The sequence below is a fragment of the Excalfactoria chinensis genome, chromosome Z (assembly GCF_039878825.1).
Source record: "Excalfactoria chinensis isolate bCotChi1 chromosome Z, bCotChi1.hap2, whole genome shotgun sequence".
Classification (NCBI taxonomy): Eukaryota; Metazoa; Chordata; class Aves; order Galliformes; family Phasianidae; genus Excalfactoria; species Excalfactoria chinensis.
In genome coordinates this window covers 35,578,804-35,867,161 of record NC_092857.1, presented here as the reverse complement: position 1 = coordinate 35,867,161, position 288,358 = coordinate 35,578,804, and the positions used below count along the sequence as shown (strand labels likewise).

General features: G+C 37.6%; 3 protein-coding genes across 6 annotated transcripts; 2 read left to right on the top strand and 1 right to left on the bottom strand.

The window, feature by feature from the left end:
• Window positions 1–10,466: 10,466 nt before the first annotated feature.
• LOC140263802 (guanine nucleotide-binding protein G(q) subunit alpha) lies at window positions 10,467–121,513 on the top strand. The gene is made up of 7 exons (XM_072359003.1): window positions 10,467–10,825; window positions 56,414–56,598; window positions 96,599–96,753; window positions 104,855–104,983; window positions 105,940–106,069; window positions 116,748–116,901; window positions 118,175–121,513. The coding sequence occupies exons 1-7, from the start codon at window positions 10,690–10,692 to the stop codon at window positions 118,363–118,365; spliced, it is 1,080 nt and encodes a 359-aa protein (XP_072215104.1). The 5' UTR covers window positions 10,467–10,689; the 3' UTR covers window positions 118,366–121,513.
• Window positions 121,514–136,967: 15,454 nt separating this feature from the next.
• LOC140263895 (guanine nucleotide-binding protein subunit alpha-14-like) lies at window positions 136,968–185,482 on the top strand. Its single transcript, XM_072359208.1, is given in 8 exon segments — window positions 136,968–137,123; window positions 156,009–156,193; window positions 179,455–179,609; window positions 181,243–181,371; window positions 182,135–182,264; window positions 184,397–184,550; window positions 185,260–185,362; window positions 185,364–185,482. Coding segments are annotated over 8 exon segments (1,062 nt in total). The 5' UTR covers window positions 136,968–137,002; the 3' UTR covers window positions 185,449–185,482.
• A 1,876-nt stretch (window positions 185,483–187,358) lies between these two features.
• VPS13A (vacuolar protein sorting 13 homolog A) lies at window positions 187,359–280,694 on the bottom strand. 4 transcript variants are annotated; one of them, XM_072358938.1, is made up of 73 exons: window positions 280,545–280,694; window positions 274,024–274,067; window positions 273,378–273,420; window positions 272,330–272,425; window positions 271,966–272,067; window positions 271,346–271,455; window positions 271,013–271,072; window positions 269,614–269,673; window positions 269,306–269,386; window positions 268,807–268,864; window positions 267,269–267,396; window positions 266,936–267,042; window positions 266,075–266,246; window positions 265,647–265,709; window positions 264,203–264,338; window positions 263,390–263,484; window positions 262,332–262,474; window positions 258,331–258,532; window positions 258,130–258,244; window positions 254,886–255,022; window positions 254,170–254,302; window positions 253,273–253,390; window positions 250,961–251,099; window positions 248,118–248,196; window positions 246,844–247,016; window positions 245,505–245,661; window positions 245,179–245,258; window positions 244,900–244,959; window positions 244,656–244,812; window positions 242,657–242,773; window positions 242,450–242,553; window positions 241,880–242,047; window positions 240,904–241,211; window positions 240,063–240,210; window positions 239,082–239,232; window positions 237,564–237,688; window positions 236,512–236,681; window positions 235,640–235,860; window positions 234,429–234,661; window positions 232,923–233,015; window positions 232,046–232,402; window positions 231,545–231,646; window positions 230,983–231,147; window positions 230,613–230,874; window positions 229,667–229,827; window positions 229,146–229,249; window positions 227,744–228,041; window positions 226,267–226,662; window positions 225,496–225,600; window positions 225,265–225,411; window positions 222,421–222,450; window positions 221,246–221,374; window positions 220,473–220,606; window positions 218,749–218,878; window positions 217,902–218,137; window positions 215,871–216,024; window positions 214,897–215,043; window positions 214,315–214,396; window positions 212,898–212,967; window positions 212,320–212,425; window positions 211,728–211,841; window positions 210,695–210,840; window positions 210,495–210,576; window positions 209,724–209,837; window positions 209,270–209,345; window positions 209,005–209,168; window positions 208,624–208,669; window positions 208,297–208,420; window positions 204,538–204,652; window positions 195,023–195,108; window positions 194,243–194,366; window positions 192,790–192,864; window positions 187,359–191,219 (listed from the first exon to the last, which is right to left on the bottom strand). In XM_072358938.1, the coding sequence occupies exons 1-73, from the start codon at window positions 280,642–280,644 to the stop codon at window positions 191,169–191,171; spliced, it is 9,618 nt and encodes a 3,205-aa protein (XP_072215039.1). In that variant the 5' UTR covers window positions 280,645–280,694; the 3' UTR covers window positions 187,359–191,168. The 4 variants fall into 4 exon arrangements, with proteins under 4 accessions (XP_072215039.1, XP_072215038.1, XP_072215040.1 ...); XM_072358937.1 differs by having other exon boundaries at window positions 222,421–222,460; window positions 225,266–225,411; XM_072358939.1 differs by lacking the exon at window positions 222,421–222,450.
• Window positions 280,695–288,358: the final 7,664 nt, after the last annotated feature.

The window sequence follows — 288,358 nt, the reverse complement described above, 5'->3', positions numbered from 1 at the left end:
ATTTACTACTTGTGTGAATGCACCGATATTTACTGATTTGCGTGATGTACAAACAAATTGCAGACAAACGTCATTTTCTTTCAGAGATCTGATTCCTGGGACTGATGAACATTCATTCTGAGGTAAACTGAAATGGCTGAACCAAGTACTAGGAAAAAAAAACCCACTCACAATTAACAAATGGCATTCGTTGCCTCAAAAAAAAGGGGGAAAACCTTGCAACGTTGTGAAAAATCTCTGATCACATAAAAGGTTTTGTGGCTCTGACTGTACGATTTAACTGCTACTTCACTGCTGGGTGGGATGTAAGGAAGGGGTTATTCTGTAAGTCTCTCCTAGCACATCACAAAAGCAGACTCAAACATTTTGAAGGGAAGCCTGTAAGTCATTTCTAGCCTTCCGGTCTTTATCTTTGCACCTTCCTGTACTACAGAACGATAATTACGTTGTGTATCTCAGTGGACGATTTAATAATTTCTTCACCTCCAGAGCTGCCAGTAGCATTCAGATTGTCTCAGAAAGTATTTTCACTTCATCTGACGCTGTCTTGTGACAACAGAGCTCAGCTTCTGAAAGGATCTTCTAGGGAGACAAATATTTCTAGTGTAATCTTTAGCCAAATCTGATCCTAAGATGACAGTGTATTCCTAAACAGTGTTAATGACATCATGTTTCATCAGGAAACACAAAGCTGCCAGCTTGGGTCATGGCAATCGATGATTTAAAATACTTTGCTAGAATACTTCACATTAAAATATTATACACTGCTTTTCTTTTCCAATTACTACTGAATTTTACTCCAGCAAAGCTGACACAAAAGACATTGTCTGTGCTCATGTATGTATCGGAACAGGTACTCATTTGTCCATATAGCTGTTTTCAGTATCAGCCACTCTATATGTAGAGCATCATTCCTCTAAGTCTTTGTTTTAATTTAACTACATTTAGGGTCGGACCCTTACATTCATTTACTTAAAGCTGGGAAATGATGTGTGATGTTTTCCAAAAAGATTTAGCGAGTCTGACAAAGAGCCTGGTAACAAACAGAACATACAAAATAATGGGGGACAGCTTCTGGCTTCAGCAGGTGTTCTGTGAAACATGCACCAAACCCTTTTCTGACTGTTCTTTGTATACTAAGTGTTGTAAACTGCTTGCTTAACACGATGAGCAGCACTTCTTATTTACCACATAAAGAAGAAACTAAGTGCCTAAATATCTAATTTATTTTCATTTGATCTTTTTTTTTTTTTTTTTTTTTTTTTTTTTAAATTTTTAATTGTATTTCAGAAATAATTTCTAATGGCACCAGATGGTGCTTCAGATTTGAAAAGCTGCTGCTAACCTTGGTATTCCACTGCATTTTCTTACTATTTGGTGTTCCTGGAAGAAAGGGCAAAAATTACATGATGCACACGTCCTATTTTCATTTAACCTCTCACGTTTCCCTCACCCATTGCTTGGTTTACTTCTTAAAACAAACAAACAAACAAAAAACTCCACCCCAGAATTTAGTCATGATGCACAAAATCTCAAATTAAAATAGTTGCTATGCATGCCAGAACACACAGGGTAATTTTCCCCCATGCTTAGGCCTTTTTTCCAAGTGCCAGCTCATTTGAGGTCATTAAAAATAGAACGTTTGACTCGAGAACATCAGGAAGCAAGGGGGGAGGACAACCACTTATAATTACCTGAAATAGGTTAATAGCGATATAGTCACTTCTGAACAAATAATGAAAGGTGGCATTTCTTACAGACACTGAATTCATTCTTATAGTAGGGCCTCTGCTTTTCCAAAGCAAACTGCAAAGCACAACACAAATGCTTTGCAATGAACTTTTGAACTAAGTTTTAATGGGGAATGTTAAAGGCTGCTGCTCTGATGCCTTTAGGTTTCTGTGGGATATTTCTTCCAAGGAAAAACACTGCTTCTTCACACGTTGTGTAAAAAACAACACCAGGACCCAAACGTTGTTTTTCAGTGTATCTACAGGGCTTCTGGTGACAGTTTCAGCTTTTTATCTGTATGCTGGGTTAAAAGTGAGTCCTAAGTAAGTACTTGCAAGATTTAACCCTCACCAAACATCCAGGGAAAGAAAGTAAGGCTCTCTAGGCAGGAAAACATGCAAATGTATTCACATAATATTTTGTACCTCTGGAAAATAAAAAGGTGATCAAACAGGATATCCTGCCCAGTTCCCACCTAGAGCTTCTGGAGGAGTAAAAAGTCTTATCAAGCCCTGAATGCAAAATCTTCTTCTAAGGGGTTTTCTTTTTGCTGACAACACATGTAGGAAACAATAGTGTTGCTGGTGTGAGGCTGCCAGCTTCTTTCTGACATCTGTGCACATGTATTTGCTGTGACTTATACCTGTAAGTCCTGAATTTTGTAGGGCTTTCTATATAAACAGCAGCATGCCACTACACATTCTAGCATATCCTTTTCAATGAGCGGTTTCTTTACAACCAGAATACAGGCATGTGGCTCACCATCACATAAAATCACTGGCTGGGGTTTCATTTCAACGCTATTCCTGAATATAAGACTGAGTATGCAACTATTCCAATATGAGATAGACTTCTACCTCTGCACATGAAAACTCTCCCCTGAGTGTTGAGAACTGGGTATTCAACTCTCTGTTTCATAATAAATCGACCAACCTGACATCCAACCTGAATCTCCCCTGGTGCAACTTCAGGTGGTGAGAGAGTCCGCAGTTAGATACACTCAGTGTAACACGTACTCTCTCACGTACCCGATTCAGTAGCAGCTTTTCATTTTTTATCTTTTGCGTCTTTTTGGCTCCTATCAGTGATAATTCCACAGAGCAAAATAAGGAGATGTAACTTTAACTTCTAGGAGTCTCATCCTGAACATGTAGGAATGAGTCCAGAGGAGGGCCACTAAGATGATCAGAGGTCTGGAGCACCTCTCCTATGAAGAAAGGCTGAGGGAGCTGGGCTTGTTTATTTTGGAGAAGGCCTTCTAGTACATAAAGGGAGCTTATAAACAAGAAGGGGACTGACTTTTTACATGGGCAGACAGTGACAAGGGACAATAGGAGGATGGCTTTAAGGAAAAAAAAGGGGGAGATTTAGTTCCATCCCTGGAGGTGTCCAAGGCCAGGCTGGATGGGGTCCTGGGCTGCCTGAGGTATAGAACTGGATGATCTTTAAGGTCCTTTCCAAATCAATCCATTCTGTGGTGCTGTGTAAATGGAACAAGCTTAATTGTATGCATGTACAAACGTGACATGTTGTCTTTGCACGGGGAACTTGGAAAACTCTCACATGTTACAGTATACTTGCTCACATACGTTATGCTATAAATGCTAAAAAAGAAAAATAATGCCAGAATGTGCTTGGAAAAAGAAGTTAAAGATCCTAACTATCTGTCTCCTCTGTGAGTGGCACGTTAACAGAAACTGAAAAATTGCATTTCTTTATTGCTAACTTTTTTTTTTTTCCAAATATATATATATGTTATATTATATATATATATTATATAAACTTAATAATAATAATAAAATAACTAGAACTTGTATTTATCTTTGTGGACCCATCAGGACAATCCAGCTTTTCTGGCTAGTTGTAAATGGTACATGTAAATGGGGGGCATGATGCTTTTCCTGTGTACATCTCTTATATTAATGACTCATTTCTTAGCATAAACAGGTATGAATGGCAAAACATTCCCAGCTTAAATATAAGGGGTTTGAACATACAATGCAATCCAAAACATAGTTAGAATTTTCTGTGTCTCCAACCTAAAGTTTAATCACAAATTCGGAAAATGCCTCCTATTTTCGTTGAGAAATAGGTGCATTAAACATTTTGGAATAAAATAAAAAGTCACCTTTTGCAACATCTTTAAACATAGCAGCACCAAAATAAAGGCAAGGTGTCATATTGTTTTTGTTAGCTGCCGTCTTGAAAATATAACTGGCTTAGGAAGCAGACTAATGGAAGTACAGAACCACAGGAGTATGCTCTATTATTGTACCCATTCTGTGGTAATAAATTTGCACTTAAAATAATGTGTATATAAAGTATCTTGCCATTCAATGCCCTATGTATGTCTAGGGCAGCATTTTTCAGAGTGTTCAAAAGCCTCCTTTCTCTCTCTCTTCACATAGATGAAATGAGTCACGTTGTCCTTTTCCCCACCAATGACTTTGTTTACTATTATACGTTCACTTGTCTTCTTCCTTGAGAGAACATTACCTAAATTCAGTGTTAGGTGCCAAGGGAATTTTAGCAATATACAGCAGGCACTGCATTGCCATCATTGGCAGCACATCTCAGGTACGAGAATCTTCACACCAGATTGGCCAACGCAAGAGTTGACTGGCTGTCTCTGTAATAAACCAAGTTTCACAACACAACTGCATTTTTACTTCAGTACCCGATGGAGTGTCTCAGTTCCTGCAGGAGTTCTAAATGGATGTCAATTATCTGCTTTCTGCTAACTCAACCTTTCCCACCATTTAAAAAATACTTGCAGAAAACATGCCTTTTTCAAGTGATTGTGATGGTTTTATGCAAGACTTCAAAAATATCTGCTTTTCTTAGTAATACAAGATCTTCTGGTAGATTCGTACGAGAAGGTAGTAAAACATCTTCGCTGTTACTGCACTTCCATTTAGAAAAAGACCTCAATTAGTCATTGCCTCAAGATCCTTCTCTACAGTCACTTTAAAACAATACGAACTGGAAATAGTCTCCTGATGGACGCCTACTATCTTCTTATAAAATTACGTATAACAATAACAATCTCCCATCCAAAAGTACAACTGACCAGCTCATAATGTTTATCCTCCTGTTGCTGTGAATGGTCAGTTACATTCACATATCATTTAATTTTTAACGCTAAATTTTCTCCATTTTTGTTATTTTTGTTATTTTGTTTTTATCTGCTATGTTTGTTTGCCTTTAAGTCAACCAACTGAAAACATGTGTGTAAATAGGAGAGATCTAAAAAGCCTTGTTCCCCGATGTCTTTCACTGATGGCACGCTCACTTTTATTTGTGGTGTTGATACCTGAATCTGTAATGACCATGTGTTGTGTATGCTGGAACTGAACCAAGAATACCCAGTTATTATTTATTCTGCTACTGAGTTGTTAAGGCAGAACAATATAGTAATATTTTCGCTTCCGTTGTTGTTGTGATGGGGATCACTTTGTACTTACGGTTACATAAAATGTATTACGTGCTATGCATACTCATGTTCTAATGAAGTATGGGATCAGGATTAACCCTCGGTGGATACATCATATCACAGAATCACTAAATGGTTGAGGTTGGAAGGGACTTCTGGAAATCACCAGCAGCAAATGGATGATGGAAGGAAAAATGAGTTAATACTTTCCACTGAAATACACAAAGAGCTGTGTCTGTTTAGATGCTTTGTAACTCATTTCTCCCTGTCTTGTGACACTGAAAGAAATAAGGTGGAATGATGGCCTACCAGCTTGGTCTATTGGCTAGAATGGTTTTGAAGATGTAGGACCAAACATCCAATCAACAAAGGAGAGGATGCACACAATTACACCGTGGACATTAAATGTCTTAAATGGAACTGATTTGGATGGAACCAGGGCCTGATGCTATGTCTGGTGATGGAAAACAGTGCAATTCCATTTTAGATGATGGAGGTAAAGTACTGAAAATGTTGAATGAAATCAGAATCAGATAGCATGTATCTAATAGCAGGCCGACAGGGAAAGAGTAAATTTTAAGGGTAGGAAAAAATGCTTGAGGTCTGAGATAAATAATCCAAATATCTAACGTCATTAACACTTGCAGATCGGTGCGGCAAAGCATTAGGTGTCTCAGTGACTCAAAAAACAAAACAAAACAAAAAATGAGATATCAACGCTGTATGTTAGCGGTATGACCGCCTGTCACCGATGGTCACTGATGGTAACACTGAATACTTCATCATCTTTCTTCACGGAATTGCTCTGGTAGCGTGACATGTGATAGTACTCTACCCATCCTACAACGCTGTGTCATTTTAAGTGTTATTCTTCCAGCACTGCTCCACCAGGCCTGTGCAGTCTGTGTGGAACACGTCGGCTGATGTATCTAGGAGGTGGCTGCCTCAGAAAGGGTGGTCCTTACCACCCTTGGCTTTTTCCCTTTCCCGGTGCCAAAAGCCTCAAACAGCAAAATAATTTGGGGAGATATGCAGTGTCACGCTGGGTTGAGGAGTTAAATCAGCTGGTGAGGACCAGAGTCCATAGAAGAGAGGGCAAGGGTGCAGAGCAGAGCAGGGCAGGGAATCGCACGGTGATGGAGAGCATTAGTGTCCCTCTCCTTCTGTCCCACGCCCACAGTGCGAGCAGCAGACTCGTGACAGCCATCTCGCCCCCGGAGCCCCCCGCGCTGCAGAGCCCTCAGCCCCGGCCGCTGCCCACGGCCTCAGCGCCGAACAGGGCGCTCCGCGCGCCCGCGGTTGCCATGGCACCTTCCCGCTCGTCTGCCTCGGCTCACTCTCCCCCGCCGTGGAAGAATAAGAGACCGTAACCTGCCCGGAGCCGAGGCTCGCACAGACATCAAAGAGAAACACCATGCCGCATGGTGATCTTTTATGGAGGATTTTCTCTCGACCCAAAGAGCGGTTTCTGCATAGCGCCGGCACGGCACACCGCGTCCAGGCGCGCTCCGTTTCGTGGTCGGGACGGGCACGGCGCCGTGAGGGCGGCCGGCAGCACACGGGGAGCCGTTCCCGACGCGGCTCCGCGGAGAAACGACGCTCGCCACGCTCGGGGCTGGAAGCGAAGGGCAGCGGCACCGCCAACGCCACGGCCCTCGCCCGAGGGACGGCAGGCAAAGCCCGCCGCTTCCGCTCCCGAGCAGGAAGATGCGGAAAGCGGGCTCAGCGCCCGGCTCCGCGCAGCCCTCGTTCCTCAGAGCCCCGTTCACGGCGCTGCGCGGTCGGGGCGGCGCGCCTCGTCGCCGGCAGGGGGCGCCGCGGGTGCGTCGCAGGGAACTCCCGCTGCGGGAGGGCGGCCGGGGTCCCGATGCCGGAGTGGGACGGGGAGAAGGAAGGCGCACGAAAGACGCTGAGCGCCGTGACCACGTGCTGTGCCATGCTGCGGGGTGTGCTCAGCAGCGTCCCGCGGGTGGTGGGGAACAAAGGCAGGAGTAAGACAGCCTCTGGGAAACGATAAGAGGGTGCACAGCTTTTGCACTTCTGCAGAACCAAGTCACCAGTGAGAACTTATATGCACATAAGTACAAGGAGATAAACTGCACAAATGTACTTCACGTAAATTAAATGAACAAATGCTTTCTCATGCCCTACTCTGGTCACCAGGCTGACCATCAGGACTTTGGCAGACACCTGTTACCTGAAAATGGGTAAGCACTGGGACAGGCGGGGAAGGTGAGCTGAGAAAACAGGGGGCACGGGAACAGACTGATTGTTTCAGCTGAACATAATGGCAGATGCTGGATGTCACCTACAGAGAACCAGCAGGTACTGTTTGTTTGTGTTTTTTTTTCTAGCAGACAAAGAAACAAGAAAGAAAGCTACAAGGGCAACAGATCAGAAAGGTATCCCGGAAGGGCAGTTTGCCCTGTGCAGACGCTGATGGCCTCTAAATTAACGGCAAGTGCTCAGAGACAAGGCTGGGATGTATTTGTGCATGGTGCTGTGAAAACATCCAGATGCTCTATGGCAACAACAAGCACCCACAAGGTGCTCCATCACTTAGGACGGGATGCTGTCATTGCACGTGATCTGTTGCGGGAGCCGCGCACTTAGGCACTGCTGGGTCCTGTCAGAAGATCACAGAGAGGACGCCTCATGCAGAGAGGACAGAAAGTGACAAGAGATATCCTTGCACCTGTGAAAGGAAGAGATTGGAGTCTTCAGTATAGAGGTGTAAGGAGAGATGCAGAGCTGATACAATGGTTGGTGGTTCCCCAACTTCTGTTGGCTTCTGAGCAAGAGAGTTGAGCTCTCAGTGTGCTTAATGCTGCGCTCTACTCCCCTTGTCTGCCTCTCTTTTAATTTCCTGTGGCAGCACGCAGCACTAAAACGTCTCACAGGCAATGGGTTGCTATGAGCCGTGAGCTGGAGATGGCTTGCATAGAGCACTATGAAATTATTAATGTTACGGGGAAGGCTTATCAGGAAGTATCTCCGCAGGATTAGGTGGCAGTATGGATGGTATCTATGGATCATAATTACCTGTATGGGCAATAACGGCATCTGTCATTTACTCATAATTCCTATTAAGATAAAATATTTATAAAGGGTGTTTCATGTTTCAAAACAAACGCCGACCATTATGGAGATGAGGGCTGGAGAGAAACCTCCTCTTGGGTTTATTATCATGTAATTGTGCATAATGGGGGTTCTTCTGCTTTCCACTAAGACAGCACCGGGCAGAGCAGCGCTCAATGGCTTCTCTGCTGGTGCCGGTGCCAGGCAAGAAAGCACCCCCATTAGCAACCTGAATACACTTATCCAGCAGAGATTAAAATCCAATGATGTCAGTGGGAGCGGTACATACAGATTACATTTGTGCCCCCCTGGGTGTCTTTTCTCATTAAAAATGCAGAATTAAATGACAGTTTTGCATGTGAGGTACACAGAGCACTGTGCATAGGAGAGAGTTGGTTAAGAAAGTTGAGTCAGACTTTGTCTCCCAGGGATGCCACAGCATTGCCAGATGACTGCAGTGCCCCGGGGCCGATGGATGAAGGGTTCACCCGCAGGTCACAAACTCGCTGACCCATTCACTCAGATCCTTGGTGCAGCCCTGGTGCAGACGTTGCTCACTGCTGAGCTGAACGTGGTGTGCCGTGTTCTAGGCACAGCACTGCTGCTCATACAGAACATCTCCTGCCGCCCGCTCTCGGGCTGTAGGTCTGGCCTTTAGAAACGGGCTCAGATATGTCTAGAATTAATTTTACAGAGAATCCCTTCCCCTTTGGTTTCCTGTTAACATTATTATTATTATTTTCAATGCGAGTCCTATCTAAAATTCAATCTCTAAAAACCTTCGCTGAATTTAATATCGAGGCATTAACCTGGAGACACCGGATAGACAGACAAATACATCGCTATACTTACGTACGCATAGGTTTTATAATAGAAACGATGTCTCTCTACTGAAGTATCGTTTCTGATTAATAACCGAGACATATTGATTTGCAGGGATAAAGAAATGCAATTATAAAACCTTTCTGACTTGCACTGACCGTTCTTATATGCCGGACACAAAACCCTACCTGGAGCTAGGTAGAGAACGTTCAGTCTCTAAAGCAATGACAAAAACGTTTTGTGCCCTCGAAATTAATTGACTGCGTGATGGGGCTGATTGCGCTCTCCGCTTCAGTCCCCACCGCGTGCCGCTCTAAGCCCGCACTGCCAGTCATTGCGCGAAGCGTTCGGGACGCACCCACGGACCCAGGGCCGCGGTCGCCGGGGTTGGGGGTGCAAAGGGCACGGCGCGGGGAGGGCGGCGGAAGGCCGCACAGCCGCCCCGCAGCCGGCTCGGAGCGGGCACGGCGCCGCGGCGGGCCGAGGGCCGATAGCGGGGTTTTGGTGCGGACGTCCCCGGGCGGGACGGGCGGTGCGCGGTGCCGTCGGTGTGCGGCTCTCCGTGCCGCAGCACGGCATCCGTCCCCACCTTCGCGTTTCCCTGTGAAGGTGGAGAGGCGGCTTCCCCCTCCTTTTTCCTTCCCGGGAATTCACGCGGTTCCCCTCTCCCGCGAGCCGCAGCCGCGGAGGATGGAGAAGCGCGGGGTAAATGTTCGTCGGCGCCCAGCACGAGGGCGGCTCGGCCCCGCGCGGCAGCGCCGCGAGAAACCGCGCGTCCCCGCAGAAAGGGCCGGAGGGGCCGCCCATCCCTGCGGCCGCTGGGCGACGGCAGTCGCCTTCCTCTAGCCCCTTTCTCTTTCCCCTCTCCTCCTCCTCCTCCTCCTCCGCCGCCGCCGCCAACGCCGCGGGGGCGCTCGGGGGGCAACAGGCAGCGAGCGGGCCGGCGGGCGCTCCCGGCCACTCGCCCCCGGCGTGCGGCGGCGCGGGGGGGAGCGCGGGAGCGGCGCTCCGCCATATTCCTGCCTCACCACGCCCGCGTAGCCGAGCCATTGAAAAGCCGGGCGAGCCCGGCCCCCCGCTGCCTCCTCTTCCTCTCCGCCGGTTGCTGTCCGCCCGCCCCCTCTCCCGTCTTCCCTGTCAGGGCCGAGCAGCGCCGCGGTAGCTCAACGGCAGCGGCTGTCCCCGCCAGAGGGGCGGGCGAGGAAGCTTCCCCCGCCGGGCGCAGCCGAGATCGCTGGGCTCCGGCTCCAGGGCGAGGGCAGCGGCCGGGCGATGCCCGCGCGGAAGCTCGGCGGGCTCTAGCGCTCGACAGCGGGCGGGGTGGGCGCTGCGGGCGGCGGGGGCGGCGGCCGCCGCCGGGGAGTTCGGGGTTCGGCCGGGGAGCGCCGCTGCCGCCGCGGTGGAGGCGTCCGCGCTGTGCGGTGCATGATTGAGAGGAGAGGAGGGGTTGGGAGCGGCGGGGATCCGAGCCGCCCTGCCTCTTTCCTCGCCCGCGTGCGGCATCGAGGCGGTCCCCGCGCCTGCCCTGCGGTGCGCGGTGCGGGCTCCGGCCGGTGCGGGTGTGCGAGCGAGCGAGTGCGTGCGATTTTAGGGGGTGGGGGCTGTGTTTGAACCAGTTAGGAAGAATGACTCTGGAGTCCATCATGGCGTGCTGCCTGAGCGAGGAAGCCAAGGAAGCCCGGCGGATCAACGACGAGATCGAGCGGCAGCTGCGCCGCGACAAGCGGGACGCGCGCCGGGAGCTGAAGCTGCTGCTGCTGGGTGAGTGCGGCTCGGCGCCGGCAGGCCTGGCCCGGCCCCGCTCGGCTCGGCGCGGTACGGTGCGGGCCGTTCCCGGCTGCCTCCGGGGAGCGCGCCGGGGTCCCCGCGGTCGGGCCCGAGGCGGCGGCGGGGCCGGCCCGGCTCGCCCGGGCTCTCGGCTCGTCGGCCGCGGCCCTGTCAGAGAGCCGCCGGCCCTGCCCCCGCCGCCGCGGGGCGTGGGTGCCCGCCGCGGTAGGCTCGGTGCGGGAGGGAAGCGGCCTCCAACATGGAGCTGAGAGCGAGGGACGGGAGGGGCGAGCGTCGGGGTGATGGGGGCTCGGGGGGAGCTGCCCTGCGCGGCGCCGGGAACGGGCGTTCGTGTCCGCCCTGTTCCGCGGCTGTTGGCTCGCTTGGCGCATTTTTATTTGTTTTGATTTTTATTTAATGAGGTAAACTGGGATAAGGGGCTGTGCTGGGCTTGTAGAGCGACGTTACGAACGGAAGAGAAACCACGAAGGCCAGCGTGCGGGCAGGGAGCTGATAGCAACCTGAGGCGTGCCGAGGATGACAGGATCCTGTAGTACTTTCGGAGCCCACCCACCCATCAGGAAAGAAAATCCTCGGCATTGTATGTCTCTCATTAGGACGGAGGCGGTTGTTTTGGAGCTCCAAGTATGCAGCGGCGATACTTATCTAGTAGGAATTTGGCTCCTGTTAAAATGAGCCTTTTAAATTAAAATGTGTTTATCCACGTCCTGCACTGTGGCTGTGCAGTTGCTGCCCGTGGCTTGCAGGGGCTGCGATTTGCCTCTAAGGGAGGGCTGCTCTCATGGCCTGTACTTAGGGCAGGGAACAGGACAGAGAGGTTAGGCAGTGCTTCCCCGTGCAAGTGCTGTTTGTTGCTCTGTGAGATGCACTGTGTCCTCTGACATGGAGGAAGGCTTGGGGCTCCTCAACTGATAGGGACAGCGGTGGATCTGGATATAGCTGGCGCTTGCAGTAATGGCGTTCTGTCTTGTTTCTGGCCTGGTTCTGCCTGGTGACTGTTGTGGCTGTTTGGGAGTTCACAATAAAGATGAACTAGAGTAGATGCCATCCATATGGTTGGACAAATGAGGGCTTAAGTACAGTTACAGAATGATGTACGCTCACTTCAGCAGAGACAGCTGGCATACCAGGCTTGTTAAACTCAGGTCCAAACTTTTTAAGTGTTTCCGTGTTTTTGTTGCAATGAAGCCAGAGTTTTCTCCCATGCTTTCAAAACTGCAAAATGTGCATTGACACCGATAAACTGCCCAGAGGTCCCACCTACCCAATGCCACTGGCTATATGCTGACCAAGGGCAGGCAAGGAGCTCTCTGGGCAGCTGCTGGTGTGTCTTGCTGGGCTGCTTGCAGGAAAGCTTTCTGCTGATGTTGGTGTACTGTAGAGGCACAGAATGGCTGAGCTTGGAAGGGACATTAAAGCCCATCCAGTTCCAACTCTGCTGTGGGCAGGGCTGCCACCCACCAATTCAGGCTGTCCAGGGCCCCATCCAGCTGGTCCCTGAATGCCTCCAAGGATGGGCATCCGCAGCTTCTCTGAGCAGCCTCTGCCAGTGCCTTGCCGTGTCTAATCTAAATCTCCCCTTTTTTAGTTAAGAGCCATTCCTTTCTGTCCTGTCGTTATCTGCCTGCGTAAAGAATTGGCCTCCCTCCTGTTTATAAGCTCCCTTCAGGTGTTGGAAGGCTGCAGTGATGTCTCCCTGAAGCTTTCTCCAGGCTGAACAAGCCCAGCTCCCTCAGCCTTTCTTTGTAGAGGAGGTAGTGTAAGCCAGGTGTTCTGAGGTGCCAGGTGAGATGTAAGCAAGAGGTGCTAGAGACCAGGAGGTATGGGTTCGACGCCCCTTGGGGCAGCGTGTCTGGCTGTCTTTGGGGAACAAAACTGTAACAGACATTGTTAGTGTGTGCACACTTAATGGTTTTTCTGTGTCACGTTGTTGTGTTGGGCTGAAAGTGTGTGTGCCTGTGCAGCTGTGTGGATTAACACTTAACGATCTCATCTTGTGAAATGCAGATAGTGGTGAACCACTGTTGAAGTCGTGGCATTGGGTAGAGGTTCAGGCTTCAATTTATAAACAAATTTTGAGGAGAAGTTTTCTGAATAGTGGTTTATTTTAGATGCATGACAGGACGCTTTCTAGTCACACTCTCACCGCTTCCCCAGCATCAGCAGTGCTTGGTTGGTGAGGATGTGGTGTCTGTGTGGGTCGTTCTTAGGAGAGTGAGAGAGACAGATGTTTTAAAAGTAAAAAGGATTTATTAAAAATGGAGAGACTGGGAGTGTGGCAAATGTCTGAAATTAAAGTTGTGTTATGAGACACTAGAGTTCTTGCTAATTTGAAAATAAAAGATGTCTTTTGTCCTCAAAACTGAAAGGACTAGCGTGCTAATATTGCTTAGTTTTGTTATATTTAAACGTATGCAAACGTATGTTTAAATAGTTCCAACGTCTGGGTCCCTCTGTGTGGTGTGGGAGTGAGAAGCCTAAGTGGGTTAAAGGCTTTTGAAAATGAGACCGAGGTGTATCCCCTGGCTCGAAGGAGAGAGCTAGCACAGCTTACACTGAGCCGCGCTAATTGGCCATGCATGTTCTTCTTCACTTGCAACAAGCCCGTGCTAAAGCTATTAACCTGAAAGGCTTAAAGGCACGGATAAGCAGATCTGTGCTGGATTTTTACTTCCACGTTTGAAAATTAGATTTCTGTACAACGTATGGGGGGGAAAATGGCATTTTCGGATCAGAAGGAAAGTTTTGGGTCTTCTGGTGTTTGCCACACATTCTGCCCACCCCCACCTCACACCATTGCCATTGCAGTGCTTCCCTGCAAAGTGAAGTAGTTTTATGCTTTCTCTCCTGGTTGTGCAAGTTACCATTACCGAGTGACATGCACGCACTGTGCCAGGTGTACCTTGTGTGTGTATTAGTACTGATATCTTTTTTTTCTTCTCGTAGGGTCAGAGTTCAGTACGTTAAGTCATTTCTGGAAAACTTTCAGCGCATGCTAAGATTATTCCTAAGTGTTAGTTTAAAAATAAACGTTCTCTGCAATTAAACATTAAAATACCGTGTTTAGGTGCTCTGCTGTACATCTTTGCTTCATTTTTGGGACACAGAAACAGGAGAAAAGTGGTGAGTTTTTTTTTGTTTTTTACTGTTGTGACTCTAAAGAGCCAGAACTTAAAACATAGACTGAAGAGTGCTACAAAGACATCATAGTAGTTCTGCTAGCAGAACTTGGCTGTAACGTTTAAGGCTCTTTGGAACACATTCAGTCTTCCACTGAATTTGGTTTTAATCCCATGTATTTTTTCAAATTCTTCTGGATTTCATTACTGCTGAATGCTTTGTAAAACTGTATGATTGTTCTCCAGAGCTTAAAGTTGTTAATATCCATCCATTGTTTGCTGCTAGCTGTAAAAACACTTACATTACTTTTATAACTGGGAAGAAACGAGGTGTTTTAATGTGTTATATTGGTATGTGCCAGACAAAATGTAGGGCGTTCTTCATGCTCATGTTTTAAGTGTCCATTTACATACTTAAACATACTTAAGTTCCTTGTGCTCAAGTTTTTCTGTGCGTCATTTTGACTGTCATTTGTGGATATTTTGCTGGGTCTCAGAAAGCAGCACCTGGGGCTAAGTGGTAGATTGCAGCCAAGTTTCTTCAGTTCTGGACATCCCTGAGTGTATGCTGCATGTATTTATGCTACATGCTGTTTTCTCAGAATAATTCAGTGGTATCGTACTAGCTGGCTATGTCTGTATCCAGAAACCTTGGCCAGGTTAAGTGTTGAAGGGGCTGACAGCATATTTACTGTTTCCTGTCGTATTTGCTGGCACTGTCAGGTACAGAACACGTTTTTAAGGGGTGATTGTTCCTTCTGTCTGAGATAACAGAGGTGCATTGCAGAGAGCTGCTTGACATAAGCGTCCATCCATTGGCTGTGTGTTGCAAAGGAAGCAGGTAGAAGATAAGCCATGTGAATTAGCATGGACGGCAGCTGGTCTGATGTGGAAAGGAGCTTCTGGGCACCTGGTGAATATCCAGTAGGCATGCAGGATATGTATGTATTTGCTTTCTTAGACCTCTGTCAGCCAAATTAAAGAATCATGTGCAACTCAGTGAATTAGCAAGGACTTCAACTTTCTTTAGATAACTCTAGAAGGAAGTGAGCCCATTAAGTCAACAATGAAGCACGCTGGTCTTATATAATCTTTTCCTCAGCTGGAGAAACAAGCAAGCTTCCTTATTTTTACTCTAGCTGAGCTGCTCTGTGTGGTTTAGTTGAGCAGGACAGGATGGCAGTTTCTTAACAGATGTTGCAGTAAATCTCTGCTGGTGCATTTGTACTCAGATCCGTGTTTTGAAGCATGTGAAAATGAGAATTCTGTGAAGCCACACATAAATGAATTTCCTGTTTACATTATGTGCATTGACTGAATCTCAGAGGTCTGGCCATGCATTGTTTGATGTGTTCTTTTTTTTTTTTTTTTTTTTCCTGAACATTTGTTGTAGACACTAAGCTGTTCAGAAACAGATTTCTGCTGTGTACAAATACGACTAGCCAACCAGAGCAAGTCACATAATAGAAATGTGAATATTTAATAGACATACACTTGTGGCTGTTGATGTAAGCTTTCTGACCGTTATTAAGCTTGAGGACAATAAATCTCAGACAGCAGTTTTCCAACCACATTCATTCAAAATTCTTTGGAGAAAAAAGGTCAGTGAATGCACACAAGTGTAATTTGAGGTATTATTTTTTTAAACCCCTGAAGTAATCAGAGGCTTTTTGTTGTATCTGTTTCGGTGCTTTGCTCTTTAGAAGAGCAGTGTACAGTAGAGAGGCTCCAGTGCACCTTGAGTATGTCAAAATATGCCTTCCTGTGGTGAAGGTATCAACTGTGTTTGAGAAAATGACACAAATGTATTCATCCTCTGTATTTTTGGTAGACTGTTTTGCAACTGCTTATCTCAGTATCTTCAACAGCAAAACTGGGAAGACAGTAAACTGTGAGGTAGGTTCACACATTTGCTATTGATTAGCAATGTGTTCTACATGTGGAGCTGTTAAACTAGAAGGCTGAATGTTATTAAGAATCAGTCAGGCAATGAGTTGAGATCAGTTTCAGGTGTGTGTCTGTGACCAAGCGTTCTGGAAAACTTTGGAGTCTCCTTTACGATCCCACCTTGTGTTTGGCTTTTTCTTCTTTCCCTTCTACACTCTGAAATCCTTGTGCAGGTAGGCAGTATCACCCGCCTAGAGATGGAAGTCAAGGGATAAGGCACGTTTCGCTCCTGAGCACAAAGGAAGCAAACACTGATATTGGGTAGTATATTCTGATTGAATACTTTCCATGCTGTTAAATAACTAAAACCAACAACAACAGAACAACAAAAAAACCCCTAGAACTGTAACCTTATTTTGCTGCTGTGTATGTATTGGTCCATCCTCCCACTCGCATTGAGCGCTTTGAAATTAGTTTAAGTTAGGTGCCGCAGTACACATTTACAGTAGTGAAGTGTGGAAATACTTTATGTACACATCCTGATGTGCTGTAACTGGATTGATAAGTATCTCTGTTCATTATATCTTCTAATGTTATCCTGGATGCAAAACAACTTCTTGTATTTTATGGTATATAGTTCTGTATACCTGTATATAAATATCACTTTTACATACAGGCATGCATATATATATATGTATATATACACACACACAAACATAATCCATTTTTTTAAATGTTTATTTATTATAGAGGGATATTTTGTTTGCAGTGCGTAAAAAGGGTTTTTTTGTTGCGGTTTTGGTTTTGAAGTGATGTACACCCACTGAAGCACATAAGAGCTAGCTTAGGGTTTTGATAGTCAATGAATTTTATTCATAAGTCAGAGAGCCGAGGGACTCCGAATTTTTTTTCTCACATTGAAGAACAGTATGGAATTAGTGCAGGAGGGAAAACATGTGCTGAGCAGAGAACCTCTGAAGAAAGTACACTTGGGTGTATGCTGCAATTTTAGGAAGTTATAATTCTGCTTTTTAGCTTCTCCACATTATTTTGTTGGTGCATAATGCCAATGCTGATTTCATAAGAGAAAGTATTTCTTTTAAAATATTATGACAATCTGCAAAATTAATCCCAGGAAGGTGTAAAATAATTTGGCACAGTGGATGTGATTAATGATTATTAGCTTTGTTGCAGTAACAGAGAACTGTAAACACCGAACATTTTATTATCATTGTGGGTTTTTTCTTTTTTTTTCTCCTTTTTTTTTTTTTTTTTTTTTTTTTTTTTTTTTTTTTTCCTTGTGCTGAGTGGTGTAATGCTCAGGGAAAAAATCTGTTTTTGCTATGTATGAACAGTTCTTACGGGTACAATTATGGAAGTATTTTAGCATTCACTTCTTATTTGGTCTAATTACAAAATGTCTGACTGGCACGAACCACAAGCAGGAAAGCAGTATGAAACAGAGGGGGATCCTGAACATAGGAAACACTAGAAGGCCCTATTTGCAGTTTTTCTGGCATCAGAGTTGAAAGCATGAAGCAGGCTGTAAGTATAGCTAGCCCCTTGTCAAGAAACTAGATGAATTAATGCCAGAGAACACAAATCTAAGAAATAGTATGGTTTTAGTAGTTTGAAAGTTACTGGGGGTGTTCCAGGAAGAGCTGAAATGTGTTTTGATCAAAATTGAAGATTAAATCTTGAGTGCTCTGGTTGCACGTTGTTCCCCCAATAAGTAATGTTGATACAGAGACTGAACTGAAGAGTAATTGTCTGAAGATGTTGTCTTTTGTGGGCTTGTGGAGGACAAATTGCATGGAATATTCAAACTATTTAACTTGTGCACTATGCTTAGTGTTCAGAGCTGGGTCTGGACTGTAGAGTTTTATCACAGAGCCCTTGTGTAGATGCAGTTGCCAGCAGAGAAGTGCTATTGTTACTTTCTGTGTTGGAGAGGGTGGTGTGTGGCTGTGTCAGAGGCAGAAATGAAACACATCAAGCAAAGGTTCTGCCTTTCAGTCAACCCACAGTGGTGGTTTGCCTCATCCCTACCTGAAGGGATGTACGTAGCTTGAGCAAAGCAGTGGGACACCAGAAAGCTTCTGAAGAATTGAACCTGCTTGTGAGGAAGGTGGAAAAAGGTAGCAGAGGAAATAGCACTGCTGCCTTTGTGCAGCTGAGCTGTGGCCATGGTGTTTTTAAGATAGGCTGACCTGCTCTGCAAGTGGGAGAAGTGGTTAGGAGTGGGTCTGAACAGTTTTGTCTAGTGCCTGGGGCTGGACGAATGGATTAAATGTTCACCCAAGGAACTATCCTCACTGATTATGTATGTCTTTCGTTTTATATTTTATGAAATGGGGTGGTGGTTCTTGTCAAAATACTTCAGGATTCAATTCCAGCTATCAAAAATACATTGATGGGGGATTTGTTTACTTTTGAAGAAAATGGTGAAAGGAGCATATAGCATTTGAAATACCTTTTATTGACCTCTTTAATTCTGCAATCTTCTACAAGAGATCAGTGCAGTTAGATCCTTAACTCTTCCAAAGCTAACTGAGAGTAGAGCTCTGATGTTGGTAATTGTCATCAAGTATGCATCAGAAGGTCTTTTTCTCCTGGATGTGCTGTCTTCAGGTTAACTATTCTATAGGCATTTGTCATGGTTGGATGTGATAGATATCCGACCAGTTTCAGATTATTTCAGCAAACAAGAGCTGGGAGCTTAGAATTTACTACTTTAGTTATGCTACAGCCATGAAATCAATAAAATCTTAGAATCACAAGGTTAGAAAGGACCTACGAGATCATCTGCTCCAACCATCCTCCCGTCACCATTGCTACCACAAACTACTAAACCATATCTTGTAGCTCCTCATCCAGCCTTTTGAACATCACCTCCCTGGGCAGGCCATTCCAGTGCCTGACCACTCTCTGAGGAAAGAAGTTTTTCTTGACATCTAATCTAAACCTCTTCTGGTACAACTTGTGGCCATTTCCTCGGGTCCTGGTTGTTGCCTGGGAGAAGAGGCCAAGCCCCTCCTCATCACAGCCTCTCTTCGGGAAGTTGTAGAGTGCAGTGAGGTCTCCCCTGAGCCTCCTCTTCTCCAGGCTAAACAATCCCAGCTCCCTGAGCTGCTCCTCATAAGGCCTGTACTCCAGGCCACTCACCAGTTTTGTTTCCCTTCTCTGGACACGTTCTGGGGCCTCAATGTCTTTTCTTGTAGTGAGGGGCAAAAAGTCACTTTCTTGCTTGCAGATTAACAAACTGATCTACTATGTAATTAGGATGTCTTAGGTATGTTTCGCCATTCTCCATTAGAATAAATGTTTTGATCTTGATAATACTTAAATTTACAGCATAGAAAACTCATTACTGCCTTGTCTTGTACACATGTCTGTTGCACTGCCTGATCTGGTTGTTCAGTGGCTGCTGTTGTACTGCCTCATGATTCTTCTCTACTTCTTTGCTCTACTGGCTACAGATTCAAAAGTAACAAGATAATTTTGTCGAAAATCCTTGTACCAAATGGGCACATTTATGTAAGTTAAGGTAATGTGCTTTTCTTCCTTGTTCTATAAACCCATCACGGGTAACTTTTTACCTCTTAGGTTTTCCATTAATGATAGTGTTAATTATCTTGCATATGTCAAAGAATCTTCTAAAAGAAGCCATAGGACTATTCTAGCCCATGTCTCTGGTTAAATGAGGGTCATCTGGAAAATGAAACAGTTGCTGCTACAGAAACACTGTTAACTTACATGGCCAGAAAAGAACTAAAATGTATATAAATAGGAAATTGTGCTGTAATTTCTTGTGATTTTTGGGAATTTATGAGGCTTGAGAAACTTAAGATCAAATACAAGCTCTTACATTACTGTGATTCTGGATTTACTGAGATGAAATGTACTACTTGTGTCTTAACAAGACTAAAGCAACAATACTAATGGAAACTAAATAGTGAAAGTGAATTGTTCGTGTACCTTTAGCACATTCTTGTATTGCCATCCATGTATGTGGCCAACTTGATGTTTCCCGTTTCGGTACATGTCATTTAGATGGCATTGAAATCAGCATGTGGTTGATAGCAAAGACCTTTTGAAGGTGCTTTAAAAAAATAAAAATAGTTTCAGAAAAAAAACAAACACAAAAACGCCACTTTTGATGCAGGTGCAATTGGAGTCAGTCTTTTAGAAGAGGCAAATAATGTAGATTTATACAGTACTATTTACTTCTGTCTTTCTTGGTTTGTATGTAAAAGTGAAAATAACAGTATCCTGGAAACTGAGGTACTCTGTAGTTGTGCTGTTGAAAAAGACCCATAAGCAAAACAAAAATAGCTTTGCTTAAATTTTCTTTTTCTCCTTTTTCTTTCATGGTTGTATGTTAACAGATCGAGACACTTGAGAGAGTTTTCAGACAGGCTGACAGCACTCTTGCTGTTTTGATCTCTGCTGTCCTGAGGCTGCTGTTTTTTGTTGGCACCTGGAGGTCATTAAGGAAGAAGAGATCTCCCATTGCAGGTCACCAGGTAGCTGATGGGCTGACTTCTTGAGCTCTGCAGACCTGGCCCATTGTTGAGAGTGATCAAAGTTCCTTTATCTCACTGCTATTCTGTGTGTCCTCTAAGTGGGACACTTAAGCAAACTTCCATGGAGTTTCCATAAGAGAAATTGCAAGCATTGGACCTAATGCCAAAAGAGTTTCATATAAATCCCCTATGAAAAATGCTTTTGATATATAAAATATTTTTACATATATTTATAATCCTTTGAGATGGGGAGACATCTTTGGCAGCCCCGAAAAGTTCAGGTTGTAGTTGAGAATACTTTAGTGTCCTGGAATTAAACATTTTTTACATTGGCACCTGATTTCTGGATGGAATCATATTCTTTTTCCCTCTGAAACTGCATCTAAACATACTATTTTTCTTAGTGAGACTAGAATGTAGAAAAGAAACTGAGATTTTTGATTTGTGTTCTTTTTCCTTTTGCTTTATTTATCTAGCATTGAAGTGATAAACCAAGAGAGATAATAAACATTTGCTCTGAACTTTGAAAAGTTGCATTTCACTGTTTCTCTTCCCTTAGCTGATTACATTAAGAGGTAGAGTGAGCAACGGATGTAAATTTGCTTTTATCAAAATATGCAATAGTGTATTTCCAGAAAATAAGACTAAGATTCATTGGAATTACTGAATTCATGTGTGTTGACCTATACTTAGGCATGTTTGATCTATTTCTGATGTTAGCATCAGTTATATTTTACTCTGGAAGACATCTTAGCTTGTGATTGTCTTCACCTTGGCTGGCAATACCATCTGTGCTCATTGGAATCTAGAAACGTTCTTTCTCCATAGTAATTTCTGTTCTCTTGGGGTTTATTTGCTTAATTCCATTTGTTCTTGCTTCTTATCTGTGAGACAAGATAATAATGAATTCTGAGTTTTGTTCTGTTTCGAGTTGTACTACAGAGTAATGCAGTATTATTAAATCTAGCTAAGGTTAAGAACTAAACTGAGGAGTATCTCTAAGGATTCTAGCCTTTGAACTGAAGCCAGATAAACACTGTGTGCAGAATTTGCTAATAGCTTAATTGTGGCTGTTCTCCCCATGACAAATGCAAACCTCTGACATTTAACAGGAGATTTAATATGTATGCCGTAAAGTTGTTTCTCTTAAAGAAACTTCTGACACAAGCATTCCCTGGGTGATGGTGTACTTGGACTTGTGGTTTAAAATTTACTACTATCTTAGTTTTGCTAGTGCATATTTCAGCTGGGTATTCTTGGGAAATTACCTGTGCTGAATCTTTTGATTTGTGGACTTCCTTTGTGTACTATTTCATGTAACAATGTCAGCAGTACAGTGTTAAACTTTTATGTGCAATATTTATTTTTGTCTGGGGGAGGGTTACCCATTAGTGTAAAACCAGGAAAAAAGGAGGACTTTGTTTAAAGACGGAAAATAAGGTGGGTGTTTGTTTGTTTGTTTTTCCCCACGCATACAGTGGTACAGTATATGTGAGTTATCAAGCTGATAGGATGTATTCTTATGTTTGAATAGCCTGAAGAGGAGGGTGGAACATCATGGCTGTATTCCGTAATGCGTTTGCTTTATACTTCAGTTGTTTCTGTCTCCAAGGAATGATGATATTTTCTGGAATAATCTGCAGCTGGAGAAACAGGTCATCACCTTTCATGCTTATGTGTTCTATTTGTCTTGTTTGCATGATACCAAGCTACATGGAATGCACTAATACCTTCCTGTTCCTTTACAGGGTTTTTTTACGTGCAAAGAGAGCCAGAACTCTGGGGAGTGGCTGGAAATACAGCTATAAGCAAGACATTTGTTTTCGTTGACTTAGTATAACTGGTTTTTGTTTTCTTAAACAGTGTTTCAACCTACCAATCTAGACTGTAGTTTACTTTTAGTGTTGTATTTTATGTGGGCTCATGACCTTCAGTTTTGTCTATGTACTTGTTTTTTCCTTTGAGTGATTAGTTGGTTTTGGGGAGATGGTGGTATTTTTTTGTTTTACTTTTTGAGCCAGAATATAAATCCATACCACAAAAAAGTTAGCAACAGTTAACCTGTTTATTTAGTGTGGAATATGTTATCTGACATTAGGTAAAACATTAAAAAACAAACAAACAAACAGAAAAACACTGAACAAGCCATGGTATAAATTATTCATTTCCTTAAACCTTAAGAACAAAAAAAGGTGTTTTGGAAAACAAACAAACAAACAAAACAAAAACCTGGAAAGATAACCTCAAAAAAAAGCTCTGCTCTTAGCTTGGTCTGTGTGACTGGAGATCTGAGATGCTAATGCTTAATCTGAGCTATAACTGTAGAATGGTTTTCTTAATTCTTCAGTCATTAAGAACTCTTTCGACTCCTCTTCAGGTATTTCGGCATTGATGCTGAAGAGCTACAGCAAGAATTGAACACTTGTGTATGGTTTCTTTTTTATCTTTTCTTTTCTTTTCTTTTCTTTTTTTTTTTGTTTTTTGTTTTTTTTTTTGTTTGTTTTTTGTTTCTTTGTACAAATACAGAACAAAAATTCCTTTTCTGCTAGTTGAGTTACTACTGCTGAGATGTGTCTGAAGAATTCAACACCCTTCTTAGCCATTGCATTAAACTAGTTGTTTTGGGTCATTGTCTACCATAATAGAAAAACTCTTCAAAATAATTACCTTTTCAGGGTTAATTTAATCATCAGTTAACAACCTTGCATATAACAGTATTCAAGATTCACAGTCTTTGCCTGTTCCTGGTTTACAGGTTAAGTTAATTACATGTCTGCATCGTAACCTTTCCTTAATTTACCAGTCTCCACCTGCTTTGCCACATAGTTTTTGTTGATTTTATTCTATTTCAGTTTAAAAATCTTTCTTAGACTGATCTAATATTGCTGGGATCCTGCTTATAAGAGAGCTATCAAAGAACTTTTGTGTGTATAATTTAATACTTACTGTTTAAACAACTCTAATTCGTTTAATGCATGCTGTGTTGGGTTGTTGTATGGCACCAAGTTACTTAGCGGATGCCTAGTTCCTCTACTTTATACTCCAAACTGTTGGAGCTGTTGTAACCACATAGCAGCTTCCTGGTAGGCAATCTCTAATTACCCCCCTTTTCATTTATTATTTTTCTTTAGTGATATTTCAAAAATTACAAGGTTGGATGTGTCTCCTAGATATATCTGAGGTATCTAGACTTGCTGAGTAACAATGTTTTAACATTACTAAATCCCCTGCCTTATTTGTCTTTAGTGGGTGCTGTAGTGGAGATGCTTTCATTGGCATCGTAAATGTGATATTTCCTGAAAACAGAAGCAGCTATTTGCTAATGATGCGTGGATTTTCTCTGTTTGTACTAAGGGTTGTGTTATAATTTAGTGAGGAATCAATGCTGTTTTAAGTGCCGTGTGATATAAAAAATGTGTGGGGTCTCGTGTGGAACATGAGAGTTCTTAATTTACTTTTTCTACTGCAAGTTTTTGATATTTCCTGAGTTCTTGGCTTACCTATTGCAGTTTTCTATTTATACCTTCCCCCCTGTCAAGACTGCTTTTATTATTATTATTATTATTTTTGTTCTGTGGAATTTGGGCTGTCTGGCTACTCAATAAAATGTTCCGAAATGACTTTCAGTTGCATTTTATGTCCAGATCTAGCTTTCACTTGTAATTCTGTTGGTTTTCACTGAAGCAGCTCTTGTGAAAAAACATGCCTGTCACATACTAACATTACTAGTTCTGGGTTTCTTTTGTTGACATAACATAATGGAATAGAGTCGTGATCATGGGGTGTAAGTGTTACTCTTAATTGTTGTTAATGCCACAAGATCTGTGGTGTTATTTCAGAAATATTTCCATCTGGCGCTTTTCTCTTCTAGGAAAGTGTAATTTCTAAACTTCTAAATACCAAGGTTATTTGCCTGAGAATTTTACCATCAATTAAGTGCTTACAGGAGATAATGCCACATCCACTTGTCATTAAAGTTAAGTTTTTAAGGACACGGTTTTTGTCTCACCTTCTAGCCATCGTCCATGGCAGTAGCATTTGTGTCAGTTCTTCTGTTCAGTGCTAAAGATCACTGGCAGATCTGAAATACGTACTTTCACTCATGCAAACCTTTGCATGGATTATATGCATTATATTATAATGTCCATACATTAGCAGTTCTTTGGGCTTATTGCTTAGATATCAGAACATTTGTACAAATATTCATGGCAAGTATGAAGTGTCATCAGCTTAGGAGCTGCATGATTATTGTTATCATTACAGCAATATATGAAGGTGCCAGGACTTAGCTGCAGTTGGAAAGCTGAGATGTTCATAGGGTATATTCTCTCACTTATCCATGTCTTACCTTCAGTCTTTCATGGAGAGAACTTAATCTCATTGAGAAGAGAGTTTAAGGCAGATGGGACTAGTATTTGTGAGAGTAAGTTCTCTGGTGCACCTCTGGAAACCAGCAGGTTCTGCAAAATTTTCAAACATAGGCTACCACAGCTGGAGCATGGTTGGTACTTGGCTCTTCTTCCCCAGTGCTGACTCATGTGTAGCCTGAGTTCCTCTATCCCTGGATAAAAATGTTTTCTTCATCTACTGAGACTCTGATGCCTCTGCTCATTCTGCCTGGTGAACAGTGAGTTTGAGCTTAGGCTTCCCATTACAAGAGAAGCATGGACATATGGGATAGAGTCCAGCAAAAGGATACATAGACAATGAAAGGATTGGATTGTCTGGGCTTTGTGGAGGACCTGAGAGACTCAGGGCTGCTCAGCCTGAAGAGGAGGCTTGGGATATCTCATCAAAGCCTATGTATACATGAAGGGAGGATGCAAATAAAGCAAAGCCATTCTCTTTTCCGTAGTACCCAGTGATGGGGAAAAAAGGCCATGAGCACAAACTGGAACGTAGGATTCTATCTGGACACCAGGTAGCATTTCTTTACTGCCTGTGTGTTGTGGAGCACTGGCACAAGTTACGTGGAGGCTATGTGGCCTCCTCCTTGGAGATTTTCAAAAGCCACCTGGATGTGGTGATGGACACCTTGCTCTGGGTGGCCTTGCAGGCAGAATGAGCTCTACAGGCACCTGCTATCCTCAGAAATTTTCTGGTTCTGTGAAGTATGGTGGGTGTGCTTCAGATATACATATCACCAGTTCATCTAGACCTTTAACTAGTGTGGGGGATATTCTATAGCATTCCTATCTCTTTGTGCAGCCTTTCACTTAACAGTTGCTCCTATGCTTATGACTGTACAGGAATTATTTTGTAGATGCTTCTGAGCTGCTGTAACTGGCTATGTAGAGGGAAAAGTATTGAAGACCTTAGTTGTGCAGCTTGGAGGTCTTCCAGTAACATGACAGTGTTTCTCGGGGAGTAGCAGGCCATTCTGCTTAACCTTGTCTTGTGGGGTGGGCAGAAGGGTAGTTTGTTACCCTGTGCTGTGGACTGCATTGGGTAGCATAGGGCTGTCTTTCAGCAGGTCACAGAAGATCAGCAGGATTGAGGCAGGTTGTAGCTTCGAGGAGTTGACTGTAGGGTAAGTCTGCAGGCCTGATCCAGTGTCGGCATCCCCAGTGGTGTCAGCATTGTTATGTAAGGTACAGTATGATGAATTATGTATCATTATAGTCACAAGAGGGTTGAAACCCTGCAATTCAGGCACATGCACTTAGGCAGTGCCCTAATGTGATATGTGAGATTCTCATGAGGTGATAGCTGGGCAAGTACAAAAACACCCTGATAAATAAACCTGAGTGTAGTCATAAGCTCAATTGTTCTGCCTTGTGCACAGGAATGCCCTGTCTGGTGGCAGGAAACTCCCATCTCTCCTTCTTTCTGCACTCATCACTAGCAGAACTATGCTGCAAGGTCAGGTCAGGAGATGATTTTCAAAGACCAGGGTCAATTGTCTATACAAAGTAGGTATGTGAGAGAAAAATGCAAAATGCATCTGTCTACAAAGGCACAGTGCTTCAAATAGAAATGAAATACATACAAATGTTTGTTAAATTGCTTGTCTGTCAGGTTGAGGTTATCCTGAAGTTATGTGAAAAAGATGGGAGGTGAGGAGAAATTGATATGTCAGACTGCATTGGAATAGGAATCTTGGCCCATCCGCATGTCTCTTTTCATGTAAAACTGCTACTCAGTGTTCTTGTGGGAAGTGGTCCGTGAAACTCCTGACAAGGTGAGAGGATTATACCTCAGCAGAGAGTATAGCTCCTTTATCTGTCAGGTAGTAATCTCAGTCAGCTGTATGCCACTGTTCACTAAATGTGGGAGGTGTGGCTGGTATTTTTGTTTGTGTGTTTTAATAAACTGACTGATGGATTTTTGTTTTATTTTTAAGTTCTTTTGAGCCACCAGCATCTTTGCATCTTGGCCTGAAAAAGCAAATGATGTTTCCCAGGCTTTCCTTAGCTGATTTAAATAATGATAGTTATTACTGCACTCACCAATTTAAGACTCCACTATTTTCTCGAGTTTCTTTGTAAAGATTAATAAGTGAAAGGAGGGACAAATCCATTTAAATGATGGGCTGTCTTTGTCCTTTCCTAGTAGCCTACTTCAAACACATAATATCTTAGAACTTCTGTTATGTGTTCTACCAGTGTGCAGGTATAATGAGTTTGTTAGTTTTCTGGTGTGTGGTGCTCTGTGATGAGGTACTCTGGAATAGCCAGATTTCCTCCACAGCGAAGACCGTAGTGAGAAATTCTAGAAAGAAGTGTTTTAAGTTCAGGTTTGAAGCTGTAAATAAAAGTTCTTTCTCCTCTTTTTTCCATTTTCCCTTGCCACTCATGACTTTAACAGTTTGTTTCTGGATGCCACAGATCAGGGCCCTTCTCTCTCTTTTCTAGTTTGGACAGTTAAATTTAAAAGACAAAGTCAATAGGAAGGCTACTCAAAACCAGACAGGAAATGCTTAATTGTTATCTCTACCATTTCCTCTCAGGAACAGAAGGGGAAAATGATCCTCCTCTAAAGTCTTGAAGCAGAAGATATCCTTGACCAATTGGTAATGCAAATTCAGAAGTTTAATTCATTCACTATAATCTTGTTTTGGACTTAAGGCAGCCTTTTAAGTTTGTCAGGAAGCAAGGCTGTTTGTTTTTCTAATACCAAAGTCTATTTCAGTTCTGTATGTGACATAAATATTGCTTAAGAGTATTTCCTCTTAAGCTAACAGTCTCTCTGTAGTGATAAGTGTTGTAGGGTTTATTCTTTTCCCAGTAATTTCATTGTAATTATAGTTCTAAGAGTTACGCTTCAGCAAAATGCTGGAAATGACACCAAGCTTTGTTCCTGTATCAGTTAATAATTCATACTCACCATCATTTCTCAAACAAAATGATGATTCAGGCAGATCTGGATTTTGTGTTCTGTTTTTTGTTTGTTTCACCTGCTATATAGTGCTTTAGATGCTGTAAATTAACAGGGAACGATTGCATCGTGCCGTCTCTGCTTTTGTAATCCACTTAATTATTACAGCTTGGATCTTGCAGGATGATTAGTTACAGAGGCTCTGGAACAGGTTGCCCAGCGAGGTGGTGGATTCCCCGTTCTCGGGGGCGCTGAATCTCAGGCTGGACAGGGCTTTGAGCACGCTGTTCTAGCTGTAGGTGTCCATGTTCACTGCAGGGAAGTTGGACTGGATGGCCTTTAAGAGTCCCTTCCAACTCAGTTCTGTTATTCAATTTCTACGTACAAAGGAGTTTGCCTTCAATTGAAGACCTCATGGATCATTGTCGTCATACACAGTCTTTTCTGTTTGAGTGTCATACTCATTTTACAGGTTGCATCAGAGAGAGGCATGATATGTTACTGTGATAGATTATGTTGTCTCCCTTTAACTCATCGTCCAGTTTGTGGGCTGGGAGAGCAAAGAGCATGAGGTACCAAAACTACCAAAGACGCAGACTTTAGTAGTTGCTGCACTGGAAATGCTTGCCTAGGCACAGTACAAATTCCAAATCTTTCTCAAGACTCTGTTAAATGTCTGAATTAAACTTCACATTTAAGTATCTCAGGAACATCTTCTTATAAGCCTATAAAAAAATCATTATTTATAGAGGTTCCTTTTCATTCTTTCCTACTGAGTACAGTGATGTACCAGTATTTCTTTGGTGGCACCAGTAGTTGATTTGTTCTGAAAAGCCTTAATGTGAGTTGTCTACAAAGGTAGCTATTATATTCTGTCTGGATTATGTCAGTGGTTCTGTTTATTCGGAAGTAATTTTGATTGATATTTTTGAATGTGTATATGGAAAGTCCAGTCACTCCTTTCTTTAAATGCCTGTTTAAAAGCACTGAAATCCAATAATTTATTTCTGGTACATTTAGCTTCTTTAACTATTGGCTCCTCATACCACAGTGATCAGCAAGCTTGCACACCTGACTGCGTCTGTTTACTCTCCTCATGCCACATAATGTAGATGAAGAATCTATTTCAAGAGATAGCAGGATTCCTGGAGAGAATTGTGTCCTTTGCCAGCAAAAACCTCAGTGCCTCACTTGTTTCCTCATTGACCTGATTTAGAAGCCCAGGCAGAATAAGATTAATAAGTATGTGTATGGATACTCAGATCTGTGAGTCTGTGGCAGAATTGGACTTGACCTTTTGACTGAGAGTGCTAACATGATTTTTTTTGTTCCTTTTTATCTGATGCTGCTGCCTGGTTCCCCACATGTGGATAGCAGGTACACCACAGTGTATACTGATAGTGACTTCGCTTTCTTGAAAGGCTGAAGAGGAGAGTTTGAGCTGAAGTGGTCAAAAAAGAGACTTTTTCATCTCATCATCCTACAAGACTTTGCTGAAAAATATGATGTTTTAAGGGGTTTCTCCTCTGTCTGTGTTTTTAAACACAGAAGATGCCTTCATGCTTCACACCTGACTCGCTCTAGCTGGCAAACTCCTGCCACATGTGCCCTTCTGTGAAGAGGTGTTCTCTTTACAGGTGTTGATGGCACTTCAGAATGAGAGACTAAACTCTTTGTTTTTGCCAGCTGCAGGGAGCTTTTGAGTAAGTGAGAAGCAAAATCCTAAGCAGCTGTGGAGCTTAAATGTCAGAAAGTGAGAAAGAGTAGATTTTTCTCATTAGCATCTAGAGAAAGCAGCAAAGCACAGATGTAAAATCCTCGCAGTTGTGGAGTTTGGCCTAGGTCCCAATTCATTCTTTATTTTCATGTTGATGTGAGTTGAAATCCAGACTGAGTATCTTACAGCCACTGAACTGAACAATTAAAATTCTCAAAAATGGCTGTCAAGTGCTTGTCTGTGGCCTGAGATAAAGCCTAAGTTAAAGCCTTAGTTAAGAGCCCTGATTTCCAAGTAGCGAACATGCTCAAGTCTCATACCTAGTAGGTGCAGTTTTCTAATAGCATCTGCCTCGGCTTCAGAGGCCTACAAATTTGGGTCTTCAAATTCACAGAGGGCCATTGCTGTTCTGCCAAATCTGATCAGTAGGAAAATCTGAAAACTGGAATAGATAGTCCTAAATAATATGTTAAAGATATATAATAATCAAAGTGGCTGTCTCAGAAGTGAATATGCATGAATTTGATGCACTGTCAGCACTGAAACTAATCAAAAGTAAGTGTGGGACAGAAACAAGCATACCAGCTGGTGCTTCTGCTTGTGTTGTGCATAGCAATTACATTGAGAATGATTCAGTTAATAATTTCATGGTCTTTCTGGATCCTGGCTGATGAATACTAAATGGCTTTTTCAGATCTAGAGGAGCTTTTACTATCTAAAAGAACAGCATCCTCAATAAAATCAGTAAGTATGCTCTGAGTGAGCATGTCAGATGACTATCAATTTCTATGAAGTAAACCTTCTGCAATCAGTTGCTTGATCAACTGGAGCGATGTTTAACTGCATAGAAATGGAGTCTTTTCCAAATTAATTCTTGTTTCTACACTACCTTACTAGATACAAGAGCATTTGTACTAAGAGGGAAGAGTTGCATAGCACTTCCTATTTTGAAAGTGCTGCACACCCACTATCTGATCAATCTCACTGTCACCTCTGTGAGGGAGGAAGCAGTTAATTATTATTATCCTTGTGATTGTAGGTGGGGGAATGGAGACAGAGGCACCATTCTAGCAAATGTTAGCAAATTGTGTGAACAGAAGAGTGTGTCTGTAGGGCAGATCACTAGGTGCTGAGAAACTGATGTCCATGTTGAAATTTTGTTTTGTTTCAAACCAGATAAGATCTTATCCCAAGGGCTAAATGCTTGGTTGTGGCTTGATGCAGTAGGTGTGGTCCTGTAGTACCTCTTCCATAACCTAGTTTGTTTTCATTGGTTTCATTCTAAAGAAAGGATAACTTCTCACTGGGAGGTGTTTTGATGATAATGCAGGAGAGCGCAAGGAACTTGAGAGAACTGCTCCTGAACCTAATTTGAAGGCTAATGTGCGGATACCCAAAGGGACAGTGTGGTCTTCAAGGGGCTTCAGGTGGGAGATCTGCCATTGCTGTAGTTTAAGGAAGCCAGGTCTTCATTTCCAGCCTTGCTATGGCTGGAAGAAAGGCATGAGTTTGCAGGCATCTCTAAATAGTGTTTAAAGTAGATGGAATAAAAACATGGCCCTAGTGGCTGACTGCTGTGCTGCATGAAGTTGTGAAATTGGCATTTCACCTTGGGGATTCTTTCCTCCCTGATAGTGATGGAGATAATAAAATATTAATACTTAACAATAAGTAGCTTCAGGCTTAGAAGCATGTTTCAAGTCTGATTCTCATGAAGATTATTAGCTATATATTCTATTCTTCTGTGTATTGGTGCCAGCATCAGCTTGTTGAGTGAAAAAACTTTGAGTATCTTCTCTTTTTTCAGTTTTTAAGTAGTCTGAACCATTAACAGTATGTCACTTATCTTTTGCGTTATTTTCAGTGTCTCTCAGACTCTTCAGGAAGCTTGAATTGATTAAGGAATGTTTGCTCTTTGATTAGGCAGTGTCAAAACTTTGTCTTCATTAGCATCTAAATTGCTTGTCTTTTTTGTTTTGTTTGATTTGACTTTTTCTTTCAGTTATTGTTTAAAGGTACAGTCTTTTCATTTCACTGAGTTCTTCAGTGGAAGCCTCATCAAAGCAGGAGTTTATCACAATAGAATTTTCTGATCTTAAGTCAAACTGGGAAAAATGAAGACAACCTTTTAGACTGTCTTTTTATCAGGAACAGAGAAAAACAACTCCATTCTGCATCTTTTTGCATGTGCAAGTATATTTATATGGCCTTTAAAGTAACTTGGACCAATGGAATGTACGTAGCTACGAAACATTATTGTAAGAGTGAGAGATCTGAAGTCAGCTTTTTCATGTGTCAGTTCTAAGTCTACCAAAATGACTTCGGAAACTTTCTGTGCATTGGCTGAGCCAGATGCTCAGAACTTGAGATACAAGATCTTCTACACATCTTTCTGAAGTGATTTGCTAAGATTACTGGCCACCAGTAAGAGTAGAAAAGAAAAGTTTTAATTTAATAAAGAGATGGGAAGCTTTTGGAGAGGTAGTTGCTAAAAGCATGCTTCATGTTTGAGAGGTATGTCTCAAAAATGCTCTGTGCTAATTAGGAGGAAAAAATAATCCATCAGCTGAGTTTGTAAGGGAGCAAGCTACTACACTGTAATGTTGGAGGAGTCAGATGCTGCTCAGATAGTGATCCTGTGTGTTGACAAAAAAGCTCCTGTCCTTACTTACGCTATAACTCACCATCGTAGATCTTGCACAAATAGTAGGGAGACATATATTGACTAGATAAGAGGAAGAAGACAAAGCAAAGCATCTAAGAACTCTGAAATGATTGAATTTGAAACTAGAGAATTTGTGAACTAAATTCATTTGGTATGGAAATACAAAACATTAACTTCATTGTCTAGCTTCATGGGCAAAGGGAATAATGATTTCATGTCACCTGGTCTTGAAGAAAATTAAAATATCCTACATTTGATTAGAAATGTGCCAGTTCAGGTAGGCAAATCCTGGTGTGATGTGTTGGCTTCTAACTAAGGTTGCTGGCACATAAATAAATGAAATAATAAAAGTTTAATCTGTAGATACAGCATTGTTAGCAAACTTTCCTAGCAAAAGCCAATACAACACTTTCGTTGATAGCAAGCTTTTTTTTTGGGGGGAAGGGGGGGTGACTGTACAGTCTAAAGTCAAATCACTTGTGTAGCTGGTTGATATTGCTTTTAGGATGCAAACAAGCCAAACAGCGGGCTTAAAGGAGTTCTCTCCTTGGTATAGGAGGTCATTTTGGTGGTTCAGTGTCTGTCAGTAATGCTCTTTCAGAATGAAAATACCTGATACTGTAGGTGCTTAAGACAGTGTTCTGTTGGGTTGGTCAAACTATTTGCTCTTCTGCAGAGTGTTTTATTTATTTATCTGTAGATTTCAGAGCACTTCACAAGATTATTTACTGTGCTGTTTCAAAGGTAGGGAAACAGAAAGAGGGATTGATTTGCCAGTAGCTACTTCCCAAGTCAAGAAAGGTGACAGACATAGAACAGATTACCTAGATCCCAGTCCAGTTCTTTTTCCAGTGAGCCTCTGTGGTTCAAAAACCAAAGAAAATAATTAGTAGCTAGTTAGCAGATTGCTGGCTTGGTGCTCCATCCTCCCTCCATGTTGCACAATCCTTGACTGCAACAAAGCTCCAGGGCATCTCCTTTCCTTCACACTGATCTAGATGGCATTTCTTACCATGAGAGGTATGTTACTTAGACCACAAGCAAAAGAGTTAGTATGCCACCGTCCCTTCTACTTGCTTTAAAAGTTTGTGGTTGGTGTTTGTTTTGTTACATCTACCTGAAATATGTATGAATTTCAGCAGTGGTGTTTCAGTCCGTGGTTGTCTGTAAAAGGCCTTTAGTGAAGGCCAGTGCTGCAAAGAAAGCTTGTAGCTCAAAATGAACGTGGTGTAGGACTATCCAGTGTCTGCTGGGTATAATTTTGTCCTTTCCAAAGTGTAGGTACTTCCATCCTTTGGGATGTCATTTGCATGGACTCTTGCATATGCAGCCCTGGAATAATTAGTCGGTTAATTGTTCTGAAAGTGATTTCAGCACATTGATGTTGTTTCAGGACCCACTCATTAGTTCAGTGTGCTCAAAGTAAAAGCACTACACATGTGTTGTATTGACTATACACATGCTAAGTAAATGCAATGCGTTCTCGAAGTGCCAGGTTTACTGCATGCATGCCAAGAGCATGTTTGCATTGTGGTTGTGGAAAAAGCCCAGTGACTTTATAAATGTATCAGTCATGTGGGCTGTATACAGCTCTGGTAAACAGCCTCTGGAAAGTTCTGCTTATGCTGCCTATTTGCTGCCGGTCCTTCCCTACCCTAGGGAATGGTCACGAGAGACAACCATATACCACCCGGTAGTAGATGGCTTTCTAACATCAAGTTTGTCTTCTGTTGCTTTGTGGGAATAGGGATGGTTGCATTTCAGTGCTGCCAATCTGAGCAACGTCAGAAGAATGTCTAAGGCACTTATCTCAGGCTTCAGACCACTGTATTTAGAGCAGTAAAAAGTTTGGTTTTTTTTTTTTTCAAATTCCATATACATTCCAGACTTAATCAAATATTAGATTGCCTGCAGTCATCTGTTGGAGACACAAAAGTGTGTGTGTAATTGGAAGCTGGTATACCGTACAGAATATAAATAGCTGCATCTGCACTTACTTTGTTGCAGGCTGTTGTCAGAGCGTTTAACTGAAGATAGCTAACACACCTTGTGATGGAAGGGATATGTCAAGAGGGAGTGTAAATATATTGTTATGGAACTCCAACAAACAAAGCTTTAAAGAAATCTAGATGATTGTTTTGGTTTAGTCTAGCAGGTAGCTTAGCACCACACAGTTGTTTGCTTATTTCTCTCCAATAGAGATGAGAATTGAGGGTAAAAAGAAGTTGAGACAGAGAGTATTTACTAAGGCTTAAAAGGAAGGGGGAAATATTGGTAATAGTCATTATATATATATGTGCACATTCACAATACAAGTGATGCACAGTGCTCATAACCTGCTAACTGATGCACAACCCCCCAGCCAGATCCCCACAGTTTTATTGTTTGCCATGGTGCCCATACGGTAACATCCCTTTGGCCAGTTTGGGCCAGCTTACCTTGTTTTGTGTCCTTCTAGCTCCTTGTGAAACCTGGTCCCCACACTGACAGGACAGTCTGACAAACTGAAACACGCTTGGCTCTGTGCAGCAACTGCTGAGCAACAACTGAAACATCGACGTGTTGTCAGCATTGTTTTTTCAATTAAATTCAAAACCAGACACTATGAAGAAAAGCAAGCCTGTCCCAGCTGAAACCAGAACAATGCATTGTGCAGGGAAGTTGCTTGAATATGGAATAGCTTGTCTGCCCAGTGACTGCTCTTGCTATCTGTCTTCTGTTTTTAAAATTTCATGAAGGAACTAAGAAACAGTATAGGCAACATTTTGTTAACTGTGATTTGAAACCAATAGCTCAGGAAACAGACGTGTGGAATTAAGGAGAAAAAAATAAATCAGTGAAATCTAGAATACAGACAGGACTGATAGAGGAGTTAAAAATAATAATAATAATAATAATAATAAAGACAACAAAAAGGCTGTATTTAAATTACTCCTAATTGGTGATCATTAATAAAGTACAAATAACCTTGAAATGTATCACAGGAAAATGTCACTGGTACTTGATGTTCTCTTTGCTTAGAAGTGAACACTTTCTGTAATGAAAAATAACAAAAATAGTATAAAAGCTTTTGTGGGCAATATAAGAAGTGTTAAATTGCTTGCTGTTACTGTTTAGTTACGTTTTACCTCTGCATTGAGAAGGAATGGGATCATGAGCTGTGCTCCCAGTTTCGTGATGTAACAAAGTACCTTGCAAAGAATTGTTTCTCAAATAAAATGAAAAAAGGCATGAAAACAGCTAATAGTAAACTCGTAACAGTAAAACTGCATTAGAGTAAATGTAGGGAATTGCTGGGAAATAATGTGCTCTGCTCCTCTCACTTGGTTGTTTAATCTAAAAAGATAGCAGTTATTAGAGAAGTGTAGAGGCAACTCTTAAAGTTCTCTTCATTCCTTAGCGTGCAATAGCACAGCTAAGGTCACTTTTCAGGACAGATTTTTTGGAATGTTTGATATTCTTGTTAACTACTCCAGATTCACTAGAATAAAAAGGGGACTAATAAATTAATTTGATAAGATTTGGCATTTACACATAGTTGAGGTTACCCATGCACAAAAACACTGGAGAAGCTGTTGTGATAACAACTCACACCACAGTAACTTTGTTCTTCAGTTTCCCTCTACCAGTATCTACGTAGCTAGATCACATATAGAAAATTTCTGAAAGCGCTTCACGCTTTTACTCCTTATTTTAAGAGTCATGTTGGAATGTACTGTATCTATGTCTACTCTCAATTTGCTACCCTCATGCATATTAATAAGGCCATGGTGTGCAGTATTCTATTGGGAGTTTGTAAAGAGTAAGGATGGCAGAATAAAATCCTTAATAGGGATCACAGAAAAAAAAGGTTTTTATGATTAACCTTTCTTGAGGTCATTTGGTTTCTTTTTCCAAGCTCTTGACAGTAATTTAATTTTTTTGAACTGTGATTGTTTTTTTTATTTTTGCTTTACTACTGAAATCAGTGGAACTCCTGTAAGAGCGTGTCACAGTCAAAAAAAGGGGGAAAAAAGTTTATTTTTATTTGCTTTTTTTTCTCCTGAAAATAGCCTGAACATACTGATTTGCTGCAGCAAGGTGTACAATTCATTGTAGCTCTGATAATAGAATTCTGTTTTTTTATAAGCTGCACAGTGTAATAATTCATATATAATTTATTTTTTTACAAATAGTGTTCTTTTTATGTAACTTGAATTACAGAAATAGCTGTGCTTGACTCAGAATCTTATCTTTTCTAGAGTTTCCATATTTTGAAACTATTTTTTTGTTTTGTTTTTTTGTTTATTTGTTTTCAGTGAAATGTAAGAAACATTTTCACTCATTTTTCTGACTTGACAGGTTGTTTTTTTGGAATATAAGTGCTTGGAATATAAGTGCTTGGCAGGTTGAAGTCAAGCTATATGATAAGCAGCATAAGTGCTAGTCTTTGCAACGCTGCCAAGATTTACAGAAGTCTTTAAAATGCTTTTTTGTTGTTGTTGTTAGGAAGCAGATGAAACCATGCAGTCCAGGAAGCTATGAAGATGAAACTCGATTGTCAGATACTAAAGGTGATCTCTGTCTGATGGCATTCCAAAAGGCTTGATGCTGGTCTGGGTAGAAACATTCCTTTTAGACTTCATATCATGGAATAACAGGGCATCTGGGATTCACTTGTCACTTTCAACACGTTTCCACAGTTATTTACAGTTTTTATTCTTTGCCACAGTGAGAAGTGAACTACTTAGAGCAACTGTAGGGTTTTTGTTGTTGTTGTTGTTTTTTAACTGGACTTGACTAGACTAGACATACCTCATGTTCTTTAACTACTTAATAGATTTCTCAACAGCTACAAATGGAAGGCCATTCCTAAAAACACTTCATCTTTCATGAAATCATTCCTACAAGCCAGGGGTCAGAAGACCAGCCTCTGCATTCTGACAGCGCGTGTGGATATGGTTAAAATTTTTGTAGATCATATTAAAAAAGGGAGCATTAACTGCAGCTTCTTGGCAAATGTTTTTGAGGGCATAAGTGCTAATTAGCAAGAGGTGTTGCTTACACAAAATGTGCATACATGAATCAGCAGCTGCTGTGTACTTATCTGGGAGGGTGCAGTGGTTAATTTTTTACTAATGGGCAAAGACTTCCAGCAGTGTTTCAGTCTGTAGTGCTGTAGCATGGGAGCAGCTGGGATTTTTCTTGTGTTCCTTCTGTGGCAGATGAAACAGCTGGGTTCAGTTAAAAGTGTCCCTAAAGTTGGCAGCCACACAGAAGAAGAATGAGCTCTTAGGGCTGCCTAGCTATCGCATCAACTTGTGCTTCCATCCTTCTTTAAAGCAGCAGTGTTAGGAAACATTGCACAATGCTGGCCACAGGTGCTTGTAAGTGTAATATCTGAATTCTTTTTCAAACACTTTCTGCTCACCAGCAATAGCTTCATGTTGATAGTGTTTGACTGATTGAGAAGGAGCTTGAAGTGCTCCAAGAATAAATTCAGCCATTAGCATCATAGGGAGCTTCCTGACTCTGCTGCTTCGTTGCCACGATGAACGAAGGAACTGCCTCCTTCCATGTTTTCCCCTTCCAGGTGCTAACCTGTGCATGCAGTGTGTTGAGTGTGCTGCTAAGACCTTGGAGTCTGTGCTGCTGTGTTCCATACAGCTTTCTTCTGCTCACCAATGTGGTCAAAGGATGTGCAGGGGCAGACTGGGCAGTTACTGGGGGGGGGAGGGAAGAGGGAGCAAGTGAGAGGATACTGTGTCTGAAGAATGTGTGTGGGCCATGGATGCAGCACCTCCTTTGGTGACAGGGATCTTGAAGTTACTGATTCTGCAAAATATCACTGGCCATATTGTGGGCCTGTTGACCAGAAATTGTACAGGTGTTGGAGGAAGTAGTGATTATAATAATACTCTACCTGGTCTTGAAAAATCCCAACATTCGGACTGTCTGTAAAATGAACTTTCATTATACGAAGACTGAAGACTTTTAGAGTATAGTTGGGGTTTTTTTGTGTGTGTGTGTGTCTGAAGGAGTAGGCTATTTTTTAAGCTACCATCTGTATATACATACTTTATTCCTTGTTTCCTTCCTTCTAGAGCAGGTTTGAGAATGATGAAAACATTCTAGCAATTTCTGTTGTACTTCCCGAAGTTTTTCACAAAGTATTGACAGGCATTTTTTATTCCTTATAAATTGCTGTCTCTGAACACTTTTCAGTGGTGTCTGATGCAGAGACTGCACTTAAATATATAAATAAAATTCTAAATTTTGCAGTCTGAAGGAATTTCAGGTCAGCTGTTCCTTCAGTGTATTCATGGATATTGGCTTCTTTGTTTCTCCTGTGGGAAGGACTTGCAGGCTTGATGTAACTCTAAATAAGCCATCTTTCTCTTTTGTTACTTTCTGTGCTTGCTGCAGAGGTATGAAAGAGCAGCGCAAAGTAGAATAAATCTGGAAGTGTCAGATATAATCGCTTTGCAGAAGCTTACTATCATGATTGTTGGAAGTCAGTCCTTGTTTAACTTCTGACGACTAACTGCGTGGTTTGCACTGACAGCTGGATGTGCACTTGGTTGTTTGACTGTGGTGGGTTTTGTTTGTTGTTGTTTTGTTTTTGTTTTAGCTGATCTGAAATTATAATACAGAATTATATGAAGAATGTTGACTCGTGTGAATAACACTTTAATAGCCTAAAATATAAACTAAAAATTTGGACTGGAACACTTTTCATTTGACTATTGTGCAAAGGAATGACGTGTAAAATAAATGTTTACTTCCTGGAAGTAAAAGTTTCCTCTGGAAAGAAAAAAGAAATGACAAACAGTAACAAGGAGTCCTTCCCCCACCCTCTCACCCCTGTGTTAGCTGTAGTTGCATGAGGGCTCTCTGCTCTGACAGTAACGTCAGTTTGTATTTTGGTGCAGAGCTTCAGAATAGGGACTGACCATCTACTTCAGCATGTCCTTAGTTCTTGCTGCGTAGCGCTGAAAAATGGCTAGAAGTATATTTGAATCATCTCAGTGAAACATGGAGCAAATGTAACTGGTTGCAGCTAGTAGAATTATGTGAGCGCCTGTAAAACAAAAACTGAGCTCTGTAGAACTTGATTTGCCCCAGGTTTCAGTGAATTTAGAACTTTTTTTCAGATGCAGAGGTAATGCAGGCTTGATAGTGCCAGTAGCTTTGCTGCTAATTAACAGCATGTAGGCTTTTGTTAAACAGGAAGCCACATCTCACTTTGAGAGGTCACAACTATGGAGACTCTGAGATAGAAAGTAGGTAGCATTTTATGAAGCGTGTAGTCTCATCTCTGCCGAATGTGTTAGTGGATAGAGTTAATGCTGCTGTACGTGTGGAACAGTAGTTGTAACCCAGTGCATGTGGTTTGTGGGTTTCCCAAAGAAGGCAGTTACTTACTAATCTGGCACCTCTTGGTCAATATTGTGTGTGTGTGTATGTCAGAATCTAAAAGCTTTCCAAGGAGTTCCCAGTCTGGTACATAGGTGTTTATGTATATGTGGGGTTTTGTTTGAGTTGCAGCCAGAAATGGGTCTCCTTCAGACAACTGAGATGAGCACTGTGGAGGAGCTGGGCTCCAGCCTGGCAGCCCAACCAGCACAAGTGCTCACTGCCTGCATGCTGCTCCATGGCCTTGCTCCTTCTCTGCTGTTGAGGCAGTGACGTGTGGAAACATTGCTATGCTTTGCTGTGGGAAGCAGTCGGCTCTACCAATACTCCGGGCTGTTAATGCAAATGTAGAGTGACTGGATGCTTTGACCTATAAAATCTGTCCCTTTGTCCCTGGCATCTTCTAGTACCGTATTCTTAGAGGATAGCTTTTGGCCTTTCTTTCCCCACAAACCTTTTATTTTTCTCCCACCCCCCGTCCCCCAATTTTTCAGTTATTTATGTGAGCAAATATTTAATCTGAGAAGAAATTTATGTTCCCATAATCATGTTGCAGGCATGAAAATGCCCAGTGGGCGTAGAGTATAAGGCTGGCAAGGATGTCCTCTCAGAACCTTGCTATTCAATTTACTTTCTATTTTCTTTCATAATAAAATGCTGGGATTTTTTTTTTTTTCTTTGTGGAGAATCTAATTATAATTTTCTTAATTATAAACTTGTTCTTTGGTTCTGTTACCCTTGACCTGATTTCTTAAACTCAGAGAGTGCCAATGATAAATTTGTGTCTGCAGAGCCTTCATTATTCTGTGTGTTCAAGCACACAGTGCACATCAGTGTATTATAATATGGAAAAAGCCTAGTTAAAACATGGATTTGTGCTGTGCAGGGGCTGCCTCCTGTCACCAGAGATGCCTTGGGGGTGCTCATCACCTTATTGCAGCTGAGACGATGTCAAAATGCAAGAAACAGTGACAAACAGTAATGTTCTCCAAGGGAAACCACTGTTTAAAAAAGTCCCCCAGCTTAAGGACAGTCTGCTATAAGCAGCAGGAAATGTGCTACAATATCTGGAACTGTGCTTCCCACTGGGTGGATTTATAATGCCGCTGGCCTTGGAGCTGACATAGACTGCTGGCTGGCTGTGTGTTTGGATGTACATATGTGCTGGTGCAGCTGGAAGCACACAGCTGTAAGTGACACAGGCTGCCTGGGGAGAAGGAGAATACAAACCTAGATCTGGCGTATCTTGGTTATTGTACATCAGAAAGTAGATAGAGATATTTTCATTGTCTTACTGCAGTGTCAGAGCTCTTCACTTAGCTGTCAGCTCTTCTGGACTCTGCACATTTGCTGAGGGAGGAGTGAAGGAGTACTGTCAGTTTTAAGGGACAGGTCTTTCAAGAACAGGGCCATTTCTTGATATCCAGTGAGGGGACGGTTCAGTTATGGGCACAGCCCAGGAAGTGATGACTGCCACCCAAGAAGCTGTTCAGGAGTAGCCTTGCTACTGCACTCAGAGGAGGGGACCTCTCAGTGCCTGTCTGAGGCTGCTAGTTGGAAATTAAACCTGTTGTGAATCCCACCTGCCTCAGGTCACCTCTTCTCTGTTCCTCCTGCAGATGTGTTGATGTTCTCTTGGTCAAGATCTCAATATCTGTATGGTTCCCAACTGGAATTTCCTGCCCTTACTTGTCATGTAGTGCAGTGTTTCCTGTTCTATCCCAATAAAATGCCTAATTCCCACACAGTTTAATCATGTACTAAAATGTAATGACATAGAGGTCAGTCTGAGATGCTTGTACAGGAAATTGAGAGATGAAGGCTCTTTGAGGAAGTGCGTATGAGTGGACTTGAAACCAGGCAGGGGCAAGTCTGTGTAGTTGCCACTTGTGCAGTCTCCTGAAAGAATAAGGAGTGTCAGGGAGTTACCTTTGTGCTGGTATGAGGAAAAATGGTTAAATATGAGGCAAGCATACTTTAGACTTCATGTTTAACATACACCTTGAAGACAGTATTGCATTTATGGTACTCTTTGAGTAAGTTTTCTATGGAAGCTAGGAAGGATGCAATGTGTACAATGCATTATTTTAAAAAATGTGTTATCCAAGGAGATTCTTCACTGAATTCACTGCTTAAGAGATCCTGGACTTTATTTAGATTCATTTGTGATTTGACTGAAGTAAAATTATTTTATCATTTTAGTACTAGTGGTATATTCGAAGCTTTAAAGTATTTCTTTCTATCATGGCTTACTGAGTGAATGAATACTATCTATCAGGAAGAAGGGTAAGACAGGTACATGTGTACTGACATTTGATGTTATTGCTTTGTGTTTCTAAAATCACACTGGACAATAATACCAATAAGTTGACTCTTGTCTAATTATGCAATCAGGAACAGCTGTCACTTCAGCATTCAGTAATGCAGACAACAAAAAAGCACTAACAGAATAGACAAGAGAGAATAGCTTCAGTATCTTTCCCGTGGGTACATAACATAATACTGTGAGATCTCAAATAGCTTCACAGGAAAAAATGCTGTTACCTCATCATCTGTTAGATGCAGATCATGATACTACTTCTATGTGCATTTATCTTTCTTACGTCTGAACTTTTGTCTGTTTTGTCTAAGTCCTTATGAAAGTTATTTCTGTCTTTGGCCCTCTCAAGAGAGATTGCTCCATGGTATTTAGGAAAAAAGATGAGAGTCCAAGTGTGTATCTTTTCTGGAAACAGTGATCAAACTATTTTTTTATTTTTGTTTTGTTTTGTTTTGTTTTTTAAGGAAAAAAGAGCCAACAAAGTGCTATGGAATAGTCTTTGTTCTTTGCCTTTATCTCTGACTTAGGACAGAGATACTCAGTGATACCAGAAGTGCTGCCTGCACTGCCTGTTGCATTGTATGTTGCACTGTAGTATAAGCATGACTGTTCTTGTGACTTATGTTTTCAATGAAGACACTCTTATACGTGTTTTGTCATAGTGACACAATTCATTTGAAAAGAGTTTTCACATTCTGAGAAACCATATGCTTTGCTGCCTCCTTTCAGCTTCTTTGTGGAGGTCTTTTTTGTGTGTGTGTGTGTGTGTGAGATTAAGTGTTTATGTCGAGGTCTGAAAACAGACTTCACAAAGATATAATAAGGTAAGTATTATTGTTAAACAACAGCAGCAGTGGAAGAACCAACACCCTTCTTTCAAAACTGATCTCATGTTTTTGCACCTTGATAGTTAACAGATTGTTATGAAATTTGTGAAATTTCAACTGCTTCTTTTTTTTTAATCAGCGTACAGATAAGCATCAGTGTAAGTATAATCACCAGGTATTGCAGAGCATCTTCAAAACACAGCCTAGACCACAAAAATGCTGCCTACACCTCATGAAAGTAGGGCATACAAAGTATAAGACTGTGCATGAGTGTCAAATAGGACTTTTGTAGATATATTTGTATACAAATAGTACACAGGTAGTTATGCTTGGTAATAGAATATATTAAAGAGATCCAGATTCTTCATTTCCAAACATAATGATTGAAATGTCATTTGGAGAAAAAAACATTAGCCTACAGAGGGAAAAATAACGTTGCTATATTTTGGGCAACCACATCTTTTTATGAGGGTTTTGTTGTTGTTGTTTGTTTGTTTTTAAGGAGTAAAATGATTTATTGGCTACTATGCTAAAAATAAAGGGATAATATCATGGATATTAATAGTATTTGCCCTTGTTTTTTATTAAGTAAGGTGCTTTATGCTATCTCAGCATATCTAAGAAGTTGCTAGGAATAGAAATTCTGTCCATAATCCCGTTGACTATCAGAAGATGTATGAGGCTTGAAAGGAACTTAAACAATGAACTTCCCTGTAAGAAGCACTCAGACTACTGGAACATAAACTTGAAAAGCAGATGCTATTATTTCATTTTACAAGTGTAATGTGTATTTGCATATTTGAATACATAGTTAGTGCCTAAATTATGTATTAACAAGTCATCTTGATGCTTTTGATAATGTTTTAGTGTGATGATCTTGGTGATTTTTTTTTTCTTCCCTGATTTAAAAAACAAAACAAACAAAAAACCTCAAAACAAAACAAAATAAGAAAACAGAATCAGTTGAAACCAAAAAATGCATATTTGCAATACTTTGTTTATATTGACCAACTTATAAACTTTTTTGAAAATGTGATTGGTTTGTTTTTTTTTTTTCTCCAATTTTATTTTAAGTCCTTGTACCAGACAGAGTTCTTTCCTCAGTGGCTTTCTTCCCTACACTTCACATAGCTGTCTTCCTTAATGATTTAATAAAGTTTTGAGCTGTCTCGAGCTGATGATACCTGGCAGTGCAGGAAACTGACACAAGTCTCCTTGAAATTCAGCTCCTAGAGGTCTGTAGGAAGTAATGTTTGTGTGGTCCTTTGCATCTCCCTTTGTTTTCAATGACAGATTCAGAGTGTTGCTGAGGCTTGCAGGGCTCTCTGGGTCCCCCTGCCCCAACTGCTGCTCTAGAAGGGCCACTCAAAGCAGGGCGCCCAGGCCCATGTCCAGATGGCTTCTGGCAGTCTTGAAAGAGAAGACTCAGCAGCCTCTGGGCAGCCTGTGCCAGTGCTCTGTCATCAGCACAGTGCTGGAGTGCTTCCTGATGTTTAGATGAAACCTCCTGTGTTTTAGTTATTGTCCATTGCCTCTTGTCCTGGCACTGGGAAGAGCCTGGCTCTTTCTTCTCTACACCCTCTCTTCAGGTATTTTGTAAATCATTCTTTTTAATATGTGCTGGTAAATGACCGAAAACAGATCCTAAAAGGTATCTAGGATGTTTAACCTCCTCCCAGTCATCATTCAAATGTAGGTAAATCAGTTTGCTCAGGAAATCAACACCAGAAATGTTTTGATATTTTTATAATGATAATAATTGGGTTACAGAAAACGTACTTGGATGCATGTGATCTCCTTCCAAGTACATGACAGTCTAAAAGACTAGTAAGGAAAAATAAAAGATTGGGTGAAGAAAGTGTCAGCTCATCCACCTGGATTTTTATTCCGGGTTTATTCCTCCAGTGAAAACACGGTGGTTTTCCCTTGATCAGCTCTGATACTTTAGTGTCTTGGAGCATACTTAAGGGACTCTGCTCGCCAAGGCTGTATTCTGCCCCCAGTTGTGGATGTCAGAACACACTAGAAAGTAATTATATGTAAATTCCTAGAGGCAGGTTTTGCTCTTCATTTGGCAAGGATAATAAGAGCATGTATCATACCTATACTTCCATTTGTGCTTGTCTCTGCTTCTGCATTTATTTGTACTTCTTCCAAGGAATAGCAGCATTAAACAGACTGGTTTTCAGCACTGCTGTCAGGTAGTGCAGTGAGAAGGATATGGAAAACGTTTGCGGGGGAAAGGGAGGAGGAAAAGAGGCGGTAAAACTTTGTTTTTGGCATCTTTTCTTTGTGAAGGAAAGGCTTGGGCAGATTTTGTTGAAGGTCCCTATGGTTATCTGTTTTCTTCAGAACTGATAAGCATAGTGTAGAGAGTTGTTTCAGTTCAGGTTTTTCAGAAGGATCCTTTCAGAAGCCAGGGAGAAGAAAGTCACGCAGGGTGGAGTTGTGTCCTTATTCGAACCTTTTTACGAAGCTGTGTAAAATCTTGCTTTTCCTCTGTGAAGGCAGCCAATTCTTTTCTCATTTTGTTGCTTATAAATTGTATGTAAGTCACAAGAAGATAGCTCTAGAATTTTTAGCTTGAAAAGACAAGGAGCTTCTGAGGAGGTTCTTCTGCTCATCTGGGTGATTTTTTTTCCTTCTTCTTTAAATGTGGGTTTTGTTTTTTGTTTTGCTTTGTGTTTTTTTTTCTCTTTTCAAAATCAAAAGTGGAGGGAGGAAGACACGGACTTACAGTAATGGGTTGTGCCTGGTTGCATGATGTGGTTTTGATTATCTGACACAAAGCTAAATTTGATCAACTAGATTTCTTGTTAAGGGAGCTTGAGAGGTTCTGTTTCAGGAAAAACTTTGAGTTAGTGTTCATTTAAGAAGCTAAAGAACATCAGCTGAATTTACATTTTAATTCTATCTTCATAATTGTTGGCAGTTCAGGGTCTTATTTAGCCTTTATTGTGCTAGTTACTTGGACTGTTGAATTGTGTCACTGGTACAATAAAGATGAGTATTAGTTTTATTTCTCTGGGTTTGGTGGCTATGTTAGAATGATAAGCAAAGTTTATTATCTGCTCAAGCATAGGCAGATTAAATTTTTAAGAGGATTTCTCTGCTTTAGAGGGCATTGTGGCTGTCTACAAAATGGGGAGGGTTTTTTTTAACCTTTCTTAAGGAAGAGAATTAAGCTTTTATGCTTTGCTCTGCAGAAATTTGTTAGTGCAGTATGTCTGTCATAGAATCGTAGAATGGCCTGGGATGAAAAGGACCACAATGATCATCCTGTTTCAACCCTTTGCTATGTGCAGGGTCACCAACTACCAGACCAGGATGCCCAGAGCCACATCCAGCCTGGCCTTGAATGCCTCCAGGGATGGGACATCCAAAACCTGTTTGGGCAACCTATTCCAGTGCGTCACCGCCCTCTTGAATGAAAAAGCTTCCTCCTAATATCTAACCCAAACCTCCCCTGTCTCAGTTTAAAACAGTCCCCCCTTGTCGTATCACTATCCACAGTTGTAAACAGCCGTTCCCCCTCCTGTTTATATGCTCCCTTCAAGTACTGGAAGGCCACAATGAGGTCTCCCTAGAGCCTTCTCTTATACAGGCAAAACAAGCACAGTTCACTTAGCCTTTCTTCACAGGAGAGGTTCTCCAGCCCTCTGACCATCTTAGTGGCCCTCCTGTGAACCTGTTCCAAGAGCTCCATGTCCTCCTTGTGCTGTGGCCACAGGCCTGGATGCAGTACTGCAGATAGGATCACACAAGAGCTGAGATGAGGGGGTCAGTCACCTCCCTCTCACTACTGGCCACCCCTTTTTTAGTGCAGTCCAGGACACAGTTAGCCTTCTAGGCTGCAGGCACACACTGCTGGCTTGTGTACAGCTTCTCATCCACCAGGACCCCCCAAGTTCTTCTCATGGCTGCTCCAAGAAGATCTTCCAGTTTGTACAAATACCTGGACTTGCACCAATCCAAGTGCAGCACCCTGAACTTGGCTTTGTTGAACCTCTTTAGGTTTTCATCTGTCATCTAACAGTGAGGAAAAAAGTCATTATATAAAAGATAACTGATACATATACAATTTTTATGATGTGTGGTAACTTTACTGATCATCTGTTGTTGGTAACATTTACTTAGTTTTCTGTAAGCATTCAGGATATTCCAGACTATTTTTGAACCAATTCACTATAGATTGATGTTGATGTTTGACATGGTTATTCAGTGTGATTCTTTGTGTTGTAAGCTCTGTTCATAAAATTCTGTCAGTTGTTTCTTTGGAAAGTGTCTTTACTTATCTTGCCAGCCTTTTTTGTTGCTGGTACATGAGTCATTCATGAAATAATATTTTGTTTTCTTTCAGAGAATACTGGTAGTCTTCTTAACTATGTGTTTCTGAATTACTGAGTTGATACAAAGTAGGTAATTTAGTGTACAGCGAAATGATGATGTGCTTTCTTTTTTGAAAGCAGATGGAATATGCAAATGGTGGACTATGATCAAACTAATAAAAGGATGAGTATGTACCAGGTTTTTGTCAGTGGCAGTAGAGAAGTTATGACAGCTCTCCCAGCTTTTTTCATTAATGGGCTTTGGTTTAAGCTTATACTGTATTAAATTGCAAAATTCATCACTCAGGTCATTTTCCTAGCTTATCTCTCTGTAGTCAGTTGTACTCAGTTTGTAGCATAAAAAACCCTTGTTCTACTTTTGCAGGAGCATATATTAGGAGAACTTAGCTCGTTTGTTCTTGTTTTCTAGCTTTGAAACTTCAGATACTTTCTTGCCTTAGCCTGTTTATTGTATCTGAATTGTAACTTTATTGTAACTGAAACATAACTGAATGTGCTTCCTAAGATCAGGCATCTCTGGTGATGTGTAATTCACTGATGTCAATCAAGGACTTTGGTAACCACAGAAGAAAGATAATATGGGTCTACTGTTCATTTTGTACAAAATAGGAATATTTTCTATGTTTGGGACTCTTAATATTTTTCTTGTAGCAGTTTCATTCTTGCCTTTGGACAGCTTTTCATTTTAATTATTTCAGGTTTTATATCTGTTTTCTAACCAGGGTGGAAAGGGTCAGTTCCCAGAATTAATTTATAAATATACTGAATGGTTGGAGGCATAGAGCAGTATATAAATACCTTCTAAGAGTTCAGGTACAGACAAGACGCAGTGTGTTGTAGAGGTGATTTTTTATTTTTTTTTTTCTAGCAGTGGGCAAAATGACCAAACTCAGCTGGGCAGGAGTGCTTAGTGACAGCTGCATCATCTTCAGTCAGTCTCCTTCAGATGGGAGACTGTGCAGCCACAGAGGTGTGCATCTGTTAGTAGAGCTTCAGCACAAGGAACCTGTGACACTTTCTTGTGTCAGCTGGGCATAGCCTTCTCTTTGCTCAGCACCCTCTTCTTTCAGCAGCTGAGAAGGGTGGCTGTGGCTTGGTTCCAGGGCGTGCAGGCTGGGTGGGTGCTTTGCAGAGCTCAGCTGCAGGGCCCGCTGCTAGGCGAGTGGCCTGTGGCAGCCAGCCCAACAGCGTGGGTCCTCGCAGTGGGATGGGCTGGCTGCCTGGAGGAACTTTAGGGATTACCTCATGCAGTCTGTCTTAAGTTTTGTGATATTTTGGCACCTACAGAGCCAGGCTCATTCAGAGCCTGAATTCTGCATGGTTTTTGTGTTTCCATGTAGGACAGTACTTGGTTTCAGCAGAAATGTGATCCTTTTACATTCCACCACTGCAACAGGAACAAAATAAATAATATATATATTTTTTCTTCTTCAGCTAAATCAGTAGTAGCTGAGAGAACATAAAGCTCCCTTCCAAGTGAAATATAAATTTACAATTGCAATAAAACCTTTTTTTTTCCTTGGATTTCATGCATCTGTGTTACTGTTTTAGCTCTTACTTCACAAAGGAGTTAATGAAATGAATTTACTTAAGCAGTAAGTATGCTAATTTACTAGTTAATATCTGATGAGATTGATCTATACGCCTTTCTTTGTATTTGGGAAACAGCTTGCTACAGTCTGTTTTCTTCTGAGTAAATACTTGATGAAACTGTGTAGTTATACCTCAAGTAGAAAAGTAGTCAGCAGAGAGAAGTGCCAAGGTGGATCCAGACTGCATGGGTTGCTGGTTCTGTTCCACCTGAGAATCTGCACTTCACAAGTTCATCTGGACTCATTTTTGTCATGGAGTCCTAAGCTAAAAGACAATCATCTGTGAACGTTTGTGTTGTGGATTCAGTAGCTCTTAGTAAATGTATGTCGATGGCAACTAACAAGGTAGCAGATTTCAATAATTGTTTTTTACTTTGTTACATATTAAGAATCTCTTTTCTCCCCTCTAGGCATATCTAGTTTTTGTATAACATTTCAACCAATAAAATGTGATTTATTTATTTATTTTCCTGTTACAGGTCAAATTTAGGAATAAACCAAGTCAGTTTTAGTTTAGTAGCATTTGTTCACTTGACAGATGCCAGGGTGGATTTTGCTTAGAGAATGGTATCTTTGTGGTTTTAGTTTAATAGCAGCATTGCATATGGTCCCACAAAACGTTGTACTTCAGATTTATGTAATTCAGAATGCAGAGAAATGGGAGGACAGGTACATGTATGTATTGTGTACCCACATGTAAGAGAAGTTTGCCTGCCTACCCTTGTAGTTTGAGTTACTTTTAAATTACTCTCCTGACTCCTCCTTGGCAGCCACTACATAAATTTTAAAGCCATTCTGCCAGGAGATGCATTGCCACTTATTAAAAATTGAGTGTGTTATATGTTTTTTTCAGGAAGTCTGGCAGGGTAAAGAACACTATTTTTCAACATGTTGTTGTTCAGCGTGCACTAGGAAAAACAGCATTTGTGCAGTAACTTGTGCATGGTGCGTGCATAAGGGGTTACTGCTGCATTTAAGCAACTTGACTTCCTTCCTGGTTTTGCTTTTGGATAAAATACTGCTGAGAGTCTGGTAGATCTCTGGTTTTAAGAATCCTTGATGATTCAGTAATACTTGTTGCTATTATTGTTCAAAGGAAAAAAGCTTCTGGGAGGTGTTCAGAGATTTACCAGGCTGTAACTAAACTTTTGCAGCTCCTAAGTTTTGATAATACTCTGCTGCATTTTGAGTGGTTATTCGTAACTGTTTAAGATATTTATTTACTCTTCTTCTTTAGTGTAGATTTCTCTGCAATGTGTCACATAAGAGTCATGTTTTGGGGGGAGTTATCCTTTTCAAAGGATGGGGAGTGATTTTTTTAACAATTTTGTACTTACATGTTTAAAGTTTCATGTAAGCTGTGCGGCTTTCAGCTGTTTTTAAGACTAGCTTCAGAGAATTGATCCAAGTCTTGATTAGTTTAAATGTGCAATAGCATCAGCAGAAAATTGACCTCAGTGGTAGTAGTTCTTCCACTTTGCTCTATTCTGCTGTTCTTCTTTGTTGCCATTTATCTTTTCTGTCTCTTATTTCATCTAGAGCTGTATCAGCTCAGGTGACGGTGGACAGCAGAAGCAGTAAGGCACGTTATCTAGGCATATGTGTCTTTTTTTGATACCACTTTTAAGTTTTCTGTTTTTCACCAAGCAAAACAGGCCAGCTAGAGATTTGTTTTATGGCATGGACATGCCGTGTGCCATGGAGATAATTAGCCTATTATCAGTGTTGTTGTTTACTATAGCAAAAAGTAAGATTTTAGGCATGTCTTCTCAACCTGCTGTGTAATAGATGGAGCTGTAGAAGGCACAGTTTGTGTGTTATCAGCCATTTCCTTGATCTCCTCCTACTGATCATGAGATTTTAAATGGCTGAAAATACATTAGAACAATAAAATCTAGATTTGACCATAGTGCTGTAACAGTAATATCCTCTCTTCACCAGGAATAATGCTGTAGTGATTGCAGTTTTCACTTAACTAACACTGGTAATTCATTAATCCCAAATTTTCCCTGTTTCCCAGGTGGTAAATAGTCTTGCTTGGTTTTTTGTTTTGTTTTTTTGTTTGTTTGTTTTGTGTGGGTTTTTTTTTTTCCCATTTATTTTGGTTTGAGCCAAGTGTCTGGGCATGTAGACATGCAGGTAAACGGTGTTTTATCACTATTAAACAGTTTTCGTATAAATGGGACTGTTTTACAGAAGGACTCAACTCCATTCTTTTGTAAAAGAAAGTTGTGCCTGACATTTCTTTGTGTGTTTTTCTTGTCAGCGACAATCTTAAAAGAAAGACAACTTTCTTTTCCTTGATTATAACCACATAAGAAAAGCTATCAAGTTTTTGTCAGTTCCTGTGTATGAATTTCTTCACTTCTTTTGAGACATTCCTGTAATTTTTATTATTTTCTATCATTTATGCTTTAATCATATTTTAGCATATTCTTGGCAATAAATTTTCCATGATTTCCTGTTTCAGCAGGGATGCTTTCCACACGTTGCCCCTGCATGTGCAACGTGCAGCGCAGCTGAGGGCTAAAAATGTTCTCATTGTTACAGGTAACTAAATCAAAGTATTAGTTTGCTGGAGGTCGCAGGACAATTTGAGCACTGACCAGAAGAAGAGCGAAGTTGAGGTTTTTTTTTTTTTTTTTTTTTTTTTTTTTTTTTTTTTTTTAATGATCCTCAAAAAAGAGATTTTTATATTCATTTGGATAGTGGTTTGCCTATTCGTTTATTGAAAAAAAGTTCACTCATGTGTGTATGTGTTTACATGTTGATATAGATAGAAGATATAAACCAGAGCAAGTCTGTTTTGTGGTTATGTGTGTTTAAACACTACACGTAATAAATATTTTTCACGTACATATATGTGTGTGAGATGTGTTAAATATTCACACGCCTATGTATCTTTAGGTCTCCAAGGGTAATGTGTTACTTTTCTTTGGCTGGCAAACTCTTAGTACAATACCACACAATGAAGCAACCACATAAAAGGATAAGTTGCATCTGACCTAGGTTTTTTGGTAGATGTTTCAAGTTGTGAATAATCTGAAATACTGTCTTCCACAATGTGTTGCTGATGGCCTTATCAGCGTGTTTTCTTACAGTTTGTGCATGATACTGATTACTACTGCATTCCTGATAAATAATTAAAACAACTAGATACTTCAGATCTTAAGGCAGTAATAGAAGCATTTTCTTCGTATCTCAAAGCTGAATTTGCATTCAAGGATTCGAAAGGATGCTCCTATAGGGAAATGTCAGGACCAAAATTGACAGCTTCTTTGTATTCTGTTGATTCAGAGATGCTTGATACAAGTGGTTTTCTTGTTCATTAGTTAGGGCAGAATTTGTGTAAGAGTTCATCATGTCAGAAAGGCATAACATGATTCTGTGCTTTATAGGTTAAAGTCAAACAGATTTTTGTATTAAAATTTTGTATTAAAATTATGACATTTCTCAGAAAAATTAGGCATTTTATTATGAAATAATTATGAAACAGTCATGTTCCCATGTGTCAGAAGAAGAGAGAAAGGAAGGTCTTCTGGGTGTAGCCTGTGGGTTCTGGTGGATGAGAAGCTTGATGCAAGCCAGCAGTGTCCACTTGCTGTCTGGATAGCCAAGTATATCCTGGGCTGCGCCAACACAGAAGTGGCTAGCAAAACAAGGGAGCTGATTGTCCTGCTATCCTGCTCTGCTCTGCTTCTGTGAGGTCTGATCTGAAATACTACTGTAGTGAGGCCTGGGACCCCCAGCACAAGGAAGATTTGGAGCTGTTGGATCAGGGTCACAGTGAAGCCACAAATATGAACAGAGGGCAGCAGCACCTATTCTATGAAGGAAGGTAGAGGGAGCTAGGCTTGTTGGATTAGATCTTGTAGGTCCTTTCCAACTTTGTGATTCTATGATTGATTCTGCCTAGAAAGAAGACTCCAGGGAGACAATGTTGCAGCTTCGCAGTTCTTAAATGGAGTTTGTATTCAGGAGAGAGACCAGCTCTTTTACGGAGATTGATAATGTCTCTTCTTCAGGGTTAACAGGCCCAGCTCTCTCAGCTTCTCCTCAAGAGAAGTGCTCTGGTCTCTTGGTCTTCATGGTTGCCCTAGGTTGGACCCTTTCCAGCATGTCCACATGTCTCTGATACCAGGAAGCCCAGAGCTGAATGCAATACTTGGTGTGGCCTCACCAGTGCTAAACAGAGAAGAAGGATCACATCCTTCAACCTGCTGTTGCTATTCTGAGTAATACAGTCAAGAATACTTAGGGCTTCTTTATAGGGCATAGTGTTTGCTTGTTTTCAAAGTGGTCCCCCGTAGTCTTTTCCGCAGAGCTGCTTTCCAGCTAAGGACCTTTGAGGTCCCTTAGGATGACCCTCTGACCTCTTTATCCTTCCTCTCAGTTTTCAGTCATCTGCAATTTACCAGCTTACATGGGGAGAGTTCTGCCAGGGCTATGCAGTCCCCTGAAGATGGCCAGAGCCTTTGTTACTGGACTCTTAGAATCACTAACATTGGAAAAGACCTCTGAGATCATGAAGTCTGTTGCTGCCACCATGCCTGCTAAACCATGTCCCTGTGTGCCACATGTACAAATTTTTTTGAACACCTCTAAGGATGGTGACTTAAGCACCTCCCTGTGCAGCCTGGTTCAACACCTCACTACTCTTTCTGAAAAGAAATTTTTCCTAGTACCCAATTTGAACCTCTCTTTGTGCAACTTGAGGCTATTCCCTCTCACCCCGTGTCTAGTTACCTGGAAGGAGAGACTGAACCCCTCCCTCCCACCTCACTGCAGCTTCCTTTCAAGTAGCTCTAGAGAGCAATAAGGTCTCTCCTTAGCCTCCTTCACCCAGTTCCCTCAGCTGCTTCTCTTGTAGATTTGTGCTCCAGGGCCCTCATCAGCTTTGTTGCCCTTCTTTAGACTCTGGGCCCTCAATGTCATCTTGCAGTGAGGGGGGCTAAAAACTGAACAAAGAACTTGAGGTGTGGCCTCACCAGTGCAAGTGATCATACAGAGGGATAGTCAGTCCTGCTAACTGCACTGTTTCTTAGACAAGCCAGGATGCCATTGGCCTTCCTGGTCACATGGGTATGCTGGTGACTCACGTTCAGATGCCAGTTAACTAATACTCCCAGATCGTTTTTTCCTTACCTCAGCTTTTCAGCCACTCTGCCCCAGGCCTATAGCACTGCTTGTGTTTGTGGCCAAAGTACAGTGCTCACTACTTGGTCTTGTTGAACTTCATCCCACTGGCCTCAACCCAGCTATCCAGCCTGTCAGATTCTTCTGTAAAGCCTTCCTACCCTCAGGCAGATTGACAGTTTCTGCTAATTTAGCGTAATCTGCAAACTTACTGAGGGTGTACTCTGCCCTCATCCAGGTCGTCAATGAAGATACTGAAGAGGACAGGCCCCATAGCCAGTCCCTGGGGTACACCACTTGTGACTGGTCACAAGCTGGCTTTAATTCCTTTCATCACCTCTTACTGTGCCTGGCTGTCCAGCCAGTTCTTTCCCCAGCAAAGAGTATAATTGCCCAAACAATGGACTGCCAGATCCTGCAGGAGACTTCTGTAGTAGGCAGTGTCAGAGGCCTAGCTGAAAACTACATCTGCAGCCTTTCTCTCATCTGTCAGGTCCATCATCTGGTCACAAAAGGAGATGAGGTTGGTCAAGCAGTAGCTGCCTAGCTTGAAACCAAGCTGGTTAGGCCTAATCCTGTTGTCCTGTACGTGGCATGTGATTTTCCTCAAGATGGTCTGCTCCGTAACTTTCCTCAATACTGAGTTCAGGCTGATGAGCCTCTAATTCTCCAGATCCTCTTCATGACCCTTCTTGTAGGTGGGAGTCAGATTGGCAAGCTTCCAGTCCTCTGGGACATCTCTGGTTGTCCAAGAATGCTGGTAGATAATGGAAAGCAGCTCAGCAGTCACCTCTGCCAGCTCCTTCAGCAGCCTCAGGTGGATCCCATCCAGCCCCATGGATTTGTGGCAGTCCAGGAAAAGCAGCAGGTTGCTGTTTTCTCATAGATTATGTAGGGTTTATTCTGATTCCCATGCTGGTATTCCAGCTCAGGGGGTGGAGTAACCTGAGGATAACATATATAATTATTAAAGATAGAAGTAAGATGAACATTCTCAGTGTCGTTTTTACCTTCATTGGTAATGTTCCCCATGTTATCCAGTGAAGGATGAAGATTATCCTTGGTCCATCTCTTACTCATGATGTGTTTGTAAAAATAGGTTTTGTTATCTTTTACAAGATAAAGTCTGGTGACCATATGAAGTTCTTGCTGGGCTATTGCCTTTCTAATTTTCTCTCCACTTATCCTAGCAACATACTTATACTCTTCCAATGTTCTAAACTCTTTTATTTTTTTTTCTCGGAGTCTGAGCAAAAGCTCCATACTCAGCCAGGCCATTCTTCCCTGACGGACTTTTTCTACTGCACATGGGAATGGCTTGCTTCCATGCCATTAAAATTTCCTCTTGAGCAACATCCAGTCTTCCTGGACACCTTTGCCTTCCCAAGGGACTCTCTCAACAGTTGTCCTCAGTTGTCTTGACCACAGTATAATCTGAGCATGCTAGGGAAGGTTCTGTGTATTAGCAGGCTTGATCTCACTCTCTAGTTTCAGAGTGTGTGCTTTTTCATTCCAGTAGCAATCACTTGTCTCCCCAGTGGGTGTAAAATAGGTCAAGATATAGCACCCTGCTTGCATTCTGGGAGTGTGTGTATAAGGAACATTTGGGGAAGAAGTTTTTTTTATGGTTAAGGGTAATGGTGCTGAAGGTTTCACGATAATGCTTATGTTTAGAGCTTTGAAGTTATGTGGTGTGTGCTACCTCAGAAATACTTACGGGTTGGCAGTGCAGCATCGTGCTTTAGTTGTGCATTACACTGCAGTGAAAAGACACTTAAAATATTGTGTGATGTATCAGGTTGCCTCTGTTGTGAGTTGCAAATGCGGTAGTATATAACTCAAGCTGGAAGGCTGAAAGGCAGTGCAGCCTGGTGAATGCGTTGTGTTTATGACTATCTGGGCTGGGTATCTCAGTGAATGTAAGGTTTATATGGCTGTACAACTGTTGGTTCGAAATTTCAACTCCTCCTTTTAAGCAAACATAATTTAGATAAGCTCTTCTAATCACAGAGGATGAGCTCATTGAAAGGGGAAAAAAAGAGTGCTATATCCTGCACGAAATTTTCAATGAAGAGATCTTAACTTCAAATAGACAAATACTAAGAAATGTTCAATTAAAAGAAAATCACTTGCGCTTTGTCTGAAACAGAAAGAAGTCTGAGGAAATTGACTGCCTCTTTATGAATACGAGCCGAATTTTAATTCAGGCTGATATTTTTGAGTTTGAAGTTTGCAGGACTGTACTTGTTATAGTACTTTATTACTATTATTTTACAATTAACTTATCCATTGGTTTTACACTACTGTCTATTGTAGTGTCCTGCAAATTGTCTAAACAAGATAGTTTTTTTTCTAACTTTCTGAATTTTTGTGATAACAAGTCTCATTATCTGAAGTTAGGTATTTTTAGACAATATTTTGAAGAACTGAAACGTATATGTTCTTAAATAGTAGATCGATGTATGTATATGGAGTTTTATCTTAGTTGCTAGTTTAGTTGGTAAACCATCCTATTTTATCATATCTTCCAAGTTCAGGTTTTAGTGTAGCGATGCCTTTTTTCTGATACTGCTGTTTGGTATTCAGCTGGTCTTGGTATAAGCAGCGCTTTACCCTGTGCTTCCCAGCGCAGAATAGGGTGTCAGCTTTGTGCTGAAAAGTTGTGTTTGAGTCCTGTATCTAAAATATATCCTTCTTACTTGTCTTTACAGGTACAGGAGAGAGTGGCAAAAGTACATTTATCAAGCAGATGAGAATCATTCATGGATCAGGTTATTCTGACGAAGACAAAAGGGGCTTTACAAAACTGGTGTACCAGAATATATTTACAGCAATGCAGGCCATGATCAGAGCCATGGATACTCTCAAAATTCCATACAAGTATGAACATAATAAGGTGAGATTTTTGTTTATTTCCATAGCTGAAGTTTTTCCTCTTTTTATTTCAGTAAATACAGTGGAAGCCTTAAAAAACTGCATGTCACATACAAATAATACTCAAAGTTATGAAGAAGGGGTCATTCAGTCCTGTCTTTAGTTCTCTACTCCTTCTGTTGTTCTGACGACACAGAGTTTCTGCTGTCTCCATGGGAGCCACTCTTAAAAAGATGTCTTGGGGGATGCATTACAGGAAGAGTTTCAGTGCCAGCCTGATGTTTCCTTAGAATTTATCACTTCTTTTCTTTTCCTTCCAGTGCGTACTGTGGCCAGAGCACAGTTAAACCATTCCTCTGGTCTGCACCAGCACTGCTTAAGGTTTACCACTGATATTACATGTGGAAGAAGAGTTGGAGATTACTGGCTCTGAGCATGTTTTAAATAAAAAAAAATTATACAAGATATTAAAACTGATTTTTTCAGATGCTGATGATACTGTTGAAATTTAAAAGGACAAACTGCATCTGAAATGTTGTAAGGTTTGTCTTTGACTAGCCTGACTTCATTTTAATCCTTCTTATTTTTTTTAATATTTGCACTTTAAAAGAAAGGTAAGTACAGTATCTCAAGCATTCAGTGAAGGAGAGGGAAGTATTTAATATTTAGTTGAATGCATAGATGACATTGTTTTGTATCCTACTTCAAGCCTTAGAAGTGGCGGGACTTTGAGAACAGTTCCAAAGAATTTGAAATGATTTTTATTTTTACAGTTGAGTCATTATCAGTGGTTTTGTCAGGAAGAGTCGATAAGAGATGGAGGATGCAGCTTTTTTTTTTTTTTTTTTTTTTTTTTTTTTTTTTTTTTTTTTGAATCTTGCTTTCTTTGTTATTATGAAAATTGAATGATAATTTAGTAATTCAGGACAAAAATACAGTTTTCTCTGGTGAACGAATTAAAGGTTATTTTATTCTAACATTTTCTAAAACAACAAATTATCAAAAAACAGGGAGATTTTTTGAAAGGAAGCAAACTGTTGTTGAGTAGGAATACATGATGAAATATTTGTGTTAATACAAAAATCTTTTGTTAATTATTATAATTTAACTGCTGTATGTGTATCAAGGCAGCCAGTTTAGAAATAGGACAGTTAAAAGTTCATTATCAGGTTAAAAAAAAAGCTTTGTTTCTCCATTTGAACCTGTCAGTTGTAGCTGGTTTTCCTTTTATTGGTGACATAATGTTGAATTGACCCCAAAATCCTGAAGGAATCTGGGTTTATGCAGTGGAAAAGTAGAAGAATCCAGTCTGCCAAAAACCATATTGTTAACCGTCTTTAATAGGATTTGGTGTTTGGAGCACCAGGTAGAAAATTGTCCAAAATAGTAAGGCAGACTGTTGAATTTCCTAGTTTGACTGTGTGCTGCAGCTGTCTGGTTTTCTCTCATCTCTCAGAAACCAAATTCAAATGTGTAACTAGTATTAAAAAGAAAACTGCATTTTAGTGTAGATTATAACTCATGTGCATGTTTTTGCTGTATGCCGAATACAGTATTTTCTAGTATTTCTTAGTATTCTGAATTGAAAAGTTTGTTAATTGTGAACACAGGTTTTTTTTGTTTTGTTTTGTTTTGTTTTTTTTTCCTTTTCTTTAGAATTGGTATCACTTTGCTGTAGTGTCTGGTGGTCCTAATGATAGATTAGTAGAAAATAAGGAAAAAAATGCTTCAAAATGTATGATCTATACTTAATATTCAAGTTCAGAGTGTTCGGTTTATATATATATATATATATATATATATATATATATGGAGTGAGTTTGTTTTGGCATAGCTGTATGTGTTGTACACGTGGCCAAATCTGTCTAATTAGAGCTCTTCATTTTCTCTGCATACAAGTGACTTCTCCGTAAGTGAATATCTGTCTTTGTGCTTAGCTTCTTTACGAGCATTTCCATCACTTTTAAATAGGGCTAGATGTAAAATGAAAGTTGCCAAATGACATGGTTTTGAGGCAGTTCCTTTAAAAAATTCCTTCTGAAAATTCAAGAGCAATACTTGCTACTGTATCATGCTGGACTAAAGAGGATGATTGTCTACTACACTTATACTTTGTACACTGTGTCCTTTGCTATAAAGTAGCAACCACCAATGTGTTAGTTAATCCGTTCCTTTTTTTTTTTTTTTTTTTTTTCTTTAAAAAAAAAAAAAAAAAAGTCCATTGAAAACAAACTCATTAGTCTAGCAGTCTAGAAAACACAGGAAGAGCACTTCCTATTAATTTGAATATCATATCAGGAAATCCTATCTCTAGAGAGAATATCTCAAAGCTTAAGTAACAGCGTATTTTTAGCACAGTGCTTGTTTTGGACGTTGGTTTAGGAAACTACAGCTTGTTGTTACTGATGCAGCTGATGCATCTAAAGAAATAAGGGTAAAGTGACTCTTATATGTCCAATTCCTTGCATTCTGGGAAGCTACTGTAGACTGGGGCTATAGTAGAAGTGCTTTCTTCTTACAGTACCAATTCTATTACCTATAACTGAGAATTGCTAAAGTTCGGGTATTTTGAAGTCTTTAAATTTATCTTCATATTTAAAAAAGGACAGCTAACTAAGCATTTGGGATTATTTTAATATAGTGTAGAAAGAAACAAGTTTTAAGTCCAGCAATTTAGTTCTTACAAAGTGCCACTGGCTTATTTTGACTACAAGTTGTGAAGTTTTCTTCTGCCTCTTGAATTCCATAGTAAGAAGTAGTTTATGAGGAACAGAAAAGCATTAGCTTTTTTTCTGAAAATATACGTAAGCAAATTTCAAAATTGCCTGTCTCTGCAGTACTGAGTGTACAGTGTTAAGTCAAGTGCAGTTACAGACATTCGCATGTGCATTTTTCAACGTTAAAATGTACACAGATTTTCTTAATAATCTTATACCATGTTACACCAAGTTATACCATGCTATTCCCATTCCGTGTGACTACCGAAAGGTAAGTTGCTTTTTTGTTCAGTAGACTTTGTCAGGAAAACGTCACTCAGTAGTGATTAACAGGCAGGAAGTCTTGCTTGAATCCCATGTCCATAAGTTCCTGTGAAACTTTTTAAGTAGTCATAACAACATAAGCAGTGTGAGGGAAAAATAACAAAGTTGACTACAAAAAAAGTTGTTCAAGAGGCTGAAAATAAAAAATAATTTTTATTATAGATCTGGGCAATTGCTTTTATGTTTCCTAAAAGTGGTCTGCTGCTGGAGTTGTTTCAGTATTTATGCCTGTTGCATTCGGGGAATGCTTTACAGTGAAAATATGCAGGAATAGGAAACGTATTTCAAGTCACAAATGTATACAGGTCATGACTGCAGATAACATGGTGGATTTAGGATTTTAGATAAGTAGGAAAATAATTTGCTGTGAGCAAGTCACTTTTGTGAGTAGCTTTTAATCCCTCAACACTTGTCCAGCGCTTATGTGGCTCTCGGCTTCCTTAGTCTTTATCATGCAGGAGAGCTGATGGGGTGTGTGCCCTGGCTGGAACAAGTGATACTCTGAAGAAAAACTGTTATGCTAATTAAGGTTGTTTCAGAATGTTTCGTTTTAATTTGTGTGACCTCTGGGCGGAGTTAAAATTTGGATCAGTGGTTAGTTAACCTTTCTAAACCATTTTCTAGATACAGTAATAGATTGCATGTGTATATTTTGTTAATTTGAAGCATTATTTTATTATTTTCAAAATGTAGGTCGTGTCCCGAGTAGTCTGTTAGAAGATACTCTCTTTTAATATTTTTAACTAGCTGTAACTGCTAGTTTGAGAGCGTATGCTCTATTGCTGGCCATACAAGCAGATAAATGAGAGTGCTTGATAAGTGAAGGCATTTGCATCTGGTCTCCAGACTTGGACTAGCTATTAACCGTAAACCAGATGTTGCCAGTTGTACAGACTGGATGAAAAGTCTGCCACTTTAGCATGAAAAACCCCTGGGCTTCCTTTCTGGAATCCCTACAGCCATACGCGGGGTGGAGGAGCAGTAGGGATGATGCGCCACAGAGTAAAAGCTGTTGACATAGTGCTTGTGTAAGCCTCATAAGTCCTATTGTGGCACTTGGGGTTAATTGTTCTACTTCATGGCTATTTATTTATTTATTTATTTATTGTGTACCCAATAAATAAATAAAAAATAAATAAAAGCCCTGGGTTGGCATGTAACATTTAGTCAAACTTTTCTCATCTAGTATGTATCTGTTATCTGCTGAGGTGATACTACATATGTTATAGAAGAAGAGTATCAGGTTGACCTTGGAAGATCTGAATGCAGACTTGTTTTTCAAACCATACCATTTGTAAGGCCACACTGTGTCAGTGTATTTGAGAATTGCTTTAGAATGAGGTAAAAATAAGATTTTTATGTTCACCCTTCTGCTACTGCCTGCTTTTTCAATTATGATTATTTCTGAAGTAGCCCAGTAGTTTATTTTTCACTACTTGTTCTAGGTACTTGAAATGGGAGAAACATGGTACCACCAGTTATTCAGGGCTCTTTCAAGGATCATTTAAAGCAGAAAGCTGCTGAGTACTGAAGAGGTAATCAGTGGCATTTATACCTGCAGTATTAACTAAGTAGTCTCTCAGATGATTCTGGCAATTTGTGCAGAAGCAGTACTTGTGCATTATGTAAGAATTTTAAGGAGTGTTCTGATACTGCTATATTGCTTCTAAACTGAGTATCAATGCAAAGGTAGTGCCAGCTAGTAGTTCGCATTTTCAGGAACAGGAAAAAAAAGATAGTTTGTATTGGAAAGTTACTTCTTGTTTTTAACTTCAGTTGATTTTTGTTAAGAATTCACTGAATGTATGAATTAAAATGAAAAATCGCATTCCTGTGACTTAAACCATAACAGCATATGCTGAAATACCACTTGAGAATAAAACTCATGCCAAAATAATTCATTATACCAATGTCTGAAAGCTATATTTATTCCTTAGAGCACGTGTTCCAATCAAGTAGGAAGTATATTGTGCGATTTTAAGTTCTTGGAGAGAAGCCTTTTTTTCCTTTTCTTAAATATGTTAAAGCTGCTTTCATTCAAAATTTATTTCCGCTCTCTAAAGCTGAAGTAGTTTGCTCTAAAGCTTTAATTACTTAATTCCCATAAAGTCAAGCTTTCTGGATATCCTTTAGTTACTTTTTTCTCCTTTCCTTCTTTTTACTTTCTCAGTCATTCTGGAGTTTTCAATACTGCATTGCCCTTTAATGGTTAGAGACATAAAAATAAAGGATTGAAAATAAAGCCACTTGAAACAGTGCATAAACATACTGGATAGTATGCATTTTCTTTCCATCTGCAAGTAAAAAGAGGAGCATAGAACAGTAGGAAACATGGTGACTTTTAAAAAAAGCGTGTATACCATGGCATGCAGAATATAAAATGGGTGCTATAAAGAAAACTATAGCTACTTACCTGACTCAAACCTGGTAAAAGGGACCAGAATATTTAGGAGGAGGATGAGGAAATTGTGAATGAATGGGTCTTCTCAGAGGTTGCGAAGGAGACTACACAGTGACAGCAGTGGAGGGATTTCCCTGAAGGAGGAACGCTGATTACACAGGTAGTTTCTTGGGGCTGTCTGTGATTCAGAGGGAGCATGTCTATTTCTGTAGGCCCATTAGTTCACGGAACGCTTTTCTTTCAGAATTTGTATAGTGGTACCATGTTTGCTGATAGTTCTTTTACTGCTTGTGACCCAAGTCAGCTCTTGGAGAGGAACCTAAGCTTCTGTTGGCGTTTTTCCAAACTGAGACTTGGAATTTTTTGGATTTCATCAGTAGTTCTAGTGCCACTGACCAGGAAAACAAATTATGCAACTGCATTTTTAGGTTCATTTTGAACAGCCTCGTTTCAAGCAAGAAGTTTTTCAGCAGGACAATATTTATAAATAAAATAGTCCTAATCAGAACGGGGCATGGCAGCACAGCCTTGTAGCTCATGTCATTCTTATGTGATAAACAATGACTTGCACTGGCAGCCCATGCTGTGGCAGGGTAGTCATTCACTGCATTGCAAAATATTTTAAATAGCAACTCTCCGCTGTGGAAAAACTTAATTTTTTCACTGTTTTGGAAAATAAATTTATGTTGTAATTTTTGAGGGTCTAATTTTAATCAGAGAAGCTGGATTAAAATCAGCTTTAATGGAGCTCAAAAGCTCTCTTTCTCTGTTGTTTTCCAATTCCAGTGCATACTTACTGGTACGCTTCTGACTGTCCCTTTTCAATGCCTGTCATCTTTTGTGGTCTTCCTGTAGAGCTTCCTGTGTATTGCTGTCTGATGAGACCATATGAATCAGCAGCGTGGGTGGTGTTTTTACCCTTCTGACAAATGAGAAAAATGCAGCAGTATTCTTAATTTTTCTTCATTTAAGTCATTCATATTCAGATAATTACTTTTTAATGCACATGAGGATGCATTTGTGTGATCTAGTAGGTGTTTGGTTGTATTTTTAATTTGTCATCTACTAACCATAGTATGTAGTAGAAGCTTTTATGAATGCATCCCAGCTTGATGATATAACCCTCTGCGTGTGCATCGAAACAGACACTGCCTACAGAATCCTTGTCAACATAAAATGCAATCAAATTGTGTCTATTCAACATTTTAATGCACTTTGTTTTTCTGTACTGCTTTAGTGGTCAAAACTATATGAGTAGGAGATTGTATAATTTCTCTTGGGAAAGAAATGAAAATTAGATTTGTCATATGGAACTTTCACAATGAGAAGAAATTCAAATAAATAATGTGTTGGAGAGGGCTTGTTAGACCCGCGTACATTATTATGAAGGGAAGAATACAGTCAAATTGACAAGAACTTACCTATAAGGTAAGGAGTAATTCCTGGAGATAGATTTTTTTTCAGTAACTTCTTTAGCGTTCAGTGGTCTCATTGAATAATTATTCTTTGAATATGATATAGTTATTCCTCAGCAGGGTTTTTGTAAGCTTTTTTTTTTTTTTTTTTTTTTTTCTTTAAGTATGTATTTTTCACGAGTTGATAGGCCTCTTTCATTAAGTTAAACCTTTTATTTATTTATTTATTTATTTTCCCTCATCTTGGGTATTCTACATATCAGATATTGAGCAACTGTATTTTGCTGATGGGTATAAGAGAAGGACAATATGCAAGAACTGCAGTGTTCCTTTTACCAGGTTCCTATATTTGTTTTGAACTCTCAGTCTTTCTGAAACTTAAGATGTTTCTCAGGATTTTCTTCAGCATCAGGAATTGCAGAAGCAATCAAATGGAGTCATTATTTGACATAAGTTCATTTTATCCAGCTTTATGAAGCTGAGATGGCAGCTGAATACAGACTTCCTGATTTGGTAGTATTTTCAAGCATCCACTTTGTACAGCCAGGGTTATCCCAGCTGCAGAGTTCTGGAGATGTTAATAGAGGGCTTGCTGAAAATAAATATTCCAAATGGCTGTGGAAGCAAACAGAAAACAATGCCGTAATTCTAGATCTGCAGTTGATGGTATTGACCAAAATACAAAACATCTCTTTTTTAAAATAGTTGTAAGGAAGGGGCAGTAACTATCCCTTTATGAAGAGCAAAAATGTAGTGCATGCTTTTACTGTGGAGTAATTTTGTCTTAGAGACCAGAGTTCATAGACACTCTGACAGGCTGATTACAAATGTGCTTAAGCAGAACCCTACCGCACCCAAAATACAGACTTCTCTGTTCATCTTCCATCTCCTAGTCATGCCTCACTGCATCAGCAGATGAATGTAATGACAGAAACAAGGGTAAATCTTGACTGTTAGGATACCTTATGGGTTCCAGCACAGTTACAGTTTATAAATAAAATCAGTAACTCAGCAAAGCATTTTCCTCTGCACTTCATAAATTTATTTTTTTTTTCTCTTCACAACCACTAACAGCACAAGAGAGAGTCTCAGACCCTTTAAAAAGACTTTTTCTGTTTTGATGCAAGCTTGCCTGCCATTTTGTATGTGTCCGTCATTTCATGTTCTTTATGCAACGTCTTTCTAAGCAGATGCCTATGCTGAAGACCAGTAAGTATTAAGATACTAGTAATTAGACCTCGGAATGACCAGAGGAGCTTGAGAACTGTTCAGAGCTTCTGCATAGAAAGGATAGAGTTATTTCTCTCTTCTTTCCAGCATTCTGTGTAGTGGCTCTATGTAGAGCCCCGTCCTCTGCATTCTTCACTCCACTTGCAGCAGAACTCTCACAATAAGCTGTTTCAGGATAACCCCGTATGTGTAGAGTCACGAATGGAAAGTGTTGGTATTATATGCACTCTGCCCTGGAGCATCATGAGCTGTAAAATCTTTCCCTGTCTTGTGTACATCAGATGTCTGCTGGGATCCTCTCTTTGGTTCTTATCTCTTTTACTGGCTCATGTGGCCACAAGGATATCAGTCCTATCAGAAATGTTTAATATGCTTATTAAATTTGGGTAATTAAATATAAATTCTATAGCAATACATTAATTCATTTTATTTGCTTAATGAATTTAGTTTCAACAACATAGCTGCCAATAAGTAAATTGGAGCTGCATATCTACATAGGCATCTTGGACTGGATCCCACTGCAGTTAGATTAATATTAATGTTATTTATTGCCAATATAGAAAACACCACCTAAACATTCAGTGATTGCATTTGAATTAGGCTGTTGTCTTTTTCCTCTTTTTGGCCTCTGTATAAAAGAAAAGCATTTCTACTTATAAAATCATTTTATCAAAGTATTAATCATACTGGCATTAGCTTTCTTCAGAACTTGCATGGCTACAGAAGTGAATACTGAGGTCATATATTTGTGACACAGTGACACCACACCAGCAAGCAGAGGTATCTGCTCTGCAAAAACAAGAGCTGGTTTAGATAATGAGCTGCCGTTTTTGGCTATATGTGACTTACTGCCAACCTGTGGATCTCGCAGTTGCCTCCAGTCTCATGCATTATTCATGTTAACATGCTTGGAGGTATGATAGGATCATCATGAGCTTTGATGAAGAAGAAAAAGTGAAGTAGTATCTACCAGACCCTTTAGCTGTTAGTAAGTTAGGCCAGCCATGAGGATGTTCTTTCTTAACTTGGAGAAGTGCCTGAAGCTAAAAGCTTTAGCTTTAACAGTCCAGAGGGTATAAAGATGATATATTGCTACCTTATGCTTAACTTTCTTTTCTTCTTGTCTTGCTTTTGGTATGTTGTTGAACATAGATCACTTCACTGGATTTGTCAGTTGGCCTCATACCTCATCTGCAAAATTAATATGTTCTCTAGAATGTCAGTTAGTCAATATCTTCTCATTATCTGGGGTTGTTTTTAATGTGTGTTATTCAGTAGTTTCTCAGATATTGCCAGTAGTTAAATATACTTTCCTCTTGTTAAAGAAAGGAACAAAGTAGTTCTCTGGGCTAAACCAGAAAGCTAAAGTAACAACTCAAAGTTTTGCTGCCAGGTCTCATTTCTTTCATAACTGATTTAAGACCTCCTTTTTTTCTTCTGTTTTATAGAGGTCAACACTATTAATTTGTCTCCAAAGCCAGAATAGAAAAATAGTTGTTGTTCATTTTTTTTCCTGGTAAAAGATGACATGCACTTATATCCCCATTTTGAGAGGATTGAAAGTATGAATTCTTGCCTGTTCAGTAATTTATAATGTTCTCTATACTGTGAAATGGAATTTCACACACTGTCAAGGGTTTTAATTTTTTATTTTATTTATTATTTTTAATTGTGGCGAAGAGATTTTGCTTTAATCACATTAATGAAATTTCGTATTTTGGATATGAAACGGCAGTGATTGAACTACAGTCCAACTTGTAAGGAGGGCAATTTGTAAAGAACTTTGCTTATAAAGTACTTCTAATATTGACTATGTAAAAGCCAGTTTTTAAGAGATATGTCTTCTCTGAAGAATCAAGACAACTGCAGGTAATTTTCATTTAACCTGGTGCAATTAATGTTGCCTCTTCTGGTATCAGTTCTTTTAAATACTTAGAAAATCTCAGTTTTCTGATAAAGTGAGTCTGATGCTTTCTAAAGCTTTTTTTAGTGGATTGCTAGTTGTGCTGACTGTTTCTGGACCCAGTCTTTTGTTATCTTTAATTCCTAAGTCTGTATTCAACAAGAGGACACCTAACTGAGCTGCTAATTCCACTTTCAGTGACTTCTTTAGAGTCCTAATTTTGGAAATTGTAAGGTTGTGAATAGCTATAAGTAAGTATTAATTCTTTCGTTCATCATATTCCTATTTTTTTAATGCACTTGGTTTCTAACTTTCTGCTGTCACTAATAGAATTCTTTGAAAATTGAAGAATTCATTTTTGCAATGAAATAGAAGTCGGTCATAACTTATTAGACAAGCAGCACTTATTTCTATCTTCTGATTTTTCTAATTGCATGCTGTTAACCTGAAGTGTATTTGTGCATCGATGGTGGACAGTGAGAGTGTAGTGACTCTTCTGAGATGATTCCACTTACTTGCATGACTTGCCTTGCTCAAGTGGAGAGAGGCTGGCTCAGTTGAGCAGCATTTTCCTCCATCTCATCTGTTTTGTCAGTGTTCGTATGTGGTGTGTATTGTTAGTGAATGTGACTTCCATGTGGTTATTGCGATCACAGAGCATTACCAGTAGTACACAGGTCAGTTGAGTTGGACATACTGACAGGGTGAGGCGTACAGGGCAAGCAGACTAAGCTGCTTCTGGTAGGAAGAAAGGCTGGCTAAAGAAACACCCATTTTTTTAATGTCTCAAATCTGCAGTACCTACTCATTGTTTATGGGTCTTTTTAAGCAATAGCAGCCTAGACCAGTGATTTGGTTAACTGCATTGTTAAGTGGAATGGGTAGTTCACCCCAGAACTGTTTTTCCTGTGTAATATCTCTTATCTTTTGTAGTAGTTACTTTTTGAAGTTAAGTAGTGAATCATCCAGGAGCCTACCCGTTTGCCTCAAGAAAAGAACAGAAATAAAAGATGTGGTTGAAAATGTAACCAAAAAATGAGTGCTCTTTCCGTTTCTTCCCTTTGTAGGCATTCTCTTGCCATCTTGCATCCATCAAGGCATGCCTCACGAGACAGTGGCACAGGAAAGCCTTTACATAAAACTAAAATCTTAAAATTTTGTAGTATGAAGTGAACCATAGTGGTGCATCATTGTTTTTATTTCTTCCTTGTAGGTACTTATGATTCAGCATTAATTATGCTGAGTCCAGTGGTTGTCCTTTTAATCATGTTGAGGAGCTCTTATACAAACTAACACTAGATTAATCACATAAGAATTCATGAACATGAATGCATAATCAGGTACAGTTTATTTGAAATGCCTGAAAGATGCCTTGTTGATCATCCTCCTCTTTCCAACTGTGGAACTCACTAGAGGTCCCCATAGAGTAGTATTTTATTTTTTTATGCTTGTGTTAAGGCAAAGTCTCAGTGTGCTGAGTGCTGTCACTAATAAAATCTTGTCTGAAGAAGTTCAATTTAAGAAACTTGTGGATTTGTCCTTTTCGATAGTATATGTTCATTATATACAACAACCAGTTTAGGCTTCAGACAGGCCTCGGATTTGTATGAACAAAGTCCTGAAAAGTATGAGGAAGAAACATTCAGAGAAAGATTACCAGTAGCAAGTAACTGAAATTCAATGGGTTTCACTCAATACGTTTAATACTTTTTCCCTTAATCATTGAAACCCAGTGTTATGGTCCTTAAAATTTGTGCTGCCTTGTTTCCTATTTTCCCTCATTTCTGCAATGTTTTAGGGCGCAAAAAAAGAGTATCTCAAGTCATAATACCTTAATTATATCCTCTTTCAAGGATGTAACTGCTGAAATACGGTTTCCTTTTCAATTGAGTTGCAAAACAATAGAGGGTTTTTTTGTTGATAATGTTTTTGAGTAAAAAGGGGTTTTAGTCTGCACAGACATAATCTTTTTGTAGAAAACCTTCCCCAGAAATACACTGTTTTCAATAACAGTATTTGAATCTCTGATTTTAGATTTGTATGCTAATGGCAGCCAAACTTGGATAGATTATTAAATGACCAATATTACTTAATAATACTTTATGTTGATCACTGTCTAGTTAATGGAGTTCTTTTCATCAGTTCCTTTCATTACTCTTGCATCTTCTAACTGTGAGATGAAAGTTTATTGTATACCTAGATTGAATGAAATCTACTGTAAACTGCATAGTTTCAGCACCTTGATACCTTTTGGGTTTTTTTTTTGTCTGTTTGTTTGTTTTGTTTTTTTTTTTTTTCTGTTATTATTCCTAAGGCCCAAAATCTGTGTAGTTAGCAGCTGAAGTTTGAGGGATTTTCTGGTTATCTGGCAGTCTTGCCCTTTCTCTTGGTTGATTTAATTTCCATGTCAGTCATTGACATTCCAGTCAATTCTGACTCATGTTTGTTAGTTCTTCATAAAAATTCCACCTACCAGGAAGGCTGAAACTAACATAAAAGAACTGAACACAGTAATTTAAGAACACACCAATCTGCAGAGGGCAATACTTGCTAAAGTCTTGGCAGCACCCACTGAATAGCTTCTGGAGAAGGAAGGGTGGTATTCTCTTTACTTGTTTGTGATACAACCTAATGGTGTTAGACTGGAATTTCTGGGAGTCGACTTTATATGAACTTTATATGAACCTCTTATTATAAGGTGATGGCCTGTTCAGTGTTGCTCACTGTAAGAAGAGGAGAAGGAATCTTTATAGTTGTAAGCATAAGTTCGTGTCTCTTGATTATTTTTTTTTTTTTTTTAGCTTTTCCTTCTCCTCAAGAATGCTACTTAAAAAAACAGCAGTTCTGCATTCCGTTTCTTCCCTTAACATTAGCAACATAATAAAATTAACATAGTTTTTCAATTGGGTAGCTACTACTGGAAAAAGAAAAACACAGTGGTGAGGGTAGTTGTAAATTTGTTAATTCCTTCTTTTGGTGCTTGTCAGAGCTTCATACAGCAGTGCAAGCATTAACTCAGGAAGAGAACGCTGTTTTAATGTGCAAGTGAGTCATGGCTATTATCTCTGTAAATACAAAAGGAGGAGGCAAGCAAAGTAATAGTACTTCATTTAGAGCTCAAGTTGTTCATGAAATAGCCTTGAAAACTCAACCAACACCTTAATGGACTTATGGAAGTAGCTGATGCTTGTTACAAGCCAACTAGATTTTTGCCATGACAGATGGACGCAATTATCTAAATTGTGAGATAGAGTCAAGCAAGAGCTTGACTTCTTGAGGGTGAAGGGCCTTTCCATTGTTCTCTGGTTCAATGCCTTTTACAGCAGAGCAGATCAGTGCATTGTTGTCCATGTAATGTATTGCTGGTGTCACTGACATGCCTTCTCTTCCTGACCGCTTTCCACTCTGTAAGTGCAGCAGACAGAGGATGCTCCATCAAAAAGACTATTACCTCCTTAATTCACACTCTGCCTTTGTGTGAACTCTGCTTGCACCTTGTTTTAGATTCAGATGAGCCTGTTAGCTCTAGGCTTTCCTGATGTCAATTTCAAGTGGAGGATGGAAGTCCAAGCATTGTTTTGACTCTGGTCTATAGAACTGGTGATTAAGGGCAGAAATGTGGAGAACTAAGTAGGCTGTGTGAATCACTGCAGTGAATCCCTTCAGTGTGGTGATTTGTAATTTTTCATTTCTTTGCATGACAGAGACAAAGCAGTAAGTTACTGCAAACAGGTGGAGGTCAGAAAGTTCTCCATACAGCTGACTAAGCCATCACTGTATAGCTGTTCTTGTGGCTGAGGTGGATTAAGTTGTTAAAATGGGCCTATATTAGTCTGCCATCCATAGTGCACCTTGATAATCCTGTTCTGCTAACACTGGAAAATGGGCTTGGAAAAACAGTTTTATAACTTTTGTCTTAGTTAGCATTATTGCTCATGTGTGTTTTTAAAGGAGAATATTATCATACTGTGTTTGCATTTTTTTTTCTTTAAAAGTTACAACCTCTTGATAATCTTTATCAATTACAGCATGTCTACTGACAAATGATTTTATAAGAATGGTTGTTCTTTCCTATGCTGTTTTAAATATTTTGTGGTTGATTGTTAACTTGTTTCTGAATGTGTCAGTACTGTAATAGAAATTAACATCTCAGATGATATCGCGAAAAAAAAAAACAAAACATTGAGAAAGCTACTATACCATATGAGGAAAACGATAATGAAAATAAAATCAGGACCAAATTTAGGTAAAATAAAATAAAGTGATACCGTTCTGCACAGTAACATAAAAAAATATGCATTAAAAAATCTTCATAATGAGGTCAGACACTAAGCCTACTCATCCTGCTAAGAGCTTCAGAAAAACAAGCATAGAATAAAAATTGTATTTTTCAAACTGCTAGCTGAAAGAAGGAAAGAGGAGGTGAAGAATGTAGTTTGAAGCCACTTGGGAGATTGTGGGCTTCTACTGTACAATAGTGAAACTTATAAAGCTGAATAACTAGAAGTGATTCCTCCAGTGGAGCATAAGGACCCACAATAATCAGTTTTTTATGTCTTCTTGCTGGGGTTGTTCACCGTGCGCATGCATTAAGCTTATCTTCAGGTGGATTCACAGTCAAATAGGAAAGCTTTTCTGCCTGCAATTAGAAGCTTATCTGACTCTATTTAATGCCAGAAATAAAAGCTAACTTCTGCAGTGGTTAGAAAGCACAAGGTAAAGTTTTTACAAATGGCCATTAGTTTTTATTCAAGTTGTGTGTTACAGACTGATCCAAACTATGTTTGCAGATCAAAGAAAAGGTGTAGCTTGACAAGACTTTATCTGATGTTTCCATTTAACTTTCATGTTGGTCTTACAGTGTTTTATCATACAGAAGCACTCCTTACATAGTTTGTGTTCAGGAAGTAGCCTGCAGGGGCCAAACTTTGGAAAAGTTTCAGCAGGTGTTACCTTTGTTCTGTTTTGCTAAATCTTAAAAAAAAGAACTGAAAAATAAAATCCATCAGCTGCTCTGTCCTACTCAGGAGTGTCCCTTTGGGAACTAAGACCTCTGCTGGCATCTCTTGATCTGCCAAAATTCTGGGCTCCTTTGCATGAGTTAAAGGTCTTCTGCTCTAAATGGAATGTTTCCTATACCTTAATCTTACAGTATACAAAGTGCGGCTACATGTACAGCAAATTTAAAACATAGACATCTTAAACTGTATTTCACTATTTTCCACTCTGTTGAAAGGTACCCTCTGGCAGTTTTAGATTTAGGAGCTGTAATGAATGTAGATATCCATGAAAACTCAAATTCAAAGTCAGTATGCCTAAACAGGATCTTACTGAATGTATAAGTTGTCGTAATGAACTGTATTGGAACAAAGTGGCAAGATTCCAAATATATAGGCGTTTTCTGGTGACGCTGATTCTCAATGATTTAGCTAAAATTGGAATATAGGTTGGCTTAGGAAATAAATGATTATCATAAGGATCTGTTTTCATGTCTTTCAAAGACAATATGGAAGCATAGAACCTTTTTACAATTACTAGTAACTTGTATTGGACAAAATTAGTTATGGAAGTCCCTTATTTCTGAGGTTCAGATATGTGAGTAGCTGCAGAATGTACTGTAGACAACAATCATCAACACAGATGTAGATAATTTCTATTTGCTTCTTAATTATTTCTTTCAAGCTGAGTGATGGATCAAAGGTAGTTTTTTATAGTAAGTATACTGTTGTAATATTGTACCACAGCAGGCTCATATCAGTTATACCTTCAGTGTTCTGCCTGTCTCCTGGGAAACTTAACGTGACCTAATGTAGGCGTTCCTGCTCTGGCAAGAGGATTGGACTAGATGATCTTTCAAGGCCCCTTCCAATCACTGACATTCTTTTTACATGCAGTGTGTCAACTCTGCTAACCTTTTTTTTTTTTTTTTCATTACACCTAAGATGTTGAGTTTGATCACTGTAGCCAGGACAGCCATCTTCCATCAGCTTTCCCCCAAGACCTTACTTATTCCTAAATGTAAGGTCCAGGAGGGCAGCTTTCCTTGTTGGCCCTTGTCATACTTGTGACAGAAAACTTCCTCTGTGAAAAGGATCTGTCCTGCAACGGAAGCTTCCATTCCCTCTAGGAAGAAATTATGTATGCCTTCAACTTGCTGCCATTTCTTCACAGCACTGGACTCATTTGTATACTTACAACCAGGCCTCATTTGGTCTGACATTGGAGGAAGTACTGCATGGACATGCCTCTTTCCCCATACCAATTACTTATTCAGTAAAGGAAGATGAGTGGACTTGCGGAGTTTCTTATCTTGGCTTCGAGCAATAATTTCCTTGCAGTCCTTCATGTTCCTCAAGTTGCTGACTTTGTCCTGATGCAGATACTAAGCCTATTTCATTAGTGGTTATGCCAGGTTGGCACATGAGTACCTGAAAAGGCCAAGTGCAGCTCCATTCATCTATCACCTTTTTGGATTCCCAGATGCTTCTCAGTCTCACCACTTCTTCCTGAAACTTGAAGTTCAAGGAAGTGTAATCTGGTTCAAATGTTACGAAGATGAGTTGAAAGAGAATACTGCTTGGAGAAAAAATGTAAATCATTTATCTCTCCCGAGGACTCTAAGTTCACTAAAAAGCAAGCAGCAAACACTTCCAGCTTAAATCAGGCATATTCAGCCAACAAATGTAATGCAGGAAACCAAAGTTAACAGTATTTGCGCCAGTGAATCCTGTCACATTTTGACTACTTCTGTACTTGTACTTTTAGTTTAACTGTATTGGAGTTTTAAGTACTTAAAGGAAAAGTTGTAGAGAAACATATTGTGTTTTATCATTACTATCTTACTAAGGAAAACTGTTTGCCAATATGTTACGCAGTGTACTTCCTTTTTTCCTCTAATTTACAGAAGTCAACATCACTAGGATAGTTTTGTCTGTAGCCTGCTTTTTCTGCAAGTGACCTAATTCCTTAGGAGCCCCTATAGCTTACACAATTGAGACATTTTATTTCTAATTACTTCTGTATTCTTAAGATTTGCATTGGATAGTTGTGGATTCTAATGTTTGCACTGAATGAGCAATACTTTTGCTTGTACAACTTTGTAGGACTGGGGAAATGAGTCTATTGGCTATTTGGACAACTGTTTTGTGGAAGCATACTCTTTTCCTGGTTGAGTGGTCTACTTGGGTTTCTATATTGTAAGATCAGGTTACTGTGATGTGACGTTACTGTGTTATAGACAATTAACAAACTTAATTTTGCTTACATAATTTGCCTAATTTCAGAGTCTTGATGGGATTAAAAAAAAGCTTTGTGTTCGCTGCCTTTACTTGGGGCACTGGTACCGTTGTATCATATTTCATTGTCTCTCTGATTATCTCTGAATTATATTTGTATGCTTCTTTTAGAATAATGTGTTCTTAACAAGTAAAACAATCTATTTGAATTCCAGAGTTCTGTAGTGTACAGAAAACACAAACAAACAAACAACCACTTGTATTTTAAACACAATTTGCAGATATTGGGGGGGAAAAAAACAGATTTTTATAAAGCTTTCTGGAAATCTGTTGTTGTCTTTATTTATTTATTTATTTATTTATTATTGTAATACCAGTTGTGGACTCTCATCTGGTAGTTACCAGAACAACCTCACTCACCTTCCTGTACCTAATGTCTTCTTAGTTCTCTGTCCTCATGAAAGTCTTTCACATTCCACAGTTTGCTTTGTTTTCACACACACTTTGCTTTGTTCTCTATTTTTTTAAATCTGCTTTATTTTTTGTTTCTATAATTTTCATATGATTGCAATTTGTCTATTAGAGCCTTCTCACTGAGAAGGTTCTCTGTGAGTCTGGTTGGTCGATATAACATCAGCATTAGGACCTATACACAGCTGAGAAGGAGTTGTATGGGAATCATCACTTACATTGAAACACTTCATTTGGAAAATTTTGTGTTGCCTTTCCCAGTCTTATCTTATCTAAGCCTTTTGAATTGTATGCCTGAAATTACATGGGGTTTCCATTCCTGAAAGTGCTCTAGTTCTTAGGCAAGGAAAGGTTGACAGAGATGAAATGGTTTTGCTTTTCTTAGTGGGCAGAAACATGAATGTGGCCCATGGGAGTCCTAGGAAATTTTGGCTATTACTTTTCCCATTTTTCACAAGTTTGGTGTTCTAGATAGCTGAGTCAATTTCTGATGAGCATGAATGAAATACAAGTAACTACATTTGAGTTTTGTTAACTGTTCACTGAATGTTTACAAGCGAGATTTTAATAAACTGAGATTATGTCTTCTGAAAGCTAAGGAATCTCCCTGAGAATAATTTAAAAAAGCAAAAATTAAAAAGGAATTTTGTGCAGTTTTTCATGTGCTTTGGTTGAGGTAATGCAAAGTTTCGTTTTAGACTTAATTCTTTGTATGTTTCTTTTTTTAGTCCCATCCTGATTTTGGCACTCCTTGACTAGGCTAGCAAATTTATTGTCTATTATTTGCAAATAAATTGGAAGGGTGTATGCAAGGGATGGTTAAAATGGAAATACAGCTAATGTGTACATGTTGCAGTATTGAACCTTTCAGCACTTTGTACCCACCACTGTTCCCCCTGCTTTTGCTTTTCTTTTGGTTAACCTTCTTTTGATCCTGTTGTGCTCTCATTTTTAAAGTGTTATTTACATAAAGACCAGGCTTGACATGCATGCATGAACATCCATACTCAGGAGACTAAATACAACCAGTTCTCGGAAAGTCGTTCTTCTCTTCTAATAGTCTAGCTGATTTACCAGGTTAGGAAGTAGAAGAGCAGAGAACTTTTTGTAATGAAAAAAATGCAGAGCTTCTTCAAAATGTTGTCTAGGATAGCAAAAGCTACTTTGATTTGTTTACATTTCTCATTTTAGTTGCATCTCCTCAGTAAAAGAAGTGCAAAACTGTTAGTAGAATAAACTGGGAAATATGTAAAGAGTTATGTAAGGAAGTCTAAAGTGCTGCTATTTTCTCCCCTCTGAGAATATTTATGCTTGCTTACCACGTATGAAGGAGTCATGGTAGTGTAGAAACATGGCTCTGTAAAATTTTCTTTATGCACGTGCCGGTCTTTCATTTGAAGTACTGAAGTGCCTTCAGGTTCCTTTCTGTTTTTTCAGTCTGTATTTAATTTCTCCAAATGCATTGTGTAAGCATTATTATAATGCCTCACTATTCTACTAGTAGTACCATAATTCCAAATTGCTTCAATAAAATTTTTTGTCTTGTTTCAACAGAAAATTATTTGTAGCTCTGGGAGTTGTTAGCTTTTGGACATCTGCCTTTATAGAGGGGAAAATATGTAATTGAAAAGGACCGGTATGAAGAAAACTCCCCACACATGCTTTTTACTATTATTCTCGTAGGGAAATAACTTAAAATACATAGAAAAAGGAATAAGTGACTAAATTCAATGTTTAAATTAAAATTCAACCGTTAATGACATTGACAACTGAAGTTGGATATGGTTTTCTTAGAGCCCTGTACATGTTCTCTACTGCTGCTGATTTTAAATTGCGTATGATTTTTGGAGTTACAATATTCCTTTCAAAATGTGGTCTGGGGAACTTTGAAAATACATTAAAAAAAAAAAGTTTCTTGTAAGATGAAGAAAGCTCCGAAATGTAGCTTGACATACTTTGAATTCATTTATTTTGAAATAGCGGTCAACATTCACCGTTCCAGTGAGGTGAAGGCTACATCTGCATCTAGTTGTTACAGCTGTACTGAGTGCATTACAAAGTATATGGAAATAGCATGTTCATTTCCCAGATTTTTTTTCCAACCATATGATTTTCTGCCATATTTACGTGTAACATTCGATAATTATTTGTTTGCTATTTCTGAGCTCAGTAGCACTGAATTCTATTTTCGACATTTTACACTTCTTGCTATAGGTATTTATGGAGAAGCAAAAACAAAACTCGAGTATTTGTGTTCAAGGTCTAAGAATAAATATATTCTATATATATATATATATAAAAGTAGGTGTATTTTTGTCTGACTGTTCTATTATTTAACATTTTTATTTCTTTTTAAGAAGTTGATGTGATTCTTTAAAAAGGATGCAGCTTCTTGTATTTTACTCTTATCAACATGTTTTAGCTTTTCTCTAACAAAAAGTTTCTCTGAGATGTTTTATCTCATTCTTTGATGCAGTATTTTGCTGAAATACTGTTCTTAGTGAGTGTGTGTTCTCAAGGAAATTCATTCTTTTTGTGTTTTTCATTGTTTCCTTTTCTTGGTGTTCTAGCAAGGACAACACAAAACATTTGTTTTCCCACTTAACCCTGTATCTTACCTTGACTTAACTACTTTATAAAATTATTTGGAGTCCGCTCTTCTTGAGTGGAATTAATTACTGTATTATTTCGTTACGTATCTTGTGATCAGCTAATGTAAGATCAAACATAAAATGCAGTATTAAGCACACTGATGACAGATTTCTAACTGGTCTATTTTTCAGTGTGGGATTTGGATCAATAGCAGTCTAGATGGCTACAAAAAGAAACGGTTGATATATAATCACTTTTCTTTAACTTTTTGTTTTGGATATTCAGATTTTCATTTTGAAATGCTAATTAGCATTTCCATTTCCTTTCCTGAACATATATTAGATGCAGAGCGTTTCCAGCTAGCAGCTACTGTAATGTGTATAAAACAGTATAACGCTTCCTTTTCCAGCCAAAACAAACAACAGTGACTGAAGTGTTTCATGGACTTAGTAATGCAATGAAACAAAACACAATCTCCAGCAGAGTTTGGTTTTCTGTGAATATAGTTCCCAGATTATTTTTAGTTCAGTTTCGCAGTTTTATTATCTGGCTAGTAGACCCAACTTAATAATGCAATAAAGTCAAACTTAAAAATGTGTCAACTCTGCTCATGACAGAGATGTTCAAACTTGCTGGTGGTTAAGGTTCCTTTCAGCCTAAACCATTCTATGTGATTTAGTCAGAACTTACAAAATAGGTTAACTGATAAGAAAAGAAATAAGGAATGTGAGGGTAGTGCAGAGAATGCTCAACTCATCCAGCAGTGCCTGCGTTACGGAGATGTTTTTCAGCTGTATTTTATTAGATTTAACACATACCTGGTCAGATCTGAATGCTACAAAGTGATTGCCACGTGTCACTTAATGTGCCTCTTTTGTTGTATGACATCCCATAAAAACTGTTCATAACATGTATAGGGGAAGGATCTGTTTTAGTTGCAGGATTTCCTGAGAGATGCTGGGAAATACTAGGAACACTTTGACTTCATTTCCTTTGTTTAAGAAGAGCAGGCAGATAGGTGTAGAGTTCTTAAGACGTATACTGAATAGCAAACTTAAGTCATGCTGTCATCTTTTAATACAGTATGATATCTCCATTTAAATTATTAACTTTCCAAATTAAATACCTAGGTACTTTCTTAAACTTCAGAAATCTAAGTTTTGTTTGTTTGGAGAGGAAGTAGCAGTAGTGACTGAACAATAAATCTCATTAAAAAGCTGCAAGTGCAGTAACTGAGAGGTTGACTTATGCTGTAAGTATTCAGCATAAATCGACTTCAGAGAGAGAGAGCTTTCATTATACTTTCAAAAAAGGAAGTGTTGTCAGTCTTGATTCAAAAATTATTGTAGTTTAGATACTAGAAGTTGGTAAACCTGTGGAATTCAGATACGGATTGCACATTTTAAATAAATGTCAGTCTGTACAAAAATACTATCAAATATTTTACAACAAGGTTTATGATTCTATCAGCTTAGCGAGTATGTGTTGAGAAAGACGCAAAACTCAGTGGAAGGCATAGATATTACAAAAATTTCTTGGGGTTTCACCCATTGATGTCCCATACAGTCATTTTTTGCATCTTTTTTCTGCTCTTTTCACTGGGTTGGCAAGAACTGTTGCAGAGGGTGCAGCGACACAGGCATGCACAATACACCAAACATTCCTGGTTGCCCAGTCTTCCCATTATTTTCGATGCCGTAATAAGTTTAAGATGCTTGGAGCTATTGGCCAGATCTCCTGGCAAACAGCCCAACTCCAGCCTCCCCTCTGGATAATTACCTTTGCGGTGAAATTAACTCAAGAGTATGTGTAGTCCAATGTGTGTTAACTTAATGACCTAATTTAGTTATAAACTCTGTAACGCTTATTCTAGTATGCTTCAGAAGTAAATCTAGTACCTTGAAAATTGCAGTAGTTCACCCTATTCCCGAGAGGACACAAATTACCCAAATGGCTTTTCCAGTCTTCTATTCCTGGAACAAGGAATTGTAAAATATGGTAACTAACAGTCTTGTTAAACACTTGTCATCTGTTAAAATCTCAAATGCTTCACAGTCAGGGTTCAAATTAGGGCAGACCTGGAATATTAACATTGGGGTGGAGTAGGGAGATAAAAGCTGAGTCTAGGTTTGAATATGTTTTGTTTGGCTTTGTTTATTTATTTAACCGTTCAGAGGAAGTGTAGTTTCCAAAATGTATAAGGGTGATCTGAGTGAAGGACTGTTTACTGAATGAGCACACCTATACTTACGTTAATTGTAAGCCCTCTCAGTGTTATGAGTTTACATATGAAGAAGCCATTGGTTTTGATAGTGAATGGCACCTAAAATGTGGTATAGTATAGACTATTTAATAATTCAAGAAAAATACAGGAGCCACTTCATTTATTCTTAAAGTAAAACTGTAGTCTGGTACTGCACTTATCAGTGTTCATGAAAATGTGTACTGAAGTGCAGAAAATAATGCCAAAATACTAATAATTAAAAAATCCATAAGCAGTAAGGTAAATCTGGATCATTTGTGTAAGGTAGCAGGATATTTATGGTGTCTTTCAGAGAGTTAAGGTGTGCAGTTCAGGAACGCCTTTGGTTATTACAGTGGGAGACACTACTATGAGCTGTTACAGACACTAAAACCCACAGGGTTTCAAAATTAATCCGTGAGTATAATTGCAGCAAATGTAGCAATTAACTGATTTTTTAGTTCTTATATAAAACACTATGGACAGTATGCCACAGAGGAGCTCAAAGCACATATTTCTAACCCTGTTCCTCAAGAACTATTCAGTAAATCCAACAAAACTTGTGAGTCAGTAAAATCTCTTGTATTGCCAAAGAATGATCTCAGTTTGGATCTTTGTTTCTTATGCCCAGAAAAGAAAGTAGTTGCTCCAAATTTTTTTCTTCTTCTTCTTTTTTTTTTTTTTTTTTTTTTTTTAATGTTATAAACATAATAATGTGATAAGCGGAAAATGTAGCTGCTAGATGTCTTCCAAGCTTTCTGAAAGAACAGTTCAGTGTCTCAAAGGGAAATCAAGACTTACATGTCTGACTCTTGAACTATAGTTTCAGTGTGAGACAAAAGAGCTTGATCTTGCAGTGCAGTAACAAGTGAAGTCTTTGTGAAGGGAGTTGTCAAATTTGTCAACTCATGCACAAGGCCTCCAGCAAATAAAAAAGCTAAAAATATCTGCATGAGTACGAAGTGCTTTTTGTGAGATAACAATAAAGAAAGTTTTAGTGGCTAACAGAAGGTTGTCATGAGGGTAAAAATAATGGAAGCATGGTATGGGTGAAAAACACAAACAATACTGATAAAAAATTCAGTGCTGAAATATGAATGGGTTAATATCTTTTTTTGTTTGTTTTTTCTTCGTTTGAGGGTTTCTGGTGTTTGTTTTGTTTTTGTATGTGGGTGTTTTTTATTGTTTGTTCTCTCTACAACTGAGTTTGGTTTTGTGTATTAAAAATTCTACTAACTTCCATGCATTTTTGTCTGGCTGAAAGGCTGTCATCCTCCAGAAGTCCATCAGTGCATTAACACAGTCACATGTGTTTTCTTGATAATTTTTTTGAGGCTAGCTCTTCTTTTTGCTGAGTAGTAGCAATGATAGCTTAAGTGCTAATCTCTGTGCTAACTGTGATATAGATAAGGTGATCTGTTCTAACTGCATTAGTTCAGATATTTAAAGGGAAGACATGAGTTTTTTCATGTTAATCAGAATTGTCAAATTATAGATTCTACTTAGAAGTGGAGTGTCGTTTCACCAGTATTGCGTGATACCAAGGAAAATGTTTTTTGTCTGGAAGGTTTTTGCTTGGCTCTTTTTCGTCTTTCATTTTTTTCACTAATCTTTTTCGTTAGACTAAAAACATTCATGTTTCTCACTATTCAGTAAGTACAATGACAAGTATAATTAAGTACAGTGTAAGTAAGTACAATTAAGACCCGCTTCAAGTCACTGGACCTTATTTTCTTTTGGCCCTTTGAAAGTTTTGTAGTGTACATTTTGAGACATGACATAGTCCATAATTATCTTACAATCTCTTCAACACTGTGTTCAGTATTTGCTGTTTTCTGATATAGTTCCAGGTTTTCATTTGCACTGGGAGATTTGAAGTATTTCCAATTACACCATTTAAAGCAGTGAAGCATATGTGCTCTGCTTGGCATTTTTCTCAGCGTTAACTTGTGCTCTTCAGCTTCTCTTTATGTCCATTCTCTTGCTCTATTTTTAGATCTTCCTGAACTTTTGTTTTCTCTTCCAGTATCACTGCTATCATATTGACCTTGCTGATGATAAAGATTGCACCAAAAAAATAGCAAGTCTCATTCAGATAAATATGGTATGGGACATATAATTTCTCTGATGTGTGACTCCTGAAAATGGAAAATTAAGATGTCTATGAACCCAGAATGATCCATTTGATTTAAATATGCTGAACAGTCTGTAATACTGTAGCTTGAGCACAGAGGGTGTGTTTTAGTCACTGTAGCATATGTAACACGTAGAGAATGGTTAGAATGTATGTAATCCTAATTACCTTTTAGTAAAGCACATTCCTATAATCTATTTAAAAATGTTCTGAAATGAATTTCAAGTTGTATTTTGTTGCTTCCTTCTCATTTAGTCATATTTCTGGGTATGACTTTAGCGGGTGACTATGTAACCAAGTTGATAGTGTTTATGCCTGGAGGATCAGCTGAATGAAATGTTCATAAACTTCTTGGCAAACAGCTTTGTATTTTTTATTTGAATTTAAGTAAACCTGTTTGTTAAATACAGAAAGTTAAGTAAATGTGGTTGCTAATGAAAATTTACCTTGAATTTAATACTTCTCCTCGTGGTGAATTACTGGGATTTTTGAATGTTATTTTGTGGTAACTCCATGACAAGAGTTTTGAGAAAGGAAGTAGAATATGTAATTTGTGCCCATGGGAAGAAAAAGAACTGGTTAGTTCTTGAAAAGCAGAATTTGATTTTCTATTTTCTAAATGAGACCTTTTTAGTTTAAAAAAAAAAAAAAAAAGTTCTGAAATTTAAAACAGTGCATGGCAGATTGGCATTTACAGCGGTTAGTTTGATTATTGAAAGGAAGGAAATGCAGGAGAAACAGCCTTGAAACTATGGATTCTGGGTGTTCTTTTTCCCATGCCAGAAATGAGAGAAAGTTTAGTTTTCTTTGAATTGTGCCATGAATTGCTTAGCTTTCTATTAAGAGATTTTTATTGCTTTGTTATACACTTACAGATAATTCACCAAAGTTACACCAATGAAGTGAAGCTACTTTAAGTTCAATGCCATTGAATTTTGGTTAAGAACAGTTGTGATGGCTGACAGAAATAGCAGTTGAGAATATTTCTGTCAGGTAAAAAGTACTGTGTTACTATGCTGATTTCTGAATCAACATAAGATTGTGTTTTGATCATAAGATTTTAATAACATTTCCAAATAGGAACTGCACTCATGCTGGTTAAGGAAGACGAGGGTGAAGTCCTTTCTTAATTAACTGAGGAAGTTAGTACATGTTATCTTTCTGAATTTCAGAAAAATTCTGAATACTGTTTCTCACAGTATCCTTCTGGAAAGAATGTCCAGTATGTAATTAAATAAACACATAATAGGATGGATAGACAATTGGTTAACAGGTTGTTCTTTAATGAGGTTACGAGAGGCTGGCAACCAGTTACTAGTGGGATTACCAGGGCTCCATTTTAGGGCCAGTTCTCTTCAGAGTTTTCTCATATGCTCTGGATGCTGTACTCAAATTGCATACTAATTAAGTTTGCAGATGATGATAAATTAGGAGGAACTGTTCCCTCCCTCCAGGGTAGAGAGGTCCAGCAGAGAGACCTTGACAAATTAGAGGGCTGGGCAGTCATAACTCTGTGTGAAGTTTATCAACGGCAAGTGCCACAAAGTCTGCACCTGGGCTCAGACATTCCTGCATATATGTATGGAGTGGGAGAGTAGGGTGGAGAGCAGCCTTGCAGAAAAGGATCTTTTGTTGATAGCAAGTTGAACAGGAGCCAGCGGTGTGCCTGTACCTGGGGTGCCTTAGGCCCAGCACTGCCAGTGGGCGAGGGGAGAGGTGTCTGCTCTACTCTGTAATGTGTGACCTCACCTTCAGCTCTCTGTGCAGCACTGGGTGTCACAGCATAAGGGCATAAAGCTATTGGAGAGCTACAAAGATAGTGAAGCGTCTAGATGACAAGATGTACAAGGAGTGGCTGAGGTCCCTGGGTGTGTGTTCAGCCCAGAGCAGGGCAGTCTGGGGGGAGGCCTGATGGCGGCTGCAGCTCCTCACAGGGTGGGGAGGGGCAGCGCTGAGCTCTGCTGTGTGTCAGCGACAGGGTCCGAGGGAACGGCATGGAGCTGCGGCAGGGGAGGGGCAGCTGGGGGTGAGGGACAGGGTCTGCACCAGAGGGTGGTGGGCGTGGAACGGGCTGCCCAGGGCAGTGGGCACGGCCCTATACTGTTGAAGTTTGAGGAAGAAGCGTTTGGACAGTACTCCCATACATAGGGCTTGATATTTTTGTGTTCCTGTGTGATGCCAGGGGTTGGATTTGGTAATCCTTTATGCATCTCTTCCAACTCCAGATATTCTCTCATTCTGTGATTCATGGTCTGTGTGTTTGATTCCAGAGGTTGTTTAAGGACAGCAGCAGTAGCATACCTAAATAGAGGGACTGCCAGGTGCTGACCAACAGGACATCCAGTCCTTAGAGCAGCCGTCATTTATTAGAATGACTGTGGAGTTGCTGTGCTTTTTGCAGAAACTATAGAGATCAACATTAAAAAAAGAAAAAAAAAAAAAAAAGTGTTATTTGGGTTGGCAGCATTCTAATTCCTCCCTTCCAGCTCTTCTCTGTTTAGCTTGAAAATCATGTCCTAACCTACCTACAAACACGTTGCAGTGTTTCATGTTTCTGATACAGTGGTTTTTTATGAGTTCAATTTCATGAAATTCAAGTGGTGTAATGATTGAATGAAGCAAAATATTATTCACTGTTAGAAGAATTTGCAATTAATGGTAGGCCAGAATTAAAGTATGTAGTTACTTTGTCCAAATAAAGGCATTACAGACCTTTTAGAGGGAGATTTGTGCCCACTGAGGGAAAAAGAAATTATGATAATAGTGTTGACTGGTATTGGATCAGAACACTAGTGCTTTTCTGACTTTTTCAACATCATCCTTTCTTAAGTAAGGGAAATTAATGCTATCTTCAGGCTTACATACTAATTGCAGACCAGTTCTGTTAACTGTCTAGTTCAGTATTACTATAGTAATTTGCATTAATAGTGTAATTCCAGTTCAAAAGTGATTGTGTGGGATAACTTTGAGCTAATTTCTTAAGTAGTTGTCTGTGTCTGATAGGACATATGAATAGCAGCCTGTCTGCTACACCATTAGCTTCCTTAAATTAACTAGATAAATTTGAAGATTTCCTGGGAATCTCCCTTAGACGTTTCTGAAATAACTACAAAGGTGCTACATCTGAAGCATTTGTCACTACATAGGACGTTTTATCTCCAGCAAATTTGATATGATATGTCAGTATGTGACTTTTGACTTTGTCGCTCCAAAGCACATCAAGATTAGGTGACTGAGTATAGAAACCTTTCTGCACTAATAAAAACAACACACTCAGTTACTCAATTAACAAAAGCCTCTTCCAGTTACAATTTAATCAAAATTGTAAAAAGAGCTCTGCATTTTGCTTTCCTTCATATATATTTAACACTAACTGAAAACATGGACTTTCATAATTCATTTAGGTTACTAAAAACCAAACCAACTATAGACCAAAAAAACCTGTTTCCTCACAATTAACGATTAGTTGTACAGTTATAAGGACCATGTTCTGTTTTGGCCAACAGCTTGGGAAGATAATCCGTTTATGCTTTGGCAGATATAAGCTGTCCCAAATGAGTGTTAAAAGAACTATTGTGACCTTACTCTGTAAATAATGATTAGATATAGTGAACAGAATTAATCATTTTGAGATACAAATTAATTATGCTAATTCAGAGGGTGTCAATTTTGTATACAACAAATAACAGAAAAAAAAAAATAAATAAATAAATTTCAAGCTCTTATTTATCCAAAATTCATTTCTGTGATTTCTCTGAGGGAGTGTTGTGTTTTTATTGGCTTATCATCCTCCTTCCTAATGGTTGAAGTTGGCACTGTGTTTCAGGAGACTGATATTTTGCCTGAAGCCTTGAAAGAGGAGTCAGGAGTGCTTTACTGTCCTTCTTTAAATAAACGCTTCTTGGCATCTGATTAGAGCCAGTAGAAATACGGTATGTTTCTAGGAATGAAAAGATTATGCCTAATTTATAAAGAAGCTGTCACTTTTTTAGGTCGCACATGGCACAAAACATCTTTTTTTTTTTTTTTTTCTTTTTTTCTTTCTTTCGTTTCTTCCCATTTTATTCTCCCCGATGGCATGTTGCAAATAGTTACTCATCACAAGGTTACAATATGTCTGTGGTTTCTCTTGAGAAAATGATGTTGGGTTCCTATCTTTTATGGCTTGGGGCAAAATTCATTCTTGCGTGCCCCTATTCGAAAGAGCAGCTCTTCATCTGAGATTAAATGTTGTCCCTTCCTGCAGTTTTGCCACTTCATTACTCTAGACATCAAGAGGTTAATGAAAGCATCCAAAATAAGTAAGTGATACTGTATAATGTAGCTTTGCATGCCCAGGATAGATCTGAAACTCATTTTTAAAAATGTGTCCAAGAAATTAGGTAGTTGTTTAGAAAGACAGTCTTCCTGGTTGAAGAGCAAACACTTAACCACTTCAGTCTGTTGCAGTTTTTTTGCAGAGGAAAGTTTCTGCTGGAGTTGGTTATCATTTTAAAAGGGACCCTCCCAGTCTTCTGATACTTCTAGAAACGCATTTGAAATTATTCTGTTCTTTGTTATTAATTAGTCAGCAGAGGGCACTCTTTTCCTTTAAAAATAAGGGATAGTGTGGCCTGTTTTTCTTTGGAGTAGTACTTTATATATATTAAAGATTATATGTGTGAAACTGAAAACTGATAATTCTGTAGAAGATTACTTTTAATGCAAATACTTTAATGTGTTGCTCTTCTGAGTTGAAACACAAGAGTAAAGACTTGATTAAAACAACAACAGCAACAAAAACAAACAGAAAACATGCCTACTTTTCACCTAAATATCAGACTGTGAAATTTATGCACTTCCTTCATGTAAACAGTTGAAGGAGATTCATTAATTTCTAAACTGCCTGAAACAAATTACCTCTATTACTTCTTTCGTTTCTAGCTACTCAAATCCATGAAGTCAAGCACAGCTGTTATTCTTCTGATCCTTCAGGCTCTTTGTTGTACAAGGTTCGTTCAGGCTTTGCACAGGAGTGAGGCTTTGGCAAGAGTTCTGTGCATGTGTACACTTCTTAAGTGAGAGTTCACATAGATCAGCATTGTCATTTCATTTCTTTATGTGCTTACTGTTGTATTGCAGTGGTCGGTAGAGGTAACAAATTATGACAAGGTTGAGAAATACAGCCAGTTATTTTACTTGAAAACTGACTGAAATTTTAGCATTTTCATGTTTGTATAGCTTATTCTTCCTGAGATCCTGCTTATCATATGAAAAACCATTACTGCAGAAAAGTTTGATATTTCTTGTGGTATTATTATTGACCACCATTCTTCAAAAACATATAGTAGGTCTAGAAGGCTACTATCAAGCTCTCATAGGGAAAACATTAATTAAAAATTACAGTTATTTTATCCTGGTTTCTTGTGAAGTCATTTTAGAGAGACTGACAGTTGAATTTACTAACTTGTCTTTCATGATTTTTTTGTATCCATTAATAATTTTATCTATGGCAAAATATATAGGAGATGCTCCTCAGGAAGGGCTGTGAGCGAGCAGCTTTGGTTTGTTTATTACCATGTGGCCCAATTCTTCAGCTACTGTTTTGTGATTAATAGGATGTCAGATGCGTGTTGTCGAAGTGTGCATGTTACCAAGCTGTGGTGGACCATAAAACACATCCCTGACTCTGGAATTGGTGCTGACCTCTGTTCAATGCTGCTGAGAGCAATTCTAAGCCTGCCTCAGTTTACAACAGCTAAATATAATGGAACATGTTATTTGAGTCTTTTAGCTTCAAGTGTAACTGCCTTCTGCCTCTGTCACCTTAGTTACTCGTGTAAGCTTTATGCATTAGTTTTACTAATGCCTGGAATGTTAGCTTCTCTAACACTAAAAAGCAGTCCATTAGTTCCTGTTTATATTGTGTATATATGAACTGGTTTAGCTAGCTCAAGAAACGATGGTGTATTTGCTAAAATGTTTTTATCATAAATATTTGTGCAGTTAATGCATGTTATGCATGTTGAGATCTCAGAATTAGTCTTCAAAAAGATAAAGTCTGTACTATGGATTTTTTTTTTTCTTTTTTTTCTGAAAACATGACAGTATGTGCATAGTTAGGTCTTTTGGAATCAATTGCTGATAGTTCTGTCTTTACATAGAGCAGAAATCTGAATAATTTGAGCAAACTACAACTGTGGTGAAGGGGAAGGATCTTGTAGTGAATTCCTGCTTCGTTTAATTTAGATCTGAAATGTTTTTAATTTAATTTCTGTCACTGCAGATCGGAGTTAATGAGGAAATAGGTTTTACCAGTAGAAAAAAAATGCACACACTTGGGTGCACCAGTTGGTAATTATGAGGGCTTCAGTAGGATGTAAATAGTTGCTGGTAGCTACATCCAGGATAAGAAGTCTGGATTTGGTTTTATGTTAAGATCAGCAATGTCAAAACTCAAATAGCTGCAATTTGGTTTATTCTAAAGTTCTGTAAGGGATTCTTGACCAGTATTTTTCATTACTTGCTTGGGAAATGTGTGTATTTATTTGAATTTGGAGATTCAGGAGAGAGTCAGTATGAGCTGGGATAAGAAAGGATTGCACAGCCTTGCAGAGAAGGATTTGGAGATACATGTAGATGAGAAGCTGGACATGAGCCAGCATGGTGCCCTTGCAGCCCAAAAAGCCAACTATACCCTGGACTGAATCAAAAGATCCTCCCTCTCGGTTGTGATTAGACCTCACCTGGAGTACAGTGTCCAGATGTGTAATCCTCAGTGCAGGACAGACACAGATCTGTTGGAGCACATCTAGAGGAGGTCCACACAAATAATGCAAGCTATGGGACGCCACCCATAGGAGTACAGGCTGGAAGAGCTGGGGCTGTACAGCCTGGAGAAGAAAAAGCACCGGGAACACTCGATAGCCACCCTTCAGTATGTAAAGGGGGCTGTAAGAAAGTAGGGGATACTCTTCACTAATATGGGTTGTATTTTACTTGCTGATCTTTTTTTTCTTCGAAGTAAAAATCCCACACTTGTTGAATTAATAAAATCCCAATTAAGAACTTAAATGCACATAAGTGGAATATAGTGAGTTCCTTAATTCAAGTTTGAGTTGGAGCTATTATTCATGATTAAAATACAGTTGCATGTATTTTTTTTAACGGATTTATCATAAATGAAGGTAATAGAGTGGGATATTTTAAATAGGCAGATTATCTTGAGCAGTTTCAGAGCAGAATACCTAGCCTTCCTGTGTGTCAAAAAAATCTTGGAAGTGAATTGCTGGAGTAGTTAGAAAGGAGCAGTATGGCAGTTGACTGGTTCATAAAGAGATTTCTAAAGGTAACTAAAAGTCACTAGGGGTTGTATTCAGGGTGTAAAGCAGTTTCTTTTTCTGGAATTCTCACAGCAAGAATGTTGGATTTTTAATTCACATACCAGAAAACCAGCAGTTAGCTATGCAATTTCAGGTCAAACGTGTAAAAAATTCAGCAAGAGTGGTGGGTGATTATGAAGTCTAGTTTACAAGTTATCCTGTTTAGGCAGAGAGATTCCTGGGTTGCTAGAATGTATTATGTCAGTCATACAGAGTTAGTTAATAATACTGTGTGTTCTAGTAGAGTGGCACTGCTTATGTGCCAGTCCTTTGCTTATTTGTGGTGAAATGGCTCTCTGTAAATTAGTCTCAGGTCCTAATGAGTTTCATTTCACCAATTTGAGATTTCACTTTCACTTTGAAAGAAGAACACACTTGTGCTTAGTGATACATTAATGTTGTTTTTATTTGCCAGACAAAACTTAACAGTGATAGCCAGCTAACCAGATGTTTATACATGGGATATGAAAGCTGGACAGTAAGTGCAAAAAATGATTACGCCCTCTTGTTGTCCCATAATGTCATTTTCATTACCAGTAGCCTCTGTGTTTGACTCTTTAGACATGATTACTTTTTACTCAGTGCAGTGTGCTTCTGTAGATGTATCTTCCAGTGCCTTTCCTTTCCCTAAACAAAGGATATGTTCTACCTTACTGGAGAGCATCTCATTTTTCATAAAGGAAAACACAGAAGAAAGAGCCTTGATTTGTGCTAGGGGTGGTTCAGGTTGCATGTTAGGAGAAATTTCTCCAGGAGAATGGTCAGGCTTTGGAATGGGCTGCCCAGAGAAGTGATGAAGTCACCAACCCAGGAGGTGTTCAAGAAATGTTTAGATGTTGTACTGAGGAACATGGTTTAATGAGAAATGTTGATATGGGGACAGTTGGACTGGATGATATTGGAGGTCTTTTCTGATAGTGGTGATTCTGTGAGTCTGTATATTTAATTTTCTAGCTCATCTGTATTTCTGATAGTTATTCACACAGGATAAACTAATTTCCAGGGAGTAAAATGACATTATACTCTTCAGCATAATGACATCAGAAAAAATGGTTTTGTTGCCTGTGAAGGCTTTTGTTTATAGAAAGAGGATCAGAAGTTTTAGGAGAGACTAGTAGGATGGCATCTCTCTTAAACACATCCAAGAGAATCTTCTAGAAGGACATAAAGCACTGTGAAACATTATTTTCAAAGTCTGTAACAACAGTATGACTTTTAAAATGAAGTTTCCAAAGGCTTTGCTATTGTGTATGTAGAAATTGTGATAGAAGTCTAGATTAAATCTCACTGAAATTTTCTGTTTGAAGTCCTATAGCAGCGGCGTAGTGTTTGTCTTCCAACTCTGATGCAGCTTCTAAGGTAAATTAAAAAATCAAGAAAAGGCAGGGCTTTGTTGGCAGCATACAAATTAAGTTCTCATTTATTGTGCTTCTTCCTGAGACCTCTCTAAGCCTTAGTAAAAACAAATAAATAAGCCTCCTACATGTGCATATGACTTTCTTTCATTGTTGCAGTGTTTTAATATTTAAAATTATTGCAGCTAGAGTTTAGTGATGCATTTTGAATGGATTTATTCTGCAACTTAAGTCATAAATTCTGCATTTTTGTAGTGCCCATTAGTCAGGATACATTATCTTAAGCTTTTTACAGAAAATGACGATTACCGGAAACATTTTCCTGACCCAAACTGAGTTTTTCAGATCCTGTTTAGTGTCCTGGGAATTCTTTTTCAATAAGGTAATGCTGTTTTTAATTTTCTAGGATCAGAATGTGAAACATGAAAAGATACAAATTATTACTTAGGTAGTTCAATACCCTATTAATCTTTTTTAATATCTGAAGGATGATTAAGGATGTACTAAGCCTTTTAGAGCACTTCATAGCACACTGTATGAATTTGTATACAGTTCTTTATAGCACATCATGAAACCTCTTCCCTGTTTAGCCTAGTTTTGTGCTCCAGAGTTGCTCAAAAGAAGCAATGTTCTCTTTACAGTCCCCTTGTTTTTGTTAATACTGTGTAAGTATACTTTCCTACTGGGGAATGACTATCAGTTAAGTTCCTGTTGTCTGGCATGGTGAGGAACATATCCCACAGCCATTTAGTTTTCAAGAGAGTGAAATAGAATAGTCGTATTATTCTTATTGAATGTTATACCTCTTCGAAATATCTAAAGGTTTGAAGGATAATCTCCAAAGCAGCATCACTTGCTATACTATCCTGTAAGGGAAGAGGGGGTATTTGTATGAGCCACACTTGTAGATGACAAGTCATCAGGTTCATGAGTCATAACTCATGACTCCTGTTGAACTGGTATAAGTAATCATTTCTGCTTTTAAGCTGCATTATTAATAGTTTGGCAAGTATGTGATCATGGTGGTAGCTTTGTAACAACTTTGATTCAGCTCCTGGACTTCTTGGGTCTGGTCACATGCCATTGCACTCAACTATGCAGTCAATGTAAACTTTTGCATCCAAACCTAACTTCTCTGATTCATCCCTTAGTTACTGACTGCCAAACACTTACAGCTTTTTCTGGTGTTTATGAAATCCTTCTACAAAACAGAAAACATACATAAAGGTGGTCTATCCTATGTGAGATAAATCTTTAAATGAGCATCTTAATATCAACTAGTCCTCAGAAATTATCAATAAAAAAACAGCCTTGTCTGATGCATCTCAATTATGCTTCTTTCTCTAGTGGATGTAGGATCCCAGAGAAATTTCTTTTGAAGCCCCTGGACTGCATTTCTGCTAATGCTCTGTTACGTAAATTACTCATAGGTTGGACTCCTACTCTGAAAAAATTACAGGGATTATATCAAAAGGAATATAAAAGACAGAACCTTTTTCCAAGCTTACTAAAACACTGGTTGCAGTGTTGAGAATACTGTGGGAGACAGTGTCAGAGGCCTAGCTGAAGTCTAGGTAGACTACATCTGCAGCCTTTCCCTCATCCATCAGGCAGATCATCTGGTCATAGAGATGAGGCTGATCAAGTAGTAGCTGCCTTGCATGAACCCATGCTGATTGGCTAATCCTGTTGTCCTGTATTTAGCATGTGATCTTCCTTGAGATGATCCATAACTTTCCTCAATACCAAGGTCAGGATGACAGGCCTTTAATTCTCCAGATCCTCCTTATGGCCCTTCTTATAGGTGGGAGTCAAGTTGGCAAGTCTTCAATCCTCTGGGACGTCTCTGGTTGTCCAAGAATGCTGATAGATAATGGAAAGCAGCTCGGCAGTCACCTCTGGGAGCCCCCTCATCAGCCTCAGGTGGATCCCATCCAGCCCCATGGACTTCTGGCAATTGAGGTGGAGTAGTAGGTTTCTTAATTGTTTCCAACTGAATTGTGAAGGGGTTATTCTCCCCATCTGAGACTTCCAGGCCAGGAGGATAACTGGTCTGACTTTTGAAGACAGACATAAAGAAGGCATTGAGAAATTGTGAACTTCAGCCTTCTCCTTGTTCTCAATGGTTGCATTCCCCACCACATCATAGTAGAGGCTGAAGATTCTCCTTATCCTTCTTCTCACTATTAATATATTTGTGAAAACAGATTTTGTTCTCTTTTACCCCAGTGTCCAAGTTGAATTCAAGCTGGGTTTTTGCCTTGCCAATTTTCTCTCTGCACATCCTAACAACTTCTTTGTACTCTCCTCAAGTTGCCCATTGCTTTTACTGCAAAATATATATTCTTATTCTTCTGGAGCCTCAGGATAAGTTCCCTGTTCATCCACGCTGGTCTTCTTCCTCTTTGTTTTATTTTGCGGCGAATGGGGATAGCGTCTTTCTGCACTTTTAAGACTTCCTTCCTGAGGAGCGGCCAGCCTTCCTGGACCCCTGAACCCTTGGGGGCCAAATCCCAAGGGGCCTTCCCTACGAGTGTCCTGAAGAGTTCAAGGTCCATCTTCCAGATGTCCAGGGTAGCAGTTCATCAGCTTCACCAAGATTAGAGAACTCTGCGTAAGACAGTTCCCAACCAGCTATGTCAGGAATTTATCTTCAACACACTTTAGAAACATCCTAGACCTGTTCTTCTTTTGACACAGGTGAAACCCATCAGCAGAAATCAGTCTGAGTAGACTGCCCTGTAGTAAAAAATCAAAAACAAAATCTTGCAATTGCCCCAGTCTCTCAGCCACGTCTTTATGAGAGATGGGTTTTCATGCTCCTCTCAGTATTCCTTCTTTGCCACTGGAGGGATAGAGGAAAATATGACCTGTATGCCTGCTCTAGTTGTTTGAAGTCCTTTTGTTAAATCCTAGGGCTTCTCTCAGCAACTTCATTACTGCCAGCCTGAACTATCAATAAGGGATAATAATCAGAGGGGTAAATTAGACTAGGAAGTTCCTAGAAATATTCCTGACACGAGTCCCAGGGAGACACTCTGCTATGGATAGAGTCAGGACCTCCATTTATCTCAGAAGAGAGATGCCAGAGACAGTCACCCTTTTTTCCTTCGTGATGGAAGCAGTCTCAAGATGTGGAGTCAACCGCCTCACAATCATAGGTGAGCTTTTGACTTTTTCCAACAAGGCCAAGTGCAAGGTCCTGAACCTGGGCCAGGATGATTCCAGGCCCAAATACAGAATGGGTGGAGAATGGCTTGAGAGCAGTCCTGAAAAGGATTTGGGGGTCCTGGTTGTTGAAAGACACAACATGAGCTGGCAATGTGTGCTTGCAGCCCAGAAGGCCAACTGTATCCTGGGTTGCATCAAGGAAAATGTGACCAGCAGGTCAAGGGAGGTGATTCTGGCCTTCTACTCTGCTCTCGTGAGACCCTACCTGGTATACTGCATCCAGTTCTGGGGCTCCCTACACAGAAAGAGCATTGAGCTTTTGCAGTGGGTCCAAAGGAGGGCCACAAAGATGTTCATAGGGCTGGTAGCACCTCCACTGTGATGACAGACTGAGAGCTGGGGCTGTTCAGCCTGAAGGAGAGAAGGTTCTTGGGGGGACCTTATAGCAGCCTTCCTGTACCTGAATGGGAGCCTACAAGAAAGCCGAGCCTACAAGAAAACAAAGAGCTTGCAGTGACAGGACAGGAGGAAATGGCTTTAAACTGAAAGAAGGTAGTTTTAGACTAGATATTAGGAATAAATTCTTTACTGTGAGGATGGTGAGACACTGGAACAGGTTGCCCAGGATGTGGATGCCCCCCACCCTGGAGGTGTTCAGGACCAGGCAAGTTGTGTGGGAAGTGTCCCTGGCTATAGAAGGGAGTTGGAACTAGATGATCTTGAAGGTCCCTTCCAACCCAAACCATTCTATATTTCAATGTTTTGCTAGAACAAATAAGAGAAAAGCAAAGCTAAGTGATGTATTTAGATGTCTGCCTCTAGCACTAAGAATTATGAGTACTACTTTGAAAGTAGTGCCTCCTCTTTTATTATGTTGACTCGTGACATCAGAGATAGATACATTTTAGTGATATGGCAGTAGAGGTTGAACACCTCAATTGGTTCACACCAATATTGTGTTTCATTTTGTTGCCGTCTGACAGATGGCAGCAGAGGGACAGTCTGACAAAATGGCACCTGACTTGAAAGTGCATATGAAGCAAATGTGTGTATTCTGTGATGAGGAACAACTGACACCCAGTGACATTCATCAACACTTGTGGAATATTTATGGAGACCAAACAGGTGATCCTTGCTGCTTCTGGATTTCCTGGAGCCCAGATAAACTGCCTATTCTGGCTGCTGCATCATGTCTCTGACTACACTGAATCTGAGCATCCAGAGTTAGGCCAGAGAAGAAGACAGCCTTTCCTGTGTAGCATTGTAATGCCAGGTCCCATTCCAATTTGAAGATCATGGAGCACATTGCCTATCCTGGCTGGACTACACTGTATAGACTGTGTTTGGTACGTTCTGATTTGCATCTGTTAGGGCCAATGAAGGGTGAGCTTTGTGGGCAACACATTCCTAGAAACAGTGCTGTCATAGCACGTGTGAAACAGTGCATCTGCTGTGCACTTTTTTATGAGTGTGATACTGAATGACAAAGATTCTAGAAGTAAAAAGTATTGTCTACAGGGGAGCACGGCGCTTCTGGGAACAAGAAGATGCAGCCAAGGCTTCATAAAGACTTGAAATCTATATGAAGGGGCATTATCTGGACAATGCTCGCAGATGTATGGTCTGATTTTTAGGTGGTGCTTTTTGGATCCAGGAGCTGGACTCAGTGATCTCTGGGTCCCTTCCAACTCAGGATATTCTGTGATTCTACTTTTTTTTTTCTTCTTCTTTTTTTATTTTTTATTTTTTTAACTAGCACTGTTGTGGAGAGCTGTAGAGTGGAAGAGTACAAGCTCTCATGAGTGTACTCAAGCAAACCAAAAGGAAACAGAAGCAGTGTTCACATGGGAAGTATTTATCACTTTAAAAAGCTGAATTAATTTTCTGATGGATATTGCTTACTGGCATATAGCATAGTTTATTTCATAAGATTTAACTGTGGTCCAAAGTTCTATTAGCTGAATGGCAGAACACTCAGAACAGATAAATGAAACAGCGCAGTGTCTTGGACAACTGCTGTGTAAGTCTGGGTTGATAACTGAATTAAGTAATTATTTATGATTTTCTCTGCTACCAGTGTTGAATACTTGAGTACCTTTTAGAGAAATACATCAGTTAGGAGAAATTTCCAGTGAAAGCTAAAGAGCAATTGTTGAATAGTTAGTCAGTCTTTCACCTTTGTTAGCATTCTGATATAGCACTTGGCTATAATTTCAGAGCTCAAGTATATAAAAAAAGAATATCAGACTATACTGTTGTATCAGTTTGTCAGTCAGCAAGTAAATATTTGGGGCATCATTCTTCTGGAAACATACAAAGGCTGAAGGATACAGAATAAGCAACTGAGCTTGATAAGATACAAGGAAGTTAAATAAATAAATAAATCATGTTTCACAAAAATTGTGTGCACAACTTAGAAATTGCTCTTCTTTGTCTCCATGGTGCTTAAGTAAATTCTGACAGTATTTAGGAGTGTGATGTTTTTATTAGAGGTTATTTCCTATTGGCAAATCCCAATTTTAGAGGCTACTTTTTAAGAATCTCTGTAATATAGTATGACCATAGTTTGTAATACAAATTGAAACTTGAGAGCTTTTCTAAGAATCTTGCTTTGCTTTGCTCAGTAGTAAATTTTGTTATGGTTCTGGTAGCATGAAGAACTTTTTACAGTAAATTTCCGTGAAAGACAGATTGCTTCCTAACTTCCTCTCTGATCTCTTGGCCTCTTTCAGAGTCTGAATCAGTCAAGATGGCTAACTGGTTATCATTTGCCCTAAATCTGTACCTGAAAAATCAACATTGAAAATTTTACTTAATATTAGCTTAATTAAGTAAGAATTTTGTTTCAAACACCTCATATATTTAATCTGAATAATAGTAAGTAGTCTGGAGTAAACATAGTCTGAAATAAAGGCACACATTTGTTAATTTGTCTTCTGACCTAGTCTTATACCTACTGCTCTTTGTCATGGTTCAAGTGTACTTTATCATTACTTACTTGTAATTTACTCAGTACTCTTTAGTTATGGTCCTTCCTGCACCATCACTAGGTTCATTCACGTGAATACAGACTTTGGTTAAATATTCTTTGGATATTTTGCATTTTGCATTTTCACCTTTTTCTTTCTTTTTTTTTTTTTTTTCTTCTTGTTATCCAGTTATCCCATATCCAGCTGCTAATGAGTTGTCCAGTAGTAGAGTGGCCGATAGGTGCTCTGTTTGACTTAAAAAGAAAAAAATGTGTTGATCCATGTTGAGATCTGCAAACATTCCAAGTAAACAAACAAGATAGATAAGGTTTCCTCTGTTCTTTATTTTTAGAGCTCCTTATACCACTGCTCATCTTTCCCCATCTTCACAACTTTGCCCATATGGTACTTTACTTTTCAAATTCTGTATACACGGTGGTGAGATGGCCGTTCTGAAAATTAAAATGCTCTAAATGTTACTGCTTTGTTTTGTTTCAAATAGGCTCATGCACAGTTAGTGCGGGAAGTTGATGTAGAGAAGGTGTCAACTTTTGAGAACCCATATGTAGATGCAATAAGAAGCTTATGGAATGACCCTGGAATTCAGGAATGCTATGACCGACGACGGGAGTATCAGTTATCAGATTCAACTAAATAGTAAGTATACGATGTCTACAAACACCTATATCTCACATTGTCTCTTGCAAAGTAATTTTCACTTTTTAGCTTTTTAACTACTTGTACACATGCAACGCAAAAGTACACTTACCTAATGTATTTTAAGAGCTGCTTCTAAGTTGTGGATTGCTTCTGCTTTATTACTAAATGTGTATGTATTTACCAGAATGAAACTCAGGTACCATTCAAACTCTAAAGTAATGTTCTAACTGAGATTCTGTGTAGAAAGCCTGGGTTCCTATGACATACATTTAAAAGTACAAGCTGGGCAAAAGTACTTCCAGGTACTTTAATGCAGGAAGTGCTATCAATTTCCATATGATTCATAAAAGGCAAAGTCTTCTATGATTTCTCACCTCCTAGATTTTCACCTTTTTCTCACAGGCTGCTCTTGCAGTCCTGGTGGTGAGGTAGGTAGTGTGTTTTATTGAACTGCTTTTCTTTTGTGGAAACAAGGCCAAAACGTAAAAGAATGTCTCTGTCAGAAAGGAAAACATATAACTGAAAAAATACCAAAATTGGTAAAGCATAGGGAAAAAAAAAAAAAAAAAAGTAGAGTTAGAACATTTTAAAATCTACCTGTTGTAGACCAATAACAATGAAAATGTCTGTGTAATAGGAATTGGTATCAAATGTTAAACTCTTGTTTTTGTGGGACAAATGAATCTTCTTAGAACCATTAAATTTAATAAAAAATACTTAAGTACCTATAGAAGCAAATCGGTAATACCAATGATTTGCCAAAAGTAAACATACAAATCAATGGGTTATTTTTAGAGCTCAACAGATATAGCAATTTAACATGAGGTTTGTAAGTTTGCTGGTCTTACCCATAAAATAGTTCATACAACAGAGCTCTGCAAAATCTGTTTCTGAAGTAGTAGTATAACATAAGAATTATGAATTATTATATATGAGCCTTTATAAGATCCTCTAATATTTTTATGCTTGTGAGTAGAATTTCTTCAAATAGTGAAGTCCAGTATAACAAACTAACATAAACTAAAAATATATTGTTTCAGAAATACAGCAAATGTGTTTAGCAACAGAACACCTGAATAGACTCTGCTAACTTTAAGTCCCTGTGTCACAAAGCAGCAAAACAAGATGCTTAAAATTTACAGTTGGGATTCACAAGACAGTAAGACATAATTAAGCATCCAGCGCTCATTGACTTAGCGAGGCAGTAGTTTTTTCTGACATGTTTGAAGCAGAAGCCATGATTTGTCGTCCTCTTGTGTATAAACTAAGCATATGCATTGATATGTCTTATATTATTCATTCATCCCTTGCATGATTCTCTCGTAAGTTTTCTCTGCTTTTGCAGTAATTATGTTTTCAGTTTGTTCTCTATACTATTTGTATTTTTCCCCCAGTATTAGTATATGCTGTCTTTCTCAACCTCTTGCTCTATGTTTTGTAGTTCTGTTATTGTTTCTGTGTAATGTTTCTGGTTCTAATATATCTTGGGGTTTTCTGTGCGTGCTGTTATCCTTTGACTTGTTTTGTCATTTTTATTGTTTTTATACCCACTGTTAATACCATGGAAGGATGCATCGCGTGCGTTTACCAGAATAGAGAAGGATAAGATCTAAGAGAAAGTTTTCTGAGCCTTGCCGGTTGATTTGAAACACTTGATAGCTCAGCAAATATATTGATTTTTTTTTTTTTACTCCAAAAGCTGGATGTTCCCATAGGTTTTAAAAGTAATTTCTAGACTTAGCCATGATAAAGCCAAGAGCTCATCAGATAAATAGATTATTAACTTCCCATATACATTATTTTGTGACTTACTCACTTATTTACCACTAAACCACTTCCCTTTTTGGCTTCAGAGGTAGTGTTCACAGTATGTAAACCGACACCACAGTGAAGATAACCTTAAGTAATAGTTCTGAGAGCTGAGATCTTTCTCTCTGCACTTTATTGTGTGACAATATCTTAACCAAGGTTAAGGAAGCAGGCTTTCTAGTTTGCTATATAAGGATGTCAGAGAATAACTGTTTAGCAGCTCTGTCCTAGCTGTGTTTTATAACATTCCAGAGAAATAAATACAACTCCCGTTCCCCCATGTTCTTCAGTGTGTTGTCTGTGCCAGTATTTAATCCCCCTATTTTGTTACTTGTGCAAGATATCTAATGCTCTACTTTAATATTCATTCATGTAGAGAATCCTTGAAGTTTTTGTTTCCGCATTTGCTAACACCTTGCAGTGTAGTTTTATTTTAATTTCTTTGTTATTGTGTAGTGATATAGCTCTGCTTATACCTGCAGTCATATGATTTGAGTCACATTTCTTTCCCTCCCCCCCGAATACACATTTTTTTCATTAAAGCCAGGAGCTTTGGGGTTTAAACTTTGCAAATGTTTACTGTTAACTGTCATACCTGGAAAATGTCAGCCATATGACATCTATCTTGCTTATGGTTAAAAGCACTGAAAATGTTTGCATATGAAGTCTTCTTGGTAAGCCTCGCCATTTTAGCTGCAGTTATACTGAAATCTCCTAACATAATTTCCATAAAGCAATATTCATTTAGTTTGTTCCGTGGGTTTGCCACTTTCCTCTTGCCTAGTACTCTCATTTTCTTATATAGATCAGGCAAAAAGTCTCATTGTTTGCTGACTGAGTTGTAACAAGTCATCTTTACTAGTTGTAGATTAACGCTTTTACCACTGTTAATAATTGCTTCTATTCAGCATGTTTGGTTTGCTTTAGAGATATTTTTGGAGTTTGCTCCTGGTCACATCCCTTCTCAGCAGTATGTTCCAGAAACACTGTTTTCTCTAGGAATTTCTCCCTTGTTCTTTTAGATCTTGCAGGCAAATTCCTTTTAAGCAGAGTGTTTATTAGTGCACTAATGAGCATCTTGGTCCCACCAGTTTTGCCTGTTGAGTTTGACAAGAGTTATTGGGCAGTACTGATGAATAGAGCAATCTTCTGTTTTGTCTTGGAAATAAAAGTGGCAGTTATAGATAGATGAAGGATGTATCTCTTCCTGCCTTTTTTTCTCCATCCCTTAATACTTTCACTTGATTAGTTAGGCTATGCGCTAAATTTAGTTTAGAGATGGAAGAATTCTGCATGTTGCTTCACTATCATGTTGTACCTGCAAAAAAATCTCAGGCTGGAGAATGGCTGGAATAAGGAGCTTGTTTGAAGCATTTGCCCTGTGTTTCTTCATGTTGAAGGTGTTTCAGGACTTATTCACTGAAAATAAATTTAGTAGGTTTTAATGGTCAGTTTTCATTAGGTGGTGCAGCTCTCCAAAGTGATAGATGTTGAAGAGGGTTTTGGTGAAAGAGACCTGCACTTCTTGGAAAAGGTTATTGGTTAAAACTTTTCTAGTGTATATAATACAGTTAGAAGTCGCACCTCTTGCCCATTTTCTGTATGAGAAGGGCATGCAGTAAATGCAGAGCGAGTAAATCTACTCCTCTTATCCTGTTCTTTCTGTTTATTTTGTAATGCACACAAAAGGTACATTTGAAACACATTCAAATCTTATCATTAGCACCTTCATGGCCTGGCTTTCTTGGAAACTGGCTGTGGATTTGGACCTTGTCATAAACAATGTAAAGTGCATTAAAAATAATTACTTCTCTCTCAGTGCTGACTAGCAAACAAAAGGCTTCCTTTGTTTCTGGTCAGTGTGCAGATCACCAGTGTGCTACAAGGCTGTGGCAGTTTTTTTTTGACGTCAAGAGAGAGCTACTGTCAGCTGCTCATTACACACAGATTACCTTGGTAATACACCTTGTGCCTGTTGCTATAGCAACCTCCTGGAAAATTACATCAGCAGACACTAAAATTCATTTTTATAAAACTAATTACGGGTATAATTAACTTTTAAAACTGGGTCTTCACTGCAAATATAGTCAGATCTATGCGATTTGGCATCTTTTATTTTTAAAGTAATATGCAGGGTTTGTTTGTTTGTTTCAGTAATGCTTGCCAGAAGTGCTATTTGGGTGAGAGGACCTATAACTACAAAATGTCTCGTCAAAGTAAGACATTTCTTAGCAGGTGGCAAAATTCAGTTTAGAGTGCCATGCAGTTCAGACTTCTGTGCAGCTGCTACTCACCACAGAAATGAGTTCTCAGTTCATAACACCAGTTACTGTTGGACTAGGTCACAAGGCATTTGCCCAGCTATTTCCAATATCCATCTCATCATCAGTATTTTAAATTCTGAATTTAATAAACTAAAGAGAGATCTCCCTTTGGCAGATGTTGGCTACAGTTTTGTTGGTGAAAATTCTTATTTGTGACAGGTTTCATGATTCAAGAACGCATGTGCATTAATTTCTAGCATATGCTGAAGAGCCATTTGTATCGGAAAGGCTGATCACAGTATTTGTGTATTCATGCCTGCAGTAAAACTCCCAAGGGCTTTTTAAAAATTACTTCCTACATTTTTCTGAAATACGTTGTAGACTTTTTAAATGTAGCTATGTCTTTTTTAATTATTATTATTTTTTAAGTGCACAGGATTTCTTTGCCCGTGAGTGTTTGTCACTAGTTTGCTTAGGGCATCATTAGGTGAGCACTTCAAAGCCACTTTGAATCAGGTTTGTAATAAACAGATGTGGAAAAGATAGAATAAAATCCTTACTTCTCTTCATTCATCACCTATCTGATTTCAGACACTCTTAAGATATTTCTCATAACTCTGGCTTAGCAAGTTCTGTCTTGGCTGTAGATAAGCCACTGGAGGAAGTGACTCCACCCTGGCTTCCTGTTGGAGGTTATAGACTTTCTACATCCCTGTAAAATAAACTAGCTTAATTTGTACAGTTTTAGTAGTATTTTTTTCAATACTACTGTTCAAATAATTTTGAGAGAAATGTGTTACAAGGACACTGTATAAGTGAAAAATATGGCAGCTGGGTAAGGGCGGTGGCTTCAGGACAGAGATGCAGCTGGAGTGGAGCCTGAGCCTGCACAGCTGTAGATAGGAAAGAACTAGCATTCACCAACGTGTTCTTGTTTAAAATTGCTGGTTGGTGTTTTCTTTAATTGTTTAATAAGCTTGAGAATGCTTGAAGCATAGGCACACAGTGATGCCATTCCCATGTTAATCAAAGAATTTCTTTAAACCGCTGCTTTAAATTTCCACCACTGTTGGTATGAACAAGACACAAAAACACAGGTCTTTACTGTGGCAAGGAATTAGGCCATAATAAACTAAATAATTGCAATGATAAACTTTCAGTTTTACAGGAACAGCTGTTCCCACTATTCATATAATGATATTTGAAAATTCTGTGTAGTATGTTTTTAAATAATAATGGTATCTCAGTTGTCTTACATACTTGTATTTCATCTCAGCATTTTGAAACAGTGAAATCAATCCAGCAAGTAAGTTACTAAGAAAAATCAAGCCATCATCCCATGCCTCTTAGTGGCATTCTGGACATATAATCACACCATTATATAATTAATACACAATAGTAATTGTGTTACTTTGTTTTAGAGATAACATGAATTTTAAGAGAAATCTAGGTTTTAGTGATTTTAGAGTATCTTGAGAGGAACTGTGGTTACAACTGCAGTCAAAGCTTTCAGTCTGTTTTTTCAGGAGCGTTTTTCACCTGTGTTTAACATGTTTAATCTTTCAGTGACTTAACTGTCCTCTAACACGTTAGAAGAATGTGAAAATACACATACAGTGTGTTAATGGGGAGAGTAGTGGTTTTGCAGAACTCTTAGAGTAACAGAAAATACAAAGAAGGATAAATCTATTCCTTTGCCTCAGAGCAAGACTGCACAAGCTTCATTAATATCTGAATTTCAGCTGGAGTAATTCTTCAGCAGAAATTTCTCAAAAAGAAAGAAAGAAAGAAATCAACAAAAAGAGAAAAAACAAAGCTTAATAGGAAAAGTTTTTGTTTGTTTGTTTGTTTAAGTCTGGACTATTTTTTAGTGTATTTTTAAAGGATAGATTAATGCTTGTGAGGCTTAATGATAACAGTGCGAGGACAAAAATAAATAAGTAAAAAATGCTCATCTGCCCTTTGAATAGCTTCAAGAAGCTCAAATGAGATCTGTTTATTTAATATTATCCCTTTAAATTATTTCCAGTCTAGAGTCAGCCAGGTGTGTGTTACAGCACGCCTTAGCCATAACTCTGCTGCAGTCATGGTTCAGAGTTATAGTTACCCGGGTCAGGCTGGAGATCACAAATGAGGCTTTCCAAAGTAGTGCAACATATAAATGGGCCAACTATCAGTTTCGGCTGTCAGAAATACAACTGTAGCAGTAGTGACTCATGGTGCTTCCAAGGAGCCTTCAAAAAATAGTAAAAAAAAACCTGATACTGTGATGTAGAAGGTTAAAAGAAGGTAGGCAGTGCTTCAAGGCCTCCATCAGTTTCTTATTGTGGTGGTTATGGATTTCCTGGACATTTTTCTCCCCCCAGCAAGTAGACAGTGTGCTTTTTGTTTAAAGCATCTAAGTGCAGATGAAATATTCAGGTTCTCAAACTTTTTTAATTGGCAGAAACTAATCAGTAATCTGAGAAAATATTTTTGGAGTTACATAAGTATGCAACATGATAACATGATAAGTATGCATTACTTATATGATAAGTAATGCAAGGTGCACGGTTCAGTACATCTTTCTAAATACATATAAGATTCCCACGTTCAACTTTTTTTCATATTAATCTTTCATGAATAAAATTATGGTGAGGAAAGCGTGTTAATGTTTTTGTCTGTCTCCCTGACCTAATAGATTAGTTCTTCAGTATTTTGCTGTAGAGAACTCAAGCTGCTTTGTTTCTGTCATTCAGGAACAAAGTTTCTGTTCAGGATGACTTGCTTCCTCTGTTTGATAACAAATCATTCAGAGCATCTATAAGTAGTATGATTTGCTGTATGGGGTTTTTTTGTTTGTTTTTGTTTTTAAAGAACACATTCAGAAGTAACCCTGTGGAAAAGAATGCTAAGAGTTTTGTGATACTTCATCAAGGATATCCGCCCTTCACTACAATGGTTCAGGGCATTCTAAGGTTAATGTCTTACATCAGTGGCTAGCTCTAGATCATTCTTGTGCTTCTAAGTAACCAGATGCCAAGAACTTCATTTGCTGCAGCAGTCTTTCTCTCAGACATCCCCTATGGGGAGAACCCCTGCTGCTTGGTGCACTCAACTCATGAAATGGCCAGCTCCTATACCCAAACAGACACCCAAACACACTGGCACATTTCCTTTTTGAAGCATCTCTCTTAGGAGAGCTCCAGTACTTCCAGTACATTGCTGCTTTGTGATTGAAAACCACCATTAAGCAACAGCAGAAGAGTTTGGTGTTGTAATCAATGAACCGCTTTACAAGCAGTTACATTGCAGTTTTGGATTACTTGTTAAATATCTGGCAAGTGTTTCATGTGTGTTATTTAGACTTATTAACTTGATGAGAAGCTTCAGTGTGAGTGCGGGGATTTCAGACGCAAGAGGTCCCACTGTGGGATTAATTCTGCCTTCCAGTAACAAGAGAACTCTAGAGAGTTCTTTAATTTGTCAGTGGGTGGATTTTTTCCTTTTTGGTGTAATTATTATTTTTTTCAACTTAATCTTCAAATGGTGCCATTTATCTTTCAGTCATTTTATGTCTAGTAAACATACATATACACTTACTGAACTGATGCACTGTATCAGATTCGTACTATCTGTATGTCTGTGTAGATTCTAAAGTCTGAATATCTAGGAATATATTATTTTGTCAGTTAAAACTGTGCAATTTCATATTTCTTATATATTTTATATTATTTTTTATCCATAAGTTGCCTAGAAATATGTAATAAAAACTGAATATTTGGTGATTTTGCATGTGAAAGCCACGCAGATTTTAAAAGGACAGAATAATTTTGTCAGATTTGCTTGAAGCTGTGAAAGTGTACAGGAAGGACAAGTGTAGCACATTACACTTTGTCCCCTCTTTTATGCCAATAATGCTCCTTTTTTGTTGCATTTTTTCCCATCCAGCAGCCAACTTCTGCTCCCAAATCTCCCTTTCTCTTTTCCTCAGTCAAATTATGGTGTCACTGTCTTGCATTCCTTTCGTTTCTCCCTGTTTACAGCTATCTTAATGACTTGGACCGCATAGCAGATTCCACCTACCTGCCAACTCAGCAAGATGTGCTTAGAGTTCGAGTTCCAACAACAGGAATCATTGAATATCCATTTGACTTACAAAGCGTCATTTTCAGGTAGAAAAAAAGTTTAGCACTCATTTACTTTGTTTCTTTTTTTTTGCCTTTGCGTTAATTACATCACATGTAAGGTATTGATTAAAGGTACATTAAAAAAACAATCCTGTGCTTTTAAAAGTAAAACTTATTCATTTCATTTTTATGGCTAATTATTAAGCAGCTGATATTAAACTTATCAAAACAATGAAAAATAATTTGGTTAGTCTTTTTTTAAGACACTACTGAAAATCTACAATTAATCTCTTGAATAAAAAATAACAAAGTTTTATTATGAGTAATAATCTAAAAATATAATCATGTCTCTAATTAATGCTAATTATGGGATGCAAAATTACCTCCCAGGTAGCCGATGACTAGCAAGAAATCACTCTCCTAAAGAGAAGTACCGTTGCTTGAAAATAACTATGCATTTGCAATACAAGTTAGACGTCTTAAGGGTTTAGTTACACTATGACATGGAACGAAGTGAGAGTACCCTGCCATCGAATTTGAGTTTTTCTGTTATCTGTTGACAGCTTCAGTAAATACATGTTGTATTCTATGTGAACTCTTACATAGATCATCTGTGAGAAGCTGGAAGTTTTGACACTTGTACTTTTTGAAGGGAAGAGGCAGATCTCTAAACATATTTATTCTCTGCACATGTTTCTGCTAAATACACAGGGTATACATTCCAGAATTGTGGCTCAGTATCATGAGACTTTTGCATCTCAGAAATCTGAAGATGCTGAGACCCACAATGACTTAAATATAGAAATCACATCAAACTAGAAGTCAAATATGGTTACTTGTTTACTTATAGCAGATTCCTTTAAACTTTAATCTCAATGGAGAGATCATTAAGAAGAACAAACTGAGCTTTGTTTTCAACTGAATTCTTTTTTGTTATGTATGTGGTTGTGTGTTTCTCTCTTATGGTGTTCATGGAGTTGATGTGGTTGTTAATTTTGCAGAATGGTGGATGTAGGAGGCCAACGATCAGAAAGAAGAAAATGGATACATTGCTTTGAAAATGTCACATCTATCATGTTCCTAGTAGCTCTTAGTGAATATGATCAAGTGCTTGTGGAATCAGACAATGAGGTAAGCAATAATTAGCACAGAGCACCAGTTTTGAAGTAAAAATACTTCTGCCTGTCCCAGATGCTTTCCAAATCCATCTACCAGCAGTCATACACAGCTACGTGTAATGGAATGAGAAGTATTACAGAGATCAGAGGTTTGAGCCATGTTGTGGAGCATTCAACAAACAGGAATATTGTTGAATAAAGAGAAATATTCTTAGTTATTTGAGTAGTTAGTGTTTAGTATCAGAGACAGAAAAAATGGTGGTGAAAGTGAAGACAAAATGTGTAGATTCCTTTCTAGAACAGACCCTACACTAATAAACCTCACACAGTTGACTTAAGCATAGACTGTATCAACATATTTTCTAGTTGTATTTTCATTTCAAAAAACAGAAGAAACAAGGAAATGTTAGTTGGTGACCTGTGATCTGAAAGGACAAAGAATATTAGTATCCAGTATTTTTAATGCAGTTTTGTAGAGAGATGATTTAATGTTTTTTTGTTTGTTTTAATTTTCTGTGGACAATTTTCAGTTATGCATCAAACTTCTATGAGTTACGTACGGTTCCATAGAAGTCTATTAAAATACACTCAAGAAATCTAGGTGAAAAAAAGAAAATATTTTAATTTTCTTCATGACTTGTGTACATACTGATTTCACTGTTTAAGGGAATGGCTGATATAGCAAGGTAAGTGTTTCTGGACATGGTTTTATGCTCAACTTTCTTCAGGATTAACTTTTTAGTTGTCTGGGAGCAAGCACTGGAAGCTTTTACACTTAGTCGTCTTCTGAGAGAAATATATGATTACATTACTTTACTATCAACCCTGTCACTGAAAGCTAAATTTTCAGTAAGAGGGTCTTTAAATGAGCAGCTGTACTTTTGTCATAATAATGCAATTAGTACCAACTTGATCTCTTGTAGTTCTGAAAACAAGATGTGAATTTAAAAAGATAATTCAGTGAGATTCAAGCCAAGCCAGATTTGTCTGGTTATGTTTTTTCTCTGGTTTGTGTTATTGTTTTGTAGCTGACACAGGTAACACAGAAATAATGAGCATTTTAATCATACAAGTCACAACAAAGTATGTTGGAAATTATCTAAAGAATAATTAGTTACAGTAATTCTCAGACTCTGTTCTAACTTTACAAAATAAGCTAAACTTAAGAAAAGGTTTAGTTCTGGTTTTACATTAGATGTATCCTGTTCTAGCCAGGTGTCTTGCTGAAACCCTTGTTCTTCTGTTTGATCAGGTAATGTCAGCTTGTGGATCATGATTTAGAGCATCCGTACTTTTAAAGATGGAGCAGTTCCTTCTTGGGTTGAATCATTTGGAGTTTACAATTTTGCTTTATTCTGTTAAGCATGAGCACAATCACATGGCATATGTGGGACAAACTAGGGGATCATGCCTATCCAGCATGGTTTCATGAAAGGCAGGTCCTTCTTGACCAGCCTGATCTCCTTCTATAACCGGGTGACCCACCTAGTGGATGAGGGAAGGTCTGCGGGTGTAGTCTAGATAGACTTGAGTAAAGCCTTCATCACTGCCATAGTCCCATACAGGCAGAGTGTCTGGAAAGCTGCACAGAGGAAAAGAATCATAAAATCATAGAATCACAGAATTCTTAGAGATTGAAGGGAACTTTACAGGTTTTCTGGTCCAACTCCTGCAGTGTAGCAAGGATATGTACAGCTCAGTCAGGTTGCTTAGAGCCCCATCTAGCCTGGCCTTGAAAGTTTCTAAGAGCAGGGCATCTACTTCATCTCTGGGCAACCTGTTCCAGTGCCCCACCACCCTCACTGTGAAAGACCTTTTCCTTATATTCAACTTAAATCTACCCCAGGTAAGCTTGAAACCATTTCCCTTTGTCCTGTCACCACAGACGCTGCTGAAGAGTCTGTCCCCTTCTTTCCTGTAGCTCCCCTTTGGGTACTGAAAGGCTGCTGTTAGGTCTCCATGGAACCTTCTTTTCTTTGGGTAGAACAGCCCCAGCTCTTTCAGCCTGTCCACAGGGGAGGTGTTCCATCCTTTGGATCATTTTTGTGGCCCTTCTGTGAATGTACTCCATCAAGTCTATGTCCCTTCTGTACTGAAGATTCCACATCTGTACACGGTACTCCTTTTGAGGTCTCACCAGCACAGAGCAGAGAGGCAGGATCACCTCCCTTGTCCTGCTAGCCACACTTCTTTTGTTGTAGCCTGAGATATGGTTGGCTTTCTGCAGTGAGGGCACATTGCTGACTCATGTCCAGCTTCCCATCCACCAGCTCTTTTTCATTCATGTGACAAGCAGTTATCAGAGAAGATCGAGGCAAAAAAAAACAACTGTTGAGTACTTCAACCTTCTTGTCTTTTGTTACTAGCTTGCCTGTGTCACTCACTAGAGGGGTACAGCCTCATTGACTTTCCTTTTCTGATTGTCTGTAGGAGCCTTTCTTCTTATTATCAGCCCTTACCAAATTTAGTTCAAGCTGGTCCTTTGCTTTCCTGACCCCATCCCTATGCAGCCTAGCAGCTTCTTTATACTTTTCAGTGGTACCTGTCCCTGTTTCAATAGTGTGTGCATTTTGGACTTGCTCTCATTCTGACTGGCAGGTCCCAGTTCAGCCATGCAGTGCCTTGCCTTCTTTTCTGACTCTGCACCTGGGGATGGAGAGCTCTTGTGCTCTGAGGAAGGCTTTTTTAAAGTCTGTTAGCTCTGCTCTGCACTTTGGCCTATGAGGACAGTTTTCCAGAGCTGGAAATAAGCTTTCCTAAAATTTAGCACCCTCATTTTACTCAGGAACGTGGGCTCCATCATGCCATGGTCATTACAACCCAGGCAGCCTCCCATTTTGATGTCATCAGTCAGTTCATTTGCACTGGTGAGCAGCAGGTCCAGTATTGCATGACCGCTGGTGAGACCATCTGTTACCTGACTAGGTTATCCTCAGTGCATTCCAGGGGTCTCCTGGATTGCCTACAGCTCATCATGCTACTTTTCGAGCAGATGTCTGAGTGGTTGGAGTCCCCTAACAGGATGAATGTTTGTGATCATGATGCCTTCTGTACCAGGATCTGGGTCTGCTAGCCAACAGACATCTGAGTGTGAGCCAGTAGTATGCCCAGGTAGCCAAGAAAGTTAACGGCATCCTGACTTTAAGTTAGATGACGGGAGGTGTCGGTTGGATTTTACGAAAAATTTATTCTCTTCCAGAGTGGTAAAGGTTTAGAACAGGCTGCCCCAGGAAGTGGTGGAATCACTGTCCCTGGAGGCATTCAAGAGAACAGTAGATGAGGCAATTAAAGACTTGATTTAGTGGGCATGGTATTGACAGGTTGACCTAGATTCCGGGTCTTATCTAGCCTTAATGATTCTGTGATTCTAGACCAAAAGGGTTTGTCTATTTAATTGAAGGGAATACACTAAAGATCACATTCATGCTTGGGCTCTCTGATGACCGAAGCAATACCTCAAGTCATGGTAGTTTTTCTGATTTTTTTGATTGCTGTTAAGAAAAAGATTATTTTACTTGTGAAGGTGTTTTGATTTTTCAAGTTTTTCTTGTAACTTGAAGAGGTAAAAGCTGTAAAACTCTTCTTTTTGAAGGTGGTTCTTGCATCTCATTTCTAATTGGGAAATCACATTAAAATTTCTGTACTGAATTGTGTGTAAGTGCCCTTCTTTCTTTGTATGTACAGCATCAGTGTGATGCTATGATAGAATCTAATCCTGCTTTGATCTGTGTGCCTCTTACTTTAAAGATCTGTCTCAACAAGTTGCAGTGACCTGCTCCTCCATTTGCATGTATGGCCGGATTATACAGTATGATTTTTGTAAGGCAGCTTACTTTCTTTTTCTAATTAGTTCACTGTATGTTATTGCCTGGAGTCTCAAAGAAAAGTATACTTTTGTCATCTGTTGGTTTCTTTTTAGCTAATAAATCGTTTCATTAAACTCATTCTAATCTATAAACATAAATCATAAAGCATTGTTATTTGTTATTCAGTGCATGTGTTTTTATACCGCTCTTCTCCATTCTGAAATGGTTATAGAGCCCTTAAGATTCAGACCTGTGTTTGAAAATGTAGTATATGATGAACTTTCAGCTGTAAGTCTGTTTCTTCCATTGTTTAGCCTATTCAAAAGAAATGTATTTGGATTATAAATCAGATGAGTCTATACTGAGTTGAGAGACTTTGCTAATGTCTCTCCAGGCTTTTTTTTTCACTGGAGTTGGGCACAGTATACACCTTCATACCCTTGGTGGTCTTAAGTCTTCGGAGTTCTGAGGAACAAGGTGTTGAATACTCTGCAAGTGGACAATATACATAGAAAAAGAAACCATGTTCAGACTGCCCAGTTATGAGAGCCTTATGTAGTAGGACAAATAATAAATACTGAAATAATCTTTAGCTTTGCAGTAGGCCAGTAAGCATTTGCACAGGAGAACTAGAGACAGCACTTTATAGTTTCAAAATCTGGATTCATACAAATGTGACTTTTGTGATCTTGGAGGTTCTGGTGCTAATTGTCATTAGTGTAATATGCAGGCTCTTGTTGCTCACTGGTGAAAATGTGCAGCTAATGATGGTAACTATGCTAAAAAACAGTGTTCCGTAGCTAATGCTTTGCTCTGTCAAACCATGTTGTGCTTTTTATATCTTATTTCTATGGAAATAAATAGGTATTACTTTCAGAGCAACCTAGACTGGTATATACAAGTATCTTAAGTGTTCATCTCTGTACCTTAGGAAAACAGTGGTTTCTCCTTTTTTTTTTTTTTTTTTTTTTTTTTTTTCCGTTGATAAATGAAACCACGTACAAACAAATTGAAATATCACTGTCTTTGTTAAAACATTAACATTAATATTACTTTAAACATTTGTATTTTGTAGGGGGTTCATTTGCTGGGTTTTCACTAGCCTTGAATACCAAAGCAGACAGAACAAATCATCTTTACTTTTGATAGCTAATTCCTTTATACTTCCTATCCAGATCCTTAATTTATAACCTTTAAAGGATATGTACTTTATGTTATTTTTAATTTAGAAAGAAGTTTCTTTTCAAGTAGAGAGCTGCACTTTTTTAGAATTTCTATTTTTTCTTTCTAAACTTGTACTATTTCTTAATCTTGTTGTACACCAAAAGAAAATTATGACCAGAACATTGTACCAATTCATCATTTGTTAACAGATCACACTGATTAACAGCATAGAAGTTCCATCTATTCTTCAGGTACTCACCTGTGTACAATCTAGAAATGTACTGAAGAGAGAAGAATATGTAAATTCTAAAGCTGTGTCTTAGTTATTTAATATAGCTGCAACTAAGATTATTGCCTTTAAAATAGTAATGTGTAACTTAATTTATCTCAAACTAGTGTTTCCTTCCCCTGCCTTTAATTATCAAATAGATGTCAACAAATTTTCAATTAAATCTTATAGAAAGTATCACCTCCTTTTAATAGATGCATTCACAGTTTTGATCCAACATTTCATTTCTTCACTGTACTTAATTTACATCGAAGAACTGTTTTCTGAGCCTATTAGAGGTAATACTTCTTAGAAGGCAGAACAGGATGTTCAGAAAATTAGGGCTTCTGTACCTCTGCCACAAGTACAAATTAAAACCAAAGGAACAGAGGCTGTAAGTGATGTTTCTGTGCTGAACAAAGTCACTGTGCAAGGATGTTAGTTGTTTTGGTTGATGGAAAACTTAGCTTGTCCTAAATTGAGTAGTCAGTGTTTCTTGGTTTGTTAAAAAATATTTTAGTTAACATTTAGCGTATGAGAAGTATTTGAAAATCTGCAGGGATGTATGTGCCATCATAGATGGTCGTGTTGTGCATTGGGACAAAATTAATCTGTAAAAATAAGCAGTATCCAGATTATTTAGGTGGAACTTCCATAATGTTTGTCAGCGTGATCTGTTAATGGGTGACAAATGAGTACATTGTTCCAGTCAGATGTACTTATAATAATGTAAGCCAAAAATAAGAATAGCATGAGGACATGGAGTTTAGAATACTTCCACTCTTCACAGAGGTAATTATATAAAGAGTATGTTTCATTTTTATATCAGAACTATCTTTCAGTTCACATCTGGGCATGTTTCCACTTTTCTCTGAGGACTTCGTGTTCCTTATTCACAGACTGGTCCTACATGGCTTAGCATGACGACTGAAAGAAAACAATGTTAAGATCAGAGACCTTTTTTCTCCATTGTGAATAAACATAATTCTTCAGTTGCCTGTTTTTTCAACATTCTGCAATCCAGAACAACTGAGCATAGGGCAGAGGGATAATACAAACTCCCAGATATAATTAAAATCCTCATATGGTCTTCATAATTGCCTAACAATGTTAACAGTAAATAAAATCACCAGAACTCATTGTTTATTTGGAAACTAGAGAAAATAACACATTAATCTTCTGTGCCAAAACTGTCTACTGTGTGTACTGTATTCGTTCATACAGGTTCACACACATTCATATTCTCATTTTGGTTTGTGGATAAAGAACCCTTTACGTTTAAAGTGTGAAGTATTAAGCATTTGCGTATGGACGAGCTGGAGCCTGTTTCTTTTTGTCAGAGTAGGTGGATAATAATGGAAATGAGAGGTTGAATGTTCATGGACTCATTTGCTAAGCTGACAGAAGTGCTGCTGGTAAATGTTGCTGTTGGCAGCAATCGCTGGCAAAGAATATCGCCTTTTTTTTTGTTCAGTAACCAATGTAAAAACTGACTAGAGAGCAGCAGCTTTCAACAACAGTTTTATTTTAAATATATTTTCTCTGTTTTTATCAGGAGGATATTGATGAAAATGTTATTATTGTAGCATTCATGTCATTTCATTCCAGTCAATAGAATATTCTTTTTTCTGTTTAAAAATATGGTGATAGCAATGTTTATGTTGCAGTTTTGACCACTTTTCAGACTACTTCTATTTTGGCGGTATTTTTGTGATTGGGTGGTTTCTGAATATGTCAATTTTTATGGATTTCAAATGTTATTTATTTTTACCTTTGCTAGATGCATAACATTGCAATATATTTTCAAGGTCAGTGCCACAGCTTCACATTGTTGGAGTGGTTAGACTTCTTCCAGGTGATTTGGAAGTACAATTCTCAGCAATGGATTTTACTTCTATCAGCAGCATTTCTTGTTGTTTTCTGTTCGTTTGTTTTGTGAGGGTTATTTGCAGAAAGATTCGAGGCAAAGCAAACCAAATAGAGGAATTATTTCTGAGCTCTGTGTTTGAAGTCTTTTGAGTTATCCAGAAAAACGTTTATGTGGTCACTAAGTCCTTTCTCAGAATTGCCAGTCACAGCAGTGTAGCTTCAAGTTTATATTTCATACTGGTGGTAAAAATCAGAAGCACTTACAGTTTTGATACTGTATTTACTCTTTTTCATAGCAGAGGGAATATCTCCTTACTTCCCACCTCCAGTTTCCTTTGTTATTTCCCAACTTTTCAGTTAGCAGCCCTATTAGACAAGGACTACAGTCCAGGGTCTTCTGTGCAGCCAGGCAGTTCTTCTGTTTAAATAATTGCTGGAAGTCCTTCTTGTATAGTGGAGACATTCTTAATCAATGCAGACTTTCTGACAAAAAGCATTCACACCACGTCACGTAAAATAATATAGTGTGTTACTTGATGCTAAGCAACTTAAGGAATATTGCAATCTGTAAGAGCTTTTTTTATGAACCTCTCATGCCAGTACCTCCTGTTCTGCAGTTATCATCTCTGAATGTCCTCTCACTTGAATAAACATTTGTTACCAGCATAAACAATTACCTATACCAGGGAAGCTGTTAATTTAAGAATGCTTGTCTGCTTCACCACATTTTCTCCCAACACTTCAGTGAAACTGAATCCCTAAAGATTTGTGAATTCCTAATTTTGTTAACAGATGCTATTTAAGTTGTTAACAGTTTATAAGAAAAATTTTGATGATTTTTTTCAATATGTAACTTACATTCTGCCCACTAGATGACACTCTAGACAATTATATTTTTGAGTGAGTCTCCATCACTGCTTCTGTTTTGTTTCAGATTAATGCTGAACCTAGTATTTTCTAGTATATCAAAGCACTGTTTGTTTTTTTCAGCTGGGAATTGCTGTTTTTACTAGGTGTCAGCAGATATGTCCTTTAAATATTATTTTAATATTATTATGCTCTTTGTAGCTGTTTTCATTTCTGTGGCAATAAATAGGAGACATTACTTTCAGAGTGACCTGTGTATTTTGCTGAGTCTAGGCTATTAACTTGTTAATAAGATAAAAGATAATTGTCATAATCTTTAGGGCTTGTGTTGGGTATTTTTCAGATAGCTACACAAGTATCAGTTCCACTTGCTCTTCATTTTAACTATGCAAATGGCAATATTTTTCTACAAAGTCAGTCACTTTCCATCCAGTAAAGTGGCACTGACTATAGCAGTTACTCAGTAATATACACAATGTTGTGTATATCATGCAGTGAACTGAAATGAAATTTCTTAATTTCTTAATTGAATTTTCTTAATTTACACCCTTACAAGACTTTGCAAGACACTCGTTAACAGTGTAAATGATGTGAAATCTGCATTGAATCCATGTAATTGTCTAATCTGTTCTCTTGATGTTCTAGTGGTACTATCTTACTACAGACGTCCTTTTTTAAGGACATTTGTGTCTGTGGAACATTATAGCATGACATATATTCAGAAAATATTTCTATAGCCCTTCTGATATCTTAGTTGCTGCTGTTTGCTTTACTCTGCACGTGAAGATGCTTTAAGGGCTGTTCTATAGCAATGTACCCATAGTGAAATAGTTACCATTCCCCAGAGATATGAGTTATTGTGCAAGACTTTATTTCACCTTCCCAATATCCTCAGTTGCCACCACTGTACAGAGCAAGATCCTTGTATCATTAGAGTCAGTGTGTTCTGCCAGTGAATTCCATTTGATTTTATTTAGCATTGGATAACTTGATATAAAATTAGCAGGAGCACAAGTCTGCTATTTCCTCTTTAAACCTACTTTCCAAGATTCAGGAATAGATTCATATTCAGCATTGCGTATCCTGGAAATGTAGTTGAAGATGAACTTTGGAAGCTAGTGACTTCTTTAGAAATGGAACTTATGGTTTTACTAGTGAATACAGTGAAGTAAGGGAATCTGGGATAATCTGGTAGTGTTTATTGACTTCAGTTACTGACATCCTGAACTACATACCTAAAGCAGTTCAGTTGTTCTTTCAGTTTTCTAGACTGCAATTGCTGACTGACCAGTTCTGCAAATTATTTCTCAAGGCTCTAATTATTTCCTTTGATACAACTTTTTCCTAAGGCAGGTCTTTCACACTGCTTTTGTAGTAGGAAGTCGCCTTTTTGGGAATTCCCAATTGGCTTTGAATTTATGGCACTCTCTGAAATCATAGAGATCTGCTTCATCTCTGATTTGTTTGTTTATTGCCTCTTTATAAACCCTTTAGTAGAGAAGAAATCTTTACATAATGTGGAGAAGTCTGACTAGCAGTTAATCCAGTGACTTAGATTTTATGCTTAGCTCTGTTGTTGTTTCAGTTTTTCTCATTTCTGAATGAAAACCTGTCAACGTTGAAATCAATGTGAGTCATAAGAATTGAATTGAATAAGAAGTCAGTAAGAATTGTCTGGAAGACAAAAAAGATTTTACTCTATGCATTAGCTTCTCAACCTATAAATCAAACCATAAATTTCTACAAAATCATTACTTTTAATTTTTTTAGTACATACTGTTGGTCTCTTTAAAATGCAGACTAATGCAAGGTACACTTATTGGAAAACTGAGTTTTCTAATGGATTGTTGTTTTACTAAACAACAGCAATATCTGCAGGATTCAGTTCCTTCCTGGTGGTGATGAAGCAGTTCTTTTGAGTAGGCAGCTCATTTAATGATAATAAAAGAGGGATATTGTTTCTGGGTTTGAACTCAATTTGTTCCAGTGCTGTTAACTGCATGATGTCAACCTAACAGTTCTTCAGAATTTTTTCAAATCATAATGTAATTTTGCTGTGTCAAAAATGATAAATAGAGATATAGGCTTTGTTTACATTTCAGCTATAATGAAAAGAGTAGTTAAGAAGCATTTAAGCGATAAATTAAAGGCTGACCCAATTATATCAGTGACAAATTTAACAATTTCAAAAGATTTTGTTATAAGCCTTTGGCACTGGGGAAGCATTCTCAAGTACCAAATTTACTTGTGACTATTTTAAAGCTGATCTTTGTATGAATTATATAATTCTGTATTTAGAATTCAAGAAAGGCCTGTACAACAAGCAATGTTCTTCAACCTTGAATTGTTCCTTAGGTATTTTTCTCTTATACTTGTCCCTGTTATTCATCAAGTGCGTCTCAGTAGCCACAAGTTTGGTAGGTGGTCATAACTCTGCATAGTCTGACACTATATTTGTATCACTTCTGGCATTCATTTTCTGAACCTGTGTTTTAAAGAATATTTATGCTTGAGGGGTTAAGTTTTCAAAAAAAAAAAAATAAAAAGGCCTGCATGTTTACGTAGCTGCTTACATACTAGCTGTAGTTGAATCAAAGTTGCAAAACATGAAAGAGCTCTGTTTGTTAACTAAAGTAAGGTTGCTTCAATTGATTGCGTGTATTTCTTTAAATATTTGATTGACTACTTGAATTTCTCTTTTCTTTGTTTTATTCCAGAATCGAATGGAGGAGAGCAAAGCACTCTTTAGAACAATTATCACATATCCATGGTTCCAGAACTCTTCAGTCATTCTGTTCTTAAATAAAAAGGATCTCTTAGAGGAGAAAATCATGTACTCCCATCTAGTTGATTATTTTCCAGAGTATGATGGTAAGTATACTGACATCAGAGTTCATTCTCTATTTGCACTGCCATACTGACAAAATATAATTTAAAAAAAAAAAACAAAAAACAAAAAATGAAAGCTTTGCAAATTATAATAATCTAATTTTTAAAAAATACAATTGAAATCTTTTGTATAGTTTTTAGATTGCTATGATTTCATTTTCTGCTGTCTGTAGGGGGGCAGTACACTTAATAACCAGTTCTTCATGGAAAATAGTTAATTTTTAGATCAGTACTATCGTGTTGGCAGTGGATCAGATTCTGTTTATTTTCATAAGTTGGAGTGAGTGTTGAAACTGAAGTGTAATAAGCTAAACACAAATGAAAACACATTCTTTGCTTTACAGATTGTCTCACATACTCTTTAGTTGAGGTTTGGTTTTGTATAAGGCTGTGTGTCTGAGAGTTGTTTCAAGCAGTGAACAGGCTGCAGGATCAGACTGTATTAATAATGAGTAAATTTAGTTTGATAAGGTGAGAGAAGACTGACAGTTGAATAGAAAAGAATCTCATTCTTTCAAGTTTATTTCATATGACAAACTCCTTAGATGACATCCTAAAGGTGAGAAGGCTCTGCAAGATACTGTGCTATCAACACTGAATCAAGATAACACCTGTGTTAAATGCTTGTCCAGGAAAAAATGAGGCAATATTCAATCAGTTCAGGGAAAACCTATTTCTCCTGCCATCTGCCATGGGTGAGAGGAAAAAAAGATTTAAGAGTGGTAGAGCTGTTGGAGTTCAGAAGTGGAAGTCTTCAAGTCCTTGATTCTATACTTCTTGCTGAACTTAGCTCTACAGACAAGAATTATGGTTTGATTTGATTTCTTCTGGTAGCAAGGTGGGGTTTCATTCTGTGACTTGCACAGGTCATGATGTGATGTCCTTCACTGTTCCAGTTCACTGGCAATGTGAGAGGTGTGCTGATTTGGAAAAGTATATCACTTCTCCCTTCTGTTTCACAACTCAATGGAGAAGGTAGCGTAGGGATGAGAAATGCAATCCAGGGTGGCAAACTGGGGGATTTAAATTACTCAAAGCAGTTCTGTTGCAAAGTATTAAAAGCATGGGCAGAAGGACGAAGATATTCTCAAAAGACAGTGTATCACAGGAAGGCATTCTTCCATGGTTGGTACTGGAAGACTTGACATACACTGGAATGAAGAGCTGAGAGAGGGGACAAAGACATTTCACTGTTAAAGAAGTTCAGATATTGAATTGTCTGTAAGAAAACAGATTTTATCTTCTTAATTACCAGGACCGCAACGGGATGCGCAAGCGGCCCGAGAGTTCATCCTGAAGATGTTTGTAGACCTGAATCCAGACAGTGACAAAATTATCTACTCCCACTTCACATGCGCTACAGACACAGAGAATATCCGCTTCGTCTTTGCTGCTGTCAAGGACACAATCCTACAGTTAAACCTGAAGGAGTACAACCTGGTCTAACTGTGCCTAGGAGGCCCTCCAGAACCAACTTTGTGTGATTGAAGATATACAGGAGGGACTGTATGATCTGTGAAAACAATTTGCATAATACTAATTTATTGCCGGCCTGGACTCTGTGAATCTCCACAGAGTTTGTAGTTAATATTATGATTTTATTTAAACTACATGGAGGAAAACCAAAAGATGCTGAAGTACATTCACAGCACGTTTCCTCATTTTTTAGGCAAAACCTTGTGACTCAATGTATTTGAAATTCTCAGTCATACACTTATAAAGGATAGCAGATTTCTGCTATCAGAGCAAAATCAAGCTTGTTTCCTGTTTCCCTACCCCTTTCTCTTTCCCTCCTTCCTCTTCTCTTATCTTTTTTAAAGGTACAATGGCCTTTTTTTCCCAGTTACATTCCTGAGTAAAAACATTTTCTGTTGACTGATTTGGTCAGGAAAATAGTGTCATCAGAACTGAATTCATCAGACCATTTTAACTTTACAGTATGTACTTCACTGAAGGATCAAAAGAATGGATACTGTGATTTTTAAATTCTTGACATGAGTGTTTTCATTCTGTCTTCTCTTTTGCAACTAGAATATTGAGATTACAGAGTAGAATTACAGTTTTGTATGAATACTGAATTATTTTCATTGTTTGGAAAGGTGTGATGAAGACAGTAATGAAATAATTAAAACACAACTTAGGATGTACGTTGAATATGATAGAATCTCTTTTAAATTGCCATGTGCCATTTTTTTCTCTCTTTTATTCACAAATGCCAAACAGAAATGTCATAGACACTACATTTTCCCCAATGGCTACAGCCTGAAACAGTGTTCTTTTTTCCTTCTTTAGTCACAGCTCTTTTTAAGCATTGGGGTTTGTTTTGTTTTGTTTTGTTTTGTTGTTGTTGGTTTTGGTTTTGGTTTTTTTTTGGCTTTTTTTTTTTCTTCACAGTAGAAAAACAATTTTTATTGCATTAAGATAATGTTGCCAAATCTGGCTTTTTATAAAATGAATACTCTTGAAACATGAGATACTGATTGAAATGCCAAACTGATGAGTTGGGAACTGACCTGATCGAGTCAACTGCCAAATGACAAACAAACAACATCAGCTCCTACGTTCCCTTTATCAGAAAGTGTTCAGTTTTCAAATACCAAAAACAACGCTGTGCGTGAATGTGCTACAAGGTGCACCACACGCATGCATATGGTCTGCTAACTTACAGACAGTTCAAGTCTCTCCTTATGTCAGATATGGCATGAGATTGTTTTCTGTGATAATATCAAGGCACATTTAGTTGTACAACAAAAAAAAAAAATATTGATGGGGGATCACATACAGGAACCTTTCTTGAGAAGGTTGCTTGTTAACTCATTCACAGACATTTGATAGGCTTTCATGCAAAATAGCCTCTCTCAATGTTCTTTAGAAATGATGTAGTAATGTAAATGATACAGTGAAAAAAATCATTCTTGAGATTTTAATGTGCAATTTTTTTAACAACAAAAACGCAGCACACATTGTTGAGCCTTTATTCTGCAGCTTAGGTTGAAAGGTGTTTTTTGACCAGGTGCATGATTGCTAGCAAGCTACAGAAGACTCAGAGATCAGGCATGTAATTAGATTGATTATCTGCATTGCCAAGTAGCACTAGAATGCACTTAACACAGAAATTGCTGCCTCATGGCAGCAGGTGGGAAGTGGGAAAAGGAATGGCTTATTAATTGATTACCAAAGTTAACAATAAGTACTAATGAGACGTTTTTCATCCTTAACCCTCCCAAGTCCAAAACAACGGTAATAAGAACAGTTACTATTTTTTGGTCCCTCGTGAAACACCTTGTAATTTAAAACTGGTTGTAGGTATAGTGCAATTATGAATGCTATAATCATTGTACATACATCTATATATATATATGGCAGCATCCATATTGGCTTTGTAATCATTAATTTTTGGCAAATTGAATGTGCTGTATTGATATGTATCTATGTAATTGTATTGTATGTCTTATAGCTAATTCACATTTTAAATAATATTATTTTATTTACTTTTTTTAAGAGAGAAGAATGTAAATTTTGTCAGTTTATTTCTGACTAGGGATTTGTTGTTGTTTTTTATTTACAAAACAAAACAAAAAAAATTTCTGTAGTACAGAGCGGTACTAGCATCGTGCTGTATAAAATCATTTGCACATTCCTGAGTAGAAGTAAATTGGAGACACCCAGACAGAGGCCATTCACATCTGAATCTGCTTAAAGCCTGTCAGGGCTTTGTACAGATGTGGAAACCAGTTTGGTGAGGAGAACGTAAGGAGTTAGATCTGGGATTGGAACATAAGCTCTTAATATTTGACAGATTTGCATTAGGTTACTTTAACCTTTCTGAGAACCTTTGATTAGAAAAGTGAATTTAGAGATGATTCAAGCCACTGCACATAAATACTTGTGGGTATATACTGTTTCTCTATTAAAAGTAATAATAACCCAAAAATAACCCAGAACATCAAATGAATTAAACAGTATTGTAGAAATTCCAGAAGCTTTAGATAACAACAACCAAAAATGTCACTTCACCATTCTTAACAACTGTAAGACATTAAAGCTTTCTGTTTAGTAAAGCTAAAGCGGATGGATGTAGATTGTAAACAGTGACGCTGACATTATGACATTATAAATAGGTGATCAGAGCAGCTAAGTGTAATGCACAGCATTACAGAGTTGGTCCTGGGTATTGCCATAAGTGCAACAGAGCTTCTTGTTTTACAGTTCCACAGTTGATAATACAACTTCTTTTAACCTGGGTATGCATTGGCCTTGCTGGATGTGGTGATATAAATGGAACTGTGGCCAGAGAGAGGAGCAAAAAAGAAAAGAAAAAAAAAAAAAAAGAAAAAAGCTACTGGTGTCTAACTGAGGTTTGATTTGGTGGTTTTTTTTGTTTTATTTTGATTTTTGTTGTGGAATATTAGGCCTGGGAGAAGCACGTGTTGTTCTAAGTTTTGTATAAAAGCAAAACAGAAGTTTACTCATGCTTTGTAGTTATATTGTGATTGCAGAAGTTTTAAAGAGTGCGTGCCACTGGTCTTGGCTTCTGGTGTATTTTAAGTAAGTTGAACCTGTGGCAACGTTTAAATCATTTGAGCATGTTCTGAAAAAAAAAAAAAAAAAAAAGAAGAAAAAGAAAAAAAAATAATAATAATAATAGTCAGCATGCCAAGGCAAGCTTTACACAAATCACCTAACACAGCATTGCAGTGTGACAGTTTACAAAAAACATTTCCTTTTTAAATGACACAGCTGTTCCCACTTGCAATATACTGTTGTTGTTGTTATTGTGTTGTTGTCGTTGCTGTTGTTTTAACTGGTGATTTCTACTATGCCTTATAGTACTTGAGTCCAGAAGTTTGTGCCTCTAACATGAAGCTGAAGGCAAAAATAAGACAGAAACCCTTTTAACTTTGCCAAAATTATGTGATTTCTTTGAATGTCACGAATGGGTGAGGAGGGAAGGAAAACGTCTTGGTAACCTGTGTATTCTAGATGTTCGCTAGCACAAGAAAGCTGTAATATGTGTTTTACAGAAACCTTAAACTTGCCTTGTTCACTAATTATCTGGCACTGTCCTTGCATATGTAGGATGATGCAGCTATAAGGGCAGTTTACTTTTTATAATTATGACTCTTTTGATTGTCGAGGTGTATGAACTGTAATTTTTAATCTTACTGCCACATGATTGTGAATCAGTTTTTTTAAGTTTGAAAGCGGAGGAGACTTTTTATGCTGGATATCAGTCAGAAGTGACTGCATGAGTTGCAAAAACTTAAATGGGGGGAAAAGGGCTGCATATAAAGACATTGCTAGGCTCCCAGCCTTTGGTTGTAAGGGTCAAAAGACTTTCAGATTACTCAACCTAAGGACCCTCTCCTTGTTATACATTCTTCACAAAAGAATGGCGTTTTAGGAGAAAACGAGACATGTTAACCCACAGGAAAAAATAAAATTTACCCAAATTATTTATTATATGTGCTGCTGTTCTTGAAGCTCTGTGCATGGTTATCCTGCATACTGTAAACTAATGAAGTGTGCACAGCACATTAACAAGGCCTACAAATGACCTACCTCTAGCTAAGAGACCAGTAAAATAAATATGTTCTGAAGAGACCATCAGAAGATAGGAAACTAAAACGGACAAGATTTATGTAGTCAACTACTGTAATTTAGAAATTCACGCTTTTGTAAATACAGTCCCTCTTTTGACATAAACCATACATTCTAAAACTTAGTATGCATTAAACAACTAAAGCCATCTGTCCTTGTCTAATTTGTTAGTTTAGTAGAGGTCTTGCAAAACTGTATGTTTTGTGTTGAGGAGTTACTGGTATTTCCTCTTTTTTGTCTTATATTTACCCATAACACTTTGAGTTGTATCAGTCAAAACAGAAACATTTCCATGTAATCAATAATTCAGTCATTATCTAGTTAAGGGGATATTGCTGTAAGTTTCACTCAAGCTTTTTCACAGTAGCCATGCTGCAGGGAAAAAAAAAAAAAAAAAAAAAAAAAAGAAAAAAAAGGAATGAAGGGGAATTTTGAAGACAGTGTAAAAATACGAGATAAATCAGATCAATCTTACTGTAAAGCTGTGGGTTTGTTTGGTTTTGTTTGTTTGTTGTTTTTTTTTTTTTTTTCCTTGAAATACAGTCTAAGCTGAAGCCTGTTGCTGGTTTCCTCATTTACCATGCTGTAGGAAATCCTTATTTGACCAATTTTTTTTATTATTATTATGGGGGTGGGGGTGGGGATATCAGATACATTTTTAAACTTGCAGTATTTAAAAATAAAGATCATATTTGCTGTTCTTAACGTGTCGTTTAAATGCATGTATTGTCTGTTGTTTCAGGGACAGAACTTGTTGGGTTGCTGGGGGGTTCTTTTGGTTGGCTCTTACTTCTTTTTTTGTGGGTTGTGTAATTACTGCCCCTCAGAAATGTTCCTGGTTAAAAATACAGTACTTTTGGCCCTAACTTTGTACTACAGTATCCTAATTCCTGGAAATCTAGCTTTTCTTTTATATTGCTTGAATTATTGTTCTCCCAAAATGTTTCTTATTATGATAAGTGTTGGATGGATGTATTGTTGTGTGATTACTTTTCAATTATACATGCTTTGTCTTCAGTATCCAGATATTGAAATTTCCAGAATATTACACCCAGAAAGTTTGAAACACTTGAGATTTGGTGAACTGTAGATACTCGTTACTAAAAGTATCACTAAAAGGCTTTGTTGGCTTGTGTGTGATGGGAACATTAAGAGAAAACATTCCGAATTCTCGTGTTTATTAAGCATTTGGCTGTTGTTGATTCTACTGCAAGAGTAGAGTTTATTTGATCTTTTTGTTTGCCTACGCAATTATAGGAATAGTGGACAGATGCCTACCTGTTGCATCTCAGGTCTCTGGCTTGTATCTGTTGAGCAGTCAGTCGGAGGATCTCAGACTTTGGCTGCTGAAGAAGTATAGTTTCAGCCCACTTGCAAAAATGAGCTTCTTCTCTACTATGTGATGACAGCAGATTAAATAAGATTCTTGGAATGCAGTTAATTTTTATAAGGAAGGACCTCAGTGAATTGCTATTGCTTTTGCTTTCCTGTTGAAGAATATAAGGGAGAGGGAACTGTAAGGAGGAATTTGTTTTATCTCAGTGAAGGTAACATCACTTAATGACGTTACATTATGTAACATCAGTGCCTGTATCTCAGCTGCATGATCCGTTACCTCTCCTTTTTGTCAGCCTGGTCAAAAACCAAACCAAAACAAAACCCACTGTTTTTCGCTCTTCTTGCTTGCCTGTTTTAGCAGCTGCATTTCCAGGGTTTTGAGCTGATCAACGGTTCAGACAAATTCTAACCTGAGTAATTGGAAGAGGTAGAATTGTGTGCCCATAAAGTTTAGAAGTGTGGGGGGAAAATGGGGAAAGACTTCCCTCCTTTTAAAACCTAACAATGAAATTTACATGAGTAGTGAGTAGCATACTCACTTTATGCACTCGGGGGGTGAATAGCTGTTCTGGTTGGGAAAGCTCTCATTGCATTTTCATCAAGGAAAAAACTTTAAAGAGGTGGTAAGGAAAGGAAAACCTCTTTGTAATCTATTCCCATTTAAGATGCTTTTGAACATGCATTCAGAACCCAACTGTGAGTCAGGCTGAAGCAAACAGGTCCTATGGGTTTTCAACACTCCCCAGCAAACAACTAATTAATTAATTGAATTCCTAATTAAGGTATTCAGAATGCCATGTTGCAGTTTATGGCATTCAAGGCCTTGTTGAAGATGCTCCTTCTCTGCTTACATTCCCGCTTCTCCGTCACACTCAATTGCTTTCTGCCTTCCAGAGAAAATATTTTCATAGTACTGCTTTATGTATGTACTTTCTAGAATACTTCTGTATTGGGTGTGAATTGCTCTGCTTACGCTGAACAATTGAAGAAGTGTGGATAACACAGTGGAAGGCCTGCACTTCTTGCTTACTACTCATTCCTCCTGCCACTTTGTTCTGATTATTCTTCTGTATCTTATCTCCTCTTTGTCATGAAGAGGTTGGATGAAGTATCAGATTCAGTTTTGACAGTGATCACAGAATTAATTGTACTGTCCAAATTAAAGGTAAACTTATAATGAGAATAACTTCAGAAGGATCCCATGGTCAGTGGAAGAGCCAGTTAACCTTCTGGGCGTACATTGAAGAAAGCAAAACTGTAGTTACAATACAGCTGAAGGACTTAGTAGGTTAATGTGGGCCAAAATTAGCTATTTGAAGATGACATTTCACGTTGTCGATGGAGAACTGTGTTTCTCACTGAAAAATCATTCTTTTTCCTACAGTCATCTGTGAGGTGGTTGATGCAATGACCAGACTGGCACTCAAGTGAAGAGATGCATTAACTTTGACAATAAGTTCCAATGTATTCCTGCAGAAATAAGCTATCACATGTGATTATTTTATGTGATGCTAACAGAAAAGGATGACTTGCTTGCAGTAAATAACATTTCACTTTTATACAGTCACGATAAAGAGAAATCACTCTCCCTAAAAATAAAATTCCATTTATCTTGAGATGAAGTATTTGAAGTCTCTTAACAGCTGCCAGTTAAATGTGCACACAGTTTTGACTTTGGTGTGCAAGAGGCTAATTTGCCAGCACGTGCCATAGAATATTTGCTTCATTCTTAGTGCTGCCTTTGGAAAGCCAGAGCGATGTTGTATATCAAAATCCTAATTTCTCCTTTTCTTGGGAAAATACAGAAGGCACAGACACTGATGTCTTCACAGATATTGATAAGCCTTGATTTATTCTGTGTTAAGAAACTGCAGTGCTAAAGTCTGCAATTAAGGTTTTTCTTCAAGCCCTTTAGAACTTCATTTTTTTAATAGACCTTACCTGAGATAAGCAACCTGAGTATAGTTAGGCAATTGTGAGCTTCATCAAACTTGATAACCTCCCTTGCCTAGTGATCCTTTGGCACTCTCTCCAAGTGATTTCCATAACATTATCATCTAATTTGTCACAAAGATAGATAAGCAAATAGATAAATAAAATCCCAAAGTAGTGCATGTTACCAGCTACTTATTCATTGCTTTCCTGTTTAAGAGTTCAGTAAGAGATGCAATAGCTGAGTGCTTGAAATGGTGCCTTGAAAGGGCAGCGGAGGAGTAATGTAATGCAGCAAGGCATGGAAGGCAAATCTTGCATCGCTGGTCAAATAAGTGAAACTGATTTTGCTAGTAAGACTTTCAAAATATGCATAAATTAATTACTTTGTCTAAACATTGGAAAATGGCTGCTGTAGTCTAATAGATGATCTTAATTCTTAGTTATGGAAGAGGTTCTTGTATGTTAGGCAATGAAAATGTAAGGCAAATGACTTTCTACAGCTCTCCAGCACGTAATGTTTGGATGTGCTGTTAAAGAGAACCACAAGTATATCCTCTATTCTTCTATTGCACAGCAGGTGAAAACAGAGGTCTCATTTACCAGAAATTTAATACAATGGCATACAAGCTTCACTGCTGCAGACTTCATTTTCTGCGATCAGTTCATATTCATTTAGCTCTTCCTTTCAATAATTCTGTGCTCATTCCGTTGCTAAAACAGAGTCATTTCTTATCCCGGTGAACTTCACAGAGGCAATGAAAAACAAACTTTCTCCTTAGAGGAGTCTTTTTTTAGTGCTGATCACCTGAAATTTCTCAGGAATTTCTTCGTTACCTGCTAGTTTATATACTGTAAGTCACAGAGGTTTAAGCATTATCGTGAGGAAAGCAGAGAACTCCATAGTAATTGAAGTCTATCTTGAGTACACTGGTTCAAGCCTATGTTGCATGATTTACAATGCCTAGCATTGTAAATTCCACATTCCTATGTGATACAGTGCTGTCACTGTGACCTTCTGTGCTAGCTGTGAACACAAGGTCCCCAAGGGTAAAACTTTTAGCACGAATTCTCTGCATGTGATGCAGAGCAGGAATAGAGCTGCTCTTACAGTGGAGCAGAATTTCTTTACAACAGATACCCTCTTCATTTTCTCTCCCTCTCGTTTTCATTAAAAACAAAGAAACAAACAAACAAAAAAACAAAACAAACAAAAAAACAACTGAAAGAACTAAGAAGGTTCATAACTTAGTACACACACAGTACAGTCAATAGGATAGGATAGGATAGGATAGGATAGGATAGGATAGGATAGGATAGGATAGGATAGGATAGGATAGGACAGGACAGGACAGGACAGGACAGGACAGGACCATACAGTAAATGGAATGGAATGGAATAGAATAGAATAGAACCATAGAACCATAGAATGGTTTGGGTTGGAAGGGACCTTTAGGATCATCTTGTTCCAACCCCCTGCCCTTCTTAAACTTGGTTGTTAATTTTGCTCTCTTCCAATATCTGAAAGGTGCTTACAGCAAGAGAAGACCTGGTCTCTTCTCACTGGTGGCAGATGACAGGACGAGGGGAAATGGCCTCAAGTTGCACCAGGGTAAGTTTAGGTTGGACGTTAGGAAACACTTTTTTTACCGAAAGGGTAGTTAAGTACTGGAATAGGCTCCCCAGGGAGGTGGTTGAGTCACCGTCCCTGGATGTGTTTAAGAGCCGTTTGGATGTGGTGCTCAGGGATATGATATAGCAGAGGGTTGTTAGAGTTAGGGTACTGTGGTTAGGCTGTAGTTGGACTTGATGATCTTTGAGGTCTTTTCCAACATGAGTAATTCAATGATTCTACTGATGAAGTTCACTGAGCAGCAGACTTGAGAATTTAGGTGAGAGACACGGGCAAAACAAGCAGCGCGTTCTCATGACTAGACTTCAGACTGTTTTGATAAGTACAAATTTTCTGTTTTCTGTACTGAACTATTTTTTGTATAATATTGAAAATATTTAAATTCTTTCTGAAAAGACACTTCTACTAGGGGTCACAAAGAAATTCTCCTATATTTATGTTGATTACACATGGAATCATAGAATCACCAAGACTGGAAAAGGTCTACAAGGTCATCCAGTGCAAGAGTCCACCCATCACCAATACTACCCACTAAGTCACGTCCCTCAGTACATCACCTAAATGTTTCTTGAACACCTCCAGGAACAGTGACTCCACCACCTCCCTGGGCAGCCTGTTCCAGCACCTGACCACTCTCTTAGAGTAATTCCCAACATCAAACCTGAATCTCCCCTTGCACAACTTGAAGCCATTCCCTCTAGTCCTATATCTGGTTACATGGGAGAAGAGACTGACCCTCACCTCCCCACAGCCTCCTTCCAGGTAGTTGCAGAGAGGGATGAGGTTTCTCCTGAGTCTCCTCCAGACAAAATCTCAGCTCCCTGAGCCACTCATCACAAGACTTGTGTCCCAGGCTCCTCACCAGCTTCATTGCCCTTCTCTGAACACACTCCAGAGCTTCAATGTCTTTCTTGTAGTGAGGGGCCCAAAACTGAACACAGTAATTGCAGTGCAGCCTCACCAGGGCTGAATACAGAGGGATGATCACTTCCCTGCTCTTGCTGGCCACACTGTTTCTGATACAAGCCAGGATGCCATTGGCCTTCTTGGCCACCTGGGCACACTGCTGACTCACATTCAGCCAAGAATTGACCAGTACTCCCAAGTCCATTTCCTCTACACAGTCTTCCAGCCACTCTTTCCCAAACCTGCAGCGTTTGTTGTGACTAAATTGTAGGACCTGGTGCTTGGTCTTGTTGACTTCATCCCATTGGCTTCAGCCCATCCATCCAGCCTGGTCCAGATCCCTCAGTAGGGCCTTCCTACCCCCAGGCAAATCAACACTTCTTTGCAACTTGGTGTCATCTGCAATATTACTGAGGGTGATATCTTTAAATTTTACTTCCAACAATATATACATATATCCACCAGTACAGGAGGGTTGTGGAGCTGTTGAAACAGGTCCAGAGAAGGGTCACGAAGATGATCAGAAGGCTGGAGCAGCTCTTCTACAAATAAAGGGTGAGAGAACTGGGCTTGTTTAGCTTGGAGAAGAGAAGGCTCCAGGGAGACCTCACTGTGGCCTTCTGGTACTTGCACGGAGCTTACAGACAGGAGGGGGACTGACTTTTTACATGGCTTGATAGTGACAGGACAAAGGGGAATGCCTTAAATTAAAAGAGGGGAGGTTTAGGTTAGATGTTAGGAAGTAAAGATTTACTCAGAGGGTGGTGATACACTGGCACAGGCTGCACAGAGAAGCTGTGGGTGCCCCAAGGCCAGGTTGGATGGGAACCCCGGGCAGCCTAAGCTGGTGGGTGGCAACAAGCCCATGGCAAAGGTTTGTAACTGACTAATCTTTATGGTCCATTCTGTGTTTCTTTGATTCTGTGATTCTATGAATCTATGATTCTATGATTCTGATCTATATCTTACTATCAAAATATATGTCTGTCTGTCTGCATTTAGTCTGAGACACTCAGAGGAGTACTGTGGTAACTGTCAGGGTAGTGTCAGAACTTCCTTGAGTCTCTTCCCAGAGAGGATCACAATGACCTTTGTACTATCAGTGTAAAAAAAACAAAACTAAAACGTCAAGAAAGAATCACTGTGCATATAATTCTAGTATCTTATGAAACATGTGATGGCCATAATCATATCTTGTTTTAATCAGATTTACATCTGAGGAAAAAAAAACAGCATCTTAAATACAGCTAACATTTATTTAACTTGTTTCTTACACTACTAATCCTATTAGCTGTGGTACTTAGCTATTTCAAAATGTTACGTGCAAAACTTAGCATCACTTGGCATGGCTGCTGTTTTGTCAGCTATCACTCAAATCTTGATGGCTGTTGAACTGCGCTGTAAAATTCTACACCTTTTTCTTTCATCTTCATACTTTCAGCAACATTAAACCATCCTCACCACTTTCCATGTAGCTCATGTGCTAAAACCAGGATTCCTTCCCCCCCATTATTTTATGCTATTCTCATTCAGTGGGCAAACACAAACTTAGTTGTGTTGTGTTTCTTACCTGCTCCTTCTGAGTCTTTGTAAATGGATTGAGTATTTTCAAATTTTAGTAGCTATTTTACAGAATTTGAATCCCACTATGGCATAAAATTTGAGCTTTTCACAGAATCATAGAATCACAGAATGACCTGGGTTGAAAAGGACCACAATGATTGTGTAGTTTCAACCCTCCTGCTATGTGCAGGGTCGCCAACCACCAGACCAGGCTGCCCAGAGCCACATCCAGCTTGGCCTTGAATGCCTCCAAGGTTGGGGCATCCACAGCCTCTTTGGGCAACCTGTTCCAGTGCATCACCACCCTCTGTGTGAAAAACTTCCTTCTAATATCCAACCTAAGCCTCCCCGGTCTCAGTTTAAAACCATTCCTCCTTGTCTCAGCAGTATCAGACCACGTAAACAGTCGTACTCCCTCTTGTTTATTTGCTCCCTTCAAGTACTGCAAGGTCACAGTCCTCATCTGAGGATGAGGTCTCCCTGGAGCCTTCTCTTTAGCTAAACAAGCCCAGTTCCTTTCTTCATAGGAGAGGTGCTCCAGCCATCTGTTCATCTTAGTGACCCTCTTCTGGACCCATTCCAAGAGCTCTGCATCTTTCTTATACTGGGGGCCCCAGGCCTGAACGCAGTACTCCAGATGGGACCTCACAACAGCTGAGTAGAAGGGATCAGTCACCTCCTTCTCCGTGCTGGCCACCCCTTTTTTCATCCGAATCTGATTGCAGCTTAGATTTTGCTCAAAATTAAATCACTCAACAATTCAGACTCTATTCCTGCTATCCCCAAAAGACTCATTTGAGCGTTCTCCATTAACTTTATCCATAAATCCAACACTGAGTTTTAACACTAGCTCTCAGGGCTCTTCATTAATGTGGCTTGCAACATACTAACAGCAATTTTTGTATTGACTACAACTATTACATTAGAAAGACAGCATAAAGTGGGTTGGTTGGCATTTGTAGTAAAACAGACCTTTTTTAAGTATTTTGTTCCTGGTAACTCAGAATTTTGAGGGTATTAAATACATGTGAGCCAATGAATTAACTAAAAAGCTAAAGCTGCTAGGATTAGAAAGAGAGAGGGGAAGAATACTGTGAACTGTTGAGTTAAATGAGAATGTATCATCATTATAGTATCATAGTATTGTGCGAGTTGGAAGGGACCTTAGAGATCATCGAGTCCAACTCCCGGGATCCGAGCCCTCTGTGTAGCAGAGCGGCATTTCTACCCCCTGCTCCACAGGGGGGATTCGAACCCGGGCCCCCTGGTGTTGCAAACGGGAATTCTACCGCTGCGCCACCGGGGCACACTGTGAATGTGAATGTGACTAATTACTCCTAATTATTCCTGTCTGTACTGTGTTAGAATCTTTTGTTTCGGAGAATATGAACCTAGCCAGTAAAAACAAAAAAACCAAAAAAAACAAAAAAACAAAAAAAAAAAACAAAAAAAAACACCACATTGATTTACTTGTTTAACAATTACACACACAAGCTTTTAAAATAAATTTTTTGCACAAAATCTGAGGCAGCCTTTTAAAAAAGTGAGTTTTGGTGAAAAAGATTAGTCATTATCTGACCAGAAGCCAGTTCCTGCAAGGATCTAGTAACTCAAACCAACAACTTTTACTAGCAGAAAAAGGAGAGTTCTTGGAATTAATCCACGTACCTGAGACATCAAAACTGACAATTTACAAATATGGGAAAATTAAGAGTGAGTTCTGCAAGAAGAATAAGCGCGGTGTAGTATAAATAAAAGAGAATTTTGAAGAGATTTATTAAATAATAAAAATGTATATATAGTACCAAGACAATTTGGCAAGAACTTCATCTTGATTTAATTGCTAGGGAAAGGGAAAAAATGAAGCGTACAGAAAAGAAGGTAGGAAGTATCCAAAATGATAACGGGAAAGTTAAATAACTACTGCTGTAAGAATAACTTGGCACTAAAAGGGCAGATGGGTCGAAGTATATCAGGAACAAAATACATTAGCTATGTTGCTTGGCCATTATAGATTTACTGAAATGTTAAAACAGGAGGATGAAGAAATGATGAAACTGGGATGACAGACCTGGGAGGTGTACTTGAACACATTCTGGTCTGTTAGTAACTAGAGATAATCGTGAATAATACTGAGTGGGAACTAAACCAAGCCCAGATAAGTTGCTGCCAGAAGTTCAAAGGAGATTTTGTTCTGTTTTAATACATCATGAGGTTCCAGAGAAACACAAAAAGACTGGAACAGTGTGGCTGTGGTGCATTATCTGCTGCAGTTTAATTAATGGAACGCTGCCATCAGTCAGCATAAGTAAACACTTTGGTAAACTTTCAGAAGTATTTGCCTGAATGTTACTGAGTGCTTCAGTGACAAACTGAAGAGCAGGAGTAGAAGTGATATGATCAGTCTTTCAATTCCAGTTCTACCACAGTATGACTGTACAACACTGTGGATTGGATTCTGGCTCTCTCAGTCTCTGACTGAGCCAGTGGAGCTGTGAGAGTGAAAACAGTTCATCCAAATTAGCTCTGGTGATGCTTCAGTGCTAGTGAAGTTTAGACTACATGATAGAAGATAAAGTAAAAATGCAAAACTTTACGGTATCTGCCAGCAACTGAAACATCTGTTTTTTTCCAAAACATCTCCTAAGCCGATGCGTTCCTATGTCTCTCTTTGAACCTGAAGTTCAAAACACATTAAGAACTCTAATAAGAGCATATACATGCGGAGATACTCAAGAAAATTTCCGTACATGGTAAATCTTTAGAATTTAAGAGAGAATTCTTTCTTTCACCCTTCCTCTATATGAAAATGATTATCTGACAATTTCTTTGCTTCACCATTCTCTCATTTTCATCTTTGATCCCTCTCAGAATATTTGTTACATCAACAGTTTTATTTGTCACTGCTTTTTTTCCCTTGTTTACTGTTTTAGGGTATAAACGCACATTGCAAATATATTGTCAGTCTACCATACAATACAATTAGCAAATTCTGTCAATGGTAACTCTCAGACAATATCAGTCAGAAGGAAACCTGAGTTTGCTTTCAAAGTACAAGCTGCAAGGACCAGATTTTCCTTTTAATTGTTTTGTGATTTTATCCAATCAATTGTTCACTTTCTAAGTGCTAATTTAAATGGTATCCTTCAATCCAGGCATTAGCATTGTAGAGCAAGAGCACAGTAAATAACACGGGCTTGGAGGATAGCTGAATCTGGGATATTTTTCACCTCACCAGTATTTGGGATCATTAAACCTGTCAGACTTGTTTGGGCCAGAACGAAGGCTTCTCTGAGTCTATTCCTTTTAAGGAGCGCAGCTACTGTGAGTTACAGAGCAATGAAATGCACAAAGTACACAAAGTGCCAAAGAAAATAAAGAAGTCAGCTGGACTGAAACTTTATCACTGTGTAAAATAACAAAACAAACAGAAACTCAACCACCCACCTAAAGAGAAAGCGACACGATCATTAGTGCATTGGGTTTATTTTAATCTCCCAATTTTGATATGTGCATAACATCTGGAGTCTGTTTCTCATTAAATTTCTGTATCTTCTATGACTGTTTACTCCTCAGAAATGTGGACATAAACCACTACCAAATAAAAATCCTTTATCCATTTTTCACAGGTTAAAATGACCATGAGTGCCTACAACAACGGTTTCCTTATTCTTCAGTACTTCTTGAGTGAATGACAAGGCTCTTCTACTACCCCTCTTGCTCACGTATTTAGTACAGCCTTAGCTAGGTACTGAAGGATCACCATATACATAAATAAGGATTAAAACTGAAATATTATTGGTATCAGGTATTCAGCATTGAAGTTCTCTCTCCATATAATTACCCAGAAGATCACTTCCAGATATTGGAAAAAAAATAGTTTTAAAAAATGGCAAAAATGAAGTAACTTCCCTCACTGCACCTACACTGTTAATTTCTGCTTATGGCTTTTCTAAAGCGTGATCCATCTCATGCACTCCTACATTCAATTCCATTTTTCATTCAGCCAGTTGTTTTTGTGTAGAGCACACAATACAACATGAGTTTATGAAACAGCAGAAGTTCATTCTTCTGCAGCTGTTCTTCAGGTTCCTACCTCCACCCCAACCAAAACTCCAGCTTAGCTTTAAGAAAAAGAAGAGTGATTTGAAACACCTTTTCTTAACCGCATACAAACACACCTTTTGTTCTGTAAAAAAAATAAAATAAAATAAAATAAAATAAAATAAAATAAAATAAAATAAAATAAAATAAAATAAAATAAAATAAAATAAAATATAAAATAAAGTGAGGAAATAGGTCACAGAATCACAAGGTCATTTGAGTCGAGAGGGACACTTAGATTTCACCTAGTTGAACTCTTGCAACGAACAGGGACAATTAGGTGCTCAGAGCCCCACTCAGCCTGACCTCCAAGGTCTCCAGGGATGAGGCCTCCACCACCTCTCTGGGCAACCCATTCCAGTGTCTCACCACCCTCACTGTAAAAAGCTTCTTCCTTTTATTCAGCCTTTTCCTTATATGCAGACGTTGGAGCTGAAACATTTTTAAATCACACCAGATCTTTAAAAGAATCTCAAGTTACCCTTAGCAAAACATGTGCTTTGTTTAAGAGAAGGCACGGTTTCACCACTGACATTTACTGTAACCAACTCAGAACTGAACCCTGCTTCTGCAATCTCGCCTGATCTCCTCAGAAATACTGTGTAACCATACGTCTCCTACTGATCCTTTAGTTTTTGGCAGCCAATGGTTTTTGGCAGTCATTGCATACTAAGCATTAAAACTCTTTGCACTTTTAGTGTGTTGCATCCATGGAAGTGGGCATCTCTGGTTAATGGTAGATTAGCTGCAGGAGTTAATGGTAAGTGTCACTGGGTACTTACTGCAGGTGTACAAAACATCATACACCTTAATGTTCTGTGCAGCCTCTTTGCATGTAACTCATAACAAAGCCTCTGGAGGCTGCTACAGACAGGAATGGCTGCCAGGTTCTGTGGTGTTTATATTTCTATCCAACTGTGCTGAGAGACACAGCAGCATTTTGGATAAACAAAGCCTTCAGGAGCTCAGCAGAAATTATCAACTGCCTTATTATAATCCACACAGACCTTCTGCTCAGCTACAGAATAATCAAAGGGCAAGCAGTGCTAGTTTGCTCCAAACAGCAACAACTTATCAGACAAGAACACTGATGATTAGGAGAAAGCTTAAGTGTACTACACAAAATGCTAGTTCAAGGGATAAGTTGCCTAGGTAACTTCCTGCAATGTACTAACTTGTTCTTGGGCGGAGAAGTAGATGAAATACAGTATAATGTGTCAGGAAGAGTTCTTCAGCCTAACCAGTAAAAGATGTGCAGATGAGGAAATCCACACTCTCTGGGAAACTGCATGGCACCAGGCAGTGCTATGGTATGGTATGGAAACACTCACAGTTGAAACCCAGACCAATAAGGGACATGAATCTGCGTGGCTTCCCTTTTCCTCTCTCTGCCTTTTCTCTGCCTATGGCTGTGGTATCGTAGTGCTTTTATTTTGCTGATATTGAAGAACCGCTGATGGGAAAATTGGGAACCTTTCCTTTTCCTTTTTCCTGTCTTACGTTTTGTGTACTGCTCATCAATGCTTCAGACAAGGCAGGTACTTACCTGTTTAGCAATGAATGACGTTATTTGGAGAACAGCCATGTTTGCAAAGAAAACTCTGCTATCAATGGACTCAGAAGGTCCCAACTCCTCCAAACCCTGACTGCACTGTTTCTCATGTTGGGAAAGCACCCTGAAGAGCTGGTAACACTGAAAAAATACTGCAAAACACTTATGAACCAATTTCTTCATAACCGTACGTTGTACAGACCCAGACACAGTGAGCTTTGTTTTAAAAATATTTTACATTCACGATGTAGATAGACATAACTGCTTTAGTGAAGAAGTCAGGAAAACAACCTATCACACTCATTTAAATATTTATTTATCTTCCCATTACCGTGTGGTTTCACCTGTCGGTGTTGCACAGACTCTGAGTCAGAACCTTGCTGCTCTTTATCAAATCCATCTGAAGGTCCAAGTGTCATTGTGGCCACTGTAAAGGGAAGTAGGGAAGGAACACAACAGGTGAAAATTGGAGTAATGCATCAGAATAAAGGAGACTTCCAAAAAACAGACAAACTGAAGTGGAGAAGAAAAGGTAATTTCAGCATGTAGTCAACGTTACTATAAATCAGAGGTTTGGCTTTAGTGCAGTAAACATTTCTTCCCCACTGATACTTCCCCCCTCCAAAAATAAATCTCTCAACTAACCAGGAAAATCCACCCGTGATCAGCTTGAAAAGAGATTCAAAAAACAAATACTGATTTTTCAGACCTTCAGTAGCGTAAAAGGGTCACATATAATATACCGTATGTATGATATCGTGTATAACAAGAAGGTCATCAATATCACTCTTTCTGCTCTCTGCGAACGCGTGAATGAGTCCCAAGCCTGAGACGTGCACTGTGACACAGCGTTACAGAGAGAGCGCCCTGCGCGGCAGGCGGAAGGAGCCGAGCTGAGAAGAGCTCCTGGACGCACGGGGTGTCTCTCTGGGAAGCGCCCCAGCATAGAGCGGTGCCGGTGCTCAGCGCAGCCACTCTCTCCCTGGTAAGGCCGTAGCCCAGAAGCTGGCTTGCAGCTCCGCGTCCTCCGAGGCGCCGGTGACAGCAGTCCTGCACTCTGTGGTGTTTTCCACGAATAGAGGCGGCGGACTCCCTGGGGACAGTGCCGCTAATTGCCGCTGCCGGGGCTCGGGTTGGGGCGGGGTGGTACGGCAAGTAAACTTTTGGACGTAACGACCTCCCGAGTCTGCGCTCCTTAAAAAACACGGGCTGGTATCTGTAAGCCAAACGCAAGGTTCGGCAGGGAATGAGGTGCAGCCGCCTGCACAACAACTCAAAACGAAGACCGCGTGCCCCCTCCAGCAGAGGGATACCCCATAATCCGCCAGCAGCTCCCACTCTGACCCCCCCAGCAGAGGGACGGATACCGTTCCCCCCACCGGCGCCTCCCCCGGCCCCTTCCCGCCCGCCCCCCGCAGCACTGAGCGGGCGGAGGCACCTGCCGCCGGCGAGCCATGGCCGGCTGCTGCCTGTCGGCCGACGAGAAGGAATCGCAGCGCATCAGCGCTGAGATCGAGCGGCAGCTGCGCCGCGACAAGCGGGACGCGCGGCGGGAGCTGAAGCTGCTGCTGCTGGGTGAGTGCGGCTCGGCGCGGGGCGGCGGGCGCCGCACGGGGCACCCGTGGGCAGCGGCGGCCGGAACGGGAGGCTGCCGGTCCCGGGGCCGTGTCACCGAGCGATGCGGCTGTGGGCCGGCCGGGCGGTGCCGAAAGGAAACCCCAAGCGCTGACGTACCGCACTGCCACGTGCCACGTGCCGGCCTTCGCCGGTTGCCGGCCCGGAGGTGTGCAGTGAGCTGACGCAGCCGTCACAGCAGATGTCTGCTTGTTTTTTGCCAGGTCTCTGGGGAAGACTGATAAATGTTTAGAACCTTGCTGTATTTATAAGGAATGGGATTCAGCTGCCAAACTTCGGTTTGCTGGGAGTGTCTGCAAAGTTTGTGAGCCCAGGAGTTGGGCTTAATGATCCCTTTGGACCCCTTACAACTCAGGAACTTCTACGATTCCCATTCAAAAGCTCATAATATTAGTTTAGAAAGAGGCAGAATACTGCCAGTGCCTATCCAGCCTTCTCCGTGTCTCTTGGTTATGCATACCTCTTACATCCCTCTTCAGTCACAAGCACATAAATGACATTTGCTTCTTCACTGTGCCCAGGTGTGTACATGACAGTGGTGTGCTAATAAAGGCGGGTGTCATATACTTTCAAAGCTTAGTTCCTGTTGAGAAATGTACTGGGGAATGGTAGTTTTTATTTTATTATTCTATTTTCACACAACGGTTTTTATTATAGACCACAAACATCTGTTTCCTGCCTCTTCCTGTTCTGCTCCCCTGCTCCAGGCTTCTTGAGAGAGAAAGTGGACTTTGGAAAGAACTCATTTTGCTGCATAGCACTGAGACCGTTTGCAGAACAGACCTGCCTGAAGGCAGCATTATGGGTTTGTGATTGAAGGGGTTTGTTGTTAGAGGAAGTGTGCGCATTTGCTGAAAAACAACTTAATATACCTAAGAGGAGAGACGATATATCCTTGTCCAGAAAGCTTGCTGAAGTACACAGAAGTTTATAAAAGGAATAGTTAAATTGTCATTGCAAATGAACCTTTGATGAAAAGTCTCTGTGCATGAGGAAGATAGTGCTGCTTACGAGTGTGCTGTATGTAAGCAGCAGCCTGTGAACAGTGGGAGTCAGTGCAGTTGGTCCTTCAGAGGGCTCCTTGTGGCCACTTCAAGTGGATTTTCTTACAGACTGCATTGTTGTAATGGGGCCAAGTGTGGACCGGGCCATGCTGGGCAGGCAGAGTCATTAGTTCTTGATGAGAAAAAATGCGTTCCAGGCTGTTTCAGAGATAGTTGACTGGCAGTACATTGACTTCTGTTTGGAAGCAGAAAGATCTCCCAGCCAGCTATGCTGTGACAGATTTCACTGAAAGAGTACTACAAGTCTGAGATACCAGCTGTCACAGGCCTTTATTTTCTGGAAGCATCTGGAAATGTTTACAGTAATTGTATCACATGGGTGAACCACTTTTTCTTAACCTCCTCTCTCCCCCCACTTATTTTAGACCATTCTTTGGCACGAAGAAAGAGCAAAAAGCAAAATAAAGCTTTGATGAAAGTTTTAGAGGTATCTGTCATTGCTACTGTGCATTGCTCAAGTTGTTTAGGAATCTTCCCTGTTCAAACAAACGTTAACAGAAGAAATGATGACACTTTAGACTGAATAATACGTTTCAGAGCTCCTGAAGTAGTGAAGGACCAGCCCTGGTTTTGCATTTTCTAAGAGGAGTATACAAAAGACATGTACAGAGAGAACAGACTTTGACTGGCTTCTAAATGTGAGAAGCCCTGGGGGAAGTCCCAGGCTAAGCATGTAACAGGGCTCGAATCCGGGAGTTGGACTCGATGATCTCTAAGGTCCCTTCCAACTCGCACGATACTATGATACTATGATATGATAAGTCTATCTTACCAAGTGTTTAGCAGAGCTGTTCTTGTACTGGCTAATTTATACTACCAGACTGCGTAAACTAGTCTGATATCAACATCTTCTCGTCTGAATTTAAAATAAGAGGCAAAATCGAGCATTTAGAATGAATCCTGGACTGCATCAAAAGAAGCATGGCCAGCAGGTCAAGGGAGGTGATCTTGCCCCTCCACTCTGCGCTGGTGAGGTCTCACCTTGAGTACAGCATTCAGGTGTGGAGTCCTCAGTACAGGAAAGGGCAGACCTGTTGAAGTGCATCCAGAGCAGGGCCTCAGGAATGCTCTAAGGGGTGAAACACCTCCCCTAGGAGGACAGGCTGAGAGAACTGGGGCTGTTCAGCCTGGAAAACAGAAGGCTCTGAGGTGATTTGATAGTGGCCTTTCAGTATCTAAAGGGGGCTATAAGAAGGAAGACAACAGGTTCTTTAGCAGGATTTGTTGTGACTGGACAAGGGGAAATGATTTCAAACTTTCAAAAGAGGGGGTATTTATATTGGATATAGGGAAGAAGATTTTTACAGTGAGAGCGGTGAGGGACCGGAACAGGTTGCCCAGACACGTAGTGGATGCCCCATCCCTGGGGACACTCAAGGGCAGACTGGATGGCGCTCTGATTTAGCAGTCTGATTTAGTTGTAGGTGTCCCTGTTCCTTGCAGTAGTTGGACTAGACAGCTTCCAAGTGTCCTTTCCAACTCAAACTCTATGATTCAATCATTTTGTTTTAGTGGTTTGCAAATGGAGAAATTGCAGATTTTACTCTAGAGAAAGCTGATGCACGAAAAAGTGCTTGTTATCACTTGAAATTCTGATTGTGTACTACAGTTTCTGAGAAGAAACAACATAATTCTTTTCTTTAGAAGCTAAGCTGAACAAATAATTCATGGAATCTCAGAATGGCAAAGATTTGATCATCTTGTTTACATTTGATTCAAGCAAGTAAAATCTGGCTCTAAAATTAAAATCAAAACACAATGAAATTCATGGAAATCAGAGCAGAGGAACTACTGGTAATTTACAGGGATCTACCATTTTACCCAAGTACTTATCTATTTGCAGTCAGTGAAGTGATCTCTCTTGTGATTTACAGGGCTGTGATGAAAGATTCCATTGATAAGCAGATAGATAGAAAAATGAAATGAAATAACAAAAAAGAAAATAAGGTAAAATAAAATTAGGTCCTATCAACTTTTATCATTGAAATTTCCATTCTCTGTATTACTTAATTCCTGAAACTTAACAGTGGCTCACACCATTTTTAGGCTATGTCTCTTAACCTTCGTGTTAAGTGGCCTGCGAACTTACTTGTATCCTAGTGCTTTTTTCTGTGACTGGCCTCAACTCTATGTTATGTTTAAAATGCTGTGTGAGTATAGATGAAGATTTTGCAGGTGCAGCTTTTTTGGGAGTATTTCAGTATGCCCAGCAGAGTGTCATCTGTTACCTTTGCCCTCTTCTGCTTCTTGGACACATTCATTATTTGAAGTTTGGTTGTTGACTGGATCTCATTTTCTTTCTTTAAGAGATAGGGTTAATAATAATTATCTTTTGTCTGACCTGTTATATCTTCTGAAGTCTTCCACTAGTGTCTGTGGAAAGTGGTTTGAAATGTCAGAGGTAAACATGCTGTAAGACATAGTTGAAAAAGGAAAGTGATGGTTTATGGCAGCCTGCTATGAAAAAGCTGTAAAATCTGAGTTTTGATTAGAATGAAATAATTAGATTAGAATTCCTTCAATGTTTGAGTTTCCATTGTGTAGTTAACCCAGAATGAAAATTACAGCATGATAGACTTTGAAATGAATTTTCTGTCACTTCCATTTGCAGTTTTCTTACTGAACTGGATATTGAAGACACAGCATAGGGTGGGAATCCTTTCCACTAGAAGCTTTCAGATTAAAGCAAGTATTACAAAAAGCAGTGTGAAAAGAAGTGGTAAAAAGATGACTTGCTCAGTTTGCTGTGTTGCACTGTTTGTCACAGTGGTGTTTATGTTTCAGTTATGCTACTTTTTCCGTGTGTCTGAAAAAGTAGGCAAAAGGGATCAAAATTTCATCCTGGGCTTAGAATCTAGTTTCTCTTAAGTATGATTTTAGAAAAGCTAAATTTGAGACCCTTTAAGCTCAAGTACAAATGAGGCATACCTGCTTGTAAACAAAAACCAAGACACAAATGAAAACTTCCATAGGTGTGATTTTTGCTGCTGTTTTCTCCAATGTTCTCCTAAAAAGGTGACCTTTTCCAGTTCACCAGATAGTCAGAATTTGTACATAATCAAATATTTGTGCTCTTCTAATAACAGTTATCATATGAAATAACAGTGGGAAGATTAATGTCATCTAACGTTTTGTTCTCATTTATTTATTTACCTTACTCTAAAGAGGAGAATACTCTGCCTAGAAGGAATTTGCTGCTTTCATTTTCTTGGTGGCTGGGGAGATTAGGCTTTACTGTCTTGCAGTAGTGGTAATTGAAATACACGTACTTCTGAAATTGAACGAAAACTAAACTGTCTAGAGACTACTTACACTTCTTCAATTCATCAGGCTTTTCAGCACCGATGCTCTTTCTGCAGACAAAGCTCTCAGCACACAGCACTGAGCTCTCTCTTGAATTATATCCTTTCCATATGAGTAGTTTTGTAGGGTGTTTTCTACAAGAGTAATGCAGGTAAGGAGATCTTTGCGCAGACTCTGTGCGTAGCAACACTGTTGCTCTTTACGGCTGTCTTGTTTGGTCACTGTGGAATTGTAGTGTGATTATGTATGTTGGGAAATTGCAGTGAGTTTAGAGCTGCTGTTTTGTTGTTGTTGTTGTTGTTGTTTCAGTTAGTTTTCCAAACTTTGAAGAAAGAATGAGTCTGTTTGTAGTGTCTGTTGATTTAATTAAACTTCATTAATAGATTGAGCTATTTAACACTGAAGTTCTGTTGTATTCCCCAGAAATAATGCTCCTCAGTACTAGATAATCATCTCTGCAATTGAAGAACTGGAATCACAGTGAGACCTTTATTAATTTCTGTATTGACCTAGAGCTGAACTGGCTTATTGGATCTAACATTTGCCTTCATTTATTGTGTTACGCTGTAGAGAGTCCATGGAGGAAGTAATTCTTGGAAAACAATATCTAAATAAAATTTTAAAAAAGGGTTTCCAGATGTATTATATTACTGCAATGTGTTGTTTGTTTCACCATAAGTCTAATAGAATTGTATTCCATTATCCTGAAAAGCATTAGGGCTTTGTAAGGACAGTGAGGCGCTGGCACAGGCTGCCCATAGAAGCAGTGAATGTCCTATCCCTGCAGCTGTTAATGGCAAGGTTGGATGGGGCCCTGGGCAGCCTGAACTGGTGGGGGCAGCCCTACCCACAGCTGAGAGTTGGAACTGTGTGATTTTCAAGATCCCTTCAAATCTAATCTGTTCTATGATTCATGCAGAGTGTCTCAGAAATATCTGTCAATAGCCACTGTATGAAAAATTAAATGAGAAACAAAATACTTCAAGTAAATAAAAATCTGTGCACAAATTATGAAAGTAAACTGCAACTAAATATATATATATGTTTGTCTCAAATATTTCTGAGGTAATTGTGCCAAGTGTTCACTTGTAATCATAAATACATTTTAAAAACAAATAAGTTCTCAGCCTGTTATGTTCCCTTTCATAGGAAGGGCTAAACAATTCATTTAGCCCCTAGGAAATATCTGTTTCACAGCTGCTAGCTTTGTGTTTGAGATGAAAATGTGTTTCATATAGAAACTTGGCATTCTTTCTCCAGGAAGGAAGCTTTTGTGCTTCACTCTTTGTTTCATTTTTACTTTGCAGTCTTAAAGGTGTATGTTTGCCCATACTTTAATTGGGAAGCACCTTTCGTGGCACTGAGGCCTCAGCAGAAGGCCCTTACTGGTCAGGCACGTAGGAGATCCTAATTTCTAACTGAAATTGTTAAATGCCAGCATTATGGATCTGAAAATAGAAAGCTTACAGACCTGTTTTCGTGAAGAGTTCCTACCAGCCTTGTACTGTACATTTGCCAGACCTCAGCTGTGCATACGTGTACTGCAGTTTTGCCTTTTCTCCCTCCCAGTTCAACTGGAAAACTGTGAATACGAACCCAAAGTTTATTTTGCTGAAAGTTTTCACTTGTTATTAAACTCAAAAGTATTGCAGCCCTGTAAAATCTTGAGATGGCAACACATTTATAGAGAGCAGTGTTCTCTTCTTACAATATGGGTCAGTGAGATCTCAAACATCTGCAATTGTTTTTAAACTATTTACGTGCTGTAAGTCCAAAGAGAGGAGGATCTCTCCTAAGAGGCATAGAAGTCTGTTGTATGAATAACTCCAGTAGACCCAGAGAAACTTAAGGGAATTTGAATATTCCATGACATGAGAGCTTCCTGAAAATGGCATCTAAGTTCTTCAGGTCACCTCAAGAGTACAGCTTTACTTAAATGTGCACATAAAAATAGAAACAAAACTCTGCCAAGTACAGAATTACATGGTTATGATTTTAAAGGGCAGGAGTTCCTTACAAAACTGTATTCCATTTTAACGCAGAATAGCCTGTTACTGTCACTGGTGGAAAGCACCCTGTTTAGATTTTTAAAATTCTGCTTAGTAGAAATTTGTTCTTGCGAGATAAACTTATCTTTGAAAAAAATACAAATGTTTAGTTTTAAATTTGGCATTGTTTTATTTTGCACAGTTGATTCTTTCTGCTATACTTTTTTTTTTTAATCATTACAGGTTTCACCAGTGTTTAATTTATTTGCCTCTCCTACTTTAAATCCCTGCAACTTCATAAACTTAATGTTTTTAGTACCTAGGTGTTATAAAATAACAGTTGAAGAACAAGGGATATAGACAAAGGAAATTTGGGGAACTCCATGTTACACAAACTTTTTTTTTGGCTGATGCTCTGTGAAAAATAGATTGAACAAAGGAATGTGTTTAGTATTTGCAGTCTTTAAATTGCATTTTTTACCTTCTGAGTTTCCAGTGTAAGTAGATTTGAAGACATTAACTGCAAGACAATATTTCTAGTGTACTTAGAATTGATAGAAGTATAAAGAAAATGATGAGGGAATGGTGGCACAGTATTCCAGCAGCATGTTTCAACTCTTGATTCAAATGTTACTGAATTAGGAACTGTGAAACTGGATGAGGTAGGGAGATCATGTAGCAATACTGTGAGCATTTAACATAAAGATCATAAAGAAGCCTAGTTGCAGAAGTCTATACTTCACTGCTATACAGTAGGTTAGAAGACAGTTTGACTATTCCCAAATTTTGCAGAAACTATTGTATTTGTGAACAAGTATACTGCTATGTGACTCCAATTTAAGTTATTGTTTTCTAGAAGAACATTTGGAGATTAACACTTTTCTGCTGGTAATAGCTGCTGTAGTTACATTCTGGTAGGTGCTTTGTGGAGCCAGGTGTTGCACTTGATGACCCTTGTGGGTCCCCACCAACTGGACAAGATATTTTATGATTCTATAAAATTAGTAAATTAATTTTATCCTAACAGGCTTCCACTGTACTGAGTATACTTCAGACTTAGAGTACAATGCCCAACTAGTATCAGTTTTAGTACTGCTAGGACTATCGTAGAATCATCAAATCATAGAATCACCAAGGTTGTAAAAGACCTACAAGGTCATCCAGTCCAACCATCCATCCATCACTAATAGTTCTCACTAACCCTCAACACAAGGTCTAAATGTTCCTTGAACACCTCTGGGTTCGGTGACTCCACCACCTCCCCGGGCAGCCCATCCCACTGCCTGACCACTCTTTCAGAGAAGAATTATTTCCTAACATCCAACCTGAATCTCCCCTGTCACAACTTGAGGCCATTCTCTCTAGTTCTATCACTAGTTACACAAGAGAAGAGGCCCTGCTTGACGTCTTCTCCAGTGATTTAGAAAACGGGGCAAAGTGTAATCTCAGCAAGTTTGCATATGGTACAAAACTGGATGGAAGTGGATGATTCACCAGAGGGGCACTAAGAGGGACATCAGCAGGCTGGAGAAACATTCTGATAGACACCTCGTGCGGAAGAAATGTCTTAAACTTGGTGAGGAAGAACTCTGTTATAGACAGTGGATTGTCTGTAAAGCATCTTTGCAGAAAAAGCACTGGAGGACTTTTTTGGACATGAGCCAGCAATGTGCCCTTGCAGCTAAGAAGGCTAATGGTTCTTGGCTGCACTAGGAAAAGTGTTGCCAGGAGATCAAGGGAATTGATTCCTCCCCTTTACTCTGCCCTGGTGAGGTCGTACCTGGAGTGCTGTATCCAATTTAGGCTCCCATAACCCCACAGTATGAGAGATAAAGACAAATGTGGATGTACTGGAAGGAGTCCAGTGCAGGGCCAACAGTATGCTCAGGGGTCCATAGCACTTCACTTATTAGGACAAGTTGAGAGATTTGAGACTGTTTAGTCTGTGGAAGGAGAGGCATCTGTTTTTCGGTGTTGATAAATACCTGAAGGGAGGACACAGAAAGAGTAGAGCTGGGCTCTTTTCATTGGTATTTAGCTGCAGGACAAGAAGCAACTGGAACACAGAGTGTTCTACCTGAACCTCAGGATGCACTTTTTTTACCACGTAGTTGGTGGAACACTGTCAGAGATTGCCCAGAGAGAATGTGAGTTTTTCCTCCTTGGAGATCTTTAAAGTTCATCTGTACATGATCCTGCCTGCTCTAGGTGGGTCAATTTGAGCAGCAGGAGGTGCTAATGTAGATGACATCCAGACAGTAGTATTATTAGCTTTCTTTTAGTCATTACTAATTAAATGGTAATGCTAATAAAAATATCTGAATGGCAACAGAAAATTTGTAAACTTTGGTCCAAAACTCCATGCTATATTTATGTGGTGTGCAGAATTGGATGTGAAATAGCTGTGCTTTGATCTTGCTCAGCCCCTTGGGATCTGTTTAGTCACCACTTGTTCTTTAGGTAGGATGCTATTCTGTCTGACTTCTGATTCCTAGAACTGCACAGGACTGATGACATTCAGGTTCTTTTGTCCTCTTTGAGACCCAAATAGCTTTTTTAAATCTCAGTTTTATTATTTCTCTCAGGAGAGGTTTTATACAAGGTGCCCTTTCTTCTGGGGCATGTATTTCGATCAAGCTCCAGATTCTCTTTATCTAACTAGTATGTTATTTTGGGCTGCGTTTTCATCCAGCTGGTCACAGAATTGTAGAATTCCTGAGGTCAGATGGAGCTGTTGTCAAAACTCCTTCTCATATCAGAATTACCTGGAAGTCAGGATCATGTCCAGTTGGACTTCAAGTATACTTCAAAGATGAAGACAACCATTCTGATGGCTTGTTTGCATGTTCAGTCACCTTCATGGTGATTTGTGGCAGTAGGACAAGTGGAAATGGCCACAAACTGAAGCATAGGAAGGTGCATAAGAGCTGCTTTACATAAAGGGTGTCGGAGCACTGAAACTGGCTTCTTAGAGAAGTTGTGGATTCTCCCTTTCTGGAGATACTTAACACCCACCTGGATGCCTACTTGTGCAGCCTGATGTTGGGGCCTGCTTTGCAGGAGGGTTGGACTCAATGATTTCTGGAGGTCCCTTTCCAGCCCCTACAATTCTATGATTCTGTGATTTTTCCTATGTTTAAAAATAATTTTTTAGATTCCAATCAATGTCATTTGCTTGTTGGGCACAACAAGAAAAGAATTTATTTCATTTATTTATTGCATTTATTTATTTATTCAATATCATAGGTATTATTGCACGTAGATAAGATCTCCCTTAAACTTTTCTATTCCAGGATGAGAAGTCCCAACTCTCTCAGCCTTTCCTTATATGAGAAATGCTCTAGTTCATTAATAATCTTCATGAACATTTGTTGGCTTCTCTCCAGTGTCTCTACATACTGGGGAGTCCAGCATTTCAGATGTGGCCTCACCAGTACTGAATAGAGGGGAAGAATGAGGTCTGTGTCATCCCATTTTATACTGATGAAAATAACAATCTAGAGATGCTTTTTCCTTTTCTTGTAGCTCTTCCCTTTCTTGCTGTCACCTGTGCCACATGTACTTCTGGCAGTACATGCCAATGTACGGTTACTAAAAGATTTTAAATGGCTTCAGGAAGAATCGATTGTAGCAAGGAACCTTGCCAAATGTTTGGTTTTAAAATAAAGTGAAAGACAAAGCAACTGTATCACACATACGCAGTACAAACATGTCTTTTCCATCCTAGAAAGTTTCTGGTAGAAACGCATTCTCAGTTGTTGTACTCACTCCAGCCAGAATTTGCAGCTACCTCCCACATTCAGGTGATTTACAATTTTTAAACTTCTAAAGTTTCAGCTAGGGATGTGGGACCAAAATTTTAATATAATAAACAAAGTACATCCTTCAGTCTTACTTGGATGAAAACTCTGTGGGCTCATTCATCTAGGGTATAGCTTGTGCTGTATACCCAAACATCATGGTATGGGGAACATCACTGTAATAAAGTGTAAACCAGTGGAGGGAAGAGAGACACACACAAGCTCTACTGTGGAAATTTTAAAAAATTAAGTAATCTGACTACTTCTGCTAAGTTGATGTGCTGTTGGCACAAACAGTGAATGACAGTTTTCAGAACAGTGGCTCTTCTTCTTTGGACTACAGGGGAAAGCAACGGAGACTGGAAATCCCCTTGGGCTAATTACGTGGAAATAGCAGCCAGGCCCCAAGTGGTTACCACCAGGGTAGTGTAGAGTTGACAAGATGTTTCTTCACTGTTGATGTATGCGTTTCAATTTTTAAAAAAGAAATGCACTGAAAATTTCTTTCACTAACAGAAAATTTTCCATGAATGCTGAAATGAAGGCTTAAAGTGGAGACATGAAAAAAGCCATGCTGTTTGGTGGGTTTTAGTACAAAAGACAGCAAATTATTTCTAATTAGATCGCTAGAGGAACTTTCACAGGAAATCTTTGTTTTGATGGTTGCAATTTAAATTAAGAACAAAAGTGTTTCTGTTTTGTCATTTACTGTTAAAGTTAGGATATTACTCAGTACCATTCTTGGTGTTTGGATTACTTTCTGATGATCTGGTTTCCTGCTCTGCTTTGAAGTCAGAATTCAAAACTTTGCATGACCAAAAAAAAAAAAAAAAGAAAAAAAAAAAAAAAGAAAGAAAGAAAACAAAAATCTAAAAAACCAACAAAAACCTAGAAAACGTGTCACAGTTGCCCTTTTCATATCAAGCCACTGTTCTGAATATTAAATATTGTACTCTATTGCTTTATGTAGTTCTTGTGTCCTGAAACATGAAAGGTGGTCAGCATGTTTAACTTTCAATTCTATATGTGGCATCATTGTATCTCTTATAGGATACTGTGATATATTGGATAGAATTTGGAAAACAATGAAAATACCAGATACAGACTAACAAAATTAGAATCTCCCCACAAAGTGGATTTCTCAGTTCAAAATACATTATTCTGTCATTCAACAGCAAGAGGAAGGTTAAGAATAAAAAATGTGTTCAGTTTCAGTTGGTTTTCAGTTGACTGAATTCTACCACAGTGTAGGAAAAAAATGCATGTCATTATAGGAAAGTTTTTTTAATAAAGCATTCTATCAAAAACTCCAAAGCCTCTTTAAGCATCCTGTTAGATAATCATCATCACATATGAATAATAATTTATTTAGCATGTTTGTTCATTGCGGATGAAATATGAGTGTAATTGGTGCCTGTAAACTTTCTGTGTCCTTTTGTAAACTTACACTGTAATGAATTTTCTACTCTTGCTAGTTTTCTGCAGTCTGCAACTTTCACTGGTAGATACCAAGCTCTTCTAGATTTGGTGCCTGTTAACTTCCATCTGTTTGGGCTAATGAAAGATGGACTGCATGGGCAACATTTTCTTAGCAATAATGCCATCGTAGCTGCTGTGAAACAGTGGGCTACTTCCACTGGTGTTGGTTTTTATGAGTGCAGCATGCAGGCCCTTGTTCATCACTAGTGAAAATGCATAGCTAATGGTGGTGATTATGTTAAGAAAGTGTTCAGGAGCTGAGAATTTGCTTTATTAAATAGTGTCATTGTGCTCTTTGTTTCTGTTGTAGTTTCCATGGTAGTAAATATGACGCCTTACTTTCAAAGTGACCTATACATTTGTACTGATAATTTTTATCATATTTGAATACAGAACAGATGTATTTTCAGTAAAATAAAAACAGAAAAATAAAACTGGATATGCTAGCATTGTGTGGAGGACTCAAATGATCTTTAAGTACTTTAAGTACAGTACTTTAAGTCAGTTTTAAGCAGGCTTTTTCTCATGTTTAATTTTTGTTACCTCTAGTTACAGTACTTCCTATTACATATTCAAAGCCATAAATTGTTACTGACATCATCTGGGACATCCTAAAACAGCAAAACATTTTCCATTAGGAAGTTGCTTCATGGTTTCCTTCTATTTAATACCAAGAAAAAAAAGGGGATTTTTTAATAAATTAAAAGACAAAACAAAGTTTAAACGTAAAGAATGCATTTCTACTGCTGGTTACCTTATGTGAGGTTTGAAATAACCAAAGCAATAAGGAAATTCAGTTCAAAGAGTAGATCTGAGTGCACAGTTTGTTCGTCTTCCATAAACACAATTGTATCATTCTCCATAAACACAGTGCTACTTATGGAATGTCAGACACCTAGTCTGAGTTTAGAATAATGAAATGTGAACACTGGATTATTTCTGAAACTCTTGTAACCCACAGAGGCATTATTACCAGTGCTAGCTATTTCTTTATTGCCAGCTGAGGGCCATAGAACATATCAGATCTATGAAAATAAGAAACATAGGTTGTAGGCATGTAGGGCTCCTACAAAATTTCTTGAAGACTACATTCATGTTATGACAATTAAAAGACATTGATTCAGTCTGGTGAAGTAAAAAAGACAGAATTTTCTGACCTTTCAATGCAGAATATATTTACTATGAATATTTTAGGTAAAAGTAACTACCAGACATATCTCCTTCAGGAATACTAATCTAATTCTGTTTGGAGGATAATGTACATCTTCAAACAACAAACATAATAATTTTCATCTTGCAGTGACTGGAAAGCAGAACTTAGCAGTCATTGGAAGAACATGTGAGAAGAAAAACAGGTGGGGAAAGGCTTGGAAAACTTCAGTATGTGCAGTTCTGACTGGCTCATTGCTATTATTTCTCTTAATCATTCAGTAATTTTTGAAGTCATGAAGGAATTTCAAAACAATCAAGACTCCTGAAAATTGGAGGAACCCTGTTGCATTACATTATGCACTTTGCCACTGCCTGCCCATTCTCTGCATGTATATATTGGTCTTCCTATGCAAATCTTTTAACTATTAACTACTGAAGATTTATCTTCATTTGCACATTCATTAGTCTATTAAGGAACAGCTTAGAAGCTGTTTAGATTCTGTCATTTATGAATGAGCTTTCCTTTCTTAAAAAACTGCAGAGAACTTTTAAAAATTGGAACTGATTAGTGTTCTTAATCTCCTTACATTACTATTGTTTTAATCATGGCTGTTATATCACTTTTTGACTAGCTTTAAAGTGCTGCATAGGTAATTATTCTACTGCAGTGTAACTGCCAACATTATGGGCCATGTAGAGTGTTATGTTTCTTTTCCCCGTGACTAAAGACAGCTGTAGACCATCCAAAAAAGAGTGAGAGAGTTTCTGCATTTCCCCATTTAGAATGCAGATGGTGAGAATCATAAGCACACAGAAAAAACAAATACCCAGTTGTTTTCCTAGCCTAAACCTCTGCTGAGGTGTAAGTAAGGAAACTTCTGGAGAGCAGACCTCCCAGGAGCAAGTTTTGAAGATCTGAGTATCTCCGGTTACAGCAGACGTCTCTTTCTGCCTCAGCAATTTATCTTAGAGGACTAAGATGAATGGAATCAAAGCCAATTTAATTCTTAACACCAGCATCCTATATAGAGGTGTAATGTATTTTAAAATCATTACATATCAGTTCTCTTGTAATGAGTCTTTGTGCATTGGCAATTTAATTCCCACAGGTTTCTTTCTTACACAAGAGGCATTGCTGCAGTGTCCTTCCTTGTGGTGAATACCTGGCCTTTGCCAGACGTGCTCAGTGTGCAGGAAAGAATCAAAGAAGGCAGCACAAGAATGAGTGCTGGGACTTAAAAGATGGTGTCTAAGCATCAGTTATGTGCCAGAAATTTTGGTTTGCAGTTTTTAACTGCCCTCAAGAATATTAAAACCTGGATACTATTTTTGGTCAGTAGCCCCAGTCACACATTACACTGTAGAGAGCTAAATTATCATTTCTTTGAGAATTATAGGAAATGAAGCTGTCCCTTCATGTTCATTCCACTTAACGCTGTTGAAACAGGTTTTTTGGAATTGCATAGAAGTATATCGTGATTTTGATTATTAGTGCTTTTTTTCTTCAGGAATTATGCAGTGAAAATCTAATCCTGCTTGGTGCTGCTATTGCCATACACAGCGCAGTGTTAGAACTGACTTGGAAAAGAGATCATCTGTGACTCTGATGTAGAAGAAAGTCAGAACTGAGCTGAAAGTTTTCAATTATGTTCTTGTTGTACAAGAAGCTTGACACCTTTCCCACTGGAAGGTTCCAGATATTACAGTTTAAGACTCAGCTTTGTGTTTGTTGGATATATAACTCTCTTCTTGAAAGCTTCAGGAACTTTCCAGTGCTTTGCTTAATTTCTCTATCGCTAATGGAAGGTTTTATATGCTTTTGTCTTTCATACCGTGTAAATAAGCTGTGTGCTTTGAGAGGCGTCTCTTCATGTAAATCAACATAGAAATCTTGAAATATAAATAGAACACTGATTTGTTGTAGGAACTATGTAAAATGAATAATATTGTTATGAAAACATTAGGAAGATGTGATTAGAGGACAGATAGAAGAAACCTGACATCCTCATTCTCACTGAGGTCTCCAACCAGACTGACATCTCCTAGAGGGTTGACAGAGCAGAATATGAGAAATCCAGGAGGTTCTGTGTGAGAATCAGTGACAACTGTCTGACTCGAGTGAATCAACTTTTCCTGTATATATATATATTTTTTTTCACACAAATGGCCCTTACTATTTTACTTGTAATAACAGAATTCGTACATCTTAGCAGTATACAGTCACATTTTAAAATCTCCCTTTATCTAGTGCTTCTTTAATGGATGGCATTAAACAGCAATTTTATACCTCCAAAGTATATAATCACATTGACTTTTATTGTTCGATTATCTATGTTCATTTTATTATCCTACTACCACTTTTGTTATTCCTAACATTAATAGTGTACTCCATTTTCTTAATTCCCACTAACTGAAGCTTTAAAAAACAGGTTCCAAATTGTGAGTATCCATTTGTTTTCCAGCTACTTTAATTAAAAATATATTCAAGCCAAATCTTCTTGTTTATCCAATTCCATCCTTAAATGAAGTTCTGTTTAGCTTAATTTCTCCAAGAATGCATATTGGCACAATTGCTTCACATCCAAGCTCTTTTTGAAAGCCCTACCGTTTTATCTCATGCTTTAAAATGATCCTCTGTCAAGATGTGCTTCGAAAGTCTTGTTTTGTGTTAAGCTAATGACCCCTGAAGATTTTTTTAGATAGCTAATGAGAATGGAGAAATAAAAAGCATGTGTTGTTGGATTTGCACAGAGATCCTGTATTTTGTGCTTATGACAAGAGTCAGAGTTTACACAAAAGGAGATGCTGGAAAGAAGAATATAGAAGGAAGACTGTGCACTCTGCTTAGGGTCAGGGTAGGGAGCAAAAAGCTTTTAAATTAACTTGTGTTTTGCATTATAAAAGGTCATAGTGTAAAATGGAATGGCTCTGCTTACTACTTACATACCACTTTGGTGAGCTTTTGATGCAGGTTAATCCAGATTAGATAAAACAGAACAATGTTGAGGAGCCAACTTTAAATTCCTTGAAAAAATTAAAACATATTCATGCGGGAAAGAACTTAGATTGTAAATGACCACTTCATACCAGACTCATGGTGGTTTTGGTCTTTGTAAGAAGGATATTTGTAATATCCTTTTGCAGTTGTAATTAGTACAAAGGGCTATAATTTTCCCGTTTAAACTTAATTTGCATAGTGCATAGTTACATATGCCTGCTGTTGTGCTTTAAATTAAAGTAAATTAATTTACTTTAAATTTTCTTTAAAAACATTCATAGGGAATGCTCCTGTAATGTAACAGGAGTGTTAATTCTGACCCAAGTAAAAATTTAGGCCAGCAGATCAACCTGAATTTACCAGTGCATTTTTCCCATCAAAAAAAAGAATTTTGCAGGCAGTGGAAGAGGCTCTATGTTTTCATAGAATCATAGAATCACCAAGGTTGGTAAAGACCTAAAAGATCATCCAGTCCAACTGTTCACCTATTACTAATAGCTCCCACTAAACCATGTCCCTCAACACAACATCCAGTCTTTCCTTGAACACCCCCAGGGACGGTGACTCCACCACCTCCCTGGGCAGTCCATTCCAGTGCCTGGCCACCCTTTCTGAGAAGTAATACTTTCTAATGTCCAGCTTGAATCTCCCCTGCTGTAGCTTGAAACCATTCCCTCTGGTCCTATCACTAATGACACGACAGAAGAGGCCGACCCCCAGCTCACTATAGCCTCCCTTCAGGAAGTTACAGAGAGCAATGAGGTCTCCCCTGAGCCTCCTCTTCTCCAGGCTGAACATTCCCAGCTCCTTCAGCCACTCCTCATACGGTCTGTGCTCCAGACCGCTCAACAGCTATTTAAACAGGGCTATGACATACAAGTAATAATTGATAACATATACCACTCTCTCAGATTATCTAGGTTTTGCTGACTATTACTGTTAGTGGTTGAAGACCTGTAGTCATGCTATGGAAACACTATGTTACTGAGATATAATGTGATGAAATGGAGACTCAGAATATTTTTCTATTTTGTTATATCTGGAGATGTAATTTTCACAGAGGAACTTCTTCCGCTGTGCGCTGCTTATGTATTTTTGGCACCTAGTGTTACTGCACGTAAATTACTGTAGGCTTTTTTACTGGGTGTGTTATCTTACTGACAGTAGTGATGCCAATCCTATAGCTCAGCTGGAATATATTTTATTGTTAAACTTCTGAAAATTTACAGTAAAGGTTTTTAGAAGATTCAGCTCTGTGCCTGAGGAGATCACGGAGAAGCTAGATTCCTTCTGGAAGCTCTTTTAAGGCACATGCAAGGCAAGGAAGTGTTCTGAAACAGCCAATTGACCTAAGTTATCTACCTGAGATCCTTATCTCCACACTGGAGAGATACACATTTGAAGCATGGACTGTACAGTGGACAGGAAATATCAGAATCACAGAATCACATGCTAATAGAGGTTGGAAGAGACCTCTGGAGATCATTTAGTTGCTAAGTAACCACCTCTAAATCAGAAAAGTGTCCAAGTAAGTTTTGAATATCTCCAGAGAAGAAGATTCCACAACCTCTTTGGGCAGTGTAGACCTGTGCTCTGTGACCCTCACAGTAGAAAAGTTTTTTCCTCATGGTTAGATGGAACTTTCTGTGCTTGTACCTGTTGCTCCTTGTCCTATTTGATGAACTAAAAAAAGCCTGGCACCATCCTCTTGACAGCCATTCTTTAGATGTTTAGAAATGCTGATAAAATCCCCTCTCAGTCTTCACCAGGCTAAACAGCACCAAGTCTGTCAGTCTTTCCTCCTGAAAGAGATGCTCCTCCAAGCTCTTCAGCATCTTATGTAGTCCTCTCCTGGAGATGTGGCCTCAACAGGGCAAAGTAAAGAGGGGGTATAACTTCCCCATGTGTAGAACTCTATACTTGCACTCATTGAATTTCACAAGCTTTCTTTTTGCACAACTCTGCAACCTGTCCAGGTCTCATTGAATGGCAGCGCAGCATTCTGGTGTGTCAGCCATCCCTCTCAGCTTTCTAGCATGAGTGAATTTGCTGATGGTGCATTCCATCCCTTCATACAAGTCATTGATGAGGATGCTGAACTGGACTGGAAACTGGGATTCCCAGGGGGCAGCCTTAGCAGTAAAGACTGAAGCAAAGAAGGTGTTCATTAACTCCACCTTCTCAGTGTCCTCTTACCAGAGACACCCACATTCTTCAATGGGGGAGTCACATTTTCCTTAGTCATACTTTTGCCATTGGCATACTTAAGTAAGCCTTTCTTGTTATTCTTGACCTCCTACAGCAGATTTAATTCCAAGGGGGCCCGTAGCCTTCCTTGTTGCATCACTGTATGCTCTGAAAATGTTCATATATTCATCCCAAATGACCAACGCCTTTTTCCAATATTCTGCAGATATTATTGCTCCATTAGAGTATTTTCGTGAGCTCCTTGCTCATCCATGAAGTTCTTCATTATTTCATATGGTAGCTGAAAGTAACAAATGCACGTTGTGTAATGTGAACTAGCAAGTTTTGAGTCAGTATTTGTATAAAAGTCAGTAGAAACATTAAACTGAGTAACTTGACCTAAAGATAAAATTCTCCTCCAAGTTCAGAATTATTGCAGACTTCATTATTAAGATAGAAACAGTACCTAAACTTAGTACAGTCTTTCATTGATGAAGAATTTAATCTATAAACAAACATTTCTATTTCTTGTTCTCACTTGTCTTGCTTGTTTTGTAATGTTGGATTCAACCTACTGGATGCTTACATTAATTTTTGTGAGAAGTGTTCTAAAAAGATACTTCCATGTGTCTTGAAAGAGAATAACAAACAAAGCTACTAATATTGTGACTAAATCATATAGATCATAGGAAACTGAAAAATATTACTACAGTTAATGTTGACCACTATGCAGTGGGATAAGATGCACATCCTTGCATATGTATTTGCAAATATTTTCTACTTCTAGAGTCTGAAAAGCCTACACTGTTGTGTTTTTATTTTCTCTCTTGTCTTCTTCCCACTGCACTTCACAGGCACAGGAGAAAGTGGAAAGAGTACTTTCATTAAACAAATGAGGATTATCCACGGATCAGGTTACACAGAAGAAGACAGGAAAGACTTCACAAAACTGGTTTACCAAAATATATTTACTGCCATGCAAGCTATGATCAGAGCCATGGACACTCTGAAAATACAGTACACATCTGAAGAAAATGAGGTAAGACAGTACAAAGAAAATTCAAGTTTTGATGCATGAAATTTCAGCCTGTGCATGAGTGATCTGACTCATGACTAACTGCAAGTAGAACTTTAAATTCTGCATGTTGTGCAGTGAGTTTGATGTTCCACAGTATGAAGGGGAAAGCTGGGTAAGGAATTGAGGGTGGGCAGGAAGAGAGGATATTCATTGTTACGAGTTGTTAATAAGCAGTGAGCACCAGTAATTTTCTTTTGGAATCTCATTTACAAGTTAGACAGTAATACATGTTGGCTTGTCAGCACCACTCCAGAATGAAAGGCTTTGGGTATATTTTGTGGGGAAGAATTAGACAGAAATAAACAGAGGTGTGCTTTGAAACATGCTACCTTTTGGATTTGATGGTAACCTCTATTAACTTAACTGACCTGAATATGAGAGTGTCTTCTCCAAACTTTTTTTATTTAAACTTATGTTATAGTAATTCTTTTTATTTCATTGTTAGTATTGTAGAATTATGCAATATATATATGTATATATAATATATATATATATTTCTACTTCAATTAAATCAATTGCTTGCTGTATTTTGTCTGTTAAATCAATTGCTTGTTCAGTTTTATTTTTATTATGAAATACAGACAGTTTTTTGAGACAAGACTGGTTTTAAAATGTGGAGATTTGGCTCAATATCATGAAGATTGTGTAAGCAAATTATTATGTGTTATTTCTTTAAATTAAGAGGGATTCCCAGGTAGATAACTTGTTGGTGTTAAGACAGGGAAGACTACCAGTAGAGAGCATCAAGAAGAAAGGTTGTAGAATCTGTGGGTTGATATTTTTGATTGAAGAAAATGTAAGTAAGCTACTTTTCATTCAAAAATGTGATCACATGAAGAATATATAAAACAAAATTATGATCAGTATTTTTTTGTTATTTAGTTATTTTGTATTGTGTATTCTTCTTTGGGTAATAAAAAAGAAGGATTGAAAATATTATTTAAAATAGAGACCTATTTTAATCACAGAAAGAACAAATGGTATCAACAGGAACAATAACAGGGTAGTTATTTCCTACAGAATAAAAAATTCTGATGGTTAATGAATACCTTTAGGAAATGTATTTGTGAACGTAATTCATTTTAATTATATGTTTTCATGAAAAGTGATGATAGTAAGAATCTACTTGAAGAACTAGGTTTGAAGTACATCTTACCAAGCTTTGGGATTTGTGCTGCTTTTCACTCCATTTTAAAAACAAATCTCTGTAGGTTTAGTAAATAGCAAAGATTTTCTCATTCTGAGCTCTAAGAATTGGGCTGGATACATTCCAATAACACAGTATTCTGGGTAAATTCTGTTCTTGCTTGTTGCTGTGTCACCATTGTCTTCCAATTCAGAAGGTTATAATGCCATTGCACAGTTTTTGAAGAGAGGCAGAATTAGACCTGGTGCTTCTTTATTGAAAATGCTTATTAAAAGACCTGCTAAGAACATAGTTTTGTGTGCTCAGTTTTGTGGGCTTTTAGAGAACAAATCATTTTTGCTTACACGTAGAGAAACTCCTGAGCAATAATTTGAATGTAATCATGCTTGAGTTACTGTCATTTACAGGAGACATCTGCAAATTATGTCTTTCATTTAGGTGGTGAATATAAGGCAAAGTACTGTAAATCTTATAATTGATTCCATTAAATGATCTTAAGCCTGTAATGAGCAGCTATTGACAACACAGTGATTAAACAGAGGACTTATGCAGCTCTGGTGTCAGAATTCTATTGCAACAGTGAGCCCAGTGGCCACATTATAGTTGTCCAGTGGTCTCCACTTTTTAGTACGTTGATCCTGTCCACATCACATCTTCTTTTTCCAGGGGAAAACAAAACAAAGCAAAGCAAAACAAAACAAAACAAACAAACAAACAAACAAAACCACAAAAAACAAACAAACAAACAAACAAAAAAACACCCTCTGGCACTGTTATTTATTTATTTGTCAGATTGATTGACTTTTTTGGTTGATACTTTTCGTATATCCATGTTGTTCTTTGACCCAGTCAGATTTCCTCCTCCTCTGTGGACCCTGGAGCTCCCTGGCTGCCAAATGTCTCTTCATTTGATGCTTTGGTAGTGAAGAACAGATTGTTGCTGAGAGTTTCAGCCTTCTAAATGTGTTGCACAAATCTGTAACTTTTAACAGAATGCCCAAATAAGCCTCTTAACGCTTGCAAATAAAAGCAAATTTAACAGGAGGGTTGTAAAATGTTTACTTGTAGCTGTCAACTACAAGTATTATGTAATTGTTTTGCCTTTCTACAGGAACTAAACAAGATGCTAACTGAAACTATTTGTGCTGCATTTAGACAGAAAGAAGGGTTTGGTTTGTATTGCTCTTAAGTTGCTTGAAACTTTCATATTAATTAAGCAAACAATTTTTATCCTAATTTCATCAGTTATGTTCTTTGAGTTATTTTGACTCAACCTCAGTTTTCACATTTTGGCTATAAAGGATTAATCTTGCAAATGCTTAGGAGCCTAATATTTTAAGGCATAATTATAGTACTAGCTGAATCTTACAGAATGTACCTGGTGCTACTTTAGTGGAAGGATTGGAAAGGTTTTCAGGGATTGGTTTACAACTTATTTTGCTTTAATTTATTTTAATAATTAACTGTTTGATCCTGATGTCTTTCCCAAGTCTTCTATTACCAGTCATTTTATCTGAAGTTTACTTTTACCTACACTGCAGAGAGGAATGCAACTTCTGTGAAGTTATGAAAACTGAAGTTGGTAAATTCCGCACATCTGTTAATAAATCAAATATATTAAATTACACTTCTGAGAAAATATTATACAACTGGTAGGGGTGAAACACCTAATGCTGTTAGGATTTGAGGTTATTCAGGTATCTCTTAATGTCTCCATTCTCTTTAAGAAATGTTTGCCTTGCTGTTTGGTATAGTTTGCTATAAAATGTTGTTGTTACTCATTCTGAGTACACCCTCCCATGCTGCCAGTCTCATGTCTGATCATTTGTCTGTGTTTTTGGAATGTATAGTTTTATTTTTGTTTTCAGTTGTTCCTGTTATATCTGCTCTGTAAGGTTTCCTACTAGAATTGTAGTAGGTTTCCTACTAGAATTGGCTTAGGGGAGTGAGACTTATATTATCTATATTTTAATTTTCAATGTCATCCTGCGTAAATTGCTAAATTTAGTGCTGATTAGTGTCCAGTTACAGTATAACATGATTTAAAGTCTCTGAGGGTGAATTTTTTGTGTGAAGTGTGTGAGTTAACTAATTTACAAACATATCTTCTCTTCATAGAGCCTGTCAAAAAGCAAGAGTAAAGTCAGTGGAACTGCTATCACTTGCCTTATTTGAGAAGTTGTGTTTGAGTATATATGAGAGTTAAGTTTAAGTAAATGGAAGAAGGAATGCACATGTCAGAGGGGAAAAAGTCAATAGTAGTAAATATTCTTTTTCATCATTCAGAATTTTTAAAATGAACGTTAAGTGAAAATATAAGGGGGGAAAAAAAGTCCTTCAGGCATAAAGGGGAAGAAATCAGATGGAGCTGGAAGAATAGAAGATGCAGGATTTCATTTGTCATTCGTACATCAATCTTCAGATTACCAGTGGGATAGCTGTAGGATAGTGCTGTAATTCTTTCTGTAGAAGGAATGTACTTTCTGTATACTGTACTAAAAGTATTCATGTGCTTTGAATTCCACTGGTAAAACTGGTGTACGTTGCCCTCACAGTGAATTTGGGACTGTTCAAAGTGTCCTACAAAGACCATCTAGTCCAACTGCCTGATCTGTTCAGGGCCAACCAAAAGTTAAAGCATATTACTGAACAAATAGTCCCAAAGCCACTTGAACAGTGACAGGCTAGAACATCAACCAGGTCACTACTTTTTTCTACTGACTTTCTTCACAGTTAAGAATTTTTTCCTATTGTGCAATCTGAACCTTCCTTGGTGCAGTGAGAAATACATGGCAAGAAATATCGGAAGTGTTCTGAACCTTGACTGGGCCTACATTTTCATAAATAGGAAAGTTTGGTCAGAAGTGCAACAGTAGTGGAGCTGCTGAACATTGCAAGAAGTCCATGAATACTTAGAAAATATTGATCCACTGTATAAAGCTCATCTGAATCTGAATGGTTGGAGCTCCAGCCTCTTTTACAAAAATTCTCATTGTTGATAATTTATTACACTTTCAACAAAAAATTACTGTATCTTTACCTCCTGAAATTTGTTAAGACTTCTCTTGAAACAGCCTTTTGCCTTAAGTAGTACAACAATATAAAAGTTATTTTTTCTCTGTAGCCCTTAGCATAACACAGAGAAGTAAACAAGAACATAACAGATAAATAACCAGGCAAAATTTTACTGTGTTTACAGATAGTGTTAAATAATCACATCAAGTTCTCTCATTTTGAAATGTTACCAACTTAACCAGCAAAACAGTGCATATAAATGAAAAGTGATCTGATAATGAGAAGGAAAGACAGTTGTGAGGGAAAAGATACCTAGTGATGTATAGTTAATAAGTGATGACTCTGGACTTTTGTTTAGTTCTTTAAGTGAAGATTTCTGTACTTGAAGAATATGTATAAGTGGTTAACATCTTTTTGGCTTTTTAGAGTAGACTTGAATGTTCTAAACGCCTAATATCCTTCTTGCTCCCTATATTCCATCTCTTGTAATGACTGAATAATTCCATTGCTTTCTCTGTGAAGGCATTATTTTTTGGCAACTAAAACAAAGATAATTGTGTTGAATGGTTCTGCTAATAGTGCTGAAGACTGAACAAAGCCCAGTTCACTTGTTCTGCAAACTGTGGAGTAAAGAGTTAAAAAGCAATACAACTTTGTTACAGAGGTTGAAACAAGTTCACTGAACAAAGGCTGATGTGGCTCAATATGTTATCTGACCCAGCTCCTTTGCCAGAAGCTGCTGCTTTGGTGTCAGTCAGCATGGGAAACATGCATCTGGCTTCATTGCCTGAGTTCAGTCTGGCAAATTCACATCTGTGACTGTCACAATAAAATTAACCAGAGTTCATCTCCAGTAGTGTTTGGTCAGAAGAGTGAGGAAAGAGTGAAAGAGTCAGAAAGCAACCACAAATTACCATGCTTAAAACTAATTAATCAAAAGTTCTAAGAAATCGTTGGTTAAAGTAACATATAATTATACTTTTCCTGATTCAGAACCAGGACTCTGAAGCTGAATCAGTGCTGAAAAAACAGTACTTGAATATATGTATCACAGAGTGAGGCTTTTGATATCTGCACACAGCTGGCTGTAGCACAGACAGTTTTTCTGTGTAAAAGACTGCTTTTGCTGACAACTTTTTCCAGTGTACGGCATTTTCTGATGTGGCCTTTTTTGCTTATTTTGCCTTTTATTAAGAAGTGAGTGCGCTTGTGCAGCTGAGAAATCCTAATTCCTAGAATAATGACAGAAATATTTACTGCAATGTGGAAGTAACTCATTGCAGTGGGAAATTTAAAGGTTTGTTTTGTTTTGTTTTGTTTTGTTTTTAATGGAAAGTTTAATGGATATTATTCTAAAGGAAAACTGTCAATCTTCTGTGAGAAAGCAAATAAATTAATGATAGATGAAAGACCAGTTAGTAGCAGCTCGGGCAGAATCATTTAAGTCAGCATCTGCTGTTATTAGAACTGTAAAAGCCACTTCAGAAAGAGAAGCAGCTAGAAAATTCCTCTAGGCCTGCTCCTTCCTTAGTGCTAAAGCCTGTGAATTTATGGTCTGCCAACAGAATCATTCTTTGGGATAAATTTGCCACAATGAAGAAGTGCTTTTAGTGTTAGCTTATTTCTTAGCAAACACCATGGTGCCGTTTTTTACTCTCTTTTATTTTTGCATATGTGCACTGAAATATGGTACAAAGGGTTCTTCTCAGAAAGTAGATTGATATTTCTTCCTTAGAATAAGGTTTTTCTAAAGACAACTATTTTCATGCTGATCAACAAGCCCAGTTATCTCTCCTTCCTTCTTGATGGGGTAGAGAACATTTCTTTGAATAAGAATACACTATTCTTCAACCAAATGTCTTCTTGCATTAAGTCAGTTGTTTTTTGTTGTATGCTTCTTACACAATCTCTGTATCTGTCTGGGGTGTGAATTTAGAGCCATGAAGAAATGCTTGCTGCAGTAGGAGGCCACACTGATTGTGTACAGCATGGTGATTTTTCCTACTGTAATGGGGCTGAGACCACTTGGTGCTTTTTCTGGATGAGTGAACACTGAGTTTTAACTATCTGTGAGGTCTGCATGACTCTGAAAAGGTGTTGTGCTCAGTTGTTGTTATTTAATGTTTACAAAGACCTTGTTTGCTTTTATAAAATACAAATTTAAATGATTTTCATCCTCAGAATAATAATTACTTACTCATCTGTAAAGTAACAACAGTAGAGTAAATTAAGTCCAGGTGGATTTTTATATCCCTGTTCACTCTGCTTCGTAAAATTGTGATGGTAATGCTTACTGTGAAGTTAGCATTCTGTGAAGAGGCATGGGTAAAGTAACAAGAGCAAAGAATGCTGGACTGTTTCTGTATGGATTTTTCAACTTTCTATATTGCTATGTTGTACTCTATGTTGTACTGCTACATAGAGAACCTTCTCCCTCAACTCTGTTATCACTGGGATGATCCCTTCTCGAGCATCCAGGAGAAGAGGATGTGGTTTTACATTTGCTATCTTGGAAGGGGCAGCTCATGTGCTAAAAGCTGGACATGAGCCAGCAGTGTCCTTGTAGTCCTGAATGCCAACATGATACTGGGCTGCATCAAAAGAAATGTGGCCAGTGGAGCAAGGGAGGTGACTGATTGTTCCCTTCTATGCCTTTATGAGGCTCCGTCTGTCCACATGTGTCCAGATCTGGAGCTGTCTGCGTAAGAAGGATATGGAGCTGTTGGAGTAGGTCCAGATGAGAGCCACAAAGGTGATCAGAGGACTGGAGCACCACTCTTATGAAGGACTGAGGGAGCTGGGCTTGTTTAGCTTGAAGAAGAGAAGGCTTCCAGGAGGATCATTGCAGCCTTCTAGTTCTTGAAGGAATCTTGTAAGAGGGGGGAGACCAACTTTTTACATGAGCAGATAGTGACAGGGAAGAGGAAGTGGCTTTAAACTAAAAGAGGAAATTTACTTTAGATGATAGGAAGAATTTATTTATTCAGGTGGTTGTGAGACACTGGCACAGGCTTCCCAGAGAAGATGTGGCTGCCCTATCCCTGGAGATGTCCAAGACCAGGTTGGGTGGCACCCTTGGCAGCCTGATATGATGTGTGGCATCCCTGCTTATGGCAGGAGTTTTGAACTGAATGATCTTTTAGGTCCTTTCCAACTCAAGCCATCATGATGTTCTATGATTCCATGCTGAATTTTCTTCTGTATCCACAAATCTTTAGAAATGTGGAGGGGATTACCATAGGAGCAGATGACATTCAAAAAAACTAAGAAGTTGATAATGTTTCATATCATTTTTAAGGCGATAATCAATAAAATATCTTAATTTTTTTTGCATATACATAGAACTAGAAAGTCATTCCTAAAATAGCACCAAGCTGCATTTTGTCTTGTTTTGCCTTTAGTGTCCATGTATAGTTATATTCCACTATCTGTAGAGTTGTAATCATGTACTTTGTTTCAATACAGTGTTTCTGTAGTGCAGTTAGGATGAAAATTAAGGTTTTGTAATGACTTCAGTTAAAAACATAACAAGACAAATGTCAAAGTTTTGATTTATGACTGAACCTCCAGACACTGAGATAGATATTTTTAAACTGTTTTTCATTGCAAGGTCAACACTTCTTGAGACTGGGGTATTTTACAGGACTAGGAAGACATGGCTTTGAGGCATAATAAAAAAAATAACAGTTTTGAAGTTTCTGATCTGTAATGCTCAGCATTGTTGTTTGAAGCAGTTCATCTAATAACTGTATTATTCCTTTCTTTCACATTGAGGCGCACCACCACCAACAAAAACATGAGGAAGATTTTAATTTCAAACAAACATAGATGTCAGGATTGGAAAACCTGTCAAGCCTAAGTGAGTGCTAAAGACTATTATCATTTGCAGTCTTAATATCTCCTGCAGAATGCCTATTTTAAATAATAGAAGGAAATTAACAAAGAAATAAAAAACAGGAGATTATGTGCATATGTGTATGTCTTGTGCTTCAGATGTAAAATATTTTCAAAACTAAATAAATCTAAGGAAGTTTCTTATGGGTGGGGGGAATGTTCTTTCTTTGTTGGTCACTGTGGATCTTGCACCTCTAATTTGTGTGTGTTGATGATGTCTGATATTTTCACAGATGCAGTTTTGAATATCTTGGTCTGCTGTTAATTTGCAGTCTCCAATAGCAGTATTCACTCCACCCATGCATCTCAAAATAGCAGTGACACTATAAAAAGTAGAAGAAATACTCTACTCTTTATATTAATAATAGGAAGAGAGTAGTAGCTGTAGGAAGCAAGAACATGTACATATAGTGCTGTATACTGCATATACATAGAATCATATAGTGGTTTGGGTTGGAAAGAGCCATGTCCACAAGCAGTGGGGCAGAGTGGTATAGCCAGCAGCAGCCAGCATTCTTCAGCACGTGGGTTTGTTTGTGGTGAAAATGTACTGGATGAGCTCATGGTACTTTGAAGCACTACTGATTTTTTTGTTCCTTTGAGCTACAGTTCACTGTTCCAGACATCACAGTATACAGGTAGTTTTCAGCACAACTATTATTCTTAGTGCTTCCCAGCATCAGAGCTCTACCACGAATGCAGAGATAAACTGGCTTAAGGAAATTGAAAGTTAACTTCCCTGAGTAAAAACATCCCTGATGCCTTTATCTTCTCCATGACCACAACAGTGCATTGAAGTTATTTATCAGGTCTCAGCAGAGCAAAATTTTAAAAAAATACAACAAGAATTAAAACAGACAGTGAAATCAGGAACATTCAAAGGAAACCCATCAAGAAATACAACAGCATAAATAGATATACTTTCAAAAAAACCCATAAGCTCAAGAATGAAGGTTTTAAGATAGCTGGGATGCAGAAGAAAGCCTTCAGATCATGACCTCAGGTAATCTAGGCAATTTCCCATGTAAAATACATTATCTTCAGTGAGACTACCTGTGATGTGGAGCTATCTATATAAAAAAAAATGTGTAACTTATGAGATTTTATTGAGGCTTACTACTTTTCTTGAAGTTTTATTATTTTGATATGAAATATTTGAGTTCTTAAAAAGTGCATCTGTTGCAACCGTATGGAAAACTTGAAAATTGGTATCATGTCTCAAACTCAGATAAAGATCAAATTTTCAAACTGATTTTTAAAATGCAGCACCAACTTAGGTCCAGTTTCTTATGGGTGGGAGACCAGGCCTTGGAGCAGAAGAAACAACATATTTCCAGTTTTAAGTTCCCCAGTGCAAACTAGAGATTGAGAAATGGCAACATGTTCAGTGAATCATGGCTGAATTGAAAAAGACCTTCAAGACTGTCAAGTCTAGCTGCTAGTGTCACCTGCTAAATCCCTTCACTAAACCAGGTCTCTCAGTGCTGCTTCCACACATTGCTTAAATGTCTCCAGGGATGGGGGACTCCTTCACTTCCCTAGTCAGCCTGTTCCAATTCTTTACAGTCCTTTCCATGAAGAGTGAAAACCTGAGAACTTTCCTGGTAAAAGAGCAAGAAATTTCCTCTGAACTCAGTCCTGTTTTGAACAGGGATCAGAGCTGATGATCCCCAGTGATCCCTTCAAAACTGACTTACACAATAAACATATGTACTGGCTTCCATTTTCTTTCCATTTCACTTTTTATTCAGAAGTGAAAAATAATAAAAGAACTTAAGAGTGCTAAAGTGCCTTGAACATACTTCCTTTTTCTTTTCTCTTTTCTTTCTTTTTTTTTTCCTTCTTTTTTCTTTTTTCTGTTTTTTTTCCCCCCTTCACCCTCACCCCCCCCCCCCCTTTTTTATTTATTTATTTATTTATTTATTTTAGGGTGATAGGGAGTCTTTTATTGGTAGTTTTATTTTTGCAGCCTATTTTTACAAGCCAGGATTCTTAGCTGAGGAGGATTCCACAATAATTTTCAGTAATAGAGTACCACTGTTCTATTACACTTGTCAATTGCAATACGAACAAGAGAAATGTGACTTAAAATTTGGAAGACAGTTACAGTTTAGAAGTAATTTCTTTGGAACTGCATGTGTCTAAAATTTGTCTAAACTTACTAATTTGCAAGGATTTATTCTGAAAGGTTTCTGGCATTTTTCCTTGTAGACAAACTTCTGGGTGGTCTTGGAATGCAGATCAGAACCTTACAATGCATTTTTCATTTGAAAAGTATTGCTTGTATTAGGAAAGTCTACTTTGAACAATCATGAATAAGTAATTGGACATTACAAAATAAAGATCACTGCTTATAAGAATGCTTAAAAATAACTGTTTCAGAGACCAGAAGATTCAAATAACACTGCAACTAATCTAGTAATTATGTTATAACTTTGGAGGAAATAATTTAAAGTGTGTCTTCCCACAGAAACGACATGATCAGTCAAACTCAGCCAGCTGAATTCCATTTAAGTTCATAAATCCTGTTGTGCCAAATAAAACTGGAAGTCCAGCCAATTCTATCATTGAGCCTTAAGTTTTTTAGTGAGGTTTTAGGGGAGGACTTTGAGGATGTGATTATAATGATCTATTGCAATGATCTTTCCAGTGTCTGGATGCTGTATGAAATAGGACGGAGTCCTTGGTCCTCCTGGCTTTTCATTTGATCTGTCAGTCGATTTTTCAGTCCCATAGCACTGTGTGAAATCCTCCCACACTAGCCTAGTGTCATCATTAGCTTTGCCTGCTGTAATTGCTTTCAGGCACTGTAACCTTGGCAGCGGTGTAATACATTCAGGATTATTTGTGGGATGGAGTACCAGGTATCTGTCTAAATCTGCTGTTGAATGTTACTTGGTGAGGACTGGTTATCTAACTCATTTTTTATTTTTGTCTTTTAGCTGCTTCTTAATCCACAAAATTTCCCTCCTGTTCTTCCGCTGTGAAATCTTACTGTCAACAGCATTCACTTAAGGGCATCCAAGACAAGCTGTGTCACTCTTAATGTAATTGGTGATTTTTTTAAAGAGATCTGGTAGATCTCTGAGCTAGGACTTCACTTACAGAGGTTTGCTCTGTGCTTCATTGGACTGCAGTATAGAACAGATAAAAACACCTGCTGAAAGCTATCAAGGAAGCAGTTTTCACTGAAGAAAAAACATCTAGGGGTGAATTCTTCCACTTCAGTTTTATACAGTTGGCCTTTTACATCTGCTGGAGAGTGTCTTTTTCTGTAAAGTGAAGAACTGTCTCTAGAGCTGAAATCAACAACACAGATTTAGCTATTGCTGTATCAAATATTTCAGCATTCATCTTTTTTGTTTGTTTGTTTGTTTGTTTGCCTGCCTTTGGTACATGGACAGTCAGGCACAATGTATCAAGCAAGACTGCCTAAACAGACAGACTTTGTTGGAAATGTGACACTGCATTGAGTAAAGCAGAAGAGCAACATTCAGAAGTGATTAGTACACAGCAAAGAGGAAACTGAAATTCAGGTTTTTTTTCCAGGTAAGAGCGGTAACCTCCAAATATCTCTTTCCATTTTTTTCTTTCTGCTAGAAAGAATCTGAACATAAAAGACTCTTCCTGAGCTGTTTAAGCTATCATCCAGAAAAAGCAGATGCTGTTTTCTAAGCTTCACTAAATTTTTACTGTTTGAGAGTGACATTTTGAAGTGCTGGTCCTTAGAAAGTTTTATGACCAGCAGGCAGTATGGAAAGTGTGCATCTCTCCAAATCCCATCACCTGACTATCAGTGTTGCTGCTCTGTTGGAGAGGTGGGAGGTGGTTTTGCATCATGGAAATGGCAGATTTAGTCAAAGATTATTTTCAGATGGAACAAGGTCTGTTCTGTGGGAGCTTACTGACAGTCTTCTATATCAGGCATAATATCATAGTGACAGAACAAGGAATAATGGCCTGAAGCTTGTACATAGGAAGTTCCATACAGACACACGGAAGAACGTCTTTTCAATAAGAGTAATAGAGCACTGCAGCAGGTTGTTCTGAAAGGCTGTGGAGTCTCCTTCTATGGAGATATTCAAGACCCATCTGGACACCTACCTGTGGGACCTGTTGTGGGGTACCTGCTTTAGCAGGGATGTTGGACTCGATCTCTTGAGGTCCTTTCTACCCCTGCCACTCTGTGATTTTTGCACTTTTGTCCTTCACCATTACCAGTGCACCCAGCTGGAAAGTATAGTGATATTTTCCCATTCTAAAATTAGAAGTAAATAATGTGAGAGCTGCCATGAAACCCAGCTATTTGTCCAGCTTTAAAAAATAGAGTTATTTTTTAAAGTTTATTAGGCATTCATTTCTAACAGGTTTTTATGTCTAAGACCACAGAGATAAATAGAATGAGAAAAATATGCATTATAGATGTCATATCTTTCAAGCAATCTTACATTAAATAAACTTTAGACACTGAAAATATTGATTGATGTAGAAGTAGCATTGAATTCAGCATTTTCATAAATATAAAATATTTCTTGACTTAACACCCTGTAGCACTTAGTCTGAAAATTTATGCGGCAAGTCATTTAGAAAGAAAAAGAGATTCTGTCTTGTATCTGTAAATAAAATGTTCTAATTAATAATTAGCAAGTCATGATCTCTGTCTTTGTTGCAAGCAGTGTTTAATTCATGTTAATGTGTAAAGCTAAAGGGATGAAATGTATTACATGAACTGTAAGGCTCAGAAGGGAATAAATAAATCATGAGAAGTGGTTAGGCATGCTTTTTGTGAAATACTTTCTCAGTGTTTTGTCCAGAAGCTCTGCAACACTGGAACACAGAAGTTCTTCTACAGAGCTAAGTAGAACATGTGATTTAAATTTTCATAGCTTTTTTTCATCCATTCATTTTGTATGTCTTTCCAATAGCAGTCCTGTTGAAGATAGAGGAGATTAAGTTTCTCATATTTTCATCATAGTAAATTTTGCTTTTTGTAGTAAACCATTAACAAAAGGGGGAGACATTTAGGATGCATCTTTTGCCTTGCCATATTGTTCCCAACCTGGATTTTTCAGGTAATGCATCAACTTTGCTCAGGTTTTTGTTTTTGTTTTTTTGTAATATCTAGTATTTTCCTCAGGATATATAAAATCATCGAGGTGTTACCAAAGGAACTGAATTACTGTTTGCTAGAGACTATAAGCTCAGATTATTTTTTATTTAAAAAAAAAAAAAAAGAAAGAAAGAAAAAAAAAAAAAGGATTGTTATGGGAATTGATGTGTGAGAGCAGAACTCTGTTGTACAGTGACACTGCTGACAAAGTCAGCTGAGAGACTATTTTTTTGTATAAGTGGAAGTTATGTTATAGTCCCAGTGTCTCTTCACTTAGAGCATCTCATTACTTAGCTGTGCAATGAAAATAAATTTTATTCTTTTGCTCCTCTAAAGTCAAAACCAAAATGTAGTGTTCTCTGATTTCCCATATTTGGCAGATGAGAAGAAAGAAGAGACTGGACTTTCATGGTTATGCATTTATAAAAGCCCAGTGGAGGATAACAAACAGGCAATATCTCTCATGAAAATGTTGAATTAATCACTTAAATAAAATCTAATTGGTGTATTCATCACTTAAGCCATGTATTTAATAGATGAAATGGAAGATGAGAATGTTCCATAATCAGTGTTTGGCTAGAGAAAGAGTAGTATATGATCTCATTAACAGAAGTCTAACAAAGGATATATAATCAGACATAACTGTAATGTTTGCAGCTTGCTTTTCTGCTGGAATGAACAGCACTGTCTGGTGCCCTACCATGTCTGAAGGGGTTAAAGAGGAAGCATTTCACATTGGTATAAGGCACATCATGTTCATTTGGGCTGTGAAGTGTCTGAATCTCTTTAGAGAGTAATCTCTTTGGGCAGGAATATGTTATGCTTGGCAACTTTCACCTGCTGTACAACATGGTGTACCCATACAATACTACATAAGATAATATCCAAGGAATTCAGTTCAGCAAGGAAACTGGAGAGCCAAGCAGCTTGGCTCAGTGAGGAAGGATGTTCTTCCAAGGACACTGTCCTTAAAAACAATCCTTAGCAATGGGTGAACATCAAAAGACTTTAAAAGTTCATTTTAGTTTAGATAGCAGCAGCATCTAAATTAACTACGTCTACAAATAAGGACTGGAAATTTGGTCAAGCAGATTGTTATATATTGTAAGATATCTAGAGCTTCCTGTGTTTAATTTTTTTTTTTTTTTTTTTTTTAGATGTTATGCTTCTGTGTTACTTCATAATGAAGGAGGCATTTGGAAGAACCAGCCCAGTGAATAGTTCGGTATAACTAAAATGCTAATTCTAAAAAGTGAGGTGGTAAAAGACAGGCTCATAAAGTAAAATATGTCCTCTGTGTCTAAAGGAGGCTGGACTCTGAGACAGTGCAATTAAAAACATAGGGCCATCTTTTATAATTTAGAATAGTTATATTAGTCATGTTCTCATTAATTTTCTTACTATTATGCAAAATACTTAATCAGCTATATCTGGTGAAGCTGTATACATCTTAATGATGCATACTCAAAGATAACTGTCCACACTTTAAAACTATTTATGAAAATAGTTTGTGGCATGAGTGGGGCAGCAAGTAAATTCTTCAGATACAAAGTGGCTTGTAAAATACTTTAAAAATATTCAACAAGGTTGAAAGAAAAAGCATAGAGTGGTAGGTGAATGTTCCATGTCATTACCAGGTACTGAGTGGTTATGGAGATGCAGGATTGTGTCCTGAAAGAATTCAGGGGAACTGTACAATATTTTTTTCTTCTGTTCAGCTGGATGAAAGTCCCATTTCCTTAAGATGTTCTTAATACAAAGAATTCCAGGGTATGGTGCATCTCTTGTTAGTTTCAAGCTGGACATACATACATATCTTCAGAATAAAATAGTAAGTGATTCCATTCAAGGTGCCTGTTGATAACATGTGATTATATGTAGTTCCTTCTTTATTCAGGTTGGAGTTCACTATGTCCGAAGTAATGCAGGGTTCACCAGGCATGGGAAACTGTGCCTAGAGACCTAATGATATTATCTTATTTCAGGAAAAAAAATGTTTTTCATTGACTTTATTTATGAGTATCTGTGGTATTTCAGATGTGCGGGGGCCAAGCTGCTGGTTTGTCAAGAGCTATTTGCAAAGAGATAAGAAGTAGTTCTTGTTTTTTCATGTACATGTATTTTTATGAGACAATCCTGCAAAAGAAAAACATTTCTTTTTTTGGAATGTTCTTTGTTCTACCACGAAGTCCAAATAATCCGGGTCTTGTTTTCTTCTGCCTAAGAAGCAGGACCTCAGGGAAGACTGGTGTTGACCAACTCTGTAAAGAGCTGGAATTTAGCTTTGTCTGTCCAGTCTAGCTCAGGAGTGTGAACGCCATCATTACATGGCCACTACAGACCAAGCAGCTATCAGTCCTGATGTCACCAGTCAGTTCACCCGTGTTGGTGAACAGGTCCAGCACTGCCTTTCTTTCATTGTTCTTGCCCAGTACAGGAAGCAGATAAGAGAGGATTATCTGTTCCCTCAAGTAATTCAACTAATGTCCCAAGGCCCTGAAGTCCCTTTTCATGACCTTCGGAAGTGCATTCAGCTGCCTCATGGCTCCTCATGATAAGAGGATTGGCCTGGCATACTTGGACATTCATTTCCCTGCAGGGAGGAGTCATCTACAACTGATACCCTTCTCTTTTTCTTTGAGGAAATAGCCTTGATAGTTCTACCACACTGCAGATGTTAGACATCTACACTGCCTCTTTTTCTGTTCTTCAGCTGGTTGAAAAGTCTCTTTCTAGGAGCCCTTATGTAAACATTAGTCATATCCTTAAGTATCTATTCATGTCCTCTTATACTTGCCACATTCAGTGTGAGAATTCCAGTGTTTTAAAACTTTACACCTCACAGGTTAGTAACTGTAAATAAGTTCTGGCTGAAAAATGGTTTACATAGGTGAATAATTGAATTCGCTGCTTTGCCAGAAGATCATTCTTTTCCATCTTAACGCTTGAGTTTTGATTTGTTTTGTTTCCCGATTATGAATTCACTAATTGAGACTCCTTCTTCAGTCTAGGAAATCCCAAAGCAGTCTGTATCAACAAGAGTTCCACTTTTTAGATTAATTGAAAGGTTTGCACTGGGCTGTGCAAAACGGAGATGCAGACATTTTGATCTGAGAATCTCATTACTTCCAAGGAAGGAAACCAAGGCATGGATGAATTTCCTGTTCTTTGCCAGCTGAAATTTAGTGTTGTGTTTTGATTTGAGATGAACGTTATCTAATCACAACTTTCTGCCCTGAATTTGCTTCCTTCCTTTCAGGAATGTGCACATAATGTACCTGAAGACAATTTTATTCACGCTTTTCCTGAGTCACTGTAACTCTGACAGAACTCCATTACAGTCAGTGGTGGAATATGCTTACAAATTATCTTCATAAAAAAATCCCCTTCCTTAACAACATTCTCCCTAATTAAAACACGTATTCAAGTGGATCATGATGTAGAAATGCATTTTTCATTGCTGAAACAGTTTTGTTAAAATGTATCGTGGCCAATTCTTGAGGCTTTTCTATTTTTCTATTTTTTCTATTTTTTATTAACACAGGAAGAATGTGTGCTTGGCTAACTTACTTCATCCACTGTGATGCTTAAACCCACTGACTAATATCAGCCAAATTTAGAGATAAAGATCTCAAAGGTAATTAAGTTTTGACAGGTATTGTGAAAAAGGTGGCTGGCTAAAGGAGAAAGTTGTTACATACATTGTGGTGTATAAAAATAATTTGGCACAAAAATACTGATCAAAGTGGTTAAGAAGAGTGTGCCAGTGCTTCATTGCTGAAGAAGCATTAGTTCCATACCTCTGCAGAACCCAAGAATGGCTTTTATTAGCTTTTGTGCTCTTCCTTTGAAACAAGAGGCATCCATTCATGTCATCACACCAAACTTGACTGTCTTTTCTCATAACATGCTGCAGTAAATCAGAAGCCATGTGCAGGATTTGCTGGATTAAATTCTGTAGCCCAAATTAATCTGTGCTCCAGATTTAGATAGTCAGGATGATTTCTTCAGGGAAATAAACAGTCTTTGTTATAGATCTGCTTATTTTTTAAAGAGGAAAAAAAAGAATTTTCATCCGTTTTATTAAGCACTGCTAGAAAACAAGATAAAATTAATTTAAAATAACTAAAATAGGACAAAGATATGTGAAAAGTTTTTCTGATCTTCATTTACTGATGTATTTGAATTGATGTGTAAATTTTGGCATCACAGAAATGTAGATGTATTCATAGAATCATAGAATAACTCAGGTTGGAAAAGACCTCAAAGATCATCAAGTCCAACTGCAGCCTAACCATAGTACCCTAACTCTAATAACCCTCTGCTAAATCATATCTCTGAGCACCACATCCAAATGGCTCTTAAACACATCCAGGGATGGTGACTCAACCACCTCCCTGGAGAGCCTATTCCAGTGCTTAACTACCCTTTCTGTAAAGAAGTGTTTCCTAACGTCCAACCTAAACTTACCTTGGTGCAACTTGAGGCCATTTCCCCTCGTCCTGTCACCTGTCACCAGTGAGAAGAGACTTGCCCCACTCTCTCTGTAAGCACCTTTTAGATACTGGAAGAGAGCGATGAGGTCTCCCCTCAGCCTCCTTTTCCCCAGACTAAACAGCCCCAGCTTCCTCAGCCTCTTCTCATAGTGCTGATTTTCCAAGCTCTTCATGAGCCTCGTTGCCCTTCTCTGGACATGCTCCAGTACCTACATGTCCTTTCTGTACTGAGGTGCCCAAAACTGGACACAGTACTCGAGATGAGTCCTCACCAATGCCAAGTCCAGGGGCCGGATGACTTCCCTAGTCCTGCCCACCACACCATTTCTGATACAAGCCAGGATGCCATTGGTCTTGGCTGCCTGGGCACACTGCTGGCTCATATTCAGCTGACTGTCCATCAGAACACCAATTTTTTTTTTTTAGCAGAATTTCTTAATCATCTTTTGAGTAAAAGAAAAATGTATCTAGAGATACAGTCCTTTTGGTCTGTTGACACCTGAAAGGTAGGACATAGGGTGTTAGAGTGACAAAAACTTCCAAAAGGGAGTCATCTAACAAAACAGTTGCCATCTTTGGTTCCCTCCGAGGAGCGATGGCTGTGAATCTCAAAGTGTTCAGGCCACATGGATTCTTTTTATTGTTCTTGAAGACTATCATAAATATTGCAGGAGAAATATTTTTTTGAATGGAACCTAGCACTCTGGTGGTTTCATAATAATCACAGAATTGTAGGGGTTGGAAGGGACCTCCAGAGATCATCAAGTCCAACTCCCCTGCAAATGCACAAAACATACCGTCCGCACAGGTTGCATCTAGGATATAAATAGAAACTTGTCCCAAAGTGTAAGTGGAGTATCACACAAACAAAAATTATACAGGCACTTAGCTTTGAACTTGATAGCATTACTTCTATGTTGAAAGTAAAGCTTTGCTTAATTTTGCAAACAAGATTTCAGTGATTACTTACGTTAGCAGAAAGCAATGTTTCAACTCTGCAGTCTTATTCTGTTTCTAGCAAGACCAAAAGTTTTAATGCTGCAAGAATTTTCTATGAGAACAAAATCGAAAAGGTAACACATGTAAACGTCTACTTACATGCTAGAAAAACAATGTTTTATGAGAGGCATTTTAGTTCTTGATTAGAGGGACTCTCTGTCTGTCTAGTTTCTTCTGTTTTGTTCTTTTATTTCCATATGGGATAGCTACTCTATGTTTTGATAGAAGTGTGAACAAGCACACCCAACCTGATCCAGCTCTTTATTTTCTAAACATACTGCAGGTTAGTAAACATAGGAAAGAATAAAAATTTACCTCACTCTTGCACACATTTCCCAAAAACTATTATTGATGGCAATGGGTAGTCATGAAAACAGAACAAAACAAGAAACCATAAAAGATTAAAAACACCATTTGAAATGGAGATCATTAACTCAAACTGTAACTCAAATCACTGGAACAGGCTGCCCAGAGAGGTGGTGGAGTCTCCTTCTCTGGAGATATTCAAGACCCACCTGGACGCCTACCTGTGTGACATGGTGTAGGGAGCCTGCTTTGGCAGGGCGGTTGGACTCGATGATCTCTGGAGGTCCCTTCCAACCCCTACAATTCTGTGATTATGTGATTCTGTGAAATATTTTTGCAATGCGCCAAATTCTTCTCTGTCCAGAGAAGAAAAATGAACCAACTAAAAACCTGATTAGATTTGGGAATGTTATACTAATAGACTTTCTTTTGTCCATCACCCTAAATAATAGAAGTGTTGCAAATCTGAGGTTGGGAAACTGCAGATTACATACATATATTTGTATATTTGTAGATGTACATGCTCACTTTTAGTCCACATAAATAAATGTACTTCTACAGAAACCAACACTTTCATGCCTGCAGTAGTTGTCTAATATTTGCATACACATGGATGCATTCTAAACTGTTATTTAACAAAAGGCTAACGTATGAAGATAACTGCAAACTATTTCACTCTAGGAAGAGCAAAACAAAGATATTATGATTGTCTTTTTTAAATGTTATTATTTTTTATTTTTTTTAATGGATACTGCATGAAGTTTTATGAAGGACCTGACTGTGAGGTCTTGTTTTTCAATCAGATCTTTGCCAAAAAGGTGTGTTGCCAACTACAGTCTGGGTGGTGGTTCGTCCTGGTATTTTTGCAGTTGCGCTTTTTAGCCTTTTTTTGCTTATTGCTAGCCAGCATACTGTTTATCATCTCCATGATTATTGTAGACAGGGTGTAGGCTAATAATTATGAAACACTGAGAGAAAAATAGTGAGTACAGGTTATGGGTGCTGATGGAATAGGCCCAGGAAAAACAACATAATAAAAGCATATGGTATGTGGTTGGTGTACAACCAGGATGATATCTATCCAGTGTTGCTATTTGAAAATTTTTAATCTTCAACTAAACTTACTTTTCCTATCCAGTTATCCAGACTACAATTGCATCTCTTTTCAAACACAAAGAACGGGTATTACGAAAGCTGAATAACAGGAGACTGCAGAATAAGCAATATTTATATTTTGCCTGTAATATTCTAAATAATTAAGTCATTAAGGTCCCATGCTTTCTTATAGTTCTTAATTTTCTTCTTTCAGAAAGTTCTTTCACTTGGAAATTGAAGCCAATCTAAACACACTTAACTTTTGTCTCTTCGGTCACTGTTAGGAGATAGCAGCAATAACAGCAGTGTGTACATTCTGTGTTCAGTCTAGCTGGTAGTTAGATTCCTCTTGCTTAGTTTTAAGTGTGGCTTGTTCATGTTCCATTTCTTCTGTATTCAAAATATGCAAGCAAAACTATTGTAGGCAATTTTGTAGCTAAGTTTAGAAATAGTTTCCTGTGTACACTGATAGTAGAGGCTTAGATATGTAAAATGCCATCCATGCCTCTGACTGAGGGAGGTGCATTTTGCACTACTTGTAGTTCAGCATAAGTAATTAAACAGTGGACTTGCTAGTACAAGGTAGTTGGCTGCTTGGAGCAGCTGGGCTTGCTTTGATTCCATTTTAAATAATGCTCGACAACAATCCAACAGAATTTGAAGGTAGTCTGATGACAGATTAAAAGTAGGGACGTGAGTTATTACTAGGACACAGGGTGTCTAATCCCGTCCCATATATGGTTCTCAAATAAACTACAAATCACCTAAATAAAATGTAAATCACAGTTACAGTTCTGCTCACATTATTGTAGGTCAGCATGAACAATTATGTAACAATTAAGAAACAGAAAAATGTATTCAATAAACAATATCACCTGTCTTGCTTACTTAACTGTGGCATGCAGCATGTTAAAAATGATTATATGTTTCATTACATGTGAAGAAACTGCAAGGAAAAGTAACAGAAAAGTTTATGCTTTGGTTCATTTAGAAGTATTTTAAGTTATTTAACTTACTTAATTACTCTATTAAAAGCTATTAGTTATTATTTTAAAGGTGTGTGGTTTTAAAAAAATTCAGAATTCTAGACATTTGTTTTTGTGTAACAGAATACCTGTGAAATCAAAGGTAATCCCAGTCATGAAGAATTTGCCCAGACATTATGACTGTATTGAAAACTTTATTGAAAAAGAAGAAAATAATGCTCGCAATTTTTTGTTAATTTGGGCAAATATGGAGAAATTACCTTTGAGGTATTAGGATCTAAGCTGCATAGTTTTTTACAGTTGTTCATGATAAAGTTAAGATGCCATAACTTTCTAAGTCCTATCTTCTTCTGATACTTCTCTCATTTTTCCTGAGTAGTTTGATGTGTATATTAGCATTTTTTTCCAGTTCAAACCCAGTATGCCACTACCCTGGATCCAAGATCTCTCTGTGGCTTCTCCAAAGATTAAATAAGAAGTTGTGAAGAAATCTTACTTTATTTTAGAAGAAAAACTAAATCTAGACTTCTGCTATTGAATGAGAGAAGAGCTCAACTGTGTTAGCACATGTCAGTGTATACCCAGATGAGTTGTTTTAAAAAGCAGTAGACACTGTGGTGTCCCTTAAAAGCAAGACATACATTTATCTGTATCTTATCTTTATTTCTGGGAAGGAATAACTGCATGCATTGTTACAGTTAAGGGATGACCTGCTGGAGAGGAGCTCTGTGGAGAAGAACATGCGGGTCCTGGTGGACAGCAGGAGATATTCAGGACCTGTCTGGATGCCTACTGTCTGGATGTGTGACCTATTGTAGGGTACCTGCTGTAGCAGAGCAGTTGAATTTTATTATCTTGATGTATCTTCCAACCCATGCAATTCTGTGATCTTTGCAGTAACTCTAATGTTTAACAGCTGAGAGCAAAGAAAAGTTATTTCTTGCTACAAAGTCATACCTTGCCTGTATCTCATTGGACAAGTATGGAACAGAAGATGTAGAATCATAGAATCATAGAATTACCCAGGTTGGAAAAGACCTTGAAGATCATCAAGTCCAACCACAGCCTAACCAGTACTCCATCTCTAAAAACTCTCTGCTAAATCATATCCCTGAGTACCACATCCAAACGGCTCTTAAACACATCCAGGGATGGCGATTCAACCACCTCCCGGGGGAGCCTATTCCAGTACCTTAACTACCCTTCCTGTAAAGAAGTTCTTCCTAATACCCAACCTAAACTTGCCCTGGTGCAACTTGAGGCCATTTCCCCTCGTCCTGTCACTTGTCACTAGTGAGAAGAGATCTGCCCCACTCTCACTGTAAGAACCTTTCAGGAACTGGAAGAACACGATAAGGTCTCCCCTCAGCCTCCTCTTCCTCAGACTAAACAGCCCCAGCTTCCTTAGCCTCTCCTCGTAGGGCTGATTCTCCAAGCTCTTCACGAGCCTCGTTGCCCTTCTCTGGACCTGCTTCAGTACTTCCATATCTTTCTTGTGCTGAGGTGCCCAAAACTGGACACAGTACTCGAGGTGAGTCCTCACCAATGCTGAGTACAGGGGCAGGATGACTTCCTTAGTCCTGCTCACCACACCATTCTTGATACACGCCAGGATGCTGTTGGCCTTCTTGGCCACCCGGGCACACTGTCGGCTCATGTTCAGCCGTGCATCAATCAGTACCCCCAGGTCCATTTCCTCCACACAGTCCTCCAGCCACTCCGCCCCATGCCTATAGTGCTGCCTGTGGTTGTTGTGGCCGAAGTGCAGGACTCGACATTTGGTCTTGTTGAACCTCATCCCATTGGCTTCATGTAGGAACTGACATTTAGAAAAGTGACTGTTGCTTCAAATTGGTATAAAAAATTAGTGAATGGTAATGGTAAGTAAATGGTAAATTTAGAGTTTCTCTTGGCCTCAGTAGAAGTCCCATTTAGAAAAGAATAAATCGCAAGCAGGTGACAATAAACAAGATTAACGTGGTCAGAACATTTAGGAGCAATGATTTGACTTCATAAGTTAAATGCATTCAAGAATAGAACTGTTTGTTTTCTCCTAGGATTCTTTCTGATATTTATTGATGGAGATGATTATAAACGGAAAAGGGGAGGGTACATTATGTATGCTGTCAGTTTGCCATCCTTTTTCACAGTAATGTAATCATTTAATTGATTAGGAGTGTGCTCAGATGATCAGAAGAGTGGAAGTCGATAAAGTGACAGTGCTGGAAAGAAAACAGGTGGAAGCAATCAAGAATCTTTGGGAAGACCCAGGAATTCAAGAGTGCTATGACAGACGGAGAGAGTACCAGCTCTCAGATTCTGCTAAGTAGTAAGTACTCTACGTAACCACAAGAAGAACCCACACTTAATGAAGTTAAAGAGATTCTTTAGGTTCTGTCTGGTTTTATTATATATCCCCATGTCTCTGTTGGCCTGCAATAGACAAAAGATTTTAAGCTGGAATAAGGAAACAATTTAATCTGAGATTTTCTGAAGGTCCTGGAAACATCATCCCTCCCAGCTCTGAGGTCAGCACAGCTGGTACCTAACTGTTTCCCATAGGGGAAATCATGGAAAACAGCTGTAAAAAGTACATTAACAACAAATAAGCATTTCAGAAATCTCATAATTGTACTAAAATTTTAGGATTTAGGTAAAAATGAAGATGATTCAGTAGATTTCCTGGAGCTTAATTATGAAAAATGATAGCTTTAAGAGAACAGAAAAAAATCAGTTTTGTTAATGACAGAGTTGAGAAGTTGGATTCTAAAGAGGAATATTTAGGTTGGGCATTTATGGTAAACTTTGATTCAAAATGGTTATACTTGGAAAGCATTCCACACGACAGTCTATTCTATCTGTCTTCCTTTGCTATGAAGTCAACTAAAATTGAAAATGAATTCTATTTTAGGTTTGATTAAGTATTTATTTTACTGTTAATTACAATTGAGATCCTTAACAATTTGTGACATTGCTGGACAGGAGGATTTTGTCATCCATAATAGAAAACTCAGAAAAAGTGTGAACATTTTTTATTTTTTTGTGCCCAAGTGAGGGATGGCTGGGCAGCAATAGGAGGGAAAAGCTCTGTTCTTCTCCTTCTTTCACCAAAGAGGGAAACACTTCTTTAATTTGTTTTCTGCTATGATCACTTTGAATACTTTGAAATACAGTTTACACTTTCTGTAGGCCATGGTAGCATTTTTGGATGATCAAGTGTTGCCGTCTAGTGTTGTGAAGATAGAATGCACGTGAGTACACCTGGCATCAGTTCCTTGTGTATGACTTCCTCACACTCTGCTCATTTATTTCAGCACAACAGTGTTATCTTAAAAGTTAATCCCAGCTGTATATGAAAAGCATATGAGCCCTGTGCAACTAAGGAAGGCTAAGTCAGGAATGATGGCATGGACAGAAAAGAAACTAAATGCATTGTCTTCTATATGAAATATATAAGGTTAATGCATTCATGTGTGCAACGCTTTCCATTAACTATTCTTCTGAATCATATCCAGCAGCCTTTGAGGTTTGTGTGCAATATTAGCATCACAGGAGAAGTGCCAGGAGATAGAAAAAAGGTTGATAAACAATTACATTACAATAAGGATTGACGTGTACTTTCAAATCTTAACTGTCGTCATTACTTTGAAATAATAGCAAAGATTATACAAATAAAGTTCATCGTCTGGAGCACAAGATGATTGTCTATAGAACATTCAAACTTTTCTTTTTTTTTTTTTGTACTATTCTGTCTGATTCATAGACGTAGGTGTCAAGTGTAAGTTTTTATAGCTTTATGCCAGCAACAATTCTTCTTACACAAGCTGAACAAAATGGAATTTCTGTTCAATTGCTTTTGTGGGAAAATTTTTGTGCTGCTGATCAGCACTCTTGTTTTGAATCTGTTGATTAAATGACGAGAGTGCATTAATCTTGCTTCTTTTGTGTATTCGACTTTTCAGTTATCTTACCGACATTGATCGTATTGCTATGCCCTCATTTGTACCAACTCAGCAAGATATTCTTAGAGTCAGAGTGCCAACTACAGGAATTATCGAGTACCCTTTTGATTTAGAAAATATTGTATTTAGGTAAGATTATGTGTTGAATGGTTCAGTGGGCAGTAATGAAAGTAGCTGCTGAAACTTGACTTCTAAGGTCTTTAAGCTTTTGCTTTCAGTTGATACGGTATATGTGTTCAGCACTTTGCTGATTGGATTTAGTCTTCAAATTTCTCACAATAGAAACTATTCAAAAACATAACTTTTAAAATTTACATTAATAAACTATTGTATTTAAACAACCCAGTTACTGTGTATTCTGATCTATCTGTTTAATTAGAAAGTCTGGAAGGGTGGGAGGGGCGGGGACGCGGGAAGGAGGTGCAGAGGGAAGGTATTTTAATAATAGTCATATCAGAATATATTTTTTTCCTCTTTTGAGATAACAGTTATTACCTCCCAAAATTGATTATTGTAGGAAACAGCTAAATAAGCCCCTCAGATTTTGTATGTTCTACCATAGGATTTTGATGTGGAAGTAAGATATTTGTGAGAGTTTTGGTTGTTGATTTAGGAGATTTGAATAAGCTGTTTCAGAGGAGGAACAGAAGTGATACTGCAGTTGGAGGAGGAGCAAAATGGTTCATGTTTAGATCCGCTTTTGTTAAAACATCTACCAACAGAGCACAATATTTTGTATTTAAATTTTAAACAGAACAATAGCAGTATACAATATCCATGGTTCAAGTGTATTTCAGGTAGGCAAGCTATTATAAGGCCCTGGAGTATATTTAAAGTATATAAAATAATTTATGACAATGACTAATACATTGACTGCATTTCTTTTTAATAGGATGGTGGATGTGGGTGGCCAAAGGTCGGAAAGGAGGAAATGGATTCACTGTTTTGAAAGTGTTACTTCCATCATATTCTTAGTGGCATTAAGTGAATATGATCAAGTATTGGCAGAATGTAACAGTGAGGTAAGGAGTGGACATACCTTTATTATGTACCTGAAAAGGGGTGAACATTATTAAGAAATACAGCATTTTTATGTCTTTTCTAAAATTATTCATGCATACTGGAACTATGTTGGGAAGTTCATCAAGCAGTCTTGAAGCTATAATAAATTAGGAGCCTGCCTGCACTTTACAGATTATTTTCCTCAAGATCTGTTTGAACTGAAAAGCAAACCTGGCTTCACTTGCTGAAAGGTTATCTATTGTAATTTAAGAATGAATCTTCAAAGATTTGCATCATCTTTTGACATACAATCATGGGTGACTAAGTAATCTTATTTTTAGTCCCACCACCATTTTGTTGTGTTTACTTTGGACATTAGGAAACAAGGTAAATAACAAAGTGGATACCATCACAGATTTTTGTCCAGGAACTTCAACCAGCAATCTCCAAATATGCTGTTCCTTAAGTCTCTCTTGAAATGGTCAGCCTGATTGTTAGTATGGCTGATCACTTACACTCTTGTCCTTAAGCTCTGTTATATTACAGAATCATAGAATGGATTTGCTTCTCCCCCACTAGTCACAGAACTGGGCCAAATCAGCCCATAAACTGTTGACAGAAAGGAGCTTTGAGATGATCTATTTTCAACCCCTCTGTCACAGGCAGGGTTGCCAGCCTCTAGATCTGACTGCCCAGGATTCCATTCAACCTGATCTTGAATGCCTCCAGAGATGGGGCATCCACAGCCTCTCTCAGCAACTTATTCCAGTATCTCGCCACCTTCTAAATAAAACATTTATTTCTAGCATCTGACATAAATCTCCCCTCTTTTAGGTAGAGCCCCCTGCTCCCCCACTACAGCACAGCTTTCAAGTAATTGTTCTCCCAGTCTGTACATATCTGGGGTTGCCTCAATTCAAGTGCAATACCTAGCACTTGGTCTTGTTAAACCTCATCTGATCCTCATGTGATCACTTTGAGCATGTCCAGGGCCCTTTGGATGTCATCCCTCCCTTCTATTTTTTCAACTACATCACTCATCTTGGCTGAGGATGCACTCAGTCCCACTGTCCGTGTCACTGATAAAGATATTTAAGAGCTCTAGTCCCAAGACATGTCCCTGGGAGGACAGTACTCTTGACTGATCTTCACCTCCACACAGACCCACTGACAACAGCCCCCTGACTGTGACCATCTAAATAGTTCTTTATCCACTGAATAGTCTAGAATCAAAGGCCTTGCACAGCTCCAAGTAGATGACATCTTTTGTCCTTCCTTTGTACACCAATGCAGTGACTCCAACATAGAAGGCCGCTAGATTGTTCAGGCACAGTATGCCCTTGATGGAGTTGTGCTGGCTTTCAGATCACCTCTACATGTCACATATGCCTTAGCATCCCTTCTGGGAGGATCTGCTCCACAGTCTTTCCAGTCACAGGTGTGAGGCTCACTGATCTGTAGTTCTCTAGGTCTTCCTTTCTCCCTTATTAGAGGGAATTATAGAATACCTACAAGAGTCACTGAGTCCAACACTTGGATCTATACAGAAGCACCCCAGATTCAAACCCTATGTCTGGGAGCATTGTCCAAACACCTCTGGAACTCTGACAGCTTGGGGCCATGACCAGTGCCCTGAGGAGCCTGCTGCATGCCCACCACCTCCACCCTAACTCAACCTGATTCTGCCCTGATGTTCTTCTATGCCTTCTGCTCAGGTCTTGCTGCTGTCACCAGATAAGAGATCAGTAAGATGGGAAATCAGATATACCCTATCTCCCACTGGTGAGGTCAGCTGAGACTTTTGCTGAGCAGAGACTTTCACAGGCCTTACTAATTAATTCACACAAAGCCTCCAATAATGTTTATAATCAAGGCTTACCTTGATTTCTTGTCCCATTGTGCCATTCACAGAAGTGGTCCAAAAGCCAGTAAATTTTATTTTATAAAATATAGAACACAAACAGTAACAATCTACTAGTGGATTACAATTTTGCTTAATAAAAGTGTTATATATATATATATGTATATATATATATATATATGCTCAAATTAAACAGACAGGCCTTTAAAAGAAGCCTTTATGACCTCTGGTTAATAATTTACATGTGCTGCATTTTAGAGAATTGTAACTTCATATTAATTTTTGTTGTAGAATCGAATGAAAGAAAGCAAGGCCTTATTTAAAACCATCATTACATACCCGTGGTTTCTGAATTCTTCAGTCATTTTGTTTTTAAATAAAAAAGATCTTCTAGAAGAGAAAATCATGTATTCCCATCTAATTAGTTACTTTCCAGAATACACAGGTAAGCATTCATCCCTGACTATGCTGACAAAGATATATAAATCAACTAGATTTTGCTCACTGAATGGAGAAGGGAAAGTAAAATTACACAGCATATTTCATGTATTTCATATCTCCACTCTTTCACTCTCTGCTTTATTTTTATTTCATTTTTTAACTGAACTATTGAAGAAAGATGTATCTTGCAGCCATTCTATTAATATTTTAATAGCACTGTCACTATGAAGTAAACAGAAGCACTCTGTCCACCTTGAATTATCCAAAAGAAAATCATGGATGTATTCCGTCATTTAATACAGTATCACATAATGTAATACGTATAGTGGAAACAAAGATCCCCTTCCTGAATAAAGAACGTCCTGTTTGTTGTGTATGTGTTGTATAAAACTTCTCTCACAGTCTTTGAGATACTTCAGCAGTCTAGCAAACAATCAAAATATGCTGGGTAATTTGCTCTATGTAGAGAATTATGATGAATTACTTTGAACAGTAAGATTTACTGTTAAAAAAGCATGCTTTGGAAAGCAGTAGCTTTTTCCCCACAAACGTCTGCTTGTGAAAATGCAAAAAAAAAAAAAAAAAAAAAAAAGTCTTTGTAGCTATTTCCTATTTAAATGTGCAATAATTAGCCTGCTTGATACCACCATGAGCGTCTTTCTCGATGTGTAGTTTTTCTACTGTTTAAAAGCACCAATTATGTTTTTGAGCAGGACCTAAGCAAGACGTCAAAGCTGCAGGAGACTTCATTTTGAAGCTGTATCAGGATCAGAATCCTGACAAGGAGAAGGTCATCTACTCCCACTTCACCTGTGCCAGACACAGAAAATATTCGTTTCGTCTTTGCTGCTGTCAAGGACACAATCCTGCAACTAAACCTGAGGGAGTTCAATCTGGTTTAAATACGCGTTTGCATCCATAAGGTGTTATTTACTGAAAGCGCAGCCTGTGCTGACTGAAAAAGAGGTGTCATAAATTCCAGGGATGAGAGGATGGTTTTATATTTATTGAAATATAAATCAAGAGAACCATTAGGCCTGAGTTTCTAAGTTTACTTTTTAGCACATACATTTAAAATTCTATTTTCCATATTAGTTTCATCTGTGAGTTACTTTGTGACTGCTGTGTAAATTAAGTATATTAAAAAATGCACGCAGCTACATCGCTCCCCAAGCTGTATTTGTTTTTCGTTCTTCATTTTGTTTTTAGTTTTTTAAACAATCTTATCATTTACCATCATAGCTTATCATTTCTAAGGCATCACTGGTAAGACAGCGTTATTTTAAGGAGAAAGGTATTTTAAAAATTCTTGTTTTAAGAAATGTGATTGAAAGACTAGGGCAAGGATAAACATGTTGAACTTTTTAGAAATGTGTCCTGATAGTTTTGGTAGAAAAAAACACGTTATGTTCTAAGAAGAATTACAGATGATTATTTATTCTGATTTTAACATAGCCTTGCATTCCTGTTTAGATGTCTAATAATAATAGCATGCCATCTGCAGCTAAAGAATGAGAGATTTCCATCCTGTAGGTACCCAGTGGAGTTTGCTATTTTCTTAAGGGAAAAAGGGTTTCTCAAATAGCAAGTTATGTAGCGAATGTTCTCAGTGTTCACTGCTTTAGTGACTGGTGTATCGCCCACATGGTAATCCAGTCCTTACAGTCCTTCAAATCAATAAAGTAACTTGCACTAACTGCTTTTCACACCTTGCATTTTCCCTTCACTGAGTTGCACAGTGTCATGGTAGTTTTACATGGATTAGAGAGAAGAAAAACCTCTCCTCTAGAGATTTACAGCCATCACTTCTCCACTCATTCAGCTACAAACTTCTCCAATAATGATGGCAGCTCCATTAGTAGCTCAATAAGTTTAAATTCACCCAGTCAAAAATTCTCAGACAAACAACACCTAAGGACATTAGGCAGGAAAACTGTTTTAACCCATTATAAAACCCTGTGGTAGTCAACGGCATTTAATCAACTAACCCAGGAGCACTCATAAAGGAGTTGTTTTAGTAGGACCTCCTGCTACTAGCATTCATTCTGCTCCAAAAATGTGCTTAGATTCTCTTAGATTTCCATCTATACCGATGTTCTATATTACTTCAAAACTTTCATTTATGAGAACACAAAAGGACTGAAATGCTCACTTTTCCCAGGGCAGCAGATTTAATGGAGAAAAGCACATAAAATGTCCAAGTGGTTGAACGATTTGATTTCTGCAAAATTGAGTGGACAGAAGTCTGGACTCTCAGCTTCATACCTGAATCAAAGTTTGCTATCTACCTGGAGAGTACCTTGATGCCAGGAATCCAGGTGTTGGTTTTGCTGGAGTACAAGCACAGAATGAGCTCACATTTTACCGGGCCCATCAGTATGAGCTCTTCTTTAACACTTTGCAAGCAATGCTTTAAAGCATCTTTAAGGGCACTAATGAAGACATGAATCTTCATATAACACTCTGTCTGCATGACACAGGAAATGAAGATTTGTAAAGATTAAAAAACATGGAAGAGACCCAGCAAAATGGAAATTCAGTTTCACTCCTTTTTGGCTGTTACTCTCTTATCATCACACCTGCTTTAGCATCCACCTTTGTTTCAGCCCTTGATGCATTACTCAGGAGATGAATGACCAAAAATAAATGGTATGGATGCTCTTTTAGTCCTTGTAGGAGGGAACTTAAAAGTGAATTACTCGTTCTTTGAAGTATTAAAAAAAAACTTAGAATTCTTTTATCAGATGTGCCCTGCAAACAAAAATTCTATTTTAAAATCTTGTGTCTGCTGTGAGTGGAATTTTACATACTTAGATCTCATTTAGAGTCACAAAAGCAAAAACCGTTACAAAGACTGTGATTGTACTTCTCGCACCAGATAATAAAACTTAATCTCTTAGATGATGCTTATATGTACACATATAAGGAAAGTCCAAAGGAATCTGTTGGTAAACATAACAACAGTCAAATCTTAAGTGGGCAATAAACAGGCAAATCTAAAGTAGGCAGAAGAAAAGGTGTTTGTTATGTGCTAATTCCTTCAGTTTTGGACAGAAAAGCATAAGGCTCTCAAGAATGTAATAGACCAAATATAAAAATCTGACTTTCAAGGGAAGATGATGTTAACACAAACATTTTCTGTATGAAAACTATAATAAACTATGTAAAATTTTCACCGGCTTCATGAGACAAACATTTTAAACTCATCCTACCAAAGGTAAAGACTACCATCTGTATTCTTCTCTCATTGACACAGCTACAACAGAAGCTCATTCTGCAGTCTTGACAGAGGTAGAATTTGATCTGTCAATTTCTACTCACCACATTCTGAGTAATAACATCACTTGTAAGAAACCACCAAACAAACAACCCCATAAGACCACCAAACTATTAATGCAGTGTATAAGCAATGAAATGAAAACAATAATCATATTCCACTCAAAATTCAGTTTGCTTTATTGAAGGTGGAGAAGAAGTTGGGTTGGGGCAGCAGGAAGGCAGGACAGAGGGCAGAAACCAAAAAGAAGTCATGCTCTGGAAATGCATGCAGCTGAACAAAAGGAGGTGCAAGCATTTACTAGACTGTTGATTTTAGAACACTGCATAATGCAGTCATCTGCACCTTGCAGCTCTGTTAGTCACCATCTTTGATTCTACATTTGGTCACTCCTTCCAGAGAGGTAATTTAACCAGTAACAAAATACTGCTGAAAGCCTAAATGACATTTTGAAAGAAAATAAGTCCTGTAACATTCGTCTAGGATAGAAACAATTCTTCATTAAAGGCCATGGTATTCTTTTAGGCACTACAGTGGACAGACTTAAATGCCTATATTTTTATTTTTGTTGAGATTGACATGCATATTTGCACATAAATGTTCATTGAAAATTAATACATCTGTTCTACATTCTTGTTAGAAAAAACATATATATATATATTGAGATTTAAATTACACACACCAGAGTGGACATCTCAAATGATTTGCAAAAATCAATCCAGTAAACTACACAATAACATATCTGAATCCCTCTCTCCTTTTCCAAAATTGGTTTAATTGAAGTCTACTGAAGTATGGCGAAATTCACTCACGATTGCATGGATAAGGCATAAGGAAAAAACTAAGGAAAGAGATAAAATTAACTGAGTAGAAGAACTGAACTACAGAAAACCATGTTATCATAACATGCTGAGACAAGGGGGGAGATGGTGAAGGGTTCTGTATTGCATTTTATACATTCTGGATGCTGATTGAACCAGCAGACTGAGGTTTCTAATTTTCCAAGCTTTCTGTTAGTACAGAAACTCAAAAGAACTTTATAGCAAAGCTGGATATTTGGGGGAGTTTTTATCTTTTCCAAAGTCTGAGCTTAACCACAGAAGTGCGTATCTAGTATAATTCCTTTAACTGTAATGATTAAATTGTTCAAATACCACTGAAGAACCAGCTGTGGTTTCAGAATCAAGAGCAAAATAAAAGACAACCATGCTAAGAACTGGAGATGAAGCATTGAAACAGAGCCTCTGTGAAGAGTAAGTAGAATAAATTAAAGAGATAAACAAATGGGAATGTACCATATGCTTGCTTGCAAGAGATATCAGAAGTGAAAGTTCAGTACAAAGGAAATACCAGGGACATGGGAGAAGAAGAGGCAATTAAAAGTACCAAAGAATGAAGATCATGATGTGGCTGTCAACTGAACTATCCCACCTATGATTAACAGTCATCGATTAAAACAAAAACAAAAAAACCAAAAAAACCCAGACGTTTTGTCAACTAGTGACAATATTTATCTAAGGCAAAGTACTGTCTTCTGTGACTATAACCTGAGTTAATGGTCCTGGTATGTGTTTTTTGTACAAACAATTGGAGTAAAACAGTCATTCCCATAGCACAGAATTCACTTTGCAATTTATGGGAAAAAGTACAATTAAATATGTGTCTTGTAATCAACTAAATGGTTACTCAACATCTAAGTCAAGATTTAGAGAAAACTAAAAAGCTGCACTTGCAGGTCAGCATGCTCATCATTTCAGATTTTACAATAATGCAAGAACTTGGATCTGTCGAGCACCACTAGCAGTGTAGGAAGCATAAAGTCTCAAACATATAAATGTTCCAAACAACTGTTAGGAAAGAATAGTTTGGAAGTACATACTGCATATAACACTAATTTTGAAGACTTTCGGAAGGCTTCATGTAACGCTGTGTTGTTGTAGATGCTAACGAGGCTGAACCTTGTAGTACAAGCATATAGGCGGTAGCGGGGCTTTTTCGGGATGTGACGGTGATAGTAATCCAGCCTCTTCCATCTCAAGCCCTGTAAGGTACATTGGCGCGCATTTCAAACGTGCCCTAGGGGGTGTAGACAAAGTAGTAAGGTATATAAGGTATTGATTACTCCTAATAAACGCCATTTTGCCACATTTCTTGATGAGTCACGGTGGTCTTTTGGCTCTGGCAGAGGTTTCGCAAGAAGCTGGGAATATAGGGGTTTCCAAGTCACGGCAACACTCCCTGTACTTTCTTATCAACTGCAGTAACCATTCATTCAACAATATTATGACGAATACATCTGAGAAATAAGCAGCATTGCACACATTCCGGATCTACCTATTAAAGTTCTGCTGTCTAGGTAAGAAACAAAAGTTCCAGCGGACAAGAAGTGTTGAAAAAAGCAACTGTGAAATACTGTATTGTTATTTAATATAAATCTGACTTTATTAGTCACTTACTTAGCACACAATATCCACGGCAAATATTTTTGGTATGTAACAGTGCCCTTTTAACCCCAAATCTTCCTTTTTCAGCTGCAAATCTGCTATGACTTTTATTTAGAATAACAAGGTTAAATTCATATTTCTAGTGCAGACATATATTAATTATCCCCATAATAAGTTTCTGTAAACTGTTATATTTTCTCTTAATAATGATAAAGGTGCAACGACATTTCCTTGAGTAGGATATAAAAAAGTTTACACTAAAAGTGATACTGTAATGAAAATTCATTGTGACCTGGTCTATTCATTTATAAACGAAATTAATGTTTGGTAACTAAGTAGCCCCTCCTGTGATTAACTAAGTTAAAGAGTTTTCTGGTGAACAGATTCCATAGGATTTGAGCTTCAAAACAGTGATAATTAAGTTAACGCTTCCTTCAAAAGAAGTTTGAATTTCAACGCAGGCTCAAGTTATAAGAAATCACAGAAAGAAACTCAATATTCACAATCGAAAGCATATTATTTGTTTTGAACAGAGTCATAATAACTAGTCCAGATTTCTGGTTCGGTGCCAAAAGTCATGGTAAAACAAATTCATATAAAGTGTATTTTGAAAAAAATAAATGAAATCTGGAATTTTTGAGCTTAAAAAACAAAAAAAAAAAAACCTTGAAACTTGGCAAAGTTTCATCACTAGAGGTTTGTGGGTTTTTTGAAACTTAATAAAAGCTTTCTTTTTATGACATATCCACAGATCGGTGTACCAACTAATTTAGCCTCTCCCCCTCCTTTTTCATTTTCTTTATTTGTAAAATATTGCTGATGTGCAACTAGTTCTTCTTATTCAGAAGGAGTTAGAAGGTAGCTGCTCAGTACTCTTCATCCCTTGGTGCTTCTCCATTCATTATGACTTTGGCCGATTCTCTCTCACTTCTTCCAATTTAGACAGGATCCACTGTGTGGAGGAAAAGAAAACATATGAAAACGTGTCCTTGCTAAAAGCCATACAGAGCTGTTGAGAATTTGGCTTGGGCGGCAGACACTTCACTATCTATCCGCACTCTTCCTGAGTTTTAATGTTTTATAAATATATGTTTTTATAAAACATTTATAAAAATATGTTTTTATATATAAACCATAAGTGTAATGTTTGCAGAAGTGACCATAGGTTCAACCACACAGAAGCAACTCTCAAAGACCATTCTTTCCTTCTGCAGGTTAGCCTCCAAGACCTCGATAGTAACTTTTGATGAATCTGTTAAGTATTCCTTCTCTACAATAGAAGGACCATCCATACCCAGTCTATGTGACAAATACCATTTTCCCCTTCATACTTGCATTCCTGTTGGACTCATGAAGTACATGGACCTTCCTAAAAAAGGCTAACCTCTTTTCTGTTTTAAAGTACACACAGCTTTTTCAGCTTCCTTCTGGGTTGAGACTTACAATACAAATAATATGATGCACTACTTTGATTTCTAGTATTCTTCCTGGCTTAGCTGAGGCACATTTGGGATTCGACTCCCACACAGATTCCTGGGTCTCAGTTCAGCACGGGGTCCTCCAGGACCTTGACAGTATTTGTGATGCTTTTTGAGGAAGGAGCCAAAAGATATTACTCAGATGCAATTGCAAGCTACCCTTTTGAAAACAAAAGGAATTTAAATGTTGAGCAGGTGGAACTTTCACAGAATGCTTCATATCCATATCCCACTGGTGTATATACATGCACAATTAATTTATTCATTGTGAAAATAACAATTCACTCCAACAGAAATGAGAGACAACTTGAGCAAACCTGCTACTTTGTAGTTCTGGTAGCAGGCCTGAACCACTCTTTTGCAGAGAAAAATAATTATGTCAAAATGAAGGGATCACGTAGAACGTGTCCAATAATGATAATGTGATGGATCAACTAAACTGCTTTATTTTCTACTAGGATTCTTCCTCATTCTTAAACTCTGGGGGCAGTTCACCAGTAACATTCTATCAAACTTTACTTAATGTTTCAGTTCATATTCTTGATTGTTTACTTTTGTTGGCAGTACTGTTAAAAACAGCTGTCTGACAGACAATTGTAATTCCCAAAATTTAAGCATAGAAAAGTTTGATGCTCAGAACGAGTATTTCTGAAATTCAGTACTGAATAGATTATTCCCATCCCCATCTATGTAATGGCTGTGTGGAAACAGAAAACAGTTTCATGTGCTTTGTGATGAGTAGACTAAATAATCCCCTACACATTCTGGAGCACTCTTGCTTGTACTGAAACACTTAAAAGAAACAATCACACACATCTTACCTACATTCCCAGAAACTCTGTTTCTATATCTACCAAACAAACAATCAAGTAATTAAGCTAATGTTCATCAGAGACAGCAGGGAGATTATTTTATGAATGATGAGAATTCTGTAAGTATAATAAGAAACACGTTCTTTTCAACACTAGAGTAGGTTTTGTTTTGTTTTTCACTTTTTAAACCAAATGTAAGATAGGGATAAATGTGACAATATTTTGACTTTACCTTAGCATCGTCTGGACTTTTAAAGTTAATAATTTTTCCAAATTCTTTGGCATGGAACACAGACTTTACTCTTTCCTTTAAAATAATAATAATAATCAGTTAGTTTCTTCAAAATTCATAATGGTTTTGAATGAAAAGCAGAAACTTAGATTAGATGTCAGTGGGAAGTTTTTCCACATAAAAGACAGTAAGGTGCTTGAACCGGATGACCTGAGCATTTCTGGATGCCTCATCTCCAGAGATGCTCAAGGCCAGGCTGAATGCGGCCCTGAGCAATCTGATCTAGCTGGGAGGCTGGATGATTTCTGAGGTACTTTCCAATTCAAGCAATTCTGTGATTCTATAAAAATATGTAAGAACTACTCACCAATTATTTAATATTAAGGCAGATGTGGTTCACCATGTGCTACTATACTAATCTGAGTATGTTACAGCTTATGCACACACCCTGAGAAACTTTATTTTCTGCATAAAGACATAGTAGAATGGAACTTCTTTATTCCATGGAGCCACCAGAGCCTGGGCTGTAAAAAAACGTCGGAATGGATGGCAGATAATAGTATATGTGGGGTAACAGTCCAGTACTTCGTATTAACTTTTCATTAGCCTTCAAGTTATTATCTAGGTGGACATTCTACTAATACTGATTTGCAAGCAGTGGACTTCGTAGCAAAAACTGCAATTTAGACTCCAGAAATAAAACAGAAGTAGTGCTTCAAAAATAAATAAATAAATAAATAAATACAGTTTTCAGCCACAGATTTCAATAAAAAGCATATTGCAGGTATGTGATTGGACTCCGAAATGATTGCTGTACTAGAATAAATATGGATGCGTTATTTGGCAGCATTTGAAATTACAGGAACTAAGAATTATGGTAGGAATTTGTCCTATAAAAATTCACATGCAGTTAGAAATCAAATTGAGAGGATTCCAAGGCAATACGGCTCTGCCTATTATGCTCTTCTGCAGAAAAAAATTATAAGTGAAAAACTTTGCAGGCACAATGTCAAGGTTGTCCTGACAAACAAAATGCGTAATTACACACATGAAACTTAATGAAAACAGAAAAAAGTCTCATGCAGAATTCAATGAAATATTTTTTATAAGGAATGTTGGCTCTGGTTCAGTTATCAGTGCTTAAATATCTTATTGCTTTCCACTGCCAGTTTATCAGGGTTTTGTTTGTTTCAATGAAAAGTATGAAATTTGGAAATTTTAGACAAACTGGCAAATGTTAGCAAGAATATCCCCCAAGACTCGAGTAACAATTTCATCTGCAAACACCAAGTCTGCATTCTGCTTAAAAATAGACAGAAAATCATAATCTAAGGGATGCCAATGCCACTTTTAAACTTGTTTCCCTAAAAACGCCTCGACTAGGGAAAAGATTAGGAATTCAGTTTTATAAACAGACAGTAAAGGAAGACAAAATGTGATCAGGTTAACTTACCTTTGCTTCAATGCGTAATCTCCTGCCGTCAACAATGAATGGTTCTTTCGTAAATTCATCATAAGTGTATTGCCACTCACATGTCAACTGTCCAAATGTCCCTTTTGTCACAAATAGGACACCACTAGGCAACGACGACAACAACAAAAAAGAAACTCATTATTTAAAAATCAATGTAAAAAATATTTGGCATTATCAAGTTAAATCTAGTGGCATCATACATTATTTCTGAAAAATTTCAGGTCTAATTAAATAAAATAACTACACAGCATTGTTTCCAAAAGCCTGAATTTTGAATGCTCTCATTTAAAACAATTTCATAACAAAAGTAAAACAATAATTCTAGCTATGTTTCTGCAAAAAATTATAGACCTAATTTACATCAGATTCTTGGTACTTATTAAATGTTGCTGACTCACTGTTCCTATATTATGCATTTTCCTTCATTATGCCAACTTCTAATAGAATCCTACAATCCACTGACCTCAGCTTTATCAGATTTATTATGAATCTTGCTCACCTACAGAAATCACAAAACAAACAATCTTTTCCTCTTCTTAAGTAGGAAACTTACCATGATACCCAAAGAACATTATCTCAATGCTGCTATGGAGGTGATTAACAAAAAGGACACTGAGCATGCCTTCCCCTCCTGTACTTTATCCATATACGAAATGGCACACATGTCAAAGCACATTTACGGATTAAAAATTATTAAGCCATGCACATTTTTTATAATATATGTTTATGTACTTATTGCTAATAGTCAAAACTGCTTACCTCTTTGTCACCATTAACAGATCTGTATTGTTGACCATAGCATGCGCAATATATTTGAGTTTTGCAAACCTTCCATTTTCAATTTTCTAAAAGAGACAAAAGTTTCGTAGCTTTGAGTACGCAAGTAGAAATTAATGAGTATATTACTTGTTTAAAATGTATTATATCCCAGAAGGATAAGTTGTAACAGCACATACTACAAATTCTTAAGTATAAGGCTTCTTTCCTAACTCAAAATATGTCTAACAGGTGTGTTACAGCTAATATTTACAATATGCAGAATTATTTTGTCCTTAGAAATGCAAGTATGCAAACAGAAATCAGTCCTGGGAAGAAGTGGCAAGGAACAATGTAATCACTATGTATTTTTAGCTCACTTCAAACTACAACTCATAAAATTCAAAGACAGGACAAGAAATAAGTACAGTTAAAATACAGTTCATTTTTTAATTTTTATGAAGAGTGAACTCCGAAACATTGGAGTCATTAACCCTGGGTTCAATCCACACTTCACTCTACAAAATCCTACTTGTCATGCATACAATGAAACTTAAAGATGCACATTTGAGGCAACGCTTATCACTTTCATCTATTCTTTCACTTCCCCTTGAAGTTGCTTAACTTAAAAACAAACAAACAAACAAGGAAAAATACAAAAAAACAAAAACAAAAACAAACAAAGAAACAAAAAACAAACAAAAGAAACAAAAACACCACAATTGCTGTGAATATTGTAGCTGGATATTCCCTATGAGGCAACAAATTTACAACACAGTGACAGGAGATTGTTTTTTTTTGTTTTATTTGTTTCTTTCTTTCTTTTTAACAGAGGCTCTGTAATTTTAACATGGCTTGGCAACCAAGAGATTTCTGACTTCTCAGGCGATTACTGATCAGGCTAGTGATCACATTAAGATCAGTGCACCTTGTCTGGGAGATCCCCAACTGCTTGCCTGCTTCCCATCTGTTATATTGGAAGTAAAAATAGATTAGTATAAACAGGTGTAATTCAATAAACAGCCAACTGTAAACATACTGAAAACATAGGCTACCTGTCACAACAGTTAAAATGCCAGAACACTTATTGAGTATTTCTTACCATTGTCAAATGATAAAGACTCTTAACTAAGTTTACACTAAAACTGGAAACCTGACAGCACAGATAACTCCACTTGGCCAGTTTTCTAAAAATGATGCCATCCCTCAAATATGCTTCTTCCATTACTGAAATACAAGAACATCTGAGTAACTGGTTCCCAAAATAAATATTTCCAGAACGCACATGAACAGCAAATCAAAATTCAGATTATTTTCCGGTCCTCATATCTGCCAGTGTGCAAAATCACAACTGTTGATCATGTGCCTCCCTGTTTTAGTCACTGCTCAAGTTCATTATTGTAAAACTGAGCATCAAGGTCAAGGAGAATACATAAAAATGAATGGCATAATAAATACAGAATTAGGAGCTTAATAAATTGGAAATTTATATTTTATTTTTTCTCTTCTAGAAAGATTTTTGAAAACTCTTTAGTCAGGCTATGCATGTCTAATTTTTCACCAGTGGATTCAAGTTTCTTCCTGCATCTCATATGAAGTAGAAACTTGGACCGTAAGTAACTAAAAATTTATCTCAGAAGGCAGTTTCTATGTTATTCCAGCAATGCAGAAAGAGTAAGGATAATTGAACAGAGGTAGCCAATATGCACAGTGGCATTTAATCTTTTAACAGCTGCAGCACATGTTCTGAATTTTGGTCAGCAATTTATCTTACTGGACCAACGCTTCCAGACCATAACCAGTATATATCTTCTACTAACAGTGGCTACAGGGGAGAAGCATTTAGAAATTTAGACTCATCATGATGAAGAGGATATCCAGTCTTTCTCTTGCATCAGAACAAGACTTTCTTAATTTTTGTGTAGCACTGGAGTAAGCCCTGAGCTGGACTAACAAGAAACAAGTTACCTCTTTTTGGCTTCTCACTACCTTGCTAGGCAATTTCTGACAAGTCACATTGCTCCACTGTAACTGATTCAGTGTACTGATAATATACCAAGAATTATGATTTACGTAAATGCAGTTCTTAAGCACCACAGAGGCTGAAATCCTACTAGGCAGTTATACATGCATCCCAAAAATTCAACAGAATCTACTAAAATTCACAAAGAAGTGGCTCACTTAGCACAGAAATATTGTTAGCATGTGGTGCACAAAACTATCCAGACAGTTGAACTGAGATCAAACTCGTTATTAGCTCTAAGTTAAAGATCATAAATTCATATTATATGTGTTCCATAGTTTTGTAGACAGCAGATGTTAACTGGGAAATTAACACAGGACAAGTGTTGCACAAATACAAAACATGCATCTGTACCAATGACTGTTGTTATTTAGTTTATTTTATACCCTTCTTCTTTTTTTGCAAATCTCTTTTCACTTTAGACTTGCCTCTGTCCCTTATGAAATACACCATAGAAGGATAGACCAGTTTACTGATGATAATTGTCACAGAAATAGCACTACTATGCTCTGCCAGCAAAATAGCTGGTAGAACTCAAACATACAAGAATATAAAATTTACCTCTCTATTAAAAAAATGTGTAAATGAATTTTAATTTAATTGTATCTAGCTATTTTCTTGTACCAACCGTCTGATGATGCAAAACTACAAAAGTCGATATTAGTCAATCACTGTTTGTTCAATATCAGTTGCACCACTGTAAGAAGTCAAAACCTGATTTTTAAAACAAAACTTCCATTCTTCAGTTTAAAAAATATTTAATAACCTAAACGTTCTTATCATTGAGTCAACTTTGAAATTAAATGAAACAGTTGAAAAAGGACACTTGAGCAGCCGTAAAATTCACAGCAATAAAAGCATAAATGCACTCTGTAGAAAATTATTCTTACCTGTAGTTCAGATAATTAGATATCTCTGCGATAAACTAATTTTAAATTTGATCATCTGTGCAGGGGAATGCAAACATGCCCAGTGTCTAAAAGTGGCACCTCTGTGTTTAGAAAGACTCCAAACCACAGCACATGCCCTTAATTCACTGGAAAAGAAGCACAGAGGCCTTTGATTACGTTAGAAATGAAAAAAATAATAATAATAAAATGTAAGGAGGGGAACAAGATTTTAAATCCATGATACTTCTGGCTATAGCTCTACCAAAATGCAGTAGCAGTATGTGAGAAACAACAGTTGGAATGTTTGACGTCATTTTTTAACTCCTCAACTGAACAAAGTTCGTAAAGCCTTACTACTTAAGAAGTCATTACACATATGCTACCCTTGTCTATTGATGTTCAGATAAAATTTATTTTTTTACTAGGCATTTAAATTGCAAGTCTGTTTTTGCAGTGTACTGAGTCCAGGCTTAGGGATACCAAGGAGAGGGAAGACAGTTGCCTTAACATCCCCTCCCCTTCCCTTTTTTCTCCCAGCTTTCATTCTTAAGCACAATGTATTTTGGTATGCAGTCTCTCTTTGGTCAGTTTGGGTCAGCTGTCTTGGCTGCATTTCTCCCAGCCTCTTGTTCATTTCATGGTGGGACAGCATGAGAAATTGAGAAGGCTTTGACACTGCAAGCACAGGTCATGAAGAAGTAAAACATCAGTGTTCATCAACACTTTCGATCACAAATCCAAAACATAGTATCTTGTGAGCTACATTGAATAAAACAAATTCTACACAAAACATTTGAGTAGAGAAAAAACAACAACTTGCTTGTATCTTTGCTAGAAATTTCAACATTGACTTCATTTGTCAGCTCAAGTCATAAACTGACATCTTCAGAAGCTGCAGAACTACCATTTTCAGCAGGCTAACCTGATACGACTATATATCCAATATTCCCCACAGAAATATTAGTTCTAAACAGCACACAGGTGATTTGCTAGATTTAGTGTAATTGTTTGAAGAAAAGAGAAAAGTTGTTAAAAAGAGACAACACAGAATAAAAGTATTCATTTTTCTGCCATGTGGAATTCCTTCCTCATCCTTTATTAATGAGAACTAAAGCCCTATTATCTTCTCATTCCTGCTATCCTAATGTACAGTGCCACTCTATAGAAAATAAATAAATAAATGAAACAGAGCTAAGGATCTTGCACAAGATCTATGACCTGCAAAATTCAATACTCTATTCAGGCATGCTGAACATTAACCCAGAGCTCAGCGTGTTTCTCTTAAGAGAAATCTTTGGTCAAGGTTAACATTTCACCCTAAGGCAGGACTACAAAAATCAGAACAACATCTTTCTTTTGGGAACGTTTCCTTCACAACAGAAATGAAATTTGCCTAAGTCAACTGGCAAATATCTTAGTATTCATACCAAAAACCAGACCAAGAGAATTCTTCACATGCACTGAGCAGAGAAACCATGCCAATCTATGAGTTCACTTTGATGACCACATCCAGATGTTTTTAGTCTGCCCACACAACTGAAGTCCTTCCGCATGCAGCATCTGAAGCACCTGACTGGTTCAGCTGGGAATCAAGGAAAAAGACTGCAGTTTTCTGCATTTTCTGACAGCTAACAAGGTGGTGTATACTTTGTTTAGGACACTTCAATTTCCACCGTATGTACTGCACACACATATATATATATGTATGTATGTATATATATATATATATATATGAAGCATACACACAGTTTTATGTTAGCTTGCAATTGAAGCATAAATCACACAAGCTTCCATGTTACTTGTAAAGACCTGGTATTAGTTTCAGTCTCAAACAGCTTGTAAATATATACAACTCTTCTGATTGGGGATGGGTAATGATTACATGATTATATTTAAGCTTTGTACGTATAGGTGGGTAAGGTTTCTCTTTAATTTAGACACAATAGGCTTTCCTAGGAAGGAAGGAAATGATAGCTGTTATTCAGCTATGGGCAAACTAGATAACATGCATGAGAACAGATACAGATACCTGGTAAGGTTCAGGACAATGTAGGAAAAAAAATAAAAAAATTATTTTCAACCTTGGGAAGTATTTCTGCCTATAAATTTAAGAAATAAAATTTCAATTTTAGCACACCAATATACTAGAAGATATGGATTTTTATATTTGATGTGAACTTAAGCCCAAGAGACACGACGAAAAGAGAATAAAGGACTATGACACGTTCTTCCACTCCTTGGCTCTTCTTTTTGGCAGATTGTCATTTGAATACTTAGATGCAAGTGTTTAAATAATGCATTTAAACATTCCATTACTTGATCTATACTTGCTTCATGACCAAAAAGGTACACTGAACTGAAAGATGAACATATATTTAACTATTTTTAATGTAGTATTAGGATACTGTATTGAAAAACTCGTTTAGACGATTAACATCTGGTTAAGCTTAAAACTGCAGTGGCATTGTTAGAGGAACAGCCCTTACACAGTACCATACAAAAGCCCTCATAAGCTCTCACTTGATGAGAGAAAATTAAAACAATTAAAAAAAGAGAACATAAGCAATGAATATAAACATGAGACAAGCCCTTCTTTCAGCATTAATTGCTGAAGGGCAAAAATCAGTGATTTCTGTCAGAACTCTTCAGCTTCTGTCAATTACTATTAACAAGTCTTTTAAATGACTCCAGAAAAGTTCTGTGGTATTTATCTGTTAGTGACTTAAGCATACAGAACTTCAGTTGATAAAACACGAACAAAATGATGTACTGAGCAACAACAAAGAGCACAGCCAGATCTTCACCTCAGCAAGCAGGAAGCAGACAAACTGAAGTTACTGCTATGCAAGTCACTAAAAGTAAAACTAAACATGCCAGAAAAGCCATATCATCAAGATTTTCTGCAGCTTACAGTGGAGAATTTGGCAGTCTTAGTTGAAAAGACAGGATGCAGTTCCTTAAGTCTTTAGTAACAGTACTGGAATTCAGATTCATAGAACTACAGAAAATTAAAAAAAATACAACTAAGCTCTATGAAGGAAACACGACAAGTCTTTTTTCAAGATTGAAGATAATTTCCAACATTCTTCAAGCATTTATATTTCTGATATCCACTGATATCTGAAAATTCCAAAGCCTTCCAACAGTGTTCAGTCAGTAACACAGTCTTTAATCTATTTCTTCATAACTCTGTGATGCTACTGTTACAAACTAAATAGCAATACAACACAGGTAGTGGTCTTAAGCATCAGTAGCCTAAGTTAAAAGAAGCTCTGAAGTCAAGTTTTCCCTCCTTTGATCATGGAGATTACAGGCAAATGTACTCCTTTGGCCCACTGCGCAAGAATCAGCAGCCTTTAAAGGCACACAGCCAAAATAAACACACTTAAAGGTTTTAACAGTTCTTTCTTCAGAATTTTGACAACTGAAAGACAACACAGTGAAACACAAGACAGCACTGGATAGATTTGAACTCATCATAGAAGCTCTTTTGCTTGAGAGCAATTCTAATTCAAGTTTAGCTGAAGAGTTCTTTTCTTACTGTGGTAATTACAGCTGTATCTGTCATATCTCTTTCGAAGCATCTTTAAAATTCAGCACAAAAACATAATTTGAAGGACAAATCAGATACAGAAAAAGAAAAGCCTTTCAGTGAATTTAAACTAAAACAATTCTAGAGGAACAAGTAACTGTTCCTTAGATTTTACAATACAAAGTTGTTCAGTGTTCTTATTTACTGTTCCACATCTAGCTAAATAATACTCAAAAGCATCTACTTTCTTATCTACGCTTTACTGCACAAAGCCTTAAAAAATACAGGCATTTTCAGCAGCTATCATTAATTTTACATAGGGGTTTTCACTTTTTATTAGTGCTGCTATGAAAGGAACAAATTCATAACCAAATCACTTAAGGTTACAATTTAAAACAACTAACCAAACCCTTATACATCTGGGGATTCCAAATGACACATAACTTATAGCATTTCAGAGTTATGGTAAAGCAAATTATGAATGAAAGTATAAGAGCTTAAGTTAAATGTCACTTCCAAAGTACATGCATTTGTTTTCATGGCTAGTGTTTTGACATAATCTAGTTGCAGGAAATATAAACTGTAATGCTGGAACAGAACAGATGAATCCATTTTAGAATAGTTTAGATGTGTTTATTGTTAAAAAGAAAAGCAGACAAAATAGTTTTGAAATATGGAATAAATAGGATATTAAACAAACAGTATTATAATACTGACTACACAGTTCAACGAAGTCTTACATATTTATGACCCTCTAACAAGTTATAAATAAGAATGCAAAAATATTAAATACATATCGTAGAAACACGTGGAAATAAAAGCTAAGTTGTGGTATTACTACACCATTATATGTATCAGCCTAATATCTAGTCATATATAACAAGAATAATTCCTGTATGTAGATTTGTTATATTTCCTACTTTGTATAGCTCTCATCATACATTTTATTTATGTTTCCCCCTTTCCCCCCCCCTCCCCCCTTTTTTTTGTTTAATTTTTACACAGTTTTAGAAGGAAGTTAGTATCAGTCAACCCTGATTGCTCAGTGGGAATTGTAGCAACAACAGTTAATACTGAAAAGAGTATGACAAAGGCCAAGTATATCTTTTACAGTACATATTATCCTAACTGTCATCATCATCATCACTACTATCGTGAGTCTTAGTCCACTCCCTGTAGGCCTGTCTTTTCTGAAAGCATGACAAGAGAAGAAGAAAGCAGAAATATTAGTTTAGAATGATTTGTTTGGCTGGAAACTTTTTTAATTTCAGCAAAATAATTAGACAGAAATTCTGAAGTGACAGTACATGGCAAAGTACAAGCATGTTGAATTCCCTTCTACATTCTGTTCCTTTTGGTCAGCATTTACAATCACTAAATCACAATACGGATCTAACCTGATATTCTGCTGAAAACACTATCACAGAGTAACTGCACTACCAATACAAACCTATATGCAAAAAATAAATAAAAGGGATGAAGTTACTACTCTTTTTCCTCATAAGATGACATTATGCCCTCTAAAACATTGCATACAGGGGGTATGTAACACTGAGCCTCATGCAAGTCAGAGGCATATCTCTAAGATGAAAAATGTTATGAACCAAAAACCTGGTTGAAGAGCGATAGGTTTAAGGATTAAATACATATTCTATGCCACAGAACTGTCAGAAGTAAATTATAACATGAAACACTGACATTTTAAAATTTTAGTTACTTTCAAATGGTGGCTGCCATCACAAAATGTAACAAGCTTAATAGTTATGCTCTTATAAGTTGGATAATTAAAGCTGGTAGTAACGTACTCAACAATGTAACAGAGAAAAACTGGAATTGCACATGACATTGCAGAACTTCCTAAAAGTTCCTTAGAAAAAAACAAAACAAAACAAAAGCAAATGCAAACATGTACAAAAAGACTCAGAAAAAGTAAAAGTAATGCTATGTCTAAAAAATATTTCCATGTTAGAGCTGAATCTGTTAGCCTGTTAGTATTTGTTTTAATGATAAAGTTTTAAACAGGAAATGGGATGTTTTTAAAGTCTCTTCTCTTGACAGAAAGAAGAGGAACATTAACAACCCCATACTGTTCATTAGTGGGAGTTTTCAGCTACACAATACCCAAGGTAATGCTTCTATACATTGCTTTCAGTTACTTCTCAAAATCTAAAAATCTTCTCCAAAGTCTACTCTGTTCTTACCTAAATCTCCCTAGAGGTTATTTCTGTATGACTCCACCAACATCTGCACAGTGAGAATCCTTCAATTATTTAAAAATAAATCTATTGAAAATAAATTGTGCATTTATATATGTTATATTATTAAAAATAAAAATAAACTGGAGATGTTTACATCCCCAGTTTCCATTAATGCAGTTCCTAAATACTTCCTTATTATTTACTTGCAAGCACTGTTACAATGCAATTTTATTTATAGCAGAGAAAAAGCATATAAACTTCTCATGCTACACAATAATGGAAATTATTTTCACTTTTATATCTAGGTTAACTTGCTTCAGAGGTATATGAATGAAAGAATAACTTTCCAAACCACTTCTCAGCATGTTCCTTGTGCAAAAAGTATTCCACTTCAAAATTGTTTACATGATTTTAATGTAGGTAGAGTGACATAAATGCAGCTATTTCAAGTACATTTATTAAGTTTATTCAATGTGTTATTTTATAAAGAACTGTGATGAAAAAGTCACCATTTAAAACATATATAACAGAGTCACCAAAAAATATATTTTGTATTTATCACCGCTATTTATCAAAAATGAAAATTTAGGATAAGCTATTTAATTATACATAAAAATTATCCTCTTCTTTTAAAGTATTCCGTATCTTTCACAAACCTCTACAGATACATTGGTATAAATTATGATGTCTTTTTCAAAAGTTACATCATGGAAGTTAAGTCACCAAAGTGGTCATAAACCTATGAAATCAAATGGAACTTTCTTAACTACCGAGTTACTGGGCAAGGGATGACAGGATTTATTTCTTTTAAAGGGTACTTCCACAAAATACTCAGTTTAACAAATTAAGAATTAAATTTTATGCCATTTCTTCACCTGTAACATTTGGCTTCCAGTTCCATCTCTTAATCTATAAGGTCTAATAACACCATCTTCACCAAAGAAGCGAGGTGGGCGTAGGCTTACCACATCTTCTGAAGAATCTGCAACTCTGGCAATAAATCAACAAATCTAAGTTACATATCAGTATAGGTACTTAGCTATAATATTTACCGAAGTCTCTATTTTATATTCAAAATATTGCAAATTAATGTAGCAGTACAGCAGCTATTGTTATCTCTATAGACATTTGACACATAAATAGAAAGTAACCAGCCTATGAAATAATTATAGGGTTTCTACTTAACACAATCTACTTCAGAAAATGATGTCTAAAACATGAAATGGGACAAAGCAGAACACAGCTGTGGTACTTCATAGAAGTAGAGAACAGTTGAGGTTTGGAAGGGAACTGTGGAAGTCATGTTGCCAATCCTCCATCCCCCACACAGCAAAGAAATCTCTCCTGATGTCTGACTGAATATTTTGTGTTTCAGTTTGTGCCCATTGCCTTTGGTCCTGTCACTGGACACCACTGAACAGAGACAGGTTCTGCCTTCTTGGTACTCTCCCTTCAGGAATTTATAGATAGTGATAAGATCATCCCACTGATCCTTCTCTTCTTCAGGATGAACAAGCCTTTCTGCAGAGGAGAAATTCTCCAGTTCCTTTATCACCTTTGTGGCCCTCCACTGGATTCTCTCCATGAATCACTTATAGCAGGAAGGCAAGCAGACACAGCACTTCAGGTGTGGGCTTTTCAGCTGAAGGAAGAATTATGTCCTTTGACCTGCTGGCAATACTCTTCTTAATGCAGCTTAGGATGCCATTGGCTCACATTCAGCTTGGTATAAACTTGGACTCCCAGGCCATTTCCAGCAAAGCTACTTTCCATCTGAGTGGTCTAGCATATATTGGTGCCTGAGACTGTCCCACTCAAGTTGCAAGACATTCCACTTCTTCCTGAACTTCAAGAGGTTCCTGTCAGCCAACTTCTTCAGCCTACTGAGGACCCTCTGGATGGCAGCATGACCCTCTGATCAATCAGACACTCATCCCTATCTTGTGCCATCTAAATTTACTCAGGGTGCACTCAGTCCCACCATACAGGTCATTAATGAAGATGTTAAACATGAATGTACCTGTATAGACCCCTAGGGTAACTTTATTCATTGCTGGCCCCCAGCTAGACTGTATCACTCACTACTACCATTCAGAATGGTCCATCCACCCACCTTAATGCCTGCCTATCCAATCCATAATGCAAAAGCTTCTTTATGGGTGACAGTGCCAAAGGCCTTAGCAAGTCTAAGAAGATAATGCTCTCCTCTCATCCATTAGCCTGGTGCTTTCATCACAGAAGATTATCAGTTTGGTTAAGCATGATTTTCTCTTAGTGAACCCACACTGACCATTTTTGGTAATTTTCTTATCCCTCATAAGCCTGGAAATTGTTTCCAGTATGATCCCATCACCTTCCCAGGAGATGAGGTGAGGCTGACTGACCTCACTACAGTTTGCCAGGTACTTCTTCACAACTTTTTTGAAAACAAGAGTGGCATTTGTTTTCCTCCAGTCTTCAGACTTGTCTTAATCATTAGAATTGACCGAAGATTTTCCAGAGAGGCCTCATAACTATATCTACCAGCTCACTCAGCACTTGTGGGTGCATGCCATCAGGGTCCACAGGCTTATATATGTTCAGCTTGTTTTAAGTACTTCCTGATGCAATCCTCTTCCACTGAGAATACATCTTTCTTGCTCCAGTATTTGCCCTGGTCTCTGGAAGTGGAATTCCTGAAGGCCAGTCTTGCTGTTAAAAACTGAGACAAAGGTGTTTTGTTCAGTCTTTTCACTTTCTGTCATAATAAGGCCTCCTGCTTCATTCAGCACTTTGTCCAAATTTTCCTTGGTCTTCTTTTTCCTACTTACATATTTATAGAAGTCATTTGTGTTGTCTTTGAAGTTTCCAGATTCAATTCTATTCAGTCTTTAGCTTTTCCTAGTTTTCACCCCTATATGCTTGGACAATGCATCAGTTTACCTGTTTTTGCTACCACCCACCATATACTTCTTTTCTGTTAGTAAGTAATGCCAGGAGCAACTTGTTCTGTAGACTTGTCGTCATTTTTGCCTGACAGATTAATAATATAATTACTCAATTAATGTCTGAGTATTCTATTTAAAAACTTGAAGATTAAAGACATCCATGCTTCTGTTTTCTTTACACTTCTTTGCTAAAGTTTGAAGGGTAAAATACACAAGATACAGACAATTTTATGGTAGCAAAAATGGGACAACTTACTGAGAAAAGACCAATTAACAGCTGTTATCAGCAGGATTTATAAAAAGGCCTCTCAAAACACATTCTCCAACTTGTTTACAAATTGTAAATATGTTATCATAAACCCACATATGATAAAATTAAAAGGTAATTGTAAACCTTGTAAACCTCGTGAGGTCCAACAAAAAAGTGCAAGGTTTTTCCACATGGGCCAGAGTAATCCCAGATGTGTAGACAAACTGGGAGAAGAAGTCCTTGAGAGAAGCCCTGCTGAGAAGGACTTATGGGTTTTGGTAGATGAAAAACTTATCCTGGGTTCCATCAGAAGAGGGGCAGCCAGCAGGGTGAAGGAAATAATTATTCCCCTCTACTCTGCCCCAGCTGTGAAGCCCCAGCTGGTGTAGTACGTCCAAGTCTTGCACCTCCAACATAGAAAAGATATAGAGCTTTTGGAGAGTGTCCAGAGGAGGGTCACAAATGTGATCCAAAGCTTGGAGCACCTCTCCTATGAAGACTTAAAGAATTGGGCTCGTTCAATTTGGAAACGAGAATGCTGTGGGTAGACCACATTGTGGCCTTCCAATATTTAAAGGGAGTTTATGAACATGAGAGATACCAACTTTTTACATGGGCTGATAGTGATAGAACAAGGGGAAATAGTTTTAAATTAAAGAAAGGGAGATTTACATTAGGTGTAGTTTTTTACTGAGAGAGTGATGAGGTGCTGGAACCACAGAAGCTGTGGATGCCCCATCCCTAGAGATCAGGTCTGATGGGGCCTGGGGCAATCTGATCCAATACCTGACCTAGTAGCTGGCAACCCTGTCTGTGTTAGGGGGGTTGGAATTTGATGATCCTTGAGGTGTCTTCTAACCCAAGACATTCTCTGATTCTATGATTAAAGCTAATTATAAGGGAGTGAGATTATCACATTATCCAGCAAGCAAATCAGTCAGAGTTCTCACCTGTATCCTGGACTGCATAAAAAATGGGGTGGCCAACATGTTGAAGAAGGTGATTATATCCCTTTAGCCTGCCCTTGTAAGGCCTCATCTGCATTATTATGCTCAGGTCTGGGGCTCCCAAAAGAATAAATATGTGGAGCTGTGGGAAAAGGTCCAAAGGAAACCATGAAGGTGGCATCTGTCCTACCTACAAAAACCGTCTGAGGAAGCTGTGGTTGTTCAGCCTGGAGATGAGAAGGCTCTGGCCAGACTGGTTTTTCAGTACTACAGACTTAAACTGCAGTTGAAGAGATACAGATTAAAGTTTGGAATGAAAGTGGTGAGGCATAGGAACAGGTTGCCCAGTGAAGCTGTGGATACCTCTTATCCACGGATAAGATAGAATCTTCATCTACATTAATTTTAAAGATTTTTAAGAAACATTAACACAGAGGTCATACAAATATTCAATATACCTCACCATTTTTACCCATGCCATATGCCACTCTTCATATTAATTTTACTTACTTTTTAATACCCTGAAACGTGCTGCTTGCCATGTCTATGATTCCACCAGTTGGTCTAGCTACTGCTCCCACTAATCCTTTTCCAACACCTTTGAAAAAACCAGCTGCTCCTTCTTTCTGAGCTCCTAAAATGATTAAGTTCAGCACATGTTAAGAAAAAAAAAACATCTTGCAATTTTATTTGTAATTACATTTGCTCTTATTTGACATGCGACTACAGTCACTTCCTCATTTAAATTAGAGGACAGCAAAAACAAAATATTGATGAATGTAAAATCTCATAAAATATCAAGAATTGGAATCATATGAACATAAAACCTAAACTTACCTCTTATTGGTTTTGTAACTATTCCCGTTATGCCACTGACAAAACCCTACCAAAAAGAAATGAAAAAGCTGTGACGAACGTTCCCACATTACATTTTTTAATTCTTCTAACATTTCACTTATTACTTTTCTGGTGAATAGTCAGAAAGTATGTGCCCTGAAGCATTCTAAAATCCACTGCAAATTATCAGAATTAGAGGAGCCTGCTTCACCATTTCTACCTTCTTGTCAATCCTCATGTATTTTTCTTTAAAACTATCACTCAGCAAGCTATCACTCTGGCAAACCAGAATTAAAGTGGAACAGCTCTACAGAAACCTCTACATTTGTTATTTTTACCACTATAAAATTCATTAAACTTCTTGTCTTCTTTTATTCTTACAGAAACTAATCCTTTTCCTCCACGAGTGATACCCTCTCTCAAACCAGTGGGCTGTTTATTCATGGCTTCCCTCCTTTTTTGCTGATAATCCTCATCCATTGTTATTGCCGCAACACCTTTTGCCATAGCACCAGTGATCCTTGAAGCAGCACCAGCTAATCCACCTATTAAAAAATAAAACAGTGTAAGTAAAATGCCATTGCAACTTACAGATACCCACATTGCTTACTAGTGAGCATGCTACTGTGATAATGTTGAAACCTACCAACAGCTCCCCCTACTAGTGCTTTAAGTCCTAGTGCCATTCCTTCTATAAATTCTTCAGGACCCTGGATGGCTCCCTGAGGAAGGAAAAAAATAAAACGGTGCATTTATGGTATTTATGTAAGTTTCAGATAGCATATATACTTAAATTCTTATGTTTTTTATTGCAATTTATATATATTGAACAGAGAGCAAATGAGATCTCTGTTAAGTTCATTCAAGTAGCATTAATCTGCAGAAGTAGAGTAAGGAACAGACAATTGTGAATTAAGGGAAATAACTTGTTTTTACGTCACTTGAGTTTTTCAGTAACTTCCCTGACACTTTCGCTTTGATTTTTTCAATTCTGTATCTCACCTTAAATTATAGAAATTATTAGTATACCCAAAGTTTCAATATAATTTATATCTAGCAGTCTTTGCAACATTTCACAAAAAGCCTGAAGAGATTTTTACCTGATAAGGTTCATAGAAAAATGCTTCTACTCCTTCAGATAAGCCTCTTATGAAACCAAATGGATTGCCCAAGACATCAAGACCAAGAATAAGAACATACATCTGTTTAATAGCCTAAAACAAAAATAGATATTCAGTAAAAATATTTCAGAAAATATACTAAAAGCATTAAGGCATTGCTGCTTACCCAAAAGAGCAGAAGATGAATTTAATATGAAGAACTGAACATTTGGAAAAGTAGGTACAGATGTTTTAAAAATGATTGTATGGTGAGCAAAACATTAAAATCAATCAAATAATTCTACTGCTTGCATGTATTTCACAAATAGTTGAGATTTTCCAAAGGAAGCATATTACCCTGACTTCAGTCATACTGTGAAGCTACAGGACATAATCTGGTTGTGTGTATAGGTTAAGAGAATTTCGTTCACTATGTCTGAAAAACAGTGAGGTGTACCAGAGCTGCATCTTGTTTGCTTCCACTACTGCTTTCTGTAAGCTGTTTTGTTAAGCACACTATCTTTCGATAAGTCATAATTTAGTCATATTTATAGTCATAGTTTAGTAACATAACTTAGTTTCCTTAGTAAAGGCAACAGAATCCAAGTAATGAGTATTAGGTTTTTATGTTTCTTACATATGTTTGTAGATTGGTTAAATACAAGGCTGAAATTAGTTATTAATTAGTAACTGATTTTCACAGAACCAAAGCACACAGTAACACTTTCAAAACATAAATTCACTGGAATGTTAACATTTACTTATTCCAACCTGTTTTGAGTAATGCTTTGTCACTGATGATTGGAGCTGTTGTGTAGTACAGAAGTGATAGCTGAGTTCAAAGAATGCCAACCTATTAAGAAAGATTTTTTAAAAGTCCATATTATGCAGGTCAAAATAAAATATAACATTGATTTATAATATGGATTCGTTCTTTAGAAATAGTCATCAAAATAATATTTCAAACCTACTTAAAGACAACATCTTGCACATCTGTGAGTGTGGCACCTATGCTCTTCAGAAGGAGATTCAACGATTGAAGTGGTATCAGTTCTCTCTTTCTTTCTTCTTTGTTACTATCTTCACCACCAGTACTGAGTGAAAAGCTTAAATGTAACTAAACAATAAAAAAAAAGATTGGGAAATAACATTAGTTTTTATTAAAAGTACCATATTTTGAACAGTACTTCTAATCTTGACTGAATTCAGACTTTGTTACACAGAACGCCCCTTTAGGGCAATAAAAAAACAACAACAAACCACCATAATTTAAGTCCAGCCAAATACTGGAACTGCCTTTAAGAAAACAAGAACTCAAAACTACTCATCCATGTTTTCAGATGAGGTCTCCATAATCTTTTAGCTGTAACTTACTGGCTATTATTCAAACTGTTTTGTTTCCGCAGCTAATATACAACACTGAAGCAGTGCAGACACGAACTAATAAAAATACTTGTTTCACAGAAATTGAAGTGACATTCAGAAAATTTGCTGAAAGGGATGTATGGGGCCCACTGTAACTTTCAAAATCGGACAAAAAGAGGCTATAAGCCCACTCTGGATTCTCTGAAAAGAATACATTATCCAATCCATGGCATAACAAAGCTTAACTATAGATCACTTCAGATATATGTTGATGTTGTTTTGCACATTACTTTTTTATTTCTTTCTTTTTTTTTTTTTTTTTTTTTTCCAGAAATTGTGGTGTTTCTCAATCCACAGCACACTGTCTGCACGTGAGAACCATAGCATTTTGCAAGGGTAAATAATACCAAAGAATTACTGCATATGAAGAAATGTGGATAGGAAGGAAATCAAGAATATTTTAATATTTATGAAGAGTATCAAAAGTGTGTGTTACAAATAAATCAGTGTTAACAGTAAAAATCATTATCCCAGAACATTTTTATCTTGTTTCCTCACTTTACAGAATCAACTATTCTAAAGAAGACAAAAAATCCTTTAGTTAGAGAACAAGCACAGATGTATTAAAAAAAGTTATACCTTAATTGGAGAGATATGGAAGTATTCGTACAAGCTGATTTGTGATGTATCCATGGATGACACACTCATCAGTTCTTCCTGAAGAGATTCTACATCCTTTTTGAAAAGTTCCAGCTATGGATGCATTTTCAAAAGTAATATTACTTTAAAATGTAGAGTATAAGACATAATGACACAATCTACCATGACTCAGCTGTTGCTGTCTCAAGTTTTCTTATTACTACCCTAGCAAACCACCTTAAGCTTAATACAATTAAATCTTTTTCCTGTTTTTCCTATGTATCCTTGGATTCTCCTTTTATTATGATTCAATTCTCCTCCACTGCTCACGGCTTTTCAGAAAGTATTAGAAATCTTTCTTGTATAGTATGCAGTACAAAGATTAAGGAAATTTTACTCTATGCCTCAGGAAAAAGCTTTATATTGGTTTCAAACACAAGACTTGACCGTTATCATAAACACGGAACGTTACTTTTTGTGTCTGTTGTTGTCATTTTGACTTGTATTTTTTTTTCTTGTTTTGGTTTTTAAAGCAAGCTGAATGACAACAAATTTTATATCTACTCATCTGCGAACAACAGAAGGACTCTACCTGTTGGACATCTGGTACATCAGTCTGTGTAAAAAATTCAACCAGTGCATTCAGGAAGCCAAGGTCTAATCTGAGATCCATCTCTTGAATCAGGACCTTAAAGTATCTACACATGAAACAAAAAAGTATTATTCAATTGTGTTTCTTCAAGTATTAAAAGTAAGGGGAGCTATAAAACTTTAACAGCTACTTATATCACTTATTACATTAAGACACTTTTTTATTTCACAAGTTCGTCATCAGTCATAAAATATTTCCTGTGATGGGTAAGACAATTGCATTTGCAGTAATAAGGATTATTAAAATAAAATAGCAACATTTAACATTATAGGCAGCTTTTTTCTTTCCAAATTACTAAAAAGACTTAAAAATCTACATTAAAAGAATTACTGAAATTCTTCACTTATTCTGCATTGAAGTGAGTAAATAAGAAGGCAGAGTTTTCACCTGTCGTACGTGCTCTTATCTGGTTAAAATTACCTGGAGTTAAATTACCTTGACTCTACATTGATTTTAACTTTTAAAGCTTGATTAAACATAATAAATGGCACAGAGATGGAACATGTAAAAATACTTACTTAATATGAGATATTTGTGAATGTCCTGCAGTTCTCATAACAATACTGACATCAGTAAATGGTTTTGGTGCTATGAAGTTGTAAAATAAAAAGAGATAAGCACAGATCTTTATGTGATAGATATAGCTTGCCATTTTTAACATGAAAATGTCATATGTTCTGGATTTTTTCAATCCTATGGAGTAGGATTATATGGATGTGACTGGGAAACGAACCACGGAAAAGACCAGGAACAGAAAGCCATAGGAAAAGAAGGATGAAATGGAATATCAAAATTCTATTTCACTTATCTCCAAAAATGAATCATTTTCATTTTAAAACAAATTAATGCTAGCCATGGAATTATTATTATTATTATTATTATTTTTAGGGAATAAATTCCCTAACCATAGAATAAATATTTCAAACAGTGATACAAAAACATAAATTTAAAGAATGCTCAGGTTTATGAACTCTAGCTTAAATTTGACATTATTTAGGATAAATAACTGATATTTCAATAGCTCTGTGAAGAAATTTGCAGGCAGTCCATTTCTGTATACACTCAGAATCTCTCCTGTCACTACTCTGGTGTTCCATATCATGTTGCCCTAAGTGAGCTAGTGGAAGACTGCAGCTCAGTACATAACATAGAGAGTTAGAGGTTTATGCTCCATACCATGGAGAAAATGGAAGGCTGCAAATTAAACATGGAAAACACAATTTGATAAGGAACTGCTATGTGGTGTTTCACTTGATGATTTTGAGTTCAGTCTAGCACTGATTTATGTTTCTTACTATTTTTGGCAAGTCAACTAGGTCACTGTCTCAACTACTGCATGCAAGCACACACAAAGAAAAAAAAACACAACAAAAAAAACCTTTTTAAACAATTCAATAATTATAAACAATTTATTTTGGGCCACGGGGAAATATTGGGTAAATTAAGATTAAAAGTGAGTCTTAAGAATCCTCACCGCCCCCTAATGAAGTCCTGAGTGAGTAATACAAAAAGCATGTAATAGATTCACTATCATTAGGCCTAGAAACGGTTTAAAGTTATCTTTTTTCAACAGGTAAAAGATGGTAAGCACTTGCTTCAGATTTGGTCTAAATGCAACTACTGAAAGCTGAACACAAATTTAACTTACTCCTTTTTATCTCCAAGAACACTATATTATTGTGTCAGAAAGATGTACTTTTAAAAGGTATTATATCCAATGCATGAAGTAAGTCCATACTATTAGTGCGATTTTTAACTTTAGATGGCTCTCTCTGTATTTTCTTTGCAGAGAAAATTGCTTTCTGATCTGTAACGTTAGTATCTGGATTTTCTTTTATAGTCAGTAATCATACACAGTATTCAGATGATAAAAGTGGCACTTTATTAAAAGTAAGTTAGTATAGGTAAAGATTACGTTAAACTAGAACAACAAACCTGAATCCAAGGTGATGGACTTTGGAGGTTTAATAGGATAGAACACAAAGGGAAATATGGCTCCAGGAATCTGGTTTTGAATCTAATAGGGGTAAGGACAGGACAAGGTGTAGCATATTAGCTCTTCAGTAGTGAAATATTTTACAAGTAGGACAAACAAAAGAATTATGAACTACCAAATCAAAAGCAGGAGAAGAAGCCACCATGATAGTTCAAAATATTTCTACTTTCAAAATGAGTCTATCCAAACCAAATAATCTAGAAAAGCTAGAAAAGATTCTTTTTGGTGTCCATAAGCAGCCACAAAATAATGTTTCAAAGGATTTGCTTATGAAAAAATGAATGCATAACTTGCTGAAAATAGCCAATTATACCTAATTTTAAGTTGATTGTAAATAAAAGCCACAAAATAAATAAATTTATAAAAAGGATGAACAGCAACTGCTTCTCCTCAAGTCACAGGTGACTTTTTTTTCCAGAAGCACGTAAGCAGTGCTTCGTTTTAAAGGCTGAGAAACACTCAAGCATATGAAAAATCCAGACAGTTATGAAACTATATACAGCTTTACATTAAACACTTACTTGTATCCTGTAAATTTGAATTCTGAAAGATTTCTGGTGTGCTGATGAACTGTACTCCACTTTCAAAGCTGGCAAGTAATTCCTTCTGACAGGAATCTCATTGGGTTGTTGAATCTTCATGTCATTTCCACTAGGAGTTAAACACACCTATTGCAATATTGAGGAAAAGCTGTTATTCTACATGATATCAAAGAAGGTTTTTTATAATAGACTTCAAATTAACAATTTTCATTAACATTTAAATGAAAGCTTAGTGGTAAAAACTTTGTCATAAATTTCAACAGAAGCAAAACAACATAACGAATCTGTACATTCCATTATAATGGGAAATTTTTGCCTTTTTGTACACAGTTTTCCAGATGTCAATGAACAAGTTGCACACTGAGTAATTTACCTGTACTACATTAATTTAACTACTACACAGCTCAAATGAATACATGGATTTAATCTGTAGGCAAGGACGGCAGCATACAGAGCACAACATGCTTTTACTTCTCATAATTATTTCTGGAATAATTATTTAATATTTATGTAGTTGAATGGCACAGCTGAATTTCATGTGACTGTGACATATGACAGTCAGCTAAAATACAAGAATCTGTGTTAAAATAATCTCCCAATCTCAAACTAATATCCTTCCTTGTCTCTTGATTTAACAGATTAACATATCATAGCATATTTAGTACCATGACCTGTAAAAACATTATGATTCAATTTCAAAATTAGAGGCTAAAAGAATCAGGCCTACAGCAGGCTTTCAAATATTTATGGACTTCTTTTTTCTTCCTAGACAGCAACAAAGTTGTTTGTTTTGTTTTTTTTTTTCTAGGCAGAAATAGAGATTAAATTTTAAATGGATTTTGTAAACTAATCATCTCCTAATTTTTGCTGTTTTTTCAGAGATTGCAAAATAATAAATGAACTTTTCCTGTGCACACCCATAAGAAATAAATTCACAGAATGATCAGTATTACCAAAACATTCGGTTCCAACTCAACAGTCTTATTTTCTGATGGAGTTAGCTCACTGTATTCTTTGAATTCTTGTTCTAACTTATCTGTTTGCTTAACACTCATCGGTTTCCATCTGGACTTCTTTTTCGGTTTTGTCTCCCAGACCACATCAGAACTTTGAAAAACAAACAAAGGACCAAGAGAAAATAGTTAGCTAGTTCAGCACAAATTTTATTTATCTAATTGCAGTTTTTGATATGTAATTACTATGTGATGAAGAACCACATCATAAAGCGCTAGTGTGGTAAATAAAAATAAATCATCCACTGCATTCTTGATACTATGTGGAAGTTACCGTTTCTGATATAACTGAAGAAAAGTTAACAGAAAGTTATCTATAATGAAGTTTGGCACGTAAGAAAACTTTGTCAAGAAGCTCAAGTTTCAATAGCACTGACATCCATAATCACACCAACTCAGTGCAGGATTCCACATATACTCCTGTGTAACTTGGTACAGCTGAATTTACTAGAATTTGACGGGAAATGTCTCAAAGTGACACTTATTTTTGGTAGTCCATTCACTTTAACTGCCTAACTCACTAGAGTTTGTTTCAGTTTGTGTTTCCTTTACTGATTTGATCCCTTAGGGTTTTTTGTAGATGTTACTGCATGCTTATGTGTTTTTCTTTTAATGGTATCCAAAATCAGTTATTTTCTATTCCGTCTTATTTTTATTATTATTGAAACATCATCATTTATCAGCTTTAAAGTGTGCCAGAGTATTTCCTGCTTTTCTGCTTGGTTATACTACTTCTGTGAGAAGGTCTTACGTCTGATTTCATCTCACAATCCAGTGCAATATGTGATACAGAACACAAAGCAAGAACTACCAACCAAGTGAAAGATATTTTTCCTTTCTACAAGTTATTAGAGTTCATATACACACAGCTGATCAGACACAGCTCCCTATAATCCAGTTTGTCTTAGCTACATTTCAGTTCAGACACATCAGTGACCTTAAAGAAAAGGTGGTCTTAAAGAAAAGGACAAAGTAACAGAGATAGCCATTAATTTGTTCACTAGGGTTGTTCTGAAGTTTGTTTTATCTTTCTTTTTCCAAATGTTTCTGCAAATTACATACAGTTTACTGCAATCTTTTTGCAAGACATTTACAAATGGTAAAATTCTAAATAACAGTGTTTGTGTGCATGTTCTCCCACTGTAACCAAGGATTCATCTTTTATCCTCAGAAACTGCTTTCAGGAGTTTAATATCACAACAAAATAGCACCAATCTGCAAGCACTGCTAGACGCCTGTCTATGAATGGCCGGTTACTAAAAACACTGATTCAGTGAAATATCTACTTTGAGTCTGGGCATTTAGCCAGCACTTTTAAAATAGTTATTTCCAATGTCTAGATAGTCTTCTGAGCTCAGTTTCTCAAGTGAAGAAGCAACATGTTTCTGTAATGAAAATAGAAAAGTCCACTGAAACAACTCCCCACATGTATTACTTATTTAAACCGTGTTAGATCTCAAATTACACAGACAGGAAATACAATGTATGGGGAATCTTGCTACATAGTCACACTCACATGCTGCAGAAACATACAGACACAAACACTGGAAGTACAGGTACTAATATTAAACATACTGAAAGCACTTCTCATTACAACAAGAAAATGTAGGAATCCTGTTCTAAATACAGACTTTCACTCCACCCCCGCACCCGCTCCGTCCCCATAAAAGAGAAAAAAAGAAAAAAAAAGAAAAAAAGGAAAAAAAAAGAAAAAAATGAAAAAAAAGAAAGGAAAAAAAAAAGAAAAAAAGAAAAAAAAGAAAAAAGAAAAAAAAAAAGAAAAAAGAATAAAAGACAAAAGAAAAAAGGAAAAAAGAAACAAAAGAAAAAAAAAAAGAAAAAAGAAAAAAAGGAAAAAAAGAAAAAAAAGAAAAAAAAATTACATAGGGAAAATACTTGAAAAGTCTGTTTTTTAACTTTCCATCCTCCCCACCCCCCCCCTTTTTTTTTTTTTTCTTTTTTTAACATTACCTTGTAATTCCTATGTAGGACACCTCCTGCCTTGTATAATTATTAACCAAAGAAATTCCAACATCTTGTAAAGAGAGAATAATTTCTTGTTCTGCTAGTTCAGCCCGTACACTTTCATAAGCCAATTTAAACACATTTTTATCTTCAGTAATGAGGACAATACGCTGCAGACCTTCAAAAAATGACACTAAATAGACCACCTTTCTACAGTCCAGGCTGAGTACTTCTATTTTGTCCTGCAAAGAAGAGAGGAAAGGTTTTTACAACTCTATTCATCAATAAGCAAATGCAAGCCTTAACAATAATATGAACAAAAAAAGGGGACCATTTTAAAAGGGACAAGAAAATAAAGTTTCTAATTAGAAAGTTTTATTGTAGTCTCTCTCTCACATGCATTCTGGCAAACACAGAGTTCTTACTGTTCTGTTTGAACCTTGTCTATGAAATTCTTTCTTATTACATGAGGAATAAGGTGAAAAATCTTACCAGTACTGCAAATGCTGGCAAAACACTATGCCAACAAGCAGACCTAGCTATTATTCTAACCTTGAATATAGAAACCTCAAGGAAAAGATAGTTCCTTCTTTTCCAGAAACTCCTATGTGTGAATAACAAAAATATGCATACAAAGATGCACCAGTAGAAGCATCACTGTGAAAAAAAAACATTCCTGGCTTTTGAATATGAAGCTATGGAATGTTCATCTTTACTGTGATTTGAGAGAATTTCCTCTGTACAGTACTTGTCACAGAATAATGCCTTGATTTCTTAATGATTTAGTAACACAAACAAACAAAAAAACACTGCAAAAAGAAGAGTAAATAACATTAAAAGCAGATCTACATACTTCTTTCGGTGTAATTTCCTCAGTTCTTTTTCCACATTTCCATGTCAATTTTCTAGATCCAGCTGGATCTGCCCAAGTATACAATACTGCCTTGCTTGGCTGAAGACAGCCTTCTAATTCACTGAGAGAACTAGAACAAAATGAAACGAGCAAGAATACTTACTTTTTCAAGTAATGAAAATGAAAACTGGAAACAACAAGAAGCAAGTAACAAATAAATAAATACATAAATCACACCAAAAACACACTCAGCACAATAATAAAATCACCACTTAAACTTCAAACATACATTAGCACTTAGTAAGGTATGCCCACTAGCTTTTTAAAGATCATTTTCTTTCCCACTTGCACTCAAGAACTACTAAGTATAGAAAAAGCAGACAGTAGAACTTACAGATTGAAAAGAAAATTCAGGACTTGTGTCGTCTAACAAAATTCTTCCAAATCTTTTGTTTAGGAAAACTTTCCCCTATATGATTTGCTGAACAGTTCTTTGTCCCTGGATACAATGGGTATTTTTCAGGCAAGCTGATTTTAAATACTAATCCCCGCTATTCACATACGTTTGAAACAGGCAGACTTTTCTTCCATAAGCTTTATTTTTTATTATTTTTTTTTTCAGGCTCTGTCAGGAGCCTGTCCTCTGTCATGGATAACTTATTACACAACTTACATATGTATGTATTAAACTTACACTGAAGATGCCCAAAATCCCACTAATAAGATGACTGATTTTTACAGATAAGAACTATACCTTAACTTCAAACATCATTACAGCAAGTGTTTAGGTGAAATCAAGACAAACTTCCAGTGATTTCAGACACACAATCTGGCTTAATAATTCTCACATAACTACCAGTTTTCTCTCTTCTTTTTTGTAACTTTTTAGCTCATTACTTTTGCTAAATCTTAACTAAACTTGAGAGCAGAGGACAAGAAATCTAACTACAGTTCCAGCTGAAGTATTAGATATTCTCTGATGTAGGCTCACGCATGGTTCTGGAACAGCTATATAAATCCTTTGCCAGGAGAGAGTTGTAAGGGAATGCAAGGGGAAAGGATATAATATTGCTTCTTTAGCTCACAGAACAGTTTAATTACTTCTAGAATCAGGTGCTTTGTACTACATAACATTATTATTGATACTCATGTTCAATTTATAAAACAAAAAAATCTAGGGGCTCTAACAAAATTAGATATTTAATTGCTAGGAAACAGGTTTTTTTCCTCTGTTATTCTAGCTTAGGAAGTTGAAATGAAGAGAGAATTGTGGACACAGAAGTTCATCTAAACTGTCATAAACTTTTTATGTAACTAAAAAACCATGTTCCCATGTAGGAAGATGAAAGTGCTTTATAATGCATCAGTTAAATGCCTGTCTGCATAGCACTTATTTATTTTCTCCATTAGTAAGCAAAGAATGTTGACGTGCCTATTTTAATTCTGCATGTAATTTAGTAAATGTATGCAACTGATCTAAAGGCTTGCAATGGAAGGCTAGAAGACTCAAAGTGCAACATTAAAACAGTTCCATATGTATACAATGTATACATGCATAATAACAATTTAGCCTCAACTATTATCATGACAGAAATTGAACTGCAACAACAGATACTACTGCTTTTGTACTAGTAAGCAGACATGGTTATAATATATGAAATAAGTGGCATAACTGCTTGCAGGCATACATAGTAAAAAAAAAAACAAAAAACTGTCTTACACACCTTTGTCCATACTCAATGATTTCTTCTTCAGTATGGTTTATTAACAGAAATGGTGCTGCACCATCATGGTAATCAGAAAAGGTAATCACTGTAGAATGTTCAGTCAAGTTGACATCCACTGTAATACCCCCAAGCTATCAGATGTAAAAAATTACATGGTAAATAACAGCAGAATCATTTGCTAACAAAGCAAATATAATTTTAATATTTCTAAAAATTTTAGAAGATGAAACCCAACACACAATAAAACAAATGATATGTTTTAACATGCCTGTTATATATATTCCTAATCATAGCACTACTAGAAAACAAGCATTCCATTCAGTAACTAAAACTATGGAGAATTTCTATAATCCCAAAATTTAGGCCAGTAGTAACACAATCTTCCTTGAACCAGTCATATGAAATAGTATTCCTCAAAATATTCTACAAATAAGAACATTCAAAATTTTAAATTGGTGCTTGATGAGGCTATATGTAAATTCAGTCACATCAAAGTTACTTTTCAAAGCATCACTTTACAACTAATGTAAACACTTTTCAGCTAGGGAACACTGATGAAATCTTTTTGCTGCAATAGTTCGTTTCTCAGAGCAGAACTTATAATGAAACATCCACATTTATCTGCATGCATGTATACGCGTTCCCACACACACGCAGATATATATATGATTTTTTCCCCAGCTAAGTTTTGTAATACTTCACTGAGTAGAAAATGTTGCAGAATGAAAATGGAACAAACTTTTACGTAACTTTCAAAGGTAACCATTTACCTTGTTGTCTAAATGCAGTAAAAGACAGTTTTCTTGCTTATCAAAACTTATCTTCTTTGGTGGGAGATTAGAATTTTCAACTCTGACAAGCAGTTTGTTGGCATCATTTTCAGGCCAAAAGGGAATACACTATTCAAATAAATAAATAAATAGATCAGATATTTTGAACTAAATGAGAAGACATACTAGGAATTAGAAGGCATTCTACCTCAGACTAATATTCTTTCCTAAAATTTCACCCAAATTTGCAGATGAATTGGATCAGAAACTTTTCCAACACTTAATTACTTACCTGAACACAATGAACTGATTCAGAAATAAAATAGATAAAATAAAATTCAGACACAAAATGGATAACATTTTTGAAATCCCACGTATAAAGCAGAGCAGAGCTAAAACACTGAAGTTGCTTGTTAAAATAAATAAATAAATAAAAAATTAAAATTAAAATTAAAAAAATATATTCAAAAAAACCCTACTTTTTTCCATTAAAAGATCTCTTGTTAAATACATATAAATTAATGACAAGATAATTTTATAAAGACAATCATCAACAAAAAATCTATTTGCATAAGTATACTGCTACATAACTTGAGTAAGCAGAATACTGGCACACTAGCTGCACTTTTGTAATACATAATACACATACATATATAAAAACATATATATAGAACAGAAATAACATATGAGCCTTAGGAAATCAAACCGAAGTGTACATTCCATTTTTTTCATCCACAACTGAAATCATCCCTTCTGGATTTAAACTGAATAATAAACAATAGTTTAAGTTTACATTCTAGGTAGACAAGACAGGCAGGCAGGAAAGAAAAAAGCTTTAACATAGCTAATGAAAAGTCTGCAGCTGATTAAAAGAGTCCTGTAAAAGGAACAAGTTATGGATTATTCATAACATAACTCTTAACCACGTTGGCAAGCACTCACAGCATTAGTATAAAGTCCACGGTGGCTCTGTGCTAAGAATGAAACGACCAGAAAAAGCCATTGACTGTCAAGATGCACTGTTTTTCCTATATGCCAAACCATTCACCTGTAGCATTCAAAATTTCAGATTCATCTCTTTCCAATATAGATTGAGATACCAGATGTTTTTATTCAACTATAATTGAATCCTAGAATTAAGTCGTCAGTGGTGAAAGACTAGTTCACCAACTTACCATGCCACTAAGTTCCCTTTCCCATTGTTTCTCACACCACAGGAAGCAGGAAGACAAAGGAAAAAAATATAGTTAAACAGTAAGACTGAAGGTATTACCTACACCAACACCAAAGGAAAAATAATTGTGTAATATACTAGCATAAAGTATAGCAAGTAAGTCTCAACATATGAGCATAGGAGATCTCAGAGGAAATTAAAAGAGAATCAGTCAAAAATAAATGAAAGTTTTAAAGAAAAACTAAAATAAAGATTAGTTAAGAAATAATTCACAGAAGCAACCACAGAGAGTTGAAATACATTACTTTTTTGCTTTAGGCACAAAATGGTACTATTTCCAAATGTTTTGCCACACAATTTGTCAGACTGAGTATTAGGAAAATATTCTTCACCAGTGGGTGGTCAGGTACTGGAGCAGGTTTTCAAGGGTAGTGGTCAAAGCACCAAGACACTAGAGTTCGGAACATTCTTGGACAACACCCTCAGACACATTATTTAAGTAGTACTGTGTGGAGCTGTGAGTTGGAGTTGATGACTGTTGCATGTCCCTTCCAACTTGGAATATTCTAAGTTCTTCATCATTCATCTCCACTCTGTAGTAGGAACACCTATTTGACTTTTTATTCTGGCATAACTGTGTCAGTGGACAAGGGAAGTAACACTGATGTCATCTATTTGGACTTTAGTAAGACTGTTGGAATGGTTCCTCATAACATCTTTCTCTCCAAACTGGAAGGATATGGATTTGATGGGCAGACTGTTTGATGGACAAGGAATTAACTATGAGATTGTACCCAGAGTGGTGGTCAATGGTTCAACGTCTGGATGGAAATCAGTGAGAAGCAGTGTCCCTTAGGGATCAGTACTTGGATTGGCACTCTGAAATCAACAGTGGGATCAAGCGCACACCCAGCAAGTTTGCAGATGACACCAAGCTGTGTAGTGTGGCTGACAAAACTAAAGGACAGGATACCACTCAAAGAGACAAGGCAGGCTCAAGCAGTTGACACACTAGTAAACTTTGTGACATTCAACAAAGCCAAGTGCAAGGTCTTGCAAGCAAACCCTCACTATCAATACAAGCTGGAGGATGTAAGGATTGAGCACAGATCTCTTGACTTCAGAGTACTGGTGGATGGTAAGCTGGACATAAGCCTGCAATGTACCCTTGCAGTCCAGAAAGCCAAACATATTCAAGAAAAGAGTGGTCAGCAAGTCGAAGGATGTGATCTCAACCCTATTCTATGCACTGGAGACCTCTTCTGGATTACTGTGTCCAGACGTGAGGTACTCAGTAGAGGACAGACATGGACCTACTGAAGCATGTCCAGTGGAGGCCCTCCCAGATACAGAATACTTTCCCTAAGACAACACACTGAAAGAGCTGAGGCTGTTCAACGTGAAGATCAGAAGGCTCTGGAGAGACCTTTTCAGCATCTAAAGGTATATAATAAAGAAGGGGAGAGGCTTTTTTGAAGTGCCTGTTTTGAAAGGACAAGGGGAAATAGTTTTAAATTCAAAGAGGAAGATTTAGATAAGGTACAAGAAGAAGAGTTTTACAATAAAGGCTGTGAGGTACTGGAACAGATTGCCCAGAGATGTAGACATAGCATACTTGGAGACATTCAAGGTCAGGCTGGACAGGACTCTAAGCAATCTTATCAACCTGTTAGATGCCCCTGTTCATTGCAGAGGATTTGTACTCGATGACCTCTAAGGGTTCTTTCCAACTCAAATGATTCCACATTTAGCAGCAATTTCAAGTGCAGCTATGGTCAATATTTTTTTTCTCTAAGGATACATGCTGGTCAGCTCTCTTGGACTAAATCTAACTTAAAGAACTGTTTGTCCTTGTTAAACCATTTCATACCACTCAAATCTATCAGCTTCTTCCTACTGCAAAATTTGAAGAGCAATAGATTTTTCTCAAAAATAGAAATCAAAGGTTAACAGATCAGCTCCTTTCCAGACAGGACACATGTCCAAGACTAAGTGAGCTATACACAAGAACTACTTTTTCCCTGAGAAGACAGCCTATCATTAAGAACATTCAGATGTACTGAGAAGCAGAAGGAAGAACTGTGTTTAACTTAATTGGACAAAAGAGAAATGAAGAAAAATGGGGAGTACTGTGGAGAAGTGAACTAAGCTGGGATATCAGCTAATATGTTAGCAAGCTTGTCTTCTATTCTGGATATGCTCTCTTCAAGACCCATTGGAGGAGAGGAAGATATAGATATCATTCTTCCCAAAAGGCAATATGCTATCAGCATTTACATTATTCCAAATTGAACCCAACATTACCCCCAAATTCTTCCTTATGAGTGTTCTGAAGAAAGTTCACAATGTGAAGACTGAGATCCACTGAACTCAAAACACACACACAGACCTCAAAGCACATACAAAAAAAACCCACTATATCAGGCCAAAAGTGAAGCCACGTGCCTAGTCTACAATGGAGCAGACTTTGTCAGCACAAAAGCTGCCATTTCTGCACCACTTGTCCTAGATGGAAGCACCAGGTCAGCCAAACCACTGAAATAAACGGAACAGAAGTTTCAGCACCATATAGAGAAACATAATACAGTAACAACCAAGCTTTTTTTTCACCCTCATACTACTATTTATAATACAATTAACAGAGAAAACTTTTAACTTACTGTAAGCCTGGTTTATGTCCAAAAGTAACACTGAGAAAAGGTAATAGAACACAGAAAACTTACTGAAAAAGCACAGTGTATTCAGAAATTATCATAGAACACTGTGCATGTCTTTAATCTTATCAGTGTTTTAACTAATTTTTTTTCTTGAGGAAAACTCGGAACAGTTTCCTTCATAAGTTTACCTGTTGCAACACAATTGGTATCCACTTTTCCTTGCCTTCTTCAGCTACTTCCAAAGTATATTTGCTTCTATTTGAGATCATAAAAAATGGAGTGAAAGTTACAATTCTAGTAATATTGAAACTGCTGTTGTTTATCGTGACACCAACCTGTGAGTAGAAAAAAATAGTTAGATGCAGTTTACCTCTTCATTCATATGAAAATACTGAATTCAAAAGATAAACTTCACTTACTTGATATTCTTTTTTATGACTCTTGCATTTCACTGAACCATGACTTCCAACAGTGTCCAGTGAAAACTGGTCAGACAACTCACTGTCTGTTACCATCAGCTGAACCTATAAAGAAGCAGCTTGTATTAATTTTCAGTTTACAGACATTAACCACTGAAATCACATGCAGAGTATACATGTATACATACAAACTTAAGTACATACTGAAAATACCAGTATTTCTGTGCATAAGACACAATTGCCAGTATTGATTCATTCCTCAATCAGTAGAAGGCACCATTAAAGGTCTCTTAGCAAAGTTAAATGGTAAATTACAATTAAAGCACAGCTCACTAACAACTCAGAATCTAATAACCACAACTGCAAGTATTCAATTTTCAAGTACCACAGCTTCACATTCTTCAACAACTTCTAAGTACTACTTAGAACAAGGACTTTTATTGATGCAGCTTAAATGAGATAAAGGATTGTTTCTTTTTCAGGGAACACTTTTCAGTGGTTTTTATTCCAGATAAAAGATGTGTATCTCTTTGTTAAGGATATCTTTGATAAATTTCCCCAAGTACATCTGACAATATACTTTAATATGAAAGGTTACCTTTAGACAGAGGAATAGTAAGTCTTATGATTTTTACAGAACATGAAAGTGTAGATAGCTTTCAAGGTACAAAAAAAAAAAAAAAAAAAAAAAAAAGAAAAGAAAGAAAGAAAGAAAAAACCCAACAAAACAGACAGTAAGATAGCTGAGTCAGATTTTATTGACCGTAATACCTTGTTATTCTGGAGGAAGTTTTTAGGCTGGAAAGAAAACAGCAGTGGCTTTTTGCAATCCGGAGGATGCTTGCGGTGAATGCCATCAGCTTTGTATTGCAACATTCGACCAGTTTTGTTTACCATCCAGTATGGGCTGTGAATTGCTATGACCATTTGCCCAGTCGTATATGTCACGTGGACAGCAATGTCCAGCTCACTCTTATCCAAATCTGTGATGGAGTAAAATGTTGTGAAGCTGATATCTGGTAAGTTACTTCTTATATGGTACTCGCTTTTCCAGTTTTGATCAAGATAATTAAGCAACTGTAAATCTAATTTTGTTTGATCCAAGACTGCATTATGAATCTGGGCTGAACATCCATCTTGCAGAGTGTCACATTTGTTCCTGTTTCCCTTAAAAAAAAAAAGTCACAGTCAAAACCCACATCAATATTGCTATCATATATTTCTAGCTATTTTTAAAAATCAATATGAAAGTTATTTGAGAAAAATAATAAAATGCTTATTATTTAACTTTTAAAATTTTTATTTTAAAAAAGAAAACAATGTTGCATTGTCATTAGCATTTAGCACAACAAATTTGTCACCAGATTCAAATGAATATATGACAGATTTTCTCAACTCAGAATTCATTTTATGAGATTCAGAAGAGAGATAAAGAAATAAGAAGAGGCAGCAGAAATCACAGTCTGTAGCTCTAGTAATTACGCATTTATGATAAAATGCCATGGTGAGATTATTCTACCTGAATCCAAATATTAATCACTAAGATAATATGAGAAATAAGCATTTGAGTGTATTCTAAAACAGTATCAGTAAGTAGTAGGACATAATCTAGACACATCCACAGACTAGGACATTTAGTGCTGAGGAACTAGTGGTGACACTGTACATGTTTCAGGTGTTTTAACTGATAGGAGCTGGCGCTCAGCTTTCAAAGGCCCACTAGCAGTCAAAGGGCACTCAATTTCATCTGGAATAAATATGCACTTAAGCTGTAATTCAAGCAAAAACTTAGAAAAAGGCAGCAATGGGACAATTCCTTAGCATGGTACTGCTAAAAGTTAATGACAGTATGTGAAAGAACATAGTATAGCTCATAGAATGAGCTAATAATATTGCTTAAGGCAGTCATAATGCCTAGGAAACACTACACTGGTTAGTTAGGATCAAGATACACAATGAAAAGACAAAGCAACTCTCTCACAGGATTAAGCTTACACAGCATATATTTCTTTTTGCCCTTGTATCTGATGTATGAGTTAGTACTGATTATTTAAAACACCATTTTCCCCCATTCTGGTGTCACTTCATTTCTGTAGATACAGATACAGACTTCTCTGTAGTTTCTATAAAGCCTGCTTCATAAAGACAGTAAAAGAAGCAGTTTATTTAAATACAGATTTCAATTAGCTAATCAGCTCTCATAACAAAAATGGGCAACATCACGAAAACTGGAACACTGAAGAATTACCTTCACAGAGTAAGTTATGTGATAAGGAAGAAGATTGTGGAGAAGAACAGAAGGCCATAAATGAACAACATATGGAAAATCCCATTGATCATCTGAACATAATGAAGACGTCAGTGTGTCTTTTACAGTAACAATATTGATGATAAGTGAGTCTTTAGGTGACCTTGCAGACTGGCATTTCCTTTGTAATAAGCTGTCAACATTTTTCATAATTTCATCAAAAGTAACTCCTTCACACATATCATATTCTCCACCCACTCCATTTTCATTTGCTATGGGTAGCAAACCCAGTATTGATCTGTAAATGAAAACATTTTAAAACATTCAGTATATATGAAAAAATAGGTTGCAATAGTAACACTCCAATATTTGGATTTCTGAAAATTTCTAACAGTAACTCATTGCCTGCCTTTGTCTCATTTGAGTAAGGAAGCTAAAGGTGGATTAGGTCATAAAAGTTCCTGGATCATCATACCAGTTGCTGTTTTCTCCCTCACATCACCACACACTTTACTCGAAAAGGGGCTGCTTGAGGTTGTAATGAAGATTCTACTGAATTCATGGACAGGAGCATCTATATTCCTTTTCCAAGGAAAAGATATGAATAAACAATCCAACTCTTATGGAGCTCCAGGAAGTGCTTATGTTTCTAGTCACATAAGGCATTGGATTTCTGTATTTTTTGTAGTCATGGCTTTTTTAAGACAACTGCTTTAACCCAGTCAGTTGCTCCTTGACTGAAGATTTGCCAGTTAACAATGTATGACTGTACAAAGAAACTCACCAATGTACCTGTGCAAGGAATCAGAAAGTTGATAACTTTCTTATTAAATAATTTTATTAAATAATATACAGATAGCTAGAAACATTCATGAAAATAAGAGCACCTTACAGTAACTTACTCAACTAAAAATGAAACTGAAACAGGACTGTTGTCATTGTGTTGTGCCTAACATGGAAGCATTCTATAAACTTGTATGACTGCTGTGCAAACTTCAGCACAAAGAAAGTTATATACACTAATACTTGTCAGCATATGGTTATCATCATTAAAAAAAAATAAAAATGGAGGGATGTTTATTTGAGAACAGCCTTAAAAACTGTCACAACAAACATCTGCCTACAGGTTAGTAACAGCTTAGCTAAACAGTACATGCACACTGCAATTTCAACTGGGTATTAGCTTGCAGGTGTTACGAGCCACTGTAAGCCAAGAGAGAGAGGAAAAAAAAAAGAAATTGTTAAATATAACAAAACATCATTCAATTAAAAAAAAATCTATTGTGTGTGGATATTAGGCAGCAATGGGAAATGGATGTCTGTTTTTTAACATAGTTATTTGCATACAATAATCAGCAATGTACAAGAATATGATTGGATAGAAGAGTAATCTAATAAATACCTGTATGAGGACAATGGTATGTTGAATTCATTCTCTGGTGATGCAGTCCCTAGACATTTTCCTTCATCAAAAATACTGAATGGGATTGAAAAATGATTCCTTATCTATACAAAATACAAATCCAGCAATATACATAAGTAAATACCAGTAAGACAAACTGTTATGAGCCAAACAGAACACAGAATAACTACTTTCTCACTATTTATCTTTCCTATTTCCCATTCAAAGTCATATACCACAAAGGGACTCTCTAACAGAAAATCAAATTAAACAGTGTTTTGCAAACTGAACTCCTGCTCCCTCACATCCACAGTTGTTGCTGCTTTGAACAAGTTTTTTATTTTTTAAAATCTATCTTATAATGCATAGTAGCAAAGTACATGAATTGTTAAGATCAGTTTGTAAACAACTTTTTAAAATGTTTTTTTAAAGAATACCAGATCATCTACATTCATTTACTTTAAAAAAAAAAAAAAAGTGTAGCTGATAGTACAATGCAGGGAAGGATCCTGGATATATACCTGGATAGGAGAACGAATATTTATCATCTTGCTTCCTTCAACAGTATCAATTTGGCAGACAATGGACCTTTCAACACCTGACTCCTCATGTCTTACTCTGTAAATACATCGACCCACTTTGGTCAGTGGAATCTTCTCAACAGTAGAATGATTATGTGGACCTAGAATTTACAAAGTCAAAAACAAAACTTTAAAAGGAGGATTAAGATAAATTTGAGAAAGAAAAAGACGTGTCAAGAGTAATTTCTATAGCATTCAAAAACAGATGAAAAAGTACAATTATCCTTTGTACTATGATAATCTTGTAGTAAAACCAAACAGGAAAGATTCCTTTTTTCTCTCCACAGGAAAAGGAGTAAATGAATCTGTAACTTGAATAGACTGCAGCTTCTGTCTTTGCTAATAGTATCAGTGCTTACAAATAAATATTTACAAAATATAATGGCTTAATCAACATGGCATTAATCAACAAATCAACACGTATGGCTTACTCGTAAACCATGAAAAATAGCTAAATTTTAGCTACAGTCATCCTTAAATTATTTAAAACAGTTTTTCTCGACAACATTTCCCTTAAGGATACCTTCTCTGAACATGCACATATACAGCTCTCAGTACTGTTAAAAACTGCTTTAAAAATAGACAGCTTCATCATGCATTAACCAGTGAATTAAAAAAAAAAAAAAAGTAATTGCAATAAAATTATTAGATTACTAATCTTTATTTCGTAAATTATCATAATGGAAGGTTTATGCTACAGAAATTAACAAGATATGTGTGACTTTTAGCTAAGAAGGCCAAAGAAGGACTCTAAATACTAGCGAGCATCTACAATCCAAAGAAACAATACTTTTATGATAGTAAACACTGTAGAACCTCATGACAAACACAAAGTTCATCACAAAGCATTTACAAAAATTGAAGGTTTATGAATTTTGGAACTTACGGATTTGAATATAAAACCTTTTGCTACTGAGGGTTGTCATTGCTGTGAACTGTTCACTCTCACTTTTAGTTCTGACATATTCCATATTTAAGGTATCTCCGTCTTTTAAATTAAATATTTTTGCTCCAAATTCAACATTGAGGACACTGAAAGAATCACTAGGCAAGACAGTGATGGGAAGTCCTAAAGAATTTATTAGTACAAATGGTGCGCGGTCTTTTTTGAAGATATCTGAAGTTTGACTTGCTGCTTCAGCAAATGCCTGGAAAGTAAAGATACAAAACATAGATATATGGAGTAAGATTTCAACAAGAGAATTCGCGCAAACACTCAGAAATCTGATTCTGTACAGTTAAATAATCTTTCTTACCGTTCCCAAGTTACTCAACATCTGCAATCCACATTTGGATAATGTAATATTCAGCTGGTCTTTTGAGGAAACACTTATCACTGTTTTATATTCTGGAACTTTGTAGTTTTCTTCTTCTGCATCTGCATCTGATTCAACTAATGCTTTTTTAGCTTTCTTCTTCATCTGAAAGAATATATATATATTTAAAGAATTCTTATCTGATCATTTTTTTTCTGTAGAGAAAGTTTCATCTCATGACTTTTTTGTTCCTCTCCTCACTTCCATGCCCTGTAGTGATGTTCCTATTTTATTTGTATTTTTATCTTCAAATTAATACAAGAAAAGTGAAGGAATAAAGAAGAGAATAGGTAATAGATATCAGAGGTGAAAGAAATTCCAGTAACAGAGCTAAATACATTATTTTTCATCCTTCATAATAAGTATACCTACTTTGAGACCAGAATCTAAGTAGTTGCAGGACTGAAAGGTGAAGAGTTATGATTATTTGTTGCTTGGTTTATTTTCCCCAAAAAATAATTTAAATGAAAGATTTTCCAAAGCTGAGCTTTGAAAAATGTACCTTGATTTCAAGAATCCATGGTTTAAATAAGTCAGTCTTTTCTATTTCTAGTGGCTCAAGTAAAGGTTCCCACACTCCAAACATCTCATTAAAATAGTGCACCTATGGGAAATGCAAATGTCAGTTAGGAAATTACACACTACTTAAAATAATGAAAGATCTACATATATTTTAAAGGACTTAAATTTCTGATTTACAGGTTTATTAATCTCTTTGGAACAAAAATAAAAAAGTAAACTTAAAAGAGATAATCAGGTCAGACGTTTAGTTAGCTCCCTAGAGCATAAATGTGTATGAATGTGAGACTATATAACCTCAACTGCTGCTCAATTTATGTAGTAAATCTAATGCATTAGATTTTCTGCTTTCACTACTATAGCATCTTTCTCCTGTCCTGCTCCTACAATGGGTATCTTCAAGAGTTCAATCATCAAATATACAGATAATTTTTCAAAACAATACAATATTAAGAAATTTCTTTCCTTATCTAGAATTCCTTACCTCTAGCTCAAGCCGAGAATGTAGGTTGATGAGAGTACTCCAGTTTTTTACTTCTCCAAAAAATGAGGACTTGGCTAAGAGCATTGGCACAGTTCGGTGCCCAACCCCAGCTTCAAGTGTAAGAACAACAGATTCTATACTCATTTTCAATAACTGCCCTGTAGGAACTAGTTCGGTGATTGGATTAGTGTCCTCACTTTCATTTGACTCTTCAAGAAACCACAATTTTAGATCTTTTACATCTTTCATATTCCACAAGCCTGGAGGAACTTGACTAATCTCTTCTTCTGTTGTTTCAGCAGTTTGATAAAGGGCGGACGTAATAGTTATTACCGTATTTATGATTATTGGTGAAACCTACAAATAAGAAGTTGGAATAATTGGAAATCAGAAGCCAGCACTGGAATAAAAGTCAGCTACTGTCAGACAAAACAATCAGTAAATTACATGACATCAACAAAATAGTTCTGTTGTCTACAGGTCTCTTCCCTCACACTTGAAAACATATTCCTTTCCCTAGACTATACTTTAACTAGTTCAGATTTTCAACCCCACCTTCCTGCCAGACAGAATCTTTCAAAACTACATTGTCTAGTGCCACATGTGAATGCTTCAGATGCTACATCTGCACATCAAGCATTCTTCCAAAACAGACTGCAAAACTAGGGCACTGTGACATAATTGTTATTCTTCAATTTTATTTGTTTTTACGTCCTAAAGCAGCAAGGTGATCTGATCAAGAACAGAAATAATTCGCTACTTCAGTAGTTCCTTATTTTTAGTTTTTATCTTTTTAAAGAGACATATCCCATAAGTAACGCTAAAGCCATCTGAGCAGGATGAAGTAGAAGAAAAAACATGATAAAATTCTACCTACCTTTACCGTTAGAGATTTAATCATTAGATCAGCTGACTGTGGATTATTACCAGACTGTTTCATTTCAAAGAAGAAGTCACAAGGCTGTAATACCTACACAAAAGAGTAAAAAATACACGTTGAAAAAAAAAGAATAAAAATCATGTAATTTTAAATACTAAACATCAAGAATACTGAAAATGCATTTCCTGCTATTCAAAATTAAGAGTAATCTGAACACTACGTGAAATGTGTGCCACTGTAAAGAAAACCAAGCATCAAAAGTACACCTCAGTAAAGTACCAAATATCGGCTACAGCAAAACGTGTCACTCTACAACAATGCCATTATTTAGGTGAAGTCTGAAGATGTCTTCAAATACAACAGGCATGGTCATGTTTATAACTTCTGAGGAGAATCAGACTTGACTGTTAATGAAAAAGTAAGCATACCAAAGAAATAAATCACTTTTTCCATCACAGTTAGTTCCAGCTTGACTTTATAATCAGCCCTTGCATACTCCCATTTACCAATACTAACCAAAATCATAGTCCCAGGTGATTAATAAAGCAGACAGATGTAGTTACATTCTGCTAATACTGTACTGACAGCAAAATTTGCTCCCAAGTCATCTTTCCCAATATCTCTCTCCATATCTAAATCAGATGCTGGTGACACAGAAAGACTTTGAATTGGTTTTACCAAGAGAGTTTAGTTTAATATTTTTTGTTCACATTATTACTTTATCCACTGTTGCTCAACCTCATCATTTTATTTCTTGTGGTACAACAAGAAATGAAAATACTACATTTTTTGTTAGGCTAAGGTACACGTGAGAAATGCATGAAAAGGACCTCACCATATTGCACTATTCTAAAAGCAGGGGTTAGTTTTCTGAGATGTGGTGAAATCTATTTATCAGAAGAAAAAAAAACCAAAAAACTATCATGTGTGTCCCCAAAGTTTAGGCATTATAAAAACTTCATGGCAATACAAATCTCCAGAATTTTGTGATCTTCTTAAAGCATGCCAGATGTTTCCTTGACTAAAAACAGTTTTGAATCTCTGGTTGTCTGGTAATTTTATGAATCATCTACGGTAAGCTATTCATAAAATTTTCAGAATCACAATCAGAAACTTTCCACTCTGTTTGTGACTCCTTGCTATACACTCACATAGGTATTTAATGGAAAGTTTCCGACTGAAATTCCAAACTGACTATGTAGCATTTAAAATAGAGCATTCTTGCAAACGGCTAGTTATTTTGGATTTCAAGGATGTAAGAAATTAATAATGTTTTTATTCCTCTGAGATCTTAATTTTGATCTTTTCTTTCAGTGACATCTCAAAGCTACACATTAAGATTTTTTTGGCTGATCAGACAAAACTGAACAAAACCAACAATATAACCCAAACACACAATTTTATTCATATATACATAATATAAAACTTCAGAAATAGCTCACATTCTAGTAGCATAAGTTACACAGTGCCTTTTAAATACAAACTGGATGTTTTTAAGCTTACCGTAGTTACATTGCCTTTCCTTTTTTCTGGAAGAAATGGGCATGCTTTCACTTGTATCTCTTTAACAGCAGCTGTCATGCTGTACCTTTCAGGACTATTTTTAATGAAGACTTCACACTGCGCCGTAACTACCAAAGCAGGAGCATCACTTCTTGTTAAATCAGCCACAAACACAATTTCTGGGTTTTTAACAATAACATTCATTTCCATTGTAGATACAGGCTGCAGAGGTGCTTCAAAAACATAAATTCAGTTAGGTCAGTTGTTCAAAACTTAAACAGTTGTTACTTACGTCTCTTTTTTATTTATTACATCTAGAACCGTTTTAAAGATTTGCTGGCAAGATCCACCAAGCTGGCATCAGAAAGGATATAGATTCCTGCTTTTGGTCTGTTCCTAGGTTCATTTACATAGATATAAAACCTCTAAAGCTATAACTACTTTCAGACAGAACAAAAGACTCCATAAACCTTTTTTGTTAAAATGAAAAGACCTATGGCATCATTGCTGCTTTTGCCTATGAAACTGGCAAACGCAACAGCTTTACTAAATCATCATATCAGCCAGCTATGATATGAACTTATAAAAATGCCAGACATTTTCTACTCTGTGGAGAAGCAAGATACAGAGTCTTTATTGCACAGTAATATAGAGTTAGTTATCATTTGTGATGCCAGTATACTTTCAGGCAAGACTTCTTGATTTGCATAGATTTTGATCATCTGCTAAGTAATCACAGCAGCCCTAGCTGGGGTGGACTCAACTTAGATGTTTGTGATACAGGAAACAAAAACAACAGGGACTAGCTTTGTAGATTTGAAGTGAATTTTCTGGGGCACAGGAGCATAAGAATCCTATTTCCAGCTCTGATTCTCTCATGATTATTTCTAATGTCAATCATGCATTGAGACTGCTAAGACAGACAGATCTAGGGAGTGTCATATCTAACTGCCATTTTCATTTTATTTTTCCTATAGCAATACATTTTCAGTTGTTCCTTTTGCCTGGGAAGACAGAGCTTCATTCATAAGTAAAGGCTGAGGGACATGAGACAATTTCTTCAATGCAAAGATGGAAACATTAATGAATAAAGAAAAAGTATATAAACAGCAGAAATAACATGAAAAGAATATAATAATCTTAAGAATATTATAAATACTGAAAGTAACCGGATAGTATAAAAAATTATATTTAAATATTTCCACACATACCTTGCTCTTTTAAAGGTAAGGACTGCCTGAGATTTCTCTGTGCCGCAGCACTTTCTGCATTAGCTTTTAGGAATATATCTGCAACTGTAAGTAGAAATTCCATGCTTGCACAAAGGTATATCTCTTGAACAATCACGTCAAGAACAGTGCCATCTCTCCCCTGCTTATAGCTTATATCCATCATAACTTTCTTTTCGAAACCGTGTTTCATTTCCACCATCCTGAAAGACCATTAAGGCAGCATTTAATGAGACAATAAGAAAACAGCCACAAATAACTGAAAGATACTCTAGATTCCCACTCCAACTGCCAAATTTAATATTAAAGACTGAATGTAAAAAGGAATACTGAAATCTTCATAGCATAATCAATGCTTTAAAGAATAATCCAATCAATATCAATGTAAATTCTATAAAGCTTTAAAACTGACAGTACACCCATATACTGGCAATAAAAGATGTTTATAATTCCAACAGATCAAAATGAAATCAAAGCATCACAATTACTTGCCTACATGTGAAATTTTTACACTTTACTTAAATTTGACACTCTTTATTAAGTAAATCTCATTATTATTTCCCCCCTGTTTTATTAAAGATGAAAGTAAAAGTTGTTTCCACCTGCACTGAGCTACTTCATATGTAAATTTTGTTTATTTATAAGATTCATATTGGTCTCTAACAAACAACATGGGGTACAAATGGCAAAAAGGACATGGGTCTTGATCACGTATACATGAACTGTAGCACATACATAAAGGACTACCCTGATAAAAAATTGCTGATTTAGCAGAACGCTAGATGCAGATCACACAGATATTTGCAACACTCTGGCAAACTCCAGTTAAACAGACTTTATGTTGAAACACAGACCTTGGTGTAGCCTTGTGTATTGCCTGTCTTTTATCATCTAATGTACAGTTTGCCAACTTGACTGAAGCATTCATTGAGCCATCTGATAACATTTTCATAGCAGCTGACATCAACACTAACTTAAACTCTGCAAGCTTCAACAGATCATCTCTCTGATCCAAATTAGTACCCTGTTGAAATGAAATGAAAATACATTTGTAAGTTTGCTTACAGGAAATGGAAATTATGCACTGGTTTATTTATCTTGTAAGAATTCTAATAACAATTTAAATAAACTCAGTAGACACTCAAAATAAAAGAAAATAATAATAATATACTGAGAAAGCTCCACATAAACAAAGCTTCACTTTCCTACCACATTGCTAGAGCAAGATTACATTAATGAAAGAAAGGTGTTCCAGAGAAAGTAGAACTATCACCTACAATTTCAGATGGTTTGCCACCTTAGGTTTAAAAATATAATGTAGATGCAATAATGCCAAATGTGAGAAATTGAGTTTTGTCCTATACAACTACACACTGTATAGCCAAATACAAAAGAAGTCTTCAAACTCCAATGCAACACAATATAAGCTTACAATAAATTACTAACACACTTCCAGTCAGATACTGCTGAGAAGTTTAATAAATTTAAACCAAGAAGAGGACATAGACATTCATACTAAGATATACACTCTAAATGTCTCTCTCCACAATTTGACTTACACGTTCACATATGAATGCATAACTAGAAGAAAGCCAGCACAACCCTCTGCATTTTTTACCCCAGAATTCATTTTATCAATGTGAGCTTCCAGTAAATTTTAAGTCACAAAAGCTTCCAGATATGATGTGCTACAATTTGTTATTCTATATCCTGACAGGTGATTCATTAAAATAACTTAATAAAATTAATTAAAACAATAGTTTGTTACTTATATTTCATTCATTACTACTGCTGGAATTCACTCTCTGCAGATAGACTAAAATACTACTGTTATTAATTTACAAGACTCTACATATCCTCAAAACTTGTTCCATTTCTTGTTCCCTATAACCAAAATTATGCTTACCTGTTTTGAATTTGAATTATATAGCACTAAAGTCAAAGAGTCGAATCTGAAATCCAGTTTTAGTGTTGTTTTTATTTTCACAGGTGAGTGCAGTTCCACTACAGCTGATGTCACAACAGTTACACCTTTCAGAAATCAGAAGAACACTTCAATATTTAAGAACTTGCTTGCTAACAGCATGTAAGAAAGAAATATATACTCTCACAAATGACTGGAAGAGATTACAGCTTCCCTGTCCTTCCACATGTAAATCCATTTCAAATAAATCCAATACAATTAGCGTTGGCAAATTCACACACATTTAAGAAAATAAAATACTCTATTTATGCTTGTCATTTGCAATTTTGACTATCTTAAGACAAAGATGTAGGACATCTCTTAATGGTATACTCTGTTGTGCACATAAATATTCCACAGAATACAATTTCTGAACGCTATTTGCTTTGAGAATCTGCTGAACAGCTTATGGTCAGTTATGCCTATTCAATAGGGAAAACTGGCAATGCCATAATTAGTCTCAACATAAATCATCAGTTTCATGGCAGCCTGGAAAGTAAACAGGATTTTGGGATGCATTACACACAGCACAGTCACCCACTATAAAGAGGTGATTCTCCTGCTAAATTCTGCATTGGTGCAGACTCACTGAGTATTGTGGGTGGGTTTGGGATCCATAATATAAAAAGGACATGAAGTTATTTGAAGGTCTCCACAGAAGGGAAGTAAAGCTGGTAACAAGACTGGAAGGCATGTACTGTGAGAAGAGACTGAGGACACTCAGGGTGTTCAAGAAAAGAAGGACAGAAAAAGAGGCTGAGACATGACCTTACTACGTTCTACAGGGAAGAGGAGAAGTGGAGAGGGAAGTATCGTGCTCCTTGTCACCAATGAGAGGGCACACAAGAGGCACAAAACTGTACTAGAGGAGGTTCAGAGTGTACATCAGGGAACATTTCTTTATTGTGGGGGTGGTCAAACACTGAAACAGGTTTCCTAGCAAGGTGGTAGATGCCCTATAGCTGTCAGTGTTCAAGAGGCTTTTGAACAATGAATTGCGTAATATGCTTTAACTTCTAGTTATCCCTGAAGTTGACTGGCAGTTGGACTAGCCTTTAGTCTTTATAGGTCCCCTCCAACTGGACTATTTTTGTTCTGTTCTACAATTATGAAAAGATAATACACTAGCAACAGAATCAGGACACACAGAAAAAAGACTAACAGAACAACTTTCCCAAGCTGGGATGATACCAACACCAAATTTTATGTGCTTACTAAATTAGTGCCAGAAGAACAAGACAGTCCGTACACAAAAGTACAATATCCTAAAAGATTTACAAAAGCAGCCCCATTGCTCCTAGTGGTTGGGCATATTTCAAAACACAGTACCAAGATAATAAATGCATTCTGTTGAAAACAACTGAATCTAGTACCTTTTTATAAAGGTAAATCCAGTGGAAAGAATAAGCTGAAAGGAATTTGTAAAAATGCTAAGCAGCACTTGATTATAGAAAATATTACCTGCAGAGTTCTCTGAAGTACTGCGTATATCACTACAATGACTGGTTGTATCTTTCAGTTCTTGTGAAGGTGGTGATGCACCCGAGCTTTCACCTATATTTTCATTTAGTGTCCTCAGTATTGTTGTAATGTCCTCCTGGCTGAGAATTAGCTTAAAAACAAACAAACAAACAATAAAAATCCCACATTTTTATTAAACTCAGAACACCTCCGTCCATTAAGCTTTTGATAACTGAAATCTAAGTTTTTAAAGAAATCGATAAACCAAGTTTGCCTAAACAATCACTGCTTAGGAGACTAAAGAACCAAGTAAAATATTTCTCAAACCCACATAATTCTTTAATCTAAATTCCAGAAATGAAAAGTTGTTCATATATTATATTGTTTCTTTCCAACTTTTTTTTTTTTGGCAAAGCTATGATTTAATTTCTTAATGTTAGAAGGCATTCATGCAGTTTGACCTACAGTTGCACAAAACTGTTAGACCTATGTAGTCACAACATGTTTTACAGTATGAGCTGCAACATTATTTCAAAATTCAGCAAATTGGTTTATTCTTTTCTGTCATGCTTTACACCTTATGATGCTTAATTTGAATGAGCATATGCCCTAACTCATACTGAAGTCTGTTGTAGGTGTGAACTCTGAAGATGACTGTGAGATTAATAAACAGGCTAACAAATCCAAGATTTTCCATCCTTTAAAGATAGAAACAGACACATAAAACAAGGCAATAAAAACATAGCCATTCTCATCTAACAATTGCAGCAGCACAAAGTCTGCCTGCACCATCACAGATTAAAGTTCTTAGATCAGAACAAAAAGCTATTCACTTCCTTTTTCCATATAAAATGACAAAATCCATTCTACGTATGTGTTTTTAGACCAAATTACAACCTAGGGATCATAGGCTTTTACGGACAGAAAAAGATCTATTTTCCATAGACATTTCAGCAACTCTTTTGAAAACTAACTGCTTACATTCATTGGCTTGAGTCGTCCAGATATTTCAATATCAGGAACTTCATTATACCATGCAGCAGCTAAATTTCGTTCAACAGCTACTTCCAGATTGAGTGGTTGCAGCAGCTGTACTTCAGTTTGCAAAGAATTTTGCTCAAAGCATGACCTGTGAAGAGAAACAAAATTCTATCAGCCTGACACACTACATTTACATATTCCAACAAACACTCATTTTCCTAATCTTATTCAAGAGTACAGTAAACCTGTCCTAAAATTCTTGAGTGCACTATTCTTCGTATTTCTATGTAAAGTTTTACTCCACCAATTAAACATCCTTTCTTGGCAGGGAAGAGACTTCAGGCATATGCACAGGCTTGTAGCATACTAACTCCTTGCCTGTTGTGACCTCCTCACAGCTTTCCACCAAATAGCAATTCATTCTCTGTTAAAACTTTGTTTGAAAAATCCCCTCCCTCTTCCTCTCCTGCTCTTCATCCCCTGTGTTAAGGCTCATTTTCTGTTTATTTATTACATCAATCTGGCCTCATTTCTTTCCTGCTACATACAGCTTTTAAAGAAATCCAGCAGCATCAAAATAGCCATTTATAAACAAGTTTAACCTGCCTCAATGCAGTGAATAATTCATACGTCTATTATTTAATGTGTAGGCTGCTATTTCTCCCAAATCATAATTTCTAACTGTTTTTTACAAAATCTCTATTTGCTGGTATATTTCAAGATAACAGTGTATTCAGCAACACTCCATCATTAATCATTTTAATAAAAACTTCTCAAATATCTTCAACTGAGGTGTTCCATAAAAACGACATGAATTTGAAAAACCTTTACACTACATTACCTGTATAACTTCAGTTCACTCAATTTCACCGTCATAGAGTCAACAACAGGTGGGAGATTATATCGAGTCTTTGTTTTAGCAATAAAGAATCGGTTCTTTACAGTGATTAGACCAAGGTCAGCCACCAGGACATTTGCAGAAACTGCTGACTGTGGAATTATCACAACAGGTGCTTTAATATTGATATCTAGTGCCAAACGAGAACTACGCTCTGCTAGCTCTTTCACACCTGTAGCTGCTTTCTCTGCTGCTTGAACTGTTGCCTCAGTAAGAGCTTCCTTGGCAGCTTGAAAATTATTTATAAAAGCCTAGAAAAAAAATACAGAAATTAGGAGGTCTATCATAGTATTTTTATGGAAGTATTTTAAATAAAAACACAAAATCACTGTATGTTAAGTAGAAAACCATGTCGATTTTTCCTAAAGGAATTCCTTTCCAGGATAACTTTAAAATCATCTTTCAAAAATACAATACAGTATGCCTATATATATTAAAAAAATTATATATATATGTATATATATATTTAATTACTTAAAAAAAAAAATTAAATATTTCGTAAATCAGATGGCAACAGTAATTACCTTACAACTAGACGTATATGAATCATGTTTTATTTACTCTTTTGGGGCACAAAGGCTAGATTTACTTGGCAGAGTTTATGGAAGAGGCATTTATTTTCATGGCTTAATACTTATGTAACCAACACAGAACAGTATGTATATCTAGAAAACATTACATCAGTTAAAGAATAGAAGCCTTACACTGCTAGCAGCTATTGTTGTTTAGCCATCCACTTCCACAAAAGTAGAGAGAAGAAAAGTAGATAACCCAAGGACAGTTCCAGCAAAGGTTTTGCAAGATTATATAAGCATTCTTATACAGATGGACACTATCCCATGTTGGATGCTTTATCATTCTCTAGCTTTGGCAATGGCATTTGTATATTAAAGAACAGCAAATGGAAAATTTAACTCACCAAAATAGAAGAAAAGAATTTGTTGACAAAAACTACTTGAATACAACCAACAGTTAAGTAAACACAGTTGTCAACAACATCCATATTTGTGTATGCAATACCATCTGTAGCATTTACGTAAGATATCATTTTGAAGTTGAAGACTTCTTTTCCTGTGATGTAAAGAGGCTGAGGAAGAAAAAAAATAGAGCATCTCCAGTGTAAAAACTGGTGAACACAAATTCCAAAATAAAACAAAGCAACTCACAATTTCAAGACATTTTTAGTTTAAACATCTTAACAATAAATGAAAAAAACGAAACCCAAACAATTCTGAAATAGCTAGAAATATTAATGCAGAATCTCTTAATGAATAATTCTACTGATCGAACCTACTAAGTAATCAGAAATCATGGTTCCACAAAATCAGTTTTGACGTAGCACTTACTGGCTGCAGAGACAAATAAGTTTGCTTATAGAGAACAAAACTATTCTTTATGTTTACTGGGAACATTTAAAACAAAAGTTTCACAAATTTCAATTTTCCTTTTATAAACCAGTCAGAAATCAATGATACTTGCAAACATATACCTTGTTATACAATGCCATCTCATCAGAATCCACAATAACAATGTTCTTTAGTTTTGCTGTTATTTCTGTTGCTGTTTTTTTCATGATCACTTGGCTATCCAGACCTAAAAAAAAAAAAAATTAAAAAAAAAAATTAAGCACAAAAAATGTACAGGCTCTTTCAGTTATGAGTTTTATACCTCCATGATGGTAAAGATTTGTTCCTACCTTCAATGTGAACTTCAGCTATTCTGTGTTTTTTCTCTCTAATAAAGACGCGCAAACAGGATAAATCCGCCCAGATATTGAGGTCGATAACATCTTCATACTTTGATTTTTTTGATGCTGTAGGAAATTAAAAACAACAACAATAAAAAAAAGCAGTTCGTCAAGGAGGAGAAAGATATGTAAAATTTAATATTCACTTTCAAAACCCTAGTAAGTCTACATTGTTCAGAAAACATACAGCACTCACAGGAGCAAGGACAGGAGGAGAATGGGCAAAGAAAAACTACTTTGTTGCTGTTCCTTACAAGTCTTCTCTTCTAAAAGTCTTCTTTTAGTAATGCCTACTAACATTTTTACCATGAGGAATGGCAAACACTGAAATAGACTTCCTAGAGAGGTGGTTGATGCCCCATGTCTGTTCAAGAGACAATTGGGCAATGCCCTCAGTAATACATGCTAACTTCAGTTCAGTTCTGGAGCAACCAAGAAGTTGAACTACAGGATCTCTATAGAAATATATGGATATCATTTTCTATGTGGAAAATGATTTAATCTTTCCTGCAATAGTTTTATAAAACTATAAGCAATTCAGTATTTTCCTGCATAGCAAAATGGTTCAAAGGTAGAGAAGTGCTATATCTTTCATTCACAGCTCGGTAAGTCACAGAGCAGAACTTTTTAAGTTCAAAGAACACCTTGTGTACACAGATGTACCTTGTATCCAAGCATGTCTTGGCACAACTGAAATTAAAAACCATCATGAATTAAATCAATCTTAAAAAAACAACAACAACAAAAAAAACTGTTAAATGGAAGTTGTTGGTTTTTTGTGTTTTTGTTGTTGTTGTTGTTTGTTTTACACATTAGACAATTTTTCCACCTTTTATGTCTGTTTTGTTGTTCAATAGGGTCCTACAAAACACCTTTAAGGAATTAGCTGAGAAACTAAACATCTCAAGTTGGTGAAACAATCGCTAAACCATCAGCTGACAGATACTGTATGACTTTATTACTGCTTTTCCTCACATTCCACTCCGACTGAACTCTCATCTCTCCTAAGGCAAGTATTTTCTTTCTTCTTTGCCTGCATCCCTCAAAAAAATAACGATTACAAAGCTTATTTTCCTTTTGTTATGTTAATTTCTTGTTTTGCCAGAGATCATAATTACCTCTCCTTTTGTAATGCTTAAACAATTAACAAAACTAATTTCATTTAACAGCATATGGGAAATAATTATGTAAACTCCATAATGTTGCAGACCCGAAAGATTGCCTTTTCTTTTTCTAATATGGGTACCATCTCAATCTTATCAACTGATATAAGTGAATTATGTTAAAAGCAACTCATAGCAAAAATTTTAAATCTCCAAGTAAGCTTAAAGACTTTTATGATGGGAAAAATATGGCATGAAAAGTCATGATGTTAAATTACTGGTGAAGCACAAAGTTGTCTAAAATATACTCAATACACTTATGAGCAAAAGTTTGGATATTCATGAGATAATTTTCTAACTCATCAAGGTCTTTATTTCCTTACTTTTTGTAAGAATCTTTTATATATGAGCATTGCAATGCAAAAATACTTTTCTTACTCTATGTCAGAAAATCATTGGAAATCTAATAATCATTAGCTATTCAGTACAGATTCTTTCAACTAAGTGAACTTGAAGACATTCAAGAAATATGCTTAGTACTTTGCCTTTCTCAGAAAATGTAAACAACTAAAGCATCTATCTTCACTCATTAATTTTTTTCCTCCCCTATACTATTCCAACCACGAAATAGCAGTACACTCTTGCTATTCTGTAATACAGTATTACAGTAATAATACAATATTAGAAAAAGCTGAGGATATGTAAGTATACCTTAAAACAAAATTTGTCATGTCAAAAGTTACTGACAAGCTTAAAAAAAATAGAAAATATATCTGTTTTCTTCCTTGATTAAATGAGGGAAGAGAAAGGATCAAAGTGATCCAAGGAAGAATAAAGAAACATACTTAATTTTTTAAGAACATCCTTTTTATCCTCTGTTTTTTCATGGACTGGCTCTTCAGCAACTTTAGTTTCTTGTTTGGGTAGAAGACTGTTCAGATAGTTCACAGCATTCAAGAGAGTCTCGGTATGCAAATGAACATCAAGAGATGAAAAGTTTACCTGAAAGAATAAATAGTGTTTATCCAAAGTACTCCTATCCCCAAATAGTAGTAATAGAAGTAATACATCTTAAAAACGATATCATACCTTTATTTTCTGAAGAACATTCTGATAGGAAGTCTTCAATTCTGGTCCATTAATATCAGCCTACTCCACCAAACATACAGATAAACAGATGAAATAAGCAGGAGAGGTTTTCAAATTTCAATTTACAGCTTATAATACATAATGTAATCTGTTTAGGGACTAGAATGCATACAACGTTCAACATATAAGAAATGAGTAAGTAAAGAAAAAATATTTCTCAGAAATACTTTAGTTTGTGATTTACTTATAATTCAAAAGAGAAGTCTGCTGTTTTCCCACCTTTATGTACTCCAGTGTGAGAAGATCATCTTCTACATTATCCAAAGTAGTTACTAAGTAAACCGGTTTGTCATTATCATCTTAAAAAAAGAGAAAAACATGCATTACTTTTTCCTAAGGAAAAGAGATTTGGAAAGTTATCTAGAAATAATCACTCAAATTTACCAAACTATTAATGTAATTATTCTTTTCATTATTTTCCCCTTTAATTTAATTTAGCAAGTGAATCATCCTTCCAAAACTACTTCCTCCAGGATTTCTAAAGACACATTCACGGAGTTAATTATTTATGAATCATTTTTTATTATCAGTACATAAACACTTACCCATATACTCTGGACACAACAGGCAAATTTCATGCAGAAAAGCACTTGCAGTCAAGTCAAATGTTCTTAATTTAAGTTCAGTTCCTAGCCCTACAACTTTAAGCTGAAGCACTGGAGTCTCAGTTTTGTCAGTAAGGCGGCATAACTTTATTAAGACCTATAAAAAAAAATGCAGACAAAAAGTCAGGGAATTATCCACTTATTATCATATATTCACATTCATTTTACTGATTAAAGCATACTGATCATTAAACTTCACACAGTAAGTGATCTAGAAAATACAGAGTTCAACAAGAACTGCTAGAATACAGTTTGCTGCCATTTTTAGAAAATCCTCAAATGTGCATACATGTAATGAAAGTCCTCTTTTCTATATAACATTCTCTACAAATAAGAAAAGTTGGAACCAAACCTGACAAAATTAAACAATAAAGCCAACAAATGGAGGGATAGGTAATTGTTAATAGATTCTCGTTGGAATCACTTCCTTAGAAATTATGAAATGCTAGAAATGTTTCTAGTAGAGAAGAATATGAAATGCAGCATATTAGACTAGCTCTTTAACAAAATCTTATTGTCAAGCAAAAGATACTAATCTTCTCTTTTATATATATATATATGTATATATATATACATATATGTATTTATAAATGTAGTGCATAAGACAACGTGCTAGTTATGTTGAAATCTTTCTATAAACATTACAGTAAAATAGAATTTGTAAAATAAACTGATTTTTATTGTATAACAGCAATAATACTGCCATAGCCAAGATGGCCTAAAGAAGCAATGTTTGTGGTAAGACCACATCTCTTTATTAGACCAACTGACATAGCCTGTTGTCTTGCATATCAAGTGTCTTGCATTTAGGTAAAATACTCTTTTTCCAAGGCTGAAACTGTGAGAATACATAAAACAAAACACATCATAGTGAATTCATTATGTTTGAGTATCACTTCAACAAAAACTGAGAAAAATTAGCGGGTAAAAATATGGTGCTTGTATGAGATAAAACTTTAATGAGGCTTTCCCAGTGACCACAGCAGCTTCTGGAGAAAGAAGATGCCAAAAGATGTCAAAGTACGTCCAAAAAACTGCATAGAAAATAATACTGCTTCCCCCCCCACCTTCCACTGATGGTTAGGAAAAGGAAATTTAATGATAAAATGAATTGGAAATTAAAGCAGTTAAGTCAAGACAGTGCAGACAAAGACAAAGAAAAGAAAACTCTGAGTGCTCCAGAATAAAAATCAATACTCCTTCAAACAGGAATTCGTGACCGTGGCAACAGGGGAAGACCTACAGTTCAGATGAGCTTTGGAGAAAATTATAACTTTACCTCAGCTACTTCAAACCTCAGCTGGAGTTCTGTCATATTTTTCAAAGATTCTTGTTTATTTAGTTTTTTTCGTCTTGTGCTGCTAGCTCTCTTGAGGGAACCAGACGGGGCTTCAAAAAATGGCACATCTTCCACAGGACTGCTTAGAGCATCATAAAATTCTTCTTCTGATTCTAAAGATTAATTGACAACAACGTTACATAAGCATTTTAAATAACCACTATGACCCAGGATTTTTATGTTTGCATTTATAAATATTTAGATGTTTAAGTATGGGAAGACCACCTGCCTGTCACTTAGCAACTAGCTAAGTCTGTTTCTATAATTGCCTCAGTTTCTGACTCCAAAGCTTTTTACAACATGTACAGCTCCCACTATGTAATCATCATAAATCATCAACAGGTTCTCATCAACTAACTCCTTTGCCTGCATTCTCTCAATACTAGATATGTAAAAGAGCAGTGTCTTCTGTATGCACTAAAAGTTTAAAATGCCTTCTTCTGAAATGAGTACTGGTTTCATGAAGTTTCAGAGAAATAAGAACTACTAATCTTCTAATCCATTTGATGCTACTAGGGAAGCATAACAATGACAAATTATAGTGATGGACTCCTTTCACCTAGAAATCATAATCAGTGAAATTAAAGATACCCATGGAACAAGTATCTTTCTTCTCACAAAAATGAACAGAGGACATGGGGAGATATCTTTTACACTTTAAAAATCCCCTGGAGTCTGGGAGAAGGCAGAAAAATATGAGTCATTTTAAATGATCACACAGGTGCATGCATAGTATAATATAAAACCAAACCTGATTCACTCAAACTCAGTATTATTTTATCAAACTAACTATTGTAGTATTTACTTGCATCACATTCTAATATTAAGAAGCAAGGCACTTTACTTTTGGGCATTAAAAAGGGGGTAACTTATACAAGAAACACATAAACACGTTTCATATCTGTACACACACCGTACAGAAACTGAATATAAAGTAATTACATCACAGCAGAAACAATTTACTTAGTTGATAATTTTACTAGTGTTTATGAACTACAAAGACCACTCCAAAAGTAATGCCTCCTATTCTACTTTATTAGACCATGATGTAGAGGTTGAACTTTCCTGCCAATATGCTGCTATATTTTTTGCCGTGCAACAGATGGCAGCAGAAGGGCAGCCTGACAAAATGACATCTGACAGGAAGTGCATATGAACTTATAAACTTAATTTGAACTGTTCATTAAATCAGACTTTATAACAGACTGTATTACCTGACTCTGCAAATGAATGAAGATCCAAAACAGGAAGCTGTGATAAATGTGGTGCGGAGAGCACAGGTGATATTGCAGCCTGAAGTGGGAGACACCATAATATTTTTTACTTGAATTCCTCATTTCTGCTATACATGCACATACACTACTTTGTAGAAACCTTACAACTTTAAGAAATTAGTCTTGCTATACAACATATTCTTACAATGTAGTGGAACATGTTCCTAATAATTAAAAGGACAAGAAAGATTAAGGACTAAATAAGGTAGAATCTGTTGGTTTTACATATTCAAATAGCTGCAGAAAGAATATATCTGAAAACAAAGAGAAGAGATTCAAACATCAAGTCCCACAGATCCTACGTCTAGCTGCTTTTCATAAAAATCACACAACAGTAGTGGTAGTAAAAAGAAAAAAAGTAGAGAAAACAGGATACCAGACAGAACTTGTTTCCAAGTTTCTTCATGTGTCTGGAGAAAAAAACTCTATCTGTATGAAATTGTTAGATATAGTTGACTACAACCTACAGAATTAACTGAATATATGCAAAATTTCACTGCTTTGCCACTACATGGACAAAAGAAAACAAGAACCTTCCCTCTATTTCTGGGGAAAAAAAAATGTTAGAAGAGGTAATGAAACAGTTTGTTCAAGATTTCAGATAAAGCCCCAGAAAGCAGAATCACAGGTTTGAGTTCATAAAAAACACTCCTCTGCATGTTCCACATGCTAAGCATATATGGACCTTGCACTGCCTACTAACATAAGGAAGACATGTTCATTGTCTGTATACCCTTGATTAAATTGGGCTCTGGATAGCACAGATAGCAGTAGTACTGATACATAAGACTAGTCATATTTATTTAGTATCTCTCAGTTTCTTACAGAAACTAAGTGCTGTGACAAATAAATTCTTATCTTTGAATGAGCATTGTTTCCAATGTATTAGCAAGACTCAATTTTTCATCATACTCTTCACATTTTAACAGTCTTTCCAGCCTTTCCTCACAGTCTTCATCTAACTATTTGACTTTACTCAGTGTATTGTGAGTGATACGTGCATTGAGTCTTGCAACTGTGTCTCATCTGTAAGACTTTGATTTTGTAAAGAGAGAATAGCTTGTAAGCCTTAAACTCCACAGTATTGAAATAATAGAAGAATAATAGAATAGAACAGCAAAGCAGAAAAACTTCAAAAGCGCAACAACCTAGAAATATCTGTTCGGAAGTGTTATCTGTTTTCACATTGCAATAATAATTCCTCCACTAAAATGTATGAGGAGAATAAAGCATGAAGTTACTTAAAGGTTTTTCATACGATATGGTAACGAAATTCCCTAATTGAGTTCAAGTTAATGCAGTGTTATGGAATGCAGGACAGTCATTACATATGTGTGCATTTTATTTTTGTTTAACTACAATCATATACCTTGAAACTTTTTTTTTTTTTTTTTTCAGTGTTTCGTTGCAGAAAACAGCAGAGATTAGCATAGCTTTTGACTAGGGATACCAATAGCACATGAAGAGTAAAACAGCAGGTCAGAACTAGCTAGAATATTCATGTTACCATTTAAAAGATTGCAGGAACTACAAACCTCATGCTGCACTCATTTTCAATAGGTATGTATGGCTAGTCACATGTGTGTACAGCTATTGAATATTATGCTAATACAAGCCAGAGAAACAACACCAGCAGTCACAGCAGTGGCCATCAGGAATAAAAGTAGAATAATTTGTATAACAAATAAAGATGGAAAGATAATTTTGAAATAACTTCCAACCTTGAAGTAAACAATTATTCCTTTAGAATCAAGTACAAGAAAGATTAAATAGCAGTATTTAAAAATCACGCAATCATAGATAGCCCAGTTTTGTTTTTGATGTTGAGATTTGTGTGTTTTATGATAGAACTGCCTTAAAAATACATGTATAAAACAATTACAAAATTGCAAAACTATGACACCAGATCATGCAGATTAGAGTGATGATAAAAATTAGCAATTTTGAGTTCATTTTCTAATATTATTAAGAACAGGTGGTATCAAAAGTTAAAAATATACTCCTGGCAGCCCTTTGACTCAAACAAACAAACAAAAAGAATAAAAAGAAAAGAAAAAACAAACAAACAAAAAAAAAAACCATAGAACACTGATTCCTAACATTTTCTCTAAAGGAGGTGGGTGGGGAATTAGGTCCAGAATTCACATATCTAGGCCTTACAAAAAACAAGATAGAACTGACCCTAACTCCAGAATGTTACCTGAATAAAGAAAAGCTGTGAGGAGCTGTGAAGTCAGCTAAACTGAAGCAGTGAGAGATGAGAGTTTCATTAAGCAAGCACTGTTCAGTCAGCATTACCTACTATTAGGTTTTATTTTAACTTTTGTTTTAAAATTAAACTGCTGCTCAGTTCATATAATATGTAAACTTCTTAGAACTACAAAGTTTTAGCTATTTCTCTAAACAATGCAGCTTAACCCAAATTTGTAATACTACAACACATCTGTAAATTTGAAGGTAAAATTGAACTAACATTAGTAGCACATGCATTGAAGATCAATCAAAATTACAAAGTAACTACTAGAGTAGTAGAAGAGCTGATTTGTTGTACGTTTTTTTTAAAACAAATAAGCAACTGGACAGCTATCCAGTAACTATGGCCTAAAGATCATAATAAACACAAACTAGAGAATAAGAAAAATTTCTATGACTTCATAGAATTGGTTATGACTTTCAAGAGGTGCAAGATAAATACTTGATCTCCGCTTCATTCTGCTCATTTGATAACTGTAGGGATTTATTTTTCCAATGAATTCTATGCAATTATTTTTTAAAAGCCTTACCTCTGTTATTTTTGGAGGAGAGCTGGTAGCAGGAGAGCTCTCTGCTTTAGGAATGCTATCAACTAGCTCCAAGATACTTTTCAGCTTTTGGTCAGATATTTGGACAGAAAGTAAAGGAAGCTGTCCAGACAGCTTGAACCTGTTAGAGAATTAATCATTGATAAATAAAAAGCATTTCATTGAAATTTCACATTCATTTTCTTCTGAAATACACTGCATGACTTCCCTAGGCAGCCGATTCCAATGCGTTACCACTCCTAATATCTAATCGGTACCTCTCATGGAATGACTAGAGGTCATTACCTCTCACCCTGCCACTAGTGTTTGGTGGTTAGTAGTAGAGGTTGAACCTTCCTGCCAATATCCTGAGACATTTTTGTTGCCATGTGACAGATGGCAGCAGAGGGCAGCCTGACAAACCGGCATCTGGTATGGAAGTGCATATGAAACAAAGGTGTGCATTTGAATTCCTCCATGTGGAAAAAACAGAACCTGCTGACATTCAGCAACACTTGCTGAACATTAATGGAGACCAAAGAGTAGATATGAGCACAGAGAAAGTTGGATGGCATAGGCAACGTTTTCCAAGCAATGATGCTGTCATAGAAACTGTGAAACAGTGAGTCACTTCCACTGATGCAGATATTTATGAGAGCAGTATGCACACACTTGTTCATAGATGGTGAAAATATAGTCAGGTTGAAGAAATAGTTATGTAGCTGAGAATTTGCTCTATCTTATGGTGCTCTCTGTATCTGTTGTAGTTTTCATGGAAAGAAACAGGAAGTGTTATTTTTAGAGCAGCCAACATAGTACTAATATGTTTGAATAGTGAGAGTTAAAATCAACAGCATAACAGATTGTGAAATATTTAGCTAAATGAAAAAGTTTATCATGCAACCATAATAAGATATGCTTGTACAGAAGGTAATCTGAGTTCATTGTTATTGCTTTTAATGAAGCTTTTATAGAACTTCAGGAAAAAGGCAGCATCAACAAAGCACTTAAATAAGAGAAAATTTCCACACTTGGGTAAAAAGCTGCTTGCAGAAACAAAATTTTCAAATTTCTTGACACAGGAAGAAACCACACACTGTCATGTAAATGATCACATGAGAATAAGAGTACAGAAATAATATTCCGTGGGGAAAAATTTCTCAGAATCATCTTTAGCAGAGATAAGCAGCAGAAAGAAATATCTGCTAGTTATGACAGTTAGATAGGTGGTAATACAACATGATTCTCACTAAGAGCAGATACTATTATAGCTCAATAACAAACCTACATTAAAACAACAGTTTGTTACACGACCATAGAAATGACAACTGAAGCTTGCTTCTGTCCTTTTTATTTCCCTTACTGCACCTTCACCATCAACCAGAGAAAAGGCAGGGTGGGAAAGAATAAGTTATTTTATCATTTCAAGTATCAAATTTCAGAAACTAGCCTCTCAGCTTTCCAGGAGATGGCACCATAGTACCATAATAATCAATGCCCTGTGTTCACAATACACAGCACTTCCAAGGTACATTATTTCTAATCTTTTTCTAAGTAAGCAAATCCTAAATTCTTCAGATTCCTTTTATTTCCTTGTTTGCCTCTTCACATTGCTAAAAAAAAAAAAAAAAAAATTACAACTGCCTATGACTATTTCTATGACATTTAGTGCCTAACTAAAAATGAATTTCAAACAGAAATAAGAAAGAAGTGAGCACAAGCTAGTTTGAAGTAGCAGAAGGTAGTGATTCTTATTAACAACTAAAAAATAACAAATTATCTCAAAATTCACTACTGTGTTGGTATACTGAGTATAACTTCAGGTACTAAGTTTATTTTTTTTCTTTTGCTGAACAATCCTAAATACACAGTCAATACATTAAAAAAAGTTTTCTTGAAAAGTGATCTCCAGCAGATAAACAAACTTAACAAATAATCTAAGTAAAGGAATATGACAGCACTTTACTTTTCAAACCATTTTGTGATGTTTATAAGGGAGGCATTGAAAGTTAAGATTTTTTGCCCCTAAGTATTTCCAGTGAGGATTGAAAAGTGGCTATCAGAAAGACAGACTGAATTAGAACAGGTATTAGTATATTTAATAAAATATCTATTGTATAACTACATAACATTCAACCTCATCTATATCTGGCAACTTCGTAGATCTATTCTCTACTTTTCTCAATAAAGGTATCTTACTACTTAGATTCACATGTAAAACAGAATGACACTTACACTTTTAAACTTGTTTTCCTTTTATTCCCTCCTTAAAAAATTAAATTACTGTAAAATTTGAAAATAGAAAAAAGACTTACTTGGGCATTCTTGCATCAGTGACAACCATAGCCCTACCAAATTCCACTTTTACATCCAAAGGCTGCAAGATATGTTGAGATGAGTACTTCAGCTTACGAGCCTCTTGCCAGTTCTCATCTAGAAGAGCAGAGAAATTCTGTGATTAAAACATTTCTTCTCACTACAAGTTTTACAGAATTAAAGGATTTAATATTAATATACATTGTTAAACATTCATGTTACATAGTTTCTTGCAGAGATGTAAATCTCTTCAACATAAGTATATTACAAATCCTGAGGACTTCAGACACACAAGAGTACTTAATACTTTTCACTATTCACATCAAAACACCTACCCAAACAATGGTGCAGACTTCTAAGGGCCTAATTCTTAACATAGATTGTACTCAAAGCTCAGGCTTTAGATCCTCTCTGGATCCAGAGGGCTAAGAATTAAATGCCTTAGATTTCTCTGGTTCTGACTCATTCTACATTGTTAGTTCCCAAACTACTAATAGAAGTCTTACTCAGTAAAGGACTCTGATCCCTTCTTTACCCTCACACAATGATCAAACCTACAACTACTCATGTTGTCCTCTTTTAATTTAGAGGGAAGCAAGGAAAAGGCACAGAAGAAAAACTCCGCAAATGAATTAATTACACTGTTAGAAGAAGAGCAAAAGTACATATTTATTATGCACCAAAACAAATAAGACACCTTGGAGTATTTTATTTAAAAATAGGAGGGTTAGTATAAGTTAATTAATTTAATGAAAGTCAGATTGAAATCAGGACATGAGTTTAAAAGTTTAAAGTTTAAAAGAAGCACATCCCAAAGATTTTTCATTGTTTTAGTTAAAAATACAAAAAGGCACATCAACTACAATAAAGGAAGATTCACCTTTATGAATACTTACCATGTTTGCTGTAGAGCAGCTGTATACTGGTGAGCTGGATATCAAAACTTTCATAAGCTCTTGACATTATATCTTCAATAGTGCTTTGCCCCACCTTAAGTCCTGATATATCAGAACGACTTTTGCTTTTCATCTTAAAAACAGCCACAGAAAGAAGAAATCATTATCACAATATTCAAAGCACTAGTTCTAGAAACACTTGATCCTACCACAATAAAAAATTAAATTTAAATTCTTATTATATGAGCACAATGTCTTAAAAATATCCCGGGGGGAGGGAAGCATTAACATCATTCCCTCATCAAAGAAAGAAAGAAAATTAACCTCTAAGAAGTTCCATACTGTGTCTTGTATGGAAGGAATTTAATTTCCTTTAATAAGTACATTGTACCTCAGAGCATTAGGTGTCAAATACTTTATAATCAGTAAAACGAGGATGGAAAGGACTCCTGGAGATGATATAATCCAACCCTTCAGTTCAAGTAGGGTCTCCAAAAGCAGGTAGCCCAGAAGCTTTTTAGCAATTGTTGATGATTGAAAGAATCTATTCCACAGACTTCTAATTTGTCTCTACTAGAAAGCAGTTTTAAATTAATATCAAATACATAACTGAAAGAGGAACATTTACTCAGCACAATAAAATACAAATTCAATAAACTGAAGTCACAGAAAAATCAAACATCTTTGGTAAATTACTTCATTAGCTAAATACATACCTTAAGACTACCAAGATCCAACAGAAGTAGATTAGAAGTACAGTCATAGAATCCCTTTTGTGGAACAATGATGTATGAAGCCATGAGGTTAATTTTGAGATCAAGAACTTTCTGTGTCTCAATAACATACAACAAACCTAAAAAATAATACAGTTAGTGAATACAAACAGATTAATCGATCCCAAAGCCATGGAACTAGAAGTTATAAAAGAAATTCAAGCCTAACTTCAACTGAGCTGGGAAAACTACACAACTCTCTTTTTTTTCCAGTTAGATCACTGGCACCTGGAGCTGTGATTATTGAACTAGAGTAAATCTATGATCTGCAAGCCAAGCGTGCATGCATATTGTTCCTACCCGTACTATCTATACAAACAGTTATTCATCCCTTTCAGCAAACAACTTCTTTCTGCATGAAGAAACTTTTTAATTCCCCTGTATCTGCTATACTGCTACAGCCATCTAATTGGTAAGTTTGATTACAGATATTGAAGCTCTTTAAAATACTTCATGGCCAACAATTATAAGCAGCTTTCAAAGATGCACCAAGTGTCTGACATGCTGATGGTAAAAAACGCTAATACACAAGTGGAAACAGCAACATGATATATGCAATTCTGATGAAACTTTCATACTTAGCATAGATGAAATGAGCTGGAAAGCATACTGCAACTCCACAGTTGCTGAGATAAACCACTGTACTCTGTAGATTCAGAAATTAAATTGTTCCAGAAGGTCTTAATAAGAGTATCAAAACTGGCCAATCTTCTAGCATTATTACCACAAAAATACTGAAGTTTACACTGATTCTGCTGACAAGAATATCCACAACCTGAAGAACAGCAAACAAAAGCTCTTGCAAAAATTCTGTTCAAAAGCGATACAGCTATCAAAACACCTGTGATAAAATTCTGTTTTCTCATCTTTAGAGGAATCGATGATCTACCTGTGAGATGTGCAGAGTCTCTTACAGAGCAGTATTCTGCAGATTAATCTTCTTACCACTGCAGTTTTCTGAATCTCAATCAAGATTTTACAACTTACGTGCAGTAAGCTTTTAGAAATTTTCATTAAGATTTTCATTTTTGAGTGGAACATGCTTTTGGACTTCCATAAGCAATGGAACACCCTTGTGAAGAGTCTCTGATGGGGATACATCTCTGAAGTTAGGACATGCTTATTATAACAGAAGCATAGCAGAATCAGAAAGCTAAGTGGTAATAATTAGCGAAGCATATTGCATCTAAGCAAATTTCTCCCAAAATAATCTCAGAAATGGCCTACAACATCAGTATTTTCAGTACTACTGCAGAAGTTTCTCTTAAGAAAGACAAGCATGATGATCCACCCAACCATAAGTTGGCTAATTAATAACTGCTCTCACACAATATTCAGTCAAAAAAGAAATAATGAATAGAGATAGAATTGATACTCAATGTCACTCCTGACACTATATTTATAAAAATGACTCCTGTTATATACACTGTGCTTACTTGAGTTTTTTACAATTTCTTTATCATAGAATCATAGAATCACAAGGTTGGAAAGGACCTACAAGATCATCTACTCCAACCGTCCTCGCACTACCATTGCTACCACAAGTCTCCCCTGAGCCTCCTCTTCTCCAAACTAAACAGTCCCTCAGCCGCTCCTCATGACTTGTGCTCCCAACCCCTCACCAGTTTCATTGCCCTTCTCTGGACATGTTCCTGGGCCTCCATGTCTTTCTCGTAGTGAGAAGCCCAAAACTGAACACAATACTCGAGATGCGGCCTCACCAGTGCTGAGTACAGGGGGATGATTACCTCTATGCTCCTGCTGGCCACACTATTTCTAATGCAGGACAGGATGCTGTTGGCCTTCTTGGCCACCTGGGCTCACTGTTGGCTCATGTTCAGCCAAGCATCAACCAACATCCCCAGGTTCCTTTCCTCTTCACAGTCATTCAGCCACTCAGCTCCAAGCCTATAGTGCTGCATGGGGTTATTGTGGCCAAAGTGCAGGACCCAGCATATGGCCTTGTTGAACCTCATCCCATTAACCTCAGCCCAATGATCCAGTTTATCTGGATTCCTCCAAAGGGCCTCCCTACCCTCAGGCAGATTGACACCACCTCCCAACTTGGTGTCATCTGCGAACTTACTGAGGGAACACTCAATCCCCTCATCTAGGTCATCATTAAAGATATTAAACAAGATGGCCCCCAGTACCAACCCCTGGGGGGCACCACTTGTAACAGGTCACCAGCTGGACTCAGTTATGTTAACCACTACCCGCTGGGCACAGCCCTCTAGACAGTTCCTTACCCAAGGAAGGGTATACTTGTCAAGGCCACAGGAAGCCTGTTTCCCTACTTTATTGTTACTCATTACTCGTATTTTAAAATGATACAATTTAAATATGAATACATTACATATTTAAGAGATGCAAAATTCATCCATTTTTTCCCTTAAAATGAATTGTCCTTTAAAAATTCATCCATTTTTTCCTTTAAAATGATTTTTTATGTAAAAACATCCCTATGCATCCTCTCTCAACCACAAAAAGAGACAAACATTGAGCTGTACATGCCTCTGATCTAAAGAGCTTAAGATGCCTCTATTCAAACAAGTTTATTACACATATCTCATTCAGAAGCATATTTCAATATGGGGATAAGAACAGTGAATAAGACCTTCAGAAATCAGAAGTGAAGATGAAACTGAAATTATGGGAAAGCTTTTAATGCTGAGTACTTAAAAGACAGATTAATTTACTTATTTGTCTTGATTTGAATCAGTCCTGATCAAAATCAACATTCATCTTGGAATGAAGAAAATGTGTGGAAAAGCAAAACCTCTGAGAACTTCTGCTTTTCTCTAGAGGACGAGTACTGCAACATCGGCTTTTTAAGAGTATGACACAATTAAGGGTCTTCATACACTCAGATGGAGAAAACAGAAAAGGTGGAAGTTACAATATTTTTTCAAACTCTGCATGGTTTTCTGTGATAGAAATATTAAATATGACCTCAGGGTGTGGGAAATTTTTTACAGTGAAAGTTGTAGAAGATACAGACATAAAATTGTTTAATTCCTAGAGCAAATTCTTTGCAATGATATCAAAGATTTCCACCTATTCAGGTATATTGTTGGAAATCCATGATGTGGGTCAAAGCATCTACATATGGAAAGATATACACATTTACAGCTAAAGAATCTAACATTTGTCAGTATCGAATCAGACTGTTCTGTGCAGTACTTGCCTGTTGATGTTTTTTCACGAAACTCTTCCAGCTTCATCAGAGTTGCAGATGTCAATTGCTCTAAATGTACATCTTTTGGGGGCCTGAAGAAATCCACTAAGCTGTTTATTGTTTTCTGTTAAAATAACACAACAACAATACATTAATTGTCTATTAGGAAAGATTTCTCAAGATACATAGCTTATTTAAGTAATTACTTACTGCATCGTATATTATTTCCAGTGGCTGTGATTCTATTCTAAGCCTCTGATCTGCCCCCTCATCCAAAGGATTAGTTTCAAACATTATGCTTAACAGTGAGGTACTATTGTCTGAATAGACTGTTCGAGAAGACAGAAGACAGGGCGTACAGTTTTCCTGGGACATGCCTGTAACTTCAAGTGAAGTTATTTTGGTTTCAAATCTGGGAAAAAAAAAAAAAAAAAGAAAAGAAAAAAAAGTAGGTCCAATTAGATAAGAGTTGAATGAATGAGCCAAAAGGAAAAAAACAAGAACAAACAAACAAACAAAAACAACCAATAAACCAGCTTATTTTAACGTCAGATATAAATAGTTTAGTCCAAGGATAAAACCTATCTGATATCTGTTTCTCATTTCACTATCTTTTGTATCTATTAAGTAAGTAAATAAGAAATGAGATCCAAAAATACATCCCATATATGTTTCATGAAGAGTGTGTCGGGGCAGGGAGGAGAGATGCAAATGGAAATTCAAGTAGAATTAAAATTAGATGGCACACATTTACACTTAAGAAACAGATATAGATGAAGGATGGGAGGGTTTCAGTGTAGAGAAATTAAAGACAGACAAAATTAAAGGCTCATGGATCATCTGGAGAAGTACATTTTTGATTTGGCTTTTTTTTTTTTCCTCCAGTCACTCTGTCCACCTCTTTTAGAGCTCTTTAATGAAGATGACTTTCCAAATACTCAAAGAAAAATGTTTCCCTGTAGAACTCTAATATCCTCTCCCTTTTTTCAAGATAATAACATTCTTTTGGATCAAACACAAAAGCTGCAAGAAAAAGGTTTTAAAATTTCATAAAACTCAAAAGCTTCTTAGTATTTTATGTTGGTCTTTATTAATATGCTCCAAAGCAAAGTGGACAAAGTTTAAAACTAAAATGCTATCCTTCCCTAGAGTTTTTAAATCACTATATCTGAAACTGAAGTATTTCATTTATCACTGCCTTTTGTTCTGTACTATGAGAGCACAGAAAAAAAGAAAACTTAAAATAATAGGTCATAGCTTTCTTTTGCAAATTTATGTATATTGAACTAAAAATCCAAGAACTCTTCAGCCTGCTAAAATAGAATAATCCAATTGGAAGAGACATACAAAGATTACCAAGTCCAACTTGGTAATTTCAATGGCCTGGCCATTTCAGGGACAACCAAAAGTTAAAGCATGTTACTGAAGGCATTATATAAATGTCTCTTCAACACTGATAGTCATGGGGCATCAACTGCACCACTAGGGAACCTTTTCTAGTGTTTTACCACCCTCACAGCAAATAAATGTTTCCTAACATCCAGTCTGAACTTCCCCTTGAGCAGTTTTTTATACTTTGTTGTCAGGGAGCAGAAATCTGCACCTCCCTTTCCATCTGGACTCCATAACAAATTGTAGAGAGTAAAGAGGTCACCTCTCACCCTCCTTTTACCCATACTAAACGATTCAACTGTCTCCAGCCTCTCTTTGTAAGGCATGTATTCCAAACCTTCCACCAGCTTTTCTGCCCTCCTCTGGAGGACCTTAACATCCTTTTTATAGGACAGTATTACAGAGACCAGCATGCAATACTCAAGGTGAGCATGCACCAACACTAAATGTAGCCTTTTCTGACTGGTTGGCCATGCTGTGTGTAATGCATCCTAAAACACAATTTACCCTGCTAGCTACTAGGGAACACTGCTGGCTCAGTGCTGAGCCTGCTTTCAATAGCATCTCCAGACCCCTTTTTGAAAGGCTGTTCTTCAGACTCTCATCTTCCAGTCTCCATCTGTGGCATTACTCCATCCCAGGTACATCACCTAGCATTTTCCTGAGTTGAACTTCATACCATTGCTGATTGCCAAGTGTCCCAGTCTATCTAGCTCCTTCTGCAAGGCCTCTCTCCCCTCCAGGAAGTCAAGAGCACCTCTGAGATCAGTATCATCAGCAGACTTGCAGTGGATGCATTCCAGCCCATTCTGATCACTGTCAAAAACATTAGACAAGACTGACCCTAGAATTGAGCACTAAGGAACACTACTGGTTACCATAGACCAGCCAGGTGTAGCCCCACCTACTACAACTCTAAGGTCTACCAGAAGGCAGTTCATCACACAGCTAAGTATGAACATTTCACAGAATCACACAGAATTGTAGGGGTTGGAAGGGACCTCTAGAGATCATCGAGTCCAACCCCCCTGCCAAAGCAGGCTCCCTACATCACATCACACAGGTAAGCATCCAGGCAGGTCTTGAATATCTCCAGAGGAGACTCCACCACCTCCCTGGGCAGCCTTTTCCAGTGCTCCATGACCCTCACCATAAGGAAGTTCTTGCGCACATTCGTGTGGAACTTCCTATGCTGAAGTTTCAGCCCATTACCCCTAGTCCTGTCCCCATGCACTACTGAAAAGAGACCAGCCTCGCCACTATGGCTCCCACACCTCAGGTATTTATAAACCTGGATCAAGTCCCCTCTCAGCCTTCTTTTCTCAAGGCTAAACAGACCCAGTTCCCTAAGTCTCTCCTCATAGGGGAGATGCTCCAGGCCCTTCACCATCTTTGTGGCTCTCTGCTGGACTCTTTCCAAGAGATCCCTGTCTTTTTTGTACTGGGGAGCCCAGAACTGGACGCAGTATTCCAGATGAGGCCTCACCAGGGCAGAGTAGAGGGGGAGGATCACCTCCCTTGACCTGCTGGACATGCTCTTTTTAATGCACCCCAGTATGCCATTGGTCTTTTTGGCTACAAGGGCACACTGCTGGCTCATGGCCAACCTGTCGCCCACCAGGACGCCCAGGTCCCTCTCAGCAGAGCTCCTCTCCAGCAGGTCTTCCCCCAGCCTGTACTGGTGCATGCAATTATTTCTTCCTAGGTGCAAGACTCTACACTTGCTTTTGTTAAACCTCATCCAGTTTCTTACTGCCCAGCTCTCCAGTCTGTCCAGGTCTTGCTGAATGGCAGCACAGCCTTCAGGCGTATCAGCCAATCCTCCCAACTTCGTGTCATCAGCAAACTTGCTGAGGGTGGTCACTATCCCCTCATCAAGGTCGTTGATGAAGATGTTGAACAAGACCAAACCCAGTACAGACCCACTAGTTACAGGCCTCCAGCCAGACACCGCACCACCACCAACAACCCTCTGCACTCTCCCAGTCAGCCAATTCTCAACCCACTTCACTGTCCACTCATCTATCCCATACTTCCTCAACTTTGTTATAAGGATGTCATGGGTGACAGTATCAAAAGCCTTTCTGAAATCAAAGTAGACTACATCTACCACTCTCACCCTGTCCACCCAGCTAGTGACATCTTCATAAAAGGCCACCAGGTTGGTCGAGCACGACCTCCCCTTGGTGAACCCATGCTGAGTACTCCTGATAACCTCCTTTTCTCCCACTTGTCTGGAGATGGCATCCAGCATAAGCTGTTCCATCACCTTCCCTGGGACAGAGGTGAGGCTGACTGGCAAATATCTGCAATTATCTTACAGTTGGATAACCTGTCAGGAAAAATGCTGCGAGGGACAATATCAAAGGCTGAAGTGAAATCCAGAAAGAATACATCCACTGCCTTCTGTTCATCCATCAAGTAGATGAACTTATAGGAGATAATATTAGTAAGGCAGTATGCCTCCACATAAGCAATTCTGACTTTGTTCAAATTAAATTTCAAAAGGAGCAAGTGAGACATTTATCAAAGAAAGAAAAAGTAATAGGAGTGCTTCCATATAACAACAATTGCTTGTATATAACAATGATAGACTGGAAGGATGAAAATCTGTGTTAGCACAAGTTCTGAAGATACAAAAGATAATTTTGGAAACCAAAACTATTCACTCTCCACTGTTTGCAGGATGATGCTGGTCCCAAACTGCACAAGTGAAAATGAAAAAGAGAAATTAAAAATAGTTACAGAGTCTTAAAATGCCTACTAGCCAACTTCAGCACTAAACAAGAAGTAAAACCAGCTTGATGCAGAAAGCTTACCTTATTGCTTGTGCACCGGGTCGTTGAGTAAATACCGTACTCAGTTCATTTAAAGAAAACTTTACCAACTCAGGAGTTTGGTTGTTTTCTCTTATTGATGCTGACATGCTTTTTAAATTTACAGAAAACTTCATGGCTTCATACTAGATAAGCAGAAAAAAACAATAAATTATAACAGTGAATGAAAAAAATAGAAAAAAAGAAAAAAAAATATACATATAAATTTCAATACAGTTTATGAAGAGATCAACATCCAAAATAACATTCTAAACTGTTTTTCCTGTGCTATAAACAGCCTGCACTATTGCAGTACAAAAGTTATTCCCAAACTAAGATGCAAGGGTAGAATAAATGTAGACTACGTCTGTGAATCTATGACTTCAATACAGATGTCTGGTTTTTTTTGAGAAAAGGGGCTTCTGATGGAGCTGGAAGGCAGTCCACTGTATTGTGCAAAGTATCTAACATGAAGATGGCTTAAGACTACTTCAGATGGTTTAAAGATCTTGTTTCTTCTATCAGCTCATAGAATCACAGAATCATAGAATTACCCAGGTTGGAAAAGACTTTGAAGATACTACTCTAACTCTAACAACCCTCTGCTAAATCATATCTCTGAGCACCACAAATGAGCACCACTCATACATTATCTACTCATCTACTCCATCTACTCTCACTAATGTTTTAGAGTCCACTGAAGCAGTTAATCCACCTTCCATAGAGGCTTCTGAATATATTAAGATGATACATGACATATTTTGTAGATTGAACAATGTGCTACTTATGTGAGTTAATTCTACCTAAATTAGACAGCATTCCATTTAGAATTTTTCCAGAATATTCAAAGTAAGCACTTCAATCATCCTTTTAAAATTATATCAAAGGATGTTCTGTTCTATGCAAAGGTAACAGACAGTAATAAAATTTATAAGTAACATGACATTGCTCAAATGCAGAGACAAACATGTAATTTTAAAAGCAATTCTCTATCACTTTTAGATTTTGACTTCTAGTATAAAATTACAAATTGTTTTATAACACAATAATTTGTGACTTACTGATTTTGGAAGTGTTGGGTCCACAGCTGTTTCACTATACCCGATTGCTGCATAAAGTTTAGCTTTCTCCTCACTTGTCATAAGACCTTCAAGACCTGTTGCATTGTAATTGTTTAAACACAGTGTAAGTATTTTTAACATGCAAATACTGTTATGCAGTACCCAGCCCATGGCATAGTATTGGAACTATATGATTTTAAGGTTCTTATCAACCAAAGCCACTCTAAGATACACTTCTGAGTAATAAGCATTAAAAGCAAAAAATAATTAGATTCAAAACAAACTCTTAAATCACCTACATTATGCTTTAAAACAAGGTTATACATTTATTCTGAACTACTTTATTTCCTAGCTTGCTAACAATGAAAAGATGTTTTTTGGCATAATTTCTGTGTTCTAGAACATTCACTAGATGCCCTCATATTTTAGTCAGCCAAACTCTAAAGTACTTCATGAAACAGAAAAATTATGAAAATAATGGAAGTAAAATTGCTTACATTCCATTAACTGATACTGCTTTCCTAGCACTTTCTTCAAATCCCTATACACAGTACACTGTGCAGACAACTGCTAAAACTGGGAAAGAAGAAAGCAGAAATAAAGGACAGTTCATAAGTCCTACAGAAAGAACTGTAAGATACCTCTAAAACATGTAGTTCACAATCACATCAGGAAAAAAAAAAAAAGAAGTCTAAGGGAAAATGTGAATGCTGAACATATACTAGCCCAAACATTAAAAAAAAAAAATAAAAATCTGAAATTCCATTTTTAAGGACTCAATAATAAGAAAAAAACACCAATAAATGAACATACTTGAAGTCTTTATGTCTTGTTTCTGTTCATCCTTTTCTTCACGTGACCAGCCCCATATCCAACTAAACCAGCCACCAGAATTTTCATCATCTTGTTTTGTTCCCGGTTTGTATATTTTTTGTCCAGATTTAGTTGCCTGAAATGAACAAATACATGGTAATTTTCTTTATGCTTCTTTCTTCTCACTTGGATCACAATGAGTTACTTTTATCAATAAATAGAATAAGCAAAAGTTACCCAGTTTTAAGACAATAAAGGTTGTTTTATGTAGATTTTCTAGCTAGCTCTCACTCTTCACTCCCTCTTCACTTTTTTTGGCCACGAGAGCACACTGCTGGCTCATGGTCAACCTGTCGTCCACCAGGACACCCAGGTCCCTCTCTGCAGAGCTCCTCTCCAGCAGGTCATCCCCCAACCTGTACATGCAATTATTCCTCCATAGATCCAAGACTCTACACTCATTTTTGTTAAACCTCATCTGTTTTCTTACTGGTGTGGCAGCCAATCCTCCCATCTTTGTATCATCAGCAAACTTGCCCCTATCCCCTCATCACAATCATTGATGAAGATGTTGAACAAGACAGGACTCAGTACCGACCTCTGGGGAATACCACAAGTTACAGGTCTCCAACCAGACTCTGCACTGCCGATGATGACCCCCTGTGCTCTGCCAGTCAGACAGTTCTCAACCCACCTCACTGTCCACTCGTTTATTCCACACTTCCCCAGTTTTGTTAGAAGGATGTCATGGGAGACAGTATCAAATTCCTTGCTGAAATTAAGGTAGACTACATCCACCGCTCTTCCCATGGGTTGGTCGAGCATGACCTCCCCTTGGTGAACCCATGCTAACTACTCCTGCTAAATCCCCTTTTCTTTCAATTGTCCAGAGATGACATCCAGCACAAGCTGTTCCATCACCTTTCCAGGGACAGAGGTGAGGCTGACTGACCTGTAATTACCCAAATCTTCCTTCTTGCCCTTTTTGAAGACTGGAGTGACATTAGCTATCCTCCAGTCTTCAGGCACCTCCCCCATACTCCAAGACCTCTCAAAGATGATAGAGAATAGTTTAGCAGTCACCTCTGCTAGCTCCCTCAGCACCTGTGGAAGCACCCCATTGGGTCCCATGGATTTATGAACAATGGTGTTGCATAGACGCTCATGGACCACCTCTTCCCTGACTAAAGGCAAGTTTTCCATTCCCCAGATGCTCTCACTAACCTCCAGGGTCTGGAATTCCTGAGGGAGAGCTTTTTCACTGAAGACAGAAGCAAAGAAGGCATTCAGTATCTCCGCCTTTTCCGCATCCCCCTGTTACCAGAACAGCCCTCTCACTTAGTAGGGGACCCACATTCTCCCTAGTCTTCCTTTTACTGTTAACATGCTTTAAAAAGCCTTTTTTATTATCTTCCATCACTTTTGTCAGATGATGAAATTTTACCTCAACTTCTGCTTGTTGCCTTGCAAGCGTGATGTTAAAAATATCCAAGATCTTTTCAAATTCCTAAAAGAGAGGAGAAAATTCATTTTGGGACATTTTCATTTGATAAGATTTTAATTGCTCACAGTCTTACAGAAAGCAACAACAAACTACTCTTTCCACAGAGTTCCAGTAATTTGCTCAAGTTTAAAAAGCAAAAGGAACCTGGAAAAGAAAAGCACCTAAGTTTATGTTTTTCTTCAGTGCAATTAGTAACCTAAAATTACTTCATATGTTCATTAATACTAAAAAAAAAAAAAAAAAAAAGTTTACCAATGAAGCTGCAAGTCAGGCTGCTGAAGTTATATTCCAAATTAGTACTTACAAATAAATGTGCATTTATGTTCAAGAAAACATTACAATAAAGCTGTTAGCAGAAAATGGCTGACCTCCAATGATTTTAAGATCTCTTCAGTAGGTTTTTTTGATGTTATCTTTCTTCTATACAACTCCCTGTAGTTCTTCACTTGATTCCTATGATGTCGAATATGTTCCCATGACCACATTTGGAGCCTACGTTGAACATTTACTTCAAGGATGCCATAAATAACGTATTTCCACCTAAGGACAAATGAAGCGTAGTTCACATTTCTATTGGCATACTGAAAAGACACCTAAAGCTATGCAGACTCCCACTTATTATAGCTAGTTGTGAAAACGTGAAATCCCTTGTAGAAGACTTCAGTTCAACAGATGAACACAAGGACTTCAATTTTTTCCTCCCAAAGTTCCTAAACTTAATCAATAACCCTGTAGAAAAAGTGCCCAACAACAGTATGTGCAAACGCACACGCATACACAAACAACTTTGAAGCAACTTCTAAAAATATTTCTTTGTCATATGTATATAAAACGTTTGCCTGTTTTTCAAATAGGTATGTTCTTATAATAGTACCTGATACATAGCAGCACTAACAACATCACCTTCATCAAAACAGAATTGGAATATTAAAATATTATCAGATTTAAGTTTCTAATGTTAATCTTCATGATAGTATATACGAGCTTCCAAACAAAATATATACTCATCCTTAGTGTGAAAACATCAGTTTCTCTGTTGTTTTTGTGTGTGTGTGTGTTTTTTTAAATATGATTATCTTAAGAAAAATTAAAGCAAACAAAAAACAAAATAGGATTTAGTTTTAGGAGGAAGTGAGTTCTAACATTCTTAAATAGGAAATTATATCTCGATACACATTTCAAATGAATAAACAACTAACAAATTGTTTTCCAAGCATGAGGAGGCCTACCATATCTTGGCATTGTTATGCAGTGGAACATCAGGCCTGTACTTCCTATATGGCAAATTTCGAGTCATCATATCAATAGACTCAAGAAGCTCCATAACACTGAAGTACTAAAAGATTAAAAGACAAAAAAAAAGTCCATCTTGAGTGTTAACTGTTTTTCTGCAAACAATGTAAACCATTTCTATTTCTTTAAAGACAGAACAATTTGCAAAGAAAAGCAACACTAAGAAACATCTTTTTATGTTTATAATAAACTTACACACTACTACTTAATATGATTACAAACTAACCTTTTCCCACTGTATGTAGTTTAAAAAATAATAATAATTATACCTGTGGCTTATTGAATTCAACAGCTACATCCTTGATACTTATATCTAGATCCATTTTGGGAGTTGAGAAATCAATGTCAGATCGAGGATTCATAAGAAGTTTGGCCTCAGCAGAAATTGGACGGAATACTGAAAAGCAGATGTTGATAAAAGGAAAAAATAAAAAGGATGTGAACTCTTCAAGATTCCCATAAATAATACATAATACTGATCAGTTCGAGTTACACTAGGTCATTCCTTGGAAAATGCTAGACTTCTGAACATAAAAACTTGATGAATGCAGCTAAAAATGCAATATAAGCTGTATTCAGTTTTCCAGTTTCATTCTGATTATGTGACCCATAAATCAATTTGGTTTAATAACTCAAGACTACACATTAACAGACTTGCCAAAATTGTAATAGAAAGGATAATTCTTTGTTATGTTTTTCTTTCTCTGTGTGTTATGATACTGATATATTAGATTCTTTGCTAAGTTACACTCACACTAATAAATAAATATCCTACATTTATAAATCTAAGTTCAAGTAATCATGGGAAAAAAAATCAATGTGGATGTTAAGTCAAGCAAAGCACATCACAAACTAAAATCAACTCGGAAAATAGATGTTATTCCTCAGTTTGGCAATATCAAGCATTCACTAGAGCCTTCAGAAGCTATGTTTCACTCAGTTTTTCCATCTACTTCAGGAAAAACGATCCAACAATACTACCTGAAATCATGTAGTTCATATCCATATCAAAGGAAATTCCCTTTACTAATAGAAATACTGATACATCATCTACATAAAAAATATTCTAAATCCATTGACAGGTTCATAAATTTGGAAAACATTTTTGCAAGATGAAGCAAAGTTTACACCTATTTAATTTGGTTTCACTTTAAGCTCATTATTCTTTCTGAAGTTTTGTTTTATTCTACATATTTTGTGGTAAATTTTGTACTCATTTTTTTCCTGCATCCATTTTGAAACATTTCTTTTTCACAGTATCACAGTATTGTGCGAGTTGGAAGGGACCTTAGAGATCATCGAGTCCAACTCCCAGGATTCGAGCCTTTCTGTGTAGCAGAGCAGCATTTCTGCCACTTGCGCCACAGGGGTGATTCGAACCCCGGGCCTCTGGTGTTGCAAGCAGCAACTTATACCACTGCGCCCTCCTTTCTATCTGCTGGTATTACACTTGTGTTTAGAGTTCAAATGACAAAGACTACTTTTTACTTACTACCTTCTTGTCAATGTCTCAGACTAGAGTTCCTCTGCAACAGTTATAATTTTCACTTGCCATAGAGAATTAGCATGATATAAAGCTTATAATATCTGTTTCTGTTGGTACTGATGAATTTTAAGAGTATAAATCTCAAATCTTGGAATTTGGCATTTAATCCTTTTGAAACGCTGTGTAAGGACTTAGATAACAGATGATATTTACACTTATTTTCTTGTAAGAGAGTCAAAGCTAGCAACTGAAAAACAGAGATTAGAAAATAGATTCTGTTTTTTTTCAACCTGTAATATGTAACACTTACATAGCACTTACCAAAATCATAACCAACTGGAATCACATTGCGGCAGGCAACTCCCTGTTTCAAGCTAACCTATGATGGAGTAAAAAAAAAAAAAAAAGTCACAATTCTATTACATTTTAAACACTTAAAAATAAAAAAGATCAACACTCTGATATAATAATCTCTCTGAGCAACAATTCAATGTGTAATAATTATCCATTTTTAAACATAACAAAATTGATATATTAGAGGACTTAGGTTTTTAGCTACTAAATCACAGAGCAGTAAAATGACCGCCTATTATGAATATTTTTCTAATCAGCAAAGGATTTTTTTTTTCCCTAAAGTTTCTCAAATGGCTGTTGGATTTCCATCACATTAAAATCTTAATGCTTAGTATTTTTCTTGATGCATCAGTTACTAACATTTCTTGAAGATACTGGCATAAATGAGAGTGGAACAGAAAGAGAAACATGCTCAGTTCTTCACAGTATAAACAATAGCAAAAACTTTAAGTCATTCTTTACTTACCAACGATTCATCATAGCCATAATGGTAGAACATCTCAGATTTCACATTCCAGTAAGCAAAAAGGTTATCCAGTCGTACAAGCTGAAAATGTAACAGAATATAAATATTAATAAATCTAAGAATTTTAAATGAAATTTGGATTTCACAAAGTCTGGATTAGTAGAAACATTCAGACTGTTGGCTGCATGCTGCACATATTTGTATTTTAAAGTTCACACAGTCATATCTTCTTACTGTAGAAGAAATTCAAATTCACAGCTAGATTGTACTGTACTAGTTCTTTCTTTGGCATGCAGATTATACTGTACCTTATAGAACAACTTGGCAGATTCATCATGTAAGCATGGATTCCAATTCTTGTCTGAGGTCTAAAATGAACATTAACGATAGTTATTCTGCTGTTTACTAAATACCAGCATTTATCATCACTGAAATAAACAAGTAGAACAAACAGGATGATCATCATAATTAAACCCATAGAAATTGGAGCAACACTATCTTCTGATTTTGGACTATCAAGTCTTGACATTCTTAATGAGAAACTTCATCAGACTACCTTACTGAAAAAACACATATATTTATATATGCAGTGATTGGCATGCTGCTTCTAAGAACCTAAAGATTCCAGCCTTACAAACTGTTTTCCTGTACATCAATATTATTTGTAGGTAAGCACTTTCAAAGCAGACAAAAAGGGACTGAAATTATTCTGTAATTGCAGAAGCAGCATCATAGTTCAAGCCCAATGGAAATTCTATCTGCTACTGTTCATTTTTAAGACCAAAATGACAAGCACTTCAAAAGTGATGCAGTAAGTAAAAGTACTGGTTTTCATTCATTATACAAAATTGTTTGTGGGAGAAGTTTAGGAAAAGCTATTTCTGTTTCTTGAATATGCTAGAAAAAGAATCAATAAGACAACTAATTAATTCAAGAAAGTAGAATTTGCTTAAATAGAATTTCTTTACAATTATTAGTAATACAACAAATGTCAGAACTATTCGGCACGTTGCTTCTACTAGCTGTACTTCTAGAATGAATGCATACAGTCCAAGATAACTACTAACTGCTGAAAACTGAAGCATGTAGATTAAAGAACTCAACCACAACTTGAAACAAGATATCACTTTTTTTTCCCTCATTTCCTCCTTTGGGGCTCATGTCAATTTCAATAAAACACTCATTACGAACAGCACAAATTTAGAAAAGTCTGATTACTTGCAATCACAAATTGCAAAGGCAGAATAAAAATTTCCTCCCAGATGTCTGTTTAAGAGCCAGCATTTTATCTTTAATTGCAATATCTCCACTCCAAAATTTGTGCTTGATGTGTGCCCCCAGTGGCGCAGTGGTTTAAGCTGCTGCCTGCGGCACTGGAGGGCCCGGGTTCGAATCCCCCCCCTGTGGCGCAGGGGTAGAAGTGCCGCTTCGCTACACAGGGGGCTCGAAACCCGGGAGTTGGACTCGATGATCTCTAAGGTCCCTTCCAACTCGCACGATACTATGATACTATGATACTATGATACTATGATATGATAAACCAAATAATTTAAAACCAAATAGCATTGTGCTTAGCCCATGATGAGAAGAATTCTTCCATTAGACAATATGTTACCAGATACAAAAACTTACATCAACATAACCTACATCATATACATCTCCTTAAACTATGCATCAATATGGTTTTTAGATGAAAAATAAAATTACCTGCAAACTTAGGTTCTGAAGTGAAATCCCAAATGACAAGGGGTTACTTCGATTTGTGATCTGCCAAAGTGAGGGCAATACCAAAAGAAGATTATATTGTGCTTAACATTTATACTTGGAAACAAACAGACAACAGTACATACATGCACACACATATCTTCACAGCTTGGTACAAGCTTTTTATTAATTTTCATGTTTTACTTTAAGACTATGAAACTTTAAAACCCTTAATGGTATTCTGTCAACATACAAAATAATACAGAAAGAAAATCAGGCAAGTTCCTCAATTAATATAGTTGTTCACATCCCCTTATGACAGACAAAATCACTTACATCATCCTCATAGCGAATGTGGATGTTGGAAATTTTCACTTGAAGGTTTTTGATGACCTGAGTGACTAGTTTTTCTACAAAACTGTCTTGTTTCTCTTCTTTCACTTTATCTAAGTTAAAAAAATAAATAAAAAATTAAAAAAATAAAATTCATTTGACAAATGCTTAAATTTTGTATTACTCTGCACTCTCATTTCTTAAAAACATTATCTCTCACTATGACCTGTAACATTTACATCCTCGGTCTACAAAGTCTCAGTGTATGATATGATGCACATGATTCAAAAGTATGTAAGTATGAGATGACAACCACCTCATATTTCCAGGAGGACCATTTTGCAGTACTGATGCAACCTACACATTCACATTTCAAGACAGTATCTGATTTCCAAAGATGAACGCTATTTCACACAAAATATTCAACAGCTAACAGCTAAGTCAAATACTACTCAAGATAAATCTGAAAACACAAACCTTCCTATATGAAAATAAAGACCTGTAATTGTAGTTTAAATATTGAGACAAAACAAAAAATCTAGAACAGTAAGTGAGAAATTCAACATCTTTCTGAATTAAAAAATAAAAATAGCGATACTGTAATTAGCTGTTCTCACTCTTACCTTGGTCAGCTATTTTCTGCTTTGCTTCCTCTATCCTTTGCAATTCCCTTTGCCTTGCCTCCATGAGCTGCTTAGCCTCTTTTTCGGCATCATATTTTATGCCTAAATGCACAATATTAAAAGGTGAGATACAAAAAACTTTATGCTTTTGGATACTTCTACAAAATAAAATTTTTTCACACTTTGTTTGTGACTCTATAACAGCAAAAAATTAGTTGACTAAATCTAAACTTCTGAAGGTTACTCCACTGACATTTACCCAGTATCTACAGGAAATAAAGCTCATGAAAGCAATATCAACCAACTACAGAAACTTCTGAAATTCCATCCACACTTTTTTTTTTTCCCCTCTATATTAACTTACTGGCTGTGGGCACAATAAGCAAATAAACTCCTTCAAGAACTGCCTCAACAGGTTGAGTATAAAGGTTTTGCCATGGAATCTGTAGGTTAAGTTGACCTACAAATACAAAAGAAAAATGTTGAGCTATACAGTCAAACAGCAGACTAGGAAAAAAAAAATTAATTATTAAAAAGATAATTGACATTAACTGCAAAAGCTCTAAACTTTTTTGAACAGAAAAAGCAGTGCATCTGAAGTGGATTTCCTTTGGATCATCTGTCTGAAGCAGTATGTAGATAACATTCAACAAGTTTTCTGCAAGCGCCAAACATTTAATTCTGAAGTTCTTCTCCTTACTCTCTTGAACTACATTCACTCTTCACAATAATCTTCCCTTCCTTCCAAATCCACTATAGCACGCTCTCATACACACACACACACACACACACACACAAAAATAGGGCAACTCATACATTTTCAGTCAGTTAAACACTGCTAGAATTCTTAAAATACTTTTCTTTTTTTTTTTTTTTTTAATATTTTCATGAAAGAGAGTCTTAAATAGTGCACACACGTCTGTGAGCATGATGATCCTGACATTACAGCATCCCTCATTCTTCATATAGGTGCCATTTTTAATAAAATATGAAGTTAGTCACACACACAAAAATTATTTCCAGAGGAAGTCTAAGGGAAACTTGGCTTTAGGCTTAGTTCATTTTAAGAAATCATTCACTTTTAAAATGCAATCAGTTAGCAGTGAGAAAAATATTTCATAAAAGGAAAAAGACAAAGGGAAGGACGTGGCGAAATCAGAGATGAATCTTACTGAAACAACAGATGATTTCTATCAACGGCTCATTTTCTACACACTGAGTTCTTTTTTCGTTAATGTTGATAAGACTAAACAAGACTACATACGTTTTAACTTCATATTTCAGCTCAAGGGAAAAAGAGTGTTCCAAGTATGAAAATCAAGAAAACTTGCTTACAATGTCTAAAGCCACCTGTAAATAAAAGGGGTATGTTCAGTAATTCCAGCAGGAATTAATTACAAAATGTAACTTACCAATATGTCCTGCTTTAACTTTAAATGGGACATCGAGCTGACTCTGAAACAAAGCATTTTAGAGTATTTCAGCAGCTTGTGAAATATTGTCTAATAGGGATAGAAGACAGATAAACTTAACAACAAATATACCACTTAACCACTGAAGGAAAAAAAAACAAACCACACACACCCCCCAAATAAATAAATAGATAAGACCAAGATATTAAATATATCAGAATGCACAAACAATGAGTTTCTGGTTGAGACTGTTAAGCCATGCACATTCTTCAGGGCAAATTACTACTCCATATACTGTAGGGGAAAAAAAAAAAAAAACAAAAAACAAACAAACAAACAAAAAAAACCCCATATATACCTTCCAGTACTCTTTTTTTAATTATTATTTATTTAAACACACTCCTATATGAGTTTTCTTTTTGCAAAATATGCTAATTGAAGCCAGGAAGTATATAGGTTCATCTTAAACTTAATCCCAAATTCACTAGATAACATTAGTAGTTTGGGGAGGGGAACACCAAAAATGTGGCTGCACATCCTAAAATAAGAACCAGAAAAAAAAAATTAAAAAAAAAAAAAATCAACCAAAAAGTGTCCTAAAATAATTTTTTTGCAACAGTTTGTGTCTTTGCTTTCATTGTCTTACCAGCGCATTTTCTTTTATTTCAAGATTCTTCAGCGCTACAGCTCCTAAAAGTGAAAAAGCCAGTAAGTAAAACTACAATAAGCATAGTAGTAGCAGTGTACACTTAACAAGTCTTATCTGTGGAACTAACCTACATCTCAGATATCCACAAAAGATTAAGAATACATTGCCCATTCCTACTATAGAGAAATCTTTCTCTGAGATTTGCTTATGGATCTTCCATGTCCATGGAAAAGAACCTAAGATTCCTCAAAGTAAGTCAATGGAGATGATCTTAGAAGTTCTTTTCAGCCTTAATGATCCAATGATGACTGCATATCATGAGGGCCTATTTGAAATTAAAAGTTTGCTCCTTTTTTCTTCAAGCATCCTTTTCCCAGGCTTATGGAAAGCCATGTTACAGCTTTAGCTTTATGCTAAATCTTTTTCCCTGAAAAGATCTTAGATCTTTGCAAGTTGCTTTTACAGTTTTATGACAGTTCACAGGAAACACTGCAGTACATCCAATTTTTGAATGTCATAAGACAGGAATAACTTCAGTATCCTGTAAACACAGAAAATTCTACTTGCAGGACCTGTTTTTACAACACACTCATCATCAGGCACTTGACATCACAGAGGAACATCAGAAAGATGCAGGAAATTCACCTTTTGAGAGGCAGTATAGTTTGAAGCAACATCTGCAAATTCTCTGAGGACGGAACACCTGCAACTGCTACCTTTGAATTAGTTGCATAGTCCTAACACTTGCACATGGAACAGACACTTGATATCACTGAACAGATGCATAAATGAAATTCAGAATACAAAAAGTGGATTATAAACACAGAAGGGAACACAGCTAGAGATAGCAAATAAGATTTGATTGACCCAGTAATATTTCCCTTTTGGTCACACAAGTTAAAAATGGCCAAACGCATCAGGAGAGTGGACCTCCAACTACAATAAGTATTCTTGCAGGTGATGATACAAGGTGATGATAGCTTTGGACACTAGTCAAAGTAGCACCAATCTAGGGAAACAAGACTCTGATATCAGAATAGCACTCCTTGGAGTTGGTTCCAGTCATTGAATTGCTGTTGTAGAGATTTTCAGGTGAACTAACACAACAATGCCGTGGTATTTACAAAATAATACATTTTTAGTTATTTAATGTGGTTACCAGAGTAATCTACACATTGCGTTTTCTGGCAAAATTTTATACATTTCATACATGCTACTATCAACCTATCAAATGAGATACTTTACACAGAAGGATGGGCATAGAGCAGAGCTCTGGGCTCTACTTTTAAACCTTACTAGACAAAGGTAGTGGCAGGAGCATTTGAAAAGGGGAAAAATTTAAAATAAAAACAGAATAGAAAGGAAGCATTTCCAGCAGTACTCCACAGCCCATCTACTAACCATGACAGCTTTTTAGCCTTTGCAGGAAATGACAAGGCAATAGTATTTATTTACTACAAGGGCCAGTTCTATGCTAACTTTATTTCCTATCAAACCTCATCCTGCACAGATCATTTTAACACTCAATAACACACATCTCATTTTATAAGAGGAAACAAAACAAAACATGTATTTTTCTTCTCCAAGAAGGCATTGCTGGTTGTATTTGTGGTAAGCAATGCTACTGAATACAGTGTAAAGGTAAGTGCTTGTGATCAAATTACCACCACTTAGATTTTTGCCTCCCAGTTGAGACATGTCTATCACCAAATTCTAAGACTACATGACATGTGAAATAATTTAAATGGGTTGAGTTTCTTTCACTTTCACTGTGAGAAAAGTAAACATTACATTGTCCTTATGAATGGCTTCGGTGCATTATGCATTTTCAGCTGAGACACTGTACCTTGGCTGCAATGACATAAAAGCCCTAATGCTTCTGCAAACAAACCATTGCAAAGCATGCAAGGATTATCAGCACGAGCTCTTACAAAATACTTTCTCACATGGCAAGCTATGGCTCATTTTGCCTGAGCCCATCATACTGGCAGGGAATAAACACAGCACCAATCCTGCTTAATTTTACTATTTTTTTATTTTTTTTTTTAACAGCTCTATACAAAGAGTTGGGATGGGAAAGCCAGGTAAACTGTTCTTCACTATTTTTCCCTATATGTATGACTTTATGATTACTGAGTTTCAAAGTTTTAGTAGAAATAATTAGGAGAAATTAGTAAAACTGTGATAATTTCATTTTAATTTGGACTTAACAAACATTTACTGAAACAGAAAACTTATTAAAAAAGAGGGGAGCAGAAGGGGGAGAAGCATGAATTGAAAAGATTTGAAAATACATGAAGATTTAGGGTATGCTTTGGATGGTTTTGGATTTGGTTTGTTTTCTCTTAGGAAGCAGTTGGCTGTTTCTTTGCACTGAACATAGCAGTACATCTAGATAAAAAGAACAGTTAAAACTTCCTAACTAAGCAACCTTTTAACACTGTAAGTTCAGATAAGTTAGAGTTGCATAAGTACATATGGTTAAATATGCAGGATTACAACCAAAATAATAACGCAAGCTATAACATTCACAAATACCTATAAGTTTACAATTTACTAGGCAAATCCTTATCTTCACTGATCTCTGGGCACTGCAGTTGATTCAACAAAATCAAACATTTGGCAAAATACTTTAATTAATTTCTATGAAGGTTTATGTTCTAATTTCGGACATTTGATCATCAGTGTAGTATTTAGTAAAGCATTTGGCCAAAGAGGCATGACTGAAATTGTTATCTTTCTCAACAAAAGCTACAGGCAGAAGAAGGAAATTGATTGTCATAAAAATCCTGCTCATTTAACCTATGAACTCTAAGATCAACATTATCCTTGTAAATAAGAAGGGACGGAAGTGAGACAGTAGAAGGGAAGAGATATGAAAGATGACAGACATCAGGAACACAAAATATCTCCGCTGATATCTGATCTGTATCAAACTGTCCTGCCCATGCTTTAACAGAATTTCTGCTTTCTACCGAGACTACCACATTACTGATAGGAACACAGCTTATGAAACCCTCTAATCACTTCCTACCAACAGCTGCCCTGCCAGTCATTTCCCACTTGTATTTGTGCTGCTAATCAGTCGTATTTAAGCATACCTTCCAGGTACAAACTGGAAGTCTTTGAGGGTTTGAACGTCTGCCAGACACCTTCTGTATTGACACCTCTTGTAAAACAGGTCACAAAAGGCAGAAGAAACTACTGAGGTAGCCCTCAGACAGTCCAAATGACTTTACTAGTATGCATAAACCACACCTGCAATACCTGAATAAGGCATGTAATATGAAAGTAGTAGTTATCTATTACACTAATACACATGACAGAAAAAGCAGACAAAAAGTACTCAGGGGCTCTTAAACTTGCATCAAACATCTTCCTCTATCAGTAGGCTGATGCAGCTGACCCACTCAGAAACACCAGATATTCAAATAACAAGTTAAGTAACTTCTGCTTGAGACATTAGCTAACAAGTAGGTGTGTCCAAGTCAAAAGCGATTTTTGAAGTGCAATCGAAGCACTAAATGAGATTCCTTAGGCCCAACCAGAAGAAAAAGTAGTTCAATGGACTTTAGTGAAACAACTGTTTGGTCTCTCATAATGGTTAGAAAGTTCAACAGTTTTCCACTTTTTTAAAGGCAAAAAGCAACACGTCAAATGACTTCGATAATTTCTTCAGGCGTTAAAGTATGACTTTACGAAGTGTGAAACACTTAAGAAACCTAACTAGATATTCATCTAACCTGTTCTTCTAACAGGTATTCAAAGCTATATTCACATTTAATAACTTGCCTGAGTGCCACTTTCAAAGTGAAGGCCAGAACATGACAAGGTTTACTTTGCCAGTTTTCCCAGAACCATCTATTAAATAACATTCTTTGGTGGCTGCCAAACACAGTAAGTAATATTTTATCCCGTTGTTCTTAAGGAAATCTTTTCTCAAGGGATACAATGGTTTTTCCCATTATATCTTTTTCTGAGCCTTTGGCTTTCCAGTGTTGGACTTACATGTTCAAATAGCCCTTTTAACTTACAGTTTGTCCTTCAGTCTCCCTCCTGAGTTGCCTTTTGTATTTCAGGTCACTGAATTCTTGCAACTCTTTCAGCTGTGAGCCTGCCTCTGGACACCTCACCTTACTTTTTGAGATAGCTGGCATTCTTACCCTTCAATGTGAGTTTTTTGGTGAGCAGAAGAAAACATTTTAAAGCATTCCTATTTATTACTGTGTACATGTGCATTGGTAGAAGCAGTGCCATCGTGCAACTTTGTGGCACAAATAGAATTTCAGTGGCTTTCATAGGACATCCTGACTTCTCCCATTACACAAAGCTGAAATGAATTATAAGCATGTTCCTTAATGTCATTAGTAGAGCTTCCAAATTCACAGCAGAGAGAACTTTATATATATGTTCAGAGTCTACCAACAGAATGTTACCAGTCTTAATGTTAACAAGCTAGCTATACTGACAGAGTGACATAACTCCTTCACCACAGCACCTTAAGAGGAAGTTTACTTATGCTTTGGGTATTTCATCCATCAGACCTGAAAATACACAGGCTTTTTAAGATTTAATAAAATAATACATGCAGTGCCACAGGCACATGGCACATACAGCAAGTGGGAAATAATGCACTTTCATAGCAAGCAGAAAAGCCTGAAAACATACTAACCTAATACAGAATCTGAAGGGGAAAAAAAAGTGCTATTTTTCCTTTTACAAAATAATAATAATAAAAGAGATAAAACCCACAACTGAAGTTCCACAAATTCAGTTACAAGAAACAATAAAATTAACAGTAAACTTCATAAGGAACTATGTATATAAGAATCTATTAGTCAGGAACAATCATGAAAAAAATTCTGCTACCACTAATAGTTACTGCCTTTTAGTTGGAGGAATGTACTTCATAGATCCTCTGGTATCCTTGGAGTGAAAAAAATACTGCAGAAGAACACACCATTAAACACAGCAGAAGTTGCACATGCATCAGACTTCATCCCTGGTAGACCACAAAAAAATAACATTCTTCAGATGATCCCTTGAAGATGTTACACAGCAGTTCTCTAGGCATCTCAAAACTAGAGGTATCACTTACCTACTCTCACACACAGCAAGCCTACAAACTGTAGCCAACATGCACCTATCTGCTAAGAGCTGCCCCACAGAAGCATGTGCTGTCAGGACAAACCACCACTCATCTGTGGAGCTGGAAAAACAAGTTTTATTTGTGACGTATAAGCATAGCCCAGAATTTGTACAGAATGACCTATATTTTACGATAAATATTTTTCCCGCCTTCCCTGAATAGGAACTATAACAACTGAATAACTTCAATTCACAGACAGTGTGAAACACTCCTGCCAAAACATGCAATAACTCAGCCCTTTCAAAGAAAGTACAATCAACAAGTATGCTATATTCGCCCTTAACACTACAGACCAAGAACAGTCCTTTCTCTGCAACAGTTCTGTGTGCTGGTGCAATTTTAAGGCTGCAGACAGAGTCTGAAGTTTATGGAGATCCTATCAAGTCTTGACTAACTGATAGCACATCACTGCAGAGATTAAACAAAAAGAAGAAGGAAAAAAAAACAAAACAAAACAAACAAACAAACAAAAAAAAAAAAAAAAAAAAAACAACAAAAAAAACATTCCTGATAACAGAAGAGCAAAACAAAAGTGTCCAAGATGCAAAAAGCTTCAGGAGAAGCCTCCAGAATCTGAACATGTATATGAAGGCCTAATAATAGAATTGTTAGGCAAGAACCAGCCTTGGGGTATTTCATACAAGCAAACACAAAAAATAATAACCTCCACTTGCTTTTGCTGGTGTTGCAGACACCTGGAATGCACATTCACAGCTGACTCAGGGGTGCCTGCACATACACCTGTTATGTGTGGGCGTCTTCCTTCTTTCGCGTATACTTTTCCCAACGCACAGAGGCTGCCGCCGCCTTCTCGCAGCGCACTGCAGACGAAGCTGCGCCCGGGGCAAGCCGCCGTTCCGACGGCTCAGCGCAAGCAACGGAGCGCGGCCGCTGCCCCGGACCCCCACACCACGGCAGTTAGCGCGAACTGCTGCCTGCGCTGGCACCTCCGCCAGCACGCTGCCGATACGAAAACGCTACCGAAACCGACTCCGCTTATTTTTAGTTTCATATTCCTGAACGGGGATGAGCTGGATAGAACCAGCACGCTTCTCGCGCGAAGCGATCCCCGCTCCGAGCCCGCGGCGGGCTTCGGACGGAGAGACTTCCCCGCCGACAGGGTACAGGCGAGGCCGCGGCGGCGGCGCGCATAGCCGGAGCCGCTCCCCGCCGGGCGCCTCTCGCTGCCGCCCGCGCGGCGCCTCCCTGCCGCAACCGCCTCCCTGCCGAACCGCCCCCGGCTCTTCGGCGATAATTCTGCGCCGCTAAAGCTCGAGCAGGCTGGAGGGGCGGCGGGGAGCGGAGGAGCACAGCACGGCCAGAGCGGGGCACGCCGCCCGGCTCCCTCCCGAGTGCGGGCGACTCGTACCTCCCCAGATGCCCAACTTCAGCTGGGAGCTGTCTAGGTTCACCACGTAGTCGCCGAGGAAGCGGTTCAGGACGTCCACCACCAGCGACTCAAACACCATCCTGAGCCCCCGCCGCCCCTCCGGCCTCCGCCCCGGCGCGGCCCAGTCACAGCCCCACCCTGCCCCCCGCCGCCCTCACTGCAGCGCCCCGCCCCGCTCCGCCACCCGAGGGGAGTGTCCCTCCGGCCGCGCCACCTGCTGCCCTCCTTCCCGTACACCTCCGCGTTCCCGAGCCGCGCGCAGGCGCGTTTTGTGGAGAGGGGGGTGGTCTATCGTAGGCGCGCAGGCGCGCCGCAGGCCGGGTGGGTAGGAGGCGGGAGGGGGTGGGTTTTCTCAGTGCTCGGGGCGGGGTTGGTGGGAGCGTTCGGCTGGGTACTAGAGATCAAGTACCTTGTCCAAGGAGCTTAAAGGTTACAGTAGTTTCGTGTTTTGATACTTAAGCATGCGTGCGTTTCTTTAAGGAACTCCATTTCTCCTCAGGCTAGGCACGGGTTGAAGTTACTGCATCTCTTTGCCCTTTGCGCCTGGGCTAGGCTATTAATAGCAGCATGACTAAACCTGGTTGTGTTTCAGATGCATCTCCCGAAGCTGGCTGTCTGCAGCCTGCTGGGCTGGGATCTGCTGAATGGAGCTCGGTAACTGGGTCACAGCCACCCTTGGCAAATGCCTCCCCAGGCCTTCCGTGCAAATTCTGGTGTGCCAGAATCCTCCCATATTGAGTGGGAGGATATTGTTATTCTCTAGCTTTTCCCTGGAATTGCAATAATTAGGTGTAAGCATAACTCATGGTTATCTAATTTTAAGATAAAACCTGGAGTTTTTACAGTATGTTGTATTGGACTAATGGGATTTTGGCAGCAGAGGGGGGGCCTCTGTGCAAAAGGACCATGGGTATCTGTGAGAGGCAAAACTAGCCCCAGGCAGCAGGCAGACCTGCTGGCCAAAGTGGAACCCATTGGCAGCACTGGTGGTGCCTCTGTAATATATTTTAAAAAGAAAAAGGTAAGTACCTAAATGTGAGAGAACAGACCTCCAGCCACCAAGGTCATTGCAGAAGGAGGAGCTCCAGGCCTGAAGCAGCAGCTCCCTGCAGCCTACGAGGGGCCCATGAATGAGAAGGCTGTCCCCTGCTGCCTACAAGCACCACGCAGCACATCTCCATACGCAGTTATGAAGCAGCCCACGGGGCAGCAGTGGCTGAGGTATAAAGGATGTACAGTCCACAGAAAGCCCTGCAGGAGCCCCTGGGGTGGAGCTGCAGCCTGTGAGGACCTATGTTGGAGCAGACCATCATGATGAATGGTAGCCTGTGGAAAGGAGCCATGCTGGACCACGTGGTTGAAAAAGAGCCACTTGCTTTGGTGGAGGAAGAGTGTGAGGAAGGGGGAGCAGAGATTAGGTGTTACAATCTGACTGCAGCTCTCAGTACCCAGCCTTCTTGCAATGCTTAGGTAGGTTAGTGGAAGTGTCAGAAGAGCCCAGATCAGCCAACTGAGTTTGAGACTGGAAAAAAAGGGAGAAGTGGAGAAAGGTCTTAGTTTGGTTTCTCGATGTCCTACTTTATTTTTCAGTTGGCAATAAATTTAATTAAGCTTTTCTGAGTTGAATCTGTTTTGCCTATGAGGCTAATGGATGGGTGATACCTCTGTCTTTAACTCAACCCTGAAGCTCTTCCACTTCATTTTCTCCACCTGTCCACTTGAGGAGAGGGGATGAAAGAGTAGCAGGGTGAGCATCCCACAAGCAGCCAAGGTCAGCTCACTGCAAATACCATGGGAACAAGGAAAATTGGGGAATATTTTTTTCTCCCTGACCCCTGTCATTAATGACATTTGTCAGCAATTGGTTAAAGTGAAATGCAACGATGTAAGCAACAATGAAACATGCCTATTAATATTTTTGGAAGATAAAATATGCTGAAAGAATGTCATCTGAGGCATGTTTGTTCAGTGTGGGCTGCTTCCTAGCTGATATCTTTAGACAGAAGTTGCTGGTTTCTACTTCTCACGTGACTCACAGGGCAGAAAAAGCATTGCTGTTCTTTCTCTTTGCTTACCAAAAGTGAATTAAACATAGCTATACACTTCCAAAAGCTTTGAAAATATATTTCAGGAGTCTTGTCATGTTAGAATCATAGAATTGCTCAGTTGAAAATGAATGTTGTGCTTCCTTTTAACTAGATGACCTTGTAAAGTCCCTTTCAGCTTCAGTCTTTCTGTCATCCTGTGATCTGCCCTTAGCAGTTGAAGACTCATTTCTCCATGTGCCTATAAAACTTTTGTCATAAGAAAGAGGTGATGAATATTTAAAACTCAAGAAAAAAACCTGAAAACAAATATGGTAGACTTTATAATTTGATGAAAATTGTAGGTAGACTTGTAGAAAGACTTCTAGAAGACTGATCCATAAGCAATAAAGCAAGAAGTCATGCCAAAATGATAGGCAGAGGCCATAAGCATCCTAAGTTCAAAGATTTAATAGGAACTTGATAGGAATTAAGAGATGTTATTTGCTGCTTTTAAACTAGGCCTAAAATTTAAATAAGATTTAAAATGAAATTATATCTGGATTTAGTTGCAGTCTGTTATTCTTCAAAGGTCAGCTAACAAACAACTGCTTTAGAGTATACTTACACTAAATAATAACACTTTTTAGTTCTGAGAGCAAATACCTCTTTATGTAACTGTTTTCAGATAGGTGCTCAGAGAGAATATGTGTTCCTTTCTGTCAGTTTCACTGAAACATCTTATCTAAAATACTGCAAGACTTCCAGAAATGATACACTTTCATTCCTTTATATACTAATACATGAATACCACATATCATATTTCTTGACCCTTGCTCTACTGTAGCATGTGTTTAGGTACTTACCCTCAGTCTGCCACCTTAGTAGTACGTCATCTCCCTCCAGCATGCAGAATTATTTATGAAGGAGGAAGCACACTTTTATCATCGGTATTGTTGCTCTGCTTTGTTTATCAACACAAGGAATGAGAGGAAGACTTAAAGAAATAAACAGATGATAAAAATAAAAATAAAAAAATCATGCTGGCACTTAGATTCCTTCAAAAATGCATTATGTATTGTTTGAAGAAATTGAAATCTCTGCATTTCCAATTCCTGGGTTTAACACTTTCTTCCCTTGAGAGGCAGCAATAGCAAAAATAAACATTTCAATAGTAAAACCATAATGTGATCAGCAGGGTGGGTGCATCACATGTAAATGTCTGTGCACTAATACATGTACGTAAGAACACTTCTACTGCAGTCTTTCTGTAGTTGTCTTACACGAAGACATAAATATTTAGTAAGAGGTCTTTTGTGATAAGTATGAACATAGTCACTTTTTTTTTTTTTTTTTTTTTTTTTTTTTTGTGACTTATCCACATGTATGTTTTCATACTCAGCTGTGAGAGAGCTGACTGTTAAAATCATCTACACTTAACACCTTTCATCTTACTCTTCCAAAGCTGGGTTTTGGTGGCACGTGTCTCCATGTATCCTATTTTCTTCTGGCAGTTAGTTTTCCAAATTAACTTTCTTTCATCAGTCTGAAGCTACCTAGAGTATAGGTAAAGCATCTTTGCTTTATTCAAATGTTCTGCCAAGGGCATTCTGAAGTCAGAAAAACAGGGATGTCCTAGGTTGAGTGGCATTCATATTCATGGTATCATATAACAGTTTAGATTGGAGGGAACATTCAAGATCATCCAGTTCTAATCCCCTGCCATGGACAGGGTAGCTGACCACCAGCTGTGACTGCTTAGGATCCCATCCAACCTGGCCTTGAATGCCACCTGGAATGAGACATCTACAGCTTCTCTGGGCACCTGTGCCTTATCATCTTCTGAGTAAAAAAATAAATACACATATATAAATATATATACTCCTAATATCTAACTTAAATCTCCTCTCTTTTAGTTTAAAATCTTAAATACCTATTGCTCCACTGCAATCAGCTGTTCATGACAGAGGAACATCTCTACAAGGTGCTCCTACATGAGCTCCAACATGACACAGAATCAGAGCGTGGTTGAGTTGAAAGGATTCTCGAGGTACAATTTTCATCTTTTTTAACTGCAGCATTTTCTTCTTGGTATGACAGATCTCTCCAGTGCACAAAGTACTGGTGAATCTTGACAGCAGTCGTCTAGCTTTGAAGCTGTACTGAAAAAACTGCCTGCTGGTGATGAAGTAGTGAGTCTAATGTGGAAGGCCGTGCATAAATACATCCTTCAAACTAGTTACTCTAACAAATCAGAATCAGTAACAGTTGCAGATCTCCCAAGGCAAGGAGATTCAATGTTTTCCCCTCATCTTCCATGAGCCGCAGCTCTCTGTAGCAACAGGTGCATGATTTCAATCCCAGCTGGGGAAGCTGATGAAGACTGGGGAAAGAAGCGCATAAAATTAGTGAATACCCGTCCAGTCAAATGAAACAAAATTTCTTCTTGGGATTTCCATGAAATCTGAGAGCTCGGTCTGTGATCTCCCCACAAATTGATAATTAAAGTTGCTGATACCATGGTAACCCTTCTCTCCCACAGCAAAACTGGATGTGTTTTAACAGCCAGGTTCCTGACTCAAGTTGTGCCTGGAGGCTGCAACCTTCTTTGTGCAAACTGAAAATCACAGGTGAACAACTTTCTGCTGAGTGCTGCATCAATGCTACTCAGGTTCTACAGAAGTGACTCAACATCCCATAGGCCTGCCAGGATGACAAGTCACTTTCAGGATACATTTCTGGCTTTGCTACAGAACAACTACTGACAGCCTTCTCAGTCCCACCCTGGAGTTCAGGCAAGTACATCTACTGGTAGAAAAGATGTGAAAGATATTTCTGATTATTTTTGTAGTAATGAAGAACATTTGTCTTCCAGAATCAAATAAAGTCATGTAACTAGGCATTCTGACATCATTCCATTTATTTTCATCTTCATGAGTGCAAAATGTTTAATACTTCCTCTTCCATGTTGCAGTTTGGCAGTTCTATGGCTTAGTTTCAAAGAAGCAAGAAGGGTAGTGAGTAAAACAGGATGGGCTGTGAACCTCACTTCATCTACCAAACCAGGATTCCATTAATTCTACAGAAATGTCAAAAATTCATGAATTATTTTAGACTGCATACATAACTGCAGTAAAACCACTCACTGCAATGAATTCTTGTTTCTAAATCTCTCAGAGCTCTGTGTTTTTAACCTCTTCAGAATCAGCTGAATCATGATGCAACAGCAGACTGTTTGTATAGCCATTTCCCTCAGGACAAATGTATAGGAGAAATGTATATATATCTTAACATACTTCAATTAGAATCATACAGTCATAAAACTGCTCAGTTGGAAAAGACCTTAAAGATCATCAAGTCCAACCACAACCAAACCATACTACCCTAACTAACAACCCTCCACTAAATCATGTCCCTGAGCACCTCATTTAAACAGTCTTTAAACATATCCAGGGATGGTGACTCAACCACCTCCCTGAGGAGCCTATTTCAGTGCTTAACAACACTTTCTGTAAAGAAGTGTTTCCTGACATCCAATCTAAACTTGCCCTGGTGCAACTTGAGGCCATTTCCCCTCATCCTGTCACCTGTCACCAGTGAGAAGAGACCAACCCCACTCTCGCTGTAAGCACCTTTCAGATACTGGGAGAAAGCAATAACGTTTTCCCTCATCCTCCTTTTCTCCAGACTAAACAGCCCCAGTTCTCTCAGTCTCTCCTCATAGGGCAGCAACTGAAGCTGCAATATAGTGAATACTGAAAAGTGTAGTAATCTTACATTTTAAACCCATATTACTAAAGAAGGTGTGCAAATTCCTTAAATTCTTTGAAGCTCAGAGTTAAAACCACCCCCGAATTTCCCTTCTGATCACTGTATACTGTAAAATTTCTGAGGGCTGATTGGCAGTAATACATTTTAACTTAATTTTAATCTCAGTTCTTGCAGTTCTGTAAACAAAATAGAGAATATATACATTATTCCTGACATCATCTAATAAATGTGTTCTGGTGCTTTGAAGAAACAGAAACCTTCAGAAGCCTACTGGACTTTGAACGTGTTCTTTTAGAGGGAGTGACTCTGATCTTCAGGTTTTATTCAGCAGATCCCTAATGTGAACTGCACTTTTCTCCCTGCTAGATGAGAACTGCTCTCTCTTGCTGATGTTTGCTGGCAGGAATTACTGGTTGTTCACAGCTCCACCATCCAGTATTTATTTTTCTGATGCCTAAATAATTATAAAAATCTGGCCCTACATTTGAATGGCTAAAAACAGAGAAACCAAGTAGGAGGTTTCCACCTTAACTGAAGAGCAGGAATATGCAAAAGCAGAGAAATAATAGTCTGTAATACCAAGGATGCTAATTAAGATGTAAGATATTCTACCCACAGTTTGTCTTTCTTTCACTGTAGACATGTATGGATAAGAGGTATGTATGCAGAGGCTTTTAGGTGTAGATCCATCCTGACTGAAAGAGTAAGAATGATACTTTGTTATTTGCACTAACAGAGCTCCTATACCTGTATTAGGAAGCAAGAAACTTGAGGTTTCTTCTTCACCTGTAGACACTTCTAATGAGATCAGTTATGATCTTACAGTCTGGATGTGTATTGCATAAAACATAAGTCATATTCCTAGATCTGATTAAGGTAAATATTACTTCAAATAATAACTTGTGGATGTAATTATTTCTATTTCATATGTTATTTTCAAATACTAAAGTCTGAAGTCCTTTTTTAAGTTAATTACTCATCCTTAATCTCTCTAACCAACAGCATTATCCTACAATGATTAATTTGCAAACCTTATCCTATAATTTTGATGTGAGGAAAAATATGTAATAGATAGATCACTTAAAATTGTAACAATCAATTAATTCCAAGAGAGACACAGGATTTTTCCAAAGACTTTGTCAGTTTTTATGGTAGTTCCTTTATTAAGATTTTTAAGTATCAAACCTTTGGATCTTTGGATATCATTAAAAAGAAAAGCTCATTAAAAATAAGAATCTTACTGTTTTTTATAGCTTCATTTCACTGATTTTGGTATTTCCCTGGGACTTCAGGGAAATGGGATCAGGGACATGATAAAATTAATGTATTTTGCTTTAAATGCAGTAGCTAGCATGAAAATGTTTCTTGTCAAGCCACACAGCACTCTTTTTCCAGTACGTTCTTACACTGGATGAAATCTGGAGCTAAAAAAAAAACAGTGTAAGGCATAAACTTCAGTATTTTATCAGATACTGATGCTGCTGATTGTAGATCAGCATTTTTCTGTAGAAGACACACAATTGCTTTGCCAAGTCTTCTTGGATGTCACTGTGGAGTTACTGTGACTAATACATTTAATCAGTGATGAATTTGAAGCTGAATTCATCATAAACAGAACAGTATGATATTCTCTTATCATACTGGGCAGTACTTTCTTGTATGTGTCATAGTTCTTACCTGTTTCAGGTGAACTTAGTGACAATGTCTGGATATCATTGTTTAGAACAGATTTCATATGCATTTACTTCGAAATTTCTTCTTTTAGTGTTACTATGGTGGCAGCCAAACCTGCGTGGAATAAAGATTCCTTTGCAAATGTCCCGGGAATTCAGAAATACCATGCTTAGAGTTTTGCTGTGTACTTAATCCGTGCAATTGCATTCATCTTTTTCCTTTTAAGCAGTTGTTTTCATGTTTTTATTTTGGTAGTGTCATAATTTAATTGCATTTTTAGATTATTATTTCTGTGTTTATTGATTATTAATTATAACTATGCTT

Excerpts from the sequence above, each read along its gene's own strand:
- LOC140263802 (XM_072359003.1), top strand. The coding sequence starts at position 10,690 with ATGACTCTGGAGTCCATCATGGCGTGCTGCCTGAGCGAGGAAGCCAAG. Across the intron at positions 56,599-96,598 it reads ACAAGTATGAACATAATAAG|GCTCATGCACAGTTAGTGCG; the intron begins GTGAGATTTTTG and ends TGTTTCAAATAG. Across the intron at positions 104,984-105,939 it reads TTACAAAGCGTCATTTTCAG|AATGGTGGATGTAGGAGGCC; the intron begins GTAGAAAAAAAG and ends TTAATTTTGCAG.
- VPS13A (XM_072358937.1), bottom strand. The coding sequence starts at position 280,644 with ATGGTGTTTGAGTCGCTGGTGGTGGACGTCCTGAACCGCTTCCTCGGC. Across the intron at positions 209,346-209,723 it reads TTTTCTATGAACCTTATCAG|GGAGCCATCCAGGGTCCTGA; the intron begins GTAAAAATCTCT and ends TTCCTTCCTCAG. Across the intron at positions 192,865-194,242 it reads GATTACGCATTGAAGCAAAG|GAAAGAGTAAAGTCTGTGTT; the intron begins GTAAGTTAACCT and ends ATTATTTTAAAG.